This window comes from Ranitomeya imitator, chromosome 3 (assembly GCF_032444005.1).
Source record: "Ranitomeya imitator isolate aRanImi1 chromosome 3, aRanImi1.pri, whole genome shotgun sequence".
In the NCBI taxonomy this organism is placed as follows: Eukaryota; Metazoa; Chordata; class Amphibia; order Anura; family Dendrobatidae; genus Ranitomeya; species Ranitomeya imitator.
Window position 1 is genome coordinate 824,291,604 of NC_091284.1, and position 288,358 is coordinate 824,579,961.

Sequence of the window (288,358 nt, forward strand, 5' to 3'; positions counted from 1 at the left end):
CAGCTGTCAATTTGCCTCCAACACTTTTCCTTTCATTTTTTCCCATTATGTAGATAGGGGCAAAATTGTTTGGTGAATTGGAATGCGCGGGGTTAAAATTTCACCTCACAACATAGCCTATGACGCTCTCGGGGTCCAGACGTGTGACTGTGCAAAATTTTGTGGCTGTAGCTGCGACGGTGCAGATGCCAATCCCGGACATACACACATACACACATTCAGCTTTATATAGTAGATATAGGGTGTCAACCTCCGCAGCAAGGTAGGGGATAGGTAGTCTGTATCCTAGGGATTGAGAGCACCCTGTATCTTTGTCTTATATCTTTGTGTCAAACAACTGGTACTGGTTTTAGGTTGTATGTGGTATGTGTTTTTATTATAAAGAGTATTATTAAATGTTAAGTTTTATTGGGTATATTTTTCTATTCATATATGGTGTTCCTTTGCTGTGAAACACAGTGACAGGGGCAGAATGCTGGACACAGGGGCAGACTCTGAGACCCGGGGGCAGAATGCTGGACATTGAGGCAGAATGCGAGACACGGGGCATGATTGGAGACACGGGGCAGGATGAAAGACATGGGGGCATGACTGGAGACAGATGGGGGAGGATTGGAGACAGATGGGGGAGGATTGGAGACACAGGGGGCATAATTGGAGACAAGTCGCAGAATTGCAGACACAGGGGCATGGTTGGAGACATAGGGGGCAGAATGGAGACATGGGGCATGATTGGAGACACTGGGGGCAGAATTGGAGACAGATCGTGCAGGATCATGGGGCAGGATGGATATGATGGGGCCGGATGGAGAGATCACATGGGGCGATCATATGGGGCAGGATGGGAGAACATATGGGGCAGAATCGATACTCATGAGGGCAGGATGGGAGAACATATGGCTGACGCCAGGAATGAGACACACGGTGGCCAGGATGGGGAATATTATTACCATAGGGGCTAATTAAGGAATATTATTACTGCAGTGATGTATTTATTTTATTTTTTGAGTATACTGTTTTAAATGAGGGGGCGGTCCTGTTACTGTATAGAGTGATACTATGTTGCCTCTTTTTCTTCATGTGGTGTAATGTAGAAGTTGTGAAAAATTACAGTTAGGGCCAGAAATATTTGGACAGTGACACAATTTTCGCGAGTTGGGCTCTGCATGCCACCACATTGGATTTGAAATGAAACCTCTACAACAGAATTCAAGTGCAGATTGTAACGTTTAATTTGAAGGGTTGAACAAAAATATCTGATAGAGAATGTAGGAATTGTACACATTTCTTTACAAACACTCCACATTTTAGGAGGTCAAAAGTAATTGGACAAATAAACATAACCCAAACAAAATATTTTTATTTTCAATATTTTGTTGCAAATCCTTTGGAGGCAATCACTGCCTTAAGTCTGGAACCCATGGACATCACCAAACGCTGGGTTTCCTCCTTCTTAATGCTTTGCCAGGCCTTTACAGCCGCAGCCTTCAGGTCTTGCTTGTTTGTGGGTCTTTCCGTCTTAAGTCTGGATTTGAGCAAGTGAAATGCATGCTCAATTGGGTTTAGATCTGGAGATTGACTTGGCCATTGCAGAATGTTCCACTTTTTGGCACTCATGAACTCCTGGGTAGCTTTGGCTGTATGCTTGGGGTCATTGTCCATCTGTACTATGAAGCGCCGTCCAATCAACTTTGCAGCATTTGGCTGAATCTGGGCTGAAAGTATATCCCGGTACACTTCAGAATTCATCCGGCTACTCTTGTCTGCTCTTATGTCATCAATAAACACAAGTGACCCAGTGCCATTGAAAGCCATGCATGCCCATGCCATCACGTTGCCTCCACCATGTTTTACAGAGGATGTGGTGTGCCTTGGATCATGTGCCGTTCCCTTTCTTCTCCAAACTTTTTTCTTCCCATCATTCTGGTACAGGTTGATCTTTGTCTCATCTGTCCATAGAATACTTTTCCAGAACTGAGCTGGCTTCTTGAGGTGTTTTTCTGCAAATTTAACTCTGGCCTGTCTATTTTTGGTATTGATGAATGGTTTGCATCTAGATGTGAACCCTTTGTATTTACTGTCATGGAGTCTTCTCTTTACTGTTGACTTAGAGACAGATACACCTACTTCACTGAGAGTGTTCTGGACTCCAGTTGATGTTGTGAACGGGTTCTTCTTCACCAAATTAAGTATGCGGCGATCATCCACCACTGTTGTCATCCGTGGACGCCCAGGCCTTTTTGAGTTCCCAAGCTCACCAGTCAATTCCTTTTTTTCTCAGAATGTACCCAACTGTTGATTTTGCTACTCCAAGCATGTCTGCTATCTCTCTGATGGATTTTGTCTTTTTTTTCAGCCTCAGGATGTTCTGCTTCACCTCAATTGAGAGTTCCTTTGACCGCATGTTGTCTGCTCACAGCAACAGCTTCCAAATGCAAAACCACACACCTGGAATCCACCCCTGACCTTTTAACTACTTCATTGATTACAGGTTAACGAGGGAGACGCCTTCAGAGTTAATTGCAGCCCTTAGAGTCCATTGTCCAATTACTTTTGGTCCCTTGAAAAAGAGGACGCTATGCATTACAGAGCTATGATTCCTAAACCCTTTCTCCGATTTGGATGTGGAAACTATCATATTGCAGCTGGGAGTGTGCACTTTCAGCCCATATTATATATATAATTGTATTTCTGAACATGTTTTTGTAAACAGCTAAAATAACAAAACTTGTGTCACTGTCCAAATATTTCTGGCCCTAACTGTAAGTAATGTATTCTACAAGCGGAGCTCGAGATAACTGTGTTATTTCCTGCAGAGACAAGCCCTGGCTGGATGAAATGATGGCGGTCTGTGCTGGATGAAAGATGAAGGACTTCACCTAGAGACGTCACTGGTGAGTCAGTGTTTTACCTATACACTGACACTATACACTGTATACTATATACAGAGCTCCTGTGTATAATGTCACCAGTGATCTCTGTATTACCTCTACACAGACACTGCATACTAAGTACAGATCTGTGTATAATGGCACTTATGGTGATAGTATGGTGCTTTTTTTTTAATTACTGATCAGAATTGTAGTATTCGGTCACTTTGTGGTGGTAATATGTGGTCTGGTCATGGTGTTGTGGTATTTGTTCCTTGTATGTAGTATTATAGGTCATTTTAAAAATTGAAAAATAAATAAAAATATACCTAAATTGTATTGCATATTTTAACAAATATTTAGTAGGTTACAGTAGAGTAGGGCCCGGCCAAAAGTGTCTACCGTGTTATGGTGGCGGCTTAAAAAATCTTTTGGCTAAAACAAAAGCTGCCGGTTATATGTGTGATCTGGTGATGGGAGCTGTCAATGTGTGATAGGTGAGAAGTGGAGTTTTTCCAAGAGAGCGGTGGGACTGTGGACAGTTTGAGGGGTGGAGCGTGGAGGCGGGGCTGGGGTGGAGCCTGGGCGGAGTCTCAAGGGGGCCCCGAAAATTTTGCCAGTATGGGGCCCCGAAATTTCTAGTGGCAGCCCTGCATACAGCAAGCTAAATCTAAGTGGGCAGAAGGACCTGGTGTTTTAGCTTACTAAGGCTATGGTCACATTGCGTTAGGGCAGTCCGTTTAGCGCATAGCGCTACGGACTGCGCTAACGCAATGTCCCAAAAGGGATCGCGTTAGCCAATCTGCGATAGCAAGGAACGGACCGCGAACGCTGCAAGCAGCGTTCGCGGTCCGTCACTCAAATGACGGCACATCGCTAGCACACGCCCAATGTGGGCGTGCGCTAGCGATGCGTTCACCATTACAGGCTATGGCGGCATTAACAGACTACATTGCACCGCGTTATGCCGCGGTGTAACGTAGTCCGTTAAACGTGGTCACATAACGCAATGTGTCCCTAGCCTAAGTCTGGTATTAAACCACTTCAAGGGACCTGGTCATTTATCCCACTGGGATTTAGCTTTCTCACAGGGAGCAGGCTAAATTCAAGTTGGCAGAAGGACCTGGTCCACTTGGCCAATAATTATAGTATTAACCCCTTCACAACGCATGATGCAGTTACGTCATATATCATAGAAATATAAGAAAAAAAAAATATTGCTTTTGCTCAATTAAAAAAAAATACACAAATTTGGAATTGACGTGTTCAGAAAGGTCTGACCAATCAAAATGTAAAATAATCTGACCAGTAAACGGCATAACGAGAAAAAAAACTCGAAACACCATAATGACTTTTTTTTTGGTCGCCGCAACATTGCAATAAAATGAAATAAGAGGTGATCAAAACATGGTATCCGCGCCAAAATGGCATCAATAAGAACGTCCCGCCAAAATAAAAAAAATTCCCAACGGCGATGTGGTTGGAAAAATAAGTTATGGGAAGGAAAATAATGTTAAAAAAACGGAAAATCGCCCGAGGGTTAAAACACTCCTAGGTGCATGCATGGAAAAAAAATCTGTGGTTGTGTGATCTACAAAAATGATCACCAGAAAATAAAACGGGACGCGGATGAGATTGGCGCAGAATATTGTACACACTGGGATTAAGGGGAAAATTCTTGCGTATAATTGTCACATATAAATAAATGTGTGATCAGATGTCATATTTAGTCTGCGGCTCAATATTACTGCAAAAAAAAATCACGACAGGATTCATCTATATCTATATACAATAAGGATCCTTCTGTCTACTGGGATTTAGCATCTTATATAGAGCAGGCGAAATCCAAGTCGGCTAAAGCAGGGGTCCCCAACTCCAGTCCTCAAGGCCCACCAACAGGTCATGTTTTCAGGATTTCCTTTGCATTGCACAGGTGATGCAATTATTACCTGGGCAAGACTAAGGAAATCCTGAAAACATGACATGTTGGCAGTGGCGTAGGAAGGGGGGGGCGGTCCGCCCCGGGCGGCACAATGCTGTGGGCGGCCGGCGCTGCAGAAGAAGATAAAAAAAAAAAAAAAAAAAAAAAAGACGCCCCTTTAAATCTTCGGGCGGCGCCGTCCGCCGCCACGACCAGGGCCAGCTCCCCCCACCCCCGGGTCCCGCCCCCGCCCCCGCCCCCCGCTCTATACTCACCTCTCCTGGTTCCTGCGGCGCCGGCAGCTGCAGCCTCCTCTGACTCTGCGACGTCTCAGAGCAGAGGGCGCGATGACGTCACTACTGTGCGCGCCGCTCTGCCTCTCTGTCCTGAGCGTCGCAGAGCCGGAGAGACGCTGACTGCACCGGACCTGCGCTGGGAACGGGAGAGGTGAGGATTTTACTTTTTTTTTTTTTTCTTTATTTCTGACTGTCTGGGGCTGGGGCAATGCTGGAGACCATGGGGCAGAATGCTGGACACACTGGGGCAATACAGGAGACCATGGGGCAGATTGCTGGACACACTGGGGCAATACTGGAGACCGTGGGGCAGATTGCTGGACACACTGGGGCAATACTGGAGACCATGGGGCAGATTGCTGGACACACTGGGGCAATACAGGAGACTATGGGGCAGATTGCTGGACACACTGGGGCAATACTGGAGACCCTGGGGCAGATTGCTGGACACACTGGGGCAATACAGGAGACTATGGGGCAGATTGCTGGACACACTGGGGCAATACTGGAGACCATGGGGCAGAATGCTGGACACACTGGGGCAATACTGGAGACCATGGGGCAGAATGCTGGACACACTGGGGCAATACTGGAGACCCTGGGGCAGATTGCTGGACACACTGGGGCAATACTGGAGACCCTGGGGCAGATTTCTGGACACATTGAGGCAATGCTGGAGACCCTGGGGCAGACTTCTGGACACACTGGGGCAATGCTGGACACTGGGGCAGATTGCTGGACACACTGGGGGTAATATACTGGACACACTGGGGCAATGCTGGACACTGGGGGTAATATGCTGGACACACTGGGGCAGACTGCTGGACACACTGGGGAAAGGCTGGACACTGGGGCAGATTGCTGGACACACTGGGGGCAGTGCTGGACATACTGGGGCAGATTGCTGGACACACTGGGGGTAATATGCTGGACACACTGGGGCAGATTGCTGGACAACATGGGGGTAATATGTTGGACACACTGGGGCAGATTGCTGGACAACATGGGGGTAATATGCTGGACACACTGGGGGCAGGACTTGAGGCATGGGCAGAATGTAGATACGGGGCATGATTGGAGACACGGGGCAGGATTGGATCATGGGGCAGGACGGATACGATGGAGGCTGGTGGGGCAGGATGGGGAGATCATATGGGGTAGAATGGATACTCATGAGGGCAGGATACGACAACATATGGCTGGAGCCAGGAATGAGATAAACGGGGCCAGGGTGGGGAATATTATTACCATAGGGGATAATTAAGGGATATTGTTACTGCAGTGATGTATTTATTTTATTTTTTGAGTATACTGTTTTAAATGGGGGGGCGGTCCTGTTACTGTGCAGAGTGACACTATATCACCTTTTTTTCTTCATGTGGTGTAATGTAGAAGTTGTGAAAAATTAAGTAATGTGTTCTGCAAGTGGAGCTCGAGATAACTGTGTTATTTCCTGCAGAAACGAGTCCTGGCTGGAAGGAATGATGGCGGTCTGTGCTGGATAAAAGATGAAGGACTTCACCTAGAGACGTCACTGGTGAGTCAGTGTTACCTATACACTGACACTATACACTGTATACTATATAGAGGTCCTGTGTATAATGTCACCAGTGATCTCTGTATTACCTCTACACAGACACTGCATACTAAGTACAGATCTCCTGTGAATACTGGCACTTATGGTGATAGTATTGTGGTTTTTTTTTTAATTACTGATCAGTATTGTAGTATTCAGTCACTATGTGGTGGTAATATGTGGTCTGGAAATGGTGCGGTGGTATTTGTCCCTTGTATGTAGTATTATTCGGTCACTATGTGGCCTGGTCATGGTGTGGTGGTATTAAGTCACAGGTGTGGCATGTGGGGGTGACACCATTAGGCCCAGTTTAAGTTCTACAAAACAGGAAAACCATTTTTGGTAACCTTTGTGTGTATTGAGCTGGAGGGGGGGGGGGGGATGGGGGGATGGGGGGGGGGGGGGGCGCCAAACTCGGGAACAGCCCCGGGCGGCAAAAGCTCTAGCTACGCCTCTGCATGTTGGTGGGCCTTGAGGACTGGAGTTGGGGACCCCTGATCTAAAGGACCTGGTCCCTCTGCCAACTAGGAAATAGCCGACTCTGTGTGCGAAAGCGGAATCCCAGTGCACAGAAGGACCTGGTCCTTTAGCCGACTGGGATTTAGCTTTCTCTATACTGAGCCGGCTAAATCCAAGTCGGCAGAGGGACCAGGTCCGTTAGCCGACTTGGATTTAGCCACAACCATTGTAAAAGGTATTGACTCGGGCGCCGCAGAGGTTTCTGGGAGTATTAGTAGTCACGTGATTATGTCTCTCTGCAATTTCTGAGGCTACGACAAAATGGCGCCTCTGTATACCGTGGACGGGAAGTGACGTTGACTATGGAAGGCTGTATCATAGACATCTGCCTCTAGCGACGAGAGCTTGTTCCTCTGTCCTTCTGTCAGGGCGGAGTGTTAGCCATTCATTGAATAGGGGTGAAAGTTTAGAGTTTATTTCCTCGCATGTTTTTCACCCTGAACCCACTAACTTCTATGCGCCGTGGCGTCCACAAGCTATGGCATGCTGCTTCGCGCCTTCCGGGTATGACACGCCCCCGGAAATGACATCACAAACGGAAGGAGCCCATACAGTCTAGCAATTACCAACCCAGGCGCCATTGTAACTACTGGCAGAAGTAATGGAAAGGCGAATTTAGCAGAGCTGCATGCAGTGCCACTGCTCCTGGAGCTCATCTGCCCACTTTTTATCAACAAAATATAATACACGAATTGGGTTTTAATATTGACATCACATCACGTAGCCATTTATATATTCAATATGGTGACAGCTGCCCGCTCGGCTTCCGAAGGTTCTTGTGCGTTATTATGGGATGTTCCATCATTAGGTAGAGACCAATCACATCCCAGAGAGGCCTGATTGTAATTTGGCAAATATGACCTGTTCTGCTTCCGAAGCCGGCCTCTGTATATGCTGCGCAGTCCGGACTGACATGTGACCGCTGCAGCCAATCACTGGCTGCGGTGTTGACCATCCCACCACCCCCAAGGAACAAGTGAATAGTTGCAGCATATTTGATGACATTGTAAGTCCTGTGCCCCGAGCCATGTGGAGTCTACAAGGACCCCGTCGGTGAGACACGAACCATTCTAGGCGTTGAATATCTGGTCTCCTCAGACATACATGAGGCCAGTAGCCCTGGGCAGGAGTCCCTGCGGTGGGGCCGCTTAGTCTAAGCTGAACATGGCCGTAAACAAGGACACAACAATATTCAAATATGCCCCAGAGAGCAGAGGAGCAAGGTGAAAATCTGCAAAAAGAAGACGGGACATAGGGGAGAGGAGGGGGATGCAGCTGCATTCTGTGAGAGGGAACAAGAGAGGAAACATCTGATTGCTGCTCAAAAGTAGCCATCAGCCAAACATTGGTCATCTGAGATCCCACACGGTGTCTTATAGGAGGATGGGAGTGGAAGCAAGTTTTGTAGGAATAAAGTAATGTGGGGGAAGGAGTCGATGTAGGGGAGGAGTGATCAAACAATGGAGGACAGTGGAGGTTCTGCTGGGGAGGATCTATGAGGGACAGCCTTGCACAAGCGGACCAATCAGGAAGGAGAGGTGCTGTACAATGAGGGGGAAGGCTACAGCAGGAGGCCAATGAAGAGGATTATGTGGATGGCATAACAATTCATGTGGATCCGTCACCCAAGTGCAAGACGACTCCAGATATCATTTCAGATTTCCCAGCCCTGGTATTACAGATTATTACAATTCTATATAGGCTCCATATCATACATGCCCTCCATCACCCTGCTCCTCCTAGTCCTAGAGAAAGCCTGCGAGTCCTGCTTCCCCTTCCAGTCCTAGAGAAAGCCTGCGAGTCCTGCTTCCCCATCCATTCCTAGAGAAAGCTTGCGAGTCCTGCTTCCCCTTCCATTCCTAGAGAAAGCCTGTGAGTCCCACAAAGCATGCCCTCATCTCCCCGCTCCTACCCAAGCATGCCCCCATTACCCTGCTCCTTCCCAAGTATGCCCCCCATTACCCTGCTCCTCTCCGGGTATACCCTCCATTACCCCTGCTCCTCTCCGGGCATACCCTCCATTACCCCTGCTCCTCTCCGGGCATACCCTCCATTACCCCTGCTCCTCTCCGGGCATACCCTCCATTACCCTGCTCCTCTTCAGGAATACCCTCCATTACCCTGCTCCTCTCCAGGAATACCCTCATTACCCTGCTCCTCTCCAGGAATAGCCTCCATTACCCTGCTCCTCTCCAGGAATAACCTCCATTACCCTGCTCCTCTCCAGGAATACCCTCCATTACCCTGCTCCTCTCCAGGAATACCCTCCATTACCCTGCTCCTCTCCAGGAATACCCTCCATTACCCTGCTCCTCTCCAGGAATAACCTCCATTACCCTGCTCCTCTCCAGAAATGCCCTCATTACCCTGCTCCTCTCCAGGAATACCCTCCATTACCCTGCTCCTCTCCAGGAATACCCTCCATTACCCTGCTCCTCTCCGGGAATAACCTCCATTACCCTGCTCCTCTCCGGGAATAACCTCCATTACCCTGCTCCTCTCCAGGAATGCCCTCATTACCCTGCTCCTCTCCAGGAATACCCTCATTACCCTGCTCCTCTCCAGGAATGCCCTCCATTACCCTGCTCCTCTCCAGGAATACCCTCATTACCCTGCTCCTCTCCAGGAATACCCTCATTACCCTGCTCCTCTCCAGGAATGCCCTCCATTACCCTGCTCCTCTCCAGGAATGCCCTCATTACCCTGCTCCTCTCCAGGAATACCCTCCATTACCCTGCTCCTCTCCAGGAATACCCTCCATTACCCCTGCTCCTCTCCAGGAATGCCCTCATTACCCTGCTCCTCTCCAGGAATACCCTCCATTACCCTGCTCCTCTCCAGGAATACCCTCATTACCCTGCTCCTCTCCAGGAATACCCTCCATTACCCTGCTCCTCTCCAGGAATACCCTCCATTACCCTGCTCCTCTCCAGGAATACCCTCCATTACCCTGCTCCTCTCCAGGAATGCCCTCATTACCCTGCTCCTCTCCAGGAATACCCTCCATTACCCCTGCTCCTCTCCAGGAATGCCCTCATTACCCTGCTCCTCTCCAGGAATACCCTCCATTACCCTGCTCCTCTCCAGGAATAACCTCCATTACCCTGCTCCTCTCCAGGAATACCCTCCATTACACTGCTCCTCTCCAGGAATGCCCTCATTACCCTGCTCCTCTCCAGGAATACCCTCTATTACACTGCTCCTCTCCAGGAATGCCCTCATTACCCTGCTCCTCTCCAGGAATGCCCTCATTACCCTGCTCCTCTCCAGGAATGCCCTCATTACCCTGCTCCTCTCCAGGAATACCCTCCATTACCCTGCTCCTCTCCAGGAATACCCTCCATTACCCTGCTCCTCTCCAGGAATACCCTCCATTACCCCTGCTCCTCTCCAGGAATACCCTCCATTACCCTGCTCCTCTCCAGGAATGCCCTCATTACCCTGCTCCTCTCCAGGAATACCCTCCATTACACTGCTCCTCTCCAGGAATGCCCTCATTACCCTGCTCCTCTCCAGGAATACCCTCCATTACCCTGCTCCACTACACTAGTTGCACCAGAAGAAGCCGAAACTTATGACAGCAGTCGAGATGGACAAGAAGGAAGAGCGAGCTCTGGTAGGAAACCATAGGAAACGCATTTATTCTTGAACATTATACAATAAGACGTCCAGGTTCTCACAGCCTGATCACACACACCACACATGACACCGGAATAAATACTGTTTTTTCCAAGGACGGTTGTAGAAAAGGTGCGGCGGTCACCTGGGGTCACAGAGCGATGGAGCAGAGTGTTAGGGAGAGCAACGATAACCAAGCAGCACATTTCGATTTAACCCTTTTCTTTCCAGTGCAGAAAAGGATAACGATGAATCGACAAAAAGGAAAAGTAAAAACAAAATTGTAACAAAAATATAAATAAAATCAGGAGGAACTTCTTGGTCTCTTTCTGATATGATGCATCACTTTGTGCTGGAGCTTCTTTACAGCAACGTGTGGAATCTTATTTTATACCTTTTTTTGGCATTATGTTAGAAAGGAAAGTACAAAATACATGATAAATATGCCCCCGGCTATCAAAAACGTGGTCAGTATATAGCTATACACTAGAAGCTACAGTATCACCCTGGAGGTAGGTGTTGGTCACTGCACCATTATTAATGTTTAACTGGCAATTAAAATATTAAAAATATTTTTTTAAATTAATTTCTGCATTAGGATATCGGCATAAAACCCTCAGGTCTTGTTTTACTTTATAATTACAGTCAAGGCTTCATTTACAAATGCATCAGGTAGAAGTGATACACTGGTGTGAGTAATGGAGGATCCGCGGGGGTGGGGCGTGACAGGGATTCTCTCTGAACCTGTGTCAAGCTCCGACCCCTGAGGACCTGCACTAGAAAGGACACTATCAATCTGTCTTGTAGTGTTTCAAAGGCAAGTCCACGGGGCGAGGATGTAAGAAAATGAAAAATTGGCAAATAATCCCCCTCCCATCAGACTTTCACTAATCTCACGGTATTTTAATTCCCAATACTCTACATACCTCCGAATTACCATACACAATTCTGCTGGGCTCCGATTACACATTGCAGAACACTGATGGAAAGAGAAACTTTTCAGGTAACTGGCATAACGGAACTTTGGATTACTGCCAACACAAAAATAATGTCCTAATCTATCCTTCGAAATTTTAAAAAGAACCTCCCTACAGTAATTCACAGTGGAGGCCCCTCTATCAGGGAAGTAGGTAATATACATTACAATACAGCCCAGCGTTTCTTACGCAAAGTCCATCACCATCGGGATGTGAATAGAACAGAACTGGAAATCTTTATGGCGCCTTTTTCCTCTTGGCCTTGCACGTGTGCATGTTTCTTGAAGTTGAATGATATGTACAAGCTTCTCATACTGCCTGAGAGGGAGGGGCCTATAACAAGTCTGTGCAGTCTGGAGAGGCAGTGTATTGTATAGCAGACAACGTTCCTCGACTCTTTTTCTGAATGTACAACAGCTGAATGTGCTGAAGAGACATAATATGGCCGCCTCCAGTATAAGAAGTTAAGATGCTCTCCCGGTGGACATAATACGTTTATTGGACCGCAAAGTGAGATTAAGGACGGGATGGACTCAATCAGGCCGTGTTCAACATTCTCTCGGAGGGGGAAAAGAAAAAAATCATCAATTTACACAAGAACTCGCTTGTGTCCAAGTCACAAAAATACACAAAGAAGGGAAAAAAAAATTCAAATAATTTTCTACATATTTACAACCTCACAGTTTCGGATTATACAACTAAAAAAAAAAAAATAATAATTATAATCTGCAAAAATAAACAATATTCTGGCATTAAAGTAGTCCCGTAAAATGTCTTGGAAAAAAGTGGACGCGAATGAAGAGAAGGAGGAGAAGGAGGAGAAGGATGGGTCTGTTCTGTGGATTCCACTGTAACAACTTATCAGGCCTCGTTCTGTCAGGTCTCCTCGATTCTCCGGCTGCTCTTGGTTTTCGAGTCTGTGGTTGGAGTTATAGCATTATTGGAGAAACCTTCATAGCGATTTTCAGAGCACAGTGACAGCTCCTCGGGGGTGTCAATGCTGTTATTAATCTCTGAGGAGAAAAAATATACAATAATAATGTTTGTGAACATACGCCAAGAAAGCTTATGAGTCCTGCTTCACCCGGCCACAACTAGAGAAATCCTGCGAGTCCTGCTTCCCCCATCCATTCCTAGAGAAAGCCTGCGAGTCCTGCTTCCCCATCCATTCCTAGAGAAAGCCTGCGAGTCCTGCTTCCCCATCCATTCCTAGAGAAAGCTTGCGAGTCCTGCTTCCCCATCCATTCCTAGAGAAAGCTTGCGAGTCCTGCTTCCCCATCCATTCCTAGAGAAAGCCTGCGAGTCCTGCTTCCCCATCCATTCCTAGAGAAAGCTTGCGAGTCCTGCTTCCCCATCCATTCCTAGAGAAAGCCTGCGAGTCCTGCTTACCCATCCATTCCTAGAGAAAGCCTGCGAGTCCTGCTTCCCCATCCATTCCTAGAGAAAGCCTGTGAGTCCTGCTTACCCATCCATTCCTAGAGAAAGCTTGCGAGTCCTGCTTACCCATCCATTCCTAGAGAAAGCCTGTGAGTCCTGCTTACCCATCCATTCCTAGAGAAAGCTTGCGAGTCCTGCTTCCCCATCCACTCCTAGAGAAAGCCTGTGAGTCCTGCTTCCCCATCCATTCCTAGAGAAATCCTACGAGTCCTGCTTCCCCATCCATTCCTAGAGAAAGCTTGCGAGTCCTGCTTCCCTATCCATTCCTAGAGAAAGCTTGCGAGTCCTGCTTCCCCATCCATTCCTAGAGAAAGCCTGCGAGTCCTGCTTCCCCTTCCATTCCTAGAGAAATCCTACGAGTCCTGCTTCCCCATCCATTCCTAGAGAAAGCTTGCGAGTCCTGCTTCCCCTTCCATTCCTAGAGAAAGCCTGTGAGTCCTGCTTCCCCATCCATTCCTAGAGAAATCCTACGAGTCCTGCTTCCCCATCCATTCCTAGAGAAAGCCTGCAAGTCCTGCTTCCCCATCCATTCCTAGAGAAAGCTTGCGAGTCCTGCTTCCCCATCCATTCCTAGAGAAAGCCTGCGAGTCCTGCTTCCCCATCCACTCCTAGAGAAATCCTGCGAGTCTTGCTACCCCCACTCATTCCTAGAGAAAGCTTGCGAGTCCCACTTCCCCCGCCCACTCCGAGAAAGCCTCTGGGTCCTGCTTCCTCCGCCCACTCCTAGAGAATGTCTGCAAGTCCTGCTTAACCTACCTACTCCTAGAGTAGTGTTCCCCAAATCCAGTCTTCAAGAGCCACCAACAGGTCATGTATTCAGGATTTCCTTAGTATTGCCCAGGTGATGGAATTATTGCCTGTGCAGGTGATGCAATTATCACCTGTGCAATACTAAGGAAATACTGAAAACATGACCTGTGGGTGGCTCTTGAGGACCAGACTTGGGGAACACAGTCCTAGAGAAAGCCTGCGTGTCCTGCTTCCCCTGCCCAATCCTAGAGAAAGCCTGGGGGACGAGTCCCCTTCTCCCACCCACTCCTAGAGAAAGCCTGCGAGTCCCCCTTCTCCCACCCACTCTGAGAAAGCCTTCGAGTCCTGTTTTCCCTGCCCATGCCTAGAGAAAGCCTGCAAGCTCTGCTTCTCCCATCCACGTATAGAGAAAACCTGCGAGTCCCGCTTCCCCACCCACTCCTAGAGAAAGCCTGCGAATCCCGCTTCCCCGTTCACTCCTAGAGAAAGCCTGCGAGTCCCCTTCTCCCACCCTCTCCTAGAGAAAGCCTGCGAGTCCCCTTCTCCCACCCACTTGGCGAAAGCCTTCAAGTTCTTTTTCCCACCCACTCCTAGAGAAAGCCTGCGAGTCCCCTTCTTCCACCCACTCCTAGAGAAAACCTGCGAGTCCCCTTCTCCCACCCACTCCTAGACAAAGCCTGCGAGTCCCCTTCTCCCACCCACTCGGAGAAAGCCTTTGAGTCCTGCTTCCCCCACCCATTCCTAGAGAAAACCTGCGAGTCCCCTTCTCCCACCCACTCCTAGACAAAGCCTGCGAGTCCCCTTCTCCCACCCACTCGGAGAAAGCCTTTGAGTCCTGCTTCCCCCGCCCATTCCTAGAGAAAACCTGCGAGTCCCCTTCTCCCACCCACTCCTAGACAAAGCCTGCGAGTCCCCTTCTCCCACCCACTCGGAGAAAGCCTTTGAGTCCTGCTTCCCCATCCATTCCTAGAGAAAGCCTGCAAGTCCTGCTTCCCCATCCATTCCTAGAGAAAACCTGCAAGTCCTGCTTCCCCATCCATTCCTAGAGAAAGCCTGCGAGTCCTGCTTCCCCATCCATTCCTAGAGAAAGCCTGCGAGTCCTGCTTCCCCATCCATTCCTAGAGAAAGCCTGCGAGTCCTGCTTCCCCATCCATTCCTAGAGAAAGCCTGCGAGTCCTGCTTCCCCATCCATTCCTAGAGAAATCCTGCGAGTCCTGCTTCCCCATCCACTCCTAGAGAAATCCTGCGAGTCTTGCTACCCCCACTCATTCCTAGAGAAAGCCTGCGAGTCCCACTTCCCCCGCCCACTCCGAGAAAGCCTGTGGGTCCTGCTTCCTCCGCCCACTCCTAGAGAATGTCTGCAAGTCCTGCTTAACCTACCTACTCCTAGAGTAGTGTTCCCCAACTCCAGTCCTCAAGAGCCACCAACAGGTCATGTATTCAGGATTTCCTTAGTATTGCCCAGGTGATGGAATTATTGCCTGTGCAGGTGATGCAATTATCACCTGTGCAATACTAAGGAAATACTGAAAACATGACCTGTGGGTGGCTCTAGAGGACCGGACTTGGGGAACACGGTCCTAGAGAAAGCCTTTGAGTCCTGCTTCCCCCGCCCATTCCTAGAGAAAACCTGCGAGTCCCCTTCTCCCACCCACTCCTAGACAAAGCCTGCGAGTCCCCTTCTCCCACCCACTCGGAGAAAGCCTTTGAGTCCTGCTTCCCCCGCCCATTCCTAGAGAAAGCCTGCGAGTCCCCTTCTCCCACCCACTCGGAGAAAGCCTTTGAGTCCTGCTTCCCCCGCCCATTCCTAGAGAAAGCCTGCGAGTCCCTTTCTCCCACCCACTCGGAGAAAACCTTCGAGTCCTGTTTTCCCCGCCCATTCCTAGAGATGCCTGCGAGTCCTGCTTCCCCCACCCACTCAGAGAAAGCCTGCGAGTTCTGTTTTCCCCGCCCACTCGGAGAAAGCCTGTGAGTCCTGCTTCCCCCGCCCATTCCTAGAGAAAGCTTACGAGTCCCGCTTCCCCAACCCACTCGGATGGTTTGTAAACCCTTTGTCTCCGCTCAAAAAAGTTTAATAATGTAAACGCTAAAAACCCCATAGATAATACAGAAGCGTAAAACGTGAGCCAACACAAAATAATGGAGAAGGGAAAGTTTCTAAAACTCAACACAAATCTAAGCAGCAAAACCCAACAAGTCACCGGAAAAGATGAGTTTTTCCTTCATGATCCGGACGTCCCGGCTCGACCTTCGCACCGCGGCGCTCAGCATGATCTGTTCCGGGTTGTAGGTCCTGATGCTGCCCAGGCGCCACCTGCAACAGAGGATGAATTATCACCAAATGGCCCAAACTCTCTGGAATCACTAATGGCTATGACAAGTCGGGCCCGGGTCAAAAGGAACTGAACAATTATGAAGATGCATAGGTCAAAATAACAGGACCTTCAGTGAAGGGTTAAAACTGATGCACAGGACACACAGGCAGTAGGAACGGCACACAACCGGATTCTCTGCACCGAGATAGGAGCATGCCGAGTGCACGAGGGGTGCAAGAAATAAGACTGTACATTGGGAGAGGAACAGGAGGTCGTGAAGGGGAACAGAAAAAACGGGTGGTGGGGGAGTCACCCAGACGTCGTGCAAGAGCAATGCCTTGATGGATACGAATGTGGTGCCAACCACTGCAACGAGCCACGGAAGGGGGCTGCCCATGATCTAGGGAGGCCTCGACCATGGCTGGAACCATCTCAGGAGATAACGGGAACATGAAAACACAACAGTCACGCCTGGCGCCAAATGAAAAAATAGAAAGCTTGCACCAAAGCGCCACAGCCAGGCATCATGGCGGCGATGTGCCCAGTATACGTTGTGAGATATGTGCCAACCAGCGATGAATTTTGGGGTCTACTGTAATAAGATGACGGAGTCCACTTGATCCTAACAGTATGGGACCAATAAAGTTCTCACAGAGACAGATCAAAAGCGGCTCCCTGGGTACAGAGGTAGGCAAAGTAATATGGGTGTGGGCGGAATGTACTAACGTGGGCACAACAGATCACTACAAGACGGTATTATTTGTGTGCCTGTTCTACGATCTATACAGCCAGAACAGACTGGTTCCCTTTAACGGCGCACCTTTCGTTTTCTTCTTCAGAAAACAAGAAGTTTAACTTTTCCGTACGAAGGTTAGTTCTCTTTATTTTCGTGACAAATTGTAATTTTGAAGGACACCATTCATTTTTACCATATTAAAGTACTGAAAAATGGAAAAAAAAAATAGAAGGCGAAAAAGGTAAAAAAAAAAAAAACAATGCGATTCCGCCATTGTTTCTTGGGTTTCGTCTTGACCGCTTTCATTCTGCTGTAGATACGACCTGACTGTATGATTCTCCGCAAGAGTCCATACAATAAGGGCGATACCAAACTTGTATAGTTTTCATTGGTTTAGTGGGTCCAAACAAGAATGTTTGCTTTGTGTCGCAGTTCCGTAAGTTTTGTGGAGTGGCATGTGTGTCTTTTTCTTTTTTTTCTTTACTTTAAATTGATTTTGGAAATATGGGGAAATGTAACATTTCAGGATTTTTTTCTTTTTCGGTCCCTTTAGGGGTTTTGAACCTCTAATTATTTTATTACGGTATGTAGTAAAAGCACTTTAGCTTTGCCATATAGGATAGAATTAATGATTTCCTATGAAGTCTTGGGAGGACTACGATAGCAGCAATGGGGGGTCTCAGTGGAGAAGATGGACAGGAAGTGTTTAATTTTCCTGCAGCTCCCCCGCAGGTGAAATGAAGCATTACACAGTTTCCCATTGTCAGGTCATCCTCTTTGTAGCCTCTTCCATCTCTGGTCAAAAAATGAGGATCCGGCATAAAAGGACCCCCCTGTATTAACTCACATCCACCACTATGATTTAGGAGAATAGGTTATCTAAACTAGACGACCCCTTAAAGTTTCGATCATTGCGCTAAATCCATTACCAAAATCTGTGAAGCAGAAAGGTGGAGAAAGCCTCAGTTTCTCTGTTTTTAGCAAAAATGAGTAGGAAAAAAAAAAAAATAGTGGACGTGTGATCTCTATTGGTGACGCCTCGGCCGAAACGCGTCATTTTAATAAACTAAGTAACGCGTGTGACCTCCCTGTTCGGGATTCTTAGACTTTGTTCACACAGTCGGTTCCCATTTGTTTGCATTATAAAAAAAAAACTGATCTGTTACAAACGGAGCAAAAATTGCTGCAAAACGGCAACTAAAGTTTATCTGTTTATCCCCTTTAGAACCCGGACATTTTTTGTGCATTTTTTAAATTTTTTTTATGGCAAACCCATCTGAGGGATCACTTATTGTGGCAGTTGTGAATGACACCAATTATTTTACCAGAAAATAAGACCAGAAAACAGGAAAAAAGTGCGGTGAAATGGTGCAACATTCCGCCATTCTTTTTAGGGTTTTATTTTTACGGCGTTCATTACATGGTAAAAAAAAAAAAAAAAAGATCTGGTGGTTCAATTCTCCAGGTCAGTACTATGATGAGCATACACCAAACTTACAAAGATTTTTTTTTTTTTTTTTTTTTTTTTTTTTAGTATAAATATATTTGTGGTGAAAAAAAAAAATAAAATCAGAACTTTGGTCATGGCAAATAAACTATTAGCTTTTTTTTAATTTATTTTTTTGCTCATAAAGCTGAGGGAGGGCTTGTTGTTTGCGCACTGACATTTTTATTGATACTATCCATCTATCTACCGGTGTGTCATTGTAAATTTGTTTACTGTTAACAATATCTATAACTCTGTATGTAAACCTTTTCTCATGTACAGCACCATGGAATTAATGGTGCTATACAAATTATTAATAATAATTATTATAATAATAATAATATCTTGGGGCTCATTTTCACTGCTGTTTATGACATTTCTCTTAAGGGTGGGGGAATGTTGGCAACAAAAAAAATAAAAAAGGCAAAAACCAGTGATTCCATTTTTTTTTTAACGACCTACGGAGAAAGTAAATTTTATATTTTGATAGTCGCAAATATTTAATTTCTTTATTTTTGGATGAGGCAAAGGGGGAATTTAAACTTTAATATTTTGTTTAGATTTACATTTTTACTTTAATTTTTGAAACTTAGTTTTTCATTTTTACTCAGGGACTGGAACCTGTGAGCGATAGGAGCCGCGAACGAGGCAAACTGAGGACAATTCAAGACCCGTCCAATTCCCAGTCAAAAAGAAAACCTGGACGGGAATGGAAATAATTGCTGGACCTGTGAACGGAGCCGTAAATGGCGATACACCCAACTGATGGAGCGGATAAGGCTTCATTCCCGGCTGGTGAAAAATCGAATCCAACATGTGACGGACACATTGCATGACGGCTGCAATAAAGTCTCCTCCACCTGTGCCCAGATAGGAACCTGTGGACCTAAAACACCCATCTAATCTGATTTTATTTCCAGCTAAAATTTCTAGACGATCCTATACCTAAAGTCTTGAAAATGACAAAAACGGAAATGACACAAAATATTCAGCACAGTAAAAAAAAAAAAAAGAGCAAATTCGCAGCCATCACTGAAACCGGCGTTAACCATTCGGATCCAGGGACACCAAGACTGGAGGCGATTTCCTATTTTTGTACCGAGAACTCAGCCGCTGACTTCCATGTGGGGCCACGAAGTATCAGCAGCCACTTCTAAGAGCTGTAGCGCCATCACTTCATCACCCTTCATCGAAATGCATAGACCCTTCTCTCTCGTAGACATTTAATGATAATTCCCCTCGAAGTTTTATAGCAATCAATGGATCGAAAGGTCGTCTATTAGATAAGCCCAGTCGCACGCTTCCTAAACTTCCACCCTGGTGGGACGTGAAGACATCATATTACGGAAAGGGCCATCTTCACCATCAGATCCTTCACTTTCCCCACCATGGTGGAAGGAAGACGTGAAGATGTCCCAATGTCTGTAGGTGTCCGTAAAGCAGCTACATATTTGTAGTTGCGGCTCATGTTACACAAAATTACATCAGAACCCAACAAACAAAGACCAAGGACTGGTAAGGAAATGCAGAGGCCTTCTTCCAGCCGGGGTCCAATGGGGGGAGAATATAAAGACGACAGAAAGGGACACATTCTAACAGAAGCTAAGGAGAGTCGTGAGTGGGCGCCAAGTGGATCCCATTAGATCGAGAAGATCCATGATGATGGAGGACAGTGGTCACCAATGGGGGGGAACTACAGACGCTGGAATAGCACCAGTGATGTTAACGAAAGGTGAAGTCAAGAGTCGGAAAACACAAAGCAAAGCTGAGAGATGAGACGACGCGTGTCCGAGGTTTCACCGGAGAAACCAAAAATCTCTTACAACCATTTCTGTAGATAATAGTTTCGGAAATGTATATATATATATTTTCTTTTTTTTTAAGTGAAAAGTTTCAAACTCAGTTTAGCCCAAGTTCACGTATAATTAATTTTATGGAATCGTGGATCTCAAAAATGAGAAGACGGATGAAGCTTCCTCAAAAGGTAAGTCCGTAAATTTCCAGAAATTCAAGTTGTATTTCAGTCTTGTGAGATTTGCGTCATGTGTGACTAATGTATGGCTTGCCGACCATACATATACCATGTCGCAAAAATTACCGCTCGGACTCCAGACTTGAGAACTTCTTAGGACTCCGAGGAGCCGGGATATTACTTGGATCATCCGACAAGAACAGCGCTAGCAGAGTTCCTCTTACTCGACATCACCGCATCTCGCCGTTATGGGACTTGGTCAATAATCTCAGGTCACCAAAATATTTAGGACCCCAAATTCCCTGATGACAAAATTTTCCTTAAAGAGATTGTGCCGTGAATGCGATGTATCATTTCGTTTACTGGGAGGAGCAGTTGTGAGACGATCACAGTTTTCTCGTAAAGCTTAGAATGCAGAGTTTTGTATGACCCCGCCCACATCACTGATTGGCTGATTTCTGTATACAATGTATCAGTGGTGGGGGCGTGGTTGGACTAGGGGACACAAGACACCTAGTCCTGTAGTGATAATCTCCGGGTGATAAAACACTTGTTTTTATTGAAATCGCAACACACATCCTAGGAAGTGATACATGGCTGGAATCAGGGTCTCTGCCCATACATCATGGTGCTCTCAGATTACATAGCAAAAACATGGTGCCAGATTCCCTTTAAGAGAGTACAACCCCTTACCAGAGTCACGGTTTACATATCTGGTACCAGTGCAAATCATCCAAAATATTCTTTGATGTAACAAATTCACTTTTGGGGGGGGGGGGGAAACAAAAACGTTTTCATACTTGACACAGACTATCATCTTTAGCTTGGTGCCATTACTGTAGGCAGAGGTAATGGTTCTGATAATCCCCCTCCGTTTCCGGATACAAGACACATTCTCTTTAAGGATTTTGCATCATCGCACAACGGCGGTCTCACAATCCGGTTGGCGCCTTCTAGAACACAAGTCTCAATTTTCGACATAATGACTTTTGCGTGAAAATCGGCTCCTATTGTTATGTAAGATAGTAATAAAAAAAAGTGAGGACGCCCCCTACACCCGCCCAGCAGCTGGACTTTCCGGGGCTTCCGCCACGACGGGTCAGGTTGGGACAGACAGAGGTGGACTGAGGAGCGGGACGGCAGAATTACCTGATTATGTGATAGCTGTGAGATGCCGGGATGCAGCAGAGAGAGGAACATGCAAAGAAGTCAGAGTGTTATGAAAGTAAAACACGGCAAGAAAGCAAACGTTAGTCATAACAGCGGGCGGCCATTATCAGATGTGGAGACAATCGACACCGCACATCGGAATATTCATCTATGCTAGGACTAGTGAACTGCATTATGGGGAAGGAAGAGTCAACACATCATAAACGCACCAGCACTGCAAGCGCCAAATGTCAGGACAAAAGCAATTGACACCATTGACATAGAAAAAAAAAGGATTTTTTATACCTGGTATAAGAGAGATGCCGTAAAGAGGCTACCAGGTACACATAAAATTGGCCATTTTTATGCGCTAAAAGCTCTCATTTTTCATATTTCTAGTGCAGTAATGCAGTTCAAATTTCGTGTTTTCAAGTTTACATGTTTTGGCGCTGCAGTGTGCTGCCTTATTTACTTAACTATATACGAGTTGGCGACTCTGGGTTCAGCACCTGTTCACACTTAGTCTATGTTTGGATGTGCCGGTCAGGTTTTTGAAATGTATTCTCCCAGTAATACAGGCTGAATGTGAGGTCTGTGTGTCTCCCAGTAATGTAGGCTGGATGTGAGGTCTGTGTGTCTTTCCCAGTAATACAGGCTGGATGTGAGGTCTGTGTGTCCCTCCCAGTAATATAGGCTGGATGTGAGGTCTGTGTGTCTCTCCCAGTAATACAGGCTGGATGTGAGGTCTGTGCGTCTCTCCCAGTAATATAGGCTGGATGTGAGGTCTGTGTGTCTCTCCCAGTAATACAGGCTGGATGTGAGGGTCTGTGTGTCCCTCCCAGTAATATAGGCTGGATGTGAGGTCTGTGTGTCTCTCCCAGTAATATAGGCTGGATGTGAGGTCTGTGCGTCTCTCCCAGTAATATAGGCTGGATGTGAGGTCTGTCTCTCCCAGTAATACAGGCTTGATGTGAGGTCTGTGTGTCTCTCCCAGTAATATAGGCTGGATGTGAGATCTGTGTGTCTCTCCCAGTAATATAGGCTGGATGTGAGCTCTGTGTGTCTCCCAGTAATGTAGGCTGGATGTGAGGTCTGTGTGTCTTTCCCAGTAATACAGGCTGGATGTGAGGTCTGTGTGTCCCTCCCAGTAATATAGGCTGGATGTGAGGTCTGTGTGTCTCTCCCAGTAATACAGGCTGGATGTGAGGTCTGTGCGTCTCTCCCAGTAATATAGGCTGGATGTGAGGTCTGTGTGTCTCTCCCAGTAATACAGGCTGGATGTGAGGGTCTGTGTGTCCCTCCCAGTAATATAGGCTGGATGTGAGGTCTGTGTGTCTCTCCCAGTAATATAGGCTGGATGTGAGGTCTGTGCGTCTCTCCCAGTAATATAGGCTGGATGTGAGGTCTGTCTCTCCCAGTAATACAGGCTTGATGTGAGGTCTGTGTGTCTCTCCCAGTAATATAGGCTGGATGTGAGATCTGTGTGTCTCTCCCAGTAATATAGGCTGGATGTGAGGTCTGTGCGTCTTTCCCAGTAATATATAGACTGGATGTGAGGTCTGTGTGGTTCTCCCAGTAATATATAGACTGGATGTGAGGTCTGTGTGTCTCTCCCAGTAATATATAGACTGGATGTGAGGTCTGTGCGTCTCTCCCAGTAATATAGGCTAGATGTGAGGTCTGTGTGTCTCTCCCAGTAATATAGGCTGGATGTGACGTCTGCATGTCTCTCCCAGTAATATAGGCTGGATGTGAGGTCTGTGCGTCTCTCTCAGTAATATATATAGACTGGATGTGAGGTCTGTGTGGTTCTCCCAGTAATATAGGCTGGATGTGAGGTCTGTGCGTCTCTCTCAGTAATATATAGACTGGATGTGAGGTCTGTGTGTCTCTCCCAGTAATATAGGCTGGATGTGACGTCTGCATGTCTCTCCCAGTAATATAGGCTGGATGTGAGCTCTGTGTGTCTCTCCCAGTAATATAGGCTGGATGTGAGCTCTGTGTGTCCCTCCCAGTAATATAGCCTGGATGTGAGGTCTGTGTGTCTCTACCAGTAATATAGGCTGGATGTGAGCTCTGTGTGTGTCTCCCAGTAATATAGGCTGGATGTGAGGTCTGTGTGTCCCTCCCAGTAATATAGGCTGGATGTGAGGTCTGTGTGTCCCTCCCAGTAATATAGGATGGATGTGAGGTCTGTGTGTGTCTCCCAGTAATATAGGCTGGATGTAAGGTCTGTGTGTCCTTCCCAGTAATAAATAAATATTATATATATATATATATATATATATATATATATATATATATATATATATATATATATATATATATATATATATATATATATATATATATAATTTTACTGGGAGAGACACACAGACCTTACATCCAGCCTATATTACTGGGAGACACACACAGACCTCACATCCAGCCTATATCACAGGGAGGGACACATTTATTAGTTACATGTGTTAGGTCAGCATAGCTTCTATCCCACACTTATTTCCTCTTCATGTGCTTTCAGCCTCATCAATGGGTGGCGCAGTTTCTTTAATGCAGTTTCTGAGCTTGGACCGATGCTTCGACTTCTCAGCTGACGATAAGGCTACGTTCACATTTGCGCCGCTCCCGGCTGTGTCGGGCGCAGCCGCGGTGACGCACGCGCCATGCGCCCCTATATTTAACATGGGGGCGCATGGACATGCGTTGCATTTGCGTTTTGCGACGCATGCGCCGCTGCAGCGCATGCGTCAGGGCGCAGGGAACGCAGCATGATGCAGTTTTTCCTGTGCCCAAAACCATGCAAAAAGCGACGCATGCGTCGCAAAACGCAGCGTTTGTGCATGCGTTCATATTTGCGTTGTGCGTTGCGTCGCCGACGCAGCGCCGCACAATGCAAATGTGAACGTAGCGTAAGACACCCGAAAAGACGCAGCATTTCTAGAAATCCTTCTCTCAACTGGTCCCATCCCTTTACGTTCTCCCCCGCTCAGCATGTAGATGTGTGGTCACCAAGCTCACCCTAGAAATACAATACAGAGACTGAACCACCAAGGGGCAGCTTTGGGTGTGACTAGAGGACAGGTAATGAAACAAAACAACATTATTCCATTAATGTGCTGCCACACTGTGGTAAGAAGTGGTACTGCAAGTGGAACAAAAACTACTAAACCCCAGTAAGATGTGGTTATTTCCTCCCAAGCGAGACATGACGGAGACATCAGAACATTACTCTGCACCTGTGAATGTAAAGGGTTAAGAAGGCGACAAATAAACCAGTTTAGACAAACTGATAGATGCGATGAACAGAAAGTAATTTTTTTGCAGTTGCAGCAGAAAATCTACCATTTAAAGGGGTACACAACCAAAGACAGCAGAGAATAAATTAAAGGGGTTGTGCAACCCTTGTCCATGTGGCCAACTGCAGAAAAGGATATTATAGTACTAAAATCAGGACCCCAGTGCTAACAGCGCCCCCTGCTGTCGGATCCATCAAGATCCGAGTCACCAGACTGACACCTGGAGGCTATGGGAGACCCAGGCACGGATATGCGGAGAGCACTGACCTCTGCGGGCACTTAAAGGGAACCGTCAATACAGCCGGCACTCGCGGCATCGGATAGTTAGAAAACACCCTATAGAAGAAAGGTCACTGCTCTCGCTAAACGGAATCGCCACAATGCAAAGTCTGGGGCTGAAATGTGCCCCCCTCCACTGTGGAAGCATTCAACCAATCAGATTGCACCAAAAGGGTCATGTGACAGTTCACGGCAATCCTATTAATCCTCAGAAACTTCAGCCGAATGATTTAGATAGACGGAAAGAACCGTCTTATAAGAAAATAATGGGTTTTTAGATCCCATCTTATGGTTGTCACATCATCTCCGTTTACTATAGGGAGCGGTCACTAACCGGAAATGCTATGATAACAAAAAATACAAATAGAAAAAAATATATATAAAAAAATAAAAATAACATTAACAAAAAATAGCATTCACTAGTGCACAACGTCTCCAGCGGCGCGACGGCCAGGGCACGACGTCTCCCGCGGCGCGACGGCCAGGGCACAACGTCTCCCGCGGCGCGACGGCCAGGGCACAACGTCTCCCGCGACGCCCAGGGCACAACGTCTCCAGCAGCGCGACAGCCAGGACACAACGTCTCCAGCGGCGCGGCGTCCAGGGCACAACGTCTCCCGCGACGAGCCGCCCAGGGCACAACGTCTCCAGCGGCGCGACGGCACAACGTCTCCAGCGGCGCGACGGCCAGGGCACAACGTCTCCCGCGACGAGCCGCCCAGGGCACAACGTCTCCAGCGGCGCGACGGCACAACGTCTCCAGCGGCGCGACGCCCAGGACACAACGCCTCCCGCGCCGCCCAGGACACAACGTCTCCCGCGACGCACCGCCCAGGACACGTCTTCCGCGGAGCGCAGGCCAGAGCACAACGTCTCCCGCGCCGCCCAGAGCACAACGTCTCCCGCACCGCCCAGGGCACAACGTCTCCCGCGGAGCGCAGGCCAGAGCACAACGTCTCCCGCACCGCCCAGGGCACAACGTCTCCCGCGGAGCGCAGGCCAGAGCACAACGTCTCCCGCGGAGCGCAGGCCAGAGCACAACGTCTCCCACGGAGCGCAGGACACAACGTCTCCCGCGACGCCCAGGGCACAACGTCTCCCGCGACGCCCAGGCCAGGACACAACGTCTCCCGCGACGCACAGGCCAGGACACAACGTCTCCCGCGACGCACAGGCCAGGACACAACGTCTCCCGCGACGCACAGGCCAGGACACAACGTCTCCCGCGACGCACAGGCCAGGACACAACGTCTCCCGCGACGCACAGGCCAGGACACAACGTCTCCCGCGACGCACAGGCCAGGACACAACGTCTCCCGCGACGCACAGGCCAGGACACAACGTCTCCCGCGACGCCCAGGGCACAACGTCTCCCGCGACGCACAGGCCAGGACACAACGTCTCCCGCGCCGCCCAGGGCACAACGTCTCCCGCGACGCACAGGCCAGGGCACAACGTCTCCCGTGACGCGCCGCCCAGGGCACAACGTCTCCCGCGCCGCCCAGGGCACAACGTCTCCCGCGACGCACAGGCCAGGGCACAACGTCTCCCGTGACGCGCCGCCCAGGGCACAACGTCTCCCGTGACGCGCCGCCCAGGGCACAACGTCTACCGCGACGCGCCGCCCAGGGCACAACGTCTCCTGCGCCGCGCCGCCCAGGGCACAACGTCTCCTGCGACGCGCCGCCCAGGGCACAACGTCTCCTGCGACGCGCCGCCCAGGGCACAATGTATCGGGTCACTTCTGCTGCTCCTTTATGTTGCATCTGGAGGATGTACAGAACAAGGGAATAGCCGGGGTTCACTTACTTCTGCAGGACAAACACTCCTATGATTACAGTGAATGAGATGATGTCCGACGTGATCCATATGAGCGAGTATTCATCTGGAGTCTGAAAAATTCAGAAGTAGAGGGTTTAGCCGCGTGCGGGGGTCAGAGGAGGATTCGTGACCTCTTCCACCTCTCTCTGCTGTATTAACTCTAAAATCTATAGAGGATGCACCATGCTTTACACTGCAGCTCAGTTTCAGTAGCACATAGTAATGATCAGCGACCATCTTAAAACCACTGTCTATTGTATTCTATGGGAGTCAGAACTCCGTATCATGTCTCGTCAGGGGCTCAGGAGGCCGTCGTCTTCTTTCCCATGCTTTACACTGCGGCACTGATTGAACTAAAGGGAATATACTGCAAAAAAAATAAGCCAAATTGTTGGCTCCAGAGTTCTGACCAGCGAGTGTCTCGGGTCCATTACTTACCAGTAACCAGATGGGGAAAGGCACCTTACTGAGGATGTGAGGGGAGTCAGAGGTGACGGACTCAACGCCGGCGCACCACAGCACCGAAAACAACCACGGCTCGTTGACCGTGTATGTGTTAAGGGTCAGGTTCTGTGCGCTGTACCCCCTGCGGAGAACACAGGACGTAAGACGGACGCCGGAGAGAACCAATCACCTGCAGCATACTGCACACCACAGATTACATCTCGCCATTGTTCCCTGTTATCAGCCACTTGGCATGGAAGGGGCTGGTGCTGTAAAAGTCACAACTATCAAAGTGCGGATATATGCAGAAACGTGCCAATAAAATCTACTGGTATTACTGGGTCCCTGGCCAGAAAAGTCTAAAATATACGTTATTATCACACAATATAACATACCTGATGTCCTCCTGGTTCACCTCCGTGTACCTCAGGTTGGCGAATGTGATGCCCCGATCCTTTAAGAATTTAGGCTCTCTTTTCACATTGGAAGCTTGTTTAAAATTAGGAGCCAAATGTCGAACGAAAGATCTCTCATCATCCAAAGCCCAAATAACCTATAGAAAGGAAACTGCATTTATAAATATAACACTGCCCCTATGTACAGGAATATAACTACTATAATACTGCTCCTATGTACAAGAATATAACTACTATAATACTGCCCCCTATATACAAGAATATAACTATTATAATACTGCCCCCTATGTACAAGAATATAACTACTATAATACTGCTCCTATATACAAGAATATAACTACTATAATACTGCCCCTATGTACAAGAATATAACTACTATAATACTGCTCCTATGTACAGGAATATAACTACTATAATACTGCCCCTATGTACAAGAATATAACTACTATAATACTGCTCCTATGTACAAGAATATAACTACTATAATACTGCCCCTATGTACAAGAATATAACTACTATAATACTGCTCCTATGTACAAGAATATAACTACTATAATACTGCCCCTATGTACAAGAATATAACTACTATAATACTGCTCCTATGTACAAGACTATAACTACTATAATACTGCCCCTATGTACAAGAATATAACTACTATAATACTGCCCCTATGTACAGGAATATAACTACTATAATACTGCTCCTATGTACAAGAATATAACTACTATAATACTGCCCCTATGTACAGGAATATAACTACTATAATACTGCCCCTATGTACAAGAATATAACTACTATAATACTGCCCTATGTACAAGAATATATCTACTATAATACTGCTCCTATGTACAAGAATATAACTATTATAATACTGCCCCTATGTACAAGAATATAACTACTATAATACTGCCCCCTATATACAAGAATATAACTATTATAATACTGCCCCCTATGTACAAGAATATAACTACTATAATACTGCCCCCTATATACAAGAATATAACTATTATAATACTGCTCCTATATACAAGAATATAACTACTATAATACTGCCCCTATGTACAAGAATATAACTACTATAATACTGCTCCTATGTACAAGACTATAACTACTATAATACTGCCCCTATGTACAAGAATATAACTACTATAATACTGCCCCTATGTACAAGAATATAACTACTATAATACTGCCCCTATGTACAGGAATATAACTACTATAATACTGCTCCTATGTACAAGACTATAACTACTATAATACTGCCCCTATGTACAAGAATATAACTACTATAATACTGCTCCCTGTGTACAAGACTATAACTACTATAATACTGCTCCCTGTGTACAAGACTATAACTACTATAATACTGCCCCTATGTACAAGACTATAACTACTATAATACTGCTCCTATGTACAAGACTATAACTACTATAATACTGCCCCTATGTACAAGAATATAACTACTATAATACTGCTCCTATGTACAAGAATATAACTACTATAATACTGCTCCTATGTACAAGAATATAACTTCTATAATACTGCTCCTATGTACAAGAATATGCCTACTATAATACTGCCCCTATGTACAAGAATATATCTACTATAATACTGCTCCTATGTACAAGAATATAACTACTATAATACTGCCCCTATGTACAAGAATATAACTACTATAATACTGCCCCTATGTACAAGAATATAACTACTATAATACTGCTCCTATGTACAAGAATATAACTACTATAATACTGCTCCTATGTACAGTAATATAACTACTATAATACTGCTCCTATGTACAGTAATATAACTACTATAATACTGCCCCTATGTACAAGAATATAACTACTATAATACTGCTCCTATGTACAAGAATATAACTACTATAATACTGCTCCCTATGTACAAGAATATAACTACTATAATACTGCCCCTATGTACAAGAATATAACTACTATAATACTGCTCCCTATGTACAAGAATATAACTACTATAATACTGCCCCTATGTACAAGAATATAACTACTATAATACTGCCCCTATGTACAAGAATATAACTACTATAATACTGCTCGTATGTACAAGAATATAACTACTATAATACTGCCCCTATGTACAAGAATATAACTACTATAATACTGCCCCCTATGTACAAGGATATAACTACTATAATACTGCTCCTATGTACAAGAATATAACTACTATAATACTGCCCCTATGTACAAGAATATAACTACTATAATACTGCTCCTATGTACAAGAATATAACTACTATAATACTGCCCCTATGTACAAGAATATAACTACTATAATACTGCTCCTATGTACAAGAATATAACTACTATAATACTGCCCCTATGTACAAGAATATAACAACTATAATGCTGCTCCTATGTACAAGAATATAACTACTATAATACTGCCCCCTATGTACAAGAATATAACTACTATAATACTGCCCGTGTACAAGAATATAACTACTATAATACTGCTCCTGTGTACAAGAATATAACTACTATAATACTGCCCCCTATGTACAAGAATATAACGACTATAATACTGCTCCTATGTACAAGAATATAACTACTATAATACTGCCCCCTATGTACAAGAATATAACTACTATAATACTGCCCCCTATGTACAAGAATATAACTACTATAATACTGCTCCTATGTACAAGAATATAACTACTATAATACTGCCCCCTATGTACAAGAATATAACTACTATAATACTGCTCCTATGTACAAGAATATAACTACTATAATACTGCTCCTATGTACAGTAATATAACTACTATAATACTGCCCCTATGTACAAGAATATAACTACTATAATACTGCTCCTATGTACAAGAATATAACTACTATAATACTGCTCCCTATGTACAAGAATATAACTACTATAATACTGCTCGTATGTACAAGAATATAACTACTATAATACTGCCCCTATGTACAAGAATATAACTACTATAATACTGCCCCCTATGTACAAGAATATAACTACTATAATACTGCTCCTATGTACAAGAATATAACTACTATAATACTGCCCCTATGTACAAGAATATAACTACTATAATACTGCTCCTATGTACAAGAATATAACTACTATAATACTGCCCCTATGTACAAGAATATAACTACTATAATACTGCCCCTGTGTACAAGAATATAACTACTATAATACTGCTCCCTATGTACAAGAATATAACTACTATAATACTGCTCGTATGTACAAGAATATAACTACTATAATACTGCCCCTATGTACAAGAATATAACTACTATAATACTGCTCCTATGTACAAGAATATAACAACTATAATGCTGCTCCTATGTACAAGAATATAACTACTATAATACTGCCCCTATGTACAAGAATATAACAACTATAATGCTGCTCCTATGTACAAGAATATAACTACTATAATACTGCTCCTATGTACAATAATATAACTACTATAATACTGCCCCTATGTACAAGAATATAACTACTATAATACTGCTCCTATGTACAAGAATATAACTACTATAATACTGCTCCTATGTACAAGAATATAACTACTATAATACTGCTCCTATGTACAAGAATATAACTACTATAATACTGCCCCCTATGTACAAGAATATAACTACTATAATACTGCCCCCTATGTACAAGAATATAACTACTATAATACTGCTCCTATGTACAAGAATATAACTACTATAATACTGCCCCCTATGTACAAGAATATAACTAATATAATACTGCTCCTATGTACAAGAATATAACTACTATAATACTGCTCCTATGTACAAGAATATAACTACTATAATACTGCTCCTATGTACAAGAATATAACTACTATAATACTGCCCCCTATGTACAAGAATATAACTACTATAATACTGCCCCCTATGTACAAGAATATAACTACTATAATACTGCTCCTATGTACAAGAATATAACTACTATAATACTGCTCCCTATGTACAAGAATATAACTACTATAATACTGCCCCCTATGTACAAGAATATAACTACTATAATACTGCTCCTATGTACAAGAATATAACTACTATAATACTGCTCCCTATGTACAAGAATATAACTACTATAATACTGCCCCCTATGTACAAGAATATAACTACTATAATACTGCTCCCTATGTACAAGAATATAACTACTATAATACTGCTCCTATATACAAGAATATAACTACTATAATACTGCCCCTATGTACAGGAATATAACTACTATAATACTGCCCCCTATGTACAAGAATATAACTACTATAATACTGCTCCTATGTACAAGAATATAACTACTATAATACTGCCCCTATGTACAAGAATATAACTACTATAATACTGCCCCTATGTACAAGAATATAACTACTATAATACTGCCCCTATATACAAGAATATAACTACTATAATACTGCCCCTATGTACAAGAATATAACTACTATAATACTGCTCCTATGTATAAGAATATAACTACTATAATACTGCCCCATGTCGTAGTCTGCTCCTGTAGATCTGTGCACAGCTGGGTTCTGTTGCTGGTGATAATACACCCTGGTGTTTGTAGATACCCGTCCTGTAGGGGGCAGTACAGGGCAGTATATTCGGTATCTCGGTGTGTTAGTGGATGTGGACGCCTCTCACCTGCTCCTGGGGTAATCCTGACTGTAGGATGCTGTGCACCGTGATGTTGATGTAGTTGTCGTAGTGTGGATGATTGGACGGAAGCTGATGGATTCTCAGGAGGACGGACGCGTTGCTTTCTTTCACCACGTCCAGCAGGTCGGTCAGCTTACATACGGACTGGTTCGCGGCCTCAGTCACTTCCACCAGGGAAAGAGAGCCGACTGTCCAGAAAGGGTCGGTCTAGACGTAAAGAAAAGTGTGGGAAAATCCACCTTAAACAGCGCCACATCTGTTCACTGGTTGTGTCTGGTATTGCAGCTCAGTTCCATTCAAATAAATGAAGAAAGAACAAACGTGGATACATTTCTAGAAGTAGTCAGACATGTTTTCTCCTCCTGATCAGCCATGAAATAACTTAAGAAGTTTAGAGGCAGAAAGTCACTTTACAAAATGTAAATTATCAGCTGCTGTACCGCAACTGGCCACAAGGTGGCAGCACAAGCATTTTCATTCATCTTAACACAATTGTAGTTTCTGTGTTTTCACTTTTCATCATTTTCCCCCCCAAGAGCCAGAGATGAATTTTCCATCAACACATGAAATTTTATTCTTATTTTTTGTGTAACGAGGGGAAGGTATAGGAGATTCACTTTTTGTATTGAAGAAATAAATTCACTTTTTGATGATATTCTAATGCTGTGAGAAGCACCTGTGTATATGTATGTATATATATGTATATATATATATATATATATATATATATATATATATATATATATATATATATATATATATTTTCATTCTCTTTTTTTAAGGGCGCGCCACGTTGATAGACTGACACTTACCTTTATGAACCAGTCTCCAGCATTCAGCCTCTCGAGGTCGGTCCAGTTGAACATGGCGGACAGGTGGGCCGAGAGCTCGGGGAAGACCTGGTTGACGTTTGTGGTCCGCCTCAGGGTGTCGTCGTGCATTATGAACGAAATCCCATCAGAACTGCAGAGACCAAAGGAATCCTTGAATAAAATGCTGAGAACGGGGCAGGACGGCCAGCAGGGGGCAGCACCACCCTCTTTAGACCATTGTGTAGCATTATTTGGGGCAGAGGCCGATACTGGGAGGCAAAAAAAAAAAAAAAAGGAACTGGTTTGTCATTTTTTTTTTTTTTTTTGGAGTCTGGAACAAGGATGTTTCGTTCCATTGGCAGCGAGTGGAGAAGCTGCAAATATTGAGGCTTCTCCCGGCTCATGTCTTACAATCTGTCTCACACTCAGTAATGGCTGCAGAACAGGCTGAGCGGGGGCCGGCCGCCCACATCGGGGCCCACGCTGCTCAGGCTCCTCGTCTCCATTCTCTAGAAACATATGCTGTTTGCAGGGTGCATGGGTGGCGCCCCCCATATCTCAGCGATGGGCATGTGCCACCCCATACCTCCCCGAGGAGTGCCCCCCCCCATAGCTCCCCGAGGAGTGCCCCCCATAGCTCCCCGAGGAGTGCGTGCCCCCAATAGCTCCCTGAGGAGTGCCCCCCCCATAGCTCCCCGAGGAGTGCCCCCCATAGCTCCCCGAGGAGTGCGTGCCCCCCAATCGCTCCCTGAGGAGTGCCCCCCCATAGCTCCCCGAGGAGTGCCCCCCATAGCTCCCCGAGGAGTGCGTGCCCCCCAATAGCTCCCTGAGGAGTGCCCCCCCATAGCTCCCCGAGGAGTGCCCCCCATAGCTCCCCGAGGAGTGCGTGCCCCCCAATAGCTCCCTGAGGAGTGCCCCCCCCATAGCTCCCCGAGGAGTGCCCCCCATAGCTCCCCGAGAAGCAGGTGCCCCCCAAGGAGCAAGCGTCCCTCCATAGCTCCCTGATGAGTGGGTGCCTCCCAATAGTTCCCCGATTAGTGGGTGCCTCCCCACCCCATAGCTCTCCGAGGATCAGGCGCCCTCCATAGCTCCCCGAGGAGCAGGTGCCCCCCATAGCTACCCAAGGAGCAGGTGCCCCCCATAACTCCCCAAGGAGCGGGTGCCCCCCCCCCCCCCATATCTCCCCGAGGATCAGGTGCTCCCATAACTTCCCCAGGAGCAGGTACCCCCTATAGCTACCCAAGGAGCAGGTGCCCCCCCATATCTCCCCGAGGAGCAGGTGCCCCCCCATATCTCCCCGAGGAGTGGGTGTCTCTCCTCTACCACTGCGGTGACCCGAGCGCACACTTTTCCCCCAGAAAATTAACTTTGGGAAAACTTTGCTTTACTTGTATCAAGTCTTATACTCCAGCTGCAACCAAAGCTGCATCCGATATTCTCCGATCTTAACACTCAGCCTTTTGTGGAGTTAGCGGATTTACCAGGAGCGCCTGTCGGCCCAGTGATGATAGATGTCAGAGTCTTCAAATGCAGCTCTGGATGTGACTAGAGCACAACCCATCGCGGGACGACACAGTGTCCACATTCTATGGAGGCAGCAGATAAGACGCCGTGAATGTCCGTCCTTACCTGACCGTGACATCCGCCTGCAGTCCGCGCGCCCCGAGCTCCAGCGCCTTTTTAAAAGACATTAAAGTGTTTTCTGGGGCAAGCTGAAAAACAAGAGAGGCAGCGGCATTAAAGGGGCGGTGACCCTGGTGTCACGGGGCAAACATCGCGCCCCAATGCCCCATATACAGCAGGAGCGGTTTACTCCATTACTCTGATTAGTTTATGGCGCCGTGCGGACTACTCGTCACAGTCATGTGGGTAATGATGGTGACTGGGGGGAGTTACATGCCTCGGGACCACCAGGGATAGGACCACAGCTGTAAACTCATGAATCAGATTCCATACCACATCACTGGACAACCATGGGTGGAGCACTAAACCAACAGGGACCACGTCCTTAACGAATGTACCATCACTGGACCACCAGGGATCAGGATCCATAACAACACTGGACCACCAGAGAACAAGATCTATACCACTGGACCACCAGGAATCAGGATCCCTAACAACAATGAACCACCAGAGAACAAGATCTATACCACTGGATCACCAGGGATCAGGATCCCTAACAACACTGGACCACCAGAGAACAAGATCTATACCACTGGACCACCAGGGATCAGGATCCATAACAACACTGGACCACCAGAGAACAAGATCTATACCACTGGACCACCAGGGATCAGGATCCATAACAACACTGGACCACCAGGTGGGTGCCAGATTATTGGAATTCTCTTTACTGGTGGGTGCCAGATTATTGGAATTCTCTTTACTGGTGGGTGCCAGATTATTGGAATTCTCTTTACTGGTGGGTGCCAGATTATTGGAATTCTCATTACTGGTGGGTGCCGGATTGTGGGATTTCTTATAATAGAAGAGTGGCTCCATCCCCCATTATGCACCTGTCCCCTAATAATCTTGTGTTCCCACCAGACACTGCGGGGGTCCCCCGGGGGCGTCCCACCAGACCCTGCGCCGCAGCACAGAGGATTTGAAGGATGCGATTATCATCGGATACAGGAGAACCCATGGGATGAGCTGCTCATGTGAATCCACCGGGGGGCGCTGTGCACACTGACAAGATGGGGCCGTACCCCGATGGCACCTCCTGTGCTCAGATCATCAATGCTGGGCTACATGAAATCCTGACATCGCTGTGCGAGGGGTTAAATTCAGGGGGCGCAGAAATGGCGGCTCCCTGCACAGATGAGCACGCTGTCAGCCATCGAAGGAGCGACACAGACTCTGAAATAACACCTCAAAAACGGAGCGACAGCGGCTCAGGGCCACTCACCAGCAGGGGGCGCCGAGATACTAAGCTTTACTGCTGAAAATGACTAGTATGCACAACTGCTGGGCAGCCTGTGCCACTACCGGACCACCAGGGATTAGATAATGTACCACTACCGGACCACCAGGGATTAGATAATGTACCACTACCGGACCACCAGAGATTAGATAATGTACCACTACCGGACCACCAGAGATTAGATAATGTACCACTACCGGACCACCAGGGATTAGATAATGTGCCACTACCGGACCACCAGGGATTAGATAATGTGCCACTACCGGACCACCAGGGATTAGATAACGTACCACTACCGGACCACCAGGGATTAGATAACGTGCCACTACCGGACCACCAGGGATTAGATAACGTGCCACTACCGGACCACCAGGGATTAGATAACGTGCCACTACCGGACCACCAGGGATTAGATAACGTGCCACTACCGGACCACCAGGGATTAGATAACGTGCCACTACCGGACCACCAGGGATTAGATAACGTGCCACTACCGGACCACCAGGGATTAGATAACGTGCCACTACCGGACCACCAGGGATTAGATAATGAGCCACTACCGGACCACCAGACATTAGATAATGTACCACTAACGGACCACCAGGGATTAGATAACGTGCCACTACCGGACCACCAGAGATTAGATAATGTGCCACTACCGGACCACCAGGGATTAGATAATGTACCACTACCGGACCACCAGGGATTAGATAATGTGCCACTACCGGACCACCAGGGATTAGATAATGTGCCACTACCGGACCACCAGGGATTAGATAATGTACCACTACCGGACCACCAGGGATTAGATAATGTGCCACTACCGGACCACCAGGGATTAGATAATGTACCACTACCGGACCACCAGGGATTAGATAATGTGCCACTACCGGACCACCAGGGATTAGATACTGCTGGGCCACCAGCACCTTGTTAGTCAAAGATGCATCAAGCAGTGTGACACTTGGGAACAGGCGGACAATCACACAGCTTGATCACCAGGGATCAGGATCTATATTAACACTGGACCACGAGGGACCAGGATTTATAATAACACCGGACCACCAGCGACCAGGATCTATATTAACACCGGACCACCAGTGACCAGGATCTATAGTAACAGCTTAAATCCAGGAACTATAATAACACCGGACCACCAGGGACCAGGATCTATAATAATACCGGACCACCAGGGACCAGGATCTATATTAACACCGGACCTCCAGGTACCAGGATCTATAGTAACAGCTTAAAACCAGGAACTATAATAACACCGGACCACCAGGGACCAGGATCTATAATAATACCGGACCACCAGGGACCAGGATCTATATTAACACCGGACCTCCAGGTACCAGGATCTATAGTAACAGCTTAAATCCAGGAACTATAATAACACCGGACCACCAGGGACCAGGATCTATAATAATACCGGACCACCAGGGACCAGGATCTATAATAACACCGGACCACCAGCGACCAGGATCTATAATAATACCGGACCACCAGGGACCAGGATCTATAATTACACCGGACCTCCAGGGACCAGGATCTATAATTACACCGGACCTCCAGGGACCAGGATCTATAATTACAACGGACCTCCAGGGACCAGGATCTATAATAACACCGGACCTCCAGGGACCAGGATCAATTATTACACTGGACCACCAGGGATCTGACTGTGTTACACGCACTGTTGGCCTTTCTGAACCACAATATTAGACCGTGCTGTATCACCATTGTGACACTGCAATATGAACCATGATGCCCCCAGTCACACACACATTACTGCACCGCTGATTACCATATATAACACCGCTATACTGCTCCAGACGGCAGATTACGGCACTGTGCAGCATTACGTACGGCGACTGGCCTTGCACAGCAGAGTATTAGGATTATAATCTACTCCCCTGCAATGTGATACTCCGATTAATCCGTTCCCCTCTGGGCTTCTGCACGCAGGTGATGGACAATGTGGCTGCAGTCATCACAGATGGGCACTGCCGGGCGCCCATCACATCTGTCTCTGCCAGGGGCCCACATGCCATTATTCTAATAGTCAGGATATAATCCGCTGCTCAGGATGATGGGTGCAGTTCTGATCATCGCCACTAGGTGGCGACATAATCTGCTGCAATAACCTATAACTCACTGGTGGAAATGTAGGGCTGGACTCCTCGCCTCGGTGTCCATGAAGGAAATGAAGACACATACTTCTCATAGCTGAAGATTTGCTGCATTCGCATCCAGTCTAGCAATGCTCTGTGAGCTAAACGTCAGCAGGCTGACAGATCAAGCTGTGTGAGCAAGAGATGCTCCAATAATAGGAGTATGTAGGGCCAGTAATCCGCTCCAGAGAGGAAATCTGTCAGCAGTCAGCGATACAGCGTCACCTGTACAACTAAATACAACCGGCAGAAATATCGGGCCTCTTACCATCGGCGCACCTCGATGGCCAATGATTGAAGGTTTGGGTCCCAGCAAATCCTTCTCCATGATACAAGGCGAAGAAATGGTCATTGGGACGAGATACAGTGCAATGACTACAGCCAAATAAGCCAGGATTAAACAGATCTGAAAAACTGGAGAGAGAAGAGGACAAAGATCAGGAATGCAGCAAAAAAGAGGCACAAATTCTGTACTGATTATCTATCCCCCCACCCCCAACTCCCACCATCCATAAAGATAAATGTAAAAATGTGTCTTCCTGTAGCCACCACTAGGGGGAGCTCCCTGTATACAGAGATACACGATAAGATCCTGTCTGCAGCCACCACTAGGGGGAGCTCCCTGTATACAGAGATACATGATAAGATCCTGTCTGCAGCCACCACTAGGGGGAGCTCCCTGTATACAGAGATACATGATAAGATTCTGTCTGCAGCCACCACTAGGGGGAGCTCCGTGTATACAGAGATACATGATAAGATCCTGTCTGCAGCCACCACTAGGGGGAGCTCCCTGTATACAGAGATACATGATAAGATCCTGTCTGCAGTCATCACTAGGGGGAGCTCCCTGTATACAGAGATACATGATAAGATCCTGTCTGCAGCCACCACTAGGGGGAGCTCCCTGTATACAGAGATACACGATAAGATCCTGTCTGCAGTCACCACTAGGGGGAGCTCCCTGTATACAGAGATACACGATAAGATCCTGTCTGCAGTCACCACTAGGGGGAGCTCCCTGTCTACAGAGATACACGATAAGATCCTGTCTGCAGTCACCACTAGGGGGAGCTCCCTGTATACAGAGATACACGATAAGATCCTGTCTGCAGCCACCACTAGGGGGAGTCCCCTGTACACAGAGATACACGATAAGATCCTGTCTGCAGTCACCACTAGGGGGAGCTCCCTGTATACAGAGATACACGATAAGATCCTGTCTGCAGTCACCACTAGGGGGAGCTCCCTGTATACAGAGATACACGATAAGATCCTGTCTGCAGTCACCACTAGGGGGAGCTCCCTGTACACAGAGATACACGATAAGATCCTGTCTGCAGCCACCACTAGGGGGAGCTCCCTGTATACAGAGATACATGATAAGATTCTGTCTGCAGCCACCACTAGGGGGAGCATCCTGTATACGGAGATACATGATAAGATCCTGTCTGCAGTCACCACTAGGGGGAGCTCCCTGTACACAGAGATACACGATAAGATCCTGTCTGCAGCCACCACTAGGGGGAGCTCCCTGTATACAGAGATACATGATAAGATCCTGTCTGCTGTCACCACTAGGGGGAGCTCCCTGTATACAGAGATACATGATAAGATCCTGTCTGCAGCCACCACTAGGGGGAGCTCCCTGTATACAGAGATACATGATAAGATTCTGTCTGCAGCCACCACTAGGGGGAGCATCCTGTATACGGAGATACATGATAAGATCCTGTCTGCAGTCACCACTAGGGGGAGCTCCCTGTATACAGAGATACATGATAAGATCCTGTCTGCAGCCACCACTAGGGGGAGCTCCCTGTATACAGAGATACATGATAAGATCCTGTCTGCAGCCACCACTAGGGGGAGCTCCCTGTATACAGAGATACATGATAAGATCCTGTCTGTAGCCACCACTAGGGGGAGCTCCGTGTATACAGAGATACATGATAAGATCCTGTCTGCAGCCACCACTAGGGGCAGCTCCCTGTATACAGAGATACATGATAAGATCCTGTCTGCAGTCACCACTAGGGGGAGCTCCCTGTATACAGAGATACATGATAAGATCCTGTCTGCAGCCACCACTAGGGGAGCTCCCTGTATACAGAGATACATGATAAGATCCTGTCTGCAGCCACCACTAGGGGGAGCTCCCTGTATACAGAGATACATGATAAGATCCTGTCTGCAGTCACCACTAGGGGGAGCTCCCTGTATACAGAGATACATGATACTATCCTGTCTGCAGCCACCACTAGGGGAGCTCCCTGTATACAGAGATACATGATAAGATCCTGTCTGCAGCCACCACTAGGGGAGCTCCCTGTATACAGAGATACATGATAAGATCCTGTCTGCAGCCACCACTAGGGGGAGCTCCCTGTATACAGAGATACATGATAAGATCCTGTCTGCAGCCACCACTAGGGGAGCTCCCTGTATACAGAGATACATGATAAGATCCTGTCTGCAGCCACCACTAGGGGAGCTCCCTGTATACAGAGATACATGATAAGATCCTGTCTGCAGCCACCACTAGGGGGAGCTCCCTGTATACAGAGATACATGATAAGATCCTGTCTGCAGTCACCACTAGGGGGAGCTCCCTGTATACAGAGATACATGATAAGATCCTGTCTGCAGCCACCACTAGGGGGAGCTCCCTGTATACAGAGATACATGATAAGATCCTGTCTGCAGCCACCACTAGGGGGAGCTCCCTGTATACAGAGATACATGATATGATCCTGTCTGCAGCCACCACTAGGGGGAGCTCCCTGTATACAGAGATACATGATAAGATCCTGTCTGCAGTCACCACTAGGGGGAGCTCCCTGTATACAGAGATACATGATAAGATTCTGTCTGCAGCCACCACTAGGGGGAGCTCCCTGTATACAGAGATACATGATAAGATCCTGTCTGCAGCCACCACTAGGGGGAGCTCCCTGTATACAGAGATACATGATAAGATCCTGTCTGCAGCCACCACTAGGGGGAGGTCCCTGTACATGGAATTGATACATAATACTCCAGTCACATCTAGAGCAGCACTTGACATGAGGCTGTTCTGTTAGTACATAACCTTGCTGTAGTTGCAGCGTTGGATATGACTGGAGTATATGAAGTTCCATACGAAATTGTAAACGTTCTTTCAGATATTGATTGGACAGGACTCACTGGCTTTTTCAGATCTTGCAAACTGGCCAGCAATGATCCAGGAGAGCAGCGTGATGGCGACCAACGCTCCTATGTGCAAAAACGGAGCCGTTGCCTAACAGACGAAAGGTAAAACGTGAATTAATTTGCCAAAATATCAGGTACACAATAAAGGTTACAAAAATGCACAAAATGGGTGCAGCTGTCTCCCATTGAGCCGATGCATTAAGGCCCATCCAAATCGTTATATATTTTAGTCCTTCGCTAAAAGATTACTAAATCCAATGTAAGGATTCAGCAAGGTTTTGTCTAATAAAAATTCTAAGCTTCACCCCCTTGAAATAACAATGCAGCTGTCCCTTTAAGATCAAGGGATCTTTCCCCTCCTAAAAATAACTAAGTTGCTTCTGGTAAATCAGGCTGTGCTGGGATCTGCTGCTGTGAGGGAGGCAGGAAGAGCTGGAGCATCCAGTGTACGGACACAGAACAGGAAGAAAAGTACCGTATTTTTCGGACTAAAAGACGCACTTTTTCCCCCCCCAAAAAAGGGGGGAAAATGGGGGGTGCGTCTAATAGTCGCAATGCAGTCTTACCGTGGCGGCACAGGTGCGGTGGCAGAGGTCCGGTGGCAGAGGTGCGGTGGCGGGGGTGTGGCGGCAGAGGAGGCGCAGTAAGCTGGGTCCCTTTCCCCGGTATGGTGATGCAGCAGGCCCGGTATGCAGCAGAGCCGGGTGAATCCTCTTGTTATCGGTGGTGGCGGCCATTTTCCGGAGGCCACGCGTGCACAGATGGAGCGCTCTGCTTCCCGGGGCTTCAGGAAAATGGCCGCCGCGATCTCCATCTGCGCACACGCGGCCTCCCGCGGCCATTTTCCTGAAGCCCCGGGAGCAGAGCGCTTCATCTGCACACGCGCGGCCTCAGGAAGATGGCCGCGCCCACCGATAACAAGAGGATTCACCCGGCTCTGCTGCATACCGGGCCTGCTGCATCACCATACCGGGCCTGCTGCATCACCATACCGGGGAAAGGGACCCCGCTTACTGCGCCTCCTCTGCCGCCACACCCCCGCCACCGCACCTCTGCCACCGGACCTCTGCCACCGCACCTCTGCCACCTAGGTAAGCCTGCATGGTAAGCCAGGGACCCCTCTCACGCCATACCTCTCACTGCACCTCCTGATTCCAGCACCTCCTGATCCCAGCACCTCCTCATCCCAGCACCTCCTCATCCCAGCACCTCCTCATCCCAGCACCTCCTCATCCCAGCACCTCCTCATCCCAGCACCTCCTCATCCCAGCACCTCCTCATCCCAGCACCTCCTCATCCCAGCACCTCCTCATCCCAGCACCTCCTCATCCCAGCACCTCCTCATCCCAGCACCTCCTCATCCCAGCACCTCCTCATCCCAGCACCTCCTCATCCCAGCACCTCCTCATCCCAGCACCTCCTCATCCCAGCACCTCCTCATCCCAGCACCTCCTCATCCCAGCACCTCCTCATCCCAGCACCTCCTCATCCCAGCACCTTCTCATCCCAGCACCTCCTGATCCCAGCACCTTCTCATCCCAGCACCTCCTCATCCCAGCACCTTCTCATCCCAGCACCTCCTCATCCCAGCATCACCCCACCTCTGCCGACACCTTGCCTCCTGTGACCCTGCTCTGCCACCGCCATCCCTCAGGTAAGATACTGTAAATTCGGACAATAAGACGGACCCCCATCTTATAAAAAAATCTTTTTTTCTGCAATTTTCACCCCAAATTTGGGGTGCGTCTTATGGTCCGGTGCGTCTTATAGTCCGAAAAATACGGTAAAAACAGGGAACAGAAACGGATTATTAAAGCCACCTGGAAGGATATTAACAGGACGTCCCATTCTTCGTCCCACATTTGTTCTACAGACGCCATGGCTACCACTGTGGCGATGAGTACAACGGCGAGGAAGCCCTGGAACCGGGAGGAAAAAAAAAAAAAGTTACAAAAGTTTTCAAAAGTTTAGAGGCAAGTCACCTTTACACTCTGCATGGACAGATTCCAGTCCTTTGGGGACCCAACATTACAAGTTACGGACACACATTTATTTTGACGGATATTCACGGACGACAAGACAAGTCCCTTTAAGAGTAATATCCCTTTAAGGATGACAGCTATTGTAGGGAGTACGAACATCACAGTTACTAATGAAGTATCAAAATGGCAGCAAAATGTTTTGGAAATTTCTATGCTAAAAAAATACCTTGTGCAGCCAGTGTAGATTCAACTGCTGTCCGACAGCGATGTGACATAGCGCCAATATCTGCAACGCAAAACACACGCGGTCAGCACTGTGCGCAGACTGCTGCTCCCTGGTGTCAGCCAAGTCAGGCTCTGCGGAGGGGGACCATAGTGTTCTTTTAAAAGGATGTGCAATGGAAAGTCCTCTTCGCATCAATTGAAATAAAAACTGCAGTTCCGCCCTCCCACCTGCTGGAGTGCTGTGTCATTTCTTAGAGGAGTGTAGTACCTTCCTGTGACCTATAGGAGTCCTGTTTCCCATGCAGCACGTTTATAGATGGAGAATTGTTGCGATAAGACAAATTTGCTAGTTATACTTCGTCAGCCCCCCATAAAATATTTTAGGGCATTATAATCACTTCCCACGGATCCACGTGAGGCACTAGTAGTACCGTGAATACCTCGACCTTCGTGTCACCCCGGAGCGCGCCCGGCGGTGGTGTTAAACAGCTGTCTCTGAAGAGCCATTATCCTATGAATATTTATAACTGCAGCTGATGGATCACTGGGACGAGGATTAATCCAGCAGCTGAGGACAACATAATGCAGAGTAATTGCAGGGCAGTACCGCCGGAGCCCAGGAATAGTGAGGTCTTAAAGGGACAGGCTGACATTAAAAAATATATATATCACATGACAATGAGTTACTTTAATTTGTGGACAGTCAGTCATTTATACTAAGACTTAGTAACATAGTAACATAGTAACATAGTTAGTAAGGCCGAAAAAAGACATTTGTCCATCCAGTTCAGCCTATATTCCATCATAATAAATCCCCAGATCTACGTCCTTCTACAGAACCTAATAATTGTATGATACAATATTGTTCTGCTCCAGGAAGACATCCAGGCCTCTCTTGAACCCCTCGACTGAGTTCGCCATCACCACCTCCTCAGGCAAGCAATTCCAGATTCTCACTGCCCTAACAGTAAAGAATCCTCTTCTATGTTGGTGGAAAAACCTTCTCTCCTCCAGACGCAAAGAATGCCCCCTTGTGCCCGTCACCTTCCTTGGTATAAACAGATCCTCAGCGAGATATTTGTATTGTCCCCTTATATACTTATACATGGTTATTAGATCGCCCCTCAGTCGTCTTTTTTCTAGACTAAATAATCCTAATTTCGCTAATCTATCTGGGTATTGTAGTTCTCCCATCCCCTTTATTAATTTTGTTGCCCTCCTTTGTACTCTCTCTAGTTCCATTATATCCTTCCTGAGCACCGGTGCCCAAAACTGGACACAGTACTCCATGTGCGGTCTAACTAGGGATTTGTACAGAGGCAGTATAATGCTCTCATCATGTGTATCCAGACCTCTTTTAATGCACCCCATGATCCTGTTTGCCTTGGCAGCTGCTGCCTGGCACTGGCTGCTCCAGGTAAGTTTATCATTAACTAGGATCCCCAAGTCCTTCTCCCTGTCAGATTTACCCAGTGGTTTCCCGTTCAGTGTGTAATGGTGATATTGATTCCCTCTTCCCATGTGTATAACCTTACATTTATCATTGTTAAACCTCATCTGCCACCTTTCAGCCCAAGTTTCCAACTTATCCAGATCCATCTGTAGCAGAATACTATCTTCTCTTGTATTAACTGCTTTACATAGTTTTGTATCATCTGCAAATATCGATATTTTACTGTGTAAACCTTCTACCAGATCATTAATGAATATGTTGAAGAGAACAGGTCCCAATACTGACCCCTGCGGTACCCCACTGGTCACAGCGACCCAGTTAGAGACTATACCATTTATAACCACCCTCTGCTTTCTATCACTAAGCCAGTTACTAACCCATTTACACACATTTTCCCCCAGACCAAGCATTCTCATTTTGTGTACCAACCTCTTGTGCGGCACGGTATCAAACGCTTTGGAAAAATCGAGATATACCACGTCCAATGACTCACCGTGGTCCAGTCTATAGCTTACCTCTTCATAAAAACTGATTAGATTGGTTTGACAGGAGCGATTTCTCATAAACCCATGCTGATATGGAGTTAAACAGTTATTCTCATTGAGATAATCCAGAATAACATCCCTCAGAAACCCTTCAAATATTTTACCAACAATAGAGGTTAGACTTACTGGCCTATAATTTCCAGGTTCACTTTTAGAGCCCTTTTTGAATATTGGCACCACATTTGCTATGCGCCAGTCCTGCGGAACAGACCCTGTCGCTATAGAGTCACTAAAAATAAGAAATAATGGTTTATCTATTACATTACTTAGTTCTCTTAGTACTCGTGGGTGTATGCCATCCGGACCCGGAGATTTATCTATTTTAATCTTATTTAGCCGGTTTCGCACCTCTTCTTGGGTTAGATTGGTGACCCTTAATATAGGGTTTTCATTGTTTCTTGGGATTTCACCTAGCATTTCATTTTCCACCGTGAATACCGTGGAGAAGAAGGTGTTTAATATGTTAGCTTTTTCCTCGTCATCTACAACCATTCTTTCCTCACTATTTTTTAAGGGGCCTACATTTTCAGTTTTTATTCTTTTACTATTGATATAGTTGAAGAACAGTTTGGGATTAGTTTTACTCTCCTTAGCAATGTGCTTCTCTGTTTCCTTTTTGGCAGCTTTAATTAGTTTTTTAGATAAAGTATTTTTCTCCCTATAGTTTTTTAGAGCTTCAATGGTGCCATCCTGCTTTAGTAGTGCAAATGCTTTCTTTTTACTGTTAATTGCCTGTCTTACTTCTTTGTTTAGCCACATTGGGTTTTTCCTATTTCTAGTCCTTTTATTCCCACAAGGTATAAACCGCTTACACTGCCTATTTAGGATGTTCTTAAACATTTCCCATTTATTATCTGTATTCTCATTTCTGAGGATATTGTCCCAGTCTACCAGATTAAGGGCATCTCTAAGCTGTTCAAACTTTGCCTTCCTAAAGTTCAATGTTTTTGTGACTCCCTGACAAGTCCCCCTAGTGAAAGACAGGTGAAACTGCACAATATTGTGGTCGCTATTTCCTAAATGCCCAACCACCTGCAGATTTGTTATTCTGTCAGGTCTATTAGATAGTATTAGGTCTAAAAGTGCTGCTCCTCTGGTTGGATTCTGCACCAATTGTGAAAGATAATTTTTCTTGGTTATTAGCAGAAACCTGTTGCCTTTATGGGTTTCACAGGTTTCTGTTTCCCAGTTAATATCCGGGTAGTTAAAGTCCCCCATAACCAGGACCTCATTATGGGTTGCAGCTTCATCTATCTGCTTTAGAAGTAGACTTTCCATGCTTTCTGTTATATTTGGGGGTTTGTAACAGACCCCAATGAGAATTTTGTTACCATTTTTCCCTCCATGAATTTCAACCCATATGGACTCGACATCCTCATTCCCTTCGCTAATATCCTCCCTTAAAGTGGACTTTAGACAAGACTTTACATAGAGACAAACCCCTCCTCCTCTCCGATTTTTACGATCCTTTCTAAACAGACTGTAACCCTGTAAGTTAACTGCCCAGTCATAGCTTTCATCTAACCATGTCTCGGTTATTCCCACTATGTCAAAGTTACCTGTAGATATTTCTGCTTCTAGTTCTTCCATCTTGTTTGTCAGGCTTCTGGCGTTTGCGAGCATGCAGTTTAGAGGATTTTGTTTTGTTCCAATCTCCTCACTGTGGATTGTTTTAGAAATGTTCTTACCTCCCTTCTGAGTATGTTTTCCTGGGTCGTCTTTGTTCGAGTCTAATGTTTTTCTTCCCGTCCCCTCTTCTTCTAGTTTAACGCCCTCCTGATGAGTGTAGCGAGTCTTCTGGCGAATGTGTGTTTCCCAGGTTTGTTGAGGTGTAGTCCGTCTCTGGCGAGGAGTCCATCATACCAGTAATTCACACCGTGGTCCAGGAATCCAAATCCTTGTTGTCTGCACCATCGTCTTAGCCAGTTGTTTGCATCAAGGATCCTGTTCCATCTCCTGGTGCCATGCCCGTCTACTGGAAGGATAGAAGAAAAAACTACCTGTGCATCCAGTTCCTTTACTTTCTTCCCAAACTCTTCAAAGTCCTTGCAGATTGTCGGTAGGTCCTTCCTTGCCGTGTCATTGGTGCCAACATGTATCAGAAGAAATGGGTGGACGTCCTTGGAGCTGAAGAGCTTTGGTATCCTATCGGTCACATCCTTGATCATCGCACCTGGAAGGCAGCATACTTCTCTTGCAGTTATGTCCGGTCTGCAGATGGCTGCTTCGGTGCCTCTCAGTAGTGAGTCTCCCACCACCACCACTCTTCGTTGCTTCTTGGCTGTACTTTTTGCTGTCACTTGTTGCTGTGTGCCCTTTTCTTTTTTGCTTGCTGGTATTGCTTCATTCTTAGGTGTGCCATCTTCATCCTCTACAAAGATTTGATATCGGTTCTTCAGTTGTGTGGTTGGTGATTTCTCCATGGACTTCTCTGGGTGCTCAATGTAATCTGTTGTTACTCTCTAGTATCTGCCAAACCAGGCTACTCGTCCTATGGAGCAGCCTAGCCATGACTTTATAAACTCCAGTCACATCAAAAGCTGCATTTAGGAATCTACTGGCATTATGCACTGTCGCAAGACTAAATCTGCACCCCAACAGGGTGGCATGATATTGACAAAGCATTATGGGAGCCTGCAGAATAGTCAATGCAGCTCTGGATGTAACTGTATAGGTTATTCTGTGTTTAGCGGAGGATAAGTGCGGTGACTGACTGCGTCTTACCAGGAGTACAGTGATATATGTGAAGGCAGCAGCAGTGGACACCAGGATAGGAATGGACCAGTCACTCCACCGCCCCGTCCTGTTATATAAAAACCTGGAAAACAAAAACATGACATCTGGTCAGGTGACCTAGAAATCCTCTGAACTCAACTCACCTAAAATGGATTTCTCCTAAGAAGAGCACAACCCTCACCTGTCACTGTTAGAGGGGCAACCTCAGCCAGTGGCACCGCCCTGGGAGCAACCTCAGCCGGTGGCACCGCCATGGGGGCAACCTCAGCCGGTGGCACCGCCATGGGGGCAACCTCAGCCTGTGGCACCGCCATGGGGCAAGCTCAGCCGGTGGCACCGCCATGGGGGCAAGCTCAGCCTCAGGATACTTTTGTTGACACTTGTTTTAAGGGAAATATTGGCAGCAAAGTTAACAAGACAATAGAAAACACCATAATCCTTAATAAAGATAGAAGGAAAAACTAGAGCCACAATAGGCACAGTGAAGGACACCATCTGTGGCAAGTCATTTGCAAGGACAGACATTTGGCTACGACAAATTGGGTCACACGTAACATACGTGGAGAGTAAAGATCTGCTGCTGCAAAATTAGAAATAGGTAGGTGGGAATTTTTTTTGTCCAGATTCTGCATATTGCAGATCTTCACCTTATAAACATACAGGTGAATATTCATAGCATTTTACAGCATTCATATTAGAGGAGTCCAAGTAAAAGGTGACGTACTGTCATTAACTAAGGTTATAACTCTATAAAAAACAGTTGCTTATAAATTAAGTTTCTGCCACTTTTCATGGGACACATCTACTATATAATTGTCTAAGGGTCACTTCCGTCTTTCTGTCCTTCTGTCTGTCTGTCACGGATATTCATTGGTCGCGGCAACTGTCTCTCATGGAAATCCAAGTCGCTGATTGGTTGTGGCAATGGTTGTGGGCGTTTTGCCACGACCAATCAGCGACGGGCACAGTCCGGCAGCAACATGGCCGCTCCTTCCTCCCCTCCAGTCAGCCCTCACACAGGGTTAATGCCAGCGTTACCGGACCGCGGTGTAACGCACTCCGTTACCGCTGCTATTAACCCTGTGTGTCCCCCGACTTTTTACTATTGATGCTGCGCGTATCACCCTCCGACGCACCGACGTCGTGCCCTGTCCTCGGCAGTGCAAGCGGCAGGTTCCGGTGCCAAGGATGCTATGCGAGAAGGACCTGCCATGACGTCAGGGTCATGTGACCCTCAATGTCATCACAGGTCCTGCGCTCATACCAACCCTGGGACCGGAAGCGGCCGCGTGATGGTGAGTATGTTTATTTTTTTATTTTACATCACTGGGCAATATATTACTTGACTGTGCAATATACTACATGGCTGGGCAATATACTATGTGACTGTGCAATATACTATATGGCTGGGCAATATACTACGTACGTGGCTGTGCTATATACTACATACTACGTGGCTGGGCAATATACTACGTACGTGGCTGTGCTATATACTACGTACGTGGCTGTGCTATATACTACATACTACGTGGCTGGGCAATATACTACGTGGCTGGGCAATATACTACGTTGCTGGGCAATATACTACGTGGCTGGGCAATATACTATGTACGTGGCTGTGCTATATACTACATACCACGTGGCTGGGCAATATACCACATGGCTGGGCAATATACTACGTGGCTGGGCAATATACTACGTACGTGGCTGTGCTATATACTACATACTACGTGGCTGGGCAATATACTATGTGGCTGGGCAATATACTACGTGGCTGGGCAATATACTACGTGCGTGGCTGGGCAATATATTGCGTGCGTGGCTGGGCAATATACTACATACTACGTGGCTGGGCAATATACCACGTGGCTGGGCAATATACTACATCACTGGGCAATATACTATGTGACTGGGAAATATACTACGTGACTGGGCAATATCCTACGTCACTGGGCAATATACTACGTGGCCGGGCAATATACTACGTGGCTGTGCTATATACTACGTGGACAAACATATTCTAGAATACCCGATGCGTTAGAATCGGGCCACCATCTAGTTTGAAATATTACTACAAACCAGTAATGGGTTTGATAGCATGCAGTACCAAACTTCACTACTGTTGCATGAAACAGAGGTGTTTTGTTTGTGTTTTTTTTTGTTTATTTTTTTTGAGCAGTGTAAAAAAACAAAAACAAAAAGGGAACACTAAAGTCCCACATCCTAGATATCACTTAATGAAATATTCCAGCTGTAAATGTTTATTCATTACATAGTGGAATGTGTTGAGAGCAATAAAACAGAAAAATGATCAACGTAAATCACAGCTAATATCCCACGGAGGTCTGGAGTTGGAATGATACTGAAAATCAAATTGGAAAATCAAATTGCAGGCTGACCCCACTTCAGTGGAAATGCCTCAAGACAAGGAAATGATGCTCAGTAGTGTGTGTGGCCTCCACGTGCCTGTATGATCTCCCTACAACGCCTGGACATGCTCCTGATGAGGCCTCCTGAGGGATGTCCTCCCAGACCTGGACTAAAACATCCACCAACCCCTGGACAGTCTGTGGTGCAACGGGACGTTGGTGGATGGTGCGAGACATGATGTTCCAGATGTGTTCAATCGGATTCAGGTCTGGGGAACGGGCGGGCCAGTCCATAGCTTCAATGCCTTCATCCTGCAGGAATTGCTGACACACTCCATCCACATGAGATCTGGCATTATCTTGCATTAGGAGGAACCCAGGGCCAACCGCCCCAGCATATGGTCTCACAAGGGGTCAGAGGATCTCATCTCGGTACCTAATAGCAGTCAGGCTACCTCTGGCGAGCACATGGAGGGCTGTGCGGCCCCCAAAGAAATGTCACCCCACACCATTACTGACCCACTGCCAAACCGGTCATGCTGAAGGATGTTGCAGGCAGCAGATCGCTCTCCACGGCGTCTCCAGACTGTCACATGTGCTCAGTGTGAACATGCTTTCATCTGTGAAGAGCACAGGGCGCCAGTGGCGAATTTGCCAATCCTGGTGTTCTGTGGCAAATGCCAAGCGTCCTGCACAATGTTGGGCTGTGAGCACAACCCCCATCTGTGGACATCGAACACTCAGACCATCCTTACGGAGTCGGTTTCTAACCATTTGTGCAGACACATGCACATTTGTGGCCTGCTGGAGGTCATTTTGCAGGGCTCTGGCAGTGCTCCTCCTGTTCCTCCTTGCACAAAGGCTGAGGTAGTGATCCTGCTGCTGGGTTGTTGCCCTCCTACGGCCCCCTCCACATCTCCTGGTGTACTGCCTGTCTCCTGGTAGCGCCTCCAGCCTCTGGACACTATGCTGACAACACAGCAAACCTTGCCACAGCTCGCATTGATGTGCCATCCCGGATGAGCTGCACTACCTGAGCCACTTGTGTGGGTTGTAGAGTCCGTCTCATGCAACCACAAGTGTGAAAGCACACAACCAACATTCAAAAGTGACCAAAACATCAGCCAGAAAGCATTGGTACTGAGATGTGGTCTGTGGTCCCCACCTGCAGAACCACTCCTTTATTGAGGGTGTCTTGATAATTGCCAATAATTTCCATCTGTTTTCTATTCCATTCGCACAACAGCATGTGAAATTGATTGTCAAACAGTGTTGCTTCCTAAGTGGACAGTTTGATTTACTTGGGCGTTATATTCTGTTGTTTAAGTGTCCCCTTTATTTTTTTAAGCAGTGTAGTTACCAATGCAACAGCCCCCCCAGCACTAATTCTGACAAGATTTAATCCAAAGCAAAAATAGTAAATAGTATTATCATGGAACCCTGTGTGATCAACACAAGATAAGATCTGCATGCTATTCTTTTTCCGAGAACTGAGAGTAATGGCCCTTTAAATTAATGTGAAGGTCACAATGGCTGTCCTGGTAAAGTCCACTGCCTTAACCTCAATAGATTAATGACACTTAAAGATGCTCTTATATTGCAGGGGAATGTGTTTAATCCGCCAGTATCCATGTTTATCAGGTCATTCTGTCTTTCTGCTTCTTAACCCTTTAAGTGGATTCTATGCTTTGCACACAGTGACGTATGTGCAATCAGCAAATCATCGCACAGCAGGAGCTGATCACATTCACAGACATAAGGAAGAAATAAGTCAAAGAAGTCAGGAATACGATCGGCTACATATTTCTACATCATGTGCTTGTCCAAAACCCAGCGCCCCATCACCAAGGAAATTATTATTATTATTATTATATTATTATTGCGCCATTTATTCCATAGCGCTTTACATGTGAGGAGGGGTATACAGAAATCAGGAAATCAAGTTATTTACTATAGGACAGAGAAAGCAGGACACTCAGGCTCTCTATGAGTGGGCGGAGGAAGCAGGACTCACATGCTCTTTATGAGTGGGCAGAGGAAGCAGGAGTCATAGGCTCTCTACCTGGGTGGAGGAAGCAGAACTCACAGGCTCTCTGAGTAGGCTGTGTAAGCAGGACTCACAGGCTCTCTCTATGAGTGGGCGGAGGAAGCAGGACTCGCAGGCTCTCTAGGCGTGGGTGGGGGAAGCACTCAGGCTTTCTCTACATGTGGGTGGAGAAAGCAGGTCTCAGGCTTTCTCTATGAGTCGATGAGGAATGCAGGACTCACAGGCTCTTTCTTTGAGTAGTTGAAGGAAGCAGGAGTCACAGGCTCTCTCTACATGTGGGTGGAAGAAGCAGGATTCACAGGCTTTCTGTACGAGTTGGTGGAGGAAGCAGGAGTCACAGGCTCTCTCTATGAGTAGGCAGAGTAAGCAGGACTCACGGGCTCTCTCTATGAATAGGCATTGTTTTCCAAATATTTTATTAACATTTTGAAATATTTGGAAAATTATGGTTTATTCTAGGTATGGTATTTACATACCTATTTTTCTCTTCCTCTCCCAGCACCTCTTCCTCACCCCTCCCTTCCTATTCCCTCCCCAATTTTCCTCAGATATGAAGCATATTACAATCTACTGAAAAATGCTTTGTTAAAGAATTTCAAAATGTTAATAAAATATATGAATAGGCATTGTAAACAGGACTCAGGCTCTCTATGAGTAGGCGGAGGAAGCCGGAGTCACAGGCTTTCTCTACATGTGGGAGGATGAAGCAGGCCTCAGGCTTTCTCTACCAGTGAATGGGGAAAGCAGGACTCACGTGCTTTCTCTATGAGTAGGCGGAGGAAGCAGGACTCACGTGCTTTCTCTATGAGTAGGCGGAGGAAGCAGGACTCACGTGCTTTCTCTATGAGTAGGCGGAGGAAGCAGGACTCACAGGCATTCTCTACATATGGGTGGATGAAGCAGGTCTAAGGCTTTCTCTAAGAGTGGATGGGGAAAGCAGGAGTCACAGGCTCTTTCTATGAGTAGGTGAAGGAAGCAGGAGTCACAGGCTTTCTCTATGTGTGGGCAGAGGAAGCAGTACTCAAGCTCTCTCTACGAGTAGGTGGAGGAAGCAGGAGTCACAGGCTCTCTGTAGGTGGAGGAAGCAGGAGTCACAGGATGCACAAATCTTTCACTAAAATTCACTACATGAAAATCTAGAACACTAGATATACCCGAAGTGAACCCCTTCCTCTTTATACTATGGTACCCTCAGACCGGAGACCTGACAGGCACTTTACCTATACATAGGAATGTTTCCAATTCCTAAAAGCACGGGATTTTTTAACCCCTTTACCCCCAAGGGTGGTTTGCACGTTAATGACCGGGCCAATTTTTACAATTCTGACCACTGTCCCTTTATGAGGTTATAACTCTGGAACGCTTCAACGGATCCCAGTGATTCTGACGTTGTTTTCTCGTGACATATTGTACTTCATGACAGTGGTAAAAATTCTTCGATAGTACCTGCGTTCATTTGTGAAAAAAACGGAAATTTGGCGAAAATTATGAAAATTTCGCAATTTTCCAACTTTGAATTTTTATGCAATTAAATCACAGAGATATGTCACACAAAATACTTAATAAGTAACATTTCCCACATGTCTACTTTACATCAGCACAATTTTGGAACCAAAATTTTTTTTTGTTAGGGAGTTATAAGGGTTAAAAGTTGACCAGCAATTTCTCATTTTTACAACACCATTTTTTTTTAGGGACTACATCTCATTTGAAGTCATTTTGAGGGGTCTATTGTTGTGAATTCTGTGGCAGAGTTCACTCCTGTGGTCACAAGTGGTACTGCAGCTTCTGAGTTTCCTCCCTCAGGTGATCTGGTGAGCTCATTAGCTTCTTCTCTACTTAACTCCACCTGATGCTTTGATCTATGCTTCCTGTCAATGTTTCAGTGTGGGACTTGTTTTTTCCCTGGATCATTCCTGTGGCCTGCTGCTCTGCAAAGCTAAGTTTTGCTTACCGTATATACTCGAGTATAAGCCGAGATTTTCAGCCCAAATTTTTGGGCTGAAAGTGCCCCCCTCGGCTTATACTCGAGTCACGGTAGCGGTGGGGTCGGCAGGTGAGGGGCTGAGGGCGCTGAGGTATACTTACCTAGTCCCAGCGATCCTCGCGCTGTCCCTGCCGTCCCACGGGCTTCGGCGCTGCAGTTTCTTCCTCTCTTCAGCGGTCACGTGGGACCGCTCATTACAGAAATGAATAAGCGGCTCCACCTCCCATAGGGGCGGAGCCGCTTATTCATTTCTCTAATCAGCGGTGCCGGTGACCGCTGATAGAGAAAGAAGCTGCGGCACCGAAGACAGGAGGGGACAGCGCGAGGATCGCCAGGACTAGGTGAGTATGTTATATTCACCTGTCCTCGTTCCAGCCGCCGGGCGCCGATCCATCTTCCCGGCCGGCGCCTCCATCTTCCCGGCGTCTCTGCTCTCTGACTGATCAGGCAGAGGGCGCGATGACGCATACAGTGTGCGCGGCGCCCTCTGCCTGATCAGTCAGAGCAGAGACGCCGGGAAGATGGAGGCGCCGGAACGAGACGCCGGGAGCTGCAATCAAGGGAGGTGAGTATGTGTTTTTTTTTCTTTATTGCGGCAGCGGCGGCACAAATTTATGTGGAACATCTATGGGGCACAGTGAACGGTGCAGAGCACCGTATAAGGCACAGCTAGGGGGCACAATGAACGGTGCAGAGCACCGTATATGGCACATCACAGCTATGGGGCACAGTGAACGGTGCAGAGCACCGTATATGGCACAGCACAGCTATGGGGCACAGTGAACGGTGCAGAGCACCGTATATGGCACAGCACAGCTATGGGGCACAGTGAACGGTGCAGAGCACCGTATATGGCACAGCACAGCTATGGGGCACAGTGAACGGTGCAGAGCACCGTATATGGCACAGCACAGCTATGGGGCACAGTGAACGGTGCAGAGCACCGTATATGGCACAGCACAGCTATGGGGCACAGTGAACGGTGCAGAGCACCGTATATGGCACAGCACAGCTATAGGGCACAGTGAACGGTGCAGAGCACCGTATATGGCACAGCACAGCTATGTATGGGGCACAGTGAACGGTGCAGAGCACCGTATATGGCACATCTATGGGGCACAATGAACGGTGCAGAGCACCGTATATGGCACAGCTAGGGGGCATAATGAACGGTGCAGAGCACTATATGGTTCACACCTATGGGGAAATATGAACGGTGCAGAGCACTATATGGCACAGCTATGGGGAAATAATGATCTATTTTTATTTTTGAAATTCACCGGTAAATGCTGCATTTCCACCCTAGGCTTATACTCGAGTCAATAAGTTTTCCCAGTTTTTTGTGGCAAAATTAGGGGGGTCGGCTTATACTCGGGTCGGCTTATACTCGAGTATATACGGTATGTTATTTTGTTGCTATTTTTCTGTCCAGCTTGCTTTATTGGTTTTTCTCGCCTGCTGGAAGCTCTGAGACGCAGAGGGACCACCTCCGTACTGTTAGTCGGTGCGGAGGGTCTTTTTGGTCCCCTCTGCGTGGTTTTTTATAGGTTTTTGTGCTGACCGCAAAGTTATCTTCCCTTTCCTCGTTCTGTTCAGCTAGTCGGGCCTCACTTTGCTAAATCTGTTTCATCTCTATGTTTGTGTTTTCATCTTACTCACAGTCATTATATGTGGGGGCTGCCTTTTCCTTTGGGGAATTTCTCTGAGGCAAGGTAGGCTTATTTTTCTATCTTCAGGATTAGCTAGTTTCTCAGGCTGTGACGAGGCTCCTAGGTTCTGTCAGGAGCGCTCCACGGCTACCTTTAGTGTGGTTTGATAGGCTTAGGGATTGCGGTCTGCAGAGTTCCCACGTCTCAGAGCTCGTTCTATTATTTTGGGTTATTGTCAGTTCACTGTATGTGCTCTGACCTCCATGTCCATTGTGATTCTGAATTGCCTTTCATAACAGTCTATATGATAGAAAATACCCAAGTGTGACACCATTCTAAAAACTGCACCCCTCATGGTGCTCAAAACCATATTCAAAAAGTTTATTAACCCTTCTGGTGCTTCACAGGAATTTTTGGAATCTTTAAATAAAAATGAACATTTAACTTTTTTTCACAAAAAATTTAATTCAGCTCCAATTTATTTTATTTTACCAAGGGTAAGAGGAGAAAATTGACCCCAAAAGTTGTTGTACAATTTGTCCTGAGTACACCGATACCCCATATGTGGGGGTAAACCACTGTTTGGGCGCATGACAGAGCTCGGAAGCGAAGGAGCGCCATTTGACTTTTCAATGCAAAATTGACTGGAATCGAGATGGGACACCATGTTGCGTTTGGAGAGCCACTGATGTGCCTAAACATTGAAACCCCCCACAAGTGACACCATTTTGGAAAGTAGACCCCCTAAGGAACTTATCTAGAGGTGTGGTGAGCACTTTGACCGACCAAGTGCTTCACAGAAGTTTATAATGCAGAACCGTAAAAATAAAAAATCATTTTTTCACAAAAATTATCTTTTTGCCCCCATTGTTTTATTTTCCCACGGGTAAGAGAAGAAATTGGACCCCAAAAGTTGTTGTCCTATTTGTCCTGAGTACGCTGATACCCCATATGTTGGGGTAAACCCCTGTTTGGGCACACGGGAGAGCTCGGAAGGGAAGGAGCACAGTTTTACTTTTTCAACGCAGAATTGGCTGGAATTGAGATCGGACGCCATGTCGTGTTTGGAGAGCCCCTGATGTTCCTAAACAGTGGAAACCCCCCAATTATAACTGAAAACCTAATCCAAACACACCCCTAACCCTAATCCCAACCCTATTCCCAACTGTAAATGTAATCGAAACCCTAACCCTAACTTTAGCCCCAACCCTAACTGTAGCCCCAGCCCTAACCCTAGCCCTAACCCTAACCCTAGCCCTGGGAAAATGGAAATAAATACATTTTTTTTTATTTTTCCCTAACTAAGGGGGTGATGAAGGGGGGTTTGATTTACTTTTATAGCGAGTTTTTTAGCGGATTTTTATGATCGGCAGCCGTCACACACAAAGACGCTTTTTATTGTAAAAAATATTTTTTGCGTTACCACATTTTGAGAGCTATAATTTTTCCATATTTTGGTCCACAGAGTCATGTGAGGTCTTGTTTCTTGCGGGACGAGTTGACGTTTTTATTGATGACATTTTCGTGCACGTGACATTTTTTGATCGCTTTTTATTCCGATTTTTGTGAGGAAGAATGACCAAAAAACAGCTATTCATGAATTTCTTTTGGGGGAGGCTTTTATACCGTTCTGCGTTTGGTAAAATTCATAAAGCAGTTTTCTTCTTCGGCTCAGTACGATTACAGCGATACCTCATTTATATCTTTTTTTATGTTTTGGCGCTTTTATACAATAAAAACTATTCTACAGAAAAAATTATTTTGGCATCGCTTTATTCTCAGGACTATAACTTTTTTATTTTTTTGCTGATGATGCTGTATGGCGGCTCGTTTTTTGCGGGACAAGATGACGTTTTCAGCGGTACCATGGTTATTTATATGTCTTTTTGATCGCGTGTTATTCCACTTTTTGTTCGGCGGTATGATAATAAAGCGTTTTTTGCCTCGTTTTTTTTTTTTTTCTTACGGTGTTTACTGAAGGGGTTAACTAGTGGGCCAGTTTTATGGGTTGGGTCGTTACGGACGCGGCAATACTAAATATGTGTACTTTTATTGTTTTGTTTATTTAGATGAAGAAATGTATTTATGGGAATAATATATATATATTTTTTTCATTATTTAGGAATATTTTTTTTTTATTTATTTATTTATTTATTTTTTTTTTATTATTTTTTTTTACACATTTGGAAATTTTTTTTTTTACTTTTTTATTTTGTCCCAGGGGGGGACATCACAGATCGGTGATCTGACAGTTTGCACAGCACTCCTGATAGTTACTAACATAGGACGAGCTCTGAGACGTGGGAACTCTGCTGACCGCAATCCCTAATCCTATCATACCACACTAGAGGTAGCCGTGGATTGCGCCTAACGCTCCCTATGCAACTCGGCACAGCCTGAGAAACTAGCTAGCCCTGAAGATAGAAAAATAAGCCTACCTTGCCTCAGAGAAATTCCCCAAAGGAAAAGGCAGCCCCCCACATATAATGACTGTGAGTTAAGATGAAAATACAAACACAGAGATGAAAGAGATTTTAGCAAAGTGAGGCCCGACTTACTGAATAGACTGAGGATAGTAAAGATAGCTTTGCGGTCAGCACAAAAACCTACAAACAACCACGCAGAGGGGCAAAAAGACCCTCCGCACCGACTAACGGTACGGAGGTGCTCCCTCTGCGTCTCAGAGCTTCCAGCAAGCAAGAAAAACCAATATAGCAAGCTGGACAGAAAATATAGCAAACAAAAGTAACACAAGCAAAACTTAGCTTATGCAGGGCAGACAGGCCACAAGAACGATCCATGAGAAAGCAAGACCAATACTGGAACATTGACTGGAGTGTTATGGCTGGCAATCAGGCAACACAGCGTGCAGTAATCAGCGCACATACAGAGATCTGGCAATAACCAAAAACAATAGGACGAGCTCTGAGACGTGGAATCTCTGTAGACTGCAGTACCTGATCTATCCTCACACAACTATAAGCAGCAGTGGATTGCGCCTATAACTACCTATGCAACTCGGCACTGCCTGAGGAGCTGACTAGCCTGAAGATAGAAATACAAGCCTGACTTACCTCAGAGAAATACCCCAAAGGAATAGGCAGCCCCCCACATATAATGACTGTTAGCAAGATGAAAAGACAAACGTAGGAATGAAATAGATCCAGCAAAGTGAGGCCCGATATTCTAGACAGAGCGAGGATAGCAAAGAGAACTATGCAGTCTACAAAAAACCCTAAAACGAAAACCACGCAAAGGGGCAAAAAGACCCACCGTGCCGAACTAACAGCACGGCGGTGCACCCCTTTGCTTCGCAGAGCTTCCAGCAAAAGTTAATAGCAAGCTGGACAGAAAAAACAGAAAACAAACTAGAAGCACTTATCTAGCAGAGCAGCAGGCCCAAGGAAAGATGCAGTAGCTCAGATCCAACACTGGAACATTGACAAGGAGCAAGGAAGACAGACTCAGGTGGAGCTAAATAGCAAGGCAGCCAACGAGCTCACCAAAACACCTGAGGGAGGAAGCCCAGAGACTGCAATACCACTTGTGACCACAGAAGTGAACTCAGCCACAAAATTCACAACAGTACCCCCCCCTTGAGGAGGGGTCACCGAACCCTCACCAGAACCCCCAGGCCGACCAGGATGAGCCACATGAAAGGCACGAACAAGATCTGGGGCATGGATATCAGAGGCAAAAACCCAGGAATTATCTTCCTGAGCATAACCCTTCCATTTGACCAGATACTGGAGTTTCCGTCTAGAGACACGAGAATCCAAAATCTTCTCCACAATATACTCCAATTCCCCCTCCACCAAAACAGGGGCAGGAGGCTCCACAGATGGAACCATAGGTGCCACGTATCTCCTCAACAACGACCTATGGAATACATTATGTATGGAAAAGGAGTCTGGGAGGGTCAGACGAAAAGACACCGGATTGAGAATCTCAGAAATCCTATACGGACCAATAAAACGAGGTTTAAATTTAGGAGAGGAAACCTTCATAGGAATATGACGAGAAGATAACCAAACCAGATCCCCAACACGAAGTCGGGGTCCCACACGGCGTCTGCGATTAGCGAAAAGCTGAGCCTTCTCCTGGGACAAGGTCAAATTGTCCACCACCTGAGTCCAGATCTGCTGCAACCTGTCCACCACAGAATCCACACCAGGACAGTCCGAAGACTCAACCTGTCCTGAAGAGAAACGAGGATGGAACCCAGAATTGCAGAAAAATGGAGAGACCAAGGTAGCCGAGCTGGCCCGATTATTAAGGGCGAACTCAGCCAACGGCAAAAATGACACCCAATCATCCTGGTCAGCGGAAACAAAACATCTCAGATATGTTTCCAAGGTCTGATTGGTTCGTTCGGTCTGGCCATTAGTCTGAGGATGGAAGGCCGAGGAGAAAGATAGGTCAATGCCCATCCTACCACAAAAGGCTCGCCAGAACCTCGAGACAAACTGGGAACCTCTGTCAGAAACAATATTCTCAGGAATGCCATGTAAACGAACCACATGCTGGAAGAACAAAGGCACCAAAACAGAGGAGGAAGGCAATTTAGCCAAGGGCACCAGATGGACCATTTTAGAAAAGCGATCACAGACCACCCAAATGACCGACATTTTTTGAGAAACGGGAAGGTCAGAAATGAAATCCATCGAAATATGTGTCCAAGGCCTCTTCGGGACCGGCAAGGGCAAAAGCAACCCACTGGCACGTGAACAGCAGGGCTTAGCCCTAGCACAAATTCCACAGGACTGCACAAAAGCACGCACATCCTGTGACAGAGATGGCCACCAGAAGGATCTAGCAACCAACTCCCTGGTACCAAAGATTCCTGGATGACCGGCCAGCACCGAACAATGAAGTTCAGAGATAACTTTACTAGTCCACCTATCAGGGACGAACAGTTTCTCGGCCGGACAACGATCAGGTTTATTAGCCTGAAATTTCTGCAACACTCTCCGCAAATCAGGGGAGAAGGCAGACACAATGACTCCTTCCTTGAGGATACTCGCCGGCTCAGATAGCCCCGGAGAGTCGGGAACAAAACTCCTAGACAGAGCATCCGCCTTCACATTTTTAGAGCCCGGAAGGTATGAAATCACAAAATCAAAACGAGCAAAAAATAACGACCAACGGGCCTGTCTAGGATTCAAGCGCTTGGCAGACTCAAGATAAGTAAGGTTCTTATGATCAGTCAAAACCACCACGCGATGCTTAGCACCCTCAAGCCAATGACGCCACTCCTCGAATGCCCACTTCATGGCCAGCAACTCTCGGTTGCCCACATCATAATTACGCTCAGCAGCAGAAAATTTCCTGGAAAAGAAAGCACATGGTTTGAACACTGAGCAACCAGAACCTCTCTGTGACAAAACCGCCCCTGCACCAATCTCAGAAGCATCAACCTCGACCTGGAACGGAAGAGAAACATCAGGTTGACACAACACAGGGGCACAGCAAAAACGACGCTTCAACTCCTGAAAAGCTTCCACGGCAGCAGAAGACCAATTAACCAAATCAGCACCCTTCTTGGTCAAATCGGTCAATGGTCTGGCAATGCTAGAAAAATTACAGATGAAGCGACGATAAAAATTAGCAAAGCCCAGGAATTTCTGCAGACTTTTTAGAGATGTCGGCTGAGTCCAATCCTGGATGGCCTGAACCTTAACCGGATCCATCTCGATAGTAGAAGGGGAAAAGATGAACCCCAAAAATGAAACTTTCTGCACACCGAAGAGACACTTTGATCCCTTCACGAACAAGGAATTAGCACGCAGTACCTGGAAAACCATTCTGACTTGCTTCACATGAGACTCCCAATCATCTGAGAAGATCAAAATGTCATCCAAGTAAACAATCAAGAATTTATCCAGATACTCACGGAAAATGTCATGCATAAAAGACTGAAAAACAGATGGAGCATTGGCAAGTCCGAACGGCATCACCAGATACTCAAAATGACCCTCGGGCGTATTAAATGCCGTTTTCCATTCATCTCCCTGCCTGATTCTCACCAGATTATACGCACCACGAAGATCTATCTTGGTGAACCAACTAGCCCCCTTAATCCGAGCAAACAAGTCAGAAATCAATGGCAAGGGATACTGAAACTTAACAGTGATCTTATTAAGAAGGCGGTAATCAATACACGGTCTTAGCGAACCATCCTTCTTGGCTACAAAAAAGAACCCTGCTCCCAATGGTGACGAAGATGGGCGAATATGTCCCTTCTCCAGGGACTCCTTCACATAACTGCGCATAGCGGTGTGTTCAGGTACGGACAAATTAAATAAACGACCCTTAGGGAATTTACTACCAGGAATCAAATCGATAGCACAATCACAATTCCTATGCGGAGGTAGGGCATCAGACTTGGACTCTTCAAATACATCCTGAAAGTCCGACAAGAACTCTGGGATGTCAGAAGGAATGGATGACGAAATAGACAAAAATGGAACATCACCATGTACTCCCTGACAACCCCAGCTGGTTACCGACATAGAGTTCCAATCCAATACTGGATTATGGGTTTGTAGCCATGGCAACCCCAACACGACCACATCATGCAAATTATGCAGTACCAGAAAGCGAATAACTTCCTGATGTGCAGGAGCCATGCACATGGTCAGCTGGGCCCAGTACTGAGGCTTATTCTTGGCCAAAGGTGTAGCATCAATTCCTCTCAACGGAATAGGACACCGCAAAGGCTCCAAGAAAAATCCACAACGTTTAGCATAATCCAAATCCATCAGATTCAGGGCAGCGCCTGAATCCACAAATGCCATGACAGAATACGATGACAAAGAGCACATTAAGGTAATGGACAAAAGGAATTTGGACTGTACAGTACCAATAACGGCAGAGCTATCGAACCGCCTAGTGCGTTTAGGACAATTAGAAATAGCATGAGTAGAATCACCACAATAGAAACACAGTCTGTTCAGACGTCTGTGTTCTTGCCGTTCTACTTTAGTCATAGTCCTGTCGCACTGCATAGGCTCAGGTTTACTCTCAGACAATACCGCCAGATGGTGCACAGATTTACGCTCGCGCAAGCGACGACCGATCTGAATGGCCAAGGACATAGACTCATTCAAACCAGCAGGCATAGGAAATCCCACCATTACATCCTTAAGAGCTTCAGAGAGACCCTTTCTGAACAAAGCCGCTAGTGCAGATTCATTCCACAGAGTGAGTACTGACCACTTTCTAAATTTCTGACAATATACTTCTACATCATCCTGACCCTGGCATAAAGCCAGCAGATTTTTCTCAGCCTGATCCACTGAATTAGGCTCATCGTAAAGCAATCCCAGCGCCTGGAAAAATGCATCAACATTACTCAATGCAGAATCTCCTGGTGCAAGAGAAAACGCCCAGTCCTGTGGGTCGCCGCGCAAAAAAGAAATAATAATCAAAACCTGTTGAATAGGATTACCAGAAGAATGAGGTTTCAAGGCCAAAAATAGCTTACAATTATTTCTGAAGCTCAGGAACTTAGTTCTGTCACCAAAAAACAAATCAGGAATCGGAATTCTTGGTTCTAGCATCGATTTCTGATCAATAGTATCTTGAATCTTTTGTACATTTACAACGAGATTATCCATTGAGGAGCACAGAGCCTGAATATCCATGTCCACAGCTGTGTCCTGAAGCACTCTAATGTCTAGGGGAAAAAAAAGACTGAAGACAGAGCTAAGAAAAAAAAATGATGTCAGGATTTCTTTTTTCCCTCTATTGGGAATCATTGGTGTGGCTCCTTGTACTGTTATGGCTGGCAATCAGGCAACACAGCGTGCAGTAATCAGCGCACATACAGAGATCTGGCAATAACCAAAAACAATAGGACGAGCTCTGAGACGTGGAATCTCTGTAGACTGCAGTACCTGATCTATCCTCACACAACTATAAGCAGCAGTGGATTGCGCCTATAACTACCTATGCAACTCGGCACTGCCTGAGGAGCTGACTAGCCTGAAGATAGAAATACAAGCCTGACTTACCTCAGAGAAATACCCCAAAGGAATAGGCAGCCCCCCACATATAATGACTGTTAGCAAGATGAAAAGACAAACGTAGGAATGAAATAGATCCAGCAAAGTGAGGCCCGATATTCTAGACAGAGCGAGGATAGCAAAGAGAACTATGCAGTCTACAAAAAACCCTAAAACGAAAACCACGCAAAGGGGCAAAAAGACCCACCGTGCCGAACTAACAGCACGGCGGTGCACCCCTTTGCTTCTCAGAGCTTCCAGCAAAAGTTAATAGCAAGCTGGACAGAAAAAACAGAAAACAAACTAGAAGCACTTATCTAGCAGAGCAGCAGGCCCAAGGAAAGATGCAGTAGCTCAGATCCAACACTGGAACATTGACAAGGAGCAAGGAAGACAGACTCAGGTGGAGCTAAATAGCAAGGCAGCCAACGAGCTCACCAAAACACCTGAGGGAGGAAGCCCAGAGACTGCAATACCACTTGTGACCACAGAAGTGAACTCAGCCACAGAATTCACAACACTGGAGGCCAGGAACAAAGAACTAGGTGGAGTTAAATAGAGCAGCACCTAACGACTTAACCTCGTCACCTGAGGAAGGAAACTCAGAAGCCGCAGTACCACTCTCATCCACCAAAGGAAGCTCATAGACAGAACCAGCCGAAGTACCACTCATGACCACAGGAGGGAGCTTGACCACAGAATTCACAACAGTACCCCCCCCCCCCTTGAGGAGGGGTCACCGAACCCTCACCAGAGCCCCCAGGCCGACCAGGATGAGCCAAATGAAAGGCACGAACCAGATCGGCAGCATGAACATCAGAGGCAAAGACCCAGGAATTATCTTCCTGACCATAACCCTTCCACTTAACCAGATACTGGAGTTTCCGTCTCGAAATACGAGAATCCAAAATCTTCTCCACTATATACTCCAACTCCCCCTCAACCAAAACCGGGGCAGGAGGATCAACGGATGGAACCACAGGTACCACGTTTCTCCGCAACAATGACCTATGGAATACGTTATGGATGGAAAAAGAAGCTGGAAGGGTCAAACGAAAAGACACAGGATTAAGAACCTCAGAAATCCTATATGGATCAATGAAACGAGGCTTAAACTTAGGAGAGGAAATTTTCATAGGAATATAACGAGATGACAACCAAACCAAATCCCCAACACGAAGTCGGGGACCCACACAGCGCCTGCGGTTAGCGAAACGTTGAGCCTTCTCCTGAGACAATGTCAAATTGTCCACCACATGAGTCCAAATCTGCTGCAACCTATCCACCACAGTATCCACACCAGGACAGTCAGAAGACTCAACCTGCCCTGAAGAGAAACGAGGATGGAAACCAGAATTGCAGAAAAACGGCGAAACCAAAGTAGCCGAGCTGGCCCGATTATTAAGGGCGAACTCAGCCAAAGGCAAAAAGGACACCCAATCATCCTGATCGGCAGAAACAAAACATCTCAGATATGTCTCCAAGGTCTGATTGGTTCGTTCGGTCTGGCCATTTGTCTGAGGATGGAAAGCCGAGGAAAAAGACAAATCAATGCCCATCCTAGCACAAAAGGCTCGCCAAAACCTCGAAACAAACTGGGAACCTCTGTCAGAAACGATGTTCTCCGGAATGCCATGTAAACGGACCACATGCTGGAAGAACAATGGCACCAAATCAGAGGAGGAAGGCAATTTAGACAAGGGTACCAAATGGACCATCTTAGAGAAGCGATCACAAACAACCCAAATGACCGACATTTTTTGAGAGACGGGAAGATCCGAAATAAAATCCATAGAGATATGTGTCCAGGGCCTCTTCGGGACTGGCAAGGGCAAAAGCAACCCACTGGCACAAGAACAGCAGGGCTTAGCCCGAGCACAAATCCCACAGGACTGCACAAACGAACGCACATCCCGCGACAGAGACGGCCACCAAAAGGATCTAGCTACCAAATCTCTGGTACCAAAGATTCCAGGATGACCAGCCAACACCGAACAATGAACCTCAGAGATAACTCTACTCGTCCATTTATCAGGGACAAACAGTTTCTCCGCTGGGCAACGGTCAGGTCTATTAGCCTGAAATTTTTGCAGCACCCGCCGCAAATCAGGGGAGATGGCAGACAAAATTACCCCCTCTTTAAGAATACCCGCCGGCTCAGACAAACTCGGAGAGTCGGGCACAAAACTCCTAGACAGGGCATCTGCCTTCACATTTTTAGAGCCCGGAAGGTACAAAACCACAAAGTCAAAACGGGAGAAAAACAGCGACCAACGAGCCTGTCTAGGATTCAACCGTTTGGCAGACTCGAGATAAGTCAAGTTCTTGTGATCAGTCAAGACCACCACGCGATGCTTAGCTCCTTCAAACCAATGACGCCACTCCTCGAATGCCCACTTCATGGCCAGCAACTCTCGATTGCCAACATCATAATTACGCTCAGCAGGCGAAAACTTCCTGGAAAAGAAAGCACATGGTTTCATCACTGAGCAATCAGAACCTCTCTGCGACAAAACAGCCCCTGCTCCAATCTCAGAAGCATCAACCTCGACCTGGAACGGGAGCGAAACATCTGGTTAGCACAACACAGGGGCAGAAGAAAAACGACGCTTCAACTCTTGAAAAGCTTCCACAGCAGCAGAAGACCAATTGACCACATCAGCACCCTTCTTGGTTAACTCAGGCAACGGTTTAGCAATACTAGAAAAATTATTGATGAAGCGACAATAAAAATTAGCAAAGCCCAGGAACTTTTGCAGACTCTTCAGAGATGTCGGCTGAGTCCAATCAGAAATGGCCTGAACTTTAACAGGGTCCATCTCGATAGTAGAAGGGGAAAAAATGAACCCCAAAAATGAAACCTTCTGAACACAAAAGAGACACTTTGACCCCTTCACAAACAAAGAATTCGCACGCAGAACCTGGAACACCATTCTGACCTGCTTCACGTGAGACTCCCAATCAAACGAGAAGACCAAAATATCATCCAAGTATACAATCAGGAATTTATCCAGGTACTCTCGGAAGATGTCATGCATAAAGGACTGAAACACTGATGGAGCATTAGAAAGCCCGAATGGCAAAACCAGGTACTCAAAATGGCCCTCGGGCGTATTAAATGCTGTTTTCCATTCATCGCCCTGTTTAATACGCACAAGATTATACGCACCACGAAGATCTATCTTGGTGAACCAACTAGCCCCCTTAATCCGAGCAAACAAATCAGACAGCAGCGGCAAGGGGTACTGAAATTTGACTGTGATTTTATTTAGAAGGCGGTAATCAATACAAGGTCTCAGCGAACCATCCTTCTTGGCCACAAAAAAGGGTTATGGACTTGTAGCCATGGCAACCCCAACACGACCACATCATGCAGATTATGCAACACCAAAAAGCGAATATCCTCCTGATGCGCAGGAGCCATGCACATGGTCAGCTGGGTCCAGTACTGAGGCTTATTCTTGGCCAAAGGCGTAGCATCAATTCCTCTCAATGGAATAGGATACTGCAAGGGCTCCAAGAAAAACCCACAGCGCCTAGCATACTCCAAGTCCATCAAATTCAGGGCAGCGCCTGAATCCACAAATGCCATGACAGAATAGGATGACAAAGAGCAGATCAAAGTAACGGACAAAAGAAATTTTGACTGTACCGTACCAATGGTGGCAGACCTAGCGAACCGCTTAGTGCGCTTAGGACAATCGGAGATAGCATGAGTGGAATCACCACAGTAAAAACACAGCCCATTCTGACGTCTGTGTTCTTGCCTTTCAGCTCTGGTCAAAGTCCTATCGCACTGCATAGGCTCAGGTCCATGCTCAGATAATACCGCCAAATGGTGCACAGTTTTACGCTCACGCAAGCGTCGACCGATCTGAATGGCCAAAGACATAGACTCATTCAGACCAGCAGGCATAGGAAATCCCATGACATCCTTAAGGGCTTCAGAGAGACCTTTTCTGAAAATTGCTGCCAGCGCACATTCATTCCATTGAGTGAGCACAGACCACTTCCTAAACTTCTGACAATATATCTCTACCTCATCCTGACCCTGAGACAGAGCCAGCAAATTTTTCTCTGCCTGATCCACTGAATTAGGTTCCTCATACAGCAATCCGAGCGCCAGAAAAAACGCATCAATATTACATAATGCCGGATCTCCTGGCGCAAGGGAAAATGCCCAGTCTTGAGGGTCGCCACGTAATAAAGAAATAATGATCTTAACTTGTTGAACTGGGTCACCAGAGGAGCGGGGTTTCAAGGCCAGAAACAGTTTACAATTATTCTTAAAACTCAGAAACTTAGCTCTATCTCCAGAAAACAAATCAGGAATAGGAATTCTTGGCTCTAACATAGAATTCTCAACCACAAAGTCTTGAATATTTTGTACTCTTGCAGTGAGATGATCCACACAAGAAGACAGATCTTTAATGTCCATCACTACACCTGTGTCCTGAACCACCCAAATGTCTAGGGGAAAAGAAAGACAAAACACAGTATAGAGAAAAAAAAATGGTCTCAGAACTTCTCTTTTCCCTCTATTGAGAAGCATTAGTACTTTGGGCCTCCAGTACTGTTATGAACAGGTGATTCAGAACCACAATGGACCTAGTGGTTAAGAGCACACAAAGTGACCTGATAGTTACTAACATAGGACGAGCTCTGAGACGTGGGAACTCTGCTGACCGCAATCCCTAATCCTATCATACCACACTAGAGGTAGCCGTGGATTGCGCCTAATGCTCCCTATGCAACTCGGCACAGCCTGAGAAACTAGCTAGCCCTGAAGATAGAAAAATAAGCCTACCTTGCCTCAGAGAAATTCCCCAAAGGAAAAGGCAGCCCCCCGCATATAATGACTGTGAGTTAAGATGAAAATACAAACACAGAGATGAAAGAGATTTTAGCAAAGTGAGGCCCGACTTACTGAATAGACCGAGGATAGTAAAGATAGCTTTGCGGTCAGCACAAAAACCTACAAACAACCACGCAGAGGGGCAAAAAGACCCTCCGCACCGACTAACGGTACGGAGGTGCTCCCTCTGCGTCTCAGAGCTTCCAGCAAGCATTGACTGGAGGCCAGGAACAAAGAACTAGGTGGAGTTAAATAGAGCAGCACCTAACGACTTAACCTGGTCACCTGAGGAAGGGAACTCAGAAGCCGCAGCCCCACTCACATCCACCAGAGGAAGCTCATAGACAGAACCAGCCAAAGTACCACTCATGACCACAGGAGGGAGCTTGACCACAGAATTCACAACATGCAGGCTTCACAGTGCCTGCTCTGAGCAGGCTCTGTGAAGCCACCTCCCTCCCTGCAGGACCTGGATCCGCGGCCATCTTGGATCCGGGGCTGGAGCAGGCAGGGAGGGAGGTAAGACCCTCGCAGCAACGCGATCACATCGCGTTGCTGCGGGGGGCTCAGGGAAGCCCGCAGGGAGCCCCCTCCCTGCGGGAAGCTTCCCTATACCGCCGGCACATCGTGATCATCTTTGATCGCGGTGTGCCAGGGGTTAATGTGCCGGGGGCGGTCCGTGACCGCTCCTGGCAGATAGTGCCGGATGTCAGCTGAGCGCTGCCGATCGCATATGACGTACTATCCCGTCGGTGGTCATAGGGGCCCACCCCACCTCGACGGGATAGTACATCTAATGTCAGAAAGGGGTTAACTAGTAAACAAGTAAAATGTTGAAGATTTATCAATCATCTAATATATAAAGCTGAATGTGTGTGTGTGTGTGTGTGTGTGTGTATGTATGTCCGGGATTGGCATCTGTACCATCGCAGCTACAGCCACAAAATTTTGCACAGTCACACGTCTGGACCCCGAGAGCGTCATAGGCTATATTGTGAGGCGAAATTTTAACCCCGCGCGTTCCAATTCACCAAACAATTTTGCCCCTATCTACATAATGGGGAAAAAGTGAAAGGAAAAGTGTTGGAGGCGTCGCAGCTACAGCCACACGTCTGGACCCCGAGAGCGTCATAGGCTATATTGTGAGGTGAAATTTTAAACCCGCGCTTTCCAATTCACCAAACAATTTTGACTTTATCTACATAATGGGGAAAAGTGAAAGGAAAAGTGTTGGAGGCAAATTGACAGCTGCCAGATGTGAACAAGGGGGACTTGAAGAATGAGAGCAATGGCGCCAAAGAGTATATACCGTACAGTTGCTAAGGTGGGGCCCCGACATGGGATACTCACCACACATAGGAATATGAACACACACACAAAATGTGCTTGAACACATATCACCCTCAGCACACATTTCACCACACATACACCAACCTCGCCACATAAAAGTCGAAACACAAAAGTCGCCGCTCAAAACTCGCCACGCGCAAAACTCGCCACATGCAAAAACTAGGCTCACGCAAAACTCGCCACAAGTGCAAAACTCACCTCATGGAAAACTCGCCACACGCAAAACTTGCACACGCAGAAAAATTGCCACATGCACAAAAGTTGCAACACATGCAAAAGTTGCCTCACACAAAACTTGCACATACTCAAAAGGTACTACACATAAAACTCACCACGCGCAAAACTCGCCATGCGCAAAACTTGCTGCACACAACTTGCTACACTAACCTGTCACATGCAACTCGACACACAAAAAGTTGCTACACGCATGTTGCCACACAAAACTCATCTCACAAAAGTCGCTACTTGCATGTCGCCACACACAACTCAACACACACAACTTGACAAACGAAACTCGCCCTAAAACACACACAAGTTTGGTATTATCCTTCAAAAATAAAAATCTGATTAATAAGCAGACAAACTACAAGAGCAATAAATGTACCATATAGGAAATACAACAGCTGTCAGTCACATGACCTGTCTATTATGTGTATGTGTGAGCTAATATATACTGCCAGGGGGGAGGGCTTCCTGTTGGCTGGGGATTTATCAGGCTGCCAATTTAGCTTACAAATACTGATGTAAAAATACTGACCAAATAACGTGTGAATGTGGCCTAATACAGGAGGAGATGACACACAAGTATACACTATATACAGGAGAGATGGCACACAGGTATATACTATATACAGGAGGAGATGACACAGATATATACTATATACAGGAGGAGATGACACAGATATATACTATATACAGGAGGAGATGACATATAGGTATATACTATATACAGGAGCAGATGACCTACAGGTATATACTATATACAGGAGGAGATGACACACAGGTATATACTATAAACAGGAGCAGATGACCTACAGGTATATACTATATACAGGAGGAGATGACATACAGGTATATACTATATATAGAAGGAGAAGACATACAGGTATATACTATATATAGGAGGAGATGACATACAGGTATATACTATATATAGGGGAGATGACATACAGGTATATACTATATACAGGGGAGATGACAGCAGGTATATACTATATACAGGGGAGATGACAAACATGTATATACTGAGGTGAAAATGAGAGGTGTGAGGTGAAAATGAAAAGGTGTGAGTGCAAAATGAGAGGAGTGAGGGAAAATAGTGGTGTGATCGGAAAATGTGAGGTCGAAATGACAAGTGTTAGGGGGAATGAGAGGAGTGAGGGAGAAAATGAGAGGTGTGAGGGAGAAAATGAGAGATGTGAGGGGGAAAATGAAAGATGTGATTGGGAAAATGAGAGGCATGCTGGGAAAATAAGAGAAGTGAGGTGCTATAACTAACCACAGATATTTACTATGCCCAGGCAACGCCGGGCTCTTCAGCTAGTTTAAAATAAAAATGGTCTTTGTTGATGACAATCAACATGAGACAGACAAACTATTATTTCTTGAGAGAATTCCATCATGTCTTTGACCCACTCCATGTATCTGGCGGTATAGCAATGTCCTGACATCTCATAACTCCCCCAGCACGTTCGTCACGCTACAAAAATGCTGATGTTACACCCGGCCTTAATATTCAGCAACTCATCCATCTTCATCACTGCTACAAGGCGAGAGGCACAACACCGACATCACAGCTCAATCCATCTCCAGAGACTAAACGCCAATAACAGGAAACCACTAAATCATCGCACTTATAAAGTCAGCAGCCGATCTGATAAACTGAGCCCAAAATATTCACTCCAACTGTAATACTAAAACCTGTGTACAAGAATCCTGGAAAGTTAGAGTCGGAATGGACCTCACAGCGTCCAACCCCTGCTCAATGCAGGATTCACTAAATCATCCCAGACAGATGTCTGTCCAGCATCTGTTTGAAGACTTCCATTGAAGGAGAACTCACCACCTCTCGTGGCCGCCTGTTCCACTCACTGATCACCCTCACTGTCACAAAGGTTTTTCTAATATCTAATCTGTATCTTCTATCTTTCAGTTTTATTCCATTGCTTCTCGTGTTTCCATGTGCAAATTAGAATAATGATGATCCCTCTACACTGTGACAGCCCTTCAGATATTTGTAGACAGCTATTAAGTCTGCTCTTAGCCTTCTTTTTTGCAAGCTAAACATACCCAGATCCTTTAACCGTTCCTCGTAGGACATACTTTGCAGTCCGCTGACCATCCCGGTAGCTCTTCTCTGAACTTGCTCCAGTTTTTCAAAGTCTTTTTTTTTTTTAAATGTGGTGGGCAGAACTGGACACAGTATTCCAGATGAGGCCTGACCAAGGAGGAGTAGAGGTGGATAATTACTTCACGTGATCTAGACTCTATGCCTCTTAATACATCCTAGAACTATGTTTGACTTTTTTTTGCTGCTGCATCACACCGTGGACTCATGTGCAGTCTGTGATCTATTAGAATACCACTTTTTCACACGTGCTGTTGCTTAGTTCTATACTTCCCATTCTGTAGATATAATTTTTGTTTTTCTTACCCAGAAGAGGAATCTTGCATTTCTTCCAGTTAGATACCGTTCTATTAGTCGCTGCCCATTGTTCAAGCTTCTCTAGATTCTTCTGAATTGTCTTCTCTAGTGGTCGTTATCCCTCCTACCTTTGCATTGTCTGTAAATTTTATTAGTTCACCTTCAGTTCCCTTATCTAGACCATTTATAGAAATGTTGAATAACACTGGAGCCAGGACAGAGCCTTACGGTATCCCACTTGAAACAGTCCTCCAACTGGATGTGAAACCATTTATCACCCCGAGTACAATCCCTGAGCCAGTTATGAATCCACCTAACTGTAGCCTTGTCAATCCTATATTTAATCATTTATTCAATAATGATAGTATGAGATACTTTATCAAATGTGCTTTGCTGAAGTCGAGAAATACTATATCTACCGCATTTCCCTGATCCATCCAGTCAGTGATTCTGTCATAGAAGAAAATTAGATTAGTCTGGCAAGACTTGTTTGCTACAAACCAATGCTGGCTCTGGTTAACTGTATTCTTATCTAATTACTTACATACAGGCTGTTTAATAATTTGCGCAAATATCTTTACTGGTATAGAAGTAAGGCTCACTGGCCTGTAATTTCCAGGCTCCATCTTCTTTACTTTTTTGAAGATAGGAACAACATTTGCCCTTCTCCAATCTTATCTTCTGGAACTTCTCCTGCTCTCCGACAATTTTCAAAGATTCTGGTAAGTGGTTCTACAATTTCCTCTGCTAACTCTTTCAGTATCCTAGAATATACCGTAATTCACCTGGACCAAGAAATGTAAATTATCTAAGTTCCCTCACCATCTCTCATATTTATGGATAGTGTGGATTCTTTTATTCCTTCGATGGCACCGTGAAAATCAGTTGATGTTACATTTGCTTTCTTAGTGAACATACACGCAAAACAGGAATTTTTCCACTCTACTCAAAATCATTTTTGACCACTCCACCTTTTTCATCCTGTAAAAATCCTATACCATCTTTTACTTTTCCATCGCGTTTGGCAAACCCCCAAAATCCTTTTTTTGCTGCTTTTGGTCTCCGTTGCAAGCCTCACTTCATTACTGGCTTTAGCTACTCTAACTCTTGTCCTGCATTCCCAGCAGACAACATTATATTCTTCTTTAAATATGCCCCCTCTTTCCATTTCATATACATTTCTTTTTTCCTTTTTATCAAGTGATTAGTACGGTGTTCATCCATCCTGGTCTCTCGAAATGCTTACAATCCTTTTCGGGATTGCTACCGATTGCAGTGAGAATTTTTTTTGCAAACTCTCCCAAACATAATTACTATAATACTGCCCCTATATACAAGAATATAACTACTATAATACTGCTCCTATGTACAAGAATATACAGTAACTACTATAATACTGCCCCTATGTACAAGAATATAACTACTATAATACTGCTCCTATGTACAGAATATAACTACTATAATACTGCCCCCTATGTGCAAGAATATAACTACTATAATACTGCTCTTATATACAAGAATATCACTACTATAATACTATGTACTAGGTACAAAAATATAACTACTATAATACTGCTCCTATGTACAAGAATATAACTACTGTAATACTGCCCCCCATGTACAAGAATATAATTATTATAATACTGCTCCCTATGAACAAGAATATAACTACTATAATACTGCCCCTATGTACAAGAATATAACTACTATAATACTGCCCCTATGTACTAGAATATAACTACTATAATACTGCTCCTATGTACAAGAATATAACTACTATAATACTGCCCCTATATACAAGAATATAACTACTATAATACTGCCCCCATGTACAAGAATATAACTACTATAATACTGCTCCTATGTACAAGAATATAACTACTATAATACTGCCCCTATGTACAAGAATATAATTATTATAATACTGCTCCTATGTACAAGAATATAACTACTATAATACTGCTCCTATGTACAAGAATATAACTACTATAATACTGCTCCTATGTACAAGAATATAACTACTATAATACTGCCCCTATGTACTAGAATATAACTACTATAATACTGCCCCCATGTACAAGAATATAACTACTATAATACTGCCCCTATGTACAAGAATATAACTACTATAATACTGCCCCCTATGTACAAGAATATAACTACTACAATACTGCCCCCATGTACAAGAATATAACTACTATAATACTGCCCCCATGTACAAGAATATAACTACTATAATACTGCCCCTATGTTCAAGAATATAACTACTAATATACTGCTCCTATGTACAAGAATATAACTACTATAATACTGCCCCTATGTACAAGAATATAACTACTATAATACTGCCCCCTATGTACAAGAATATAACTACTATAATACTGCTCCTATGTACAAGAATATAACTACTATAATACTGCCCCCCATGTGCAAGAATATAACTACTATAATACTGCTCTTATATACAAGAATATCACTACTATAATACTGCTCCCATGTACAAGAATATAACTACTATAATACTGTTCCTATGTACAAGAATATAACTACTATAATACTGCCCCCATGTACAAGAATATAACTACTATAATACTGCCCCTATGTACAAGAATATAACTACTATAATACTGCCCCCATGTACAAGAATATAACTACTATAATACTGCCCCCATGTACAAGAATATAACTACTATAATACTGCCCCTATGTTCAAGAATATAACTACTATTATACTGCTCCTATGTACAAGAATATAACTACTATAATACTGCCCCTATGTACAAGAATATAACTACTATAATACTGCCCCCTATGTACAAGAATATAACTACTATAATACTGCTCCTATGTACAAGAATATAACTACTAAAATACTGCTCCTATGTACAAGAATATAACTACTATAATACTGCCCCTATGTACAAGAATATAACTACTATAATACTGCCCCTATATACAAGAATATAACTACTATAATACTGCTCATATGTACAAGAATATAACTACTATAATACTGCCCCTATGTACAAGAATATAACTACTATAATACTGCCCCCTATGTGCAAGAATATAACTACTATAATACTGCTCTTATATACAAGAATATCACTACTATAATACTATGTACAAAAATATAACTACTATAATACTGCTCCTATGTACAAGAATATAACTACTATAATACTGCCCCTATGTACAAGAATATAACTACTATAATACTGCCCCTATGTACTAGAATATAACTACTATAATACTGCTCCTATGTACAAGAATATAACTACTATAATACTGCCCCTATATACAAGAATATAACTACTATAATACTGCCCCCATGTACAAGAATATAACTACTATAATACTGCTCCTATGTACAAGAATAGAACTACTATAATACTGCCCCCTATGTACAAGAATATAACTACTATAATACTGCTCATATGTACAAGAATATAACTACTATAATACTGCCCCCTATGTACAAGAATATAACTACTATAATACTGCTCCTATGTACAAGAATATAACTACTATAATACTGCTCCTATGTACAAGAATATAACTACTATAATACTGCCCCTATGTACAAGAATATAACTACTATAATACTGCCCCTATATACAAGAATATAACTACTATAATACTGCTCCTATGTACAAGAATATAACTACTATAATACTGTCCCTATGTACAAGAATATAACTACTATAATACTGCCCCCTATGTGCAAGAATATAACTACTATAATACTGCTCTTATATACAAGAATATCACTACTATAATACTATGTACTAGGTACAAAAATATAACTACTATAATACTGCTCCTATGTACAAGAATATAACTACTATAATACTGCTCCTATGTACAAGAATATAACTACTATAATACTGCCCCCATGTACAAGAATATAACTACTATAATACTGCCCCTATGTACAAGAATATAACTACTATAATACTGCCCCCTATGTACAAGAATATAACTACTATAATACTGCTCCTATGTACAAGAATATAACTACTATAATACTGCCCCTATGTACATGTCCTATGACGCCTTTCTCTATGGAGGGAATCTGACAGATACTCACCAATTAAACTCATTGTAGTCGTTGTGAACTTCCCACCAGAAGTAGAACCATGTGAGAGTGAGGAAGAAGGTGAATGTGAGGATCATAAACCATAAAAGCTCCCACTGTGGATAAAGAGAGGAGTAAGGATGAGGATGATGGCAGATGAGTACAATATATGACTGATCATTACATGTAATGGACATTTCCAGTTTTATTTAAATGAAAACTTCTACATCTTTCTAATACACTTTGCATTTACATTTTTCTCCATTTTGCCTGATTGTTTACAGCTGAAGACCTCGTGACAATTACTCTGATACACTGAAGTGAATCTTTCTGCAGGTTGAGGATTACGGAAAAGAAAAGAGAAAAAATTGGCAACGTTTTTGGATTTAAGATTTTTAAGAAATCAAATTTCATCCATATCATAATCATCCAGTAGCTGCACATAGTGGAGCCTTCAGAGGGTTAATCATTTCAGGGTCATTATTCTGACAGCCGGAATGTGAAATATTTTAGGATTTAACATTCTGTCTCTGTCCTGTGCTCGGAGATATCCATCTTTTTTTTGGCCAGGACTTCATTAAAGATAAGAAGCCAAGGCTGTCCGTGGAAAATAACCGAACTTACACCCCGACCTTCACATACACACGGTACAGAAGTTAAAGGGGAACTCTTGGTTATCGGTTAGAGAAAGGTCTTTGAACCACTTCTCCAGCAAATATTCATACCTGAGGCTGCAATCAATAAGTTTGTACATACAGATAAACTTCAAGCTAGACAGACCAATAAGAAGGTGCTATGGAGCCCACCTCTAGGGGGAGCTCCCGGTATACAGAGATACATGATAAGATCCTGTCTGTAGTCACCACTAGGGGGAGCTCCCTGTATACAGAGATACATGATAAGATCCTGTCTGCAGCCACCACTAGGGGGAGCTCCCTGTATACAGAGATGCATGATAAGATCCTTTCTGCAGTCACCACGAGGGGGAGCTCCCTGTATACAGAGATACATGATAAGATCCTGTCTGCAGTCACCACTAGGGGGAGCTCCCTGTATACAGAGATACATGATAAGATCCTGTCTGCAGTCACCACTAGGGGGAGCTCCCTGTACACAGAGATACATGATAAGATCCTGTCTGCAGCCACCACTAGGAGGAGCTCTCTGTATACAGAGATACATGATAAGATCCTGTCTGCAGCCACCACTAGGGGGAGCTCCCTGTATACAGAGATACATGATAAGATCCTGTCTGCAGCCACCACTAGGGGGAGCTCCCTGTACACAGAGATACATGATAAGATCCTGTCTGCAGTCACCACTAGGGGGAGCTCCCGGTATACAGAGATACATGATAAGATCCTGTCTGCAGTCACCACTAGGGGGAGCTCTCTGTATACAGAGATGCATGATAAGATCCTGTCTGCAGTCACCACTAGGGGGAGCTCCCTGTATACAGAGATACATGATAAGATCCTTTCTGCAGTCACCACTAGGGGGAGCTCTCTGTATACAGAGATGCATGATAAGATCCTGTCTGCAGTCACCACTAGGGGGAGCTCCCTGTATACAGAGATACATGATAAGATCCTTTCTGCAGTCACCACTAGGGGGAGCTCTCTGTATACAGAGATGCATGATAAGATCCTGTCTGCAGTCACCACTAGGGGGAGCTCCCGGTATACAGAGATACATGATAAGATTCTGTCTGCAGTCACCACTAGGGGGAGCTCCCTGTATACAGAGATACATGATAAGATCCTTTCTGCAGTCACCACTAGGAGGAGCTCCCTGTATACAGAGATACATGATAAGATCCTGTCTGCAGCCACCACTAAGGGGAGCTCCCGGTATACAGAGATACATGATAAGATTCTGTCTGCAGTCACCACTAGGGGGAGCTCCCTGTATAGAGAGATACATGATAAGATTCTGTCTGCAGTCACCACTAGGGGGAGCTCCCTGTATACAGAGATACATGATAAGATTCTGTCTGCAGTCACCACTAGGGGGAGCTCCCTGTATACAGAGATACATGATAAGATCCTGTCTGCAGCCACCACTAGGGGGAGCTCCCTGTACACAGAGATACATGATAAGATCCTGTCTGCAGTCACCACTCGGGGGAGCTCCCTGTATACAGAGATACATGATAAGATCCTGTCTGCAGCCACCAATAGGGGGAGCTCCCTGTATAGAGAGATACATGATAAGATCCTGTCTGCAGTCACCACTAGGGGGAGCTCCCTGTATACAGAGATACATGATAAGATCCTGTCTGCAGCCACCACTAGGGGGAGCTCCCTGTATACAGAGATACATGATAAGATCCTGTCTGCAGTCACCACTAGGGGGAGCTCCCTGTATAGAGAGATACATGATAAGATCCTGTCTTCAGCCACCACTAGGGGGAGCTCCCTGTATACAGAGATACATGATAAGATCCTGTCTGCGGCCACCACTAGAGGGAGCTTCCTGTATACAGAGATACATGATAAGATCCTGTCTGCAGCCACCACTAGGGGGAGCTCCCGGTATACAGAGATACATAAGATCCTGTCTGCAGTCACCACTAGGGGGAGCTCCCTGTCTACATAGATACATGATAAGATCCTGTCTACAGCCACCACTAGGGGGAGCTCCCGGTATACAGAGATACATAAGATCCTGTCTGCAGTCACCACTAGGGGGAGCTCCCTGTCTACATAGATACATGATAAGATCCTGTCTGCAGCCACCACTAGGGGGAGCTCCCTGTATACAGAGATACATAAGATCCTGTCTGCAGTCACCACTAGGGGGAGCTCCCTGTCTACATAGATACATGATAAGATCCTGTCTGCAGCCACCACTAGGGGGGCTCCCTGTATAAAGAGATACATAAGATCCTGTCTGCAGCCACCACTAGGGGGAGCTCCCTGTCTACATAGATACATGATAAGATTCTGTCTGCAGCCACCACTAGGGGGAGCTCCCTGTATACAGAGATACATGATAAGATTCTGTCTGCAGCCACCACTAGGGGGAGCTCCCTGTATACAGAGATACATGATAAGATTCTGTCTGCAGCAACCACTAGGGAGAGCTCCCTGTCTACAGAGATACATGATAAGATCCTGTCTGCAGTCACCACTAGGGGGAGCCCCCTGTATACACAGATACATGATAAGATCCTGTGTGCAGCCACCACTATGGGGAGCTACCTGTATACAGAGATACATGATAACATCCTGTCTGCAGCCACCACTAGGGGGAGCTCCCTGTATACAGAGATACATGATAAGATCCTGTCTGCAGCCACCACTAGGGGGAGCTCCCTGTATACAGAGATACATGATAAGATCCTGTCTGTAGCCACCACTAGGGGGCGCTCCCTGTATACAGAGATACATGATAAGATCCTGTCTGCAGCCACCACTAGGGGGAGCTCCCTGTATACAGAGATACATGATAAGATACTGTCTGCAGCCACCACTAGGGGGAGCTCCCTGTATACAGAGATACATGATAAGATCCTGTCTGCAGTCACCACTAGGGGGAGCTCCCTGTATACAGACATACATAAGATCCTGTCTTCAGCCACCACTAGGGGGAGCTCCCTGTATACAGAGATACATGATAAGATTCTGTCTGCAGCCACCACTAGGGGGAGCTCCCTGTATACAGAGATACATGATAAGATCCTGTCTGCAGTCACCACTAGGGGGAGCTCCTTGTATACACAGATACATGATAAGATCCTGTGTGCAGCCACCACTAGGGGGAGCTACCTGTATACAGATACATGATAAGATCCTGTCTGCAGCCACCACTAGGGGGAGCTCCCTGTATACAGAGATACATGATAAGATCCTGTCTGCAGTCACCACTAGGGGGAGCTCCCTGTATACAGACATACATAAGATCCTGTCTTCAGCCACCACTAGGGGGAGCTCCCTGTATACAGAGATACATGATAAGATTCTGTCTGCAGCCACCACTAGGGGGAGCTCCCTGTATACAGAGATACATGATAAGATCCTGTCTGCAGTCACCACTAGGGGGAGCTCCCTGTATACACAGATACATGATAAGATCCTGTGTGCAGCCACCACTAGGGGGAGCTACCTGTATACAGATACATGATAAGATCCTGTCTGCAGCCACCACTAGGGGGAGCTCGCTGTATACAGAGATACATGATAAGATCCTGTCTGTAGCCACCACTAGGGGGCGCTCCCTGTATACAGAGATACATGATAACATCATGTCTGCAGCCACCACTAGGGGGAGCTCCCTGTATACAGAGATACATGATAAGATCCTGTCTGCAGCCACCATTAGGGGGAGCTCCCTGTATACAGAGATGCATGATAAGATCCTGTCTGCAGTCACCACTAGGGGGAGCTCCCGGTATACAGAGATACATGATAAGATTCTGTCTGAAGTCACCACTAGGGGGAGCTCCCTGTATACAGAGATACATGATAAGATCCTTTCTGCAGTCACCACTAGGAGGAGCTCCCTGTATACAGAGATACATGATAAGATCCTGTCTGCAGCCACCACTAGGGGGAGCTCCCTGTATACAGAGATACATGATAAGATTCTGTCTGCAGTCACCACTAGGGGGATCTCCCTGTATAGAGAGATACATGATAAGATTCTGTCTGCAGTCACCACTAGGGGGAGCTCCCTGTATACAGAGATACATGATAAGATTCTGTCTGCAGCCACCACTAGGGGGAGCTCCCTGTACACAGAGATACATGATAAGATCCTGTCTGCAGTCACCACTCGGGGGAGCTCCCTGTATACAGAGATACATGATAAGATCCTGTCTGCAGCCACCAATAGGGGGAGCTCCCTGTATAGAGAGATACATGATAAGATCCTGTCTGCAGTCACCACTAGGGGGAGCTCCCTGTATACAGAGATACATGATAAGATCCTGTCTGCAGCCACCACTAGGGGGAGCTCCCTGTATACAGAGATACATGATAAGATCCTGTCTGCAGTCACCACTAGGGGGAGCTCCCTGTATAGAGAGATACATGATAAGATCCTGTCTTCAGCCACCACTAGGGGGAGCTCCCTGTATACAGAGATACATGATAAGATCCTGTCTGCGGCCACCACTAGAGGGAGCTTCCTGTATACAGAGATACATGATAAGATCCTGTCTGCAGTCACCACTAGGGGGAGCTCCCTGTATACAGAGATACATGATAAGATCCTGTCTGCAGCCACCACTAGGGGGAGCTCCCTGTCTACATAGATACATGATAAGATTCTGTCTGCAGCCACCACTAGGGGGAGCTCCCTGTATACAGAGATACATGATAAGATTCTGTCTGCAGCCACCACTAGGGGGAGCTCCCTGTATACAGAGATACATGATAAGATTCTGTCTGCAGCAACCACTAGGGAGAGCTCCCTGTCTACAGAGATACATGATAAGATCCTGTCTGCAGTCACCACTAGGGGGAGCTCCCTGTATACACAGATACATGATAAGATCCTGTGTGCAGCCACCACTATGGGGAGCTACCTGTATACAGAGATACATGATAACATTCTGTCTGCAGCCACCACTAGGGGGAGCTCCCTGTATACAGAGATACATGATAAGATCCTGTCTGCAGCCACCACTAGGGGGAGCTCCCTGTATACAGAGATACATGATAAGATCCTGTCTGTAGCCACCACTAGGGGGCGCTCCCTGTATACAGAGATACATGATAAGATCCTGTCTGCAGCCACCACTAGGGGGAGCTCCCTGTATACAGAGATACATGATAAGATACTGTCTGCAGCCACCACTAGGGGGAGCTCCCTGTATACAGAGATACATGATAAGATCCTGTCTGCAGTCACCACTAGGGGGAGCTCCCTGTATACAGACATACATAAGATCCTGTCTTCAGCCACCACTAGGGGGAGCTCCCTGTATACAGAGATACATGATAAGATTCTGTCTGCAGCCACCACTAGGGGGAGCTCCCTGTATACAGAGATACATGATAAGATTCTATCTGCAGTCACCACTAGGGGGAGCTCCCTGTATACACAGATACATGATAAGATCCTGTGTGCAGCCACCACTAGGGGGAGCTCCCTGTATACACAGATACATGATAAGATCCTGTGTGCAGCCACCACTAGGGGGAGCTACCTGTATACAGAAACATGATAAGATCCTGTCTGCAGCCACCACTAGGGGGAGCTCGCTGTATACAGAGATACATGATAAGATCCTGTCTGTAGCCACCACTAGGGGGCGCTCCCTGTATACAGAGATACATGATAACATCATGTCTGCAGCCACCACTAGGGGGAGCTCCCTGTATACAGAGATACATGATAAGATCCTGTCTGCAGCCACCACTAGGGGGAGCTCCCTGTATACAGACATACATGATAAGATTCTGTCTGCAGCAACCACTAGGGGGAGCTCCCTGTATACAGAGATACATGATAAGATCCTGTCTGCAGTCACCACTAGGAGGAGCTCCCTGTCTACAGAGATACATGATAAGATCCTGTCTGCAGTCACCACTAGGGGGAGCTACCTGAATACAGATACATGATAACATCCTGTCTGCAGCCACCACTAGGGGGAGCTCCCTGTATACAGAGATACATGATAAGATCCTGTCTGCAGCCACCACTAGGGGGAGCTCCCTGTATACAGAGATACATGATAAGATCCTGTCTGTAGCCACCACTAGGGGGAGCTCCCTGTATACACAGATACATGATAAGATCCTGTGTGCAGCCACCACTAGGGGGAGCTCCCTGTATACAGAGATACATGATAAGATCCTGTCTGCAGCCACCACTAGGGGGAGCTCCCTGTATACAGAGATACATGATAAGATCCTGTCTGTAGCCACCACTAGGGGGAGCTCCCTGTATACACAGATACATGATAAGATCCTGTGTGCAGCCACCACTAGGGGGAGCTACCTGTATACAGATACATGATAACATCCTGTCTGCAGCCACCACTAGGGGGAGCTCCCTGTATACAGAGATACATGATAAGATCCTGTCTGCAGCCACCACTAGGGGGAGCTCCCTGTATACAGAGATAAATGATAAGATCCTGTCTGTAGCCACCACTAGGGGGAGCTCCCTGTATACAGAGATACATGATAAGATACTTTCTGCAGCTACCACTAGGGGGAGCTCCCTGTATACAGCGATACATGATAAGATCCTGTCTGCAGCCACCACTAGGGGGAGCTCCCTGTATACAGAGATACATGATAAGATCCTGTCTGCAGCCACCACTAGGGGGAGCTCCCTGTATACAGAGATACATGATAAGATTCTGTCTGCAGCCACCACTAGGGGGAGCCCCCTGTATACAGAGATACATGATAAGATTCTGTCTGCACCAACCACTAGGGAGAGCTCCCTGTCTACAGAGATACATGATAAGATCCTGTGTGCAGCCACCACTAGGGGGAGCTACCTGTATACAGAGCTACATGATAACATCCTGTCTGCAGCCACCACTAGGGGGAGCTCCCTGTATACAGAGATACATGATAAGATCCTGTCTGCAGCCACCACTAGGGGGAGCTCCCTGTATACAGAGATACATGATAAGATTCTGTCTGCAGCCACCACTAGGGGGAGCTCCCTGTATACAGAGATACATGATAAGATCCTGTCTGCAGCCACCACTAGGGGGAGCTCCCTGTATACAGAGATACATGATAAGATCCTGTCTGCAGCCACCACTAGGGGGAGCTCCCTGTATACAGAGATACATGATAAGATCCTGTCTGCAGCCACCACTAGGGGGAGCTCCCTGTATACAGAGATACATGATAAGATTCTGTCTGCAGCCACCACTAGGGGGAGCCCCCTGTATACAGAGATACATGATAAGATTCTGTCTGCAGCAACCACTAGGGAGAGCTCCCTGTCTACAGAGATACATGATAAGATCCTGTGTGCAGCCACCACTAGGGGGAGCTACCTGTATACAGAGATACATGATAACATCCTGTCTGCAGCCACCACTAGGGGGAGCTCCCTGTATACAGAGATACATGATAAGATCCTGTCTGCAGCCACCACTAGGGGGAGCTCCCTGTATACAGAGATACATGATAAGATTCTGTCTGCAGCCACCACTAGGGGGAGCCCCCTGTATACAGAGATACATGATAAGATTTTGTCTGCAGCAACCACTAGGGAGAGCTCCCTGTCTACAGAGATACATGATAAGATCCTGTGTGCAGCCACCACTAGGGGGAGCTACCTGTATACAGAGATACATGATAAGATCCTGTCTGCAGCCACCACTAGGGGGAGCTCCCTGTATACAGAGATACATGATAAGATCCTGTCTGCAGCCACCACTAGGGGGAGCTCCCTGTATACAGAGATACATGATAAGATCCTGTCTGCAGCCACCATTTGGGGGAGCTCCCTGTATACAGAGATACATTATAGGACTCTGTCTGCAGCCACCACTAGGGGGAGCTCCCTGTATACAGAAATACATGATAAGATCCTGTCTGTAGTCACCACTAGGGGGAGCTACCTGTATACAGAGATACATGATAAGATTCTGTCTGCAGCCACCACTAGGGGGAGCTCCCTCTATACAGAGATACATGATAAGATCCTGTCTGCAGCCACCACTAGGGGGAGCTCCCTGTATACAGAGATACATGATAAGATCCTGTCTGCAGTCACCACTAGGGGGAGCTCCCTGTATACACAGATACATGATAAGATATAGGGGGAGCTACCTGTATACAGATACATGATAACATCCTGTCTGCAGCCACCACTAGGGGGAGCTCCCTGTATACAGAGATACATGATAAGATCATGTCTGTAGCCACCACTAGGGGGCGCTCCCTGTATACAGAGATACATGATAAGATCCTGTGTGCAGCCACCACTAGGGGGAGCTCCCTGTATACAGAGATACATGATAAGATTCTGTCTGCAGCAACCACTAGGGAGAGCTCCCTGTCTACAGAGATACATGATAAGATCCTGTGTGCAGCCACCACTAGGGGGAGCTCCCTGTATACGGAGATACATGATAAGATCCTGTCTGCAGTCACCACTAGGGGGAGCTCCCTGTATACAGATACATGATAACATCCTGTCTGCAGCCACCACTAGGGGGAGCTCCCTGTATACAGAGATACATGATAAGATCCTGTCTGCAGCCACCACTAGGGGGAGCTCCCTGTATACAGAGATACATGATAAGATGCTGTCTGTAGCCACCACTAGGGGGCGCTCCCTGTATACAGAGATACATGATAACATCCTGTCTGCAGCCACCACTAGGGGGAGCTCCCTGTATACAGAGATACATGATAAGATACTTTCTGCAGCCACCACTAGGGGGAGCTCCATGTATACAGAGATACATGATAAGATCCTGTCTGCAGCCACCACTAGGGGGAGCTCCCTGTATACAGAGATAAATGATAAGATCCTGTCTGCAGCCACCACTAGGGGGAGCTCCCTGTATACAGAGATACATGATAAGATCCTGTCTGCAGCCACCACTAGGGGGAGCTCCCTGTATACAGAGATACATGATAAGATCCTGTCTGCAGCCACCACTAGGGGGAGCTCCCTGTATACAGAGATACATGATAAGATCCTGTCTGTAGCCACCACTAGGGGGAGCTCCCTGTATACAGAGATTCATGATAAGATCCTGTCTGTAGTCACCACTAGGGGGAGCTACCTGTATACAGAGATACATGATAAGATTCTGTCTGTAGCCACCACTAGGGGGAGCTCCCTGTATACAGAGATACATGATAAGATCCTGTCTGCAGCCACCACTAGGGGGAGCTCCCTGTATACAGAGATACATGATAAGATTCTGTCTGCAGCTACCACTAGGGGGAGCTCCCTGTATACAGAGATACACGATAAGATCCTGTCTGCAGCCACCACTAGGGGGAGCTCCCTGTATACAGAGATACACGATAAGATCCTGTCTGCAGCCACCACTATGGGGAGCTCCCTGTATACATAGATACATGATGAGATCCTGTCTGCAGCCACCACTAGGGGGAGCTCCCTGTATACAGAGATACATGATAAGATCCTGTCTGCAGCCACCACTAGGGGGAGCTCCCTGTATACAGAAATACATGATAAGATCCTGTCTGTAGTCACCACTAGGGGGAGCTACCTGTATACAGAGATACATGATAAGATTCTGTCTGCAGCCACCACTAGGGGGAGCTCCCTGTATACAGAGGTACAAGATAAGATCCTGTCTGCAGCCACCACTAGGGGGAGCTCCCTGTATACAGAGATACATTATAGGATTCTGTCTGCAGCCACCACTAGGGGGAGCTCCCTGTATACAGAAATACATGATAAGATCCTGTCTGCAGCCACCGCTAGGGGGAGCTCCCTGTATACAGAGATACATGATAAGATTCTGTCTGCAGCCACCACTAGGGGGAGCTTCCTGTATACAGAGATACATGATAAGATCCTGTCTGCAGTCACCACTAGGGGGAGCTCCCTGTATACAGAGATACATGATAAGATCCTGTCTGCAGTCACCACTAGGGGGAGCTCCCTGTATACAGAGATACATGATAAGATCCTGTCTGCAGTCACCACTAGGGGGAGCTCCCTGTATACAGAGATACATGATAAGATCCTGTCTTCAGTCACCACTAGGGGGAGCTCCCTGTATACAGAGATACATGATAAGATCCTGTCTGCAGCCACCACTAGGGGGAGCTCCCTGTATACAGAGATACATGATAAGATCCTGTCTGCAGCCACCACTAGGGGGAGCTCCCTGTATACAGAGATACATGATAAGATCCTGTCTGTAGTCACCACTAGGGGGAGCTCCCTGTATACAGAGATACATGATAACATCCTGTCTGCAGTCACCACTAGGGGGAGAACAGTTGGTTATAGACGGGGCCACGGTGACCGTGTGAAACAAAGGCACAGAGGTAAGATTCCCGGCAGCTATGGACGTCCTCCGCTCCAGAATGAGGGTCACACGTCGCTCTAAACTTTGCTAAAATTTGATTTTTCTGAGGAGCAACATGCGCAATGAATGTGAGTAAAGACCGGATCAAAAAATAGCACAAAAGGAAATCGGTCCCCCTGAGACTCCCGACTCCCAAGGCATTGCATAGCCCAGGAGGGAGGCTCAAGTAACGCGCTCATCTGTCGGGTGAAGACGCCCCAGAGCTGCGCTCATCTATCGAAATGCAAAACAATCTACTTGGTTGGCATTATCCTGGTTCCATTCATTCTCCAGTAGAAGTGGCCACTTGGTTATGGCCGACCCTGTCCAGACCGATCCTCTACTCCTGCATCTCTAGCCACCACGGCCGGGCGATAAAGGACCAGTACAGGGCCCAGTGCCCGGGGCCCCACCGATCAGCACAGTATCACCATCTCTATGGATTGGTTAGAATTTACCCAACAGGAATAACCCCTTCCATCAGTCACTGTACGGCGGTATTATTCAGTCACTGTACGGCGGTATTATTCAGTCACTGTACGGCGGTATTATTCAGTCACTGTACGGCGGTATTATTCAGTCACTGTACGGCGGTATTATTCAGTCACTGTATGGTGGTATTAGTCACTGTACGGCGGTATTATTCAGTCACTGTACGGCGGTATTATTCATTCACTGTACGGCGGTATTATTCAGTCACTGTACAGCGGTATTATTCAGTCACTGTACGGCGGTATTATTCAGCCACTGTACGGCGGCATTATTCAGTCACTCTACAGCGGTACTGTCTCAGGACTAAATGTTATGAAGCGACTGTATGGCGGTATGCAGTTACTATATAAACGGTAATAGTCACGGTTAGTGATACATGATACTTTATGGTAGTATGTTTTTATAGAGCTCTTATTCAATCTTTGCATGATGGTAAACTGGGGTTTACTGTATGGTGGTGATTAGTAATAGTACGATATACAGTTTTATCATAAAGTGATTTAGGTGACTACATGGCGGTATTATTCAGTCACTATATAAATGTAACGTTCAGTCACTGTATGATGGGAACATTCAGACATTCAAAGCAATATATACCAGTAACTGCACGGTGGTATTGCAGAGTGACTGTATAGCGGTGTTCTACAATCACACTAATCGTGTTCAATGATTATAGCAGTATTATTCAATCACTGAATGGAGACAATTGTCAGTCTCTGAATGGAGGTATTACACGGTCACTCTATGGCAGTATTATTCAGACACTGGCACATTGAATGGTTTTTCTCGCACACTGTATAAAGGTATTTGTATACTGAGCAGTGTTCATCTTGTAACACAGTATGGCGGTCATATTAGCACTGTATGGGGCACAACAGTTGGTGGTAAAGCCATGACACTATATGGCACTATTATTTAGCACTACTAATAACCAAATAATACTCTTCCCAGAGAAATTAAAAAAAAAAAAAAGTAAAGATGGCTCTTTAGAGCCCCACAGCGCCACAATACGTGATCGGGTGAGCGACAGTCGTCCCACAGTACCGCGACACGTAGCTGGAGCGCCGCCACATATGGAAACGTGACCGTTCTTTATACGGGTGAGGAATATTTTCCGGAAACACATGAAGGTCTTCAGGGAAGACATTCACCTTGACACCGCTGACGCTGGAGGAGACATGGCGGCGTGGAGAAGACTGTCAATGGAAGCAGTGAAGCCTGGCAGAAGGCAGCCCTCCCCTCCCCCGCCTCCTCCGGAGCTGTCCAACTGCTGAACCAGGCGATGAACATGGAAGTTCTGCCAAAAGAATCATCAAGTCTCAGCTGAGGGCGAGAGAAATAAAAAGATCACACGATGATATCACATCGGAACCAAACACAAAATCAGGCCGGAAAATGGGATTTTAGAACATTCCGACTAATTATTTTTTAGACAATCCCTTTAAGGACTTGTAATCTATTATGGATACGCGGCATTACATCCTGTGCCCTGCTCTTATTTAGTGACGACTGCTCTTCTGGGTGTGTGGAAAGATGGATGACGACCCCTGCGGAACAATAATACAGCCACATTGTATGACATCCATCGTTCCCAAAATCAGAGAGAACTAAAATCCGTGTTAATAAAATCCAGACAGCGCAAACGATGGCACACCGATACCCCAGGATATCGCTGAGACAGATCAACGAGAGGGTCATGGCGCTCAGCGCCTCCCTCTACAGCACATTAGTCAGTCACAGGATTGCGGTATTATATAGTTATGGCGATATTAATAAGTCATTGCTTGTTCGTTTGCTCAGTATGGCAGTATACATTCATGGCAATATTAATCACAGGAGGAATTAAACAGGCAACATATGGGGGACCTTATTCTGATAGCGAATAGTGGTATTTATTGTGTTACCGTATGGCGGTAATATTTATTCACCACACTTTCATATTATTCAGTCACAGCATTGTACTATTCAGCACTTTATGGTGGCACTAATAATTACGGTATATAGCAGTGATATTCCATTACTTACGGGGTATTCATATTACTCAGTCACTTGTGTTACTGTTTAGTCCCAGTATGGGTTGAATTACTCAGGAAATATAAGGTAACATTCAGCACGATATGGTGGTATTAAGGCACTGTACAGTATTATTCAGCCGAGTATGGTGGAATTATTCAAGCACTGAGATTATTAAGCACAGGGTGGCGGTTTTAGTCAGGCAGTGTATGTGAATATAAGGCACTCTACGATGGTTTTAATCAGGCACTGTATGGTAGTATTGTAGTAGAAATACTACCGCATGGCAGCACTTATAGGTCAGTGTCGTTTGGTCTTACCCAGCTACTTTGTCACTGTATGGTGGTATTATTCATTTACGGTGACATTATTGAGCACTGCAAGGTAATATGATTCGATCCCTGTATTAGGACATTACTCACTGTATGGTGATATTAATCCTTCACTGTATGGCGGCATTATTCAATCAATACATACATGCATTCATTTACCTACAGTATATAGGTATTATTTAGTGCACGTGACGCAATCCAAGGATTTTTAGCCAACATTCAGCATCTCTCATATTTTGACAAGTTACACAGCCATGAAAAGGACGGGATAGACCGGTAATAGCGGAGTAGGAATTCCCTGATACATCACAGCGCCAAACCGGCAGCAGCGTAATGAACACTCACAGGAGACTCCGATGACCTGAATGTGACGTCTGGATGTTCACTTACAAGATTTATGCTACCAGAGAGTCGTAGTCATTGGGGCAGCGATAGCGGTATACACAATATATCAAGAGCCAGAAGTGTTTTATAAACCACTGCACCAGAACACTTACATATTCCAGGATTGTGCACAAATATTTAGTTCAGGGAAATCACAGTATACAACCGTGTCACAGAGGGAATGTGATAGTGAACTGGTCCAAGGGAAAGAACGTACCGGGTAATAAAACATCACATTGTCGGTATAGTAGTTATATTCTTGTACATAGGGGCAGTATTATAGTAGTTATATTCTTGTACATAGGGAGCAGTATTATAGTAGTTATATTCTTGTACATAGGAGCAGTATTATAGTAGTTATATTCTTGTACACAGGGGCAGTATTATAGTAGTTATATTCTTGTACATAGGGGCAGTATTATAGTAGTTATATTCTTGTACATAGGGGCAGTATTATAATAGTTATATTCTTGTACATAGGGCGCAGTATTATAGTAGTTATATTCTTGTACATAGGGGCAGTATTATAGTAGTTATATTCTTTTACATAGGGGCAGTATTATAGTAGTTATATTCTTTTACATAGGGGCAGTATTATAGTAGTTATATTCTTTTACATAGGGGCAGTATTATAGTAGTTATATTCTTGTACATAGGGGGCAGTATTATAATAGTTATATTCTTGTACATAGGGGGCAGTATTATAGTAGTTATATTCTTGTACATAGGGCGCAGTATTATAGTAGTTATATTCTTGTACATAGGGGCAGTATTATAGTAGTTATATTCTTGTACATAGGGGGCAGTATTATAATAGTTATATTCTTGTACATAGGGGGCAGTATTATAGTAGTTATATTCTTGTACATAGGGCGCAGTATTATAGTAGTTATATTCTTGTACATAGGGGCAGTATTATAGTAGTTATATTCTTGTACATAGGGGCAGTATTATAATAGTTATATTCTTGTACATAGGGGGCAGTATTATAGTAGTTATATTCTTGTACATAGGGCGCAGTATTATAGTAGTTATATTCTTGTACATAGGGGGCAGTATTATAGTAGTTATATTCTTGTACATAGGGGGCAGTATTATAATAGTTATATTCTTGTACATAGGAGCAGTATTATAGTAGTTATATTCTTGTACATAGGGGGCAGTATTATAGTAGTTATATTCTTGTATATAGGGGCAGTATTATAATAGTTGTATTCTTGTACATAGGGGCAGTATTATAGTAGTTTTTTAAAGTATAAATAAAACATACCCAATTCATTTTAATTATTACTACGTACAGTGGGTGCGGAAAGTATTGAGACCCATTTAAATTTTTCACCCTTTGTTTCATTCATTGCAGCCATTTGGTAAATTCCAAAAAGTTCATTTTTCCCTCATTAAATGTACACTCTGTACCCCATCTTGAAAAAAAAACAAAAAAAAAAAACCAAATGTCGAAATTTTTGCAAATTTATTAAAAATGAAAAACTGGAATATCCCATGGTCATAAGTCTTCAGACCCTTTGCTCAGTATTGGGTAGAAGCCCCTTTTGAGCTAGTACAGCCATGAGTCTCTTTGGGAATGATGCAACAAGTTTTTCACCCCTGGATTTGGGGATTCTCGGCCATTCTTCCTTGCAGATCCTCTCCAGTTCCGTCAGGTTGGATGGAGAACGTTGGTGGACGCCATTTTCAGGTCTCTCCAGAGATGCTCCATTGTGTTTAGGTCAGGGCTCTGGCTGGGCCGGTCAAGAATGGTCACAGAGTTGTTCTGAAGCCGCTCCTTTGTTATTTTAGCTGTGTGCTTAGGGTCATTGTCTTGTTGGAAGGTGAACCTTCGGCCAAGTCTGAGGTCCAGAGCACTCTGGAAGAGGTTTTCATCCAGGATATCTGTACTTGGCCGCATTCATGTTTCCTTCAATGATAACCAGTCATCCTGTCCGTGCAGCTGAAAAACACCCCCATAGTATGATGCTGCCTCCACCATGCTTCACTGTTGGGATTGTATTGGGCAGGTGATGAGCAGTGGCTGGTTTTCTCCAAACATACGCTTAGAATTATCACCAAAAAGGTCTATCTTCATCTCATCAGAGCAGAGAATCTTATTTCTCTTAGTCTGGGAGTCCTTCATGTGTTTTTTACTCTATGCGGCTTTCATGTCTTGCACTGAGAGGCTTCCGTCAGGCCACTCTGCCATAAAGGCCTGACTGGTGGAGCGCTGCAGTGATAGGTGATTTTGTGGAACTTTCTCCCATCTCCCTACTGCATCTCTGGAGCTCAGCCACAGTGATCTCGGGGTTCTTCTTTACCTCTCTCACCAAGGCTCTTCTCCCACGATTGCTCAGTTTGGCTGGACGGCCAGGTCTAGGAAGACTTCTGGTGGTCCCAAACTTCTTCCATTTAAGGATTATGGAGGCCACTGTGCTCTTAGGAACCTTGAGTACTGCAGAAATTCTGTAACCTTGGCCAGATCTGTGCCTTGCCACAATTCTGTCTCTGAGCTCTTTGGCCAGTTCCTTTGACCTCATGATTCTCATTTGGTCTGACATGCACTGTGAGCTGTGAGGTCTTATATAGACAGATGTTTCCAAATCAAGTCCTATCAGTGTAATTACACACAGCTGGACTCCCATGAAGGAGTAGAACCATCTCAGGGAGGATCACAAGGAAATGGACAACATGGGACTTAAATATGAGTGTCTGAGCAAAGGTTGTGAAGACTTATGACCATGGGATATTTCAGTTTTTCTTTTTCAATAAATTTGCAAAAAATTTTACATTTCTGTTTTTTTGTTGTTTTTTTTAAGTCAAGAAGGGATGCAGAGTGCACATTATTTCATTGCAGCCATTTGGTTTCTCATTAAAGAGTGAAAAATTTAAAGGGGTGTGAATACTTTCTGTACCCACGGATATATCTCTGGGTGATAAATGATCCATTACAGAGTGGTCCCCTGGATGTCATTAGACGACTTCTCCCCTTGTTTGCCTTTTTTACACGTTTCTTCCTTATAATGAATACTTCCGCCACAGTGTGCACAGGTAGCAGCGGCTCCAAGTGTCAGACATACAGTGACATCAGAGCAGCGCTTTGTGCCATGTGTCTAATTAGGAGTCAGACTGATGTGGAGGGAATACTTTTGGGGGCTCGTTAAGTCCCGTCACATGTCAGGAGGCGCCGGTGTAAAGCTTTGTCTTGTGCTGACATCTTACAGATTCTTCTACAATTAGCTGTTGATACAGGGGAAGTAATCCCAGAATCCTGGCTCCTACGTTCCTTTCTCCACACTCGTCGTACGCACGGCATTAAGGGTTTATAAATGGAAAAAGTTTACATAAACATTAATATCTCAGCTTCCTTGATAAACCTCTCTGTGCCAGACGACCTCATGAAGGGTTTGCATCTTTTGCGTGACGATTTCCATTCTTGCCCTTATAAATGGAAAGCTAATGAAACCGTATATAAAAAGCTGCAGAATTTTCATTATGCAAAACCTTCATTAACATAGACCTATTCTGACCTAATGCTAGCAGTATGGCTGAAGGTTTGTTACATTGTATCACCATGCGGAATCCTCTATTGTCACTGTTATACTATTTTGCAACATTGTATCAGTGTAAACAAAAGTCATCAGTCTGTTGTCCATGTGCAGAACTCATTGTGGAGGAACGAGGCCTCCAACCTGAGGCTGTCCAGTTGATGTGGAACTATCATTCCCAGCCTGCCCTGCACATGAGACTTTACTACCATCATTACATGGTAATGAGAAGGTCGGCGCCACTCGTCACTGATCCTCTGGCTGGGATGAAGCCCAGGCCGCACGGCTCCCCGCAGGTTCCAGCTGCTGGATGCAAGGAAGTTGGCAGAGACACTGCGGCCGCAGACAAGGGCTAAAGCCGCTTATAGAATGCTCACTTGGATTACACGTGCAGCAAAGCTTCCTAGGCTTCTTCGAGGACGTCGCCATTCCTTCCAAACACGCTCTGCAGAGTAAGAAAGGTTTAAAAATAAAAGTGAAACCGGTCCACAAAGTCTGGGGTTTTGCAGGATTATACTTGGGAGTAAAGTAACCAATTAGGACATTATCAATGTCACATGTAGGTTAAGACATCATCATTAACTGAAAAATGTGTAGGAAAGTTAAAACTGGGTGAGTATCAGACAAACACTTCTACAAAAAGTGAGGATGTGGAAAACAGGTTCATGTCAAACACCATGGCAAGGCTGAGAAAATCAACAAGACACAAGGTAGTTATACTGCATCACCAAGGAGTCTCCCAAGTCAATATTTCACAGCAGACTGAAATTTAACCCTGCTGTTCTGTTCGGTCTGGGGAGACCTATTTTGAACTCTGGTATTTTTTGGGGTGTTCAAGATGCGGTTCTGAAACTTGTGGTTGATTGACTTAAATGAGGATGGGTCGGTCGGCCATGGGTTTCAGAGCCGCATCTTGAATATTTTAAAGAATATTGAAGTTCAAAGTCGGTCATTTTTGACCAACAGAACAGCAGGGTTAATGATGTTCTGTCCACGAACTTTTGAAGAAGCGCCAACAAGTATGGGTAACACGGAGGACTGTAGACGCAGTCGTTGGCCAAGGAAACTTAGCACAGCAGATACGAGGCCTCTGATAGACTAAATGTATGCAGCAGCCGAACAACCACCCCAAACATCCAACCAATGTCATTAAGAACGAGGAGTCCTAGAAGTGATGATCCGGCTCCACTAGGAAACCATAAGTGCTAAGCTATGTGTATGTACATATACATGTGGCTTCACACTTCTGGTCTCATAAAAATAAAAAGTTATTGGGATCTCAGTATCGATGACTTGTGCTTAGGAACAGTCCTTAATATCAAACCAGCGCGCCTCCAACTCCCTCCTATGGTAGACGGCTTGTAATTCCATTTACACCACCTGCGGATCTGTGCCGCGACACTTTCGATCTGGTGATCAGTCCTGGAGCTGCAATCGGATATTAAAGGGGGTTTTACTTTTTCAATAAAATGGATGGGCAGAAGTCATCAGGAGGAAAGAAGAAGCCAGACTCCCCCATTCCAGCGCTGCTGCTCAGATTAGTCACTGTCCTTACTGCAGAAGCCACTGATTAATCCTGGTGGTCTGGAGGTCATCACTTGTTGTTTGGAAGCCCCTTTCTGATCGGGGAGTGGATTAAAGGGGTGAGTAAAGTTTATTTTATCCCACTGGCTTCTGTATGTCAATTTACCAAAAAAAAAAAAAAAGAGAGAGGCACAGGACTGAGATGGGGGGATGGCTGATAGGAGTTATTTTGTGCATTTTAAATTATTAACAGGGTTGTCCCCTTTTAGAAAAGTTTTTCCTATAGGCTCCATTAGCAGTGGTAAAAAAAAAAAAAAATAAAAAACTGTGCTTTACTTACCCTGCCCGGATCCAGCGCTGTCACTCCCGCTACCCCAGTCTGTTTGTCTGCAATGTTGACAGCACTGCAGCCAATCACTGAGCTCAGCGGTTCTGCTGTTGTAGACCTCAGCAGAACTCAACGGCGCCGAAGCAGCAGCGTAAACTTTAGCACAAGACCGGAAGAGAAGGAGTAAAGCTCAGAGCGATTTTTTTCACTGCTAAAGGAGCTTATGGGAAAATCTTTTCTGAAAAGGGGAAAACCCCTTTAGCGCTCCATCCTCTACTACAGACCCTTCTATAGGGCCTCAGAGCGTATGGAGGGCACATACAATAGGGGCATCCTCTGTGAGAAGAATCACGGCGGTTCCTAAACGCAAACTTGTCTGGCTGGTTGCAATTTATAAAAGGGACGGCATGGGCGGATTGGATCCAAAAATCACTGCTGCACCCATGATCTCAGGGTGACTGGCTGCACTCACGTCTGATCTTGGACAATCCCTTTAAGAACCGGACTGGATAAAAGTGAAATGACTAGAGAAGTAGGCCTGGCAATATAGTAATTGCACCAGGGGTTCGCCTCTGGGAGCTGGATGGACAGCCGCTTAGTGGCGAGATTACAGACCCCCGGTCAGAATGTTCCGCAGGATCTCCCGTCAGCGACAACAATGATCTCTGCGGAATTATAGCAAAATATTTGGAACATTCCACCATTATCATGAAGACAGGCGACAGCTCCCAGAAGAAGTAGCGTCCTCGCTCCCAGCACAATCCCGGCATCGATGCGGAGTCCCCGCAGCCTAGTCACTTTCTAGTCCCGGGACATGGAGCCACAGAGCAGCAGTTAGGCAGAAAACGCTCCCAATTACAGTCCTCCTTCCGACAGGGCCGCGCGTGCCGTGTAATTATCGCACCCCGCGCTCGCCCCGCTCAGCACTTTCCTGGGAGAGATTACAGATGTGGCCGTCACTTTTCATCAAATCCAAAATAATTTATCGACAAAAGAACAGATAGAGGAAAGAAAGGACGTCAGCGCTGCATGAAATCCGTGCATTAATAGAGGGGAGAACAATGGAACAATCTGTAACAATGTATCAGGACACTGGGCAGCGCCAGGTCACAATGTCCCCACAACCCAAAATCTGCCGGAAAGAAGGGTCCTGCTGCCATAGGTCACTCCAGTCTGAGGATCCGGCTGCACTCTGTGCTCCCACCAGATCTCACAGACACCCGAGTGCACTAGTTGGCGGTAACAATGAGGTATCACTGGAAGAACACTCATGCTTCCTATTAGTCCCTACCGGTGAGCAGACAATGTACAGTATCTCCGTATATTCTGGAACTGCTTTGATTCTGATGTGCACTTATTCCCCATTGGTGAGTTATGCTCCATCGGCATTCTGTCAGCACTATAAGTGCAGGAACTTCCATCACCAACCATCTCAAAACATGCTCTGCTCTTTTGATTGTCCAATAGCTTGTCTTTAGTATTCATATATCCGGTAGACAGAAAATAGCCGCCGGCACGTCCTCTAAATTTGACCTAGTGTCTGTAGTTAGAGATGATTGCATAAATATTGGGCACAGGTAAGTGACACAGAAGGGAGAAACCTGGTCTGAATTTCCTCCTATCTTTAAAACTAAAATACATGTTCTGACCACCAGAAGTTGGCAAGGAAGCGTGCTCAGGATACAACGACCCTTTAACGTGGCAGATATCTAATAGTAATAAATATGGCTGTGCCCAGTGTGCGGGCTGTAACCAGTAATCTATTATTTATATAGCACCATTCATTCCATGGTGCTGTACATAAGAAAGGGGTTAATCTCATCAGTTACTAAATGCAGAGGACGATCACTGATAATCAAAAGCAAATTAAGGATCACTAATTCCAGCAAGAGCGGCAGCGGAGGAGCCGAGAAACAACTAATTATCCCAAAGTGCAAAGTCAGGACTGAAGAGATCTCCACAGCAAAGAACCGTTCATAGCATCAAATAAGGACAAAGTTAGACACAATCCCAACACGTGAGCGGCCAGGAAAACCAAACTGTTCTATAGTACAATAGCAGGATTATATTCTTGTACATAGGGGGCAGTATTATAGTAGCTATATTCTTGTACATAGGGGGCAGTATTATAGTAGCTATATTCTTGTACATATGGACAGTATTATAGTAGTTATATTCTTGTACATAGGGGGCAGTATTATAGTAGTTATATTCTTGTACATATGGACAGTATTATAGTAGTTATATTCTTGTACATAGGGGGCAGTATTATAGTAGTTATATTCTTGTACATATGGACAGTATTATAGTAGTTATATTCTTGTACATAGGGGGCAGTATTATAGTAGCTATATTCTTGTACATATGGACAGTATTATAGTAGTTATATTCTTGTACATAGGGGGCAGTATTATAGTAGTTATATTCTTGTACATAGGGGGCAGTATTATAGTAGTTATATTCTTGTATATAAGAGCAGTATTATAGTAGTTATATTCTTGTATATAAGAGCAGTATTATAGTAGTTATATTCATGTACATAGGAGGCAGTATTATAGTAGTTATATTCTTGTACATAGGAGCAGTATTATAGTAGTTATATTCTTGTATATAAGAGCAGTATTATAGTAGTTATATTCATGTACATAGGAGGCAGTATTATAGTAGTTATATTCTTGTACATAGGGGCAGTATTATAGTAGTTATATTCTTGTACATAGGAGCAGTATTATAGTAGTTATATTCTTGTACATAGGAGCAGTATTATAGTAGTTATATTCTTGTACATAGGAGCAGTATTATAGTAGTTATATTCTTGTACATAGGGGACAGTATTATAGTAGTTATATTCTTGTACATAGGGGCAGTATTATAGTAGTTATATTCTTATACATAGGAGCAGTATTATAGTAGTTATATTCTTGTACATAGGAGCAGTATTATAGTAGTTATATTCTTGTACATAGGGGGCGGTATTATAGTAGTTATATTCTTGTACATAGGGACAGTATTATAGTAGTTATATTCTTGTACATAGGGGTAGTATTATAGTAGTTATATTCTTGTATATAGGGGTAGTATTATAGTAGTTATATTCTTGTACATAGGAGCAGTATTATATTAGTTATATTCTTGTACATAGGGGCAGTATTATAGTAGTTATATTCCTGTACATAGGGGCAGTATTATAGTAGTTATATTCTTGTATATAGGGGGCAGTATTATAGTAGTTATATTCTTGTACATATGGACAGTATTATAGTAGTTATATTCTTGTACATAGGGGCAGTATTATAGTAGTTATATTCTTGTACATAGGGGCAGTATTATAGTAGTTATATTCTTGTACATAGGAGCAGTATTATATTAGTTATATTCTTGTACATAGGGGCAGTATTATAGTAGTTATCTTCTTGTACATAGGGGCAGTATTATAGTAGTTACATTCAGTAGATATGTGTAGGGTGAAGTGGATTTTATACTTCTTGGTGTTTTTAGCTAGCTCATTATGCAAGAAACAAACATAGTATTTCGTGAAGAGGTAAATGATGAAATCACAAGTGAAAGTGATACGCTGTCCAAAGGAGAAATCTAGGACAAAGTCTGTGAAATAAGAGACACAAGAAATGAAGAACAGTCACAAAGACCTTGTATGGATGGACTGAAGAAGAGGAGGGCTGAGTACTGTAATGTTACACGAGAAGTGCATGCAATATCGCCAAGTAGTAACATTATCTGCCCACCATCTCCAATCTACCGAGCTGAAATATGACGGGACTTCATCGTCACTGGATCTTCTCTTTGCGATAACTGAATTATTAATACAAGATATAAACAAAATACTATATTATCTACACTGGTGCTGGTGAAATGTTCTGTATCACACTGTATATACGCCCTTTCTCAATTCTTCTTGTGTCTGTACCACAATATGGTTGCTGTGGTCTAGGTGTTCACAAGTGTACAATAGTAAGAGGTTGGTACGCCTAAAGAAAATGTAAGAAGGTGCCCTTTATGAAAGGGAAATCATTTCCCAGTTAACTGCCAGGGGGTCCATCCCCACTGTTTCCTGAGCCGCCAGGGGGCGCATCACCACTGATCCCTGAACCGCCAGCAGACCACTTGCCACTTGTGCCCGAGCCACCACTCGGGGGTGGTCACCGATCCGCCAATGGAGAAGAGGCCATTCTCGAGCCGCCAGCTGGCCCATCCTCACTCAGAGACAGAGACATACCCTTAAGAATGAAGCAAAGGATATCCACCAGGGGGCGCGTCATCCCTCGTCCCTGAGCCACCAGCAGGCGCGTCCCTGTACTGCCAGCAGACCACTTGCCCCAGAGCCACCATTGGGGGAGCCATCCCCAAGTCGCCACGGTGGAGGAGGCCGTCTCCAAGTCGCCATTCCCACTTGTTCTTGATCCACCAGCCGCCCCATCCTCACTCGACGGAGACAGACACAGCCCCTTGGGAATGAAGCAAAGGACCTTTATTGGGGGGGCATCATCCTTCGTCCCTGAACCGCCAGTAGACCACTTGTGCCTGAGCCACCAGCAGGCGCGTCCCCAGTCGTCCCAGAACCACCAGCCACTTGTCTCAGAGCCACCATTAGGGGAGCCACCCCAAGTCGCCACGGTGGAGGAGGCCGTCTCCAAGTCGCCATTCCCACTTGATCCACCAGCAGCCCCATCCTCACTCGTCGGAGACAGACCCTTGGCTATGGGGCCCAGGAGATCAGAGCTGTGTTTCTGGATGACTCTCCAAGTCTAGTTGGACTGGTTAGCATGAGCAGATATCGCACACATACCTTACTAGGTACTGTAACATTTTGCTTTCCTGCTTTATCATATTCTGCTAGTACAGGGGTGTCCCATAGGCACCATTTGTCCCAATTATTCCACAAACAGTAATTGCAAAATATAAACAAAGACACATGGCCATGCAAACCCAGGACAGAGCCAACCGCGTGCAAAACGTGCCACCATTCCCTCCAGGGGCCGAACAACGCCGTTCAGCCGACAACATGCGGGAAATTGCAAATGTAAATTACTTCCTCTAAATTAAGAATTGAACTCAGCTGGGAAGAAACATTCATCTACCGGATATAAAGACGTTCTGCCACCGCCAGCATTTCACATGTAAAGCAAATTACACTTAATTGTCGGTACAAATGGGCAGATTTCTCGAGTATTCAGTTCCTATGCATATAGCAAATGTCAGCGATATACGCCGTATGTGCAAAACGGAAACATCACGAGCCTCTTCACAAATCAGATTTCCAAAATGGTCTATTCAAATTTTTTATTTGTGTATAATTGTAGTTGTAGATGTACAAGACCACAAAGACGAAGAACGTAATAGATGACATAGAAGAAGGAAGAAGACAAACAATAATTAGAGACTGATAAGAGGAAGAAAAAAGGGAAAAATAGGAATAAGGAAAAAAAATGAGAAGGCAAAAAAGATGGAGAACAAGAAATAAGAACAGAAAAGAATATGTTGTTGAAGTTGGAGCAGAAAGAGGAGCAAAAGAAGATGAATGGAAAGAACAAGAACTAAAATATAAAGATGACAAAGTAGAAGACGACAATGGATATGAAGGAGAAATAAAAAACTACAAACTACAAAGGGGGATAAAAAACTATGAAAAATCTGAACTTTGAGTCCACAATACAAATTGTTGTTGACAGCAAGGTGACAAAGAAGTGGATGAGTGAGAAGAAAAAACACAAATATGAAGGCGAAAGATGACAAACGACAAAGTGAAAGAGATGGCGATAGCTAAAGGGTGGAGCAACAAAAGAAAAAAAAAAAATCGGGGAGGAAAAAGACAAAAAAAAAAAAAAAAAAAAACATGGCCCCATCCATCCTCCATTCAATACGGTGCAGTCGTCGTGTCCCCTTTGCAGAAAAGCATCCCCCAAAGTATGATTCTTTCCCCACCATGCTTCATGGTTGGGAGGGTGTTCTTGGGGTTGTATTCATCCCTTTTCCTCCAAACACGGCGAGTGGAGTTGATACCAAAAAGTTCCGTTTTGGTCTCATCTGACCACGACCTTCTCCAATGCGTCATCTGGATCATCCAGATGGTCATTGGCAAACGTCAAACAGGCCTGGACATGTGCTGGTGTGAGCAGGGGGACCTTATGTGCCCTGCAGGATTTTAATCCATGACGGCGTAGTGTGTTACTAACGGTAAAGTTTGAGACATTTAGCTCTCTTCGGGTGTGCGTCCAATCTGCAGTAGCCAAATGTTACAGCATAGTGGATGGGATTTAATGAAATCCTATCTCCACTATGCATTCAAAGACGCAGGTGGCAGACCTGCGTAAACAGACATGCGGCGTGTCTTTCCAGACCGCAGCATGTCTATCATGGGGAGACGCTCATTCACCGCAGCGTAAATTGCCCATTGACTATCATTAAATGTGGTAAAACCGCATCATCTTTATAGTTACATGCGTAGTAAGTGCGGAAACGCAGCTTACTACGCATGTAAACTAATTTACATAATGTCTTACCTTGTGACACCACAGGAAGTTCGCGTCCACTGCGGTTCTCGCGATGACTGAGCTGACTGCGAGAACTGCCATGTATGTGACCGCCGGTGTTATCTCCGGCCACTAGCAAAGTTCTCACCGTCAGCTGACCGTGAGAACTGCAGTGCAAGTGACCGCCGGAGACTGAGTTATCTCTGGAGGTCATCTACAAGCTCTGCTGTGTCTGGATGTCAGGCTGGATGGTGGCATAATGCCACTATTCCAGCCAAAGGCATCCAGATGTGGCAGAGCTGGACTCATCGTGGGACACTCTGCAATTGGACTACGTCGGACAGGGAGTATTTGTGTTGGTTTATTATTTTATTTTTTTTTAGCAGGAGATCGATGGAGTCGGGGATTAGGCGACGCAGTAACTATAGGATTAGTAATTAATAGGTGTCTTATAGATGCCTCTCCATTACTAAGCTGTGGGCTTGATGTCACCGGACAATACAAAGGTGACATCAACCCCACAACTATTACCCCACTTGCCACCGCTACAGGGCAAGTGGGAAGAGCCGGGCAAAGTGCCACAATTGGCGCATCTTTGGATGTGCCAGTCTGTCACTGTAAACCTGTTTACTGTAAAAGATGTAACCCCTTTCTCATGTACAGCACCATGGAATTAATGGTGCTATATAAATAAATAATAATAATAATAATAATAATAATGTGCCAGTTGTGGGGCGGCTGCGGGCTGCTATTTTTAGGCTGGTGAGGGCCAAACTCCGTGGGCTTCGCTAGCCTGAGAATACCAGGCTGCAGCTGTCTGCTTTTTCCTTGGCTGGTTAACAAAAATAGGGGGACCCCACGCCGTTTTTTTTTTTTTTGGAGGGGATCCCACTATTTTTGCTAACCATCCAAGGTAAGCAGACTGCTGCAGCCTGGTGTAATCATGCTGGTAAGGTTCATGGCTATTGGATCCTTACCAGCCTGAAATACCAGTCCCAGTTTGTCTGCTTTACTCTGGCTGGTTAACATATATAGGTGGACCCATTGCTACTTTTTTTTTTTTATTTTTTTATTTTTATGTATTAAAAAAGGAGGGGACCTCCCTCTGTGCTCTCCTCCACTTACTATGTCTTGTATGTCCGGCTGTGTCACAAGATTCACCGTTATGTAAATTAGTACACATGCGAAGTAAGCTGCGTTACCGCAACTAATACGTATGTGACTAGGAACATAATGCGGCGTTAACGCGTGTAATAAAAGTGTATGGGTAATTTACTCAGCAGAAATGGAGCGTCTCCACTACATAAATTGACATGCTGCGGTCTGGAAAGATGCGCCGCATGTCCGTCTCTGCGGTTGAGCCGCGGGCATCGGTGCACACATAGTGGGCATGGGATTTCTTGAAATCCCATCAACTATGCTGTAACAGCTGGACGTGCGGGTTGGATGCTGCAGATGTACGCAGCGTCCAACCCACAGTGTTTACTGACTGTGGGAACATATCCCAATATATCTACAAACAGGAAATCACTTTTTTTTCCCTTTCCAGAAGCCAATTTTCAATTAGCTTTATTTCAAGTGACAAAAAAAAAAACACAAAAAAAAACGCACGCAATGAAAAAAAACGCATAAAAATCGCAGGTGACCTGCTAGTGACCTCAGATGCAGATTTGGTGCAGATTTTACCTGCGTCTAATCCTGAGCAAATACTGAGTCATTCCTGACCATGGGAACATACCCTTCAAGTCATTGACCAGGTTCGCCCATGTAGTTCTGGGCAGATTCCTGACCTCTCGCAGAATAATAGTTACCCCATGAGGCGAGATCTTAAATGGAGCCCCAGACCGAGGAAGATTGACAGTCCTCTTCTTCCATTTTCTAATAATTGTGCCAACAGTTGTTGCCTTGTACAGACATACAGTTTTGTCCCTGATGTCTTTAGACAGCTCTTTGGTCTTGGCCGTGGTGGAAGGGTTGGAGTCTGAGTGTATGGACAGGTGTCTTTTATACAGGTAACAAGATCAAACAGGTGCAATTAATACAGGTAATGAGCGCAGAGTAGGAGGCTTGTTAAAGAAACAATAACAGGTCTGTGAGGGCAGAATTCTTGCTGGTTGGTCGGTAATTAAATACTTATTTCATGCAATAAAATGCAAATTAATTATGTAAAAATCCTACAATGTGATTTTCCGGATTTTATTTTTAGATTCCGTCTCTCACAGGTGAAGTGTAGCTACGATAAAAATGACAGAGCTCTCCATTCTATGTAGGTGAGAAAACTTGCAAAATCTGCAGTGTAAGAAAATGCATGAAACTCTGGGTTATTCAGTCTGGAAAAATGGAATCTTAGGTGAGATCTTGTTACAATGTACAAATACATGAGGGGACAGTACAGAGATCTGCACAATCTTTTTAGAGTTAGGCCTGCGAAGACAAGGGGGCATCCTCTAAGTCTAGAGAAAAGAAGGGTTAATATTCACTGTAGGGAGTCCTTAGGCAGTGTTCACACAGGCACATTTGGTCCAAACGTGCAGTTTTTATTGCATTTCACAGAACTAATGCAAACAAATCCTGGCCTTGTGCAGGCGCTAACAGAACGTGCCTACTTCAGACACCGCTGACCTAGGGCCAGCTCGGTAACAAAAGAGCTATTGTCCACAGCCACCACCGATACTTGCGGTTCTCTACACACCGCCTGTGCATTTAATAATGATCACGTATGTGTCAGTGCGGCTCACCCGAACAGATTACAGCCCTGTCTCCCAGAGCAGACTTCATACACAGAAGAGGCACGATCCCACCAGACTCGGTATCAACAGCAGCTTCCAGCGCCAAACAGAAGTGTTCAACTCCATGCACAGCTCACCCCGAACAGGCTGCAGCTTCCACACGGTTCTCTGCAACTCCCACAAGACAGACTGCTTAGTGCAGTCTCAATTGAGAGCGAGACCCCAACTTATCTCTCGCTCAGCTACAGCTCACATTTTGGCTGGTCAATCACCAGCAGTACACTCAACCCTGCTTCATCCCTGAGACTGCCACTCCATGAAGCTGCTTCCCGATTCTTAGCAAAACCTTACAGGTGTATCTAAAAGAACCTGCGGAGCGGAGATTTAAATGTCCTTCCAAGCTATGCTACATATCACCCTCCTTTGCCCAAAGCCAAGGGCTGGGCACCAGCAACAACCCACAGTACCAACAGAATAATAATCTTTATTTATATAGCACCAACATATTCCGCACCGCTTCACAGTTTAACAGTTTCAAACACAATAGTCCTAAGTAACAACGTTAACAATACAATAATTAAAGCAAAATATGACAGAAGGTCACTTTACAAAAACGTATTGACTCCCAGCTCGTGAGGAACTCCATTCACACATTTCACAGGGCTCTGCTATCTACAGACTACATCGGGCCCCGTCACCTACACCATGCAGTCAGTCCAATAACACAACTAACCTCACAATACTTTCAGAAGTACCATACTGCTCTGTGGACAGCCTCACACAGTGCACACTGCACTACCAATGCAGACACATCATACGGCGGCACAGTCCAACCAGTGCACGGATGCTGGTCTGAGCTCAGTACACTAAATCCTCATCTCGATCCAGCAGAGCAAGAGGAAATTCACCCTTCACACCATGTGACCCTGTTATCACACATCATGTGACCCCATCACCCCAGTCGACTTCTGGCGGCATAGCAGAACACTGGGCGCTACCACTTCTGCCCACAATTCCCATAGCATGCAACAAGTTCTTGACCACTCCCACTCGGTGGGAGACAAAACCACAGTCTGTACGAATGACGAGCTGGGCCATGGGATAGTTCTTGGTGTCGCCATCGATACTCCTTCCCCCCTCCCCAGGTAGTAGCACATGTGGAAGTGTGGCCCTTATCAGGGTCACCAAATTCCCCAAGTCCCGAAGTTATGTCACTTGGATTCTGTTCACAGTCACCTGGCACTCCTGAAATCCCTCTCCAGGATGAGGAACAGCACTGCAGACAGAGTAGAGAAAGTAGGAGTTGCATCGGCCAATGCTGCAGTCATCCGGTCCCCGGTTCTCATCCGCACAACAACTTAAAAAGACGGCTCCCAGCACTCCACCAAGTTGCACCAACAATGCCATAACACTGGAAATATGTCACCTTCTGGCAGGACAGCTCCGCCATGCTTTCAGGCTGTGTTTGCAATGCTGTAGGTGAGCCAGGATATTCAATCTTTGCACCAAAATCGCCTGTGCTCTTTAGAAGTTCATGCCCGCATTCTCCACCAATTGTAGAGACTCATTCTCTCTGGTAGGCATTAGACATTCCGCCTTAGGTGGAATTCACACAGGCCAAGCAGTTTTGGTCCAAGCAGCTGCTGTTTTTATTGATTTCCACAGGTTGCACAGCACCAAAAACAAACTCAAAACATAAATCCCTAGCCTTGTCGAGGCACTAACTAAACAGAACAGATCCCGGCTACGAATACACGGCTGAGCGATCCCTAGCTCGATCAAATAAAACAGCTATTGTACACAGCAACCACTGATACTGGAGGGCTCAGTATCCTCTTCAGGCTGAGCTACAGCAGCTTCCAGAGCTAAACAGCATTGTTCATCTCCGGGTACAGTTCACACTGAACAGGCTGCAGCTGCCACATTTTTTTCTGTAACTCTCACAGACTTTTCAGAGCAGACTTCGTTCTGAGAGAGACCTCTGCATTAGTGATGAGCGAGTATACTCGTTGCTCGGGTTTTCCCGAGCACGCTCCGGTGATCTCCGAGTATTTGTGACTGCTCGGAGATTTAGTTTTTGTTGCCGCAGCTGCATGATTTATGGCTGCTAGACAGGCTGAATACATGTGAGGATTCCCTAGCAACCAGGCAATCCCCACATGAACTCGGGCTGGCTAGCAGCGGTAAATCATTCAGTTGAGTCAACAAAAACTAAATCTCTGAGCAGTCACAAATACTCGGAGATCACCGGAGCGTGCTCGGGAAAACCCAAGCAACGAGTATACTCACTCATCACTATTCTGCATGTCTCTCTCTCTTAGCTACAGTTTACATTTGCCTGATTAATCACCGGCAGCACACTAGACTGTGCTTCATTCAGCAGATGGTCACTCCCTCAGGAGACTGCCAATCCACAAAGCTACTTTCTGGTTCTTAGCGAAACCCTACAGGTGTATCTAATCAAGATGATGGATAGCAATTATTTCCTGAAAGAGCAGAGACTATGGAACTCTCTGCCAAATGATGTTATATTGGTTCATTCACTACAAATATACAGTGAGATCCTCGATGTCTTTCCTGAACATAATGGGTTATGGGTACTAGATTCTGTGATGGGGAATTGATCCAGGAAACTAGTCTAAGTGCCGTATGTGGAGTGGGGGGGGGGATTTTTCCCTTTATATGGAGACAGTGTCCACTTCATGTTTTTTCCTTCCTGTTTATCAACATGTTGACTATAGGTTGACCTCTTTGGACTTCAGTCTACCTTCAAACTTATTTACCAGATGCCGTCTCCAGCGCCACTTCAGTTCCTATTGTCATCTTGAGACCACAACTAATAGGGAGTCAGGGGTACAAGTGGCATGTAAAAACGTGGGCACCCCTGGTCAAAATTAATGTTAGTGAACCGTAAAGCAAGTTCAAGAGGAAATGATCTCCAAAAAGGCTTAAAGTTACAGATGACAGGTTTTCTTTGCATTTTCATCTTTTACATTTTAAAAATTAAAAAAAATAAAAAATGGGCAGAAGCAAACGCTTGGGCACCCTTGGAGATTAGTGTGGTCAGATAAGTTTTAAACCTTAGTTAGCCAATTAGGATTATGGCTTGTTCACCCTCATTGTTCAGAAAGGCCAGGTGTGACAAAAAATAGCCGCCATGGGTTCTTCTAAGCAGCTGCCTAGCACTCAAACTGGTGGAGGCCCACAAAGCAGGGAAACCTACAAAGAAGATAGCAAATCTTTTCAAGTTGTCCTTTCCTCAGTTCAAAATGTAATTAAGAACTGGCAGTTATCAGAAACAGTGGAGGTCAAGATAAGGTCTGGAAGACCAAGCAAAATTTCAGTGAGAGCTGCTAGTACGATTGCTATACAGGCAAATCAGAACCCCCACTTGACTGCAAAAGACCTTCAGAAAGATTTAGCAGACTCTGGAGTTGTGGTACATTGTTCTACTGTTCAGAGACACCTGCACAAATATGGCCTTCATGGAAGAGTCATCAGAAGAAAACCTCTCCTGCGTCCTCACCATAAAATTTGGCGTCCGAAGTATGCAAAAAAATCTAAACAAGCCTGGTGTATTTTGGAAACAAATCTTGTGGACCAATGAGGTTAAAATAGAAATCTTTGGCCACTATGATAAAAAGGTATATGTGGAGAAAAAAGGACACAATTTCAGGAAAAGAACATCTCAGTCACCAACCATTAAGCATGGGGTGGATCGATCATGCTTTGGGGTTGTGTGGATTCAATGAAATTTCAAAAAATTCTTGATACAAACATAACACCATCTATAAAAAAGCTGAAGGTGAAAAGAGGAAGAGGATGGATTCTACAAATGAATAATGATCCTAAACACACGTCACAATCCACAACAGACGACCTCAAAACAGACGACCTGAAGGTTTTACAATGGCCCTCACAGTCCCCTGATCTGAAAATCATTGAAAATCTGAGGCTGGACCTCAAAATAGTAGAGGATGCAAGACGACCAAGAAATCTCTCAGAAATGGAAGAATCTTCCAAGTAAGAATGGATAAAAATGCCTCAAACAAGAATTGAAAGACTCTTGTCTGGCTACAAAAAAACATTTACAAGTTATGATACTTTCAAAAGAGGGTGCTACTAGGTAGTAAAGCAGGGTGCCCAAACTTTTGCATCAACCCATTTTTTTACTTTTTAAAATGTAAAAAGCTTAAAATATTTTGACTTGCTTAACTGTTCACAATAATAGTAATTTTGACTAGGGGTGCGCTAACTTTTACAAGACATTCTAAGTCTTTGAGAGCTTTGTTGTATTTACTAGTAACCTCCAGTCCGACCAAACACTAGAGCAGTGGTCCCCAACTCCAGGCCTCGAGGGCCGCCAACAGTGCAGGTTTGCAGGATTTCCTTAGTATTGCACAGGGGTTGGAATCATCACCTGTGCAGATGATCACATTACCACCGATGCAATAATAAAGAAATCCTGAAAACCTGCACTGTTGGCGGCCCTCGAGGCCTGGAGTTGGGGACCACTGGACTAGAGCAATCCGGCAGGTCACAACCTGAAGACGGATCGGAGCGGCATCGAGAACAGAAGATGGTGGCTGTTAAGTATAAAGACCAAACTTACATTAGTGACAGCATTCCGATGCGGAAATAAAAAAAATGACGATTGGCGCTTTAAAAAGAGATTAAACTATCCCAGTACATTAAAAACCAAACAAAGTGCGCAGTTGCTGTGGATTGCGATTTCAAAAAATGGCTTCCAAGCACAAGACTTTCACAACCTGTACAATACAAGATGAAGGATTACTGCCCTCAGTCAATGTAACTGGGAATAGTTCTAAAACAACTGGGCGATTGCATCGCTCCGCTCACTGGAATCGACATGCACCATTGGATGACTTCGTAAATTCCCACAGGGGCATCTGTCACTAGACGTCAATATCTGGCCCGGCCGGCAGACAACATCTAAGAGCTGCTGCCAAACACAACAAAGTGAGAAAGATAAAACTTTCAGATTACAAAGCACCGGGAGATTTAGCTTTATGGCCTCGAAAATAAGTTGCATAATCAAAGTATCGGTCAGACTGACACCGGTACTGCCGGGACATGACCCGACCTAAGACGGCAGAAGAAAGTGATGAAACAGGACAGCGAAAAATACAGACGTGTTGCTCAGAGGGACCAAGGAGGTTACTATTGAAGAGGCAAAGGTAGGAAATAAAAAGCGTCAGCATCTTCATCAATAATACAACCCGGACCAGACAGAAAAAAAAATTTGAACAATGCAATTTTTATGCATCAAAACTGCAATTACAGAGCCAATAGCCGTATGGGTAAGCAGCCAGACACTCTTCTAATCAGTGACACATTTACTGGTCTCTAAGCCCAATGATCAATAGTAATACATATTGGAGTGTGACTAAAAGGGCAAAATAGTAATAATTTAAAAAAAAAAAACTCTGGGGCATTGCTGAAAATTGCACTGTATGGTCAGCTCCATACAGATCTAATAACCCCAAATCTCAAACCCGGGTTTCGGCACCAATTCCCCTGGTGTTGCTCCTGCATCTCCAAGTAAACAGTTGATTTTCCCCAGTGAAAATGAAGGGCTGTCCTTGCAATACAAAAACTACTCTCCATAGCCCCTTCTCGAGCTGCATTCCCGCAAAGCAAAGGACATATACTGCGCCGCTATGGACAGTGACAGTTAAAGTTGGCTGCTGTCTCAGACAGCAGGCCATTCCTGTATGTCGCCCTGGCGGGCTGTATCACCCACCCATGTTAGCGATCGCTGTGATTGGTTGATCATTTGTGACTAGAGAATCACAGCGATGTCGCAATAAAGTTGGGGAAAAAAATTAATGTGGAACGCACTGCGGTCACGTGAGTCGGCGCCTCCGGAAGTCAGAGGGGGCGTACGGAACCTGCGCGTGCGCGGTAAAACTTCTGGACATGCCGGGGGAGGAAGAGTTGGAGCGTGCACAGTAAAGTCGGAACCCGCGCATGCGTGGTAAGAATACTGGGCATATCGGTGAGAAGGACGTGAAGAAAGTGCAGCGTGCGCAGTAGAGTTAGTGCTGCGTGTGCGCAATAAGGATTCAGGACCTGCCAGGGGAGGTGAAAGAACACATTGAAAATAGAGCATGCGCAGTAGGATCGGTGCCGTGAGAAGAGACGGAGGGGGAGGAGGGGAATTAAGTGTGTTGTAGCAAGGAAGAGTTTGAACACTAAAAGGTATGGTAATTGGGGAAAGTGAGATAAATAAAAAAGGGACAGTGTGAACCAATATTCTAATATATAAAGTGTATGCATAAATAAATTGTAGAAGGGCTGAAAAACAATAATACTGCTCACAATATTTTGAAAGTGCCAATTGCGGGACTTGGGACTGGGCAAAAGATATATTGGTAAACCGAACCAAAAGGGAGTAAAGGGGTGGAAGTAGGGCGATGTAAAAAACCTGTGAGGGCTATAATGGGCGAACTAAAGATGGGGGGGGAGAGGATATAAACCTGTGGGAGCTACAATAGATAAGCTAAGGATGAAAGTGAGGGGATATATGAACAACAATGAATATAATTAATAATAATAATAATAATAATAATAATAATGGATAATAATTTGGGGTGAGGGGTACATATAACCATAACTGTAGGAAAATATATAGACTGCGCATGAGCTATTTGTTATGGAGTCCATGAGTCCAGAAGTGATGTTTCCAGAATTCCTATTACATTTAGGATCTCTTGCACATGGATGTTACTCTCTCATGGAGGACCAAAGACTACTCTCTCATGGAGGACCAAAGACATCAAATGGAGCTCATCATGGAAGCAAGACACCTTCAAGGATCCAGAACGACCAGAGGAAGAAGGAATGAGGAAGGAAGACCCAGTGATTGGAGACAGCACCACTCAGACATGTAAGCCTAAACAAAAATATATCGATTATTATATATTCAATAATACATAAAACCCTGGGGCAAATTGAAGGGGGACATATAGAGAGAGATTAAAAACACCTTAAAGGGAACCTGTCACCCCGTTTTTTGAGATTGAGATATAAATACTGTTAAATAGGGCCTGTGCTGTGCGTTACTATAGTGTGTGTAGTGTACCCCGATTCCCCATGTATGCCGAGAAATACATTACCAAAGTCGGCGTTTTCGCCTGTCAATCAGGCTGGTCTGGTCAGGTGGGCGTGTTCACAGCGTTCTTTTCTTCCCCAGGTTTCCGTTGGTGGCGTAGTGGTGTGCGCATGTCCAAGGTCCGGATTCCCTGTGCCCACGTGAAGACACAGCGCGCGATCTGCGCTGTCATTCCTTTCATCGGTGCGGGCGGCCATCTTCCTGGGGCCGCGCGTGCGCAGATGTAGTGCTCTGCTGCACGGGGCTTCAGGAAAATGGCCGCGGGATGCCGCGCGTGCGCAGAAGAGATCGCGGCGGCCATTTTCCCAAAGCCGAGATGCAAACTCGGCTTTGGGAAAATGGCCGCCGCGATCTCTTCTGCGCACGCGCGGCATCCCGCAGCCATTTTCCTGAAGCCCCGTGCAGCAGAGCACTACATCTGCGCACGCGCGGCCCCAGGAAGATGGCCGCCCGCACCGATGAAAGGAATGACAGCGCAGATCGCGCGCTGTGTCTTCACGTGGGCACAGGGAATCCGGACCTTGGACATGCGCACACCACTACGCCACCAACGGAAACCTGGGGAAGAAAAGAACGCTGTGAACACGCCCACCTGACCAGACCAGCCTGATTGACAGGCGAAAACGCCGACTTTGGTAATGTATTTCTCGGCATACATGGGGAATCAGGGTACACTACATACACCATAGTAACGCACAGCGCAGGCCCTATTTAACAGTATTTATATCTCAATCTCAAAAAACGGGGGTGACAGGTTCCCTTTAAAAACCGGTCCGGAAATTATATGATTATAAGGGGATGCAGTTACAGAAATGAATTGAAGCCAAAGCTTTCATTGAGGCCACGTGGGGTGATTGTGCCAAGACGGTAAATCCATTCGCTCTCAAGTTGTGCCAAGGATTTGGCCAGATCAGCGCCGCGTGTCCCCAAATTGACCTGATCAATGGCTTTAAAAAGGAGACCTCTGGGGTTACAATCATGTTTAACTTTAAAATGGCGTGGTAATGTTTTTAAAATGGAAAGGTCATTGGTCATTTTGCATGTTCCACTGCGTGTCACGGTGCGCAATCCCGGAAGTCCCATTGGTAAGGTGGGACGGCCCTGTTATGCGCGCGCAGTTACGAACCTCTCTGTGACACTTCCGGATTCGGCGTCATTCGGCATTCCCTATTTAAATGCCCCAAATGCCTCTCAAACTTGTCCTCGCCCCTATTGAAGAAGCTACGGCGAAACAGCGCTTGTCAGGCGCCGGGGAACAGCGTCTGCACTCCACCACCAGCGCTAGGCACCACACTAGTCACATCTGAATCGCAGGTAGTCAGCCCATGTCATGGGATCCCCCTCTTTGGGTACTCTTCTAGGACGCATATAGTAGTTTTACTTTCCTGCCTATTAACAACTACAGTTGTATTGCTGGATATACACGTCTCATTTACTCCTCTATTGGTAAAACCAAATGAATGGGGATACCCTTTTGATTTGACGTATTCCTGGCAGGTGTATGTATATACTAGTAGTGTGTGCCTCTGATTGCTGGTTTTTTGTAACTATCATCACAAATTCCATCTTCCCATGATCTAATTTGGTTAATTTTTACCGTATTAACCTGGTGGATTTGTGCAGTACCGCTTCCCCCTTTAATAGTCGGGTGGTTTACTTTTGCAAAAAAAAAAAAAAGATTTTTGCCAGATAACATTTTATCTAGTGCATTACAGGAGCGTACGTTGCAGGGTTAGTGACGTCCATTTTTCTTTTGCCAAAAAAAAAGAATAGCTAGCGCCAAGTAACTATAGGTAGGGTTTTAGTGTAGTGAACATTACTGGATGTTTTTTTATTGTTTTGTCTACCAACTTCTTCTAAATTTTTCCTTTTTCCCTCTTTAATTATAAATAGCACCCTTTACACACCCCACACATTACACGTATAAAGGAACCACTTATACACATCCCCAGTGTTTTGGCCCATTCGTTAAGAAGACGATATTCAGCAAAGGAGGCCGACACTTTCCTGGTTTCAGACACTGATTCAGGCAGTGAGGAAGTTCCCACATTCTTCTATTCCTCTTTCTCCTCATCATCTAGGAAGGAGGGACCCCCTACAGCAATCAATCCCATATGGATTGCATCCCCCAAAAATTATCAGCCTGTTATTCCGGATTTCATCGGCAGCTCAGGAATCCAGTTAGAATTTCAGTGAGGCCTGTAACATCATTTTCAGGAAAGGAAATAAATGTTATGGTGGCCCAGACAAAATTTGCTCAAAGTTTTCACCCCAAATCCCACGTCATCGTACTCAGATGGACCCCTGTAAATGCAGCAGAGATGATGCCATTTTGGGGCATTGTGCCGTTTATGGCCGTAGTCAGAAATCCAGAGCTTCGGCAATACTGGAGTTCTGATATTCTTTACAGTACACCGGTATTCCGTAAGGCCATGACAAGGCCATGATTTTTTGCCTTACAGTGATACTGTGCAGTGTCCTCCCGGAGATCATCCCGAATTTGATCATCTAGATAAAATTCTGCCACCGGTTGACCACTTCAGCAGAATATTGGCTGAGGCGTACACACCCCAGAGAGACATCGCTATAGATGAATCTCTGGTTCATTTCAAAGGAGGCTAAAATTCCGCCAATACCTGCCCAGTAAGAGGGCGAGGTACGGAATTACACTGTACAAGTTGTGCGAGAGTACCTCAGGGTACACCAACAGATTTAGGGTCTACAAGGGTAAGGACATCCAGATTAACCCCCTGAATGTCCTCCTGTCCTGGAGGAGAGTGGGAAAATTGTGGGAATTGCTGCACCCACTGCCGGATCAGGGTTATCACCTCTATACTTTTACACTAACATCCCACTCTTTAAGACCCTCTATGCCAGAGATACTGTCTTACGCGGCACCATGCGAAGAAAGTAGAGAGGCCTCCCTAAGCCGCTAACTGGGCAACTGCTGAGAAAGGGCGAATGCAGAGCTCAATGTTGGTGGTCAAGTGTAGGAACAAAAGTGATATCCGTGTGCTGACCACCATACACCGTGACATCAGCTCCCATATCACTGTCCGTGGTACCACAGCACATGTCCCAAAGCCAGATTGTATCCTGGATTATAATAAGTACATGGGGGGGGGGTGCAGATCTCTCCGATCAGGTCCTCAAACCATACAGTGCCATGTGAAAACCTAAAGTATGGTACAGAAAATTAGCCGTGCACATTGTACAGATGGCACTCTACAATGCTTTTGTGCTCTTTTGATCTGCAGCCAATATGGAGACCTTCCTTCAGTTTCAGGAGGTAGTCATCAAGACACTGATGTTTGGCAGTCAGGAAGGTGAGGGTCCCAGTACGTCTGAAACTGATGGCGCCCGTATCATCCCAGGTCAACATTTTCCCCAAACTGCGAGGAAAAGAAGAACACAAAAATGGTGCAGAGTATGCTCCAAGAGGGGAATCCGAAAGACAATTTACCACTGCGAAACCTGGCCTTAGCATTATGGATTGCTTCAAAGTGTAAGACACATCCAAAAATTAATAACACTTGGTTTTATCCGGTTGACACAACACACTATTCTGATGTACTCGGCACGTACACATACCACCACATTAGAGATAAATTCCTTGAGAGGTCTAGAGGGTCACTTATGGGGGATTTTCAGTGTTTCGGTACATCAGGGTCTCTGCAAACGTGACACGGGTCCCGCAGTCCATTCCATCACAGTCTGCGCTCCAAAACTTCACTACTTCCCTTCCGAGCCTTGCCGTGCACCCAAACAGTAGTTTCATATCACAAATAGGGTATCTAAGGAGAAATTGCACAACAAATTTTGGGGTACATTTTCTCCTGTTACCCTTGTGAAAACAAAAAAATAAAAAATTGGGGCTAAAACATCTGTCGGGAAAAAAAAAATTATTTTATTTTCATGGTTCTATAATTCTATGAAGCACCTGGGGGTTGAAGGCGCTCACCACACATCTAGATAAATCCGGCACAAAGTAAACAGAAAGCAGACCTTTAGCAAAGGCACTCAATCCAGGAGATCTGCACACCTCCTTACACACAGACATGAGAGACAGACAGGTTTTTTGTGTGTTTTTTTTAATTATTTTTTTTACAGAGTAAACCACGCCCATGGGTTGGGTCTCTCCCAACTCTTCATCTGCTCACAATCACACTTGTCATGGCCGATTAACCAGTTTTAGTCCTGTATGCGCTAAAGCATTACTCCATGTTTATTTCCCATCCAGTATGTGCCCTACAGCCACTTTGCAGAGATATTAGCAATTAAAGTATTTGGTGTCTAAACAATTCATTTTTATTTTTTTAATGGCATCTGTCACCCTTTTGAGTTATAAATTTGGGCATACATGTGAAATTAGTCATACCTGTATGCCTTCTGGACGTGGCCTTAAGTAAAAATAATATTTTATAACTTCAATCTTCCAGGCTATGGGGAGTACTCGAATAAGACTGCTTCCGGTCTTCATTATACAAGATTTCTTATCCAGTTCTCTTTAAATGTCCCTTTCACGTCATGTGCACGGCCGGAAATCCCGTGAAGGCGCATTCTTCTTCCAGTCTATCCTTTTAAAATAATATTTTAAATCCAAGTGGGTGTTACCAGAAAGATTTCCCTGGAGGCGTGTACTTTTTCCCCCAAATGACACTGGCCAATCATAAGCAGGCAGCAATACAATGGGAAAAGAAAAGCACGCCCCACACAACTGCACTTACAGTCTGCTCACCTCGCTGCAGAGTGATGGCAGGTGCTGGAGCACAGCGGACCCGAGTGTGATTTCCTGACCGCTTTCATCTCCAGCAGTCAGTGTGGGGGGGGCAGGGGTAGGACAGTCTTGCAGATTTTGACTCATTACAAACACTTCTAGTAGCTATCCCTCTCATAATGCGGTCGTCTCTACCAATTGTAAGCAGGCATCCACAGACAAGGAGGTAGAGGGGTGGGGAAATCTCTATGGTAATGCCCACTTCGCTAAAAAAAATAAAAATTAAAAAATAAATAAATAACTGTCTAGACGCCAAATACTTTGATTGCCAATATCTCCGCAATGGAAAGAAGATAAAAAAAAAAATGGTTGTGTCTGCTCCACAGCCACTCGTGGATCCAGCTCAACATGAAAAATTTGGAGAAAGGTCCTTGTAATGGGCAGTCAGGCCTGACGTCACCTTTCGGCGCTGGTTGACAGCGGCTAAGCCATGAAGTCGGTAAGCTTCAGTAGATAATAAAGCGGTGTCCAACAAGCAGATGAGGCAATGAGCAGGGCGGCAGGAAACTGGAAAGGCAACACTAATTCACGGAAACTTTTTTGCTCATTTTCAAAGATCCCCTTTAAGGCAGCGTAAAACTCTAAAAAGTCCCATCGGGACAAGTGTAATTCCCAAACAAGATTACTCAACAGAAGCGGTGGCCCTAATGAAATGCTAATCACTTAGCTTTATCTTTTGCTGTGTCGGTATCTGGTAACGAGCGCAACACGGAAAACCAATTAATTATTACTAGGCTGAGATCAGATTGTGGAGCCAGCGATTACACAGAGCAAGCAGGAAAAGCTGCAGCAGGAGGGGACCAAAGGCCGGAGACTGGAATCTTCAGAAGACGGATACAAACAAACACAAATTGCAGATGGAATATTTTCATGCTTTGCTTATTCCCTTCGGCAAAATATACAGCTGAAGGAAAAACTAAAAAGATCTCGGCTGCAGGACTAACGTGGTCCCTCACTTTACACAGGCATCTCCTCGACCCCATAAACATGAAGAATCATAATGACCAAGAATCGTGTACAGACATTTCCTGAAAAGCAGGATACCGCCATCCTATTAGAACGTTTACGACGTCTACAATTCTGAAAGGTGAAAGTGACCTTCCCCAAAATAAATATGGCAGAAAGTTCCCAGAAATCACCCATTACATTACACAGAATATCGGTGGTCAGCACTGTCACCTATGAGGGTCCGTATGAATATCAAAGGCTAGGCCTTGTGTGTGACGATAGAGGAAAACAAAAGCTTTCCAAAACATATAGCTAAGGTAATAATAATTTTATTATTTATATAGCACCAACATATTCCGCAGCACTTTACAATTAAAATTAACAGAAGACAGTGACCCAACTGTATGAGGAGAGCTGATCGTGAGCTCCTGGCGATAATGAGAAGGAAGAAAATACAAAAACAAGAAAAGGGAAGGAAGAGGAAGGAAGACACCGAGGCGGAAGGAAGGGAGAGACGGAAGGAAGGAAGGAAGGAAGGGAGAGAAGGAAGGAAGGAAGAGACAGAAGGAAGGAAGGAAGGAAGGAAGGAAGGAAGGAAGGAAGGAAGAAAGACGGAAGGAAGGAAGGAAGAGACAGAAGGAAGGAAGGGAGAGACGGAAGGAAGGAAGGAAGGAAGGAAGGGAGAGAAGGAAGGAAGGAAGAGACGGAAGGAAGGAAGGGAGAGAAGGAAGGAAAGAAGGAAGAGTCGGAAGGAAGGAAGGAAGGAAGGAAGAGACAGAAGGAAGGAAGGGAGAGACGGAAGGAAGAAAGGGAGAGACGGAAGGAAGGAAGGGAGAGACGGAAGGAAGGAAGGAAGGAAGGAAGGGAGAGACGGAAGGAAGGGAGAGACGGAAGGAAGGGAGGAAGGAAGGACGGAAGAGACGGAAGGAAGGAAGAGACATAAGGAAGGAAGGGAGAGATGGGAGGAAGGAAGGGAGAGACGGGAGGAAGGGACGGAAGGAAGGAAGGAAGGAAGAGACGGAAGGAAGGAAGGAAGAGACGGAAGGAAGGAAGAGACAGAAGGAAGAAAGACGGAAGGAAGAGACGGAAGGAAGGAAGGAAGGGACAGAAGGAAGGAAGGGAGAGACGGAAGGAAGGAAGGAAGAGACGGAAGGAAGAGACGGAAGGAAGAGACGGAAGGAAGAGACGGAAGGAAGGAAGGAAGGGAGAGACGGAAGGAAGGAAGGAAGGAAGAGACAGAAGGAAGGGAGAGACAGAAGGAAGGAAGGGAGAGACAGAAGGAAGGAAGGAAGGAAGGAAGAGACAGAAGGAAGGGAGAGACAGAAGGAAGGAAGGAAGGGAGAGACAGAAGGAAGGAAGGAAGGAAGGGAGAGACGGAAGGAAGGGAGAGACAGAAGGAAGGAAGGAAGGAAGTAAGGGAGAGACGGAAGGAAGGGAGAGACGGAAGGAAGAAAGACGGAAGGAAGGACGGAAGAGACGGAAGGAAGAGACATAAGGAAGGAAGGGAGAGATGGGAGGAAAGAAGGGAGAGACGGAAGGAAGGGAGACTGAAGAAGGAAGGAAGAGACGGAAGGAAGGAAGAGACTGAAGGAAGGAAGAGACGGAAGGGATGGAAGGAAGGGACGGAAGGAAGGGAGAGACTGAAGGAAAAAAGGAAGGAAGAGACGGAAGGAAGGACGGAAGAGACGGAAGGAAGGAGGGAAGGGACGGAAGGAAGGGAGAGACTGAAGGAAAGAAGGAAGAATGAGACGGAAGGAAGGACGAAAGAGACGGAAGGAAGGAAAAGACGGAAGGAAAAGACGGAAGGGAGAGACGGAAGGAAGAGACGGAAGGAAGGGAGAGACGGAAGGAAGGGAGAGACGGAAGGAAGGGAGAGACGGAAGGAAGGGAGAGACTGAAGGAAGGGAGAGACTGAAGGAAAGAAGGAAGGGAGAGACGGAAGGAAAGAAGGAAGGGAGAGAAGGAAAGAAGGAAGGGAGAGACGGAAGGAAGGAAGGGAGAGACGGAAGGAAGGAAGGAAGGGAGAGACGGAAGGAAGGAAGGGAGAGACGGAAGGAAGGAAGGGAGAGACGGAAGGAAGGGAGAGACGGAAGGAAGGAAGGGAGAGACAGAAGGAAGGAAGGGAGAGACAGAAGGAAGGAAGGGAGAGACAGAAGGAAGGAAGGGACAGAAGGAAAGAAGGAAGGAAGAGACGGAAGGAAGGAAGAGACGGAAGGAAGGAAGAGACGGAAGGAAGGAGGGAAAAGATGGAAGGAAGGAAGGAAAAGACGGAAGGAAGAGACTGAAGGAAAGAAGAGGGAGATGGGACGGAAGGAAGGGAGAGACGGGAGGAAGGAAGGGAGAGACGGAAGGAAGGAAGGGAGAGACGGAAGGAAAGAAGGGAGAGACGGAAGGAAAGAAGGGAGAGACGGAAAGAAGGAAGGGAGAGAAGGAAGGAAGGAAGGGAGAGACGGAAGGAAGGAAGGGAGAGACGGAAGGAAGGAAGGGAGAGACGGAAGGAAGGAAGGAAGAGTGAGTGACGGAAGGAAGGGAGAGTGAGTGACGGAAGGAAGGGAGAGACGGAAGGAAGAGAGTGACGGAAGGAAGGGAGAGACAGAAACGGAAGGATGGGAGAGACACAGAGGTGGAAGGAAGGAAGGGAGAGAGTAGACAAATAATGGAGGAGATGTAAGTAAGCTCACTCCCATAACTCTACATTTCTCTCTCTATTTTAGCAAGGAAGAAAAAGAAAGGGAAAAATAGAGACTAGGCAAAATTTTAAATGTAAAGTCTCACCTCATCAGTGTTTAAACCTCTCCATTAGAGCAGACTACATGGCCCACTCACCCTCCGCTCAGCAGTTATAGATCTGTCATGTTCGAATGTGTCACCGTGTGTTAATCTGATGTATCCCAACCAATTACATGACTCAGAATTTCCCTAATGGAAAATCTCTGGTTGGCCGGGGAAACACAGATTCACTACTGAGGAACATAAAGACTTGTACAGGGATACATATTCATGATCACTAAATATATCCTGCAAACAGCTCCGTTTTCTCAGCTCCCTGCACTGTCACACTGAATCTATTGTCAGGACGGGTGAAAAGAGGAGAAAATTAATTTTTCATCTCCAATAATTAATGGGTGAAAAAACACAACAGCAGTAAAATAGGTATTCTATATGTAAGAAGAATAGAAACCACAAGATAACGGTCCATACTTTAATATTTTTTAATAGGATTAAAAAAGGATCAAGTGTCCCAGAAACCAATAATAAGGAATATGTACTGAACTTATGGGCAGCCCGGTGGCTCAGTGGTTAGGTCTGTAGGCTTCCAGCACTCAATCTGCCAGTATGCTCAGTGTGTTTCCACACGTTTCATCCCACACTTCAGACACCTACTTATAGGAAATTTATATTGTGAGCCCCAATGGGAACAGTGATGATGTGTATAAAGCATTGAAGAATACGGTGGTGCTATACAAGAGTAAAAAGTCTTTATATCGTACCAATTAGACAATCAGAATAGTAAGATGTGCCTCCCATGTACAAAAATATAACTATAATACTGCCCCTATAGTGGCTTGTAAAAGTATTCACCCCCTTGGCTTTTTATCTATTTTTGTTACAAAAATATTTACACACCAGTTGGTATTGTAAGCCGATTTATGTGTGATGTATGTGCACTAAATAGTCTAAGTTGGTGATGTGGGAAAAATATAGGCAAAATTTTAATTTATGGTATCAAATAACTAAAAATTGGCACGTAAATATCTATACAACCCTTTTGATATGAAGCTTCTAAAAACTTCTGGTTCCAGCAATTCCCTTCATAAGTCCCATGATTAGTGACAGGACGTCCCCATAAGTGCGATCTAATGTCACTTGTATGTCAGTATATACACTTTACATTATCCGAAAGACCACAGAGGCTGCAACACCATTAACAAGAGGCATCAATAGTCAAACACCACGAAGGAAATCTCCAAACAACATCATGAAGACCAAGGAGATCTCCAAACAACATCATGAAGACCAAGGAGATCTCCAAACAACATCATGAAGACCAAGGAGATCTCCAAACAACGCCATGAAGGCCAAGGAGATCTCCAAACAAAATCATGAAGACCAGGGAGATCTCCAAACAACGCCATGAAGACCAAGGAGATCTCCAAACAACGCCATGAAGGCCAAGGAGATCTCCAAACACCACCATGAAAACCAAGGAGATCTCCAAACAAAATCATGAAGACCAAGGAGATCTCCAAACAACGCCATGAAGACCAAGGAGATCTCCAAACAACGCCATGAAGGCCAAGGAGATCTCCAAACAACGCCATGAAGGCCAAGGAGATCTCCAAACAACGCCATGAAGACCAGGGAGATCTCCAAACAAAATCATGAAGACCAAGGAGATCTCCAAACAAAATCATGAAGACCAGGGAGAGCTCCAAACAAGGACAAGGTTGTTGAGAAGTACAAGTCAGGGTCGGGCTATAAAAAAAATCTCAATCTCCGCTGATCCCCAGCAGCACCATCAAATCCATTATCATCAAATGGAAAGAACACGGTACCACAGCAAACGTGTCAAGAGATGATGCCCACCAAACCTCTCAGCACGTGCAAGGAGGGCATTAATCAGAGTGTAAAATGTAGTTTTGAAGTGGCCGAGTCACAACCCAGACCTTAATCCAATGGAGAATCTATGGTCAGACTATGTTCTGTTCACTAGAGGAAACCATCTAACGTGAAGGAGATGGAGCAGTTTTGCTTTGATGAATTGGTAAACACCCAAGTGGCCAGATGTGGAAAGCTCAGAGACTTTTCCAAAGTGACTTACAGCTGTAATTGCCGCTATAGGAGGCTCTACAAAATACTAATTTTAGGGGGGGAGGGGTGAATATTTATGCAAACTAACATTTTCATTCATTTTGTCCTATTTGTTGATTGCTTCAGAATTTAAACAAATGTTCACAGTTGTAGGCATGTTCTTTACATGGACTGATGAAAACCTAAAAATAAAAACAAAAACACCAGGTTTTGAACAAAACATGAACATTTCCAAAGACGTCCAATACATTCATAAGAAACTGTATGTACAAGAATAAAACTACTATAATACTGCTCCTATGTACAAGAATATAACTGCTATAATACTGCTCCTATATACAAGACTATAACTACTATAATACTGCCCCTATGTACAAGAATATAACTACTATAATACTGCTCCTATGTACACAAGAATATAACTACTATAATACTGCTATGTACAAGAATATAACTACTATAATACTGCCCCTATGTACAAGAATATAACTACTATAATACTGCTCCTATGTACACAAGAATATAACTACTATAATACTGCTATGTACAAGAATATAACTACTATAATACTGCCCCCTATGTACAAGAAAATAACTACTATAATACTGCCCCTATGTACAAGAATATAACTAATATAATACTGCTCCTATGTACAAGAATATAACTACTATAATACTGCTCCTATGTACAAGAATATAACTACTATAATACTGCTCCTATGTACAAGAATATAACTACTATAATACTGCTCCTATGTACAAGAATATAACTACTATAATACTGCTCCTATGTACAAGAATATAACTAATATAATACTGCTCCTATGTACAAGAATATAACTACTATAATACTGCTCCTATGTACAAGAATATAACTACTATAATACTGCTCCCTATATACAAGAATATAACTACTATAATACTGCTCCTATGTAGAAGAATATAACTACTATAATACTGCTCCCTATATACAAAAATATAACTACTATAATACTGCTCCTATGTACAAGAATATAACTACTATAATACTGCTCCCTATATACAAGAATATAACTACTATAATACTGCTCCTATGTAGATGAATATAACTACTGTAATACTGCTCCCTATATACAAGAATATAACTACTATAATACTGCCCCTATGTACAAGAATATAACTACTATAATACCTCTCCTGTGTACAATAATATAACTACTATAATACTGCCCCCTATGTACAAGAATATAACTACTATAATACTGCCCCTATGTACAAGAATATAACTACTATAATACTGCTCCTATGTACAAGTATATAACTACTATAATACTGCTCCTGTGTACAAGAATATAACTACTATAAAACTGCTATGTACAAGAATATAACTACTATAATACTGCTATGTACAAGAATATAACTACTATAATACTGCTCCTGTGTACAAGAATATAACTACTATAATACTGCTCCTATGTACAAGAATATAACTACTATAATACTGCCCCCTATGTACAAGAATATAACTACTATAATACTGCCCCTATGTACAAGAATATAACTACTATAATACTGCTCCTATGTACAAGTACATAACTACTATAATACTGCTCCTGTGTACAAGAATATAACTACTATAATACTGCCCCTATGTACAAGAATATAACTACTATAATACTGCTATGTACAAGAATAGAACTACTATAATACTGCTCCTGTGTACAAGAATAGAACTACTATAATACTGCTATGTACAAGAATATAACTACTATAATACTGCTCCTATGTACAAGAATATAACTACTATAATACTGCTATGTACAAGAATAGAACTACTATAATACTGCTCCTGTGTACAAGAATATAACTACTATAATACTGCTATGTACAAGAATATAACTACTATAATACTGCTCCTGTGTACAAGAATAGAACTACTATAATACTGCTATGTACAAGAATAGAACTACTATAATACTGCTCCTGTGTACAAGAATAGAACTACTATAATACTGCTATGTACAAGAATATAACTACTATAATACTGCCCCTATGTACAAGAATATAACTACTATAATACTGCCCCTATGTACAAGAATATAACTACTATAATACTGCTCCTGTGTACAAGAATATAACTACTATAATACTGCTATGTACAAGAATATAACTACTATAATACTGTCCCTATGTACAAGAATACAACTACTATAATACTGCCCCTATATACAAGAATATAACTACTATAATACTGCCCCTATGTGCAAGAATATAACTACTATAATACTGCCCCTATGTACAAGAATATAACTACTATAATACTGCTCCTGTGTACAAGAATATAACTACTATAATACTGCCCCTATGTACAAGAATATATCTACTATAATACTGCCCCTATGTACAAGAATATAACTACTATAATACTGCCCCTATGTACAAGAATATAACTACTATAATACTGCTCCTATGTACAAGAATATAACTACTATAATACTACCCCTATGTACAAGAATATAACTACTATAATACTGCCCCTATGTACAAGAATATAACTACTATAATACTGCCCCTGTGTACAAGAATATAACTACAATAATACTGCTCCTATATACAAGAATATAACTACTATAATACTGCCCCTATGTACAAGAATATAACTACTATAATACTGCTCCTATGTACAAGAATATAACTACTATAATACTGCCCCTATATACAAGACTATAACTACTATAATACTGCCCCTATGTACAAGAATATAACTACTATAATACTGCTTCTATGTACACAAGAATATAACTACTATAATACTGCTATGTACAAGAATATATCTACTATAATACTGCCCCTTATGTACAAGAATATAACTACTAAAATACTGCCCCTATGTAAAAGAATATAACTACTATAATACTGCTCCCTATATACAAGAATATAACTACTATAATACTGCTCCTATGTAGAAGAATATAACTACTATAATACTGCTCCCTATATACACGAATATAACTACTATAATACTGCTCCTATGTACAAGAATATAACTACTGTAATACTGCTCCCTATATACAAGAATATAACTACTATAATACTGCCTCTATGTACAAGAATATAACTACTATAATACTGCTCCTATGTACAAGAATATAACTACTATAATACCTCTCCTGTGTACAAGAATATAACTACTATAATACTGCCCCTATATACAAGACTATAACTACTATAATACTGCCCCTATATACAAGACTATAACTACTATAATACTGCCCCTATGTACAAGAATATAACTACTATAATACTGCTCCTATGTACAAGAATATAACTACTATAATACCTCTCCTGTGTACAAGAATATAACTACTATAATACTGCCCCTATGTACAAGAATATAACTACTATAATACTGCTCCTATGTACAAGAATATAACTACTATAATACTGCTCCTGTGTACAAGAATATAACTACTATAATACTGCCCCTACAAGAATATAACTACTATAATACTGCCCCTATGTACAAGAATATAACTACTATAATACTGCTTTGTACAAGAATAGAACTACTATAATACTGCTCCTGTGTACAAGAATAGAACTACTATAATACTGCTATGTACAAGAATATAACTACTATAATACTGCTCCTATGTACAAGAATATAACTACTATAATACTGCTCCTATGTACAAGAATATAACTACTATAATACTGCTCCTGTGTACAAGAATATAACTACTATAATACTGCTATATACAAGAATATAACTACTATAATACTGCTCCTATATACAAGAATATAACTAATATAATACTGCCCCTATGTGCAAGAATATAACTACTATAATACTGCCCCTATGTACAAGAATATAACTACTATAATACTGCTCCTGTGTACAAGAATATAACTACTATAATACTGCCCCTATGTACAAGAATATAACTACTATAATACTGCTCCTGTGTACAAGAATATAACTACTATAATACTGCTATGTACAAGAATATAACTACTATAATACTGCTATGTACAAGAATATAACTACTATAATACTGCTCCTATGTACAAGAATATAACTACTATAATACTGCTCCTGTGTACAAGAATATAACTACTATAATACTGCCCCCTATGTACAAGAATATAACTACTATAATACTGCCCCTATGTACAAGAATATAACTACTATAATACTGCTCCTATGTACAAGTATATAACTACTATAATACTGCTCCTGTGTACAAGAATATAACTACTATCATACTGCCCCTATGTACAAGAATATAACTACTATAATACCTCTCCTGTGTACAAGAATATAACTACTATAATACTGCCCCTTATGTACAAGAATATAACTACTATAATACTGCCCCTATGTACAAGAATATAACTACTATAATACTGCTCCTATGTACAAGTATATAACTACTATAATACTGCTCCTGTGTACAAGAATATAACTACTATAATACTGCTCCTATGTACAAGTATATAACTACTATAATACTGCTCCTGTGTACAAGAATATAACTACTATAATACTGCCCCTACAAGAATATAACTACTATAATACTGCCCCTATGTACAAGAATATAACTACTATAATACTGCTCCTGTGTACAAGAATAGAACTACTATAATACTGCTCCTGTGTACAAGAATAGAACTACTATAATACTGCTATGTACAAGAATATAACTACTATAATACTGCTCCTATGTACAAGAATATAACTACTATAATACTGCTCCTATGTACAAGAATATAACTACTATAATACTGCCCCTATGTACAAGAATATAACTACTATAATACTGCTCCTGTGTACAAGAATATAACTACTATAATACTGCCCCTATGTACAAGAATATAACTACTATAATACTGCCCCTATGTACAAGAATATAACTACTATAATACTGCTCCTGTGTACAAGAATATAACTACTATAATACTGCCCCTATGTACAAGAATATAACTACTATAATACTGCCCCTATGTACAAGAATATAACTACTATAATACTGCCCCTATGTACAAGAATATAACTACTATAATACTGCCCCTATGTACAAGAATATAACTACTATAATACTGCCCCTATGTACAAGAATATAACTACTATAATACTGCTCCTATGTACAAGAATATAACTACTATAATACTGCCCCTATGTACAAGAATATAACTTGCAAAAAGGAAAAAAAAGAGCATGAACCGCACATTCCAAATTCATACTTTGATCTAAAGCCGCTAGCAAAAATTTATATACTGAACATGAGGTTTTCAGTTTAACATTCTGATCAGACTGTATGAAGCCCACTGCCACTTCACGGCAAACCTCGTAGTGGGTCCTATCGCCCTAACGGAGCGGAGCCGTGCGGCAACCACCGCCACAGCGGCCACGCACCAGCAGGGCGGACGGCCTGTTGCCCCACAGCACCCATGCTGCGAGACTGAGCCCCCATGACTCCAGACCGCGCCGCTCCACCAGCACAAAGCCACAGCAACAATGGCCGCCACAAAGCACCAGCACCAAAATGAAAGGAGCATTGAAACTCACCTTCCTCCAGCTCTTCAGTGAGAGCCAAAATGGGCTAGACCCCATACTTTGCAGTCTCCTGCTAATTAAAATCACCTGTGCCAAATGGGAGGAGTGCTGGTCCAAGAAAGAGACAAGAACATGCTTTGCAAAAAGGAAAAAAAAGAGCATGAACCGCACATTCCAAATTCATACTTTGATCTAAAGCCGCTAGGCAAAAATTTATATACTGAACATGAGGTTTTCAGTTTAACATTCTGATCAGACTGTATGAAGCCCACTGCCACTTCACGGCAAACCTCGTAGTGGGTCCTATCGCCCTAAGAATATAACTACTATAATACTGCCCCTATGTACAAGAATATAACTACTATAATACTGCCCCTATGTACAAGAATATAACTACTATAATACTGCTCCTATATACAAGAATATAACTACTATAATACTGCCCCTATGTACAAGAATATAACTACTATAATACTGCCCCTATGTACAAGAATATAACTACTATAATACTGCTCCTATGTACAAGAATATAACTACTATAATACTGCCCCCTATGTACAAGAATATAACTACTATAATACTGCTCCCTATATACAAGAATATAACTACTATAATACTGCTCCTATGTAGAAGAATATAACTACTATAATACTGCTCCCTATATACAAGAATATAACTACTATAATACTGTTCCTATGTACAAGAATATAACTACTGTAATACTGCTCCCTATATACAAGAATATAACTACTATAATACTGCCCCTATGTACAAGAATATAACTACTATAATACCTCTCCTGTGTACAAGAATATAACTACTATAATACTGCCCCCTATGTACAAGAATATAACTACTATAATACTGCCCCTATGTACAAGAATATAACTACTATAATACTGCTCCTATGTACAAGTATATAACTACTATAGTACTGCTCCTGTGTACAAGAATATAACTACTATAATACTGCTATGTACAAGAATATAACTACTATAATACTGCTCCTGTGTACAAGAATATAACTACTATAATACTGCCCCTACAAGAATATAACTACTATAATACTGCCCCTATGTACAAGAATATAACTACTATAATACTGCTCCTGTGTACAAGAATATAACTACTATAATACTGCTCCTATGTACAAGAATATAACTACTATAATACTGCCCCCTATGTACAAGAATATAACTACTATAATACTGCCCCTATGTACAAGAATATAACTACTATAATACTGCTCCTATGTACAAGTATATAACTACTATAATACTGCTCCTGTGTACAAGAATATAACTACTATAATACTGCCCCTACAAGAATATAACTACTATAATACTGCCCCTATGTACAAGAATATAACTACTATAATACTGCTATGTACAAGAATAGAACTACTATAATACTGCTCCTGTGTACAAGAATAGAACTACTATAATACTGCCCCTATGTACAAGAATATAACTACTATAATACTGCTCCTGTGTACAAGAATATAACTACTATAATACTGCTCCTATGTACAAGAATATAACTACTATAATACTGCCCCTATGTACAAGAATATAACTACTATAATACTGCTCCTGTGTACAAGAATATAACTACTATAATACTGCCCCTGTATACAAGAATATAACTACTATAATACTGCCCCTATGTACAAGAATATAACTACTATAATACTGCTCCTGTGTACAAGAATATAACTACTATAATACTGTCCCTATGTACAAGAATATAACTACTATAATACTGCCCCTATGTACAAGAATATAACTACTATAATACTTTTTAATAGGACAATATTGATCACAGATATCATCCCTGTGCAGACAATGATAATGTTCTGCATTAGTAGAAATATTCCTACATTTTCCCTCTTCCTGTGTCTCTCCGGCCTCGTCCTTTGCTCTGTCCTCAGGAAATCCTCTGATTATTATTGTTTTCTTGGTCTCCATATTTCTTACTGTGATCAAAGCATTAGAGAAGCGCCAGCGCAGCAGGGTAACGCCAGGAAGATGCAGCCACCCGCCGTGCATTTCCTCTACACGTGCTTTGTGGCTGTGGCGCTGCTTTTTGCTGACCTCCATAACACCAGGGAAGACGACCAGCACAAGGACTAAATGATTAATAAGACTAAGATTTTTTTCTTTGCTGTATTAATCGCATTCTTGGCAAGAAAAAGGGGATTGGCATTTGCCGTCATCCATTACTAATAAATTATAGGAATTAACAATATTAAAATATTTGGTATAGCAGGTATAGTGGTAAAAGTGCAATGTATGAACGTATACATTGTAGCGAAGGTGCTATAACGAAAAATTGAATCATCAAAACTTACAATTTTACTGTTTCCACACCTCCACCAAAAGTGCAATACAAAGCTATCAAAATGTTGTTTTTACCGCCAAACAGTAGCAATAAAAACTACGGCTCATAGTGTGTAAAACAAAAAATATCAATATATAAAATCGTTTAAGGCTATGTGCACACAATGCGGATTAGGCTTAGGAATTTCTGGTGTGGATTCTGCCTCTCCTGGCAGAAAACGCACCTGTGGATTTGTTGCGTTTTTTTTGTGCGGTTCTGCAGCGTTTTTTGTGCGTTTTTGCTGCGGTTTTTACCCCTGTGGTTTTCTATAATGGAATGGATCAAAAACACTGCAGATTCACAAAAAAGCAGTGACATGCTACTTCTGTTCTGCAGCGTTTCCGTAGCGGATTTTCCGCAAAGTGTGCACAGCATTTTTTTTTTCCCTCATTGATTTACATTGTACTGTAAATCAATTGCGGATCTGTAGCGTTTCTGCACCTCAAAAAGCGCTGCGGATCCACAGAGAATCCACAACGTGTGCACATACTCTAAGGGTCACGTCCGTCTGTTTGTCTGTGTCTGTCTGTCACGGAAATCCCAAGTTGCTGACCGCGACCAATCAGCGACAGGCACAGTCCGGCCGCGAAATGGCCGCTCCCTACTCCCCTGCAGTCAGTGCCCCCTTGATACTCGCCCGCCACCCCCATAGCACTGTAGCAGTCCGTTAAACCGACTGCGCTACACCACAGCATAAAGCAGAGTAACGCAGTCCGTTAACGCCGCTATTAACCCTGTGTGACGAACTTTTTACTATTGATGCTGCCTATGCAGCATCAATAGCAAAAAGATATAATATTAAAAATAATTTAGAAAAATAATGGTGCTATTCTCACCTTCCGCCGTCCACCGATGCGCGTGATGCTGCCGCCAGCTTCCTTTCCCAGCGATGCATTGCGAAATTACCCAGATGACTTAGCGGTCTCGCGAAACAGCTAAGTCATCTGGGTAATTTCACAATGCATCAGTGGGAACGGAAGCTGGCGGCAGCATCACGCGCATGGGGACAACTTCAGTGGACGCCGGAGGGGAAGTATAACTTATTTTTTTTTATTATTATTTTTTTTTTTTAACAGGGAAATGGTGACCACATTGCTATATACTACGTGGCTCTGCTATATATATAACGTGGCTTTGCTATATACTACGTGGCTGTGCGTGCTATATAGTATGTGGGCTGTGTTATATAATACATGGCTCTGCCATATACAGTTGTGGCCAAAAGTATTGACACCCCTGCAATTCTGTCAGATAATACTCAGTTTCTTTGCAAACGCAAATTGTTTGGTATTATTATCTTCATTTAATTTGTCTTAAATGAAAAAACACAAAAATAATTGTCCTAAAGCCAAATTGGATATAATTCCACACCAAACATAAAAAAGAGGGTGGACAAAAGTATTGGCACTGTTCGAAAAATCCTGTGATGCTTCTCTAATTAGTGTAATTATCAGCACCTGTAACTTACCTGTGGCACCTAACAGGTGTTGGTAATAACTAAATCACACTTGCAGCCAGTTGACATGGATTAAAGTTGACTCAACCTCTGTCCTGTGTCCTTGTGTGTACCACATTGAGCATGGAGAAAAGAAAGAAGATCAAAGAACGGTCTGAGGACTTGAGAAACCAAATTGTGAGGAAGCATGAGCAATCTCAAGGCTACAAGTCCATCTCCAAAGACCTGAATGTTCCTGTGTCTACCGTGCGCAGTGTCATCAAGAAGTCTAAAGCCCATGGCACTGTGGCTAACCTCCCTAGATGTGGACGGAAAAGAAAAATTGACAAGAGATTTCAACGCAAGATTGTGCGGATGTTGGATAAAGAACCTCGACTAACATCCAAACAAGTTCAAGCTGCCCTGAAGTCCGAGGGTACAACAGTGTCAACCCGTACTATCCGTCGGCGTCTGAATGAAAAGGGACTGTATGGTAGGAGACCCAGGAAGACCCCAATACTTACCCCGAGACCTAAAAAAGCCAGGCTGGAGTTTGCCAAAACTTACCTGAAAAAGCCTAAAACGTTTTGAAAGAATGTTCTCTGGTCAGATGAGACAAAAGTAGAGCTTTTAGGGCAAAGGCATCAACATAGAGTTTACAGGAGAAAAAAAAAGAGGCATTCAAAGAAAAGAACACGGTCCCTACAGTCAAACATGGTGGAAGTTCCCTGATGTTTTGGGGTTGCTTTGCTGCCTCTGGCACTGGACTGCTTGACCGTGTGCATGGCATTATGAAGTCTGAAGACTACCAACAAATTTTGCAGCATAATGTAGGGCCCAGTGTGAGAAAGCTGGGTCTCCCTCAGAGGTCATGGGTCTTCCAGCAGGACAACGACCCAAAACACACTTCAAAAAGCACTAGAAAATGGTTTGAGAGAAAGCACTGGAGACTTCTAAGAAACTCATTGATGGTCACCGGAAGCGGTTGGTCGCAGTTATTTTGGCTAAAGGTTGTGCAACCAAGTATTAGGCTGAGGGTGCCAATACTTTTGTCTGGCCCATTTTTGGAGTTTTGTGTGAAATAATCAATGTTTTGCTTTTTTCTTCATTCTCTTTTGTGTTTTTTCATTTAAGACAAATTAAATGAAGATAATAATAACAAAGAATTTGTGTTTGCAATCATTTTCAGGAAGAAACTGAGTATTATCTGACAGAATTGCAGGGGTGTCAATACTTTTGGCCACAACTGACTGTATGTATGCATGCAGTATGTATGTATGTATGTATGTATGTATGTAGTATGCATGCAGTATGTAGTATGTTGTATGTATTTTGGCCACAACTGTACTACATACTATGTGGCCGTGTTATATACTACGTGGCTCTGCTATATACTACGTGGCTGTACTATATCCTGCACTCCGAACATCCGACATCCTGCGACCAATCAGCGACAGACACAGTCCAGCCGCGAATTGACGATGGATTTAAACCATGCTTTGTTGATTGGTTGCGGCCGGCCGGGCGCGACCAATCAGCGATATTGGCGCGGAATGTAACCACCACTCACAGCGCGACATACATACATACATACTCTAGAATACCACCATCTAGTATAATAATAATTATTAATTAAAGAAAAAGCTAATAAAAATGTCAATAAAATAAAAAAAATTCTAATATTTCTAATAATATTGATGCCAACAATAATAATAGTAATAAAAAAGTTTGGTGTTGACGTAATGGTACTGACCTGGAGAATCACATTACCAGGTTATTTTTACCGCACTTGAAACTTCATGGAAAAACTAAAGCCAGAGAGAAAACGGTAGAAATTAATTTCTTCCATAATTCTTTCCCACCTGGAAACGTGAATCATCATTTAATACTAAAACTCACTCCGCAATTAAAACAAACGATTGGGAACAAATAAAAAAAGTTATGATTCTGTGAAACAAAGGAGGGAAAAAATTAACAAGAAAAAATTGAGTTCTTTAGTGGTAATTTGTCTTTAAAGAGGTGCAAAACCTTCTGCAACCACAGGGGGGAGCTTAGGAGGCAGAACAATTAACTTAATAATGAAGCTGTATGCAGAAAGCTCCTCAGCTCCCCCTAGTGGCGGCTGAAGGAAAATCAGAATTTTATCATTATGGTAATTGCATCTCTACAAAAAGGAGTCTATTACGGGCTTCTATCGGAATGGAAATATTAAAAAGTGAAAGGTTTTTTTTCATAAATACACTATAGCCATGATATAATTTCAATGAACTGGACATCATCGCTCTGTGCCACAATCCACATCTCTAGAAGTGTCACAGGTTCTGCAGACAGCGGTTCTGCCGTGTATCATTGTTTGTAGATTAATCACTACCCGGATGAGATGGATATTGACAGATGGCACCGGGTGGGTATGAAATCCCTTCTTACCACGACAGCAGCAGCAAGAGACGCTCCATTAGTTACCCTCGCTGCAGAAAGGAATCTTAAGAGGATTTGTTGTTAGCTCCTGATAAACGAGTCCACATACTGATGAAATCTCAGCCCTGATGAATAAGCCTCAGAAAGCCGCCATACAATCATCTGTAATGCTGCGAGTCTGAACCGATTCATCAGAAAACATCGACTGAAATAACTACACAGCGCGAATGTAGGCTCATATACAGTGATAAAGTACCTATGGTCTAGGGCATACGGGCAGTATTATAGTAGTTATATTCTTGTACATAGGGGCAGTATTATAGTAGTTATATTCTTGTATATAGGAGCAGTATTATAGTAGTTATATTCTTGTACATAGGAGCAGTAGTATAGTAGTTATATTCCTGTACATAGGAGCAGTATTATAGTAGTTATATTCTTGTACATAGGGGCAGTATTATAGTAGTTATATTCTTGTATATAGGAGCAGTATTATAGTAGTTATATTCTTGTACATAGGAGCAGTAGTATAGTAGTTATATTCTTGTACATAGGGGCAGTATTATAGTAGTTATATTCCTGTACATAGGAGCAGTATTATAGTAGTTATATTCTTGTACATAGGGGCAGTATTATAGTAGTTATATTCTTGTACATAGGGGGCAGTATTATAGTAGTTATATTCTTGTATATAGGAGCAGTATTATAGTAGTTATATTCTTGTACATAGGGGCAGTATTATAGTAGTTATATTCTTGTACATAGGAGCAGTATTATAGTAGTTATATTCTTGTACATAGGGGCAGTATTATAGTAGTTATATTCTTGTACATAGGAGCAGTATTATAGTAGTTATATTCTTGTATATAGGAGCAGTATTATAGTAGTTATATTCTTGTACATAGGGGCAGTATTATAGTAGTTATATTCTTGTACATAGGGGCAGTATTATAGTAGTTATATTCTTGTATATAGGAGCAGTATTATAGTATTATATTCTTGTACATAGGAGCAGTATTATAGTAGTTATATTCTTGTACATAGGAGCAGTATTATAGTAGTTATATTCTTGTACATAGGGGCAGTATTATAGTAGTTATATTCTTGTACATAGGGAGCAGTATTATAGTAGCTATATTCTTGGACATAGGGGGCAGTATTATAGTAGTTATAGTCTTGTACATAGGAGCAGTATTATAGTACTTATATTCTTGTACATAGGGAGCAGTATTATAGTAGTTATATTCTTGTACATAGGGGCAGTATTATAGTAGTAATATTCTTGTACATAGGGGCAGTATTATAGTAGTTATATTCTTGTACATAGGGGCAGGATTATAGTAGTTATATTCTTGTACATAGGGGCAGTATTATAGTAGTTATATTCTTGTACATAGGAGCAGTATTATAGTAGTTATATTCTTGTACATAGGGGCAGTATTATAGTAGCTATATTCTTGGACATAGGGGGCAGTATTATAGTAGTTATATTCTTGTATATAGGGGGCAGTATTATAGTAGTTATATTCTTGTACATAGGGGCAGTATTATAGTAGTTATATTCTTGTACATAGGGGCAGTATTATAGTAGTTATATTCTTGTATATAGGGGGCAGTATTATAGTAGTTATATTCTTGTACATAGGGGCAGTATTATAGTAGTTATATTCTTGTACGTAGGGACAGTATTATAGTAGTTATATTCTTGTACATAGGAGCAGTATTATAGTAGTTATATTTTTGTACATAGGAGCAGTATTATAGTAGTTATATTCTTGTACATAGGAGCAGTATTATAGTAGTTATATTCTTGTACATAGGAGCAGTATTATAGTAGTTATATTTTTGTACATAGGGGCAGTATTATAGTAGTTATATTCTTGTACATAGGGACAGTATTATAGTAGTTATATTCTTGTACATAGGAGCAGTATTATAGTAGTTATATTTTTGTACATAGGAGCAGTATTATAGTAGTTATATTCTTGTACATAGGAGCAGTATTATAGTAGTTATATTCTTGTACATAGGAGCAGTATTATAGTAGTTATATTCTTGTACATAGGGGCAGTATTATAGTAGTTATATTCTTGTACATAGGAGCAGTATTATAGTAGTTATATTCTTGTACATAGGAGCAGTATTATAGTAGTTATATTTTTGTACATAGGGGCAGTATTATAGTAGTTATATCCTTAGTCGCCCCTTAATGTGACTGCCCGTCCTAACCTCATTCGTTAATCCTTTTCTCTGCAGTCAGATTGTCATTAACGCTGTGGCAGTCGTCCCTGAACAACATTCGCCCCCAGATCCGCCCTTTGCTCCGATCAATGCTTATTACTGGTACATCGCAGCCTTTTGCAGACGTCAGTAGCATCCAGTCTGCGGAGGATCACTTGGCGAGTGTATGAGAAACCAATTGTGCCGAGCAATCTAATCTGCAGTGAAGTGATGAGTTCTGGCGCTGTAAATAACAGCCGCGCACAATCAGCGGGTAATCAGCAGCGCGGCCTGACATTTAAAGGACGCCGCGTCGAAAAAGGAGAACGCTCGCGCATCTAAAGTAACATTACAAAAACGACACAATGTTTCCTTGGACGTTAAAGGAAAAACGTGGCTGTTCTCTTCCAGAAACTGACAATATGTCCAGCCACAGTCCTGAAACTGCAATACTAGAGCATTAGGGAGTGGACTGCTGTGACTACTGGGGGGTGCTGAGAATAATGGTTACCAGGAAGGGGGGTATTATGGGAGAATTAAGTAGGTGATGGGAAAGGAGAAGCCTTGGTGCGGTTTATCAATATTCAGGGAGGAGGATTCCCAAGAAGGTGCGGCTGAACACGGCTCGGTGGGTGACGGCTGTGACTACTGGGGGACAGCTAGGCTACTGACTTGTAGATATTTGGGGACTTTCTGACACTTCGTGTAATGTAGCTGAGCTCATAACCCTTCTTGGGGCTTCCATTGTCAGACTTTGTACTAGCCGCTCCATTTATCGGCTCCTAGAGGAACATTGGACTTCAGCCTTTGACCCCAGGGACTAATAACAGGACACCCTCGGGCTGAGTCCACAAAGAGCTGCTGGCCGGTGGAGTAGGTTGGCAGAAAAGGGTTGTATCAGGCCAAGGCCATAGAAGACAAAAATCTAAGAATCCTCAGACAAAGAAGCGTCAAGTCATTAGAGGTCCCAACAGAATAAAAGGCATGGAAACCGGTAACATGGATACAAGGGAAGAAGCAGGGGCAGGTGTAACGTATGAGGATCACAGCAACGACTTACTGCTGGAGCGGGGGAGAGAAGGCCTTGTTGGGAGTGGACAGATGTGACTACTGGGGAAAATGGAGTTACAACTAGAAAACCGGGGAGAGAGCACTAGTAACATAGTAACATAGTTAGTAAGGCCGAAAAAAGACATTTGTCCATCCAGTTCAGCCTATATTCCATCATAATAAATCCCCAGATCTACGTCCTTCTACAGAACCTAATAATTGTATGATACAATATTGTTCTGCTCCAGGAAGACATCCAGGCCTCTCTTGAACCCCTCGACTGAGTTCGCCATCACCACCTCCTCAGGCAAGCAATTCCAGATTCTCACTGCCCTAACAGTAAAGAATCCTCTTCTATGTTGGTGGAAAAACCTTCTCTCCTCCAGACGCAAAGAATGCCCCCTTGTGCCCGTCACCTTCCTTGGTATAAACAGATCCTCAGCGAGATATTTGTATTGTCCCCTTATATACTTATACATGGTTATTAGATCGCCCCTCAGTCGTCTTTTTTCTAGACTAAATAATCCTAATTTCGCTAATCTATCTGGGTATTGTAGTTCTCCCATCCCCTTTATTAATTTTGTTGCCCTCCTTTGTACTCTCTCTAGTTCCATTATATCCTTCCTGAGCACCGGTGCCCAAAACTGGACACAGTACTCCATGTGCGGTCTAACTAGGGATTTGTACAGAGGCAGTATAATGCTCTCATCATGTGTATCCAGACCTCTTTTAATGCACCCCATGATCCTGTTTGCCTTGGCAGCTGCTGCCTGGCACTGGCTGCTCCAGGTAAGTTTATCATTAACTAGGATCCCCAAGTCCTTCTCCTTGTCAGATTTACCCAGTGGTTTCCCGTTCAGTGTGTAATGGTGATATTGATTCCCTCTTCCCATGTGTATAACCTTACATTTATCATTGTTAAACCTCATCTGCCACCTTTCAGCCCAAGTTTCCAACTTATCCAGATCCATCTGTAGCAGAATACTATCTTCTCTTGTATTAACTGCTTTACATAGTTTTGTATCATCTGCAAATATCGATATTTTACTGTGTAAACCTTCTACCAGATCATTAATGAATATGTTGAAGAGAACAGGTCCCAATACTGACCCCTGCGGTCCCCACTGGTCACAGCGACCCAGTTAGAGACTATACCATTTATAACCACCCTCTGCTTTCTATCACTAAGCCAGTTACTAACCCATTTACACACATTTTCCCCCAGACCAAGCATTCTCATTTTGTGTACCAACCTCTTGTGCGGCACGGTATCAAACGCTTTGGAAAAATCGAGATATACCACGTCCAATGACTCACCGTGGTCCAGCCTATAGCTTACCTCTTCATAAAAACTGATTAGATTGGTGAGAGGAGAGAGAGGAGAGATCACTAGGAGAGAGGAAGGGAGGCGAAGCTTTGCTGGGACTTGTGGATAAAAGGAGGATCACAGCAACGACTTACTGCTGGAGTGGGGGAGACGAAGGCCTTGTTGGGAGTGGACAGATGTGACTACTGGGGGAAATGGAGGGACAGATGTGATGTTGGGAGTGGACAGATGTGACTACTGGGGGAAATGGAGGGACAGATGTGATGTTGGGAGTGGACAGATGTGACTACTGGGGGAAATGGAGGGACAGATGTGATGTTGGGAGTGGACAGATGTGACTACTGGGGGAAATGGAGGGACAGATGTGATGTAGGGAGTGGACAGATGTGACTACTGGGGGAAATGGAGGGACAGATGTGATGTAGGGAGTGGACAGATGTGACTACTGGGGGAAATGGAGGGACAGATGTGATGTTGGGAGTGGACAGATGTGACTACTGGGGAAAATGGAGGGACAACTGGAAAACCGGGGAGAGAGCACTAGGAGAGAGGAAGGGAGGCGAAGCTTTGCTGGGACTTGTGGATAAAAGGAGGATCACAGCAACGACTTACTGCTGGAGTGGGGGAGAGGAAGGCCTTGTTGGGAGTGGAAAGATGTGACTACTGGGGGAAACTAATTCAGACAACTGGGCAACAGGCAGGGAAAGAGCAAACAACATGGGGAAGGAGGCTTCCTGTTTTGTCCGATCACTGCAGAAGGGAAAGGAGAGGTATCCAAAACGATGTCCGAGGGAATGGACTGCTGTGACTAGTGGGGGACAGAGAAGGTAATAAGGCACGGTTTTTGACTCCTGGAGAGGGTGGAGATTTTGGTTATTAACAAGAACAGGAACATTTGCTATGGATCCGCGATTCTGACAAGTGGGGGAAAACACGAAGTGCAGTGTAATGTCGGCTAGACCCAGGACGACCCCATTAACTACAACAAGGCTGAATACTGGCTGCAGTTGGAGCTCACAGGACGAGGTGCGGGCGGACGCCGCTGCTCCATTATTCACTCATCTGTGATTTATAAGACTGCAGGGTGAAGGCTCCGCAGGAACTGCTCTGCTCCGAGGCCAAATATTGGGAGGGTAATATAATAAACCCTGTGCGGTGAGATGCATCATCCTCTACAGGCGGCCTTGGATCTAGGAGATCCATCTGCAGATCATACATCAGCCGCTAGCCGTCCCCCCGCAGACCCCACAACCAGAGATTTCATGCTCAGTCATCAGTCACCTCCAGAGCTGCGCTCACAACACGGGGTTCTGACTGCTGCACAGCCTCAACTGGTGAGATCCACCAAAACTATCCTACGATGGAGAAGATGAAGAAAGAAAAAAAAAAAAGAAAAGACGATCATATGTAAATTTAAAAACGAAACCAAAAAAAATGCGGAAAAAAAAAATTGTTGTTAAATTAATAAGACAGGCTAAAAACGCCGTACACGAAAAACTACTGAATAGTTCGACCAACTCTGTACAGAGAAACAAGACAGTGATACTGAGACACGGAGGCCTGAGAGTCAACGGGAGATCAGCGGCTCTGCAGGATACACCTCCGATTGGAGGGATTAAAGGGAGTGTGTCATCAGGAGGGATTAAAGGGAGTGTGTCATCAGGACGTGGCCTAATCACAGCCTTCATCAACAAGAAACAATGGAAATCTTGCAGTTCTCACACCGGTCGCTGATGCTGGTTTTGAGACTAACTCCATTTTCTTTTCCAGAAATGCACATGTACATTAGCAGCAAGGAAAACAATAAAACCTACTAAGCATCTAGTGAGCTTGTACAATGGTCATTATACAGGAGGAGGTGAGCTGTGATATCACCTATTGTGAATGGTGGATCCTGTGTTATCTACTGTATATAGAGGTGTTATCAGTCATTGTACAGGAGGAGGAGGTGAGCTGTGACATCACCTATTGTGAATGGTGGATCCTGTGTTATCTCCTGTATATAGAGGGGTTATCAGTCATTGTACAGGAGGAGGAGGTGAGCTGTGATATCACCTATTGTGAATGGTGGATCCTGTGTTATCTACTGTATATAGAGGGGTTATCAGTCATTGTACAGGAGGAGGAGGTGAGCTGTGACATCACCTATTGTGAATGGTGGATCCTGTGTTATCTACTGTATATAGAGGGGTTATCAGTCATTGTACAGGAGGAGGAGGAGGTGAGCTGTGATATCACCTATTGTGAATGGTGGATTCTGTGTTATCTCCTGTATATAGAGGGGTTATCAGTCATTGTACAGGAGGAGGAGGTGAGCTGTGATATCACCTATTGTGAATGGTGGATCCTGTGTTATCTACTGTATATAGAGGGGTTATCAGTCATTGTACAGGAGGAGGAGGAGGTGAGCTGTGACATCACCTATTGTGAATGGTGGATCCTGTGTTATCTCCTGTATATAGAGGGGTTATCAGTCATTGTACAGGAGGAGGAGGTGAGCTGTGATATCACCTATTGTGAATGGTGGATCCTGTGTTATCTACTGTATATAGAGGGGTTATCAGTCATTGTACAGGAGGAGGAGGAGGAGGAGGAGGAGGAGGAGGTGAGCTGTGACATCACCTATTGTGAATGATGGATCCTGTGTTATCTACTGTATATAGAGGTGTTATCAGTCAGTGTACAGGAGGAGGAGGTGAGCTGTGACATCACCTATTGTGAACGGTGGATCCTGTGTTATCTACTGTATATAGAGACATTATCATAACCGGCAAGTTTAAAATGACATGTAAAGAAACGGCAGAAAACATTTCTTGAAATATTTTTAAACTCCGGGTCGTTTTCTGACAACCTCTGTCAGCTCTTGGGGGAAGGTTAGGACGCACAATCAGGAGAGCAGATCGCCAGATCGTGGCAAGGATGGTATGCGACAAGGACCTGCCATGACGTCACGGTCATGTGACCACGACGTCATCACAGGTCCGGAAGCTGCTGGGTGCACCGCACACAGGGCCAGGACTTCAACGGAGGGTGAGTATAAGTTCATTTTTTATTTTAAGTCTGTATACTACATGGCTCAGCAATATACTACGTGGACATGCATATTCTAGAACACCCAATGAGTTAGAATCGGGCCACCATCGTGTGTGCGCGTGTGTGTGTGTGTGTGTGTGTGTTTATGTATGTGTATGTGTATGTGTGTGTATATATATATATATATATATATATATATATATATATATATATATATATATATATATATATTATACACACACACGCACATACATACACTTCATCGGCATCGATCCTTTAGGCGATGGGACTTCATATTTGAACTCTAACAACTAAACAGCTGATCAGATAAAGCTCGCAGCAATCATTTTTTTGATTTACATAGGACTGCAATAATTCAATGGTACGGTTTAAAAAGTGAACCTTGTGTCACCAATAAGCGCAGTGCCTGGTTCTCGGCGTGCCATGGCGCACAGGGACTACGGAGGACGCTGCGTCCATGATTAGTCGCTGGGTTTTCCGGTAAAGTCGGATGCCCCGTCTGAGCCACACAATCAGATGTCACATAACTGACGGGACTGCAGAGCAGGGACGGAAATCAGCCGCCATGACAGAGCGCACGAGACCCGCAGACACACTGACGCACGTGGGAGCCTGCAAGAGATACATCACATGTTCTCAGATATCACTCACAGGAGTAACCAGAGATTGTATCAGAACCCCGAGAATACGGGAGACCGGGAGGGAGCAGGACACGAGGCAGAGGAGCACTGCACGATCGTGCACCAGATAGTGACGCCATAGTGCGAATCATGGTGGGAGGGGCGCAGTGTAAGATTAGGAGGAAAATTACTGTATATTACCCTACGAAAACAGTCCAGCGACTACAGAATGTAACCCAGGATCAGTAATGTAATGTATGTACACAGTGACTGCACCAGCAGAATAGTGAGTGCAGCTCTGGGGTATAATACAGGATGTAACTCAGGATCAGTAATGTAATGTATGTACACAGTGACTGCACCAGCAGAATAGTGAGTGCAGCTCTGGGGTATAATACAGGATGTAACTCAGGATCAGTAATGTAATGTATGTACACAGTGATTGCACCAGCAGAATAGTGAGTGCAGCTCTGGGGTATAATACAGGATGTAACTCAGGATCAGTAATGTAATGTATGTACACAGTGACTGCACCAGCAGAATAGTGAGTGCAGCTCTGGGGTATAATACAGGATGTAACTCAGGATCAGTAATGTAATGTATGTACACAGTGACTGCACCAGCAGAATAGTGAGTGAAGCTCTAGAGGATAATACAGGATGTAACTCAGGATCAGTAATGTAATGTATGTACACAGTGACTGCACCAGCAGAATAGTGAGTGCAGCTCTGGAGTATAATACAGGATGTAACTCAGGATCAGTAATGTATGTACACAGTGACTGCACCAGCAGAATAGTGAGTGCAGCTCTGGGGTATAATACAGGATGTAACTAGGATCAGTAATGTAATGTATGTACACAGTGACTGCACCAGCAGAATAGTGAGTGCAGCTCTGGGGTATAATACAGGATGTAACTCAGGATCAGTAATGTAATGTATGTATACAGTGATTGCACCAGCAGAATAGTGAGTGCAGCTCTGGAGTATAATACAGGATGTAACTCAGGATCAGTAATGTAATGTATGTACACAGTGATTGCACCAGCAGAATAGTGAGTGCAGCTCTGGGGTATAATACAGGATGTAACTCAGGATCAGTAATGTAATGTATGTACACAGTGACTGCACCAGCAGAATAGTGAGTGCAGCTCTGGGGTATAATACAGGATGTAACTCAGGATCAGTAATGTAATGTATGTACACAGTGACTGCACCAGCAGAATAGTGAGTGCAGCTCTGGGGTATAATACAGGATGTAACTCAGGATCAGTAATGTAATGTATGTACACAGTGACTGCACCAGCAGAATAGTGAGTGAAGCTCTAGAGGATAATACAGGATGTAACTCAGGATCAGTAATGTAATGTATGTACACAGTGACTGCACCAGCAGAATAGTGAGTGCAGCTCTGGAGTATAATACAGGATGTAACTCAGGATCAGTAATGTAATGTATGTACACAGTGACTGCACCAGCAGAATAGTGAGTGCAGCTCTGGGGTATAATACAGGATGTAACTCAGGATCAGTAATGTAATGTATGTACACAGTGACTGCACCAGCAGAATAGTGAGTGAAGCTCTGGAGGATAATACAGGATGTAACTCAGGATCAGTAATGTAATGTATGTACACAGTGACTGCACCAGCAGAATAGTGAGTGCAGCTCTGGAGTATAATACAGAATGTAACTCAGGATCAGTAATGTAATGTATGTACACAGTGATTGTACCAGCAGAATAGTGAGTGCAGCTCTGGGGTATAATACAGGATGTAACTCAGGATCAGTAATGTAATGTATGTACACAGTGACTGCACCAGCAGAATAGTGAGTGCAGCTCTGGGGTATAATACAGGATGTAACTCAGGATCAGTAATGTAATGTATGTACACAGTGACTGCACCAGTAGAATAGTGAGTGCAGCTATGGGGTATAATACAGGATGTAACTCTGGGTCAGTAATGTAACGTATGTACACAGTGACTGCACCAGCAGAATAGTGAGTGCAGCTCTGGGGTATAACACAGGAGGTAACTCAGGATCAGTAATGTAATGTATGTACACAGTGACTGCACCAGCAGAATAGTGAGTGCAGCTCTGGAGTATAATACAGGATGTAACTCAGGATCAATAATGTAATGTATGTACACAGTGACTGCACCAGCAGAATAGTGAGTGCAGCTATGGGGTATAATACAGGATGTAACTCCGGGTCAGTAATGTAACGTATGTACACAGTGACTGCACCAGCAGAATAGTGAGTGCAGCTCTGGGGTATAACACAGGAGGTAACTCAGGATCAGTAATGTAATGTATGTACACAGTGACTGCACCAGCAGAATAGTGAGTGCAGCTCTGGGGTATAATACAGGATGTAACTCCGGGTCAGTAATGTATATACACAGTGACTGCACCAGCAGAATAGTGAGTGCAGCTCTGGAGTATAATACAGGATGTAACTCAGGATCAGTAATGTAATGTATGTACACAGTGACTGCACCAGCAGAATAGTGAGTGCAGCTCTGGGGTATAATACAGGATGTAACTCAGGATCAGTAATGTAATGTATGTACACAGTGACTGCACCAGCAGAATAGTGAGTGAAGCTCTGGAGGATAATACAGGATGTAACTCAGGATCAGTAATGTAATGTATGTACACAGTGACTGCACCAGCAGAATAGTGAGTGCAGCTCTGGAGTATAATACAGAATGTAACTCAGGATCAGTAATGTAATGTATGTACACAGTGACTGCACCAGTAGAATAGTGAGTGCAGCTCTGGAGTATAATACAGGATGTAACTCAGGATCAGTAATGTAATGTATGTACACAGTGACTGCACCAGCAGAATAGTGAGTGCAGCTATGGGGTATAATACAGGATGTAACTCCGGGTCAGTAATGTAACGTATGTACACAGTGACTGCACCAGCAGAATAGTGAGTGCAGCTCTGGGGTATAATACAGGAGGTAACTCAGGATCAGTAATGTAATGTATGTACACAGTGACTGCACCAGCAGAATAGTGAGTGCAGCTCTGGGGTATAATACAGGATGTAACTCCGGGTCAGTAATGTAATGTATGTACACAGTGACTGCACCAGCAGAATAGTGAGTGCAGCTCTGGGGTATAATACAGGATGTAACTCCGGGTCAGTAATGTAATGTATGTACACAGTGACTGCACCAGCAGAATAGTGAGTGCAGCTCTGGAGTATAATACAGGATGTAACTCAGGATCAGTATTGTAATGTATGTACACGGTGACTGCACCAGCAGAATAGTGAGTGCAGCTATGGACTATAATACAGGATGTAACTCAGGATCAGTAATGTAATGTATGTACACAGTGACTGCACCAGCAGAATAGTGAGTGCAGCTCTGGAGTATAATACAGGATGTAACTCAGGATCAGTAATGTAATGTATGTACACAGTGACTGCACCAGCAGAATAGTGAGTGCAGCTCTGGGGTATAATACAGGATGTAACTCCGGGTCAGTAATGTATATACACAGTGACTGCACCAGCAGAATAGTGAGTGCAGCTCTGGAGTATAATACAGGATGTAACTCAGGATCAGTAATGTAATGTATGTACACAGTGACTGCACCAGCAGAATAGTGAGTGCAGCTCTGGAGTATAATACAGGATGTAACTCAGGATCAGTAATGTAATGTATGTACACAGTGACTGCACCAGCAGAATAGTGAGTGCAGCTCTGGAGTATAATACAGGATGTAACTCAGGATCAGTAATGTATGTATGTACACAGTGACTGCACCAGCAGAATAGTGAGTGCAGCTCTGGAGTATAATACAGGATGTAACTCAGGATCAGTAATGTATGTATGTACACAGTGACTGCACCAGCAGAATAGTGAGTGCAGCTCTGGGGTATAATACAGGATGTAACTCAGGATCAGTAATGTAATGTAATGTACACAGTGACTGCACCAGCAGAATAGTGAGTGCAGCTCTGGAGTATAATACAGGATGTAACTCAGGATCAGTAATGTAATGTATGTACACAGTGACTGCACCAGCAGAATAGTGAGTGCAGCTGTGGAGTATAACACAGGAGGTAACGCAGAATCAGTTTAATTTATATATGCCATGTAAAGTATACACTTTTGCCATTGTTATTAATAGCAGCCATTGTTGAAATTCAATACATAAAAAGATTAAAATAACAATCACGTTGACCATATCCGTCCTCAGTGGACACTGTTGTATGGAGTAGTGTTGTATATTGCCGGAGCGGACGGGTTAGGCAGGAGCCAGTAATGAATAACAGATTATGTCCGCAGCTATCGGAGAGCACTGGAATCACAGCATTCAGCTAAGATGGGTGATGCGGATCAGCACACGGTATGGCTGCGGGCGTGTAGTCACCTCTGCTGAGCCCGTTACCGGCTGACACGTCCTGTGTAGCCTCCGTCCAAAGTTCCTGACCGGGCTCCGGCATTACACACAGTGCCTATGTGTTGATGAGGATGGCGCAGTACCTTATTTCTCCAGTGGAGGCACTGCAGGGAGGTTTAACACAAAGCCAGGTTCCTCCACAGATCACAAATGATCGCTGGATCTCCGATCAGGACACTTGGTCACCTGCATATTCTCAAGAGACCCTTCTAAGTACAGATCGGAGACCCCTTAGAGGTGGATCATTGCGAGTACAGCGACGCTGGCCTCACTGCATTGTATATGGATGACTCTCTCAGAGGCTTCCACTCCTCCATGCTTTACACTGCAGCTTGGAATGTTCAGCAAATTTGGTGACCAGCGCTGGTCATGGTTATAGTCACCCAGCTTTTCCAGGGTCAGACAAATAACAAAAGCATCCGGACAAAAAAGGGATTATTTATTCTATTGAGCAGCCAGGGGAGACAAATGGCGGGAGGATAATGAGAGAACAACAGCGCAGGAAACTAATCAATAAAATCATTCCAAAGAGCAGAAGGGGAAAAAAAACGGAATAAATAAGACGCGAAGATGGAGATTTACAGAGCGAGCAGCTGGGCGAACAGCCGGGAGCAGCGAGGCGGCAAATCAGAGGCTGCTTCCATATGCTGTACCTATATATGCCATGCACCCCCACCCACAACACCTGTCACCCAGCTTGCCGAGACTCCTGAATGGCAGCCGATGCAATGCTCACATATCACTGTGTACAGCCAGGCAGAGCGACAATTCAGGAGACTGGAGAACTGGTTTCCTATAAAACAGATTATACATAATAAAGTGAATGTCAACTAAATATAATACTGTGCCGATTATCATCTCAAAAGCAGTTTATGATTAGTTATCCTGATACCGAGCTGCAAATGCAATACACAGTCTATAATAATATACAGGGAGCTCCCCCTAGTGGTGGCTGCAGACAGGATCTTATCATGTATCTCTGTATACAGGGAGCTCCCCCTAGTGGTGACTGCAGACAGGATCTTATCATGTATCTCTGTATACAGGGAGCTCCCCCTAGTGGTGACTGCAGACAGGATCTTATCATGTATCTCTGTATACAGGGAGCTCCCCCTAGTGGTGGCTGCAGACAGGATCTTATCATGTATCTCTGTATACTGGGAGCTCCCCCTAGTGGTGGCTGCAGACAGGATCTTATCATGTATCTCTGTATACAGGGAGCTCCCCCTAGTGGTGACTGCAGACAGGATCTTATCATGTATCTCTGTATACAGGGAGCTCCCCCTAGTGGTGGCTGCAGACAGGATCTTATCATGTATCTCTGTATACAGGGAGCTCCCCCTAGTGGTGGCTGCAGACAGGATCCTATCATGTATCTCTGTATACAGGGAGCTCCCCCTAGTGGTGGCTGCAGACAGGATCTTATCATGTATCTCTGTATACAGGGAGCTCCCCCTAGTGGTGGCTGCAGACGGGATCTTATCATGTATCTCTGTATACAGGGAGCTCCCCCTAGTGGTGGCTGCAGACAGGATCTTATCATGTATCTCTGTATACAGGGAGCTCCCCCTAGTGGTGACTGCAGACAGGATCTTATCATGTATCTCTGTATACAGGGAGCTCCCCCTAGTGGTGGCTGCAGACAGGATCTTATCATGTATCTCTGTATACAGGGAGCTCCCCCTAGTGGTGGCTGCAGACAGGATCTTATCATGTATCTCTGTATACAGGGAGCTCCCCCTAGTGGTGGCTGCAGACGGGATCTTATCATGTATCTCTGTATACAGGGAGCTCCCCCTAGTGGTGGCTGCAGACAGGATCTTATCATGTATCTCTGTATACAGGGAGCTCCCCCTAGTGGTGACTGCAGACAGGATCTTATCATGTATCTCTGTATACAGGGAGCTCCCCCTAGTGGTGGCTGCAGACAGGATCTTATCATGTATCTCTGTATACAGGGAGCTCCCCCTAGTGGTGGCTGCAGACAGGATCTTATCATGTATCTCTGTATACAGGGAGCTCCCCCTAGTGGTGGCTGCAGACAGGATCTTATCATGTATCTCTGTATACAGGGAGCTCCCCCTAGTGGTGGCTGCAGACAGGATCTTATCATGTATCTCTGTATACAGGGAGCTCCCCCTAGTGGTGACTGCAGACAGGATCTTATCATGTATCTCTGTATACAGGGAGCTCCCCCTAGTGGTGGCTGCAGACAGGATCTTATCATGTATCTCTGTATACAGGGAGCTCCCCCTAGTGGTGACTGCAGACAGGATGTTCAGATACAAAAACCGTGTGCACTACTGGAGAAGAATGGTGCTAGGTTAGGTTCCCACACCTTCATAGACTATAAAGAAAAAGAACCCAGCACTCAACTGATGCTTTAGTGCAATTTTAATCGTAGTAGTACCCAATAAATGTTTCGGTCCTTGAATGGACCTTCGTCAGTAACTACATGTGAAAACCAAAAACAAGTGTAAACAAAAATTACAGAAAATAAAGTTGCATACAAAATAAAGTATATACAAGGTATTTTGGAAAAGGACAATAGCATCGATACAAAACTCTGGTCAATCTATACATAGAGTATATGCTGGGGAGAAAATAACCCGAATATCTAGGCTGAATTATGTTCCACTCAGGATGAAATAAGGAGAGATACACCAGAAAGATGATAGTGGGAGAGGAGGTACATACCGTACTGTAGAATAATAGAATAGACCGTATGGTCATAGGGTACAAAAAAGCAGCGTCTGTAAGTGTAAGAAAGTCCCATAAACTTCCCATGGACCGGTAAGCACAGGGTGTCAGGGGATATAAGGTAAAACATACCTTATGTGTGAGTCAGATAGGAGCGGTACTGTGGGTGGATAATGAAAAAGAAATTACATACCGAAAAAAAAAAAAAAAATTTACATACAGCAAAAACCGGCCGATCAGAGAAACGCTCTAGTGCAGGGGATTTACCTGAGGAGACCGAGCTGGATGGTGGTGCTGTCAGACGCGGTGTCCACCGCTAGTCTGATCAGAAGTAAGTGCGGCCGCCATCTTATAAGAAAGGGGCGGGACAAGCCAGCTCCAACAGCCAATCAGCGGCTGGGTGGCAGACAGGAAGTGACGGCGCGCTGTGAGGACTACCTCAGTGTGCAGCTCAATGAGAGTTCCTGTGTATGGTGACCGGAAGTGACATCACGTTGTCATAGGGATAGGGCAATACAATGGAAAAAAAAAAAAAAAAAAAAAACACGAGCGCTGCGGAAAGCGCGGCAAGGAGAAAGTAGAAAAGGAATGAAAATACAGGCAACATAGGACAAGTGATATGGAGCTGAAGTGCCTATACGGAGATGATATGCTGGGTGAACAATCTCCATGGTGATAGGTGCTCCTATGGTCTATAGGTCTGATTAGTGATATGATCAGCTAGGTGAGGATAACCAGCTTGGTCCAGTGAGGTGTGCGGGTAGACCGAAGTGATCAGTACAGACGACTCTAGAGGTAAAAGAAAGGAAGAATTAGACAATGGTAAAAATTGCATCAATGACTTACAATGGTAAAAATAACAAAACCAGTAAGATAGAAGAAGTCCGTAATGACCTGTGGGAAAATAACATGATACCACATTGCAGGGCAGATCACCCGATAGTACCATACAGTCTCAGAGAAAAGAGGCTAAATCATAGTCTCTATTGAGTCCCAGTGGGTGGAGGGTCTCCAATGTGTGGATCCAAAACGCTTCCCTCCGCTTTAGGCGAGCAACCCGATCACCACCCCGCCGGATGGGGGGGATATGTTCTATTACCTGGAACTGTAGCTGTGAGATATTATGACCCAAATTATGGAAGTGGAGGGGGATGGGTAACAACAGGTTCTTACAGCGGACCGTGGATTTATGTTTGGAAATCCGATCGCGAATAGGTTGCGTTGTTTCACCTATGTATAGAAGTCCACAGGGACATTTGATTAAGTATATAACCCATGATGAAGCGCATGTGAAATACTCCGGGATTCGGAATGACTTTCCAGAGCGAGGATGATGGAAGCGGGGTCCTTTAAGGACATTATGACATTGAGAGCAGTTCAGGCATGGGAAGGTCCCGGTACGTGGACTCTGTAAGAACCGTTGGCGGGGGGATGGAATACCTGATCCCAAGTCTGCCCTGACCAACGAGTCCTTTAAGTTGGGTGGACGTTTGAAACAGGGAAGAAAAGGGTTCTGAAACTCAGTAACGTTGGGGTAACCCTTGGACAGCAGGTGCCAATTCCGGCGTATTGACCTATGTAGAATGTACGCAAACGGGTGATATGAATGAACAAACGGGATCCGATTAGAGGCTCTATTGGGTCGTGGGGTAGGGGGGGCAGCGGCTTTTTCCAGTATCGCTGGCGGGTAACCCCGTTGAGTGAACTTAGAAGCCATTTCCTGGAGGCGGATCGATCTAAGCTCTGTGTCAGACACAATCTTAGAGACCCGATAAAATTGGGACTTAGGTACTGAATTTTTTGTGGCCGGAGGGTGGAAACTCGTAAAATGTAACAAACTGTTACGCTCAGTGCTTTTAGTGTAGAGGTCGGTAGTGAAAGAGCCATCAGGTTGTAGAATGACTAAGGTGTCTAGGAAATTGATCTGTGTAGTACTGTAAGACATGGTGAAAGAGATACCTGGCCAGGCCGTGTTCAGCCAATCGAAGAAGAACGCGAGGGCTTCCAACGATCTGTACTGATCACTTCGGTCTACCCGCACACCTCACTGGACCAAGCTGGTTATCCTCACCTAGCTGATCATATCACTAATCAGACCTATAGACCATAGGAGCACCTATCACCATGGAGATTGTTCACCCAGCATATCATCTCCGTATAGGCACTTCAGCTCCATATCACTTGTCCTATGTCGCCTGTATTTTCATTCCTTTTCTACTTTCTCCTTGCCGCGCTTTCCGCAGCGCTCGTGTTTTTTTTTTTTGTTTTTTTTCCATTGTATTGCCCTATCCCTATGACAACGTGATGTCACTTCCGGTCACCATACACAGGAACTCTCATTGAGCTGCACACTGAGGTAGTCCTCACAGCGCGCCGTCACTTCCTGTCTGCCACCCAGCCGCTGATTGGCTGTTGGAGCTGGCTTGTCCCGCCCCTTTCTTATAAGATGGCGGCCGCACTTACTTCTGATCAGACTAGCGGTGGACACCGCGTCTGACAGCACCACCATCCAGCTCGGTCTCCTCAGGTAAATCCCCTGCACTAGAGCGTTTCTCTGATCGGCCGGTTTTTGCTGTATGTAAAATTTTTTTTTTTTTTTTTTTTTTTTTTCGGTATGTAATTTCTTTTTCATTATCCACCCACAGTACCGCTCCTATCTGACTCACACATAAGGTATGTTTTACCTTATATCCCCTGACACCCTGTGCTTACCGGTCCATGGGAATTTTATGGGACTTTCTTACACTTACAGACGCTGCTTTTTTGTACCCTATGACCATACGGTCTATTCTATTATTCTACAGTACGGTATGTACCTCCTCTCCCACTATCATCTTTCTGGTGTATCTCTCCTTATTTCATCCTGAGTGGAACATAATTCAGCCTAGATATTCGGGTTATTTTCTCCCCAGCATATACTCTATGTATAGATTGACCAGAGTTTTGTACCGATGCTATTGTCCTTTTCCAAAATACCTTGTATATACTTTATTTTGTATGCAACTTTATTTTCTGTAATTTTTGTTTACACTTGTTTTTGGTTTTCACATGTAGTTACTGACGAAGGTCCATTCAAGGACCGAAACGTTTATTGGGTACTACTACGATTAAAATTGCACTAAAGCATCAGTTGAGTGCTGGGTTCTTTTTCTTTATAGTCTATGAAGGTGTGGGAACCTAACCTAGCACCATTCTTCTCCAGTAGTGCACACGGTTTTTGTATCTGATAATCTTCCCCTACGTGATTGCACACTGACGGGTCATGTCCACATTCTCCTATAATGCTGAGGAGACCTCGAATATCTTGGCACGTTCCACTTTCAGTAGCGATTTTTTAAAAATCCCTCCTAGGGAAGCAAGGGGGAGAGATCTAGAAAGGGAACTCCGTCACCTTACCAACATCGAACTTCACTGTGCCACACTCTCTGAGTATCTTCGAGCACAACGGATCCCTAGGGGTCTACGGGTTCCACTACGTCCCACACTGTTTCGGGACTCTCCCGAGTATTGCACCAGATATGAACAAATATTAAATAAATGTTCTTTCGACATTATTACCCTGACGATTGAGCACCTGCAGAAAGCGATCTCCACAAGCTCCGAGACCATCAAATCCATCGAGGCTCAACTGTCTTCATCTGGGACCCCCGAGGAACTGACTACCCTCAAGGACCAAATATCCAGAAACATCGAGAAGCACCGACGGGAGACAGAGGACAGAAAACGTAGCAAATTCAATAGGGACACGGAGGACTACGAGCGCCAACAGGTATACAGATGGCAGGACAATTATGCCGGACGTCGAAACCCATCTCGCCAGGCCCAGCGTACCTCCCTCGACTACTCAACATCAGGCTCAGAACAGGAGTTGGGTACCCCTGCCACACTTCCACCCCGTTTTTTAGGCCAACGACAACGCTTCCCGAGAAGAAGACCACGAGGCGCGGCCACGGACATAGGAGGAGACTCGGCCCAAGGGAGGATAACGAGATCTCAGGTACCAATCCATTGGTAATTAACATCTCTGATAGATTACTTGGTGTAGCGGAATACAAAGTCCTGCAGAAGGGTTTGTCTTTTTGTCCATCATACCAATGTCATACATTTGATCTTGAAATGGATCTTCAGAGATTCTTTCGATCACTTAGACTTAAGGCCTTTTTCTCCACATCTCCCGAATCATCTTCTACCCTACCCTCCACGGGCTCATCTGACGGTCCTCTCTCTTCACGGAGCCTAGGGCTCTACACCAAAAGTCATTTCAGACCTCCCCAAGGCTCACACGCCATGGAATCTTTCATAGGTTTCGTGAAAGAATCATTTAAATTACTATGTGAGGATATCAGAAAGGGTAAATTGTTTTTTCCCCCCAATCTCTCTCCCATGGAACGACAAGCCATACGGGGCCTACAAAACGACAACAACCTCATTTTCAAACCTGCAGATAAAGGGGGCGCCCTTGTGATTATGAATAGATCGGACTACCTTCTTGAAATCAAACGCCAACTAGGTGATCCCACGATCTATGTTAAATTACCACATGACCCCCTATCCGTGACTCGTCAAATCATCTCGGACACTCTTTTGAAATATATTGAGTTAGGGGTCTTAGACCCTAAGACACGGGACTTCCTCACCAAACTACACCCTATCACCCCAGTATTTTATACCATTCCCAAAATCCACAAAAACTTAGAGAAACCCCCAGGGAGGCCCATAGTCGCCTCTACCGACTCTATCCTCTCCCCACTGGCCATTTACCTAGAAAAAATTCTCACCCCATTGATTAGGACATCAAAATCCTTTATCCTGGACACAGGATCCTTCCTTAACATCCTGAAAGACATAAGTCCCATTCCTCCACACTCAATTCTGGTAACAATGGATGTAAAAGACTTGTATACATCTATCCCCCATGTAGAAGGCATCAATTCGGTCCATAAACTCCTGACCCAGTCCGGCTTGCTACCCAACCAGATCAACTTGTGTATTGACCTACTAACCATCATTCTTACCCGTAATTATTTTTTGTTCCAGGATGACTTTTATCTACAAATCCGTGGTACCGCGATGGGCTCCAACGTAGCACCCCCGTATGCTAATTGCTACATGGCCGATTTTGAGGAGAGTCAGATATACCCTCACCCACTATTTCGTGACCACGTCCTTGTATGGAAACGTTACATCGACGACGTCTTTTGCATATGGGGGGGCTCGTTGGAAGCCCTCGCGTTCTTCTTCGATTGGCTGAACACGGCCTGGCCAGGTATCTCTTTCACCATGTCTTACAGTACTACACAGATCAATTTCCTAGACACCTTAGTCATTCTACAACCTGATGGCTCTTTCACTACCGACCTCTACACTAAAAGCACTGAGCGTAACAGTTTGTTACATTTTACGAGTTTCCACCCTCCGGCCACAAAAAATTCAGTACCTAAGTCCCAATTTTATCGGGTCTCTAAGATTGTGTCTGACACAGAGCTTAGATCGATCCGCCTCCAGGAAATGGCTTCTAAGTTCACTCAACGGGGTTACCCGCCAGCGATACTGGAAAAAGCCGCTGCCCCCCCTACCCCACGACCCAATAGAGCCTCTAATCGGATCCCGTTTGTTCATTCATATCACCCGTTTGCGTACATTCTACATAGGTCAATACGCCGGAATTGGCACCTGCTGTCCAAGGGTTACCCCAACGTTACTGAGTTTCAGAACCCTTTTCTTCCCTGTTTCAAACGTCCACCCAACTTAAAGGACTCGTTGGTCAGGGCAGACTTGGGATCAGGTATTCCATCCCCCCGCCAACGGTTCTTACAGAGTCCACGTACCGGGACCTTCCCATGCCTGAACTGCTCTCAATGTCATAATGTCCTTAAAGGACCCCGCTTCCATCATCCTCGCTCTGGAAAGTCATTCCGAATCCCGGAGTATTTCACATGCGCTTCATCATGGGTTATATACTTAATCAAATGTCCCTGTGGACTTCTATACATAGGTGAAACAACGCAACCTATTCGCGATCGGATTTCCAAACATAAATCCACGGTCCGCTGTAAGAACCTGTTGTTACCCATCCCCCTCCACTTCCATAATTTGGGTCATAATATCTCACAGCTACAGTTCCAGGTAATAGAACATATCCCCCCCATCCGGCGGGGTGGTGATCGGGTTGCTCGCCTAAAGCGGAGGGAAGCGTTTTGGATCCACACATTGGAGACCCTCCACCCATTGGGACTCAATAGAGACTATGATTTAGCCTCTTTTCTCTGAGACTGTATGGTACTATCGGGTGATCTGCCCTGCAATGTGGTATCATGTTATTTTCCCACAGGTCATTACGGACTTCTTCTATCTTACTGGTTTTGTTATTTTTACCATTGTAAGTCATTGATGCAATTTTTACCATTGTCTAATTCTTCCTTTCTTTTACCTCTAGAGTCGTCTGTACTGATCACTTCGGTCTACCCGCACACCTCACTGGACCAAGCTGGTTATCCTCACCTAGCTGATCATATCACTAATCAGACCTATAGACCATAGGAGCACCTATCACCATGGAGATTGTTCACCCAGCATATCATCTCCGTATAGGCACTTCAGCTCCATATCACTTGTCCTATGTTGCCTGTATTTTCATTCCTTTTCTACTTTCTCCTTGCCGCGCTTTCCGCAGCGCTCGTGTTTTTTTTTTTTTTTTTCCATTGTATTGCCCTATCCCTATGACAACGTGATGTCACTTCCGGTCACCATACACAGGAACTCTCATTGAGCTGCACACTGAGGTAGTCCTCACAGCGCGCCGTCACTTCCTGTCTGCCACCCAGCCGCTGATTGGCTGTTGGAGCTGGCTTGTCCCGCCCCTTTCTTATAAGATGGCGGCCGCACTTACTTCTGATCAGACTAGCGGTGGACACCGCGTCTGACAGCACCACCATCCAGCTCGGTCTCCTCAGGTAAATCCCCTGCACTAGAGCGTTTCTCTGATCGGCCGGTTTTTGCTGTATGTAAATTTTTTTTTTTTTTTTTTTTTTTTTCGGTATGTAATTTCTTTTTCATTATCCACCCACAGTACCGCTCCTATCTGACTCACACATAAGGTATGTTTTACCTTATATCCCCTGACACCCTGTGCTTACCGGTCCATGGGAAGTTTATGGGACTTTCTTACACTTACAGACGCTGCTTTTTTGTACCCTATGACCATACGGTCTATTCTATTATTCTCACCTAGCTGATCATATCACTAATCAGACCTATAGACCATAGGATCTTATCATGTATCTATGTATACAGGGAGCTCCCCCTAGTGGTGGCTGCAGACAGGATCTTATCATGTATCTCTGTATACAGGTAGCTCCCCCTAGTGGTGGCTGCAGACAGAATCTTATCATGTATCTCTGTATACAGGTAGCTCCCCCTAGTGGTGACTGCAGACAGGATCTTATCATGTATCTCTATATACAGGGAGCTCCCCCTAGTTGTGGCTGCAGACAGGATCTCATCATGTATCTCTGTATACAGGGAGCTCCCCCTAGTGGTGGCTGCAGACAGAATCTTATCATGTATCTCTGTATACAGGGAGCTCCCCCTAGTGGTGACTGCAGACAGAATCTTATCATGTATCTATGTATACAGGGAGCTCCCCCTAGTGATGGCTGCAGACAGGATCATATCATGTATCTCTGTATACAGGGAGCTCTCCCTAGTGGTGGCTGCAGACAGGATCTTATCATGTATCTCTATATACAGGGAGCTCCCCCTAGTGGTGGCTGCAGACAGGATGTTATCATGTATCTCTGTACACAGGGAGCTCCCCCTAGTGGTGGCTGCAGACAGGATCTTATCATGTATCTCTATATACATGGAGCTCCCCCTAGTGGTGGCTGCAGACAGGATCTTATCATGTATCTCTGTATACAGGGAGCTCCCCCTAGTGGAGACTGCAGACAGGATCATATCATGTATCTCTGTATACAGGGAGCTCCCCCTAGTGGTGGCTGCAGACAGGATGTTATCATGTATCTCTGTATACAGGGAGCTCCCCCTAGTGGTGGCTGCAGACAGAGTCCTGTCATATATCTCTGTATACAGGGAGCTCCCCTAAGTGGTGGCTGCAGACAGAATCTTATCATGTATCTCTGTATACAGGGAGCTCCCCCTAGTGGTGACTGCAGACAGGATCTTATCATGTATCTGCATACAGGGAGCTCCCCCTAGTGGTGGCTGCAGACAGGATGTTATCATGTATCTCTGTATACAGGGAGCTCCCCCTAGTGGTGGCTGCAGACAGGATCATATCATGTATCTGCATACAGGGAGCTCCCCCTAGTGGTGGCTGCAGACAGGATGTTATCATGTATCTCTGTATACAGGGAGCTCCCCTAAGTGGTGGCTGCAGACAGGATCCTATCATGTATCTCTGTATACAGGGAGCTCCCCCTAGTGGAGACTGCAGACAGGATCATATCATGTATCTGCATACAGGGAGCTCCCCCTAGTGGTGGCTGCAGACAGGATGTTATCATGTATCTCTGTATACAGGGAGCTCCCCTAAGTGGTGACTGCAGACAGAATCTTATCATGTATCTCTGTATACAGGGAGCTCCCCCTAGTGGAGACTGCAGACAGGATCTTATCATGTATCTGCATACAGGGAGCTCCCCCTAGTGGTGGCTGCAGACAGGATGTTATCATGTATCTCTGTATACAGGGAGCTCCCCTAAGTGGTGACTGCAGACAGAATCTTATCATGTATCTCTGTATACAGGGAGCTCCCCCTAGTGGAGACTGCAGACAGGATCATATCATGTATCTGCATACAGGGAGCTCCCCCTAGTGGTGGCTGCAGACAGGATGTTATCATGTATCTCTGTATACAGGGAGCTCCCCCTAGTGGTGACTGCAGACAGGATCTTATCATGTATCTATGTATACAGGGAGCTCCCCCTAGTGGTGACTGCAGACAGGATGTTATCATGTATCTATGTATACAGGGAGATCCCCCTAGTGGTGACTGCAGACAGGATCTTATGTATCTCTGTGTACAGGGTGCTCCCCCTAGTGGTGGCTGCAGACAGGATGCTATCATGTATCTGTATACAGGGAGCTCCCCCTAGTGGTGGCCTCAGACAGGATCTTATGCATCTCTGTATACAGGGAGCTCCACCTAGTGGTGGCTGCAGACACAGTCCTGTCATATATCTCTGTATACAGGGAGCTCCCCCTAGTGGTGGCTGCAGACAGGATGTTATCATGTATCTCTGTATACAGGGAGCTCCCCCTAGTGGTGGCTGCAGACAGGATCTTATCATGTATCTCTCTATACAGGGAGCTCCCCCTAGTGGTGACTGCAGACAGGATCTTATGTATCTTGGTATACAGGGAGCTCCCCCTAGTGGTGGCTGCAGATAGACAGAATTCTATATAATAAAAGGAGAAATTCTCTTCATTTCAGACTTTGGAGTTAGTAAACAAAATCAAACAGGTCACTATAATATAGCTTTATATAAATTATTCTTACCTTTGTAGTGTCATCATGTGACCGCTGATACCGTTTCCATCGGCAACCGTAAATTCCGGTCAGGCATGACAAACATAACTGCGGCTCATAGTACTGTAGCGGTTGGTGCTTTACCATACTCTCTCCAGCTATTCAGCAGACGGCTACTAAATGTCCATCGGGGCGTGCTCCTCCTGACAATGGAGAACAAGAAAATAGGAGGAAGGTCACATGACTATTAAACAATAACAAAACTGAAGTATAATTTTCAGATTCTTACTGGTTCAATGTATAAAAAATATAATGGCAGACATGGCTACAATGTAATTATTTAACTTAGGCAGCAGTTTGTGCTGCAGAGCTGCTCTTCCTAAGTGAGTTTCTGCAGAGGATCGCCCCTCTTACAAGAACGCAGGCATTTTACTATGCGGACATAATATATAAGAGCCACATCGCTCCCTACCAGGGGTTTACGCTCGTCACTAACTTCTGTATCCGCTCACTTGGAAGCTACATTAAGGGGACATTTCCCTTTAAGGAGCGGCATGGCAACATTTTCCAGACCATATGACGATTCCTCTCCAGGAGGCTATCATCATTCACAACGCCAACCTTTATAAATACCAAGGAAGGAGATCACAAATGTGAGAAGCGGCAGGAAATCGGGGGCCACAACCGGGAACAGATCGATGAGCGGCGAGCCTCCAGACAAGACGGATGGAGGAGCCGGAAAATTCTTATCTCGTTACTGGATCTGAATCCATCAATCAGATCTCAGCATCAAGAGGAGGTTCGTTTTTTAGAGATCATTTAAGTGTTTTTTTTGCTTTTTTTTTTTTTTTTTTTTTTTTTTTTTTTAGAGTTTTGTTTTTTGCCTCATTTACATTATATGTGCAACATTTTTCCAAAAGGACAAACGCAGTTCAAGAATTTAGCGCAAAATCAAACATGCTTTTCATTTTTCGTCTGCAACGTTTTCCAGATTTTTAGAGTAATAAGTCATATGTTCCTATAAAGTTTAGTAAAATTTGAGCAGAAAGGTTCACGCTTATTTTTTTATGTAAACAAAACACTCCACGAGGGGGCTGGAGAAATTTTGAACAACGCTGTTTGTTTAGAAAAATCATACTTGATGAAATCAGCTGGAATCATTTGGAAATCCCAAATCACGGCCACAAAAAGTGAGCATTAAAAAGAAACAGCAAAAAAAAAAAAAAAAAAAGAAGCAAATACAAAAGAAATTAAACTTAAAAAAAAATATTAAAAAGGAGAATGGGGAACAAATGCAGGCAAACTGTTCATAAATAACAAAAAACTGGACTGATACATATATTTTCACACAAACCCCCAAAAAAGGTCAGGACAAAATTGTTGGCTACTTTTCCACAATTGTGGGTTAACAACTTTGTTTCAATCATGTGATGCTCGTTCACACTCACCTGTGGCAAGTAACTGGTGTGGGTAATAGGAAAATCACACCTGAATGCAAATAAAAAGGGAAGAAATTGACTCAATCTTTGCATTGCGTGTCTGTGTGTGCCACACTAAGCATGGAGAACAGGAAGAGGAAAAGAGAACTATCTGAGGACTTGAAAACCAAAACGGTTGATCAATATTAACAATCTAAAGGTTACAAGTCCATCTCCAGAGATCTTGATGTTACTTTGTCCACAGTATGCAACATAATCAAGATGTTAACAACCCGTGGCACTTTAACTAATCTCTCTGGACGTGGACGACAGAGAAACATTAACGAAAGGTTGGAACGCAGAATAGTCCGGATGGCGGATAAGCAATCCCAATCAAGGTCCATAGAAGTTCAAGCTGTCCTGCAGCCTCAGGCACGGCGCATCAGTGTCAGTGTGATCTATCCATCTACATGTGAATTAAATGCTATGGCAGGAGACCCAGAGACAAAAAAGCTTGACTGAAGTTTGCAAAAATGCACATGACTAAGCCAAAATCCTTCTAGGAAAGTGTCTTGTGGACAGACGAGACTGAGATAGAGCTTTTTGGTAAAGCACATCAATCTACTGTTTACTGAAAATGAAATGAGGATTACAAAGAAAAGAACACAGTACCTACAGTCAAATATGGTGGAGGGTCAAAGATGTTTTGGGGTTGTTTTGGATCCTTTGGCACTGGGTGCCTTGACTGTGTGCAAGGTTATCATGAAATTTGAAGATTACCAAAGGATGTTGGGTCAGAATGTAGTGCCCAGTGTAAGAATGCTGGGTTTGCGTCCTAGTACATGGGTCTTCCCGCAGGACACTGACCCCAAACATACTTGAAGAAGCCCCAGAAATGGATGGAAACAAAAGAGCTGGAGAGTCCTGAAGTGGCAGCAATGAGTCCGGATCTAAATCCCACTGATCACCTGTGGAGAAATCTTACAATTTCTATTGGGAGAAGGTGAAATATGAGACCGGGAGCAAATTGTAATATAAAAGAGTTTTCCAAATTTCCCGCTGAGAGGTGTAAGAAGATAGTGGATGGTTATAGGAAGCGATGGATTGCAGCTATTTACTCCAAAAGGTGTGCAACCAAATATTAGGTTGAGGGGGCCAACAATTCTGTCTGGCCATTTTTGGGGTTGTGCGTGACATTATGTCCAATTGGTCTTTTTCTCTCTGTGTATTGGAAAAACACACAGAAAAAAAAAAACTAAAGGAAATAAATGTGTAATCGCAATAATTTTTTTTTTTTTTTTAGAAATACAATTTTTCAGAACAATTTCAAGCGTGCCCACACTTTGTCATAACTGATCAATCGATATTATTTGCTAGTAATAATATTAATATATACACAGACACGAATTATAATGAGTTGGGCTTTAACATGGATTAGGGCGAATATCATAATTTAAAAAAAAAAAAATAATAAAATTAATTAGTTCAAAATCCCAAGTTCTTATCATTTCTATTGACTGGAGGAGAAGTTCGCTACTTTCTCGTTCACTTCTATCTTCATGACCCGAAAACGTCAGGTCCCCATAGTAATGGTTTAAGCATAGACAGTCAGTGAGTGGGAGAAACTGTTAGTTCCTTCTGGAAACCAGTTACATGTAAAGAATACTCAATAAACTTCCCATATGTAACGCCATCTGCCCACCAGTCACCGCTAGGATGGAGAGGATGACGACACCATTAGAGAATGCAAGATTCTAGGGCAAAGGACGGTTCTCTTTTTCAAGAGAAATTATATTAAAAATTATTACATATATTAAAAATTATATATTAAAATAATATATATAAAAAATTAAAAATGATTATATATTAAAAATCACATATTAAAAATTATATATTAAAATTATATATATAAAAATTATTATATACGGTACATATAGAAAATAAATATATATATATATATATATATATATATTTATAATAAAAACATATATAGTTAAATTTCAAGCTGTCTAATGCTGTGATAGAACAAAAAATATGCCACTGAGCGGAAGCACAAGGGGCCCGGAAAAAACAAGGGGGTCAGAGGAGGCGTGGAATAAGAGACAAAGGAGTGCGGAGGGGTGGGACAGTAGAACAAAGGGGTGGGGGGGGGGGGCAAAGATCCAAAAGATTGGGACAGAGGAGGTTCGGTAGCAGATTATTTATTCTTCATATTCAAAAATGCAAGAAAACTTACACGAGACGCAAGTTTATATATTTAGGGAATACATATCGGACGGAGGAGGGTTTGGCTCACAGCTACCTTGTCACCAGTAAGAAGGCTGGAGGGGACAATTTTCAAATTGATTTTTTTTTTTTTTTTTTTAAATAAGGATAAGATCTAACAAAATAATTATATACACAGTACATATGCGATCATGGTGCAGAAGGTTTTTTTTTCCCAAGCTATACATATTTATTATGTAAACTAGGGGGCCAGAAGCCATAGACATGAAGACCCCCGCAGACCGCCCCGTAGCACGAGCATATCATTAATTCAAAACTGAAAATAAAGATTAAACAACAACCGCAAGCCGGATTTCATCACCAGGTATCACTGTAATCAGTATAACAGCGCCGACCTGACAGTGTGTGTAGTCACTGAGCACAATACTGCTGACAGGGGCGCATTAAAGTAAAAAAAAAAATTAAACAACCAGAAGTTGATCTGTGACTTATTTTCTATAAGATCAATCAGCACGAGTTTCTTCTGTGATCATGAATTCCAGCAGATTTACACAAACATTACTCCTAATGACTACAAAAGCCTAATGAACTCGAGGACAGGAACACCATGGATTTATCGACAAGATAATTAGCTACTAATGACAAGTACACTTACGGTAATTATTTTCAGTTTCTGTTGAACCATGTAAATTTCGGGCTTTGATTTTAATAGGATCAGTATTTTAGATTCTTGTATATACAGTTGTGTTCAAAAGTTTACATACTCCTTCAGAATTTTTACTTTCTTGGCTTTTTCCCAGAGAATATGAATGATGACACCAAAACTTTTTCTCCACTCATGGATGGTGGTTGGTGAAGCCATTTACTGTCAGACTACTGTGTTTTCTCTTTTTAACTCATAATGACAACCCAAAATATGCAAATGACCATGATCAAAAGTTCACATACCCCATTTATTAATACCGTGTATTGCCCCCTCTAACATCAATGAGAGCTTGAAGTCTTTTGTGGTAGTTGTGGATGAGGTTCTTTATTTTCTCAGATGGTAAAGCTGCCCACTCTACTTGGCAAAAAGCCTCCAGTTCCTGTGAATTCCTGGGCTGTCTAGCATGAACTGCGCGCTTGAGATCTCCCCAGAGTGGCTCAATGATATTGAGGTCAGGAGACTGAGATGGCCACTCCAGAACCTTCACTTTGCTCTGCAGTAGCCAATGACAGGTCGACTTGACCTTGTGTTTTGGATCGTTGTCATGTTGGAACGTCCAAGTACGTCCCATGCGCAGCTCCCGGGCTGATGACTGCAAATTTGCCTCCAGTATTTGCTGATAACGTGCTGCATTTATCTTTCCTTCAACTTTGACCAATTTTGGTCTCATCAATCCAAATTACCTTGTTCTAGAGTTTTGAGGTTTGTCTCTGTGCTGTTTTGTGTATTTGATACTTTGTGGCATTTGCGCAGTAATGGCTTTCCACACAGCTAGTTTTCCAGTATTTCAGCTGATGGTATTTGTCGGGTTTTCCTTGCATCCTGAATGATTTTCCTGGCAGTTGTGGACGACATTTTTGTTGGTCTACCTGACCGTGGTTTTGTTTTTACAGAGCCCCTGATTTTCCATTTGTTAATCACAGTGTGAACACTGCTGACTGACATTATCAATTCCTTGGATATCTTTTTGCATCCCTTTCCTGTTTTATGCAGTTCATCTACCTTTTCCCATAGATCCGTTGATAATTCATTTTGCTTTCCACATGACTCACAATCCAGAAACATCAGTGGCTGGATGAAAGATGCAGAAGTCTGTCTGGATCCCAGAAATTCACTCAGCTTTTATGCACACACTGATTACAAGCAAACAGGTCACAAATGAGGATGTTACCTTTAGTAGCTGTTCACACCCATTTGTGTCAACTTCTGTGCATGTTATCAGGCCAAAATCACCAGGGTGTGTGAACTTTTGATCAGGATCATTTCGATGTTTTGGGTTGTCATTTGATTTAAACACAGTTTCACAATAAACAGCTTCACCCAACCACTAACCATGAGGGGAGAAAAAGTTTTGGTTCCATCATTCATATTCTATGAAAAAAAGGCCAAGAAAGAAAAAATTCTGCTGAGGTATGTAAACTTGAGCACAACTGTAGGAGCAGTATTATAGTAGTTATATTCTTGTACATAGGGGCAGTATTATAGTAGTTATATTCTTGTACATAGGGGCAGTATTATAGTAGATATATTCTTGTACATAGGAGCAGTATTATAGTAGTTATATTCTTGTACATAGGAGCAGTATTATAGTAGTTATATTCTTGTACATAGGGGCAGTATTATAGTAGTTATATTCTTGTACATAGGGGCAGTATTATAGTAGTTATATTCTTGTACACAGGAGCAGTATTATAGTAGTTATATTCTTGTACATAGGGGCAGTATTATAGTAGTTATATTCTTGTACATAGGGGCAGTATTATAGTAGTTATATTCTTGTACATAGGGGCAGTATTATAGTAGTTATATTCTTGTACATAGGAGCAGTATTATAGTAGTTATATTCTTGTACATAGGGGCAGTATTATAGTAGTTATATTCTTGTACATAGGAGCAGTATTATAGTAGTTATATTCTTGTACATAGGAGCAGTATTATAGTAGTTATATTGTTGTACATAGGGGGCAGTATTATAGTAGTTATATTCTTGTACATAGGGGGCAGTATTATAGTACAGTCATGGCCAGAAGTTTTGAGAATGACAGCAAAATTATATTTTCACATGATCTGCTGGCCTCTGGTTTTTATTAGTGTTTGTCTGATGTTTATTTCACATACAGAAATATAATTGCAATCATATTATGAGTACCAATAGGTTATATTGGCAGTTAGAATGAGTTAATGCAGCAAGTCAATATTTGCAGTGTTGACCCTTCTTCAAGACCTCTGCAATTCTCCCTGGCATGCTCTCAATCAACTTCTGGACCAAATCATGAATGAAAGCCATCCATTCTTGCATAATCAATGCTTGCATTTTGCCAGAATTTGTTGGTTTTTGTTTGTCCTCCCGTCTCTTGATGATTGACCACAAGTTCTCAAAGGGATTAAGATCTGGGGAGTTTCCAGGCCATGGACCCAAAATCTCTATGTTTTGTTCCATGAGCCATTTAGTTATCACCTTTGCTTTATGGCATGGTGCTCCATCATGCTGGAAAAGGCATTGTTGGGCGCCAAACTGCTCTTGGACGGTTGGGAGAAGTTGCTCTTGGAGGACATTCTGGTACCATTCTTTATTCATGGCTGTGTTTTTAGGCCGATTCCCTTGGCTGAGAAGCAACCCCACACATGAATGGTTTCAGGATGCTTTACAGTTGGCATGAGACAAGACTGGTAGTAGCGCTCACCTCTTCTTCTCCGAATAAGCTGTTTTCCAGATGTCCCAAACAATCGAAAAGGGGATTCAGAGAAAATGACTTTGCCCCAGTCCTCAGCAGTCCACTCCCTGTACCTTTTGCAGAATATCAGTCGGTCCCTGATGTTTTTTATGGAGAGAAGTGGCTTCTTTGCTGCCCTCCTTGAAACCAGGCCTTGCTCAAAGAGTCTCCGCCTCACAGTGCGTGCAGAAGCACTCACACCAGCCTGCTGCCATTCCTGAGCAAGCTCGGCACTGCTGGTAGTCCGATCCCGCAGCTGAAACAGTTTTAAGATACGGTCCTGGCGCTTGCTGGTCTTTCTTGGGCGCCCTGGAGCCTTTTTGACAACAATGGAAGCTCTCTTCTTGAAGTTCTTGATGATGCGATAGATTGTTGACTGAGGTGCAATCTTTGTAGCTGCGATACTCTTCCCTGTTAGGCCATTTTTGTGCAGTGCAATGATGGCTGCACGTGTTTCTTTAGAGATAACCATGGTTAACTGAAGAGAAACAATGATACCAAGCACCAGCCTCCTTTTAAAGTGTCCAGTGATGTCATTCTTACTTAATCATGACTGATTGATCGCCAGCCCTGTCCTCATCAACACCCACACCTGTGTTAATGGATCAATCACTAAAACGATGTTAGCTGCTCCTTTTAAGGCAGGACTGCAATGATGTTGAAATGTGTTTTGGGGGTTAAAGTTCATTTTCTGGGCAAATATTGACTTTGCAAGTACAGTAATTGCTGTTAAACTGATCACTCTGACATTCAGGAGTATATGCAAATTGCCATTAGAAAAAATGAAGCAGTAGACTTTGGAAAAATTAATATTTGTCTCATTCTCAAAACTTTTGGCCATGACTGTAGTTATATTCTTGTACATAGGAGCAGTATTATAGTAGTTATATTCTTGTACATAGGAGCAGTATTATAGTAGTTATATTCTTGTACATAGGGGGCTGTATTATAGCAGTTATATTCTTGTACATAGGGGGCAGTATTATAGTAGTTATATTCTTGGATATAGGAGCAGTATTATAGTAGTTATATTCTTGTACATAGGGGGCAGTATTATAGTAGTTATATTCTTGTACATAGGAGGCAGTATTATAGTAGTTATATTCTTGTACATAGGGGGCAGTATTATAGTAGTTATATTCTTGTACATGGGGGGGCAGTATTATAGTAGTTATATTCCTGTACATAGGGGCAGTATTATAGTAGTTATATTCTTGGATATAGGAGCAGTATTATAGTAGTTATATTCTTGTATATAGGGGCAGTATTATAATAGTTATATTCTTGTACATAGGAGCAGTATTATAGTAGTTATATTCTTGTACATAGGAGCAGTATTATAGTAGTTATATTCTTGTACATAGGGGGCAGTATTATAGTAGTTATATTCTTGTACATGGGGGGGCAGTATTATAGTAGTTATATTCCTGTACATAGGGGCAGTATTATAGTAGTTATATTCTTGGATATAGGAGCAGTATTATAGTAGTTATATTCTTGTATATAGGGGCAGTATTATAATAGTTATATTCTTGTACATAGGAGCAGTATTATAGTAGTTATATTCTTGTACATGGGGGGGCAGTATTAGATCAGTTATATTTGTGTACATTGATGGAATGCTACTGTGTATTGGTTGTTTTTGACAAAACGTTTTTTTCCCCCTTTTTCGCCCTTTTTCTTGGCATTGAATCTACAATGAGCCTGGCAGAAATATTCTCCAGGACTATATGAAATAGTAGATTTCTGGTATATAAGATAAAAAAAAAAACACAACAAAGCTTAAAGTAAAATCTAGATTTCAGAACCTTATCAGTCTTTATGGCACTACAGATGTTAATTGGGATCGTTTCTGGAGCGACCCTAAAGTCTTGTTACATTTTGTCTTACAGGCACAGGACAAATTTTGCTTCATCCTGCTGAAAATAAGTTCATAAGAGAAGCCGGTGACAATGTATTATATTCCTGAGCACTGGGCTGCACACAACAAATATGACAGATGCGGCACTTTGCGCTCCCAGACTGGGCTCATTCTCTATTTTACGGGGCGTTTACCGCTAAATATCGCTGACATTAAACAAAGATATAAAACCATCCAGGGGAGGAAAAGCCATGCGGTTTCATAATCCATTAAACTATATCATCTGTAGTGAGCGGCTCTTGGCAGGAGGAGCGGGCAGAGGAGGAGCGGGCAGAGGAGGAGCGGGCCGCCGTACAGGCATTGTGGGGGCATTGCATAATATATACAAAGCCGGGCCAGAATATGACCGCACAGACTACTGCCTCATCATCCAAGGCTTGTGAATTCCTGATAGATAAGGATGACATTCCTGACCGGACTTTGGGCCGTGTATGATCCTCCCACCCCAGAAATCTGAGATCTCGTTGCATAATATAAGGAACACTCTGCCAAAATCCTACGTTACTCAATCTATCGAGAGTCCGGTTTCGATACAACGTAACGCAGCAGGTAGAACAATGTAACATTGTATCGAGCAAGGAATGAGAGGAGCAAAGAAACTAAACTGGTCCCCATAATGTCTGCAAAGAAATGGTTACAACTTACTATAGATTAGATTAGATAGATTAGATTAGATAGATTAGCGAAATTAGGATTATTTAGTCTAGAAAAAAGACGACTGAGGGGCGATCTAATAACCATGTATAAGTATATAAGGGGACAATACAAATATCTCGCTGAGGATCTGTTTATACCAAGGAAGGTGACGGGCACAAGGGGGCATTCTTTGCGTCTGGAGGAGAGAAGGTTTTTCCACCAACATAGAAGAGGATTCTTTACTGTTAGGGCAGTGAGAATCTGGAATTGCTTGCCTGAGGAGGTGGTGATGGCGAACTCAGTCGAGGGGTTCAAGAGAGGCCTGGATGTCTTCCTGGAGCAGAACAATATTGTATCATACAATTATTAGATTCTGTAGAAGGACGTAGATCTGGGGATTTATTATGATGGAATATAGGCTGAACTGGATGGACGAATGTCTTTTTTTGGCCTTACTAACTATGTTACTATGTTACTATGTTACTGCACCAGAGCGGGATGAATCTTACAGGGAATGTGAAAATTACCTATTGCTTAAAACTAGTCTATGTTAAATATACTTTTAAAATTGTTGGCAATCTATTTCACCTATTGTGAATGGTGGATCCTGTGTTATCTACTGTATATAGAGGTGTTATCAGTCATTGTACAGGAGGAGGTGAGTTGTGACATCACCTATTGTGAATGGTGTATCCTGTGTTATCTACTGTATATAGAGGTGTTATCAGTCATTGTACAGGAGGAGGTGAGCTGTGACATCATCTATTGTGAATGGTGGATCCTGTGTTATCTACTGTATATAGAGGTGTTATCAGTCATTGTACAGGAGGAGGTGAGCTGTGACATCACCTATTGTGAATGGTGGATCCTGTGTTATCTACTGTATATAGAGGTGTTATCAGTCATTGTACAGGAGGAGGTGAGCTGTGACATCACCTATTGTGAATGGTGGATCCTGTGTTATCTACTGTATATAGAGGTGTTATCAGTCATTGTACAGGAGGAGGTGAGCTGTGACATCACCTATTGTGAATGGTGGATCCTGTGTTATCTACTGTATATAGAGGTGTTATCAGTCATTGTACAGGAGGAGGTGAGCTGTGACATCACCTATTGTGAATGGTGGATCCTGTGTTATCTACTGTATATAGAGGTGTTATCAGTCATTGTACAGGAGGAGGTGAGCTGTGACATCTATTGTGAATGGTGGATCCTGTGTTATCTACTGTATACAGTGGTTCATCTCACAAAATTAGAGTATCAAAAAGTTAATTTCAGTTCTTCAATACATAAAGTGAATCTCCTATATTCTATAGAGTCATTACACACAGAGTGATCTATCTCACGTGTTTATTTCTGTTAATGTTGATGATTATGGCTTACAGCCAATGAAAACCCAAAAGTCATTATGTCAGTAAATTAGAATACTTTATAACATTAGCTTGAAAAATGATTTTTAAAATCTGAAATGTTGTCCTACTGAAATGTCTGTTCAGTAAATGCCCTCAATACTTGGTCCTTTGGCATCAATTACTACATCAATGCGGCGTGGCATGGAGGCAATCAGCCTGTGGCGCTGCTGAGGGGTTATGGAAGCCCAGGTTGCTTTGATAGCAGCCTTCAGCTCGTCTGCATTGTTGGGTCTGGTGTCTCTCATCTTCCTCTTGACAATACTCCATAGATTCTCTGTGGGGTTAAGGTCAGGCGAGTTTGCTGCCAATCAAGCACAGTGATACTGTTGTTTGTACACCAGGTATTGGTACTTTTGGCAGTGTGGACAGGGGCCGAGTCCTGCTGGAGAATGACATTTCCATCTCCAAAAATCTTGTCGGCAGAGGGAAGCATGAAGGGCTCTACAATCTCCTGGTAGACGGCTGTGCTGACTTTGGTCTTGATAAAACACAGTGGACCTACACCAGCAGATGACATGGCTCCCCAAACCATCACTGATTGTGGAGACTTCACACCAGACCTCAGCAGCTTGGATTGTGGCAGAAAAACCCACAATAGTCACAGAAATAACTTGAATCTAACAAAAGTAATAATAAATAAATCTATGAAAATGAATACATGAAAGTCAGACGTTTCTTTTCAGCCATGCTTCTACATAATTTAAAAAAAATAAACCTCATGTAATCGGCCTGGACAGAAATGATGGGACCCCTGAAAATAATGTGACAAAAGGGACATGTTATATCACGGTGTGTCCACTAACTATCATCACAGGGGTCTACAATCCTGGAATCAGTGAGTGACCGGTATATAGGGCTACAGATCCTCACTGTGCTGTGTGGTGACATGATGTGTATCACTCTCAACATGGACCAGAGGAAGCGAAAAAAGAGTCGTCTCAGATTAGAGAGAAAATTATGGACAAACACGTTACAGGTAAACGTTATAAGACCATCTCCAAGCAGCGTGATGTTCCTGTGACTACAGCTGCACATATTATTCAGAAATGTAAGATCCATGGACTGTAGCCGACCTCCCTGGACGTGGCCGCGGTAGGAACATTGATGACAAATCAAAGAGACGGATAATACGAATGGTAACAAAAGAAAAACTTCTAAACAGATTAAAGGTGAACTTCAAGCTCAAGGAACATCAGTGTCAGATCGCACCATCCGTCGCTGTATGAGTCAAAGTGGACATCATGGGAGATGACCAAGCAGGACACCATTGCTGAAAAAAAATCATAAAAAAGCCAGACTGGAATTTGCCAAACTACATGTTGACAAGCCACAAAGCTTCTGGGAGAAGCTATGGACAGATGAGACAAAAATGGAACTTTTTGACAAGGCACATTAGCTCTATGTACATAAATGGAAAAATGAAGCATATCAAGAAAAGAACACTGTCCCTACTGTGAAACATGAAGGAGGCTCTGTTATGTTCTGGGGCTGCTTTGCTGCATCTGGCACAGGGTGTCTAGAATCATTATTGCCCCATAGCTGTTCCATATAGTGCTCTGCACCGTTCATTCTTGCCCCATAGCTGTGCCATATAGTGCTCTGCACAGTTCATTATTGCCCCATAGCTGTGCCATATAGTGCTCTGCACAGTTCATTATTGCCCCATAGCTGTGCCATATAGTGCTCTGCACCGTTCATTATTGCCCCATAGCTGTGCCATATAGTGCTCTGCACTGTTCATTGTTGCCCCATAGCTGTGCCAGATAGTGCTCTGCACCGTTCATTATAGCCCCATAGCTGTGCCATATAGTGCTTTGCACCGTTCATTATTGCCCCATAGCTGTGCCATATAGTGCTCTGCACCGTTCATTATTGCCCCATAGCTGTGCCATATAGTGCTCTGCAACGTTCATTCTTGCCCCATAGCTGTGCCATATAGTGCTCTGCACCATTCATTATTGCCCCATAGCTGTGCCATATAGTGCTCTGCACAGTTCATTATTGCCCCATAGCTGTGCCATATAGTGCTCTGCAACGTTCATTCTTGCCCCATAGCTGTGCCATATAGTGCTCTGCACCGTTCATTGTTGCCCCATAGCTGTGCCATATAGTGCTCTGCACCGTTCATTATTGCCCCATAGCTGTGCCATATAGTGCTCTGCACCGTTCATTATTGCCCCATAGCTCTGCCATATACAATGCTCTGCACTGTTCATTGTTGCCCCATAGCTGTGCCATATAGTGCTCTGCACCGTTCATTATTGCCCCATAGCTGTGCCATATAGTGCTCTGCACCGTTCATTATTGCCCCATAGCTGTGCCATATAGTGCTCTGCACCGTTCATTATTGCCCCATAGCTGTGCCATATAGTGCTCTGCACCGTTCATTATTGCCCCATAGCTGTGCCATATAGTGCTCTGCACCGTTCATTCTTGCCCCATAGCTGTGCCATATACAATGCTCTGCACTGTTCATTGTTGCCCCATAGCTGTGCCATATACAATGCTCTGCACTGTTCATTCTTGCCCCATAGCTGTGCCATATAGTGATCTGCACAATTCATTATTGCCCCATAGCTGTGCCATATAGTGCTCTGCACCGTTCATTATTGCCCCATAGCTGTGCCATATAGTGCTCTGCACCGTTCATTCTTGCCCCATAGCTGTGCCATATAGTGCTCTGCACCGTTCATTATTGCCCCATAGCTGTTCCATATAGTGCTCTGCACCGTTCATTCTTGCCCCATAGCTGTGCCATATAGTGCTCTGTACAGTTCATTCTTGCCCCATTGCTGTGCCATATAGTGCTCTGCACCGTTCATTATTGCCCCATAGCTGTGCCATGTAGTGCTCTGCACCGTTCATTATTGCCCCATAGCTGTGCCATATAGTGCTCTGCACCGTTCATTATTGCCCCATAGCTGTGCCATATAGTGCTCTGCACCGTTCATTATTGCCCCATAGCTGTGCCATATAGTGCTCTGCACCGTTCATTATTGCCCCATAGCTGTGCCATATAGTGCTCTGCACAGTTCATTATTGCCCCATAGCTGTGCCATATAGTGCTCTGCAACATTCATTCTTGCCCCATAGCTGTGCCATATAGTGCTCTGCACCGTTCATTATTGCCCCATAGCTGTGCCATATAGTGCTCTGCACAGTTCATTATTGCCCCATAGCTGTGCCATATAGTGCTCTGCACCGTTCATTATTTCCCCATAGCTGTGCCATATAGTGCTCTGCACCGTTCATTATTGCCCCATAGCTGTGCCATATAGTGCTTTGCACCGTTCATTATTGCCCCATAGCTCTGCCATATACAATGCTCTGCACTGGTCATTGTTGCCCCATAGCTGTGCCATATAGTGCTCTGCACCGTTCATTATTGCCCCATAGCTGTGCCATATAGTGCTCTGCACCGTTCATTTTTGCCCCATAGATGCTACATATAAAGCTCTGCCATTGCTGCTGCTGCTGCAATAATAAAAAAAAAAAATGCCATACTCACCTCTCTTGGTTGCAGCTCCTCAGCGTCCCGTCCCGGTGTCTCTCCGCACTGACTGATCAGGCAGAGGGCGCCGCGCACACTATATGCGTCATCGTGCCCTCTGACCTGCACAGTCAGAGCGCAGAGACGCCGGGAAGATGGAGCGACGCCCAGCGTGTGGAACGCGGACAGGTGAATATTACATACTCACCTAGTCCCGGCGCTCCTGACGCTGCCCCTGCCTGTCACACTGTCTCCGGGCGCCGCAGCTCTTCCTGTCAGCGGTCACTGGCACCGCTCAGAGGAATGAATATGTGGCTCCACCCCTATGGGAGTGGAGTCCATATTAATTTCTCTAATGAGCGGTCCCACGTGACCGCTGAAGAGGGGAAGAGCTGCGGCACCCGAAGACAGTGTGACAGATAGGGGCAGCGTCAGGAGCGCCGGGACTAGGTAAGTATGCCTCAGCGCCCTCACCCCCTCACCCGCCGACCCTGCCGCCCACCGTGACTTGAGTATAAGCCGAGAGGGGCACTTTCAGCCCAAAAATTTGGGCTGAAAATCTCGGCTTATACGGTATATAGATATATATTTCCCTTTCATTTTGTAAAATAATGGTTAGGTCACTGTCACTGAGCTGTCACAAGGCATACTGGTGAATACCTAAGCTAAGCTAATCAGTATAACAGCACTGACCTGACACTGCACAATCGTGCTGACAGGTTCCCTTTAACCCCTTTCTGACCTCGGATGGGATAGTACGTCCGAGGTCAGATCTGTTATGAAAGGCAATTCAGTACTACAATGGACATAGCGGTCAGAGCACATACAGTGATCTGACAATAACCCAAAATCATAGAACGAGCTCTGAGACGTGGGAACTCTGCACACCGTAATCCCTAATCCTCTCCAAACAACACTAGAGGCAGCCGTGGATTGCGCCTAACTCTGCCTAGGCAACTCGGCACAGCCTGAGAAACTAACTAGCCTGAAGATAGAAAATAAGCCTACCTTGCCTCAGAGAAATACCCCAAAGGAAAAGGCAGCCCCCCACATATAATGACTGTGAGTTAAGATGAAAAGACAAACGTAGAGATGAAATAGATTCAGCAAAGTGAGGCCCGACTTTCTTAACAGAGCGAGGATAGAAAAGGCAGCTTTGCGGTCAACACAAAACCCTAAAAAAAACCACGCAAAGGGGGCAAAAAGACCCTCCGTACCGAACTAACGGCACGGAGGTACACCCTTTGCGTCCCAGAGCTTCCAGCAACAAATTAGACAAGCTGGACAGAAAAAATAGCAAACAAATAGCAAAGAAGAACTTAGCTATGCAGAGCAGCAGGCCCCAGGAATGATCCAGGGAAAAGCAAGTCCAACACTGGAACATTGACAGGAAGCCAGGATCAAAGCATTAGGTGGAGTTAAGTAGAGAAGCACCTAACGACCTCACCAGATCGCCTGAGGGAGGAAACTCAGAAGCCGCAGTACCACTTCCCTCCACCAACAGAAGCTCACAGAGAGAATCAGCCGAAGTACCACTTGTGACCACAGGAGGGAGCTCTGCCACAGAATTCACAACAGTACCCCCCCCTTGAGGAGGGGTCACCGAACCCTCACCAGAGCCCCCAGGCCGACCAGGATGAGCCACATGAAAGGCACGAAAAAGATCGGGAGCATGGACATCAGAGGCAAAAACCCAGGAATTATCTTCCTGAGCATAACCCTTCCATTTAACCAGATACTGGAGTTTCCGTCTAGAAACACGAGAATCCAAAATCTTCTCCACAATATACTCCAATTCCCCCTCCACCAAAACCGGGGCAGGAGGATCAACAGATGGAACCATAGGTGCCACGTATCTCCGCAACAATGACCTATGGAATACGTTATGTATGGAAAAAGAATCTGGAAAGGTCAGACGAAAAGACACAGGATTAAGAACCTCAGAAATCCTATACGGACCAATGAAACGAGGTTTAAACTTAGGAAAGGAAACCTTCATAGGAATATGACGAGAAGATAACCAAACCAGATCCCCAACACGAAGTCGGGGACCCACACGGCGTCTGCGATTAGCGAAACGTTGAGCCTTCTCCTGGGACAAGGTCAAATTGTCCACTACATGAGTCCATATCTGCTGCAACCTGTCCACCACAGTATCCACACCAGGACAGTCCGAAGACTCAACCTGTCCTGAAGAGAAACGAGGATGGAACCCAGAATTGCAGAAAAACGGCGAAACCAAGGTAGCCGAGCTGGCCCGATTATTAAGGGCGAACTCAGCCAAAGGCAAAAAGGACACCCAGTCATCCTGATCGGCAGAAACAAAGCATCTCAGATATGTTTCCAAGGTCTGATTGGTTCGTTCGGTCTGGCCATTAGTCTGAGGATGGAAAGCCGAGGAAAAAGACAAGTCAATGCCCATCCTACCACAAAAGGTTCGCCAAAACCTCGAAACAAACTGGGAACCTCTGTCAAACGATATTCTCTGGAATGCCATGTAAACGAACCACATGCTGGAAGAACAATGGCACCAAATCAGAGGAGGAAGGCAATTTAGACAAGGGTACCAGATGGACCATCTTAGAAAAGCGATCACAGACCACCCAAATGACTAACATCTTTTGAGAAATGGGAAGATCAGAAATAAAATCCATAGAGATATGTGTCCAAGGCCTCTTCGGGACCGGCAAGGGCAAAAGCAACCCACTGGCAGAACAGCAGGGCTTAGCCCGAGCACAAATCCCACAGGACTGCACAAAAACACGCACATCCCGCGACAGAGACGGCCACCAAAAGGATCTAGCCACCAACTCTCTGGTACCAAAGATTCCAGGATGACCAGCCAACACCGAACAATGAACCTCAGAGATAACTTTATTGGTCCACCTATCAGGGACAAACAGTCTCTCCGCTGGACAACGATCAGGTTTATTAGCCTGAAATTTTTGCAGCACCCGCCGTAAATCAGGGGAGATGGCAGACACAATTACTCCTTCCTTGAGGATATCCGCCGGCTCAGACAAACCCGGAGAGTCGGGCACAAAACTCCTAGACAGAGCATCCGCCTTCACATTTTTAGAGCCCGGAAGGTACGAAATCACAAAGTCAAAACGGGCAAAAAACAGTGACCAACGAGCCTGTCTAGGATTCAACCGCTTAGCAGACTCAAGATAAGTCAAGTTCTTATGATCAGTCAATACCACCACGCGATGCTTAGCTCCTTCAAGCCAATGACGCCACTCCTCGAATGCCCACTTCATGGCCAGCAACTCTCGGTTGCCCACATCATAATTTCGCTCAGCAGGCGAAAACTTCCTGGAAAAAAAAGCGCAAGGTTTCATCACTGAGCAATCAGAACCTCTCTGCGACAAAACAGCCCCTGCTCCAATCTCAGAAGCATCAACCTCGACCTGGAACGGAAGAGAAACATCTGGTTGACACAACACAGGGGCAGAAGAAAAACGACGCTTCAAGTCTTGAAAAGCTTCCACAGCAGCAGAAGACCAATTGACCACATCAGCGCCCTTCTTGGTCAAATCGGTCAATGGTTTAGCAATACTAGAAAAATTGCAGATGAAGCGACGATAAAAATTAGCAAAGCCCAGGAACTTTTGCAGACTTTTCAGAGATGTCGGCTGAGTCCAATCATGGATGGCTTGGACCTTAACAGGATCCATCTCGATAGTAGAAGGGGAAAAGATGAACCCCAAAAATGAAACCTTCTGCACACCAAAGAGACACTTTGATCCCTTCACAAACAAAGAATTAGCACGCAGGACCTGAAACACCGTTCTGACCTGCTTCACATGAGACTCCCAATCATCCGAGAAGATCAAAATGTCATCTAAGTACACAATCAGGAATTTATCCAGGTACTCTCGGAAGATGTCATGCATAAAGGACTGAAACACTGATGGAGCATTGGCAAGTCCGAATGGCATCACTAGATACTCAAAATGACCCTCGGGCGTATTAAATGCAGTTTTCCATTCATCTCCTCGCCTGATTCGCACCAGATTATACGCACCACGAAGATCTATCTTGGTGAACCAACTAGCCCCCTTAATCCGAGCAAACAAATCAGATAACAATGGCAAGGGGTACTGAAATTTAACCGTGATCTTATTTAGAAGGCGGTAATCTATACAAGGTCTCAGCGAACCATCCTTCTTGGCTACAAAAAAGAACCCTGCTCCTAATGGTGACGATGACGGGCGAATATGCCCCTTCTCCAGGGATTCCTTCACATAACTGCGCATAGCGGCGTGCTCAGGCACGGATAAATTAAACAGTCGACCTTTTGGGAATTTACTACCAGGAATCAAATTGATAGCACAATCACAATCCCTATGCGGAGGCAGGGCATCGGACTTGTGCTCATCAAATACAGCCCGGTAATCAGACAAGAACTCTGGAACCTCAGAAGGGGTGGATGACGAAATTGACAGAAATGGAACATCACCATGTACCCCCTGACAACCCCAGCTGGACACCGACATGGATTTCCAATCTAATACTGGATTATGGGCTTGTAGCCATGGCAACCCCAACACGACCACATCATGCAGATTATGCAACACCAGAAAGCGAATAACCTCCTGATGTGCAGGAGCCGTGCACATGGTCAGCTAGGTCCAGTACCGAGGCTTATTCTTGGCCAAAGGCGTGGCATCAATTCCTCTCAATGGAATAGGACACTGCAAGGGCTCTAAGAGAAACCCACAACGCTTAGCATACTCCAAGTCCATCAAATTCAGGGCAGCGCCTGAATCCACAAATGCCATGACAGAATACGATGACAAAGAGCAGATCAAGGTAACGGACAGAAGAAATTTTGACTGTACCGTACCAATGGTGGCAGACCTAGCGAACCGCTTAGTGCGCTTAGGACAATCAGAGATAGCATGAGTGGAATCACCACAGTAGAAACAGCCCATTCAGACGTCTGTGTTCTTGCCGTTTAACTCTGGTCAAAGTCCTATCGCACTGCATAGGCTCAGGTTTAAGCTCAGGTAATAAAGCCAAATGGTGCACAGATTTACGCTCACGCAAGCGTCGACCGATCTGAATGGCCAAAGACATATACTCATTCAAACCAGCAGGCATAGGAAATCCCACCATGACATCCTTAAGGGCTTCAGAGAGACCCTTTCTGAACATAGCTGCCAGCGCAGATTCATTCCATTGAGTGAGCACGGACCACTTTCTAAATTTCTGACAATATACCTCTATCTCATCCTGACCCTGACAAAGAGCCAGCAAATTTTTCTCTGCCTGATCCACTGAATTAGGTTCATCATACAGCAATCCGAGCGCCAGGAAAAACGCATCGATATTACTCAATGCAGGATCTCCTGGCGCAAGAGAAAATGCCCAGTCCTGAGGGTCGCCGCGCAAAAAAGAAATAACAATCAAAACCTGTTGAACTGGATCACCAGAGGAGCGAGGTTTCAAGGCCAGAAATAATTTACAATTATTTTTGAAACTCAGAAACTTAGTTCTATCTCCAAAAAACAAATCAGGAATAGGAATTCTTGGTTCCAACATAGCTTTCTGATCAATAGTGTCTTGAATCTTTTGTACTCTTGCCGAGAGCTGATCCACAAATGAAGACAGACTTCTAATGTCAATCGCTACACCTGTGTACTGAACCACCCAAATGTCTAGGGGAAAAAAAAGGCAAAACACAGTGCAAAGAAAAAAAAATGGTCTCAGAACTTCTTTTTTCCCTCTATTGAGAATCATTAGTACTTTTGGCTTCCTGTACTGTTATGAAAGGCAATTCAGTACTACAATGGACATAGCGGTCAGAGCACATACAGTGATCTGACAATAACCCAAAATCATAGAACGAGCTCTGAGACGTGGGAACTCTGCAGACCGCAATCCCTAATCCTCTCCAAACAACACTAGAGGCAGCCGTGGATTGCGCCTAACTCTGCCTAGGCAACTCGGCACAGCCTGAGAAACTAACTAGCCTGGAGATAGAAAATAAGCCTACCTTGCTGTAATGTATAAGAATTAGATCTGTCTCTTTAAGAAAGCGAGGGCGGGAGTTGAGAGGAGTTTCAGTTTCAGTTCTGACCTGAGGAGGAAATCTTATGCTGCTGTTATGCTGTGGGCTGGAGGAAATGAGAATAATAAACTACAGTTAAAGCTTACTCTCTCAAATTCCTTACACCATGTGGACATTACACTTGCCTCAGAGAAATACCCCAAAGGAAAAGGCAGCCCCCCACATATAATGACTGTGAGTTAAGATGAAAAGACAAACGTAGAGATGAAATAGATTCAGCAAAGTGAGGCCCGACTTTCTTAACAGATAGAGGATAGAAAAGGTAACTTTGCGGTCTACACAAAACCCTAAAGAAAACCACGCAAAGGGGGCAAAAAGACCCTCCGTACTGAACTAACGGCACGGAGGTACACCCTTTGCATCCCAGAGCTTCCAGCAACAAATTAGACAAGCTGGACAGAAAAAAATAGCAAACAAATAGCAAAGAAGAACTTAGCTATGCAGAGCAGCAGGCCACAGGAATGATCCAGGGAAAAGCAAGTCCAACACTGGAACATTGACAGGAAGCCAGGATCAAAGCATTAGGTGGAGTTAAGTAGAGAAGCACCTAACGACCTCACCAGATCACCTGAGGGAGGAAACTCAGAAGCCGCAGTACCACTTCCCTCCACCAACAGAAGCTCACAGAGAGAATCAGCCGAAGTACCACTTGTGACCATAGGAGGGAGCTCTGCCACAGAATTCACAACACAGATCCCCTGCTTTGATGCAGGGCTCCGCGGTGAGCCCGAACCAAAGCCGGGACATGTCAGCTGTTTCCAACAGCTGACATGTGCCCGTAATAGGCGCGGGCAGAATCGCGATCTGCCCACACCTATTAACTAGTTAAATGCCGCTGTCAAACGCAGACAGCTGCATTTAACTGCCGCTTCCGGCCGGGCGGCCGGAAATGACGTCATCGCCGACCCCGTCACATGATCGGGGGTCGGCGATGTGTCTCCATTGTAACCATAGAGGTCCTTGAGACCTCTATGGTTACTGATCGCCGGTAGCTGTGAGCGCCACCCTGTGGTCGGTGCTCACAGCACACCTGCAATTCTGCTACATAGCAGCGATCTGATGATCGCTGCTATGTAGCAGAGGCAATCAAGTTGTGCCTGCTTCTAGCCTCCCATGGAGGCTATTGAAGCATGGCAAAAGTAAAAAAAAAAAAAAGGTTGAAAAAAAAATGTAAAAAAAAATAAAAAAAAAAAAAATATAAAAAAGTTTAAATCACCCCCCTTATCAAAATAAAATCAATAAAAAAAATATCAAATCTACACATATTTGGTATCGCCGCGCTCAGAATCGCCCAATCTATCAAATAAAAAAAAGCCTTAACCTGATCGCTAAATAGAAATTCGAAACGCCAGAATTACATTTTTTCGTTCGCCGCGACATTGCATTAAAATGCAATAACGGGCGATCAAAAGAACGTATCTGCACCAAAATGCTATCATTAAAAACGTCATCTCGGCACGCAAAAAATGAGCCATCAACCGTCCCCAGATCATGAAAAATGGAGACGCTACGAGTATCAAAAAATGGCGCCATTTCTTTTTTAATTTTTTTTTAGCAAAGTTTGGAATTTTTTTTTCACCACTTAGATAAAAAATAACCTACTCATGTTAGGTGTCTATGAACTCGTAATGACCTGGAGAATCATAATGGCAGGTCAGTTTAAGCATTTAGTGAACCTAGCAAAAAAGCCAAAAAAAAATAAGTGTGGGACTGCACTTTTTTTGCAATTTCACCGCACTTGGAATTTTTTCCCTGTTTTCTAGTACACGACATGCGAAAACCAATGATGTCGTTCAAAAGCACAAAAAATAAGCCCTCGCATGGCCAAATTGACGGAAAAATAAAAAAGTTATGGCTCTGGGAAGGAGGGGAGTGAAAAACGAACATGGAAAAACAAAAAATCCCAAGGTCATGAAGGGGTTAAGCATAAACTGCAACACCAAGAACAGTCACAAGGAAAAATATTTTTCTTTTTAATTTTGTGTACGTTTTTATGAATCCTTTTTTGCCTCAGCAAAATGAGAAAGAAAAGTCATAAAGGTTCACATTGCTGGGAATTTTACATTATATAGGTTTTTTTGGGGGTTTTTTTTTGGTAAAGAGAAGCATTTGGGCATCGGACACCTAAAGGTACCGTCACACTAGACGATATCGCTAGCGATCCGTGACGTTGCAGCGTCCTGGCTAGCGATATCGTCCAGTGTGACAGGCAGCAGCGATCAGGTCTCTGCTGTGCTGTCGCTGGTCGGGGAAGAAAGTCCAGAACTTTGTTTCGTCGCTGGACTCCCCGCAGACATCGCTGAATCGGCGTGTGTGACACCGATTCAGCGATGTCTTCACTGGTAACCAGGGTAAACATCGGGTAACTAAGCGCAGGGCCGCGCTTAGTAACCCGATGTTTACCCTGGTTACCATCCTAAAAGTAAAAAAAACAAACACTACATACTTACCTACAGCCGTCTGTCCTCCAGCGCTGTGCTCTGCACTCCTCCTGCTCTGGCTGTGAGCGTCGGTCAGCCGGAAAGCAGAGCGGTGACGTCACCACTCTGCTTTCCGGCCGCTGTGCTAACAGCCAGTACAGGAGGAGTGCAGAGCACAGCGCTGGAGGACAGACGGCTGTAGGTAAGTATGTACTGTTTGTTTTTTTTACTTTTAGGATGGTAACCAGGGTAAACATCGGGTTACTAAGCGCGGCCCTGCGCTTAGTTACCCGATGTTTACCCTGGTTACCGGCATCGTTGGTCGCTGGAGAGCGGTCTGTGTGACAGCTCTCCAGCGACGCTGCAGCGATCCGGATCGTTGTCGGTATCGCTGCAGCGTCGCTAAGTGTGACGGTACCTTAAGGGTACTTTCACACTAGCGTTTTTTGTAAATCCGTCACAATGCGTCGTTTTGCAGAAAAAACGCATCCTGCAAAAGTGCTTGCAGGATGCGTTTTTTTTCCCCATAGACTTCTATTGGCGACGCATTTGCGACGGATTTGCACACTTCGCATCCGTCTTGCGACAGATGCGTCGTGCTTTGGCGGACCGTCCGGGAAAAAAAACCCTACATGTAACGTTTTTTTTCTCCCGACGGACCGCTTTTTCCGACCGCGCATGCGCGGCCGGAACTCCGCCCCCACCTCCCCGCACCTTACAATGGGGCAGCGGATGCGCCGGAAAAATGCATCCGCTGCACCCATTGTGCAAAGCATTAAACGCTAGCGTCGGAATCTCTCCCCGACGCATTGCGACGGGGAGATTCCGACGCTAGTGTGAAAGAAGCCTAAGCCTCAAATATTCTGCTAAGCCAGGAGCCCTCGTCAACTGTTGTGGAAGCCTCGTGCGAACGTGCCAATAAATCTGCTAACAAATTGGTTGAATCTTTTTCCTCTCATGAACTTCAGTCGCTTCACACAGTCACAAATATGAAGCTCTTCACTCTACATAAACTGCCAACAAAATATCATTTATCCCTACAGAGATAACCACCATCATCTTCACATAATGATCAGTTCTACCTCCTACACGGTTCTCAGAAACTTCCATTACACCAAAATTATCAGACAGCAAAACCTCAACCAAGGTTATATTAGAATACAGCGAGGAACACAGAAAGGAACAAGATCCGCACAATCATTGTGTATACATGGAAGAAAGGCAACAAGTTAAAGAATATAACTACTAGAATACTGTCCCCTATGTACAAGAATATAACTACTATAATACTGGTCCTATGTACAAGAATATAACTACTATACTACTGCTCCTATGTACAAGAATATAACTACTATAATACTGCTCCTATGTACAAGAATATAACTGCTATAATACTGCCCCTGTGTACAAGAATATAACTACTATAATACTGCTCCTATGTACAAGAATATAACTACTATAATACTGCTCCTATGTACAAGAATATAACTGCTATAATACTGCCCCTGTGTATAAGAATATAACTACTATAATACTGCTCCTATGTACAAGAATATAACTACTATAATACTGCTCCTATGTACAAGAATATAACTACTATAATACTGCTCCTATGTACAAGAATATAACTGCTATAATACTGCCCCTATGTACAAGAATATAACTACTATAATACTGCTCCTATGTACAAGAATATAACTACTATAATACTGCTCCTACGTACAAGAATATAACTACTATAATACTGCCCCTATGTACAAGAATATAACTACTATAATACTGCCCCTATGTACAAGAATATAACTACTATAATACTGCTCCTATGTACAAGAATATAACTACTATAATACTGGTTCCTATTAACTAAAATTGTCCACATGAATAGATGTCAGATGGGAAATGCTCTGATACAAATTATATAATGTGTATTCTTGGGATGATGGATCTAAGTGGAGCACACCATTATTTGGGTGGTTCTGTAATCCATAAATTTGTGTTGTCTCCCTGTCTCTTAAGAATTAACCTTAAAAAAAAAAAAAAAAAAAAGCATGAATAGACTTATTTTCTGCTTCATTGGGTATTGTAAATAATTAAAGCATTTTTTCGCTTCTAGTGTATTGGATTCTTGTGCTTATGGGCATGGTACTTCCTAATGACTGCATCAATGTGATGACCTTTTTCTCTTTATAGGCACATATACAATCCCTTGGGTTAAAATTGGCTGCATAATCAGGATGCTGCTGATACAGGGATATTCTTATCTTGTCTCAAAGACTTGGGGGCGGCAATAATTAATGGCCTGCACTGTGACAAGCAACAAAACTGTCCTTTAATCTGTATTTGTGCACAGTGAGAATATACAACTAGATTAGGGGGCAGTATTATAGTAGTTATATTCTTGTACATAGGGGCAGTATTATAGTAGTTATATTCTTGTACATAGGGAGCAGTATTATAGTAGTTATATTCTTGTACATAGGAGCAGTATTATAGTAGCTATATTCTTGTACATAGGGAGCAGTATTATAGTAGTTATATTCTTGTACATGGGGCAGTATTATAGTAGTTATATTCTTGTACATAGGAGCAGTATTATAGTAGTTATATTCTTGTACATGGGGCAGTATTATAGTAGTTATATTCCTGTACATAGGGAGCACTATTATAGTAGTTATATTCTTGTACATGGGGCAGTATTATAGTAGTTATATTCTTGTACATAGGGGCAGTATTATAGTAGTTATATTCCTGTACATAGGGGCAGTATTATAGTAGTTATATTCCTGTACATAGGGAGCAGTATTATAGTAGTTATATTCTTGTGCATAGGGGCAGTATTATAGTAGTTATATTCTTGTACATAGGGGCAGTATTATAGTAGTTATATTCCTGTACATAGGGAGCAGTATTATAGTAGTTATATTCTTGTACATGGGGCAGTATTATAGTAGTTATATTCTTGTACATAGGGGCAGTATTATAGTAGTTATATTCCTGTACATAGGAGCAGTATTATAGTAGTTATATTCTTGTGCATAGGGGCAGTATTATAGTAGTTATATTCTTGTACATAGGGGCAGTATTATCTATATATATAATTGTCTAAGGGTTTTTCCGTCCGTCTGTCTGTCTGTCTGTCTGTCTGTCTGTCTGTCTGTCTGTCTGTCTGTCTGTCTGTCTGTCTGTCTTGGAAATCCCGCGTCTCTGATTGGTCGAGGCCGCCAGGCCTCGACCAATCAGCGACGGGCACAGCAGATCGCTGCTATGTAGCAGAGGAGATCGTGCTGTGCCCGCTTCTAGCCTCCCATGGAGGCTATTGAAGCATGGCAAAAGTAAAAAAAAAAAAAAGTGAAAAAAAAAAGTGAAAAAAATAAAAGTTTAACCCTTAATCCCATATGACGTACTATCCCGTCGAGGTGGGGTGGGCCTTAATTCCCACCGACAGGATAGTACGTCATAGCGATCGGCCGCGCTCCCCGATGGCAGCTGACATCCGGCACTATGTGCCAGCAGTGGTCATGGACCGGTCCCGGCACATTAACCCCCGGTACACCGCGATCAAACATGATCGCGGTGTGCCGGCGGGAAAAGGGAAGCATCGCGCAGGGAGGGAGCTCCCTGCGTGCTTCCCAGAGACGATCGGTACAAGGTGATGTGCTCACCTTGTACCGAGCGTCTTCTCTCTGCAGGCCCCGGATCCAATATGGCCACGGGGCTGCATCCGGGTCCTGCAGGGAGTACTTCCGGGTCAGGAGCAGGCTGCAGCTTACAGGCCTGCAGCGATGTGTGTGAGATCGCCGATCTTACAAAGTGCAGTGCAAACTGTAAGATCGGCGATCTGTGATGTCCCCCCCTGGGACAAAGTAAAAAAAAAAATTCCACATGCGTAAAAAAAATTAAAAAAATTTACTAAATAAATTAAAAAAAAATTATTATTCCCATAAATACATTTCTTTATCTAAAAAAAAAAAAAACAATAAAAGTACACATATTTAGTATCGCCGCGTCCGTAACGACCCAACCTAAAAAACTGTCCCACTCGTTAACCCCTTCAGTGAACACCGTAAGAAAAAAAGAAAAAACGAGCCAAAAAACAACGCTTTATTATCATACCGCCGAACAAAAAGTGGAATAACACGCGACCAAAAAGACAGATGTAAATAACCATGGTACCGCTGAAAACGTCATCTTGTCCCGCAAAAAACGAGCCGCCACAAAGCATAATAAGCAAAAAAATAAAAAAGTTATAGTCCTGAGAATAAAGCGATGCCAAAATAATTATTTTTTCTATAAAATAGCTTTTATCATATAAAAGCGCCAAAACATAAAATAAATGATATAAATGAGATATCGCTGTAATCGTACTGACCCGAAGAATAAAACTGCTTTATCAATTTTACCAAACGTGGAACGGTATAAACACCTCCTCCAAAAGAAATTCATGAATAGCTGGTTTTTGGTCATTCTGCCTCACAAAAATCGGAATAAAAAGTGATCAAAAACTGTAACGTGTCCAAAAATGTTACCAATAAAAACGTCAACTCGTCCCGCAAAAAACAAGACCTCAGATGACTCTGTGGACCAAAATATGGAAAAATTATAGGTATCAAAATGTGGAGACGCAAAAACTTTTTTGCTATTAACCCCTTTACCCCCAAGGGTGGTTTGCACGTTAATGACCAGGCCAATTTTTACAATTCTGACCACTGTCCCTTTATGAGGTTATAACTCCGAAACGCTTCAACGGATCCTGGTGATTCTGACATTGTTTTCTCGTGACATATTGTACTTCATGATAGTGGTAAAATTTCTTTGATAGTACCTGCGTTTATTTGTGAAAAAAACGGAAATTTGGCGAAAATTTTGAAAATTTCGCAATTTTCAAACTTTGAATTTTTATGCAATTAAATCACAGAGATATGTCACACAAAATACTTAATAAGTAACATTTCCCACATGTCTCCTTTACATCAGCATAATTTTGGAACCAATTTTTTTTTTTGTTAGGGAGTTATAAGGGTTAAAAGTTGACCAGCAATTTCTCATTTTTACAACACCATTTTTTTTTAGGGACCACGTCTCATTTGAAGTCATTTTGAGGGGTCTATATGATAGAAAATGCCCAAGTGTGACACCATTCTAAAAACTGCACCCCTCAAGGTGCTCAAAACCACATTCAAGAAGTTTATTAACCCTTCAGGTGTTTAATAGGAATTTTTGGAATGTTTAAATAAAAATGAACATTTAACTTTTTTACACAAAAAATTTACTTCAGCTCCAATTTGTTTTATTTTACCAAGGGTAACAGGAGAAATTGGACCCAAAAAGTTGTTGTCCAATTTGTCCTGAGTACGCTGATACCCCATATGTGGCAGTAAACCACTGTTTGGGCGCATGGGAGAGCTCGGAAGGGAAGGAGCGCTATTTGACTTTTCAATGCAAAATTGACAGGAATTGAGATGGGACGCCATGTTGCGTTTGGAGAGCCACTGATGTGCCTAAACATTGAAACCCCCCACAAGTGACACCATTTTGGAAAGTAGACCCCCTAAGGAACTTATCTGGATGTGTGGTGAGCACTTTGACCCACCAAGGGCTTCACAGAAGTTTATAATGCAGAGCCATAAAAATAAAACAAAATTTTTTTCCCACAAAAATTATTTTTTAGCCCCCAGTTTTGTATTTTCCCTAGGGTAACAGGAGAAATTGGACCCCAAAAGTTGTTGTCCAATTTGTCCTGAGTACGCTGATACCCCATATGTGGGGGGGAACCACCGTTTGGGCGCATGGGAGGGTTCGGAAGGGAAGGAGCGCCATTTGGAATGCAGACTTAGATGGAATGGTCTGCAGGCGTCACATTGCGTTTGCAGAGCCCCTAATGTACCTAAACAGTAGAAACCCCCCACAAGTGACACCATTTTGGAAAGTAGACCCCCTAAGGAACTCATCTTGATGTGTTGTGAGAACTTTGAACCCCCAAGTATTTCACTACAGTTTATAACGCAGAGCCATGCAAATAAAAAATATTTTTTTTTCCACAAAAATTATATTTTAGCCCCCAGTTTTGTATTTTTCCAAGGTTAGCAGGAGAAATTGGACCCTAAATGTTGTTGTCCAATTTGTCCTGAGTACGCTGATACCCGATATGTGGGGGGGAACCACCGTTTGGGCGCATGGGAGGGCTCGGAAGGGAAGGAGCATCATTTGGAATGCAGACTTAGATGGATTGGTCTGCAGGCGTCACATTGCGTTTGCAGAGCCCCTAATGTACCTAAACAGTAGAAACCCCCCACAAGTGACCCCATATTGGAAACTAGACCCCTCAATGAACTTATCTAGATGTGTTGTGAGAACTTTGAACCCCCAAGTGTTTCACTACAGTTTATAACGCAGAGCCGTGAAAATAAAAAATCTTTTTGTTTTCCCACAAAAATTATTTTTTAGCCCCCAGTTTTGTATTTTCCCAAGGGTAACAGGAGAAATTGGTCCACAAAAGTTGTTGTCCAATTTGTCCTGAGTACGCTGATACCCCATATGTTGGGGTAAACCCCTGTTTGGGCACACAGGAGAGCTCGGAAGGGAAGGAGCACTGTTTTACTTTTTCAACGCAGAATTGGCTGGAATTGAGATCGGACGCCATGTCGTGTTTGGAGAGCCCCTGATGTGCCGAAACAGTGGAAACCCCCCAATTATAACTGAAACCCTAATCTAAACACACCCCTAACCCTAATTCCAACGGTAACCCTAACCACACCTCTAACCCTGACACACCCCTAACCCTAATCCCAACCCTATTCCCAACTGTAAATGTAATCTAAACCCTAACCCTAACTTTAGCCCCAACCCTAACTGTAGCCCCAACCCTAACCCTAACCCTAGCCCTAACCCTAGCCCTAACCCTAGCCCTAACCCTAGCCCTAACCCTAGCCCTAACCCTAACCCTAGCCCTAACCCTAGCCCTAGCCCTAGCCCTAACCCTAGCCCTAACCCTAGCCCTAGCCCTAACCCTAGCCCTAACCCTAGCCCTAACCCTAGCCCTAGCCCTAACCCTAGCCCTAACCCTAGCCCTAACCCTAGCCCTAACCCTAACCCTAGCCCTAACCCTAGCCCTAACCCTAGCCCTAATGGGAAAATGGAAATAAATACATTTTTTTTTATTTTTCCCTAACTAAGGGGGTGATGAAGGGGGGTTTGATTTACTTTTATAGCGAGTTTTTTAGCGGATTTTTATGATTGGCAGCCGTCACACTGAAAGACCCTTTTTATTGCAAAAAATATTTTTTGCAATACCACATTTTGAGAGCTATAATTTTTCCATATTTTGGTCCACAGAGTCATGTGAGGTCTTGTTTTTTGCGGGACGAGTTGACGTTTTTATTGAAAACATTTTTGGGCACGTGACATTTTTTTATCGCTTTTTATTCCGATTTTTGTGAGGAAGAATGACCAAAAGCCAGCTATTCATGAATTTCTATTGGGGGAGGCGTTTATACCGTTCCGCGTTTGGTAAAATTGATAAATCAGTTTTATTCTTCGGGTCAGTACGATTACAGCGATACCTCATTTATATCATTTTTTTATGGTTTGGTGCTTTTATACGATAAAAACTATTTTACAGAAAAAATAATTATTTTTGCATCGCTTTATTCTCAGGACTATAACTTTTTTATTTTTTTGCTGATGATGCTGTATGGCGGCTCTTTTTTTGCGGGACAAGATGACGCTTTCAGCGGTACCATGGTTATTTATATCTGTCCTTTTGATCGCGTGTTATTCCACTTTTTGTTCGGCGGTATGATAATAAAGCGTTGTTTTTTGCCTCGTTTTTTTTTTTTTTCTTACGGTGTTTACTGAAGGGGTTAACTAGTGGGACAGTTTTATAGGTCGGGTCGTTACGGACGCGGCGATACTAAATATGTGTACTTTTATTGTTTTTTTTTTTTTTATTTAGATGAAGAAATGTATTTATGGGAATAATATATTTTTTTTTTTTCATTATTTTGGAATATTTTTTTTAATTTTTTTTTTACACATTTGGAAAATTTTTTTTTTACTTTTTTACTTTGTCCCAGGGGGGGACATCACAGATCAGTGATCTGACAGTTTGCACAGCACTCTGTCAGATCACTGATCTGACATGCAGCGCTGCAGCCTTCACAGTGCCTGCTCTGAGCAGGCTCTGTGAAGCCACCTCCCTCCCTGCAGGACCCGGATCCGCGGCCATCTTGGATCCGGGCCTGGAGCAGGGAGGGAAGGAGGTAAGACCCTCGCAGCAACGCGATCACATCGCGTTGCTGCGGGGGGCTCAGGGAAGCCCGCAGGGAGCCCCCTCCCTGCGCGGTGCTTCCCTGCACCGCCAGCACATCGCGATCATCTTTGATCGCGGTGTGCCAGGGGTTAATGTGCCGGGGGCGGTCCGTGACCGCTCCTGGCACATAGTGCCGGATGTCAGCTGCGATAAGCAGCTGACACCCGGCCGCGATCGGCCGCGCTCCCCCCGTGAGCGCGGCCGATCGGCTATGACGTACTATCCCGTCCAGGGTCAGATAAGCCCAGGGCACCTCGACGGGATAGTACGTCTAAGGTCACAGAGGGGTTAAAAAGCGTCTTTTAGTGTGTCACAGCTGCCAATCATAAAAATCCGATATAAAAAATGCTATAAAAGTAAATCAAACCCCCCTTCATCACCCCCTTAGTTACGGAAAAATAATAAAATTAAAAAAATGTATTTATTTCATTTTTTCCATCAGGGCTAGGGCTAGGGTTGGGGCTAGGGTTGGGGCTAGGGTTGGGGGTAAAGTTAGGGTTTGGATTATATTTACGGTTGGGATTAGGGTTGGGATTAGAATTAGGGGTGTGTCAGGGTTACCGTTGGGATTAGGGTTAGGGGTGTTGTTGGATTAGGGTTTCACGTAGAATTGTGGAGTTTCCACTGTTTCGGCACATCAGGGGCTCTCCAAACGCGACATGGCGTCCAATCTCAATTCCAGCCAATTCTGCGTTGAAAAAGTAAAACAGCGCTCCTTCCCTTCCGAGCTCTCCGGTGCGCATAAACAGGGGTTTACCCCAACATATCGGGTATCAGCGTACTCAGGACAAATTGGACAACAACTTTTGGGGTCCAAGTTCTCTTGTTATCCTTGGGAAAATAAAAATGTGGGGGGCTAAAAATCATTTTTGTGAAAAAAAAAAGAATTTTTATTTTCACGGCTCTGAGTTATAAACTGTAGTGAAACACTTAGGGGTTCAAAGTTCTCACAACACATCTAGTTAAGTTCCTTGGGGGGTCTAGTTTCCAATATGGGGTCACTTGTGGGGGGTTTCTACTCTTTGGGTACATCAGGGGCTCTGCAAATGCAACGTGACGCCTGCAGACCAATCCATCCAAGTCTGTATTCCAAATGGCGCTCCTTCCCTTCCGAGCTCTGCCATGCGCCCAAACAGTGGTTCCCCCCCACATATGGGGTATCGGCGTACTCAGCACAAATTGGACAACAACTTTTGGGGTCCAATTTATCCTGTTACCCTTGTGAAAATACAAAACTGGGGGCAAAAAGATCATTTTTGTGAAAAAATATGATTTTTTATTTTTACGGCTCTGCATTATAAACTTCTATGAAGCACTTGGTGGGTCAAAGTGCTCACCACACATCTAGATAAGTTCCTTAGGGGGTCTACTTTCCAAAATGGTGTCACTTGTGGGGGGTTTCAATGTTTAGGCACATCAGGGGCTCTCCAAACGCAACATGGTGTCCCATCTCAATTCCAGTCAATTTTGCATTGAAAAGTCAAATGGCGCTCCTTCCCTTCCGAGCTCTCCCATGCGCCCAAACAGTGGTTTACCCCCACATATGGGGTATCAGAGTACTCAGGACAAATTGTGCAACAACTTTTGGGGTCAATTTTCTCCTGTTACCCTTGGTAAAATAAAACAAATTGGAGCTGAAATAAATTTTGTGTGAAAAAAAGTTAAATGTTCATTTTTATTTAAACATTCCAAAAATTCCTGTAAAACACCTGAAGGGTTAATAAACTTCTTGAATGTGGTTTTGAGTACCTTGAGGGGTGCAGTTTTTAGAATGGTGTCACACTTGGGTATTTTCTATCATATAGACCCCTCAAAATGACTTCAAATGAGATGTGGTCCCTAAAAAAAAATGGTGTTGTAAAAATGAGAAATTGCTGGTCAACTTTTAACCCTTATAACTCACTAACAAAAAAAAATTTTGGTTCCAAAATTGTGCTGATGTAAAGTAGACATGTGGGAAATGTTACTTATTAAGTATTTTGTGTGACATATCTCTGATTTAATTACATACCATCCACCTCTCGTGTCTCCCCTTTTCCTCATAGCTTGTAAGCTTGCAAGCAGCAGGGCCCTCCTTCCTCCTGGTGTCTGTTTTGAACTATATTTCTGTTATACTGTAATGTCTATTGTCTGTACAAGTCCCCTCTATAATTTGTAAAGCGCTGCGGAATATGTTGGCGCTATATAAATAAAAATTATAATTATTATTATTATTATTACATAAAAATTCAAAGTTGGAAAATTGCAAAATTTTCATAATTTTCGCCAAATTTCCGTTTTTTTTCTCAAATAAACGCAGATTATATCGAATAAATTTTACCACTAACATGAAGTACAATACGTCACGAGAAAACAATGTCAGAATCGCCAAGATCCGTTGAAGCGTTCCAGAGATATAACCTCATAAAGGGACAGTGGTCAGAATTGTAAAAATTGGCCCGGTCATTAACGTGCAAACCACCCTCGGGGCTTAAGGGGTTAAATCACCCCCCTTTCGCCCCAATCAAAATAAATCAATAAAAAAAAATCAAATCTACACATTTGGTATCGCCGCGCTCAGAATCGCCCGATCTATCAACTAAAATGAAAGCATTAACCTGATCGCTAAACAGCGTAGCGAGAAAAAAAATTCCATTACATTTTTTTGGTCGCCGCGACATTGCATTAAAATGCAATAACGGGCGATCAAAAGAACGTATCTGCACCAAAATGGTATCATTAAAAACGTCATCTCAGCACGCAAAAAATAAGCCCTCAACCGACCCCAGATCATGAAAAATGGAAACGCTACGGGTATCGGAAAATGGCGCAATTTTTTATTTATTTATTTATTTTTAGCAAAGTTTGGAATTTTTTTTCACCACTTAGGTAAAAAATAACCTAGTCATGTTAGGTGTCTATGAACTCGTAATGACCTGGATAATCATAATGGCAGTTTTAGCATTTAGTGAACCTAGCAAAAAAGCCAAACAAAAAACAAGTGTGGGATTGCACTTTTTTTGCTATTTCACCGCACTTGGAATTTTTTTCCCGTTTTCTAGTACAAGACATGCTAAAACCAATGATGTCGTTCAAAAGTACAACTCGTCCCGCAAAAAATAAGCCCTCACATGGCCAAATTGACGGAAAAATAAAAAAGTTATGGCTGAGGGGAGTGAAAAACGAACACGAAAAAATGAAAAATCCCAAGGTCATGAAGGGGTTAATGTACTCTCTGCATCCCATGTTGACTGATAAAAAAATTAAAAAAAAGTAGATATTTTTGCAAATTAGTTAAAGAAAAACTGAAATCTCCCATGGCCATAAGTCTTCAGCCCCTGTGCTCAGTATTGGGTAGAAGCCCCTTTTGAGCTAGTGCAGCCATGAGTCTTCTTTGGAATGATGCAACAAGTTTTTCACCCCTGGATTTGGGGATCCTCGGCCATTCTTCCTTGCAGATCCTCTCCAGTTCCGTCAGGTTGGATGGTAAACGTTGGTGGACGCCATTTTCAGGTCTCTCCAGAGATGCTCCATTGGGTTTAGGTCAGGGCTCTGGCTGGGCCGGTCAGGAATGGTCACAGAGTTGTTCTGAAGCCGCTCCTTTGTTATTTTAGCTGTGTGCTTAGGGTCATTGTCTTGTTGGAAGGTGAACCTTCGGCCAAGTCTGAGGTCCAGAGCACTCTGGAAGAGGTTTTCATCCAGGATATCTCTGTACTTGGCCGCATTCATGTTTCCTTCAATGACAACCAGTCGCTCTGTCCCTGCAGCTGAAAAACACCCCCATAGTATGATGCTGCCACCACCATGCTTCACTGTTGGGATTGTATTGGGCAGGTGATGAGCAGTGGCTGGTTTTCTCCACACATTCCGCTTATAATTATCACCAAAAAGGTCTATCTTCATCTGATCAGACCGGAGAATCTTATTTCTCATAGTCTGGGAGCCTTCATGTGTTTTTTAGCAAACTCTATGAGGGCTTTCATGTGTCTTGCACTGAGGAGAGGCTTCCGTGTGGCCACTCTGCCATAAAGCCCCGACTGGTGGAGGGCTGCAGTGATAGGTGACTTTGTGGAACTTTCTCCCATCTCCCTACTGCATCTCTGGAGCTCAGCCACAGAGATCTTGGGGTTCTTCTTTACCTCTCTCACCAAGGCTCTTCTCCCACGATTGCTCAGTTTGGCTGGACGGCCAGGTCTAGGAAGACTTCTGATGGTCCCAAACTTCTTCCCTTTAAGGATTATGGAGGCCACTGTGCTCTTAGGAACCTTGAGTCCTGTAGAAATTCTGCTGTAACCTTGGCCAGATCTGTGCCTTGCCACAATTCTGTCTCTGAGCTCCTTGGCCAGTTCCTTTGACCTCATGATTCTCATTTGGTCTGACATGCACTGTGAGCTGTGAGGTCTTATATAGACAGGTGTGCGCCGCTCCAAATCAAGTCCTATCAGTTTAATTAAACACAGCTGGACTCCAATGGAGGAGTAGAACCATCTCAAGGAGGATCACAAGGAAATGGACAGCATGTGACTTACATACGAGTGTCTGAGCAAAGGGGCTGAAGACTTATGACCATGGGATATTTCAGTTTTTCTTTTTTAACAAATTTGCAAAAATTTCTACATTTCATTTTTTTCAGTCAAGATGGGGTGCAGAGTGTACATTAATGAGGAAAATGAACTTTTTTTTAATTTATCAAATGGTTGAGTTTTCATGCCAAGTATTTTTTAGAGTCTGCAATATTCTCCCTTCCCCCACTCCTCTTTGCTGCTCACATAGGAAGTCCATTATTTAGGAGGCAAAAGTTTCAGAGTAAAAAAATTTTAAAAAAATCTGTTCTTTGTCCATAGGCAGGAGGACATTCAGTCCACAAAAGAGCAAAATCTGATTATATACCATATTTTAAGAAAGGATTATCGCGGCGGGTGTCATATTGGCAGGAGCCCTTTAAGGGATGCCGCTGATCACATGATTGCTGTCTATGTGGAACCTGTAACCTTCTTATAAACTACAGCTGGAGCGGCTACAATGAGTTTATTATAGAAAGGAAACCTGGTTATGAATATAATACATATTTAATAAGTCGGAGATTAGAAGTTGAGCCTGTGCCCCGGGGAGACAACATGGACGGCTTATTAACTAAATGTCAGCGCCCCCCGATCACCGCCACATTCCTATCATCTCACCGGATAGGAATTCTAGCGCATTTCACATATTGATCAGATGTGACAAAACTCCGCTATGGGGGAGGGGCGACACATGGAAGAAACGGACAGGACGCCTCTCATATATAGGGGGTCTGCATTTAAAGCTGGGTGTCTGTGCCCACGCCCCTTTAACAGCTGCGTTATTTAAGAGGTATTACAATGACTGGTCTAGGAGTCCTTACAGAGGGACTGAGAAGGACTATAAGAGCCAGAGAATTAAAGGGCTTGTCCATATATCATTAAAGAGAAAGAAAAAAAAAAAAGAAAAAAAGGAAGCGGGGTGCTCCACTCCAGACGATTCATTGCAACAGAGTGGGGAATGCGCTCCGCCAAGTGACTGCTGGGGGGACGTCCTTGAGACGCACGGGGCTCGTCACACATCTCAGACCTGATGGAAAGTATCCAACATCTGACTCCATCCTCACATCTTATCCGGATCTTGGAAAGCTGGGTGACGGCTGGCGAGACCGCCAATCCCCGGCACAATCTATTCCCCGTACTGCCAATTGTGATAAAACCACAACTACTGCAGATTTCCACATCTCAGCGTTCCCTTCAGGTCCAAACAACATGCGAGGTCACCTACAATGGCAACATTTCATATCCGATAGCCAAAGCCTCTTTCCCGCACATCTCTTTTCTTAAAGTTTGTTACATTTTTCATATTTCCTCATATGAAGGTTTTAAGTTATATTATTTTTTTTTTTGCAATAAGATCTGTAGTTTTGATTGAAACTGTTCGTTTTAATCATATAATGTACAAGAAGAAAAAAAAAAATAGATTATATGGGGTGAAATTATTGAGATTTTTAGGTTTAATTTTAAAATCAGTCTTCAAATGTGGTTAGATCATGGCGATAAAAGGAAAATTGCTTTACTGCTTCTTTTAAGTTTATGAAGATAAAAAAATAAAGTGGGTGGGGGTTATTTTAGAAGAACTTTTTTTCCCCCCATTAATGAGCTGTGTGTAGGCACTTTAACATTAATCAAAAATTATATATAGTATTTTGGGTTATGAGTTTTCGCATGCATTATTACATTTTTTTGTGGTGTACGTAGGGGGGAGGCGAGTGGAAAAACAAGCACCCCTACCTACGATGCATTTACAATATTTCTACCTTTTTTATTTAATTTTGTATTTTATGTTCTTTTTGTTTTACCATCCCTCCGCTATGCATGCATACATACATACATACATATATATATATATATCTATCAACATGTATCAACATGGCGTCTCGGAACTATAGACGCGCGCCCAGACGTCGCCGCCGAATCAGGAGGAGGAATCGCCAGTCACCGTGTGAGCCGTAGAACAGGTAAAGATCCAAATCCAAATTCCCCCCACTCCCCAAATAGGAGGCATAAACATTTGGCGAGTCGTTGTGTTGAGCAATATGGCCACCAAAAAAGAAAACTGTGCTCCCTTCTTTTTCACTCAACTACTAACTTGACAGTTCCTCGAAAAGCTAGGAGTGAGTTCAGTAGCTATATTGGCACTCATCATTGTAGTTATGTTCCCTTTAAAAAAAAAAAAAAAAAATTATGGGCAGTGCAGGACCCTAGGGGGCGGAGCATAACACTAGCATTCTCTTTTATGCATTCATTGGTTGCTAATGTCATGCTCCGCCCCTCAGGGCCTCACTTCTCAAACCACCTGGCTTTGTTGCCCGTAGCAACCAACTATAATGCTGCAGTCCAATAAAAGCTGATATTTGGTAGGTTGCTATGGGCAACAAGGCCAGTTTTGTTTTCCAAATGAGTAGGCATTACCAACATTTTTAAAGTCCCGAATCTTGGCGGTCAAGAACTAACCCCCCTAAGACACTTTGGATGTGCATAAACCGCGAGTGTTTTTTTTTTTTTGGCTTTAACGGTCCTGCCAAAATGGTAACCATTAGTAAGCTAACTAAGGAAAGCGCAGCAGGACATATGCTAGAAACCTAAATGGTGTTGTTGCCCATAGCAACCAGCATTCCGAGCCACTTTAGAAGTGAAAGCGCAGATGTGATTGGCTGCTTTGGGCAACAAGTTTCCCCCAAGTCGGGCCTAGTGAGCCCTCGTCGTTTTGTGTGGAGTGCGCCTTTAAAAGACGGCTGAACGGAACTTTTAACATTTTGAGAGGAAATTACGTAGAGGCAGAATCTGATGTCACGTTTTTCTGCTCGCAGGTCACAGACGCAGGCAGCGCCATTATTAAGGCAGACGACTGGGACATGAGCAGGCGTCACAATAAAAACCGTAACCATGGTTACAGCGGTCGGAGATAAACGTGCAGCAGAATTTGGTGTCCTGTGATGATTTTTATGACGCAGCGTCTCCTACCAGATATTCAGGATGAATCCCCTTGTATAATCCTCACTAAAGGATGTGCACCCACCATGCACAAGCCGTAATCACCCTTAGATGCTGCGGCCAAAAGCAACAACAGCATCTAAGGGGTTAAGCCGACGGGGGAGAAGGATCAAATGCAGAGCCTGCTTCTTACAGTCCGAGGGCAGGATGGTCGTCCTGTCTAAACAGGCCAGTAAAATGCATTCTCAGCAGCACATTGTCCTGTGTAATCAGGTGACGTGCTGCCGATCATGCAGTGCGCACAGAATATCATGTTAACAATCGTTTTGTGCAGATAGGATGGCGGTGCGCCATCCAGAACAGGCATCCACTAATGTCCATGTCATATAATCCCAGCACACATGACGCGATCAGTAGAGATGGGCGGACCCCTGGATGTTCGGGTCCAGCGGGCTTGGCAGGACAGGTTAAAAAAAAAAAGTTTGGGTTTGGGTACCAGAACTGTACCCAGACCTGAACCCCATCCACTTGAATAGGGGCCCGAACATCCACTGTTATGGTCATGATGGCGCGGCAGACAGCGCAGCAAACGTTGCTTCTGATCAGTGCGGAAATAGTTACCGCCGGTTACAGCCGCGGTTTCCATGCTGTTAAATGACGGCGTGAGTCCGCAGCTATGAGTGGAGGTATAAAGACGACTGTTGCCGCTAATAACAGAGCAAGTTCGGCTAATGGGAGTATTCATCAGCCGGCGCCTGTGCTCTAAATAAAGAAATTAAAAAAGGGATTGTTCCCCCTGTATTTTTGATAACCAGCCAGGCAAAACTCAAAGCTGGGGGCTGCAACCCACAGCTGTCAGCAAGGTTGGTTATCAAAAATAAGAGGGGTCAACTTGCAGGGTTTTTTTTTATTTTAATGATGTGGGGTCCCCTTATTTTTGACAACCAGCCTTGCTAAAGCAGGCAGCTGGGTCTGGTATTCTCAGGCTGGTAAGGGGCCATGAATATTGCCCCCCCCCAGCCTAAAAATAGCAGCCCGCCGCTGCCCATAGAAGGGACATCTATTAGATGCGCCAATTCTGGCGCTTTGCCAGTCTCTGCCCACCTTCCCTTCCGGTGGCATGTTCATGTCACCTATGTATTGTCCGGTTACCTCAAGCCCACGAATTAGTAACGGAGAGGCATCTATAAGACCCCCATCCATCACTAATCTTATAGTTGCATTGAAAATAAACACACAGCCACAATACAGTCTTTTAATTGAAAGAATGATACAGACTCGTTAATGATTCTAAATTAAACCACACTCACCTAACGCCCATTCCATTGAAGCCCTCATTTCTGGTAATAAAACAAAACAAAACAAAAAACAACAACAATATCCCTCACCTGTCCATTGTTCTGTCCCACGCCATAATCCATGTCTGGGGATAAACAGTTTTCCACCTGGACGGTGCCAAGAGGTCTCCACTGGGAGAAGGAGTTGCAGCCTCAGTGACATCCTCGAGGTTACCGCCGGTCACTGAGGCTGCGTTCCCAGCCGGGCCCCTGAACAGCGGTGACCTTTTTAACCCCTTTCTGACCTCGGACGGGATAGTACGTCCGAGGTCAGAAGCCCTGCTTTGATGCGGGCTCCGGCGGTGAGCCTGCATCAAAGACGGGACATGTCAGCTGTTTTGAACAGCTGACATGTGCCCGTAGTAGGTGCGGGCAGAATCGCGATCTGCCCGCGCCTATTAACTAGTTAAATGCCGCTGTCAAACGCAGACAGCGGCATTTAACTACCGCATCCGGCCGGGTGGCCGGAAATGACGTCATCGCCGACCCCCGTCACATGATCGGAGGTCGGCGATGCTTCTGAATAGTAACCATAAAGGTCCTTGAGACCTCTATGGTTACTGATCGCCGGCAGCTGTGAGCGCCACCCTGTGGTCGGCGCTCACAGCACACCTGCATTTCTGCTACATAGCAGGGAAGATCGCTGCTATGTAGCAGAGCCGATCGTGCGGTGCCTGCTTCTAGCCTCCTATGGAGGCTATTGAAGCATGGCAAAAGTTAAAAAAAAATGAAAAAAATAAAAAAAAATATAAAAGTTTAAATCACCCCCCTTTTGCCCCAATCAAAATAAATCAATTAAAAAAAAAAATAAAAAATCAAACCTACACATATTTGGTATCGCCGCGTTCAGAATTGCCCGATCAATAAAAAAAAAGCATTAAGCTGATCGCTAAACGGCGTAGCGAGAAAAAAATTAGAAACGCCAGAATTACATTTTTTTGGTCGCCGCGACATTGCATTAAAATGCAATAACGGGCGATCAAAAGAACGTATCTGCACCAAAATGCTATCATTAAAAACGTCATCTCAGCACGCAAAAAATAAGCCCTCAACCGACCCCAGATCACAAAAAATGGAGACGCTACGGGTATCGGAAAATGGCGCAATTTTTTATTTTTTTTTAGCAAAGTTTGGAACTTTTTTTCACCACTTAGATAAAAAATAACCTAGTCATGTTAGGTGTCTATGAACTCGTACTGACCTGGAGAATCATAATGGCAGGTCAGTTTAAGCATTTAGTGAACCTAGCAAATAAGACAAAAAACAAGTGTGGGATTGCACTTCACCGCATTTGGAATTTTTTTCCCGTTTTCTAGTACACGACATGGTAAAACCAATGATGTCGTTGAAAATTACAACTCGTCCCGCAAAAAATAAGACCTCACATGGCCAAATTGACGGAAAAATAAAAAAAGTTACGGCTCTGGGAAGGAGGGGAGCGAAAAACGAACACGGAAAATCCCAAGGTCATGAAGGGGTTAAAGATCCCTGCTTGCACAGCGAGAAAGTCACCAGAATGTACGAAAATAATAAACACACCTTTTCTGGGCAGCTGCCGGCTGCTGTTTTTTAGGCTGGGAGAGGAAGGGGGGGGGGGCCAAAACCCATGGCCCCTTACCAGCCTGAGAATACCAGTCCACAAGTGTCTGCTTTAGCAAGGCTGGTTGTCGGCGATTACAGTGTGGGCGCCGGGCGATGAATACTCCCTTCAGCCTCTCTGCTGTAATTAGCGGCAGAAGGCGTAGTCTGATGGGGGAAGTAGTCCCAACAGCTGACACCAGTGATCGGAGATAAACTTTATACCTCTGATCACGGAAGTCTGACCAGCGGTGATTTCACCAACAATCAGAAGCAGATGACAGCGCGACAAACACCCGAAACCCCAACAGTAACACAGAGATCCTGGTGAAGTCCGTGTTCAGTGTCCGTGCCTGAATAGTAGGTGTTCGGTACGGACGCCGAATTTTGCTGTTCAGGATCTCTAGTGATTAGATCTAGCACCGAATGCAATCGTTTAACCAGTCAAATGCCACTGTCCTGCATAACAGCGGTAGCTGAAAAGCTTTAAGGCTACGTTCAGACTAGCGTTGTGCTAGTCTGCGTCGGGCGACGCAGCGGCGACGCACGCGTCATGCGCCCCTATGTTTAACATGGGGGACGCATGCGTTTTTGTTTGTTGCGTTTTGCGACGCGTGCGTCTTTTTTGCCGCAAGCGTCGGACCAAGAAAACGCAACAAGTTGCATTTTTCTTGCGTCCGATTTTTGGCAAAAAACGACGCACGCGTCGCAAAACGCAGCGTTTTTGCGTGCGTTTTGCCGTGCGGCGCACAACGCTAATCTGAACGTAGCCTAACATGGCGCAGTCAATTCAGACAACCATCTGCGCCATGATCCCTGGGTGTAGATGGGTTGCCTTGGTAGTGACAGTTAAAAGCCCACCTCAGAGCCACATGTCTGTCCAGCTACAAGTGTTAGACAATTTCACAATACATTATAGTACAAGCGATCACAGGCTTAAAAAAAAAAAATTATACATATTTTTATATCACACATACATACTATAGCATGACTATGAAAATTGTTCTATTCAAGATTGTTGGAAGATCATTCCCGGTGACTGCCTCTTGAAGCTCATCAAGAGAATGCCAAGAGTGTACAAAGCAGTCATCAAAGCAAAAGGTGGCTACTTTGGAGAACCTAGAATATAAGACATAATTTCAGTTGTTTCACACTTTTTTGTTAAATATATAATTCCACATGTGTTAATTCATAGTTTTGATGCCTTCAGTGTGAATTTACCATTTTCATAGTCATGAAAATACAGAAAAATCTTTAAATGAGAAGGTGCGTCCAAACTTTTGGTCTCTACTGTATAATAAATATTTTTTTAATAAATGCAGGTAAACCTGTTTTACTTAATTGGGGCAGAAAATCTGCAGGATCAAAAAGAAGTCAGTAAAAAAAAAAAAAAAAAAAAATCTTGGGAACGCAACGCAAGAGGGTTAGGGCCTGTGCACACATTGAAGACTATGTTTTGGTTTTTTTTCGCGCCAATTTGTCAAGGAACCTAAATGGTTTCCTGATGCCAGCAAAGTGAATGAGAATGCTGAAGTCTCGCGCACACCTTGGATATTTGTGACTTACAGATTTTAATCTGCAGCACGTCAATTCTTTCAGCGTTTCTGCTGGAGATTTCACCACAATGAGCGGGGAAAAATCTGCATTAAAAAAAACACAGCAAAAGTTTGTGTATTGTAGGTTGCGCTTTTCCTGCCAAAAGATGCCAACATTTCTGCACCAATTACTTAACGTGTGCATATACCCTTAAGGTTACAATGCACAATATACAATTGCAGTGTAATTCATGTACAAGTGGACAAAGCGACCAAGAAAATAAAAAAAAGTGTTTTCAAACTTTACTTTTTTGAAAATTAAAAAAAATATATATCTTTTAAGTCACTCAGTTGTTTCTCATTCCCATTTTCCTGTGCAGCTTTGCCAAGTTACATAGTATTATATGCCCTTTATTTGGCAGAATTTGGGGAAAGCTGGGTGAGGCCTGTACAACCTGTAATGGCTCCATGATGGTGGCCATCCCACGTGCTCATCCGTTTTCCTTACTAGCTTGTTACCCTCCATCGCCGTGGCGCAGGCGGGGGGCTTCCCAGTGTCACATGTGGTCTCTCCCCTCCGCAGCTGCACATTTTCCACGCTGGCTCATTAGGCGTGCCGCTTGTTGTGCCGAATACCTAAGCGGACAAATATTTCCTGCTCTCCGTGTTTTGTCTGTCATTTTCCTGTAAGCGGCCGGTCACGAGGGGGGCCGACATAGGGGCTTAAAGAGCACTGGCCCAATTAGAACAATCACACCCCGGTGTGCCATGGTGAGCCGCGACCCGTCACGCTGCACATGTAACCTGTCGACACTCAGCGATTATCAAAAGGTGCCCCCATTACGGTGCCAGGTGTCCACCATCAACTCCATGACCCAGAGCCAATTACCCCCACTCCTGAATGCTGGGAGTTGTAGTCCCACAGAAGCCGACTGGTACTTTCTGAAGGATGCTCAGGTCGTCCATGTGCCGTATAGCCGGGGATGAAAGCCGCCATCCTACAAATCATCAGACGCTCCGCTCGGAAAACACAGGTGAACTGGAAAACCCGTTTTCACGCTCCAGCTGCGCTCACGTTCCCCGGAGGACGGATGTGTCACCAATCCACGAACTAATGGCGGTCTGTCATCCCTCCGCACGCGCATAAGTGACTCAGTGACTGGAAGGACGCGTCCTCGGGGAGACGTTAGAGCCGCGTGTAATGCGCCCTCCTGCCCACAATACAGATCTGTCGCTTCACTTCTATAAAGTGCCGCCCCTTTACCTGCCTACTAATAAAAGTGATGAGATTTTTGGGGGGTCTCTCTACTCCGCCATCTTGTGGGAAAGAAAAAAAAAAAAAGTCACGAGAGCAGGCTGCCCACCAGCAACTTGTGGAAGATCTGCACGTGCTCATTAGAAACCCCCTTTAAATTTTGGAAGCAGAGACGAGAAAGTAGTCCCCTTTAATAGGGGTGGTCTCCATCATAAATGGAGCTTGGGAAAAGAAAAAAAAAATAAATTTGCAATTTACCCCTTATTAAAAAATCCTCGCAATTCTCAAGTACAGAATGGATTTTTAATTCTTTTATTTCACCGGCCACCTCTGCAGTTTATCAGCAGTGGCTGGTTTCCTAGGCAAAGAGCCACGTGATCGCAACCTCCCTGCTGTAGAGCTTGTAAGCGCTGATCTGAAGCTCACTAGATCCGGCCACAGTTAGTGATCCTGCGATAGAGGAAAATGCGCACAATTCAGAGTAGCGGTGTGAACACTCTAGGTCCGAAATATCAGTCATTCAAGAGCATGCCAACCTGCTGGCAAGCAGGAAGCCGGAGGCAGCGGAGAAATGCTCGCCTGGAAATCAATCACAAAAACATCCCTTTAAGAAGACCACATGCCCAATAAAAGCATACACAGGGGCTGCCTTCGTGAGACGCCCCTTTAAAATTCTAATAATTACAGTGTCCATTAATGTTCCCTGTCCAGGATCCTTATCTCTTGGCCAAAGTGTAGAGAAGTTACAAGAGTGTCTCTGGAGGACCCCAACCGTCCGGTGCCTACATAGATAATGCATTGGCTCAGTGTAATGCTCCTTTCACCCTGCGGGGGTGCTGTAGGGAACTGAAAACATTCTCTACAAATGACAGTAATCAATATAGTCATGGGTTCCATCCAAGAAGTAGATATTGTCCAAAACTGTGATGCACCGCTCCACTGAAATATGAAAGGACCCCCATCAGGGGCTCAGGTCTGTTCATGTCTACTGTCCCAACCCTCCCAGTTGCCCTTACTTAGGTCCAAAAAAAAAAAAAAGAGCCGCCCTCTGAGTGAACGGCGCAAAACGTAGGAGCCACGACCGCCGCTCTCTTGACATTTTACTTGGAAATGTGCGAGCGGAGATTAAAGCGAATGAAATTTCCTGCACAATGGAAACCGTCGGAGTGGAAATAATCGCCGCCCGTGGTCGGCTGAGATGGCAGAAAGAATCTAGAGGCTGGAAGCGCGCTACTCAGCAGATTCACGGCCCCCTCCCCTTTTATATACAGTGATCTGGGCCTTCCAGCTTAGCTATATACTATATACAGTGATAAAGAGGTGCATGCGTTGGAATAATTGAGTGCATTTTAGGCTTCCTCCGTACCAAAGATTGAAATCCTAGGGATGTGATACAAATAACTGCAGGGAAGGGAGACCCCCATCACCCCACATACGATAAACCGGCTGCAGGGTTACTAACCAGTTTGGTGGACTCCGAGTAATGCTATATAGTCAACTATTTATTATGGTTGGAAGACAACCTACCCAAGAAACGGGAGAGAGTGCATTAATAGAAAGAGGGTAAATATTTATGAAATTTGGCATTATTACGTTACATCCCGTAAGTCCATGCATCTATTATAAGACAATATCTTGCAGGCCTTAGAAGCACCTGATTGACATTGTGCTGATCCACCAGGATACCCAGCATTGTGTGCAATTTCCCACCAGTGATAGGAAATCGAAAAATTTTGGAAAACATTTGCAACTAATGAAAAACTAAAAGGAAATGACACGGGAGGTCACAATGCCCTAGCTTTACGCTGCACTATCCTGCCCCAGCTTGGGGTCACCTGCAGATCCAGCACTACTACTCCCATCTTCTATACGATTACTAAATACCGTAGCTTGAATAATAGATTCAGCTCTGAACTTTGATGCTGGGTCACACTCCATTCAATGTAGCAATCACCACAACTTTCTGGGTGCGAACTGTTACCCATCTACAGAATAAAGGATTGGGACCAACACAAAAAACGGGGTCCGGAATGCCGTGCCGTGCGTGCGCTCCACCCCTCCATTCATGGGATATGGGAACATCAGCTGCACAAACATCTCTGCTGGGTTGCTACAATGTATCAGTGAGGTCCAGGCTGTTTAGTTCACAGAGTATTGTCATTGTGGCGATACATTTGTATCCACTTCTCAGCCAAGTACAGGTCTACTGCCTGGGATTGTAAGCAGGAAGGTTTACATTCACTGACAATAACCAGAGATCTTTAAGAGCAAAGAATTAAAACCAAAGTCTTTTTTTTTTTTTTTTTCTTAGAAAGTTGCAGAACTTTTAAATTTAAATTTGCAGGTTGAGCAATTTTTACTTAAAGCCCGAAAACCCTTTTAATGGACATGAGAACCACAATAACATTCATTCAGCAAGTAAAATTAATTGCAAAATGGGAAAAAAAAATCCCCGTGAACATATCCTGCCGTGTACAGAGCCGTAGTGCGGATTCCTTTCAGCCGCTATGATGAAGCCTTCTCTGATATCTACCTGGCAGCGCATAGTCGGCCAGGCTGAAGAATCAAAAGAGAGAAAAATACAATGTTTCCATTTCCTGTGTAATATTCCCTCATTTCATGCAGACGGCGCAGTTGGAGGGTCTCACAATATCCGCTATTTTCAGAATCCATTTCCAAATCTAATTAGCCTTCAATCACTGTCTACCGTTCGCGCCCCCCCCCCACGTCCTCACGTGCCCCAACCGGAGACCTGAGCAGGTTACGCAGCACCTTTTATGGTGGATGAATCCGCTGATGGAAGCCGACAGTAAATGCATCAACGAGAAGGCTGTAAAGGGGCAACTGGTGCCCACCGCTGACCTGTCATCCCGTAATCACCCTCTACTGTAAGTATCCAGTATTGGTGACCAGAGATTGTCATGATCAGCAGAGGTAGAAATGGGTCAGAAATTGTGATCAGAGGAGGTAGAGAGGGGTCAGCAATAGTCGTGATCAGCAGAGGTAGAAAGGGGTCAGCAATAGTCGTGATCAGCAGAGGTAGAAAGGGGTCAGCAATAGTCGTGATCAGCAGAGGTAGAAAGGGGTCAGCAATAGTCGTGATCAGCAGAGGTAGAGAGGGGTCAGCAATAGTCGTGATCAGCAGAGGTAGAAAGGGGTCAGCAATTGTGATCAGCAGAGGTAGAAAGGGGTCAGCAATAGTCGTGATCAGCAGAGGTAGAAAGGGGTCAGCAATAGTCGTGATCAGCAGAGGTAGAAAGGGGTCAGCAATTGTCGTGATCAGCAGAGGTAGAGGGGTCAGCAATAGTCGTGATCAGCAGAGGTAGAGAGGGGTCAGCAATTGTGATCAGCAGAGGTAGAGAGGGGTCAGCAATTGTGATCAGCAGAGGTAGAGAGGGGGTCAGCAATAGTTGTGATCAGCAGAGGTAGAAAAGGGTCAGCAATAGTTGTGATCAGCAGAGGTAGAAAAGTGTCAGCGATTGTCGGGATCAGCAGAGGTAGAGAGGGGTCAGCAATAGTTGTGATCAGCAGAGGTAGAAAAGGGTCAGCAATAGTTGTGATCAGAAGAGGTAGAAAAGGGTCAGCAATAGTTGTGATCAGCAGAGGTAGAGAGAGGGTCAGCAATAGTCGTGATCAGCAGAGGTAGAGAGAGGGTCAGCAATAGTCATGGCCAGAGGTAGAGGGGGTCAGCAATAGTCCTGGCCAGCAGAGGTGGTGGTGGTGGTGGGGGGGGGGGTTCAGAAATAGTCGTGGCCAGTGGAGTTAGAGAGAGTGTCAGCAGAGGGTGTTGGTGGTGGTAGTGGGAGATTTGGCAATAGTGTGTACCAGCTGAGGTATCTGTTAGGGAGGCCAGAAGAGGAAATGGGTCGTCAATAGCTGTACTGGCAGTAGAGGAGCATAGGCCAACGCGATCGATCAGAATGGCAGCCACCAGTAGCAATGTCCACCAGAAGAATGCTCATAAGCTGCAAACACCAGAGGGGGAGGGTAATAGTAGAGACCACCTGACTGAGAGGGGGCCTTCAGCCAGTTTTCTCTCTGTACAGACACCTGATATCACACTTGACTACCAATATGTCTATTTCAGTGGCCACCATCAAGCTTTTCCAGTCTCCTGAACGTTGAGTTCTGCAGTGATCCACCGCTGCTACTATTTCAGTCCCGATTGGCCATGCAGGAGTTTGGGAGAGCTGGGTGGCAACCAACAGGTCTGCTTTCCCAGCTCGCACATGGGTTATACCCACCATACCCTCAATGCACTGACATCCTGTGCTTGCATTATTGTATCACTAGGTTGGTCATGCAGGAGTCTGGGAAAGCAGAATGCCGCCACTTTCCCTGCGGGTCTGAGTAGAACACGTTCAGGATTTCTTGCAGAAATTTCCTGAGAAAAACCTGAAATTTTCTGCAAGAAATCTGCATGCGTTTTATGCGCGTTTTTACCCCGTTTTTGGTGCGGTTTTTTTTTTGCGGATTTTTCCGGACATTTCCCAATGCATTACATAGTGGGAAATCCACAAAAAATCTGCAAAATTGATGAACATGCTGCGTTTTTTACCGTGATGCTTTTTTTCACGGAAAAAAAAACGCATCATGTGCACAAAAATTGCGGAATTCATTCTAAATGATGGGATGCATAATGCATGCTTTTTTTGCAGTTTTATAGCATTTTTAGAGCGAAAAAAACCACGAAAAATCAGCAACGTGCGCACACAGCCCACACACTGTCTGCAAGGTGCAGGCGGCCGCCGCTCTCAGGCTGGAGATGTTCTCCTCCGTGGAATGTGATGCGGACCACCCAGAGCGGGAACATTCAGAACCCCACAAGCCCTTAGCCCACCGTGTTACGCAGCGCCCGGCGTCACCTACCACCATCGCTGCGGCTTCACCCGAAAAGTAAATATTATAGAGGAAGCGGCACGGGATACAGAGAGGGTCTGCAAAGCACATCCCCCACACGAAATACTGAGCCCAGCGCTAATGAAAGTTAGTGAACCCACCCTCATGGCACGGATATGGTATACTTTTTCTTAAAGGGGTGTTTTTCTTTTTCTATGGGCATTAAAGATATTTCCGGCCCCCCTCATACATCGAGATCAGGGGTTCATGGATCTGGACATGAGGAGGAATCCCAAGAGTCAGACCCCAACAATGCATATTTATCAAACACCTACACATACCAGGACATGGACAAGCAGCGCAGCAGTGTAAAGCATGGAGAAATGTCAGGATAAAGAGCGCAGGCTTGGAACACTTAGCAACCAATCACTGCACAGCTTTCATTTTAATCATAGCAGTTTGAGAAATGAAAGAGGAGTTCCGATTGGTTGCTATGAGCAACACAAGACAGTTTTGATAAGCAGGCCTCAGCCATCATAACGTTCTCCTGTACCAACCAATTATGGGATAGCATACCTCACAACGTTAGAAGAAGGGAGAGGGACAAAGTTTGCAGCGCGCCTAGTGGGCCACGGCAAATTGTAGGCCACGCCCTGACCACACCCACTTCACAACTAGTCACACCCCAGCCACGCCCATTTAGCACTGCTGATCACACGGTTTCAGAAACAATTATAAACAGAAAAAAATAAATTTACTTACAAGTAATGAATTAAAGTATTAAAGTAGTAAAGCTGCAGGACACATTGGAATTTGGGGAAAAATTAAGTAAACTACATGAGATGAAGGAAAAAAGGCGACAGTGTCGTTCTGCACAGTAACAAGGCCGTCCCCCCATTTAAAACAGTGTCCTCAAAAAATAAAATAAATGCATCACTGCAGTAATAATATCCCTTAAAGGGAACCTGTCACCCCCAAAATCGAAGGTGAGCTAAGCCCACCGGCATCAGGGGCTTATCTCCAGCATTCTGTAATGCATTCTGTAATGCTGTAGATAAGCCCCCGATGTTACCTGAAAGAGGAGAAAAAGAGGTTAGATTATACTCACCTGGGCGGTCCCGCTGCTGGTCCGGGTCCGGGGCCTCCCATCTTCTTTCGATGACGTCCTCTCCTTGTCTTCCTGCCGCGGCTCCGACGCAGACGTACTTTATCTCCCTGTTAAGGGAAGCGTAGAGTCCTGCAGAGCGCAGGCGCCGGGAAGGTCAGAGAGGCCCAGCACCTGCGCACTGCAGTACTTTGCTCTGCCCTCAACAGGGAGATAAAGGACGCCTGCGCCGGAGCCGCAGCGTGAAGACCAGAAGAGGAGGTCATCGTAAGAAGATGGGAGGCCCCGGACCGTAACGCCCATCGGATCGGACCAGACCGCCCCTGGGTGAGTATAATCTACCCTCTTTTTCTCCTCTTTCAGGATACATCGGGGGCTTATCTACAGCATTACAGAATGCATTACAGAATGCTGGAGATAAGCCCCTGATGCTGGTGGGCTTAGCTCGCCTTCGATTTTGGGGGTGACAGATTCCCTTTAATTAGCCCTTAAGGTATTAATATTCCCCATCCTGCCCCCGTGTGTCTCATTCCTGGCTCCAGCCATATGTTCTCCCATTATCCTGCCCCCCTCGCGTCTCTCCCATCCTGCCCCCCTCCATGTCAGAATATTCCTGACAGAATAACAAATCTGCAGGTGGTTGGGCATTTAGGAAATAGCGACCACAATATTGTACAGTTTCACCTGTCTTTCACTAGGGGGACTTGTCAGGGAGTCACAAAAACATTGAACTTTAGGAAGGCAAAGTTTGACCAGCTTAGAGATGCCCTTAATCTGGTAGACTGGGACAATATCCTCAGAAATAAGAATACAGATAATAAATGGGAAATGTTTAAGAACATCCTAAATAGGCAGTGTAAGCGGTTTATACCTTGTGGGAATAAAAGGACCAGAAATAGGAAAAACCCAATGTGGCTAAACAAAGAAGTAAGACAGGCAATTAACAGTAAAAAGAAAGCATTTGCACTACTAAAGCAGGATGGCACCATTGAAGCTCTAAAAAACTATAGGGAGAAAAATACTTTATCTAAAAAACGAATTAAAGCTGCCAAAAAGGAAACAGAGAAGCACATTGCTAAGGAGAGTAAAACTAATCCCAAACTGTTCTTCAACTATATCAATAGTAAAAGAATAAAAACTGAAAATGTAGGCCCCTTAAAAAATAGTGAGGAAAGAATGGTTGTAGATGACGAGGAAAAAGCTAACATATTAAACACCTTCTTCTCCACGGTATTCACGGTGGAAAATGAAATGCTAGGTGAAATCCCAAGAAACAATGAAAACCCTATATTAAGAGTCACCAATCTAACCCAAGAAGAGGTGCGAAACCGGCTAAATAAGATTAAAATAGATAAATCTCCGGGTCCGGATGGCATACACCCACGAGTACTAAGAGAACTGAGTAATGTAATAGATAAACCATTATTTCTTATTTTTAGGGACTCTATAGCGACAGGGTCTGTTCCGCAGGATTGGCGCATAGCAAATGTGGTGCCAATATTCAAAAAGGGCTCTAAAAGTGAACCTGGAAATTATAGGCCAGTAAGTCTAACCTCTATTGTTGGTAAAATATTTGAAGGGTTTCTGAGGGATGTTATTCTGGATTATCTCAATGAGAATAACTGTTTAACTCCATATCAGCATGGGTTTATGAGAAATCGCTCCTGTCAAACCAATCTAATCAGTTTTTATGAAGAGGTAAGCTATAGGCTGGACCACGGTGAGTCATTGGACGTGGTATATCTCGATTTTTCCAAAGCGTTTGATACCGTGCCGCACAAGAGGTTGGTACACAAAATGAGAATGCTTGGTCTGGGGGAAAATGTGTGTAAATGGGTTAGTAACTGGCTTAGTGATAGAAAGCAGAGGGTGGTTATAAATGGTATAGTCTCTAACTGGGTCGCTGTGACCAGTGGGGTACCGCAGGGGTCAGTATTGGGACCTGTTCTCTTCAACATATTCATTAATGATCTGGTAGAAGGTTTACACAGTAAAATATCGATATTTGCAGATGATACAAAACTATGTAAAGCAGTTAATACAAGAGAAGATAGTATTCTGCTACAGATGGATCTGGATAAGTTGGAAACTTGGGCTGAAAGGTGGCAGATGAGGTTTAACAATGATAAATGTAAGGTTATACACATGGGAAGAAGGAATCAATATCACCATTACACACTGAATGGGAAACCACTGGGTAAATCTGACAGGAAGAAGGACTTGGGGATCCTAGTTAATGATAAACTTACCTGGAGCAGCCAGTGCCAGGCAGCAGCTGCCAAGGCAAACAGGATCATGGGGTGCATTAAAAGAGGTCTGGATACACATGATGAGAGCATTATACTGCCTCTGTACAAATCCCTAGTTAGACCGCACATGGAGTACTGTGTCCAGTTTTGGGCACCGGTGCTCAGGAAGGATATAATGGAACTAGAGAGAGTACAAAGGAGGGCAACAAAATTAATAAAGGGGATGGGAGAACTACAATACCCAGAAAGATTAGCGAAATTAGGATTATTTAGTCTAGAAAAAAGACGACTGAGGGGCGATCTAATAACCATGTATAAGTATATAAGGGGACAATACAAATATCTCACTGAGGATCTGTTTATACCAAGGAAGGTGACGGGCACAAGGGGGCATTCTTTGTGTCTGGAGGAGAGAAGGTTTTTCCACCAACATAGAAGAGGATTCTTTACTGTTAGGGCAGTGAGAATCTGGAATTGTTTGCCTGAGGAGGTGGTGATGGCGAACTCAGTCGAGGGGTTCAAGAGAGGCCTGGATGTCTTCCTGGAGCAGAACAATATTGTATCATACAATTAGGTTCTGTAGAAGGACGTAGATCTGGGGATTTATTATGATGGAATATGGGCTGAACTGGATGGACAAATGTCTTTTTTCGGCCTTACTATGTTACTATGTTACTATGTTACTATGTTACTATGTCTCTCCCATCCTGCCCCCCCCCCATGTCTCTCCCATCCTGCCCCCCTCCGTCTCTCTCCCATCCTGCCCCCCTCCGTCTCTCTCCCATCCTGCCCCCCTCCGTCTCTCTCCCATCCTGCCCCCCTCCGTCTCTCTCCCATCCTGCCCCCCTCCGTCTCTCTCCCATCCTGCCCCCCTCCGTCTCTCTCCCATCCTGCCCCCCTCCGTCTCTCTCCCATCCTGCCCCCCTCCGTCTCTCTCCCATCCTGCCCCCCTCCGTCTCTCTCCCATCCTGCCCCCCTCCGTCTCTCTCCCATCCTGCCCCCCTCCGTCTCTCTCCCATCCTGCCCCCCTCCGTCTCTCTCCCATCCTGCCCCCCTCCGTCTCTCTCCCATCCTGCCCCCCTCCGTCTCTCTCCCATCCTGCCCCCCTCCGTCTCTCTCCCATCCTGCCCCCCTCCGTCTCTCTCCCATCCTGCCCCCCTCGTGTCTCTCCCATCAAAACCCCCCCACCCCCCCGTGTCTCTCCCATCCTGACCCCCCACCCCCCCCCCCCGTGTCTCTCCCATCCTGACCCCCCACCCCTCCCGTGTCTCTCCCATCCTGACCCCCCACCCCCCCGTGTCTCTCCCATCCTGACCCCCCACCCCCCCGTGTCTCTCCCATCCTGCCCTGGATGAAGACAAATGGTCCATCATATGGGACGACGATCAGATAGGTAAGGAGATGTAGCCCTATTCCCTACCCAAGGAAACTGTAAGGGCTACCAGTGACCCAGACTTCTCCAGGGGTCCGCGTACCCTAGCGGACAACGAGCTCTGGCTACAGCCCCCAACAACAGCCACCTTGGCTCGGACAAGCCTCCTCATTTATATATATAACAAGAAACAACAAGATATAACTATACATGTAAAATGTCACTGCACAAGCAGAAGCCAGGGCCTGGTCTGCAGAATGCAGGCATCAGTCATTACTCCTGCCCTGTATGTAAACTGAGACAGAGAGAGTCTCCCGGGCAGGACAGGGTTAATAATGTGATGTAATGAGGAGTAATTGAATGGTAAATCATTTATACTGGATCGCTAGCCTGGGCGATGTACACGCCGGCCATAATGGAAGGTCCAGGGGGCAGCTCTCTTGGCCACACATGGGATCAGTTATCTGCCCAGTGCCACCAGGGGGCACAAGCCTGGACATCCAACAGCTCAGGATGAGATACCACCACTGGCATGCTGGGACCGCTAGTGATCCAGAATATGGTAGCCACAGCCCCCTCAGCCATACTATGGTCCATAGATGTGGAGATGGCACAGCACCATAGTGAAAGATCATGAGCTCCTGATTTCACATGGCAGAGTAGTCCTGAATGCCATGTGGCATGTGTAGATGTTCCCCGGCATTAGGGTGACGCTATGGCACTGTGCCCCCAATAATACAGGAATCTGCAGAGTAGTAGAACACCAGATCGCTCACATGGCACAGGCAGTATGAAGGTGCCACATCAGCTGGTACACAAAGCAAATCAGTAACACATGAGCCACTGGCACATACCTTGGCTAGCAGGATGGCATTTTGGCTGGCAGCAGCCAGGTCCCTCAGGCTGGAGGTGTGTGGGCGAGTCTCTCCGGTGGCAGCACTTAATGGGCTGTGGTTGTTGCTGTTACTGCCAGCACAGTGGTGCCCGCCAGCAGTGGGGCTCCCCGCTAGATCCCATCCAGAAGCTGGACTAGCAGGATATTGGACCACCACTCCACCAGGAGGCGCCACCATTTCTGGAGATGACAATGCTCTGCAGGCAGCGGCGGCAGAAGGTGTGCTGGCACGGCAGTACCTGGGCAGTGGTGTCCAGCCGCTCCAGGCACACAGAGCACTCCCGCAGATGTAGCAGCGAGGACTCGTCTATGTCTGCCCTATGTCTGCCCCGTCTCCTTTCCTCTTCCCCCTTGGATGGCTTCTGTACTCCCTTAGAAGGGCACAGCCAGGATGCACCGAGGAGCGACTAGAACAGCCGGAGGGGACACAAGCCAGACAGGGAAATGTACAACTCCAGAGTGAGCACCACACAAGTGTCAGTGTTTAGTGCGAGAAAAGTAAGATCCTGGCCGGGACAGCGGGACAGTTCTCAAAATCGGGACTGTCCCGCAGAATCCGGGACGGTTGGTAGGTATGGGAATAGCTTTCATTTTACCCAAGAGGTTTGAGAAATGAAAGCCAAATTTCTTATTGATTGATCAGTTTCATCTATCAAATCTGGCACCCCTGGCAACCAATCATGACACAGCTTTCATTTTAGCATGGCAGTTTGAGAAATGACAGCAGAGTTTTAATTGGTTGCTAGGGACAACACTAATAGATCAGGCCTAAACAGGAAGCTTTTGGCTCTTAGCAACCAATCAGAGCTCAGCTTTCTTTTCTCAAAACACTCTGGTACCATGAAAGCTGCACTGTGATTGGTTGCCATGGGCAACAAAGACTGAAAGGTTTAATAAGCGAGGCCTATTGTTTCTATAGGAAATTAGAAAGAAATGTAATTAACTTTTTTCATTCCTCCCCCCTCCCCGCCCAAGAAATGATGGACTGCTGGCTTGAAAATAAACTTCACTATCTTTCGCCCAAGTCAATTATGTCGGGTCTTTGTGCGTGAACGTACAGCACAATGCGAGGTGGAATAATTATCTGACTGAAAATGAAATGTTCCAGCCGGATCCGTCTGAAGCCTTTAATTACAGGAGAGGAACTCGCTTTGGCTGAAATGATTAGGAGGCGCGAGGTCATGTGACTCCCGGCGGTCGCCGACCAAAGCGGCAGCGGCTGAGCCAGAAGAAGCCCAGGAAAGAAAATTACATCCGGGGCCTCTTTACCTTATCTACAAATGGGGTTAATATTCCAACATGTCCCCCAAAAAATAAAAAGTAATTTTTTTCATTATTTAAAACACATTGGGTTTTATTTCATGCCTTCTTCTCCAGTCACACCCAAAGCTGCGCCAAAATTAATGGAAATTTAGCAGTTTAGATCCACTGAACATGTGACCCAATTAAAGGGTTATTTCCCCATTTTTATAGCAGGATATTTTCGGATGATGCTCGTATAAACGACCACTTTTGCAATTTATTGCCTTTTAAAATTTCCAGCCATTCTTAAAGACATGAACATTTTTTCCCTTTTGTTTACATCACATTGCCTTGGAGACCGACCACCGCGGCTATCAAGCTTGTAAGCACTGAGGTGAAGCTGGCCAGTATGGGAAGGTAACAGAGCGCTCAGGCGATCCTCAAAACAGCGATTACAAGCTTAATAGAAAAGAGCTTGTAAGTACAGCATATGTTCTGAGGTCTAGCAGCGGTGGTCGGTCGCCAAGGCAACAAGCTATAAACAAAAGGAAAAAAAAAATTGTTGATGTTAAGAACTGGCGAAAATTTTAATAAGTAGTAAATGATAAAAACTGCATTTTTTTTTGCTCTATGTAACAATACTCCTTTATGAAAAATAGAAATAACCCTTTAAATTCCCACAATGCCCTGGAAAGTAGAAGAAATCCGGTAAGAAAAAAAAAAAAAACGTTGTAAATCAGAACTGCAATTTTGTTGAAAAAGTGAAGCTTTTCTGTAGCAAAATATTCCCCAGCTGCTGCAGAACCTCTTCTGTAAGGAAAGAGGAAGAAGAGGGCCCCCCCTTTGTTTTAGCAGCTCGTGGACACACCCAAAGATTGTAAAACCTGGAAGCAGTTCATACAATGTGCAACATCCACCAGGGGGCGACAGAGCACAGGAGACAACTCCTCCCACAACTGAGCAAAAATATTAAATCTGCGCTCCAGCCCGTTGCAAAATAGGAGACTTTAGACTAAAAATAAAGGGATCTATCAAAACCTATCAGAATTTTTTTTTTTACTATACAAGTCAGAGATACTTACTGCACGATTCAGGTCAATATGGAGCAAACCTGGAATCGCCCTTTCAATTTTTGCAACAGCAGTAATGACCTCGTTCTGCCACTATAGGAAATCCAGATGCTTCACTTATGTCCCATATGCAAAAACCAGACGAGACGCTGGTAAAGGCATCCCCCCAATACCTCTACGCTCCTTGGCATTTCCCTTGCAAATAACCTGGCACCTGCCGATTACTCAGACAGAGATTTATCTGGGACTACATGACAGTAGGGAAACTACAAGCATGGCGGCATCTTAGAGCCCACCGACATGCCGTAAAAATGTAGCAGATATGCTGGGATTTTCAGTCTGGATTTTAAGGCAGAAAATCCACAGATTATTACGGTAGATCTCATTCAGGTGCAACTACAAAAATATTTAACAAAGGGTTCAGATTTTATATCCACTGCACTTAATATTTCTGCAGATTTTACTCATCACATGGGTAAGCACTGGAATAAAATCTGCAATGTAATAAGAATAAAAAAAAAAAATTATATTATAATGTATATATATTATAATGTGTGTGTGTGTGTGTGTGTGTGTGTGTGTGTGTGTGTGTGTGTGTGTGTGTGTGTATGTATGTATGTATGTGCATGTGTATGTGTGTATATATATATATATATACACACACACACACTAGCTGAAGAGCCCGGCGTTGCCTGGGCATAGTAAATATCTGTAGTTAGTTATAGCACCTCACGTCTCTTATTTTCCCATCACATCTCTCATTTTCCCCCCTCACACCTCTCATTTTCTCCCTCACTCCTCTCATTCCCCCCTAACACTTGTCATTTCGACCTCACATCTGTCATTTTCCGATCACTCCACTATTTTCCCTCACTCCTCTCATTTTCACCTCACACCTTTATATTTTCACCTCAGTATATACATGTTTGTCATCTCCCTTATATATAGTATACATCTGTATGTCATCTCCTGTATATAGTATATACCTGTATGTCATCTCCCCTGTTTATAGTATATACCTGCTGTGTCATCTCCCCTGTATATAGTATATACCTGTATGTCATCTCCTTCTATATATAGTATATACCTGTATGTCATATGCTCCTGTATATAGTATATACCTGTATGTCATCTCCTCCTGTATATAGTATGTACCTGTATGTCATCTCCTCCTCTATATAGTATATACCTGTGTGTCATCTCTCCTGTATATAGTATATACAGTGGGGCAAAAAAGTATTTAGTCAGTCAGCAATAGTGCAAGTTCCACCACTTAAAAAGATGAGAGGCGTCTGTAATTTACATCATAGGTAGACCTCAACTATGGGAGACAAACTGAGAAAAAAAAATCCAGAAAATCACATTGTCTGTTTTTTTTTAACATTTTATTTGCATATTATGGTGGAAAATAAGTATTTGGTCAGAAACAAAATTTAATCTCAATACTTTGTAATATATCCTTTGTTGGCAATGACAGAGGTCAAACGTTTTCTGTAAGTCTTCACAAGGTTGCCACACACTGTTGTTGGTATGTTGGCCCATTCCTCCATGCAGATCTCCTCTAGAGCAGCGATGTTTTTGGCTTTTCGCTTGGCAACACGGACTTTCAACTCCCTCTAAAGGTTTTCTATAGGGTTGAGATCTGGAGACTGGCTAGGCCGCTCCAGGACCTTGAAATGCTTCTTACGAAGCCACTTCTTCGTTGCCCTGGCGGTGTGCTTTGGATCATTGTCATGTTGAAAGACCCAGCCACGTTTCATCTTCAATGCCCTTGCTGATGGAAGGAGGTTTGCACTCAAAATCTCACGATACATGGCCCCATTCATTCTTTCATGTACCCGGATCAGTCGTCCTGGCCCTTTTGCAGAGAAACAGCCCCAAAGCATGATGTTTCCACCACCATGCTTTACAGTAGGTATGGTGTTTGATGGATGCAACTCAGTATTCTTTTTCCTCCAAACACGACAAGTTGTGTTTCTACCAAACAGTTCCAGCTTGGTTTCATCAGACCATAGGACATTCTCCCAAAACTCCTCTGGATCATCCAAATGCTCTCTAGCAAACTTCAGACGGGCCTGGACATGTACTGGCTTAAGCAGTGGGACACGTCTGGCACTGCAGGATCTGAGTCCATGGTGGCGTAGTGTGTTACTTATGGTAGACCTTGTTACATTGGTCCCAGCTCTCTGCAGTTCATTCACTAGGTCCCCCCGCGTGGTTCTGGGATTTTTGCTCACCGTTCTTGTGATCATTCTGACCCCACGGGGTGGGATTTTGCGTGGAGCCCCAGATCGAGGGAGATTATCAGTGGTCTTGTATGTCTTCCATTTTCTAATTATTGCTCCCACTGTTGATTTCTTCACTCCAAGCTGGTTGGCTATTGCAGATTCAGTCTTCCCAGCCTGGTGCAGGGCTACAATTTTGTTTCTGGTGTCCTTTGACAGCTCTTTGGTCTTCACCATAGTGGAGTTTGGAGTCAGACTGTTTGAGGGTGTGCACAGGTGTCTTTTTATACTGATAACAAGTTTAAACAGGTGCCATTACTACAGGTAATGAGTGGAGGAAAGAGGAGACTCTTAAAGAAGAAGTTACAGTTCTGTGAGAGCCAGAAATCTTGATTGTTTGTTTCTGACCAAATACTTATTTTCCACCATAATATGCAAAAAAAATGATAAAAAAAACAGACAATGTGATTTTCTGGATTTTTTTTTCTCAGTTTGTCTCCCATAGTTGAGGTCTACCTATGATGTAAATTACAGACGCCTCTCATCTTTTTAAGTGGTGGAACTTGCACTATTGCTGACTGACTAAATACTTTTTTGCCCCACTGTATCTGTGTGTTATCTCCCCTGTACATAGTATATACCTGTATGTCATCTCCTCCTGTATTAGACCGCGTTAACACGTTATTTGCTCAGTGTTTTTACCTCAGTATTTGTAAGATAAATTGGCAGCCTGATAAATCCCCAGCCAACAGGAAGCCCTCCCCCCTGGCAGTATATATTAGCTCACATATACACATAATAGACAGGTCATGTGACTGACAGCTGCCGTATTTCCTATATGGTACACTTGTTGCTTTTGTAGTTTGTCTGCTTATTAATCAGATTTTTATTTTTGAAGGATAATACTAGACTTGTGTGTATTTTAGGGAGAGTTTAGTTTGTCAAGTTGTGTGTGTTGAGTTGCGTGTGGCGACATGCATGTAGCGACTTTTGTGAGATGAGTTTTGTGTGGTGACATGCGTGTAGCAACTTTTTGTGTCAAGTTGCATGTGACAGGTTAGTGTAGCAAGTTGTGTGCAGCAAGTTTTGCGCATGGCGAGTTTTGTGTGAGGCAACTTTTGCATGTGTTGCAAATTTTGTGCATGTGGCAATTTTTCCGTGTGTGCAAGTTTTGCGTGTGGAGAGTTTTCCATGAGGTGAGTTTTGCACTTGTGGCGAGTTTTGCGTGAGCCTAGTTTTTGCATGTGGCGAGTTTTGCGCGTGACGAGTTTAGAGCGGCGACTTTTGTGTTTCGACTTTTATGTGGCGAGGTTGGTGTATGTGTGGTGAAATGTGTGCTGAGGGTGGTATATGTGTTCAAGCACGTGGTAGTGTGTGGCGCATTTTGTGTGTGTGTTCATATCCCCATGTGTGGTGAGTATCCCATGTCGGGGCCCCACCTTAGCAACTGTACGGTATATACTCTTTGGCGCCATCGCTCTCACTCTTTAAGTCCGACTTGTTCACATCTGGCAGCTGTCAATTTGCCTCCAACACTTTTCCTTTCACTTTTCCCCCATTATGTAGATAGGGGCAAAATGGTTTGGTTAATTGGAACGCGCGGGGTTAAAATTTCGCCTCACAACATAGCCTATGGCGCTCTCGGGGTCCAGATGTGTAACTGTGCAAAATTTTGTGGCTATATATATTTCCCCCCCCCCCCTCAGATTTTGCTTTGGAGTCTGCAACTAAACGCACAACGATTTTTTTTCTAACACTTGTGGATTTTCTATTTTGTTTTTTTTTTTTGCAAATGATCCTCTCCAGAGTCTTCTTCCTTTGCTATGTGCATATGTTGTATTTTAAGAAGTTTTCAGGGCAGAACTTGAGAAGAAAGTGGCTGACACAAAGTCTTTTTGCTGAGGTTGTTGAGTAAATTGAGCAGAAAACAAGTTATCTGGAGAGTTTTCGCTCCAAAAAACGCCTAAAAAACCAAAAAAGAAAACACGTATGCAAATAAGCCACTGGGAGAAAACACTTCAAATCCTCCTCAAAAATAAGAAAACTTTTCAAAAACATGGGCGGTTCAGCTCCGTTTCCTCTGAAAAAAAAACTCAGCAAAAAGACTGTGTGCCCATAGCCAGTCAATGCATCAAAAAGTCTTGGAAAATGCTTCTGCGAAGAATATAGGAGATATTACATGTCAATAACCTTTTTTTATCTGGGATTATTAAACCCCCTTCAGCGTGCAGCGGTATGAGAACACCTAGCTCAGTACGGGGATGGGGGGCTGGGAGATGGTCAAATCTCAAAAGGCTGTGAGCGAGATCTCACTAACAGAACACCCATGATTTTATGAGGAGAATATGGACTTAGTGGACGTTCTATCCATACATTGGGGTTTTGAGATCTCTGGAACGGACCGAATACATCCAAGGTTTCAATCCGTTGTAGCACTAAAGGGTGGGGAGATAAGTAGAATGGCTAGTAGGAACCTGATAGTAAAGATCTGTTCAGTCTCGACGCATATTAGGGGCCTGGCTGGATCCGATGGCGCCAAAACTGCCTCCCTAAGACAGTCTTTTAAAGGAGTTATGACCCATCTTAGGTTTTGAAGTCTAGGCAAGGGGGAGGGGACTTAGGTTCAGCCCAGAGTGCAGGAGGGGAGTGACCCAATGGGGATAAAGGCTAGTGCATGGCCATGTGGTCTCTCTCTGTTATGCATGTAGTTCACTTAGAAAGGAGTCACTTTGAGTAACCTGCTGTGAAGGAGCTAAGAACCAGCTGTCAGCCCATGCCCCTTGCGGCCCCACGCATATATGGTCAAACCCTAAACTGGTAATTGACATCATCAATCTGCTTATAAGTTTTGTACTATCAATATTGTATATGTATAACCATCGTATATATAGTGTAGTGTTCCCGTAAGGCGATTAAATATATAATTTATCCTTGGGATGTTTTTTTATCTCGATCCACACGTCAGTTTCTCGGTTTAACTTTCCATGCTACCAAGGCTGGTTTCTGGCCCAATATAAACCAGTAAACAGACCGGGCTTATATCTAACGAGGAACTGGTGTCTGTCCTAAGGGCTGGCAGGGCTTTGAGCGAGTGTGGTGCTACATCAGTGACTGCGTGGGCCACATCCTCTCACTCCCCATCGGTGTAACACTTTACCAAGCTGACCATACGTGTCCTCAGGGGGTAAGGAAGATCACGTTGGTGAAAGTGGGGAGGCCGCACTATGTGATCCTTCTGGCATAATAGTGACTTCAGACGGGGTGGTGAGGTGCGGGTTCCTCACAAATAGTGGCAGCGGTGGGATTCTAGTGCCAGCCTTCACAGCTTCTCATTCATGTGCATTGGAAATCCACTCTGCTGTTCCTAAGAGGAGTTCCTGTAGGTTTTTCTTTCTTTCTTTCTCTCTTTCTTTCTTTCTTTCCCCCCTGAACAGATTTTGAAAAACGCCTGGTGTAAAAGAGAAAGTGCATGTACACTTCTTCTGAAAGAAACCTCTGCAAACTAGACAGTCGAAACTCGAGGATGTGTCAGGGAGAAGAAGAAAAAAAAAACACACCTTTTAAAGGCTACATGCACTCAGCGTGTTTGTCCAGGTGGAATTCAGCCTGGAATCTGCCTGAAAAAAAACCCCGCAAATAATGAACATAATGCACGACCGACAGCTTTGGCTTATAAAACCTGATGTGTTCCCCGGCATCTAAAGCTACGTTCCCAGGAGGAGCTTTTCATGTTGCAGATTTTCTGCACCCATTAAGTAAAATAGGTCACTTGCATTTTTTCAAAAATATGCAGCAAAAAAAAAAAAAAACACCAAAAACACATTGTAGAAATAGGGCTCATTCACACATCAGTTTTTCACATACGAGTGCTAGAAGTGTTTTTCCCGGATAGCCCTTGTACCTATGGTAGTCTATGGGGCTGTTCACATGCTTGGAATTTTTTGGAGAAGAAAGTGATCTCTTCAAAATCCCGGAGACATGTACGACATGGATCCAAGCCTCTGATCAAACTCTATGTCTGATACAAGAAATCCCAGTTTTCAGCGGTGTCGCGCGCTTTGCCATTAAGGCTATGTGCACATGTAGGAAAAGACGTGCAGAATTTTCTGCACAAAATCCGCATCTCCTGGCAGAATCCGCAGCCGCGGATTTGCCGCGGTTTTTATGCGGATTTTCTGCGGTTTTTGCCACTGCGGAATTTTAAACATGGAGGGGTGCAGAAACGCTGCAGATCCGCAGAAAAAAAAGTGACATGCACTTCTTTGAAATCCGCAGCAATTCCACACAGCTTTTTTTTTTCCCATTGAACAACATTATACTGTACATCACAGTGCGGATCTGGGGGGTTTCTGCGCGGAAAAATCCACATCATGTGCACATAGCCTTACACGTCCTCAGTAAAGTATAACCTGCAGTTTTCAGCCATTTTTTTTTCTTTCCCCATTTCTAAAATCTGCGATAAAGCTGCCACTTATTTGCACAATTCGGAGAGGATTTCCCGACAAATTTTTAGCAATGCATGCACATTTACCCTAATATTAAATTCAAAAGGTATGCCCACAGAATACAGGCTGCTGTAAGTGGCACACATGACATGATATCATTGCACTGCCCGCAGGAGCAGTCACCCAGCTTTCCGCGGACCCTGCATGCCTTACACTGACTTCTAGTGCAGAGTTATACCGGCCTCCCCTCCTCCACCAATTTTACTGTTACCCCGCTGCCAAGAAGAAAAAAAAATGCTAAAATCATCAGGACTTGTCGCAGAGTTCACCTCGTCTCCTCCATTTCCCAAGGAAACAGCTGGGATCGGGCACCGGGTGACCTGGGGATCACGAATGAGTCGAGTGCTCAGCCGGATCCGTGAACAGGATCTCGAGGAGAGCAATTTATGGAGATCACACATAATCGTCATATATTGGACAACACGACCTATCCTCTAACTCAGTGTTCTCAGGGCATGCTGGGAGTTGTAGTTCTTGCAACGCCAGTGATTCATATAGAGCGTTCAGCACTCAGAAACCTAACATTTCCCCACAGCTGAGGGTTTGCAACAATTGTATCCAGTCGAGACAAAACTCTGCACACAAGAATGCGTTACAATGTATCAGCACAGATAAACTGTATCAGTCTAGAACCCTCAGGATTTTATGCAGAAATTTCCTGAACAAAACCGGACGTTTTCCGCAGGACATCTGCATGCATTTTTTGCGCGGTTTTGTCGCAGATTTTTCCAATAAATAGCGGAAAATCCGCAAAATTAATGAACATGCCGCGCATTTTTCCGCAATGCGTTTTTATCGCGGAAAAACGCAACATGTACACAAAAATTGCGGAATGCATTAAAAATGATGGGATGCTTAATGTATACGTTTAAGCGTTTTTTTGGCACTGTACACATCCAAAAACCGCGAAAAATCTGGAACGTGTGCACATACCCTCACTGTTTCGCTCACAGACAGCAGAAAATTGGAATAAACCCACAACTGGGAGAACTCTTTGCTGGGTATGGCTTCTCATAGTCACTGACAGCAAGCAGAGATCTTTAAAACTATGAAGAATCGAAGGAGGCCAATTCATCAGACAGATTTTCTGGCGTATAAGTTTTGCAAAACCTTTGACTTTCTTGATGTGGGGTCTGAATTCATTTGAAGGTCCGATTTCAGATCCCGAAAATGAATGCTGGGCTCTGCTGCAAAGCACGGTTGTCCTGAACTTATTTATTTTGCAGCGATTTTTCAGCCAATCTCTGATGATTCCGCACTTATAACTTACGGGAGCACATCCGTGTACGGATATATTTTGGGCAGTAATGCGCCTCAGGCTGCTATAATCTAGCAGTATTCAGTTATAAGAAGGAAGGCCGGGGGTCTCACCCAGCAGCTCCCCTTGAACTTTTCAACCTCAAGAACAGAACGCGGCTGCCGTAATCTCGGGTTCTCCTCGGGATATGCAGATCAATCCTCGCTAAACACTTTTATTGATGCGCACTTTAAAAATGCTTAAGCTACAGCACAACAAAGGAGGCTTCATCCAACGTCTCTCCGAGGGATCATACATACAGTTATGGCCAAAAGTATTGACACCCCTGCAATTCTGTCAAATAATACTCAGTTTCTTCCTGAAAATAATTGCAAACAAATTATTTGGTATTATTATTTTCATTTAATTTGTTTTAAATGAAAAAAACACAAAAAGAATTGTCCTAAAGCCAAGTTGGATATAATTCCACAGCAAACATAAAAAAGGGGGTGGACAAAGGTATTGGCACTGTTCGAAAAATCATGTGATGCTTCTCTAATTAGTGTAATTAACAGCACCTGTAACTTACCTGTGGCACATAACAGGTGTTGGCAATAACTAAATCACACTTGCAGCCAGTTGACATGGAATAAAGTTGACTCAACCTCTGTCCTGTGTCCTTGTGTGTACCACATTGAGCATGGAGAAAAGAAAGAAGACCAAAGAACTGTCTGAGGACTTGAGAAACCAAATTGTGAGGAAGCATGAGCAATCTCAAGGCTACAAGTCCATCTCCAAAGTCCTGAATGTTCCTGTGTCTGCCGTGCGCAGTGTCATCAAGAAGTCTAAAGCCCATGGCACTGTGGCTAACCTCCCTAGATGTGGACGGAAAAGAAAAATTGACAAGAGGTTTCAACGCAAGATTGTGCGGATGTTGGATAAAGAACCTCGACTAACATTCAAACAAGTTCAAGCTGCCCTGCAGTCCGAGGGTACAACAGTGTCAACCCGTACTATCCGTCGGTGTCTGAATGAAAAGGGACTGTATGGTAGGAGACCCAGGAAGACCCCACTTCTTACCCCGAGACATTAAAAAGCCAGGCTGGAGTTTGCCAAAACTTACCTGAAAAGGCCTAAAACGTTTTGGAAGAATGTTCTCTGGTCAGATGGGACAAAAGTAGAGCTTTGTGGGCAAAGGCATCAACATAGAGTTTACAGGAGAAAAAAAAAGAGGCATTGAAAGAAAAGAACACGGTCCCTACAGTCAAACATGGCGGAGGTTCCCTGATGTTTTGGGGTTGCTTTGCTGCCTCTGGCACTGGACTGCTTGACCTTGTGCATGGCATTATGAAGTCTGAAGACTACCAACAAATTTTGCAGCATAATGTAGGGCCCAGTGTGAGAAAGCTGGGTCTCCCTCAGAGGTCATGGGTGTTCCAGCAGGACAATGACCCAAAACACACTTCAAAAAGCACTAGAAAATGGTTTGAGAAAGCACTGGAGACTTCTAAGGTGGCCAGCAATGAGTCCAGACCTGAATCCCATAGAACACCTGTGGGGAGATCTAAAAATGGCAGTTTGGAGAAGGCAGCCTTCAAATATCAGGGACCTGGAGCAGTTTGCCAAAGAAGAATGGTCTACAATTCCAGCAGAGCATTGTAAGAAACTCATTGATGGTTACCGGAAGCGGTTGGTCGCAGTTATTTTGGCTAAAGGTTGTGCAACCAAGTATTAGGCTGAGGGTGCCAATACTTTTGTCAGGCCCATTTTTGGAGTTTTGTGTGAAATAATCAATGTTTTGCTTTTTGCTTCATTCTCTTTTGTGTTTTTTTCATTTAAGACAAATTAAATGAAGATAATACCAAAAGAATTTGTGATTGCAATAATTTTCAGGAAGAAACGGAGTATTATCTGACAGAATTGCAGGGGTGTCAATACTTTTGGCCACAACCGTAGGAGCCGCTGAGCAAACATTACTCGCCAGCACGCACTGGGATACAGGCCACCAAATCTGAACACAGCCAGACTAATAGAGAATCCGCCTACTGCAGAAATACTGAAAATCCCAAGTAGCATGGGGAAAAAAAAAAAAAAGCACAACTGCAGTTTGCCAAAATGTACGAGAGTAAGCCAAAATCCTTCTGGGAAAGTGTCTTGTGCACAGATGAGACCAAGCAAGAGCTTTTTGGTAACGCACATCATTTTACTGTTTACCGAAAACAGAAAGAGGCCTACAAAGAAAAGAACATAGTACCTACAGTCAAATATGGTGGAGGTTTAAAGATGTTTCGGGGCTGTTTTGCTGCCTCTGTGCAAGGCATCATGAAGTCTGAAGATTACCAAAGGATTTTGGGTGGCAATGCAGTGCCCAGTATCAGAAAGCTGGGTTTTCATCCTAGGTCATGGGTCTTCCAGCAGGACAATGACCCCAAGCATGCTTCAAGAAGCCCCAAGAAATGGATGGAAACAAAAGAGTTGGAAAGTCCTGAAGTGGAAGCAATGAGTCCAGATGTAAGGCGCCTTCAAATATGAAACCTGGAGCAGTTTGTGATAGAAGAGTCGCCCAAAATTCCAGCTGAGAGGAGTAAGAAGCTCGTTGATGGTTATAGGAAGCGACTGATTGCAGTTATTTATTCCAAATGGTGCAATCAAATATTAAGTGGTGTTAAGGGTTTGGTGTGAAATTATTTCCAATTTGCCTTTTTTCAGATTTTTGTTTTGTGTTGTTCCAATACACACACGGGAAATAAACATGTATATATAACAAAACATGTGTTCTGAGAAAAATAGTTACATTTTTTTTGTAACAATTCCAAGGGTGCCAACAATTTTGGCCATGGCCTCCTATACATTCTTTACACTGCAGGCTGTATCCAGAGCAATGTGCAGAATACAAATAAGGTTTAGACTCTAGAGCGGCCAGTTCTCGCTTTTGATTTCGTTTACACCCTTCCTGTCCAACAAAAAAGGGTGGAGATCACCTGTAACAGTTAAGATTTACTTGGGGCTGCCAGTAATCCTTCTGGATGATCTCCCGTCTCCTGGTAGCACTCATCATTTCCATGGAAGAAGATGCCGTTGGCCCCTGTGAATCACCCTTTCCTTCCCCAGATCCTCTCCTGGGTCTCGATCGTACACACCAGCAGCGCAGCAGCCCTCCTGCAGATACAACTCCCAGCATTGACGTTTCACTAAAGTCACTTTGAAAACATGATGGGAGTTGTAGTTTCATTATCAGCAAGATAAATACAGTTTAGAGAGGTCATTCCTGCTCTCCCAGGTCCTAGAACAGGCAAGTGAATGGTGCTGAACCCGGCTGACCAAACAGCAGAGTCTGTCATTCAGGATTCTAGGAAAGTTGGGTGACTACTCTGGGTCTCCATTTCTTAATGGGGAAGTTTGGAATACAAAAGGAAAAAGAAAAAAAAAGGAAAAAGAAAAAAAAAGTCAAAACCCATCTTAAAAACCTTGACCTGCCTTTATTAAGCATCCAGTACTCAACAGATAGTCCATTCAGGTGTCTGGAAAAGCTGGGTGACAACAGGTCACTGAAAAACTGGAAGTGCTGGTACAGTAGGCTTCAACTGGTCCCTTTAAATAATAGATCATCCCTCCCATACTGGTTCACACTGGGCACGTTCCCCTCCCCGATCACATGCTTAATACATTCCAAAAATCCGAGAGCAATTCTGTTTTTATTTCTCCAGAATTCACACCTCCTCCTCCTGCTGAAATAAGAGCTTAAAAAAAAACAGAACAGAGAAAGACCTAGACACGGGCGCCGCTGATCACACATGCAGGCCCCGATTCATCATTTGCAGATTTTGTTTTTGTTTACAGCCACGTTTCTTTTTCACCTTGTGATGTTCGTTGACGTCATTTGCACTAAACTCTTCAAAATAGCGCGCACGGGTCACGAACTTTGCACAGATCAAATATTTGTGTCTAGGATCTTTTATGCATCGTTTTAGAGCAAAAGGAAAATGTTCTGCCAAAATGTCAGAAAACTACCCCACCCTCAAAAAAAACAAAGAGAAAAAAAAAACCTGCCCACAATGGGAAACAGAAAAAAAATTAAAAGCACAAAAACAAACAAAAAAAAAACAAAAAACAGATACAAACACAGTAATGAATTTGTTCCATAGTTAGAGCTTTTTCCGGAATTCAGCTGAAACATTGTAACTGATCACATGATTCTGATACAATGTTTCATCTCACTCTTAGCATCTGGAAGAATTGGTCATCCTGTGCCTCCTGGTTCATGAACAGAACCCCAGAGCTGCAGTGATAAAGACACTGGCACAAAACAAATAAGGAGCAATGAGTGGTCCCGGGGTAATGGCAGCCACCGATATGGGTCCCAAAAAGGTGGTGCCACATTGAGCACCCACCCTCAGTGCACCTTGGTTGAGAATTCCAGGACTGATAAGATGCCTTTAAGGAGCAAGATAAAGAAGAACTCACTGAGATGTTGTACCAACTAAACGCCCACTTAAAGGGGTTGTCACGGAAGAAAAAAAAGCCTGCTTTCTTCCAGAAACAGCGCCACCCCATTCTCAGGTCGTGTGCAGCATTGCAGCTCCATTCACTTCAATAGATTTGACCTCATTTGACCATCGCATAAGTGCACCATCAGCTTTTTCTCGGTTCTTTATGGCATAACCCAGCTTTCCTACAGCACTGATGCCACAGCAGAAGACGTATCATGATATACGCTGTCTAGGTGCTAACCAAGATTACAGCTGCCATAAAAGTCACTCCGCTTTCCCAGATTCCTGAATGGCAGATCAGCTTATACATACTGCAAGACCTGCTCTGCTTGTGTGTAGATGGAAAAAAAAATGTCTAAGAATTGCCATTCTGACCTCTAGGAAAGCTGGGTGACATTATGATCCTACATTGCATCAGTCTGTACATTCAGAAGTGTAGGAAAGCTGGGCGACAACTTATGCATGAGCTATACCGCTCGTCACCCACCTTTTCTTGGCTTTGGAATGGCAAGTCAAATTAGAAATACTCATACCTGATCTGCGGTACGCCCATTCTGGACTCTAGGAAATCTGGGTGTATGAATGACAAGATGTCACCCAGCTTTTCCTTGCTTCTGAATAGCAAATTCACTTATATACAGTCATACACTTTATACATCAATTCAGACTGTCCAATTAGTACATGATATGGCCATAAAGGTTGTCACCCAGCTTTTCCAGGCTCCACAATGATGACGAATTACGTATGAGCTATAATAGTGGTCATTCAGCTTTTCCACTCCCCTGAAGGGGAAGTCAGCTTACACACAAACTCTCTGCTCCTGCATAGCTGCACACTGTCCATTCAGTGCTCCGGGAAAGCTGGGTGACCCTTCTTATGAGCTTTATTTTGCCATAAAGGTTGTCACCCAGCTTTCCCAGCCACAGATAAAAGGTTTAATCACTGGAAGGAAAGGGGGGGGAGGTAGGTTTGTCATTAAAAGGATGGAACTTTCCTCCAACAAAGCGAACCAGTGCATGGCAGCAACATCCGTAGGGCACAGCCTCCTCCTGGCAGCGTCCCCCCCCCCCCCCGCAGCCAGCCTGGCACTGAGCTCTGCAGCGTCACCTTAAATTATCCCTGGCAGCTTCCATTTTTAGCAGCAGATAATCCCTGCGGAGCACGTGGATCGCCAGCCCTGAAAACAATGGGCCCTGGTGTGGGCACAGCGCAAACAATTTATAAGTATACCCCATGCCCAGTATGTGCCCCCCACACACGCCTGGCACCAGGCAAACACTGGCATCACCCAGCAGTCATACGATGGCAGCGTGGCACAGAGCACGGCATGAATATTAGCCTCAGGTCACTATGGCTGTGCTTGCTGTCAGTGAATGGAATCCTCCTTGTTAGGGTTTTGCTGCGGATCCGCAGCAGTTTCCCATGAGTTTACAGTACAATGGAAACCTATGGGAAACAAAAAACGCTGTGCCCATGCTGTGGAAAAAAAACGCGCGGAAACGCAGCATTTTATTTTCCGCAGCATGTCAATTCTTTGTGAGGAATCCACAGAGTTTTTACCCCTGCTCCAATAGAAATCCGCAGATGTAAAACTGCAGCGGAATCTGCAATAGAAAACGCGATAAATCCGCAGGAAAAACCGCAGCGGACCATTCTACGTGTGCACACAGCCTTACAGCCTGAGGTCTCCTGCACTGTAGCAGCTGAGGGTTTACCATCATTTGTATCTCATCTAGAGGATCCCTTTAAAGGCTTCCGATCACTGACAGCAAGCAGCGGTCCTGAAAACAGCCATGAATGGAAACACAAAAGCTGCAGAACTTGTGGGTGACTTGTGCCCAGCAACGTCCATTCCAGCCTCCTTCCAAGGGAACCAAAAGTACCAGAATGCCTTAGAAGAACTAGAAGTATCAACAAGTGTTATAGTTCTACAGAGAGGTGGCTGTGAGCTCAAAGAGGAACTACATCTCCCAGTATGGCCCCCTCAGCTGTTAGGACTCCTGGTACTTGTAGTTCCCCATTCAGACATTCTGGGAAGTATCTCCTGAGGACTACAAGTACCAGAAAGGCATGCAGAGACTTGTAGTTCCCTACACACACTCTCCTCAGATGTATCTGCTGGAGAACTACAAGTGCCGGGAAGACTAATAGCTCTAGGGGGGGTCACACTGGTAGTACAACCAACCTTGTAGAGAACTACAAGTACCAGATATACATGTTGAAAGCTATAGTTCTCCATGCACTGTCTCCACACGCTGGGCTGGACCTGCTGGAGAACTACAAGTACCAGAAAGGCATGCTGACACACGCAGTTTCCTATACACTGCCTCCACATGCTGGAGAGCTACAAGTAACAGACAGGCATGCTGAGATCTGTAGTTCTCCATTCCCTGCCTCCACATGCTGGAGAACTACAAGTAACAGACAGGCATGCTGAGATCTGTAGTTCTCCATTCCCTGCCTCCACATGCTGGAGAACTACAAGTAACAGACAGGCATGCTGAGATCTGTAGTTCTCCATTCCCTGCCTCCACATGCTGGAGAACTACAAGTAACAGACAGGCATGCTGAGATCTGTAGTTCTCCATTCCCTGCCTCCACATGCTGGAGAACTACAAGTAACAGACAGGCATGCTGAGATCTGTAGTTCTCCATTCCCTGCCTCCACATGCTGGAGAACTACAAGTAACAGACAGGCATGCTGAGATCTGTAGTTCTACATTCCCTGCCTCCACATGCTGGAGAACTACAAGTAACAGACAGGCATGCTGAGATCTGTAGTTCTCCATTCCCTGCCTCCACATGCTGGAGAGCTACAAGTAACAGACAGGCATGCTGAGACCTGTAGTTCTCCATACACTGCCTCCACATGCTGGAGAGCACAAGTAACAGACAGGCATGCTGAGATCTGTAGTTCTCCATTCCCTGCCTCCACATGCTGGAGAGCTACAAGTAACAGACAGGCATGCTGAGATCTGTAGTTCTCCATACACTGCCTCCACATGCTGGAGAGCACAAGTAACAGACAGGCATGCTGAGACCTGTAGTTCTCCATTCCCTGCCTCCACATGCTGGAGAACTACAAGTAACAGACAGGCATGCTGAGATCTGTAGTTCTCCATTCCCTGCCTCCACATGCTGGAGAACTACAAGTAACAGACAGGCATGCTGAGATCTGTAGTTCTCCATTCCCTGCCTCCACATGCTGGAGAACTACAAGTAACAGACAGGCATGCTGAGATCTGTAGTTCTCCATTCCCTGCCTCCACATGGTGGAGAACTACAAGTAACAGACAGGCATGCTGAGATCTGTAGTTCTCCATTCCCTGCCTCCACATGCTGGAGAACTACAAGTAACAGACAGGCATGCTGAGACCTGTAGTTCTCCATTCCCTGCCTCCACATGCTGGAGAGCTACAAGTAACAGACAGGCATGCTGAGATCTGTAGTTCTCCATACACTGCCTCCACATGCTGGAGAGCTACAAGTAACAGACAGGCATGCTGAGATCTGTAGTTCTCCATACACTGCCTCGACATGCTGGAGAACTACAAGTAACAGACAGGCATGCTGAGATCTGTAGTTCTCCATACACTGCCTCCACATGCTGGAGAACTACAAGTAACAGACAGGCATGCTGAGATCTGTAGTTCTCCATTCCCTGCCTCCACATGCTGGAGAACTACAAGGACCTGGAAACCTAAAAGCACAGAGGGGACTGTGCATGGTCATGGTACTGCTAGAGAACTACAAGTACCAGAAAGGCATGCCGACACCTGCAGTTCCCCAACCACTGCCTCCACATGCTGGAGAACTACAAGCACCAGAAGGCCTAGGAAGGCCGGGGGATTGACATGCTATTGCAGGAGAACTACAAGTATCATGAAGCTTAGCAGGGCTATGGGTGACAACTACAAGTCCCAGCCCTGGTGGGGGCGGCCATGCTGTCTCCGGTGGTCCCCCGGCGGGCTGGGGCTCACACTCACCCTGTGCAGGTGTCCGGCAGCGCTGGTGCCCGCCGTCCGGGTGTGCGGAGAGCTGCGCTCCGTGTGACCACTGCACCGACCAGGCTGTCCTCAGCCAGCAGGCCCCGCCCCGACTCTCCGCCCACAAACCACGCCCCTCCCCAGGCTCTTAAAGAGACACGCACCCCTATCCATGACACGCCTAAAACCTTAAAGGGACACGCACCTCAGAGGGGATGGTGTCACCGTCACCCATCTCAGCAGCACTGATGTAGGAGCAGCGGATTTATCACATTTATCAATGACATAACCTCCAGTATTCACAAACTGTTTATTATTATTATTATTATTATTTTATTTATTTTTGATAAGTGTTTTCTTGGGTTTCATTTATAAATGGTTTTGGTTTTTATGGTGTTCATTGTACTGTACCACTTACTTGCAAACATGATACCAAACCTGCATATTATTATTATTATTATTATTATTATTATTACTATTACTATTTTTAAGGCTTAAAAAAAAAAGAAGACATTTGTAAAAGAAAGGAAATTGGTCACCGTTTTCCCTATTGGTGGAGCTGAGTTGGAGTTTTTATTGATATCCTTTTTGGGGCACATGTGACTTTTTGATTGATTTTTGTTACTTTTTATTTAGGGAGCTAATGTTTGCTCTTCCGTTAATTTTTTTCTTTGCGGCATTTACTGCACAAGTTGAATCATTTGATATTTTCATAGACTTTTACAGACGTGGTGACGCCACATAAGATTTTGTAACTATTTCTAAAAGGAAGTGACATAAAACTTTATATATATTTTAAATATTTGTACATTGCATCCTCCTGGGTGTGATTTCTTCTCAGTATAACTACAGCTGCTCTGTGAAGACCTCAGAGGTTTGTGTGAGAATATTAGCGATAAAACTGCAGCGCCCCAGGGTCCTGGTCATTGCAGTAATGTTATTTTCCTCTCGGGAAGAGTGATGCTACGTTTGGAGGCAAAGAAAGACAACTGAATCCAGGTATCACAAACACGCAACACATTTCGCACTCCTGGCCACCAGGGGGAGCTGTGCTCCTATTTATTAGAGCACTCTTCATACTTAGGTAAAACTGGTGGTCTGGGGAGGAAGTTAGGCAGTTGCTGGCTGAGCTTTGAAGGAGAACTGTATTGTAGAGAGGGTGAAGAAGTCGTAGCAAAGGAGTGGATATCAGAGGAGTTCTGCCCTACACAGGCTGCCTCCTTCTGAGGCGCAGGATCCCGGTAGCCGGGACACCGAGGGAGTAACGACCATTATGCCTTGCTCCAGAGACCAGCAGGACAGCTAATTTCACGTTACCTGCCCGCCCTATACCCAGGAGGCAAGGTGGCACCGCTTAGAGGCTGGGGCATGATAGAGTCCCTGTAAAACACCTCAAGCCACCAGTCATATGGCTTTGTCCTATCCATCTGGGGGACAGAAAGAGAGATAACATCTACAACAGTTGTGAGCACCTTATGAGACGCTTAGCAGTAAGGTACTACAACACCCAGGCGCTAGAGGACGGCTACTGATTTCTACCTGGATAAGGGGAATCTGGATTTGCCTTTGGACCGGCCGGACTCTGCCTGCTCTGTGGTCTGTGCTCTGGACTGTGGATGCTGAAGTCTTCAGTAAAGGTAAAGAGTCTGCAACCTTGTGTCCTCGTTCTTCACTGCACCTCTCACCATCCACCATCTACACACCGGGAAGCCCTGGGGACACACTTCACCTGTGGGAAGGTATACCATCTAGCTGCCACAACATCACCCCAGCGGACCCCTTAAAGCAGCGTCGGTCACCCTGACCGAATACCACAGGTGGCGTCACGAACATTTCCCCTTTAAAGACCTTTCCCTTTTACACGGACGTCCCAGGGCCACGTACCGGGTCAGCCGCCGTGACATCCCCCTGTGAACCGCAGGACCCGGTACCGAGTACCCCACGGCCCTATGGGGGCGCTCCAAAACAGCATCATGAAAACCAATGAGCCGACCAGACAAGTCAAGGATAAAGTTTTGGAAAAAATTTAAGCAGGTGTAGGTTATAAAAAAAAAAAATAGTCCAAGTTCTGAACACTGTTGAATCCATTATCTAAAAATGGAAGGAGTATGACACAATGTAAACCTACCAAGACATGGCCATCTACCCAAACTGACATCCCAAGCATGGAGAGCAATAATCAGAGAAGTAACCAAGACAAGAGGCCCATGGTCACTGTGGAGGAGCTGCAGAGATCCACAGCTCAGGGGGGAGACTCTGTCCACAGGACAACTATTAGTCATATACTCCACAAATCTGGCCTTTATGGAAGAGTGGCAAAAAGAAAGATATTTTTAAAAGCCATAGGAAGTCCTGTTTGCAGTTTGCAAAAAGCCATGGAGGGGACACAGAGAGCATGTGGTAGAAAGGGCTCTGGTCAGGAGAGATGTTTTTGGGCTAAATGAAAAACGCTGTGTGCAGCGCCCCAGAGTCCTGGTCGTTGCAGTAATGTCGCTCTGCCACTAAGGGGAGTGATGTTATGTCTGATTGCACTAAAGGAGTTCACCTGACCAGGTATCACCAGCACACATTACACTTCACATTCCGGCCACCAGGGGGAGAAAAAGGCACTATGTATTAGGCCACTCCTCACACTGGTAAAACTGGGGGTTGGATAGGAAGTTAGCAGAGAACGCAGCCTGGGAGAACTCCAGGGAGGACCTGTCAAGGGTGGGTTCCTGACAGGGGCCTAGCAGAAAGAGTAGAAAGTGGAGGAGCCGCGCCTGCACTACCTTGCGGCGGTATCCCAAGGAAGGACATGAAGAGAAGGATATTGTGGAAAAGTGAGAAACGAGATCAAAGCACAAAGGAGAGCCAGTAGGAGTCGTGCCCTGAGAACAGCAACATCCTACTGAGGCGCGTAGCCGGTGACCGGAACACCGAGGGAGTAACTGACTTCAAGCCTTACTTCAAATACCGCAGGACAGTTAATTATAGGTTGGCTGTCTACCTTACATCACCTAAGAAGACATAGGGGGCAACGCGTGGAGAGGGGCATCTCTAGGGTCCCAGAATAGCTCCGAGCCTTCCCGTCAAACGGGTGCGTCCTATCCAGATAAACTTGGGGGACGGAGAGAGAGAGAGAAAGAACGAACACAAGAGTTGTGAGGACTATCCCGAATGCTCAGCAGGGAAGAACTACAACACACAGGCGCTAGTGGTAGGCACTGATTTCCACCTGCAAAGGGAACTCTGGATGTGCCTTCGGACCGACCGGACTCAGCCAGCCCTGTTAGCAGTGCTCTGGATTGCGGACCCCGAAGCCTTCAGTAAAAAGGTAAAGACACTGCAACCCTGTGTCCTCGTTATTAACTGCGCCTTGCACCACGCACCAAACTACTGGGAAGCCCTGGGGATATACTTCACCTGTGGGAAGGTATACCATCTAGCTGCCATTCCATCAACCCAGCGGACCCCTCAGCAGCGTCGGTCACCCTGACCGACTACCACAGGTGGCATCACGAACCCTTGACAAACTACCATTTCCCCTTTTATTGGACGCCCCTTAGCAGGGTCACGGACTGGGTCCAGCCACGTGACAACCCTAGAACTGAGACAGAGAGGACCAGTACCGAGTAACCCGCGGCCCTGTGTCTGGGGGCGCTCCACTGTGTATGTATCAACCTTAAAACACCATACCCACTGTCAGACATGGTGGTGGCAGCATCACGCTGTGGGGTGGTTTTTCTTCAGCAGGGACAGGGAAGCTGGTCAGAGGTGATGGGAAGATGGATGGAGCTAAATACAGGGCAATCCTGGAGGAAAACCTGTTAGAGGCTGTAAAAGACTTGAGCCTTGGGGCATAGATTCACCTTCCAGCAGGACAACGACCCTAAACATCCTGCCGGAGCTACAAGGGTTTAGACCAGAGCATATTGACGTGAAAATTGCTGATCTCAGACGTCTCCATCCAATCTCACTGAGCGAGAAGAACGGGCAAAATGTCACCTCTAGATGTGCAAAGCTGGAAGAGACAGACCCTAAAAGACTGCAGAAGGAATTGCAGGCAAAGGTAGTCGTAAAAAGTACTGACTCGGGGGCTGGATACAAATGCACGGAGCAATGTTCAGATTTATATGAACAAAAGAGAAAAAGTTCACGGGGTATGTAGACTTTTTAAGGCAGTGTACGAGTGTGTATATACTGTGTATATAACGAAGGAAGGAAGGGGTTAATGCCATGTGTTACAATAATCAGGTTCCGATCTATCTTCAGGTCTGAACCCGCTCCCATGGTCACATCTCTACGATGCACAGGATGAAGGGGCCGCTGTGACCTTGGAGCGTTGACCTTGGAGCACAGCGCGGTGATACAATACCATCGTTTTCACAACAAGCAGCTGCCAAAAAATGTTCTCTGTAATCCCCATTGTCCTCTGGGAAATCAGACTCTTCCTTCCGAATTGTGACGCCAATGTCCCGACTGTTAGGTTTACCCCCTGCATCGCTAATAGCGGGGGGGAGCGCAGCCCCCATAATCCTACAAAAATCAAGAAAAATCCAGGGATTTATCTACATTTCATGTGAATTTTTTTTTTTTTAAGAATTCATGTCTTTTGTTTTATTGGAAAGCTGAGAGCAATCATTACAGATCACTCAGCTTTCCTGAAATCCGGAATGGCAAATCTGCAGGAAGGATAAATACGCTGACTTGAACCAGCAGATGACATGGCTCCCCAAACCATCACTGATTGTGGAGACTTCACACCAGACCTCAGCAGCTTGGATTGTGGCCTCTCCACTCTTCCTCCAGACTCTGGAACTTTGGACCCCTGACAACAGTCCGGGTCTTTTTCTCCTCGGCCCAGGTGAGACGCTTCTGGCGTTGTCTATTGGTCATGAGAGGCTGACACAAGGAATGTGACACTTGTAGCCCATGTCCTGGATACGTCTGTGTGTGGTGAAGCAATGACTTCAGCAGTAGGGTTGAGCGAAACGGGTCGAACATTTTCAAAAGTCGCCGACTTTTGGCAAAGTCGGGTTTCATGAAACCCGATCCGACCCCTGTGCGGGGTCGGCCATGCGGTACGCGACTTTCGCGCCAAAGTCGCGTTTCAATGACGCGAAAAGCGCCATTTCTCAGCCAATGAAGGTAAACGCAGAGTGTGGGCAGCGTGATGACATAGGTCCTGGTCCCCACCATCTTAGAGAAGGGCATTGCAGTGATTGGCTTGCTGTCTGCGACGTCACAGGGGCTATAAAGAGGCGTTCCCGCCGACCGCCATCTTACTGCTGCTGATCTGAGCTTAGGGAGAGGTTGCTGCCGCTTTGTCAGAAGCAGGGATAGCGTTAGGCAGGGTCCATTAACCACAAAACCGCTTGTGCTGCAGCGATTTGCACTGTCCAACACCACCCTCGGTGTGCAGGGACAGTGGAAGTTTTTTTTTTTTTTTTTTTTTCCCCTCAGCGCTGTAGCTCATTGGGCTGCCCTAGAAGGCTCCCTGATAGCTGCATTGCTGTGTGTACGCCGCTGTGCAAACCAACTGCTTTTTTCAAAGCACAAATCCTCTTGTTCCTTCCTTTCTGCACAGCTATCTTTTTTGTTTGTCCACACTTTTTATTTCATTTGTGCATCAGTCCACTCCTTATTGCTGCCTGCCATACCTGGCTGAGATTACTGCAGGCAGGGAGATAGTAGCTGCCTGCCATACCTGGCTGAGATTACTGCAGGCAGGGAGATAGTAATTGTAGGACATTCCCTGTTTTTTTTTTTTTTTTTTTTTTGGTGGGAGATTAAGATTGGCAATTTGGCATTTCTGCTAGAGTGCCATCCCTGTGTGTGCCATCTCTCTCACATAGTGGGCCATAGAAAGCCTTTTCATTTTTCTGTATTTTTTTTTGTGGGGTGTATAAATTCTCCCTGATAAAAATACAGTGGGAGATTAATATTGGCCTTTGGGCTTGTGTGCCAGTCCTGAGTGTGCCATCTCTCTCACAAATAGTGGGCCATAGAAAGCCTATTTTATTTTTTTTGGGGTTTTATAAATTCTCCCTGAAAAAAAGGGAGATTAATATTGGCCTCTGGGCTTGTGTGCCAGTCCTGAGCGTGCCATCTGTGCCAGCCCTGAGCGTGCCATCTCTCTCACAAATAGTGGGCCATAGAAAGCCTATTAATTTTTTTTTTTGGTTTTATAAATTCTCCCTGAAAAAAAGGGAGATTAATATTGGCCTCTGGGCTTGTGTGCCAGTCCTGAGCGTGCCATCTGTGCCAGCCCTGAGCGTGCCATCTCTCTCACAAATAGTGGGCCATAGAAAGCCTATTTAATTTTTTTTTTTGTTTTATAAATTTTCCCTGAAAAAAGGGAGATTAATATTGGCCTCTGGGCTTGTGTGCCAGTTGTGAGCGTGCCATCTGTGCCAGTCCTGAGCGTGCCATCTCTCTCACAAATAGTGGGCCATAGAAAGCCTATTTAAATTTTTTTTTGGTTTTATAAATTCTCCCAGAAAAAAAGGGAGATTAATATTGGCCTCTGGGCTTCTGTGCCAGTCCTGAGCGTGCCATCTGTGCCAGTCCTGAGCGTCCCATCTCTCTCACAAATAGTGGGCCATAGAAAGCCTATTTTATTTTTTTTGGGGGTTTTATAAATTCTCCCTGAAAAAAAGGGAGATTAATATTGGCCTCTGAGCTTGTGTGCCAGTCCTGAGCGTGCCATCTGTGCCAGCCCTGAGCGTGCCATCTCTCTCACAAATAGTGGGCCATAGAAAGCCTATTTATTTTTTTTTTTTGTTTTATAAATTTTCCCTGAAAAAAGGGAGATTAATATTGGCCTCTGGGCTTGTGTGCCAGTTGTGAGCGTGCCATCTGTGCCAGTCCTGAGCGTGCCATCTCTCTCACAAATAGTGGGCCATAGAAAGCCTATTTAAATTTTTTTTTGGTTTTATAAATTCTACCAGAAAAAAAGGGAGATTAATATTGGCCTCTGGGCTTCTGTGCCAGTCCTGAGCGTGCCATCTGTGCCAGTCCTGAGCGTCCCATCTCTCTCACAAATAGTGGGCCATAGAAAGCCTATTTTTTTTTTTTTTTGGGTTTTAGAAATTCTCCCTGGAAAAAAAAAGGGAGATTAATATTGCCCTTTGGGCTTGTGTGCCAGTACTAAGCGTTCCATCTCTCTCTCTCTCTCTCTCAGTCAGTGGGCCATAGAACGCCTATTTTTGGTTTTATTTGTTTTCTAAATTCTCCCTGAAAAAATCATTTTATTTTATTTGGTTTCTAAATTCTTCCTGATAAAATCACATTTTTTTTATTATTTTTTTTTCTAAAGTCTCCCTGAAAAAAAAAAAAAAAACAGTGGGAGATTAATATTGGCCTTTCTGCTTGTGTGCCAGTCTTGACTCCTGGGTGCGTCATCTCTCAGTCAGTGGGCCATAGAACGCCTATTTTTGGTTTTATTTGTTTTATAAATTCTCCCAGAAAAAATCATTTTATTTTATTTGGTTTCTAAATTCTTCCTGATAAAATCACATTTTTTTTATTATTTTTTTTTCTAAAGTCTCCCTGAAAAAAAAAAAAAAAAACAGTGGGAGATTAATATTGGCCTTTCTGCTTGTGTGCCAGTCTTGACTCCTGGGTGCGTCATCTCTCAGTCAGTGGGCCATAGAACGCCTATTTTTGGTTTTATTTGTTTTCTAAATTCTCCCTGAAAAAATCATTTTATTTTATTTGGTTTCTAAATTCTTCCTGATAAAATCACATTTTTTTTATTATTTTTTTTTCTAAAGTCTCCCTGAAAAAAAAAAAAAAAAACAGTGGGAGATTAATATTGGCCTTTCTGCTTGTGTGCCAGTCTTGACTCCTGGGTGCGTCATCTCTCAGTCAGTGGGCCATAGAACGCCTATTTTTGGTTTTATTTGTTTTATAAATTCTCCCAGAAAAAATCATTTTATTTTATTTGGTTTCTAAATTCTTCCTGATAAAATCATATTTTTTTTTTTTTTTTTTTTTCTAAAGTCTCCCTGAAAAAAAAAAAAAAAAAACAACCAAAAAAAACAGTGGGAGATTAATATTGGCCTTTCTGCTTGTGTGCCAGTCTTGACTCCTGGGTGTGCCATCTCTCTCTCTCTCTCTCTCTCTCTCTCTCTCTCTCTCTCTCTCCAATTGTGGTCCATAGAAAGCCTATATTTTTTTTCCTTGATTTGGGTTCTAAAATCTACCAGAGAAAATAACTACATCAATCATTGGTAGAAAAATATTGGCCTCTGGGTTTGTGTGCCACTCCTGACTCCTGTGTGCGTCATCTCTCAGTCAGTGGGCCATAGAACGCCTATTTTTGTTTTTATTTGTTTTATAAATTCTCCCTGAAAAAATCATTTTATTTTATTTGGTTTCTAAATTCTTCCTGATAAAATCATATTTTTTTTATTATTTTTTTTTCTAAAGTCTCCCTGAAAGAAAAAAAAAAAAAAAAAAAAAAAAAAAAACAGTGGGAGATTAATATTGGCCTTTCTGCTTGTGTGCCAGTCTTGACTCCTGGGTGTGCCATCTCTCTCTCTCTCTCTCTCTCTCTCCAATTGTGGTCCATAGAAAGCCTACATTTTTTTTCCTTGATTTGGGTTCCAAAATCTACCAGAGAAAATAACTCCATCAATCATTGGTAGAAAAATATTGGCCTCTGGGCTTGTGTGCCACTCCTGATTCCTGTGTGCGTCATCTCTCACTCAGTGGCCCATAGAAAGCATATAGTTTGTTACATTTGTTTTCTAAATTCTCCCTGCAAAAATCTTTTTTTTTTTTTTTGGGGGGTTTCTAAAGTGTTCCTGAAAAAAATAAAAATAAAAAAAAAATAATAGTGTGACATTAATATTAACATTTGTGCTTCAGTGACAGTCCTGCGTGTGGGGCATCTCTCTAATTTGCAGCCACCAAAAAAAGAGTGTGTAACATTGGGCCTGATTTTCGCTGTGGTCTCACCAACCTGTAAAGGGGTAGCTAAATCATACTGAAGTTATAGCTCACCGTGTAAGTTGTGTGACTGCAACAAATAACGTTAGTTTGGTTACGTTTTTAAAACAATGAGGAAGTCTAGTGGAAGAGGTCGTGGCCGGGGGCGTTCATTGTCAGCTGGTAATGAGGGTAGTGGTAGTGGTGGAGCATCAGGTGGTCGTGGGGGAAAAAATATTGCACCTAAGTCTGGAGCTGTGGAGCCAGGTTCGTCGTCCGGCAGGGGCTGACTGGCAAATTTTAGCCTGGGGGGCAAGCACACAGCAGTGGCCCATGAGTAGCGGCTCATCCTTAAAGGGGTTGTCGGATCTTATGCTACATGTCTACAGACACTATGTGTGAATCCTCATATCATGCGCTATGAAGATTCTCTGTTGCCGGCAACAGGTGGTCTTGTGACTGCAAGCATGCGATATATATATATATTCCCAGCCACATTTCAACTAGACTGTTTTGGGCCTTGTTCAATACAGTTGCATTAGGCCATGCAAATCTGGTCGGCATGTGACCGCATGTATGCAAATCACAAACTTACAGCCACACACCCGCCAAATGACCACAGCACTGCCAGCAATGTGAGAAGCACAAGTCTGCAGTCCAAAGAATGACAGAGTGAATGCACCAATGGCACACACACACACGCACAGCCCCACTGTATAATGACAGACACATGCACAGCCCCACTGTATAATGACACACACGCACAGCCCCACTGTATAATGACAGACACATGCACAGCCCCACTGTATAATGACACACACGCACAGCCCCACTGTATAATGACACCCACACAGCCCCACTGTATGACACACACAGCCCCACTGTATAATGACACACACACACGCACAGCCCCACTGTATAATGTCACACACACAGCCCCACTGTATGACAGGCACATGCACAGCCCCACTGTATAATGACAGGCACACGCACAGCCCCACTGTATAATGACACACACACAGCCCCACTGTATAATGACACACACACAGCCCCACTGTATGACACACACACGCACAGCCCCACTGTATAATGACACACACACGCACAGCCCCACTATATAATGACACACACACGCACAGCCACACTGTATAATGGCATACACACACAGCCCCACTGTATAATGGCATACACACACGCACAGCCCCACTGTATAATGACACACACGCACAACCCCACTGTATAATGACACACACACGCACAGCCCCACTGTATAATGACACATGCACAGCCCCACTGTATGACAGGCACACGCACAGCCCCACTGTATAATGACAAACACACACAGCCCCACTGTATAATGACATACACACACCCACAGCCCCACTGTATAATGACACATACGCACAACCCCACTATATAATGACAGGCACACGCACAGCCCCACTGTATGACACACACAGCCCCACTGTATGACACACACACACACACAGCCCCACTGTATAATGACACCCACAGCCCCACTGTATAATGACACCCACACAGCCCCACTGTATGACACACACAGCCCCACTGTATAATGACACACACACACGCACAGCCCCACTGTATAATGACACACACACAGCCCCACTGTATGACAGGCACATGCACAGCCCCACTGTATAATGACAGGCACACGCACAGCCCCACTGTATAAATGACAGGCACACGCACAGCCCCACTGTATAATGACACACACACAGCCCCACTGTATAATGACACACACACACAGCCCCACTGTATGACACACACACGCACAGCCCCACTGTATAATGACACACACGCACAGCCCCACTGTATAATGACACACACACACGCACAGCCACACTGTATAATGGCATACACACACACAGCCCCACTGTATAATGGCATACACACACGCACAGCCCCACTGTATAATGACACACACGCACAACCCCACTGTATAATGACACACACACGCACAACCCCACTGTATAATGACACACACACGCACAGCCCCACTGTATAATGACACACGCACAGCCCCACTGTATGACAGGCACACGCACAGCCCCACTGTATAATGACAAACACACACCCACAGCCCCACTGTATAATGACACACACGCACAACCCCACTATATAATGACAGGCACACGCACAGCCCCACTCTATAATGACACACACACGCACAGCCCCACTGTATAATGACACACACACAGCCCCACTATATAATGACATACACACACACACACATGTACAGCCCCACTGTATAATGACACACACACGCACAGCCCGACTGTATAATGACACACACACACACACACGCACACACGCACCAGCACCACTCTATAATGACAGGCACACTCACGGCCCCACTGTATGACAGGCACACGCACGGCCCCACTGTATAATGACAGGCAAACGCACGGCCCCACTGTATAATGACAGGCACATGCACGGCCCCACTGTATAATGACACACATGCACAGCCCCACTGTATAATGACAAACACACACAGCCCCACTGTATAATGACAGGCACAGGCACGGCCCCAATGTATAATGACAGGCACACGCACGGCCCCACTGTATAATGACACACACACACACAGCCCCACTGTATAATGACAGGCACAAGCACAGCCCCACTATATAATGACAGGCACACGCACGGCCCCACTGTATAATGACACACACATGCACGGCCCCACTGTATAATGACACACACACTCACACACAGCCCCCCTCTGTATAATGACAGGCACACGCACAGCCCCACTATATAATGACAGGCACACGCACGGCCCCACTGTATAATGACACGCACACGCATGGCCCCACTGTATAATGACAGGCACATGCACGGCCCCACTGTATAATGACACACACACACACACCCATTGTATAATGACAGGCACACGCACGGCCCCACTATATAATGACAGGCACACGCACGGCCCCACTGTATAATGACACGCACACGCACGGCCCCACTGTATAATGACACACATGCAGCTCATAGATGCACGCAGCTCACACGCACGCACGCAGCTCACACGCACGCACGCAGCTCACACGCACGCACGCAGCTCACACGCACGCACGCAGCTCACACGCACGCACGCAGCTCACACGCACGCACGCAGCTCACACGCACGCACGCAGCTCACACGCACACATGCACGCAGCTCACACGCACACATGCACGCAGCTCACACACACACGCGCACGCACGCAGCTCACACACACACGCACGCAGCTCACACACACGCACGCACGCAGCTCACACACACACACACACACACACACTCTCCTCATACACACACACACTCTCTCCTCATACACACACAGACACTCTCCTCTGTGGTGCAGGGGCGGCTGATGTCCATGTGCAGCTCTTCAGTTTCTCCTGCTCACAGCTCTGCACTGTCCCGGCACCTCCCCCATCTCTCCTTCTCTGCCGGGATAGCAGATAAGAGCAGGAGAAGCCGGAGCTCCGTGCACACACAGGCGGGTATGCTGACCTTTCATCTTGGCTGCTGGCTCTCTCCCTCAGAGTGGCAGTGGCGCATAGGAGCTTGCTCATCACATACCCCTGCAGCTTGCATGTTAGGGCTGCTGGCGGGATGACACCATCGCGCACTACAGGTGCGCTATGTATTAGTCACTGCCAGTCCTCCAGCGGCCCTGTGCAGCTGCTTAGACACCGGCCCGGGGGGCATATGCATTTCTGCCACCTGGGCCAGCCCGCGCCTGTCGTCCGGCTACACAAGGCCTCGAACGCTCCCTTTTCTGGGATTAGGAAAACCGCTTTTAAAGCCGGAGCAGCAAGAGCAAGTTTTGGCTTATCTTGCTGACTCAGCCTCTAGCTCTTTTGCCTCATCTCGTGAAACTGGTAAAAGTAAAAGCAGCGCGTCGTTAGTGGATGTTCACGGTCAGGGACAAGTCACTTCCTTGTCCTCTTCAGCAAAAACAACAACAGAGAAGAATGCAGCAGGCGACACAACGGGTTACTCCATGGAGCTCTTTACACATACCGTCCCTGGCTTAGAAAGTGAAGCAGTTAATAGTCCATGCCCATTACAAGTTGAATCGGACATGGAGTGCACTGATGCACAGCCACAGCCAGACTACTATGCTGGTCCTTTGACTCAGACCACAACATTGCCCTCGCAGGGTGCTGATCAAGAATCAGACCCTGATGAGACTATGTTGCCCCATCACGAACGCTATACCACCGAACGACACGGTGACACAGACGAAGTTGCGCAGGAGGTACAAGAAGAGTTATTAGATGACCCAGTTCTTGACCCCGATTGGCAGCCATTGGGGGAACAGGGTGCAGGCGGCAGCAGTTCTGAAGCAGAGGAGGAGGAGGGGCCGCAGCAGGCATCAACATCGCCACAGGTTCCATCTGCCGGGCCCGTATCTTGCCCAAAACGCGTGGCAAAGCCAAAACCTGGTGGAGGACAGCGTGGCCATCCGGTTAAAGCTCAGTCTGCAATGCCTGAAAAGGTATCCGATGCTAGAAAGAGTGCAGTCTGGCATTTTTTTAAACAACATCCAATTGATCAGCGCAAAGTCATCTGTCAAAAATGTTCTACTTCCTTAAGCAGAGGTCAGAATCTGAAAAGTCTCAATACTAGTTGCATGCATAGACATTTAACCACCATGCATTTGAAAGCTTGGACTAACTACCAAACGTCCCTTAAGGTTGTTGCACCCTCGGCCAATGAAGCTAGTCATCAACGCAACATCCCTTCCGGCAGTGTAGGACCACCATTTAGCGCACCACCTGCTGTATCTGTGCAGGTATCTTTGCCAGGCCAAAGCAGTCAGGGTCAGGGAATCACCAGTTTCGTAGTAGGAAACACTGCATCTAGGGCACCGGCGGCAACAATACCATCTCCCACCGTCTCTCAGTCTGCCATGTCCACCGGCACCCCCGCTAGTTCCACGATCTCCAGCTCTCCAGTCCAGCTCACCCTACATGAGACTATGGTTAGAAAAAGGAAATACTTAGCCTCGCATCCGCGTACACAGGGTTTGAACGCCCACATAGCTAGACTAATCTCGTTAGAGATGATGCCCTACCGGTTAGTTGAAAGCGAAGCTTTCAAAGACCTGATGGACTACGCTGTACCACGCTACGAGCTACCCAGTCGACACTTTTTTTCCAGAAAAGCCATCCCAGCCCTCCACCAGCATGTTAAAGAGCGCATCGTCCATGCACTCAGGCAATCTGTGAGCACAAAGGTGCACCTGACAACAGATGCATGGACCAGTAGGCATGGCCAGGGACGTTACGTGTCCATCACGGCACACTGGGTAAATGTGGTGGATTCAGGGTCCACAGGGGACAGCAAGTTTGGGACAGTTCTGCCTAGCCCACGGTCTAGTAAACAGTTGTCTGTAGCCGTTCGCACCCCCTCCTCCTCCTCCTCCTCGTCCTCCTGCAGAAGCAAGAGCTCGTCCACAGACCGCAGTCGCACAAACACTCCATCCGCACCTGCCACTGTTGCACACCAGGTCTCCCATTATGGGGCAGCTACTGGCATACGTCAGCAGGCTGTATTGGCTATGAAGTGTTTGGGCGACAATAGACACACCGCGGAAGTTCTGTCCGAGTTCTTGCAGCAAGAAACGCAGTCGTGGCTGGGCACTGTAGATCTTGAGGCAGGCAAGGTAGTGAGTGATAACGGAAGGAATTTCATGGCTGCCATCTCCCTTTCCCAACTGAAACACATTCCTTGCCTGGCTCACACCTTAAACCTGGTGGTGCAGTGCTTCCTGAAAAGTTATCCGGGGTTATCCGACCTGCTCCTCAAAGTGCGTGGACTTTGCGCACATATCCGCCGTTCGCCTGTACACTCCAGCCGTATGCAGACCTATCAGCGTTCTTTGAACCTTCCCCAGCATCGCCTAATCATAGACGTTGCAACAAGGTGGAACTCAACACTGCACATGCTTCAGAGACTGTGCGAACAGAGGCGGGCTGTTATGTTTTTGTGGGAGGATACACATACACGGGCAGGCAGTAGGATGGCAGACATGGAGTTGTCAGGTGTGCAGTGGTCGAAGATTCAAGACATGTGTCAAGTCCTTCAGTGTTTTGAGGAATGCACACGGCTGGTTAGTGCAGACAACGCCATAATAAGCATGAGCATCCCCCTAATGCGTCTGCTGATGCAAAGTTTGACGCACATAAAGGATCAGGCGTCTGCACCAGAGGAAGAGGAAAGCCTTGATGACAGTCAGCGATTGTCTGGTCAGGGCAGTGTACATGACGAGGTACCGGGCGAAGAGGAGGTGGAGGATGAGGAGGATGATGGGGATGAGTATATTTTTAATGAGGAAGCTTTCCCGGGGGCACGGGAAATTGGTGGCGTGGCAAGGCCGGGTTCTGGTTTTTTGAGGGACACAAGTGACGTAGATTTGCCTGCAACTGCCCCTCAACCAAGCACAACCGCAGATTTGACAACGGGAACTTTGGCCCACATGGCGGATTATGCCTTGCGTATCCTCAAAAGGGACACACGCATTACAAAAATGATGAACGATGACGATTACTGGTTGGCCTGCCTCCTTGATCCTCGCTATAAAGGCAAATTGCAAAATATTATGCCACATGAGAACTTGGAACTAATATTAGCAACAAAACAATCAACTCTTGTTGACCGTTTGCTTCAGGCATTCCCTGCACACAGCGCCCGTGATCGTTCTCACACGAGCTCCAGGGGCCAGCAGACCAGAGGAGTTAGAGGGGCAGAAATCAGAAGTGGCGTTGGCCAGAGGGGTTTTCTGACCAGGTTGTGGAGTGATTTTTCTATGACCGCAGACAGGACAGGTACTGCAGCATCAATTCAAAGTGACAGGAGACAACATTTGTCCAGTATGGTTACAAACTATTTTTCATCCCTTATCGACGTTCTCCCTCAACCGTCATTCCCATTTGATTACTGGGCATCCAAATTAGACACCTGGCCAGAATTGGCAGAATATGCATTGCAGGAGCTTGCTTGCCCGGCAGCTAGTGTCCTATCAGAAAGAGTATTCAGTGCTGCAGGTTCAATACTAACAGAAAAAAGGACTCGTCTGGCTACCCAAAATGTAGATGATCTAACCTTCATTAAAATGAACCACAACTGGATTTCAAAATCTTTTGCCCCACCCTGCCCGGCTGACACCTAGCTTTCCTATGAAAAGGTCTTGCCTGTGGACTATTCTGAATGACTTTTCCAATCTCGTAATTTTCTTCACCTGATTGTCCAGCATACGACATGTTTCCACCTCACGAAATGGCCAAACTCCCCACACGGGGCCGTGCTATCGCCACTTTGCGCTTGGACCCTTGAGAGTGCTGTTTGTCTGAAGAGGTGGGTGTGGCCGCTTTTGGTCGACGGCACTGCCACTGGGTCCCTCATAGTACAATAAAGTGTCTCTGGCGGTGGTGGTGCGCACCCAACGTCAGACACACCGTTGTAATATGAGGGGCCCTGTGCCTGTAACGCCGGCCACAAGACAGTTCCCCCCCCCAGCTCAAACAGTGCTCTACCACTAGCAAAATTATCTCTCACAGCTTCACCAATGTGTAGTCTAGGCGCTGACATCCTTCAATGCCTGGCACTGACAATACCATTGTTTTGACATTTTTGTTATGTTAGGCCTTCGAAGCCTGTCTGCGGTCCCTTCTTTCTACAACTACTACACTGACCAGGCCACTGCTGGCCGTGTTACCCTGGAACCAATTTAAAAGTGCCTACAGTCAGCCCAATTTTGTTATGTTAGGCCTTCGAAGACTGTCTGCCGTCACTCCTTCCACTAGACTTCCACTGACCATACACTGCTGCCCATGTACCCCTGGAACCAATTTAAAGTGCCTACAGCCAGCCCAATTTTGTTATGTTAGGCCTTGGAAGCCTGTCTGCGGTCACTCCTTCCACTAGACTTCCACTGACCAGACCACTGCTGCCCGTGTACCCCTGGAACCAATTTAAAAGTGCCTACAGCCAGCCCAAGTTTGTTATGTTAGGCCTTGGAAGCCTGTCTGCGGTCACTCCTTCCACTAGGCCTCCACTGACCACACCACTGCTGTCCGTGTACCCCTGGAACCAATTTAAAATTGCCTACAGCCATGTGTTATTATTTTAGGCCTTCGATGCCTGTCTGCGGTCACTCCTTCCACTAGGCCTCCACTGACCACACCACTGCTGTCCGTGTACCCCTGGAACCAATTTAAAATTGCCTACAGCCAGCCCAATTTTTTTATTTTAGGCCTTCGATGCCTGTCTGCGGTCCATTCTTTCAACTACTACTACACTGACCAGGTCACTGCTGCCCGTGTACCCCTGGAACCAATTTAAAATTGCCTACAGCCATGTGTTATTATTTTAGGCCTTCGATGCCTGTCTGCGGTCACTCCTTCCACTAGGCCTCCACTGACCACACCACTGCTGCCCGTGTACCCCTGGAACCAATTTAAAATTGCCTACAGCCAGCCCAATTTTTTTATGTTAGGCCTTCGAAGCCTGTCTGCGGTCCATTCTTTCAACTACTACTACACTGACCAGGTCACTGCTGCCCGTGTACCCCTGGAACCAATTTAAAAGTGCCTACAGCCAGCCCAAGTTTGTTATGTTAGGCCTTGGAAGCCTGTCTGCGGTCACTCCTTCCACTAGACTTCCACTGACCAGACCACTGCTGCCCGTGTACCCCTGGAACCAATTTAAAAGTGCCTACAGCCAGCCCAAGTTTGTTATGTTAGGCCTTGGAAGCCTGTCTGCGGTCACTCCTTCCACTAGACTTCCACTGACCAGACCACTGCTGCCCGTGTACCCCTGGAACCAATTTAAAAGTGCCTACAGCCAGCCCAAGTTTGTTATGTTAGGCCTTCGAAGCCTGTCTGCGGTCCATTCTTTCAACTACTACTACACTGACCAGGTCACTGCTGCCCGTGTACCCCTGGAACCAATTTAAAAGTGCCTACAGCCAGCCCAAGTTTGTTATGTTAGGCCTTGGAAGCCTGTCTGCGGTCACTCCTTCCACTAGACTTCCACTGACCAGACCACTGCTGCCCGTGTACCCCTGGAACCAATTTAAAAGTGCCTACAGCCAGCCCAAGTTTGTTATGTTAGGCCTTGGAAGCCTGTCTGCGGTCACTCCTTCCACTAGGCCTCCACTGACCACACCACTGCTGTCCGTGTACCCCTGGAACCAATTTAAAATTGCCTACAGCCATGTGTTATTATTTTAGGCCTTCGATGCCTGTCTGCGGTCACTCCTTCCACTAGGCCTCCACTGACCACACCACTGCTGTCCGTGTACCCCTGGAACCAATTTAAAATTGCCTACAGCCAGCCCAATTTTTTTATTTTAGGCCTTCGATGCCTGTCTGCGGTCCATTCTTTCAACTACTACTACACTGACCAGGTCACTGCTGCCCGTGTACCCCTGGAACCAATTTAAAATTGCCTACAGCCATGTGTTATTATTTTAGGCCTTCGATGCCTGTCTGCGGTCACTCCTTCCACTAGGCCTCCACTGACCACACCACTGCTGCCCGTGTACCCCTGGAACCAATTTAAAATTGCCTACAGCCAGCCCAATTTTTTTATTTTAGGCCTTCGATGCCTGTCTGCGGTCCATTCTTTCAACTACTACTACACTGACCAGGTCACTGCTGCCCGTGTACCCCTGGAACCAATTTAAAATTGCCTACAGCCATGTGTTATTATTTTAGGCCTTCGATGCCTGTCTGCGGTCACTCCTTCCACTAGGCCTCCACTGACCACACCACTGCTGTCCGTGTACCCCTGGAACCAATTTAAAATTGCCTACAGCCAGCCCAAGTTTGTTATGTTAGGCCTTGGAAGCCTGTCTGCGGTCACTCCTTCCACTAGACTTCCACTGACCAGACCACTGCTGCCCGTGTACCCCTGGAACCAATTTAAAAGTGCCTACAGCCAGCCCAAGTTTGTTATGTTAGGCCTTCGAAGCCTGTCTGCGGTCCATTCTTTCAACTACTACTACACTGACCAGGTCACTGCTGCCCGTGTACCCCTGGAACCAATTTAAAAGTGCCTACAGCCAGCCCAAGTTTGTTATGTTAGGCCTTGGAAGCCTGTCTGCGGTCACTCCTTCCACTAGACTTCCACTGACCAGACCACTGCTGCCCGTGTACCCCTGGAACCAATTTAAAAGTGCCTACAGCCAGCCCAAGTTTGTTATGTTAGGCCTTGGAAGCCTGTCTGCGGTCACTCCTTCCACTAGACTTCCACTGACCAGACCACTGCTGCCCGTGTACCCCTGGAACCAATTTAAAAGTGCCTACAGCCAGCCCAAGTTTGTTATGTTAGGCCTTCGAAGCCTGTCTGCGGTCACTCCTTCCACTAGACTTCCACTGACCAGACCACTGCTGCCCGTGTACCCCTGGAACCAATTTAAAAGTGCCTACAGCCAGCCCAAGTTTGTTATGTTAGGCCTTGGAAGCCTGTCTGCGGTCACTCCTTCCACTAGACTTCCACTGACCAGACCACTGCTGCCCGTGTACCCCTGGAACCAATTTAAAAGTGCCTACAGCCAGCCCAAGTTTGTTATGTTAGGCCTTCGAAGCCTGTCTGCGGTCCATTCTTTCAACTACTACTACACTGACCAGGTCACTGCTGCCCGTGTACCCCTGGAACCAATTTAAAAGTGCCTACAGCCAGCCCAAGTTTGTTATGTTAGGCCTTGGAAGCCTGTCTGCGGTCACTCCTTCCACTAGACTTCCACTGACCAGACCACTGCTGCTCGTGTACCCCTGGAACCAATTTAAAAGTGCCTACAGCCAGCCCAAGTTTGTTATGTTAGGCCTTGGAAGCCTGTCTGCGGTCACTCCTTCCACTAGGCCTCCACTGACCACACCACTGCTGTCCGTGTACCCCTGGAACCAATTTAAAATTGCCTACAGCCATGTGTTATTATTTTAGGCCTTCGATGCCTGTCTGCGGTCACTCCTTCCACTAGGCCTCCACTGACCACACCACTGCTGTCCGTGTACCCCTGGAACCAATTTAAAATTGCCTACAGCCAGCCCAATTTTTTTATTTTAGGCCTTCGATGCCTGTCTGCGGTCCATTCTTTCAACTACTACTACACTGACCAGGTCACTGCTGCCCGTGTACCCCTGGAACCAATTTAAAATTGCCTACAGCCATGTGTTATTATTTTAGGCCTTCGATGCCTGTCTGCGGTCACTCCTTCCACTAGGCCTCCACTGACCACACCACTGCTGCCCGTGTACCCCTGGAACCAATTTAAAATTGCCTACAGCCAGCCCAATTTTTTTATTTTAGGCCTTCGATGCCTGTCTGCGGTCCATTCTTTCAACTACTACTACACTGACCAGGTCACTGCTGCCCGTGTACCCCTGGAACCAATTTAAAATTGCCTACAGCCATGTGTTATTATTTTAGGCCTTCGATGCCTGTCTGCGGTCACTCCTTCCACTAGGCCTCCACTGACCACACCACTGCTGTCCGTGTACCCCTGGAACCAATTTAAAATTGCCTACAGCCAGCCCAAGTTTGTTATGTTAGGCCTTGGAAGCCTGTCTGCGGTCACTCCTTCCACTAGACTTCCACTGACCAGACCACTGCTGCCCGTGTACCCCTGGAACCAATTTAAAAGTGCCTACAGCCAGCCCAAGTTTGTTATGTTAGGCCTTCGAAGCCTGTCTGCGGTCCATTCTTTCAACTACTACTACACTGACCAGGTCACTGCTGCCCGTGTACCCCTGGAACCAATTTAAAAGTGCCTACAGCCAGCCCAAGTTTGTTATGTTAGGCCTTGGAAGCCTGTCTGCGGTCACTCCTTCCACTAGACTTCCACTGACCAGACCACTGCTGCCCGTGTACCCCTGGAACCAATTTAAAAGTGCCTACAGCCAGCCCAAGTTTGTTATGTTAGGCCTTGGAAGCCTGTCTGCGGTCACTCCTTCCACTAGACTTCCACTGACCAGACCACTGCTGCCCGTGTACCCCTGGAACCAATTTAAAAGTGCCTACAGCCAGCCCAAGTTTGTTATGTTAGGCCTTCGAAGCCTGTCTGCGGTCCATTCTTTCAACTACTACTACACTGACCAGGTCACTGCTGCCCGTGTACCCCTGGAACCAATTTAAAAGTGCCTACAGCCAGCCCAAGTTTGTTATGTTAGGCCTTGGAAGCCTGTCTGCGGTCACTCCTTCCACTAGACTTCCACTGACCAGACCACTGCTGCCCGTGTACCCCTGGAACCAATTTAAAAGTGCCTACAGCCAGCCCAAGTTTGTTATGTTAGGCCTTGGAAGCCTGTCTGCGGTCACTCCTTCCACTAGACTTCCACTGACCAGACCACTGCTGCCCGTGTACCCCTGGAACCAATTTAAAAGTGCCTACAGCCAGCCCAAGTTTGTTATGTTAGGCCTTCGAAGCCTGTCTGCGGTCCATTCTTTCAACTACTACTACACTGACCAGGTCACTGCTGCCCGTGTACCCCTGGAACCAATTTAAAAGTGCCTACAGCCAGCCCAAGTTTGTTATGTTAGGCCTTGGAAGCCTGTCTGCGGTCACTCCTTCCACTAGACTTCCACTGACCAGACCACTGCTGCCCGTGTACCCCTGGAACCAATTTAAAAGTGCCTACAGCCAGCCCAAGTTTGTTATGTTAGGCCTTGGAAGCCTGTCTGCGGTCACTCCTTCCACTAGGCCTCCACTGACCACACCACTGCTGTCCGTGTACCCCTGGAACCAATTTAAAATTGCCTACAGCCATGTGTTATTATTTTAGGCCTTCGATGCCTGTCTGCGGTCACTCCTTCCACTAGGCCTCCACTGACCACACCACTGCTGTCCGTGTACCCCTGGAACCAATTTAAAATTGCCTACAGCCAGCCCAATTTTTTTATTTTAGGCCTTCGATGCCTGTCTGCGGTCCATTCTTTCAACTACTACTACACTGACCAGGTCACTGCTGCCCGTGTACCCCTGGAACCAATTTAAAATTGCCTACAGCCATGTGTTATTATTTTAGGCCTTCGATGCCTGTCTGCGGTCACTCCTTCCACTAGGCCTCCACTGACCACACCACTGCTGCCCGTGTACCCCTGGAACCAATTTAAAATTGCCTACAGCCAGCCCAATTTTTTTATTTTAGGCCTTCGATGCCTGTCTGCGGTCCATTCTTTCAACTACTACTACACTGACCAGGTCACTGCTGCCCGTGTACCCCTGGAACCAATTTAAAATTGCCTACAGCCATGTGTTATTATTTTAGGCCTTCGATGCCTGTCTGCGGTCACTCCTTCCACTAGGCCTCCACTGACCACACCACTGCTGTCCGTGTACCCCTGGAACCAATTTAAAATTGCCTACAGCCAGCCCAAGTTTGTTATGTTAGGCCTTGGAAGCCTGTCTGCGGTCACTCCTTCCACTAGACTTCCACTGACCAGACCACTGCTGCCCGTGTACCCCTGGAACCAATTTAAAAGTGCCTACAGCCAGCCCAAGTTTGTTATGTTAGGCCTTCGAAGCCTGTCTGCGGTCCATTCTTTCAACTACTACTACACTGACCAGGTCACTGCTGCCCGTGTACCCCTGGAACCAATTTAAAAGTGCCTACAGCCAGCCCAAGTTTGTTATGTTAGGCCTTGGAAGCCTGTCTGCGGTCACTCCTTCCACTAGACTTCCACTGACCAGACCACTGCTGCCCGTGTACCCCTGGAACCAATTTAAAAGTGCCTACAGCCAGCCCAAGTTTGTTATGTTAGGCCTTGGAAGCCTGTCTGCGGTCACTCCTTCCACTAGACTTCCACTGACCAGACCACTGCTGCCCGTGTACCCCTGGAACCAATTTAAAAGTGCCTACAGCCAGCCCAAGTTTGTTATGTTAGGCCTTCGAAGCCTGTCTGCGGTCCATTCTTTCAACTACTACTACACTGACCAGGTCACTGCTGCCCGTGTACCCCTGGAACCAATTTAAAAGTGCCTACAGCCAGCCCAAGTTTGTTATGTTAGGCCTTGGAAGCCTGTCTGCGGTCACTCCTTCCACTAGACTTCCACTGACCAGACCACTGCTGCCCGTGTACCCCTGGAACCAATTTAAAAGTGCCTACAGCCAGCCCAAGTTTGTTATGTTAGGCCTTGGAAGCCTGTCTGCGGTCACTCCTTCCACTAGGCCTCCACTGACCACACCACTGCTGTCCGTGTACCCCTGGAACCAATTTAAAATTGCCTACAGCCATGTGTTATTATTTTAGGCCTTCGATGCCTGTCTGCGGTCACTCCTTCCACTAGGCCTCCACTGACCACACCACTGCTGTCCGTGTACCCCTGGAACCAATTTAAAATTGCCTACAGCCAGCCCAATTTTTTTATTTTAGGCCTTCGATGCCTGTCTGCGGTCCATTCTTTCAACTACTACTACACTGACCAGGTCACTGCTGCCCGTGTACCCCTGGAACCAATTTAAAATTGCCTACAGCCATGTGTTATTATTTTAGGCCTTCGATGCCTGTCTGCGGTCACTCCTTCCACTAGGCCTCCACTGACCACACCACTGCTGCCCGTGTACCCCTGGAACCAATTTAAAATTGCCTACAGCCAGCCCAATTTTTTTATTTTAGGCCTTCGATGCCTGTCTGCGGTCCATTCTTTCAACTACTACTACACTGACCAGGTCACTGCTGCCCGTGTACCCCTGGAACCAATTTAAAATTGCCTACAGCCATGTGTTATTATTTTAGGCCTTCGATGCCTGTCTGCGGTCACTCCTTCCACTAGGCCTCCACTGACCACACCACTGCTGTCCGTGTACCCCTGGAACCAATTTAAAATTGCCTACAGCCATGTGTTTTTATTTTAGGCCTTCGATGCCTGTCTGCGGTCCATTCTTTCAACTACTACTACACTGACCAGGGCACTGCTGGCCGTGTACCCCTGGAACCAACATCAGAAAATATAAAAATAAGTATTTTGCTTATAAAAAAGAAAATACTGGTGAGATATCAAATGCAGACATTTTAACATTAAAAACAAACACACAACTAAAATCTGGTACAGTACTAAAAATGGCCACCAGCTACAATTACTTTCTCCTGCAAGTAGTTAACTGAAAGTTTTTTTAAATTGAAAACACACATATGGCATCCACCGAGTGTTGTCCTGTCGCGTCTTCTTTATATTATTGCCGAGAAGATGCAAAATAATGAAAATAATAAAATCATTAATTACCAAAATAATAGAGAAAGTCAACACCACATTGCAAATAAACATTCATTCCAAATAAAGAAGCAGGGCGCGTCCGAGGGTGAGTATATACCTAATAAGAATCTAATCACCCTCGGACGCGCAATGCTTATTTCCAACAGCCTTCCTTCCTAAGAATCAGCCCTTCCGTCGTGTAGAGAGACGTTGTGTTACACTCCAAGGTGTTCCCCAGGTTGCCTTTCCTGAGCTTCGATCTTCCGGCTCTCGTTTAGTAGTTCTTGGAAACTACACTGCATTAGGCCTTCAAATTGGGTATGGGGTGTAGAGAGAGGGTGTGTTACACTCCAAGGTGTTCCCCAGGTTGCCTTTCCTGAGCTTCGATATTCCGGCTCTCGTTTAGTAGTTGTTGGAAACTACACTGCATTAGGCCTTCAAATTGGGTATGGGGTGTAGAGAGAGGGTGTGTTACACTCCAAGGTGTTCCCCAGGTTGCCTTTCCTGAGCTTCGAAATTCCGGCTCTCGTTTAGTAGTTGTTGGAAACTACACTGCATTAGGCCTACAAATTTGGTATGGGGGAAACATTGGCGCATCTGCGGTCCCTCCTTCCTCTAGGCCTCCACTGACCTGTCTACTGCTGCCCGTGTTCCCCTGGAACCAATTTTAAATTGCCTACAGGCAGCCCAATTTATTATGTTAGGGCTTCGAAGCCTGTCTGCGGTCCCTCCTTCCACTAGGCCTCCACTGACCTGTCTACTGCTGCCCGTGTACCCCTTGAACCAACATCATAAAATAAAAAAAAAAGGATTTTGCTTATAAAAAAGAAAATACTGGTGAGATATCAAATGCAGACATTTTGACATTAAAAACAAACAAACAGCTAAAATCTGGTACAGTACTAAAAATGGCCACCAGCTACAATTACTTTCTCTTGCAAGTAGTTAACTGAAAGGTTTTTTAAATTGAAAACACACATATGGCATCCACCGAGTGTTGTCCTGTCGCGTCTTCTTTATATTATTGCCGATAAGATGCAAAATAATGAAAATAATAAAATCATTAATTACCAAAATAATAGAGAAAGTCAACACCACATTGCAAATAAACATTCATTCCAAATAAAGAAGCAGGGCGCGTCCGAGGGTGAGTATATACCTAATAAGAATCTAATCACCCTCGGACGCGCAATGCTTATTTCCAACAGCCTTCCTTCCTAAGAATCATCCCTTCCGTGGTGTAGAGAGACGTTGTGTTACACTCCAAGGTGTTCCCCAGGTTGCCTTTCCTGAGCTTCGATCTACCGGCTCTCGTTTAGTAGTTGTTGGAAACTACGCTGCATTAGGCCTTCAAATTGGGTATGGGGTGTAGAGAGATGGTGTGTTCCACTCCAAGGTGTTCCCCAGGTTGCCTTTCCTGAGCTTCGATCTTCCGGCTCTCGTTTAGTAGTTCTTGGAAACTACACTGCATTAGGCCTTCAAATTGGGTATGGGGTGTAGAGAGAGGGTGTGTTACACTCCAAGGTGTTCCCCAGGTTGCCTTTCCTGAGCTTCGATATTCCGGCTCTCGTTTAGTAGTTGTCGGAAACTACGCTGCATTAGGCCTACAAATTGGGTATGGGGTGTAGAGAGAGGGTGTGTTACACTCCAAGGTGTTCCCCAGGTTGCCTTTCCTGAGCTTCGATATTCCGGCTCTCGTTTAGTAGTTCTTGGAAACTACACTGCATTAGGCCTTCAAATTGGGTATGGGGTGTAGAGAGAGGGTGTGTTACACTCCAAGGTGTTCCCCAGGTTGCCTTTCCTGAGCTTCGATATTCCGGCTCTCGTTTAGTAGTTGTCGGAAACTACGCTGCATTAGGCCTACAAATTGGGTATGGGGTGTAGAGAGAGGGTGTGTTACACTCCAAGGTGTTCCCCAGGTTGCCTTTCCTGAGCTTCGATATTCCGGCTCTCGTTTAGTAGTTGTCGGAAACTACGCTGCATTAGGCCTACAAATTGGGTATGGGGTGTAGAGAGAGGGTTTGTTACACTCCAAGGTGTTCCCCAGGTTGCCTTTCCTGAGCTTCGATCTTCCGGCTCTCGTTTAGTAGTTGTTGGAAACTACGCTGCATTAGGCCTTCAAATTGGGTATGGGGTGTAGCGAGAGGGTGTGTTACACTCCAAGGTGTTCCCCAGGTTGCCTTTCCTGAGCTTCGATCTTCCGGCTCTCGTTTAGTAGTTCTTGGAAACTACACTGCATTAGACCTTCAAATTGGGTATGGGGTGTAGAGAGAGGGTGTGTTACACTCTAAGGTGTTCCCCAGGTTTCCTTGCCATTGCTTCGGTCTTCCGACTCTCGTTTAGTAGTTGTAGAAAAGTACACTGCATTAGGCCATACAAAATGGGTATGGGGTGGAGAGAGATGGTGTGTTACACTCCAAGGTGTTCCCCAGGTTGCCTTTCCTGAGCTTCTATCTTCAGGCTCTCATTAAATTGTGGTTAAATGGAACAACTGCATTTGGCGTACTAGTTGGTTTGGGGCCTACTATCGGTGTCTGCCACTCCTTGCTGTTCTCCTCCACTGAACAAAGCTGTGCCGCCTGTTTACTACGGTTGCCAATTTTGAACTGCATTTCGACTACTTACTGATTTGGCCCTACTCTCTGTGTCAGCCTCTCATTCCAGTTGTCCTCCACTGCAATGCCCCCTGGTTATTCCTGTGTTACCAATTTTGAACTGCATTTAGCCCACTTTCTTCTTTGGGCCTATATCTGTGTTTCCACTTCATCGTGCCCATTGCCCAGCCAGTGATAGATGAGTCTGCTGGTACATTGACCCATAACGCAACATTCCCCGTGCACGCTACACAACAACATTGTGACCCTGCTGAAAGTCAGGTTGCTCTTCCCGCATACCATACCACCTTACACGGGGACAAAGAGGAAGGTGCAGATGAAAGTGCAGGTTCCTTCATCAGGTGGGGGGAGGAATACTAGTTGGCGACGTCACTGGCACAGGGCCTCTCATAGTACGCAAAAGTGTTGCTGCCGGTGGGAGGCGCCCCCGCCGTGCAAACACACCGCTGTACTTTGAGGGGCCCTGTGCCAGTGCCAATGCCAACGAGTGGGCCCCCCCTGCTTGCTCAGGTTCACAGCACTTGCAAAGTTGAAATACTTACCTCTCCCTGCTCCACTGCCGTGACGTGGTCCAGATTTCCTGGGCCCACTAATTACTTGAACCAGCCCTACCCCCCACAACTTTAGCCAAATGACCCCCAATTTCAAATGCCTTCCAATTATTATAAGGTAAATTACGCTTGACAAGCTTCATTAAGAAGAATGGATGGTTTTGACATTAAAATGGGCACTCTAGGTGTTTTCCTGGCCCCCACTCACTGCCGACTATGCTGCCCCATTGACTTGCATTGGGTTTCGTGTTTCGGTCGATCCCGACTTTACGTCATAATCGGCCGATTTCACTCGACCCGACTTTGGACATAGTCGGGTTTCGCAAAACCCGGCTCGACTCTAAAAAGGTCAAGGTCGCTCAACTCTATTCAGCAGTAGTCCACTCCTTGTGAATCTCCCCCAAATTATTGAATGGCCTTTTCTTAACAATCCTTTCCAGGCTGCGGTTATCCCGGTTGCTTGTGCACCTTACTGAGATAATGACTTTTGGGTTTTCATTGGCTGCAAGCCATAATCATCGACATTAACAGAAATAAAATACGTGAAATAGATCACTCTGTGTGTAATGACTCCATATAATATATGAGCTACACTTATGGTATAATGTTCCCATTCTGGTATAATGCCCCTATCCTGCTATATTGTACCCCATTCTAGTATATTGACCCCTATCTTGGTATAATGTCCCCCATCCTCGTATAATGCCTTTATACTGGTGTAATGTCCCCCATTCTGGTATAATGTCCCCCATTCTGGTATAATGTCCCCCATTCTGGTATAATGCCCACATTCTGGTATAATGTCCCCCATTCTAGTATATTGACCCCTATCTTGGTATAATGTCCCCCATCCTCGTATAATGCCTTTATACTGGTGTAATGTCCCCCATTCTGGTATAATGTCCCCCATTCTGGTATAATGTCCCCCATTCTAGTATATTGACCCCTATCTTGGTATAATGTCCCCCATCCTCATATAATGCCTTTATACTGGTGTAATGTCCCCCATTCTGGTATAATGTCCCCCATTCTGGTATAATGTCCCCCATTCTGGTATAATGCCCCCATCCTGGTATAATGTCCCCCATTCTGGTATAATGCCCCCATCCTGGTATAATGTCCCCCATTCTGGTATAATGCCCCCATCCTGGTATAATGTCCCCCATTCTGGTATAATGTCCCCCATACTCGTATAATGTCCCCCATTCTGGTATAATGTCCCCATTCTGGTATAATGTCCCCCATTCTGGTATAATGCCCCCATCCTGGTATAATGTCCCCCATCCTGGTATAATGTCCCCCATTCTGGTATAATGCCCCCATCCTGGTATAATGTCCCCCATCCTGGTATAATGTCCCCATTCTGGTATAATGTCCCCATTCTGGTATAATGTCCCCATTCTGGTATAATGCCCCCATCCTGATATAATGTCCCCATTCTGGTATAATGCCCCCATCCTGGTATAATGGCCCCCATTCTGGTATAATGCCCCCATCCTGGTATAATGTCCCCCATTCTGGTATAATGCCCCCATCCTGGTATAATGTCCCCCATTCTGGTATAATGCCCCCATCCTGATATAATGTCCCCATCCTGGTATAATGCCCCCATCCTGATATAATGTCCCCATTCTGGTATAATGCCCCCATCCTGGTATAATGTCCCCCATTCTGGTATAATGCCCCCATCCTGGTATAATGCCCCCATCCTGGTATAATGTCCCCATTATAGCCTAATGCCTCCCATTATGCGCCCCTTCGTTCTTCTCCAGTGCCCAAATAAAAGCAACCAGTGCCCAAATAATAAATACCATACAGTGCCCACTTAATGCCTATGTTATGTTCCCAAGTTATAGCAAATACAGTGCCCATATACGGTAATAAATCCCATACATTGCCCAATTGACAGTCCCATGCATAAAGTTATACTTTGCCACACAATGCAAAAATAGTGCAAAAGTAATAGCAATATACAGTTCCCAATAAAACCAACCTACGATGCCCAAATAACAGCCCCATGCCTAAAGTCATCCAATAACAGGGCTACACAATGCAAAATATGTCCAACCAATACCCTAATACCACGCCAACATAAGTGGCCAAAAACCCACCCTTGGCGAGGAACAATAGTAATGAACCCCTATAAATGTGAGCAGCTTGAGCACCCCCATATATATGTATGTATATAGAGGACCCCTCGGTGGAGGGTCACCCCGAGATGCCAGGAGCACTAGAGTATGTTCAGGACCCCCTTATGTTTATGAATGTATTTACACAATAAATAACAGCCCAATATAGCTATCTAGACATGCTGGTACTTGTAGTTCCACAAGCAGTTAAACGTCTCCTGCGTCTGTGAATTGCAGCCGTTGCTTTTTCGGTTTTATTATAAAGCCCAGCGATATGAAACGCGGATGATTGATGAGCTCAATATATCTGATTCCATTTAGGAGAGACTATAGCTCGGGGTGTCGTCGCAGGATAAACTCATTACACACATAACGTCCCCGGAGAGCAGTAAATAGGCGATAGGGTGCGGGACTAGCACTCCCATCGTGCACCGCGGCCCCACACATCTGAGGATGAAGACTGGCGACATAGATTCAGCCCGGAGGTGAAGATAATGGTGACTGCGCCGCCAGAAGGACACCTAAATGGAGATTACCGCAGCCAATACTGCTCAGGTGGCCCCCAGGGGCCCTGCAACTCAAGGGCCCCACCATAAGTATCAATAGCCTCCACCATGCCTCACTACAGGGCACTGCCCCGTCACGTACACTCCATCCTCACTGCCAGGACAGGTCACAGCCTCCACAGATCTGCAAACCCTTCTCCTGAAATACTTTGTGCTGCTGTTTGTCCTGCACTTTCTGCTATGTGCCTCTCAAACTCTGTGCTGCTGGAGACCCCAATCCCTCCACTACATAACATTGAGCCTATGAACTTCCAGCAGATCAGCACACTCCTCTCCTGAAATACTCTGTGCTGCTGGAGACCCCAATCCCTCCACTACATAACATTGAGCCTATGAACTTCCAGCAGATCAGCACACTCCTCTCCTGAAATACTCTGTGCTGCTGGAGACCCCAATCCCTCCACTACATAACATTGAGCCTATGAACTTCCAGCAGATCAGCATACTCCTCTCCTGAAATACTCTGTGCTGCTGGAGACCCCAATCCCTCCACTATATAACATTGAGTCTATGAAGTTCCAGCAGATCAGCACACTCCTCTCCTGAAATACTCTGTGCTGCTGGAGACCCCAATCCCTCCACTACATAACATTGAGTCTATGAAGTTCCAGCAGATCAGCACACTCCTCTCCTGAAATACTCTGTGCTGCTGGAGACCCCAATCCCTCCACTACATAACATTGAGTCTATGAAGTTCCAGATCAGCACACTCCTTTCCTGAAATACTCTGTGCTGCTGGAGACCCCAATCCCTCCACTACATAACATTGAGCCTATGAACTTCCAGCAGATCAGCACACTCCTCTCCTGAAATACTCTGTGCTGCTGGAGACCCCAATCCCTCCACTACATAACATTGAGTCTATGAAGTTCCAGCAGATCAGCACACTCCTCTCCTGAAATACTCTGTGCTGCTGGAGACCCCAATCCCTCCACTACATAACATTGAGCCTATGAAGTTCCAGCAGATCAGCACACTCCTCTCCTGAAATACTCTGTGCTGCTGGAGACCCCAATCCCTCCACTACATAACATTGAGTCTATGAAGTTCCAGCAGATCAGCACACTCCTCTCCTGAAATACTCTGTGCTGCTGGAGACCCCAATCCCTCCACTACATAACATTGAGTCTATGAAGTTCCAGCAGATCAGCACACTCCTCTCCTGAAATACTCTGTGCTGCTGGAGACCCCAATCCCTCCACTACATAACATTGAGTCTATGAAGTTCCAGCAGATCAGCACACTCCTCTCCTGAAATACTCTGTGCTGCTGGAGACCCCAATCCCTCCACTACATAACATTGAGCCTATGAACTTCCAGCAGATCAGCACACTCCTCTCCTGAAATACTCTGTGCTGCTGGAGACCCCAATCCCTCCACTACATAACATTGAGCCTATGAAGTTCCAGCAGATCAGCACACTCCTCTCCTGAAATACTCTGTGCTGCTGGAGACCCCAATCCCTCCACTACATAACATTGAGCCTATGAAGTTCCAGCAGATCAGCACACTCCTCTCCTGAAATACTCTGTGCTGCTGGAGACCCCAATCCCTCCACTACATAACATTGAGCCTATGAACTTCCAGCAGATCAGCACACTCCTCTCCTGAAATACTCTGTGCTGCTGGAGACCCCAATCCCTCCACTACATAACATTGAGCCTATGAACTTCCAGCAGATCAGCACACTCCTCTCCTGAAATACTCTGTGCTGCTGGAGACCCCAATCCCTCCACTACATAACATTGAGCCTATGAAGTTCCAGCAGATCAGCACACTCCTCTCCTGAAATACTCTGTGCTGCTGGAGACCCCAATCCCTCCACTACATAACATTGAGTCTATGAAGTTTCAGCAGGTCAGCACACTCCTCTCCTGAAATACTCTGTGCTGCTGTAGACCCCAATCCCTCCACTACATAACATTGAGCCTATGAAGTTCCAGCAGATCAGCACACTCCTCTCCTGAAATACTCTGTGCTGCTGGAGACCCCAATCCCTCCACTACATAACATTGAGCCTATGAAGTTCCAGCAGATCAGCACACTCCTATCCTGAAATACTCTGTGCTGCTGGAGACCCCAATCCCTCCACTACATAACATTGAGCCTATGAACTTCCAGCAGATCAGCACACTCCTCTCCTGAAATACTCTGTGCTGCTGGAGACCCCAATCCCTCCACTACATAACAATGAGCCTATGAACTTCCAGCAGGTCAGCACACTCCTCTCCTGAAATACTCTGTGCTGCTGGAGACCCCAATCCCTCCACTACATAACATTGAGCCTATGAAGTTCCAGCAGGTCAGCACACTCCTCTCCTGAAATACTCTGTGCTGCTGGAGACCCCAATCCCTCCACTACATAACATTGAGTCTATGAAGTTCCAGCAGGTCAGCACACTCCTCTCCTGAAATACTCTGTGCTGCTGGAGACCCCAATCCCTCCACTACATAACATTGAGCCTATGAAGTTCCAGCAGATCAGCACACTCCTCTCCTGAAATACTCTGTGCTGCTGGAGACCCCAATCCCTCCACTACATAACATTGAGCCTATGAACTTCCAGCAGATCAGCACACTCCTCTCCTGAAATACTCTGTGCTGCTGGAGACCCCAATCCCTCCACTACATAACATTGAGTCTATGAAGTTCCAGCAGATCAGCACACTCCTCTCCTGAAATACTCTGTGCTGCAATAAACATAATATACAGTGCATTAGGCACCGTGCATAGATGTTTTTCTACAACCCCCACACAAAGTGAAGGTGATTACCAGCTCATCCCTTTTCACACCGGCACTGCATTAGTAATGCCGATCTTATGAGTGACATCCATTGTTGGTGACTGACTCAGCTGCGCTAATGGATGTAAACTGTCTCTATTCATCGACTCTAGTGGGAATAACGTCCCCTCACTAATCAATACTGTACAATGGAAGAAACTGATTCACTGCATGTCCCCGAGGACCGTGGGCTCCTCCAGATAAAGGCACCAACCCCTCCAGGAGTGACTCAAGTGGTGTCCTCACTCAATGATCATCCATCGGTAACATTTCAGGTCCCCCAACTGGTATCCAGTTATGTAGTAAGGGTGCCATAGGTTGTGCTATCACAGAGGAAAGGCACCTTAACATCTACACTGCCTGTTCTGGGAGGATGCCTGCAATCACCACTAATGGGAGCTCTGTACATAAAGATCTACACAGCCACCACTAGTGGGAGCTCACTGCATACAGATTTATACAGCCACCACTAGGGGGAGCTTACTACATAAAGGTCTATACAGTCACCACTAGGGGGAGCACACTACATAAAGATCTATACAGCCAACACTAACGGGAGCTCAGTACATACAGATTTACACTTCCACCACTAGAGCTCACTACATAATGGTCTATACAGTCACCACTAGGGGGAGCTCACTACATAAAGGTCTATACAGTCACCACTAGGGGGAGCTCACTACATAAAGGTCTATACAGTCACCACTAGTGGGAGCTCACTACATAAAGGTCTATACAGTCACCACTAGGGGGAGCTCACTACATAAAGGTCTATACAGTCACCACTAGTGGGAGCTCACTACATAAAGGTCTATACAGTCACCACTAGGGGGAGCTCACTACATAAAGGTCTATACAGTCACCACTAGGGGGAGCTCACTACATAATGGTCTATACAGTCACCACTAGGGGGAGCTCACTACATAAAGGTCTATACAGTCACCACTAGTGGGAGCTCACTACATAAAGGTCTATACAGTCACCACTAGGGGGAGCTCACTACATAAAGGTCTATACAGTCACCACTAGGGGGAGCTCACTACATAAAGGTCTACACAGCCACCACTAGAGGGTGAAGCCCCCGAGTCCCTTTCAATTCATATTAATAGTTTCTAATGTGGGATCTATGGATCCCCTCAAGGAAGGCACCATGGACCGTGTTAAACTGCCAGTGCAGCCTTTCATCCCACGCCTGGACAACCCCTTTAAACCCCTATTGACCCTTCTATTGACTAATCCAATCATCTCCCATTAACTAATCCAATGTGGCTCCTTCCCAGACTACAACTCCCAACAGGAGGAGCCGCAGGTTGGAGAGCACTGGACTGATCTGATCAGCATGGCAGTGGGCCTGGTGTGGTCGTCCTGCTTGGAAATATAGGACAATTCATTAGAAAGGTTTCCTAGATGGAAAAAGTGTGTAGTTTTTGTGGTTTTATTGATCTGTCCATGTATTGGTGCAGCTAGGTCAGCGTGGCCTTTGTGTGAATGGATAAATGAAGACCCTCTAGACCCTGATTCAACTCATGATTTATTCATGGGTGGTCCCAATGATATCGCTGTGCACTGCCTGCGTTAACGGGGCTGTGACTTTAGCACTGACCGGGGGAGAGTTCACTGCAAAGAATGTGCTACTTTTACAATCAACAAGGTAGATCGACGATATTTCAGCGTTTGTCCCCTCCGCTGTTTTTCACTTTTACTATACATAGGGAGCCTATTGATTTCATTGGGCATCATGTAATTCTTCATTCTTCCTGCGGGGGAGCTGCAGGGGAAAGAACATTTGCTGTCATTTTCCTCCACAGATCAGATGTGATTTCTTGGCTTCCCACCTTGTGATTATTATATTTTTCTGGGGATCTTTTCAATAAAAGGTGATTACACTGGATTACCCCTTAACCTATTACTGGGGACTTATTTCCTAATAATCTTTATTGGGGTGAAAATGTGGGGGTCTTAAAGCGTAACATACTGCATGGCTGAATAGTGCACATGAAAATATGCAACTTTGTAAAATATATTATCAGAGAATCTGCTTCTTTATCCTCCAGGACTGAACATTCACTCTAAATTCATGGATACAATCTATAATCAATGATACAAATGTTTCCATTACCAGCAGTTGGTGCTTATAAGATTGTATGGATGGAGGAGACATTCTTACAGTTCTCCATTGAAGTTTATAAGCACCAACTGTTATCTCCTATCTCAGTAATTGGAAAGTCCGTGTTCACTGAAGAAACATTTTACCTGTGATCTGAGAATTTTGAGAATGAAAGATCAGTCCAGGAGGAGAAAGAAGCAGATTTCTCTGATAAGATATATTACAAAGTTGCTTATTTTCATCTGCATTGATTTCAGAAACAAATCTTTAAGTTCCGATGTCTCGTGGTTGTTTTGGAGAGACGAGCTGTGTCACGCGGGCCGGATGGATACAAGAGTCTGCTCCGCTCTCGGTATCTCGCTATATATCCAATCTATTTTAATCCGCAGACTCCAGGCCGCTCCGGCAGGAGACGCAGTAGACGCCACGGCCTCCTCTGGGCAGCTCCGACCTCCTGTCACATCACCGCTGCAAACATCAAATTCAGCTCTGAAAAGTCAAATCAAAAATCCATCGAGTGAGAAGAAATTGTTCATCCGTGACGAAAACGTAGAGCGAGAATCTGTGCACGGCGGAAAGATCCGGTGATGTGTCCAAATAGGAGAAGGGGCTTATACCACTGTATTACCTGTCATCAATCTATAGACATCTATGAGCGCCACGTGCAGAAGTCCCGGCACCTTTAGCCTCAGCCTAATACTGAAGTCATTAATGGTCTGAGGAAGGTTCTGCCGCTGAATGCACTTAGCCGGTTCCTGAGACACTTCAGCCGCAGGAGACGGGTCCAGAGATGCCGCAGCCACAGGAAACGGGTCCGGAGATGCCGCAGCCACAGGAGACGGGTCTGGAGATGCCGCAGCCGCAGGAGATGGGTCCGGAGATGCCGCAGCCGCAGGAGATGGGTCCGGAGACACTTCAGTCACAGGAGATGGGTCCGGAGATGCCGAAGCCACAGGAAACGGGTCTGGAGATGCCGCAGCCACAGGAGACGGGTCTGGAGATGCCGCAGCCGCAGGAGATGGGTCCGGAGATGCCGCAGCCGCAGGAGATGGGTCCGGAGACACTTCAGTCACAGGAGACGGGTCCGGAGATGCCGAAGCCACAGGAGACGGGTCCGGAGACACTTCAGCTGCAGGAGACGGGTCCGGAGACACTTCAGCCGCAGGAGACGGGTCCGGAGACACTTCAGCCTCAGGAGACGGGTCCGGAGACACTTCAGCCACAGGAGATGGGTCCGGAGACACTTCAGCCGCAGGAGATGGGTCCGGAGACACTTCAGCCGCAGGAGACGGGTCCGGAGACACTTCAGCCGCAGGAGACGGGTCCGGAGACACTTCAGCCGCAGGAGACGGGTCCGGAGACACTTCAGCCGCAGGAGACGGGTCCGGAGACACTTCAGCCGCAGGAGACGGGTCCGGAGACACTTCAGCCACAGGAGACGGGTCCGGAGACACTTCAGCCGCAGGAGATGGGTCCGGAGACACTTCAGCCGCAGGAGACGGGTCCGGAGACACTTCAGCCGCAGGAGATGGGTCCGGAGACACTTCAGCCGCAGGAGACGGGTCCGGAGACACTTCAGCCGCAGGAGACGGGTCCGGAGACACTTCAGCCGCAGGAGACGGGTCCGGAGACACTTCAGCCGCAGGAGACGGGTCCGGAGACACTTCAGCCGCAGGAGACGGGTCCGGAGACACTTCAGCCGCAGGAGATGGGTCCGGAGACACTTCAGCCGCAGGAGATGGGTCCGGAGACACTTCAGCCGCAGGAAATGGGTCCGGAGACACTTCAGCCGCAGGAGATGGATCCGGAGACACTTCAGCCGCAGGAGATGGGTCCGGAGACACTTCAGCCACAGGAGATGGGTCCGGAGATGCCGCTGCCGCAGGAGATAGGTCCGGAGACACTTCAGCCGCAGGAGACAGGTCCGGAGACACTTCAGCCGCAGGAGACTGGTCCGGAGACACTTCAGCCGCAGGAGACGGGTCCGGAGACACTTCAGCCGCAGGAGACAGGTCCGGAGACACTTCAGCCGCAGGAGACGGGTCCGGAGACACTTCAGCCGCAGGAGACGGGTCTGGAGACACTTCTGCCGCAGGAGACGGGCCCGGAGACACTTCAGCCGCAGGAGACGGGTCCGGAGACACTTCAGCCGCAGGAGACGGGTCCGGAGACACTTCAGCCGCAGGAGATGGGTCCGGAGACACTTCTTCCGCAAGAGACGGGTCTGGAGACACTTCAGCCGCAGGAGACTGGTCCGGAGACACTTCTTCCGCAAGAGACGGGTCTGGAGACACTTCAGCCGCAGGAGACGGGTCTGGAGACACTTCTGCCGCAGGAGACGGGCCCGGAGACACTTCAGCCGCAGGAGACGGGTCCGGAGACACTTCAGCCGCAGGAGACGGGTCCGGAGACACTTCAGCCGCAGGAGATGGGTCCGGAGATGCCGCAACCGCAGGAGATAGGTCCGGAGACACTTCAGCCGCAGGAGACGGGTCCGGAGACACTTCAGCCGCAGGAGACGGGTCTGGAGACACTTCAGCCGCAGGAGACGGGTCCGGAGACACTTCAGCCGCAGGAGATGGGTCCGGAGATGCCGCAACCGCAGGAGATAGGTCCGGAGACACTTCAGCCGCAGGAGACGGGTCCGGAGACACTTCAGCCGCAGGAGACGGGTCCGGAGACACTTCAGCCGCAGGAGACGGGTCCGGAGACACTTCAGCCGCAGGAGACGGGTCTGGAGATGCCGAAGCCACAGGAGACGGGTCCAGAGATGCCGCAGCTGCAGGAGATGGGTCCGGAGATGCCGCAGCCACACGGGATGGGTGCGGAGACACTTCAGCCACAGGAGACGGGTCCGGAGACACTTCAGCTGCAGGAGATGGGTCTGGAGACACTTCAGCCACAGGAGACATGTCCAGAGATGCTGCAGTGGCAGGAGATGGGTCCGGAGACACTTCAGCCACAGGAGATGGGTCCAGAGATGCTGCAGCGGCAGGAGACGGGTCCAGAGATGCTGTAGCGGCAGGAGATGGGTCCAGAGATGCTGTAGCGGCAGGAGATGGGTCCGGAGACACTTCAGCTGAAGGAGATGGGTCCAGAGACACTTCAGCTGAAGGAGATGGGTCCAGAGATGCCGCAGCCGCAGGAGATGGGTCCAGAGATGCCGCAGCCACAGGAGATGGGTCCGGAGATGCTGCAGGAGATGGGTCCGGAGACACTTCAGCTGAAGGAGATGGGTCCGGAGATGCCGCAGCCACAGGAGACGGGTCCAGAGATGCTGCAGCCGCAGGTGATGGGTCTGGAGATGCCGCAGCCACAGGAGACGGGTCCAGAGATGATGCAGCCACAGGAGACGGGTCCGGAGACACTTCAGCTGCAGGAGATGGGTCCAGAGATGCTGCAGCCACAGGAGATGGGTCTGGAGATGCTGCAGCCGCAGATGGGTCTGGAGACACTTCAGCCGCAGGAGACAGGTCCTGAGATGCTGCAGCCACAGGAGACAGGTCCAGAGATGCTGCAGCGGCAGGAGATGGGTCCGGAGACACTTCAGCCACAGGAGATGGGACCGAAGACACTTCAGCCACAGGAGATGGGTTCAGAGATGCTGCAGCGGCAGGAGATGGGTCCAGAGACACTTCAGCGACAGGAGATGGGACCGAAGACACTTCAGCCACAGGAGACAGGTTCAGAGATGCTGCAGAGCCAGGAGATGGGTCCGGAGACACTTCAGCCACAGGAGACGAGTCCGGAGACACTTCAGCCGCAGGAGATGGGTTCAGAGATGCTGCAGCGGCATGAGATGGGTCCGGAGACACTTCAGCCACAGGAGATAGGACCGAAGACACTTCAGCCACAGGAGACAGGTTCAGAGATGCTGCAGCGGCAGGAGATGGGTCCGGAGACACTTCAGCCACAGGAGACGGGTCCGGAGACACTTTAGCTGCAGGAGATGGGTCCGGAGACACTTCAGCCGCAGGAGATGGGTCCGGAGACACTTCAGCTGCAGGAGACGGGTCCCGAGATGATGCAGCCACAGGAGATAGGTCCAGAGATGCTGCAGCGGCAGGAGATGGGTCCAGAGACACTTCAGCCACAGGAGATGGGTCCAGAGATGCCGCAGCCACAAGAGACGGGTCCGGAGATGCTGCAGGAGATGGGTCCGGAGACACTTCAGCTGAAGGAGATGGGTCCAGAGATGCCGCAGCCGCAGGAGATGGGTCCAGAGATGCCGCAGCCACAAGAGACGGGTCCGGAGATGCTGCAGGAGATGGGTCCGGAGACACTTCAGCTGAAGGAGATGGGTCTGGAGATGCTGCAGCCGCAGGAGATGGGTCCGGAGATGCCGCAGCCACAGGAGACGGGTCCAGAGATGCTGCAGCCGCAGGTGATGGGTCTGGAGATGCCGCAGCAACAGGAGACGGGTCCAGAGATGCTGCAGCCACAGGAGATGGGTTCGGAGACACTTCAGCTGCAGGAGATGGGTCCAGAGATGCTGCAGCCACAGGAGATGGGTCTGGAGATGCTGCAGCCGCAGATGGGTCTGGAGACACTTCAGCCACAGGAGACAGGTCCCCAGATGCCGAAGCCACAGGAGACGGGTCCAGAGATGCCGCAGCTGCAGGAGATGGGTCCGGAGATGCCGCAGCCACACGGGACGGGTGCGGAGACACTTCAGCCACAGGAGACGGGTCCGGAGACACTTCAGCTGCAGGAGATGGGTCTGGAGACACTTCAGCCGCAGGAGACGGGTCCCGAGATGCGGCAGCCACAGGAGACATGTCCAGAGATGCTGCAGTGGCAGGAGATGGGTCCGGAGACACTTCAGCCACAGGAGATGGGTCCAGAGATGCTGCAGCGGCAGGAGATGGGTCCGGAGACACTTCAGCCACAGGAGACGGGTCCGGAGACACTTTAGCTGCAGGAGATGGGTCCGGAGACACTTCAGCCGCAGGAGATGGGTCCGGAGACACTTCAGCTGCAGGAGACGGGTCCCGAGATGATGCAGCCACAGGAGATAGGTCCAGAGATGCTGCAGCGGCAGGAGATGGGTCCAGAGACACTTCAGCCACAGGAGATGGGTCCAGAGATGCCGCAGCCACAAGAGACGGGTCCGGAGATGCTGCAGGAGATGGGTCCGGAGACACTTCAGCTGAAGGAGATGGGTCCAGAGATGCCGCAGCCGCAGGAGATGGGTCCAGAGATGCCGCAGCCACAAGAGACGGGTCCGGAGATGCTGCAGGAGATGGGTCCGGAGACACTTCAGCTGAAGGAGATGGGTCTGGAGATGCTGCAGCCGCAGGAGATGGGTCCGGAGATGCCGCAGCCACAGGAGACGGGTCCAGAGATGCTGCAGCCGCAGGTGATGGGTCTGGAGATGCCGCAGCAACAGGAGACGGGTCCAGAGATGCTGCAGCCACAGGAGATGGGTTCGGAGACACTTCAGCTGCAGGAGATGGGTCCAGAGATGCTGCAGCCACAGGAGATGGGTCTGGAGATGCTGCAGCCGCAGATGGGTCTGGAGACACTTCAGCCACAGGAGACAGGTCCCCAGATGCCGAAGCCACAGGAGACGGGTCCAGAGATGCCGCAGCTGCAGGAGATGGGTCCGGAGATGCCGCAGCCACACGGGACGGGTGCGGAGACACTTCAGCCACAGGAGACGGGTCCGGAGACACTTCAGCTGCAGGAGATGGGTCTGGAGACACTTCAGCCGCAGGAGACGGGTCCCGAGATGCGGCAGCCACAGGAGACATGTCCAGAGATGCTGCAGTGGCAGGAGATGGGTCCGGAGACACTTCAGCCACAGGAGATGGGTCCAGAGATGCTGCAGCGGCAGGAGACGGGTCCAGAGATGCTGTAGCGGCAGGAGATGGGTCCAGAGATGCTGTAGCGGCAGGAGATGGGTCCGGAGACACTTCAGCCACAGGAGACGGGTCCGGAGACACTTCAGCTGAAGGAGATGGGTCCAGAGATGCCGCAGATGCAGGAGATGGGTCCAGAGATGCCGCAGCCACAAGAGACGGGTCCGGAGATGCTGCAGGAGATGGGTCCGGAGACACTTCAGCTGAAGGAGATGGGTCCAGAGATGCCGCAGCCGCAGGAGATGGGTCCAGAGATGCCGCAGCCACAGGAGATGTGTCCGGAGATGCTGCAGGAGATGGGTCCAGAGACACTTCAGCTGAAGGAGATGGGTCTGGAGATGCTGCAGCCGCAGGAGATGGGTCCGGAGATGCCGCAGCCACAGGAGACGGGTCCAGAGATGCTGCAGCCGCAGGTGATGGGTCTGGAGATGCCGCAGCCACAGGAGACGGGTCCAGAGATGATGCAGCCACAGGAGACGGGTCCGGAGACACTTCAGCTGCAGGAGATGGGTCCAGAGATGCTGCAGCCACAGGAGACATGTCCAGAGATGCTGCAGTGGCAGGAGATGGGTCCGGAGACACTTCAGCCACAGGAGATGGGACCGAAGACACTTCAGCCACAGGAGATGGGTTCAGAGATGCTGCAGCGGCAGGAGATGGGTCCAGAGACACTTCAGCCACAGGAGATGGGACCGAAGACACTTCAGCCACAGGAGACAGGTTCAGAGATGCTGCAGCGGCAGGAGATGGGTCCGGAGACACTTCAGCCACAGGAGACGGGTCCGGAGACACTTCAGCCGCAGGAGATGGGTTCAGAGATGCTGCAGCGGCATGAGATGGGTCTGGAGACACTTCAGCCACAGGAGATGGGACCGAAGACACTTCAGCCACAGGAGACAGGTTCAGAGATGCTGCAGCGGCAGGAGATGGGTCCGGAGACACTTCAGCCACAGGAGACGGGTCCGGAGACACTTCAGCTGCAGGAGATGGGTCCGGAGACACTTCAGCCGCAGGAGATGGATCCGGAGACACTTCAGCTGCAGGAGACGGGTCCCGAGATGATGCAGCCACAGGAGATAGGTCCAGAGATGCTGCAGCGGCAGGAGATGGGTCCGGAGACACTTCAGCCACAGGAGATGGGTCCAGAGATGCCGCAGCCACAAGAGACGGGTCCGGAGATGCTGCAGGAGATGGGTCCGGAGACACTTCAGCTGAAGGAGATGGGTCCAGAGATGCCGCAGCCGCAGGAGATGGGTCCAGAGATGCCGCAGCCACAAGAGACGGGTCCGGAGATGCTGCAGGAGATGGGTCCGGAGACACTTCAGCTGAAGGAGATGGGTCCAGAGATGCCGCAGCCGCAGGAGATGGGTCCAGAGATGCCGCAGCCACAGGAGACGGGTCCGGAGATGCTGCAGGAGATGGGTCCGGAGACACTTCAGCTGAAGGAGATGGGTCTGGAGATGCTACAGCCGCAGGAGATGGGTCCGGAGATGCTGCAGCCACAGGAGACGGGTCCAGAGATGCTGCAGCCGCAGGTGATGGGTCTGGAGATGCCGCAGCAACAGGAGACGGGTCCAGAGATGCTGCAGCCACAGGAGACGGGTTCGGAGACACTTCAGCTGCAGGAGATGGGTCCAGAGATGCTGCAGCCACAGGAGATGGGTCTGGAGATGCTGCAGCCGCAGATGGGTCTGGAGACACTTCAGCCACAGGAGACAGGTCCCCAGATGCTGCAGCCACAGGAGACAGGTCCAGAGATGCTGCAGCGGCAGGAGATGGGTCCGGAGACACTTCAGCCACAGGAGATGGGACCGAAGACACTTCAGCCACAGGAGATGGGTTCAGAGATGCTGCAGCGGCAGGAGATGGGTCCGGAGACACTTCAGCCACAGGAGACGGGTCCAGAGACACTTCAGCCGCAGGAGATGGGTCCGGAGACACTTCAGCTGCAGGAGACGGGTCCCGAGATGCTGCAGCCACAGGAGACAGGTCCAGAGATGCTGCAGCGGCAGGAGATGGGTCCGGAGACACTTCAGCCACAGGAGATGGGTCCAGAGATGCTGCAGCGGCAGAAGACGGGTCCAGAGATGCTGTAGCGACAGGAGACGGGACCAGAGATGCTGTAGCGGCAGGAGATGGGTCCGGAGACACTTCAGCCGCAGGAAACGGGTCCGGAGACACTTCAGCTGAAGGAGATGGGTCCAGAGATGCCGCAGCTGCAGGAGATGGGTCCAGAGATGCCGCAGCCACAGGAGACGGGTCCGGAGATGCTGCAGGAGATGGGTACGGAGACACTTCAGCTGAAGGAGATGGGTCTGGAGATGCTGCAGCCGCAGGAGACAGGTCCAGAGATGCTGCAGCGGCAGGAGATGGGTCCGGAGACACTTCAGCCACAGGAGATGGGTCCAGAGATGCTGCAGCGGCAGGAGACGGCTCCAGAGATGCTGTAGCGGCAGGAGACGGGACCAGAGATGCTGTAGCAGCAGAAGATGGGTCCAGAGACACTTCAGCCGCAGGAAACGGATCCGGAGACACTTCAGCTGAAGGAGATGGGTCCAGAGATGCCGCAGCTGCAGGAGATGGGTCCAGAGATGCCGCAGCCACAGGAGACGGGTCCGGAGATGCTGCAGGAGATGGGTCCGGAGACACTTCAGCTGAAGGAGATGGGTCCAGAGATGCCGCAGCCACAGGAGATGGGTCCAGAGATGACGCAGCCACAGGAGACAGGTCCGGAGATGCTGCAGGAGATGGGTCCAGAGACACTTCAGCTGAAGGAGACGGGTCCGGAGATGCCGCAGTCACAGGAGACGGGTCCAGAGATGCTGCAGCCGCAGGTGATGGGTCTGGAGATGCTGCAGCCACAGGAGATGGGTCCGGAGACACTTCAGCTGCAGGAGATGGGTTCAGAGATGCTGCAGCCACAGGAGATGGGTCTGGGGATGCTGCAGCCGCAGATGGGTCTGGAGACACTTCAGCCGCAGGAGACGGGTCCCGAGATGCTGCAGCCACAGGAGACAGGTCCAGAGATGCTGCAGCAGCAGGAAATGGGTCCAGAGACACTTCAGCCACAGGAGATGGGACCGAAGACACTTCAGCCACAGGAGATGGGTTCAGAGATGCTGCAGCGGCAGGAGATGGGTCCGGAGACACTTCAGCCGCAGGAGATGGGACCGAAGACACTTCAGCCACAGGAGACGGGTCTGGAAATGCCGCAGCCACAGGAGACGGGTCCGGAGATGCTGCAGGAGATGGGTCCGGAGACACTTCAGCCACAGGAGACAGGTCCGGAGATGCCGCAGCCGCAGGAGACGGGTTGAGAGATGCCGCAGCTGCAGGAAACGGGTTCAGAGACGCTGCAGCCACAGGAGACTGGTCCGGAGACACTTCAGCCACAGGAGACGGGTCCGGAGATGCTGCAGCCACAGGAGATGGGTCCGGAGATGCCGCAGCCACAGGAGATGGGTCCAGAGATACTGCAGCCACAGGAGATGGGTCCGGAGACACTTCAGCCAAAGGAGACGGGTCCAGAGATGCCGCGGCAGCAGGAGATGGGTCCAGAGATTCTGCAGCCGCAGGAGATGGGTATGGAGACACTGCAGCCACAGGAGATGGGTCCGGAGATGCCGCAGCCGCAGGAGATGGGTCCAGAGATGCTGCAGCCACAGGAGACGGGTACAGAGATGCTGCAGCTGCAGTAGATGGGTCAAGAGATGCTGCAGCCACAGGAGATGGGTCCAGAGATGTTGCAGCCACAGGAGACGGGTCCGGAGATGCCGCAGCCGCAGGAGATGGGTCCGGAGATGCCGCAGGAGATGGGTCAAGAGATGCTGCAGCCACAGGAGACGGGTCCAGAGATGCTGCAGCCACAGGAGACAGGTCCAGAGATGCTGCAGCCACAGGAGACGGGTCCGGAGATGCTGCAGCCGCAGGAGATGGGTCCGGAGAAGCCGCAGCCGCAGGAGATGGGTCAAGAGATGCTACAGCCACAGGAGATGGGTCCGGAGATGCCGCAGCCGCAGGAGAAGGGTCCAGAGATGCTGCAGCCGCAGGAGATGGGTCCGGAGACACTTCAGCCACAGTAGACGGGTCCAGAGATGCTGCAGCCACAGGAGATGGGTCTGGAGACACTTCAGCCAGAGGAGGCGGGTCTGGAGATGCTGCAGCTGCAGGAGATGGGTCCAGAGACGCTGCAGCCGCAGGAGATGGGTCTAGAGACACTGCAGCCACAGGAGATGGGTCCGGAGATGCCGCAGCCGGAGGAGACGGGTCGGGAGACGCTGCAGCCGCAGGAGATGGGTCTGGAGACACTGCAGCCACAGGAGATGGGTCCGGAGACACTGCAGCCGGAGGAGACGGGTCCGGAGACGCTGTAGCCACAGAAGACAGGTCCGTAGATGCCGGAGCCACAGGAGACGAGTCCGGAGATGCCGCAGCCGCAGGAGATGGGTCAAGAGATTCTGCAGCCACAGGAGACCGGTCCAGAGATGCTGCAGCCACAGGAGACGGGTCCGGAGATGCTGCAGCCACAGAAGACAGGTCTGGAGATGCCGCAGACGCAGGAGATGGGTCCGTAGATGCCGTAGGAGACAGGTCCGGAGAAGCTGCAACCATGGGAGCAGGTTCAGGCCACACAAGCGGCTCACAGGAGGATGAGGAACATGCAGCCTGGTGATGTAGTTTGGAAAAATGGCCGCGCTACTGGGTCTACAACCAAATCAATGAAACGTTCAGCAGTTAGTGACATGGAACGAAGAACAGAGGGGTCCGCCTACGGTACATTAACGCAACCCCACACCGTAATCTCAGGACAGTGTGACGTTCTCTCATGAAGAACTCTTCATGGTGCTGCCCACGTGGTCTCCAGACTAATTTACAGCTATCATTGCATCCAAGACAGAAGCAGGACTTATCGCTGGAGAGGACGGACCTCCATTGCTGCCTTGCTCTCACAAGTCATCGGTGGTGTTAGGTCAATGGTCTCCTGTAGCCGGACGTTCACCTTTTGACCTTATGTGGTGCAGACTCTTGTGCCAGCTTGTGCAGTTGGAGCGCCCCCAGACACAGGGCCACGAGTTCTCGGTACCGGGCCTCTCTGGTTAGGTTCTAAGGCTGTCACGGTGGCTAGACCCGGTCCGCGACCCTGCTAAGGGGCGTCCAATAAAGGTGGTACAGTCTGTCAAGGGTTCGTGACGCCACCTGTGGTGTTCGGTCAGGGTGACCGACGCTGCTGTGGGGTCCGCTGCGGTGATGGAATGGCAGCTGGATGGTATAACTTCCCACAGGTGAAGTATGTCCCCAGGGCTTCCCAATAGGGTAGATGGTAATGGTGTAGGGTGCAGTCAATAACGAGGACACAAGGTTGCAGTCTCTTTACCTCTTTACTGAAGGCTTCAGGATCCACAATCCAGAGCACGCTTAACAGGGCTGGCTGAGTCCGGCCGCTCCGATGGGCAGATCCACAGTTTCCTTCGCAGATGGAAATCGTTGCCTACCACTAGCACCTGTGTGTTGTAGTCCTACCCTGCTGAGCATTCGGAATAGTTCTCACAACTGCTGTTCTCGTTCGTTCGTTCTCTACAGCTCTCTCTTTCTTTAGTTCCAGATGTTACTAGTTCAACGTCCCCCAGGTATGTTATGGCTAGGACGCACCCGTATGATGGGAAGTCCTGGAGTTCTTCCGGGACCCTAGAGGCGCCCCTCTCCCACAGTTGCCCCCTATGTCTTCGTAGGTGTTTAGGTGAGACAGCCAACCTATAATTAACTGTCCTGCGGAGTTCGGAGTAAGGCCTAGAGTCAGTTACTCCCTCGGTGTTCCGGCCACCGGCTACACGCCTCAGTAGGATGTTGCCTCGGTCTCACGGCACGACTCCTACTGGCTCTCCTTTGTGCTTGATCTCGTTTACACTGTTCCACAATATCCTTCCCTTCGTGTCTCTCTCTTAGGATAGTGCCGCGGGGTGTGCAGGCGCGGTTCTGTTACGCTCTGTTCTGTTCGCTAGGCACCTGCCAGGTTCCCACGCCTGACAGGGACCCCCCTGTGTCTTCTCCCTGCAACACCCCCTGCCACGGGATGTTGCCTGAATCCAACCCAGTCAGCTTCTGACTAACTTCCTCCCCGACCCTAGTTTTACCAGTGTGAGGAGTGGCCCAATAAATAAAGCCTTTTGCTGCCCCTAGTGGCCGGAGTGTGAAGTGTAACGTGTTCTGGTGATACCTGGTCACGAGAATTCCTTCAGTGCCATCAGACGTACCATCACTCCCCTTAGTGGCAGAGTGTCATACTGCAATGACCAGGTCTCTGGGGCGCTGCACTCCCCCCTGGTTAAATCCAATACTCCTGGACTGGGAAGAAGAACAACAATACATTGCAGCAAAAGACATACAAAATTTTGAAATGCTAAAACAAGTAAATAGAACAATGTTTCCCTTTATGGGAGGTGAGGACACTTGAACGTTACAAACAAAATTAAATATTTTTAAATAACATGTTAACTATAAATAACTCTCAGTACCCAGCCGGGTATTCTACCAAGTGCAACCTCTGAACGATAACTTAACTTTTTCCTTTAAGGGCGTATAAGCTGAACCCACTAAAGGCCTACCATACAATACTATATAAATAACTCAACTTTCTTTCCGTTACAACTTCCCCAATGCAGGACCGCCTAGCTCCTTGGCTGGGCCTACTGTCATTGTGCCGACTATCATTCTACGGTTATCAGGAGGACTCTCTCTCTAACCCCTACGGGTTCACTTTCAAGCTTTCCTGTCCTCAGTCTCTATCAACATTATCAAACTTTCTAAATTTCAACATTATTAACGTTTCAACTTTTATTAAAGCAATCATGTAAACATTCCCTTTAAGAGGGACCCAAGTCTCTAGGAGGTAGTGCAGATTCTCTCTCCGTCTGCAAGTCCACTGAAAGCAAGACCTTCTGCGTCATGTCCAGAAGCATTATCTTCACAAAGTCTTCTTTCGCTTGGAAAACCAGTAGGTAGCACCTTTAAGAAGGTGCGAACTATATACAAAAACAGTTTTGAATCATTCACCGTCCATGTTCCGGCAGTCTTTGGAACAAAAATAACACTGTGCAAAAAAGAGTAGAAAAAGAACTATAAACAATAGGGATCCCGGGTAAACAAAGGGACCCCTTTAAGAAATAACCCTGGACGGGTTTAAAGCAGCAGCAAAAGCAGTAAACAGTTAACTATTTACATATTCAGGTTTTCGAGGTTTAGTTCTGTGAAGGTTGTGGTCTTACCTCGCAGACCACTCCTCTCCGTTGAGCACGGGTGGGATCCACAGTCGCACGCGGGGCCTGGTCAGCCCGGCGATCTGCAGCGGGAACCTCCGGGAACCTCATCCTCCGGAGTTCCAGCTACGACCTGAAGGACTGCGCACCGCTGAACGCCCCAGCCGTCCAGCCGGTCCCCCTCGACCATCGGGTATAAGTTACCGCATCTCCAGGTCTTAGGTCGCGGTCCTCGACCGTCCCATAACACGGCTCCACCTCGCTCCGGTTGAAATGGACTCGCACGGGCTCTCCGATCTCCTGGATAGCGCCTCTTTCCTCCCTGGGATCAAAAAGGACCACCATTCCCCAGTGCGACGGCGAGACCTCCACTTCCTCCGCGAGGTCGACTATGGTCACGGGTTGAAGCTGCTTCCTCCGGGCTGCCACAGGGCGTCGCTGATGCTCCATCACCGTCAAGATCTTCAGATCCGACCCCTGCGGTACACGATCCCCTGGCCGGGTTCGGGGGTCTGCCGCGGCCGGAACGGGTAACCGAGGAGACATGGGCGAAAGGCGAATCTCTGTCGGATGTCCCAATCGGGAACTCACACGAGCTTGGGCAGCGTGCCAGCTGCCGGGCCTCAGCCGCGGCCACCCCACCGTCGGGCATCCATCCGCCGGGTTTTCCCTCCGGCTGCTCCGCGATGGGAAGTCTCTGCAGCGGTGATGACTCCGAGGTCGCTGCAGGGGGTGCAGGCAGGGCTGCCACTAGAAATTTTGGGGCCCCATACTGGCAAAATTTTCGGGGCCCCCTTGAGACTCCGCCCAAGCTCCACCCCAGCCCCGCCTCCAGGCTCCACCCCTCGAACTGTCCACAGTCCCACCGCTCTCTCTTGGAAAAACTCCACTTCTCACCTATCACACATTGACAGTTCCCATCACCAGATCACACATAACACGGTAGACACTTTTGGCCGGGCCCTACTCTGCTGTAACCTATTAAATATTTGTTAAAATATGCAATACAATTTAGGTATATTTTTATTTATTTTTCAATTTTTAAAATGACCTATAATATCACATACAAGGAACAAATACCGCTACACCATGACCAGACCGCATATTAACCTCCACAGTGATCGAATAATATCAAATACAATGAACAAATACCGCTACACCATGACCAGACCAGATATTACCACCAATGACTGAATACAATACTGATCAGTAATAAAAAAAAAAACCACAATACTATCACCATCAGTGCCATTATACACAGGAAATCTGTAATTAGTATGCAGTGTCTGTGTACAGATAATACAGTGATCACCGGTGACATTACACACAGGAGCTCTGTATATAATATATAGGTAATACAGTGATCACTGGTGGTATTATACACAGGACCTCTGTATATAGTACACAGTGTATAGTGTCAGTGTATAGGTAACACTGACTCACCAGTGACGTCTCTAGGTGAAGTCCTTCATCTTTCATCCAGCACAGACCGCCATCACTTCATCCAGCCAGGACTCGTATCTGCAGGAAATAAAACAATTATCTCAAGCTCCGCTTGTAGAACACATTACTTAATTTTCCTAACTTCTACATTACACCACATGAAGAAGGCGACATAGTGTCACTCTACACAGTAACAGGACCGCCCCCCATTTAAAACAGTATACTAAAAAAATAAAATAAATACATCACTGCAATAATAATATCCCTTAATTAGCCCCTATGGTAATATTCCCCATCCTGGCCCCCGTGTGTCTCATTCCAGGCTCCAGCCATATGTTCTCCCATCCTGCCCTCATGAGTATACATTCTGCCCCATATGATCTCCACATCCTGCCCCATCTGTCTCCATCGTATCCATCCTGCCCCATCTGTCTCCAATCCTGCCCCATCTGTTTCCAATCCTGCTCCATCTGTGTCCAGCACTCTGCCCCATCTGTTTCCAATCCTGCCCCATCTGTGTCCAGCACTCTGCCCCATCTGTTTCCAATCCTGCCCCATCTGTGTCCAGCACTCTGCCCCATCTGTGTCCAGCACTCTGCCCCATCTGTGTCCAGCACTCTGCCCCATCTGTTTCCAATCCTGCCCCATCTGTTTCCAATCCTGCCCCATCTGTTTCCAATCCTGCCCCATCTGTCTCCAATTCTGCCCCATCTGTCTCCATTCTGCCCCATCTGTTTCCAATCCTGCCCCATCTGTTTCCAATCCTGTCCCACCTGTGTCCAGCACTCTGCCCCACCTGTGTCCAGCACTCTGCCCCACCTGTGTCCAATCCTGCCTCATCTGTTTCCAATCCTGCCCCATCTGTTTCCAATCCTGCCCCATCTGTCTCCATTCTGCCCCATCTGTTTCCAATCCTGCCCCATCTGTTTCCAATCCTGCCCCATCTCTGTCCAGCACTCTGCCCCATCTCTGTCCAGCACTCTGCCCCATCTCTGTCCAGCACTCTGCCCCATCTCTGTCCAGCACTCTGCCCCATCTCTGTCCAGCACTCTGCCCCATCTCTGTCCAGCGTTTTGCCCCATCTCTGTCCAGCACTCTGCCCCAGCTCTGTCCAGCATTCTGCCCCATCTCTGTCCAGCATTCTGCCCCATCTCTGTCCAGCACTCTGCCCCATCTCTGTCCAGCACTCTGCCCCATCTGTGTCCAGCACTCTGCCCCATCTCTGGCCAGCACTCTGCCCCATCTCTGGCCAGCACTCTGCCCCATCTGTGTCCAGCACTCTGCCCCATCTCTGGCCAGCACTCTGCCCCATCTCTGGCCAGCACTCTGCCCCATCTCTGGCCAGCACTCTGCCCCATCTGTGTCCAGCGTTCTTCCCTGGGCCCACCGGATCGCCGCTCTCAAGGAAAAAAAAAAAAAAAAAGTTCTTCTTACCTGGCCGCGCTCCTGCGGCGGGCGAAGTCTCCACGCAGCTGCAGCGTGCACTCGCCGGCAACTGACAATGATGTCAGCTGCCAGCCTCAGATTGGCTGGCGGCTGTTAACTATTGACGTGCGGGCCTGCGCCCGCACGTCAATAGCTTTAAACAGCTCCCGGGTCGGCGCTAAGGGCCCGGTTAGCCTGCGGCTGCCGGTAGGGGCCCGGTGAGCAGAGGAGACGGGGCCCGATGCGGGCCCCCTCTGCCCACCGGGCCCCATACGCCAGTCACGGCCGTCATGCCCTGATGGCGGCCCTGGGTGCAGGTCTCTGCCTGGCCGGGTTGTCGCCATGCGGTGGCCTGGACGTCGCCATCTTTGTCTCCTCCTCTGGGTCTTCTTCCCGGGCTCTTTTCCGAGGGCGGTCCCGTCTCCATTTTCTCCACCCTCCATGGAGAATGAGAAGGCGGACCTCAGCCGCTGACGGACATGCCCTCAGGATACAGCAATGCTTAGACTGGGCGGCCATTATCTTTCGCGCTCTCCAGCTTACTCACGCCCACTTCCATGGCCTTCTTCTTCTCTTGCGCTCCTCGTGGCGCTATAATGGCGGCAGTTTTGGCGGGAATCTTGCGGCAGATAGCAATACACAGTCCTTGTAATAAATCACAGTCCAACAAGTTTCAATCACAGTTCCAAGGCACACATGACCTGCTTCTCAGGCTTAAGTAGGATCCTGTTCGTGACGCCAAGATGGAGCGCCCCCAGACACAGGGCCACGAGTTCTCGGTACCGGGCCTCTCTGGTTCGGTTCTGAGGCTGTCACGGTGGCTAGACCCGGTCGGCGACCCTGCTAAGGGGCGTCCAATAAAAGTGGTACAGTCTGTCAAGGGTTCGTGACGCCACCTGTGGTGTTCGGTCAGGGTGACCGACGCTGCTGTGGGGTCTGCTGGGGTGATGGAATGGCAGCTGGATGGTATACCTTCCCACAGGTGAAGTATGTCCCCAGGGCTTCCCAGTGAGGTGGATGGTAATGGTGTGAGGTGCAGGCAATAACGAGGACACAAGGTTGCAGTCTCTTTACCTCTTTACTGAAGGCTTCAGGATCCTCAATCCAGAGCACGTTTAACAGGGCTCTCAGAGACCGGCCGGTCCGATGGGCACATCCAGAGTTTCCTTCGCAGATGGAAATCGTTGCCTACCACTAGCGCCTGTGTGTTGTAGTGCTACCCTGCTGAGTATTCGGAATAGTCCTCACAACTGCTGTTCTCGTTCGTTCATTCTCTACAGCTCTCTCTCTTTAGTTCCAGATGTTTCTAGTTCAACGTCCCCCAGGTATGTTATGGCTAGGACGCACCCGTATGACGGGAAGACCTGGAGTTCTTCCGGGACCCTAGAGACGCCCCTCTCCCAATGTTGCCCCCTATGTCTTCGTAGGTGTTTAGGTGAGACAGCCAACCTATAATTAACTGTCCTGCGGAGTTCGAAGTAAGGCCTAGAGTCAGTTACTCCCGCGGTGTTCCTGCCACCGGCTACGCGCCTCAGTAAGATGTTGCCTCGGTCTCACGGCACGACTCTTACTGGCTCTCCTTTGTGCTTGATCTCGTTTACACTGTCCACAATATCCTTCCCTTCGTGTCTCTCTCTTGGATACCGCCGTGGAGTGTGCAGGCGCGGTTCCGTTACGTTCTGTTCTGTTCGCTAGGCACCTGCCAGGTTCCCACGCCTGACAGGGACCCCCCTGTGTCTTCTCCCTGCAACACCCCCTGCCACGGGATGTTGCCTGAATCCAACCCAGTCAGCTTCTGACTAACTTCCTCCCCAACCCCTAGTTTTACCAGTGTGAGACGTGGCCCAATAAATAAAGCCTTTTTCTCCCCCTAGTGGCCGGAGTGTGAAGTGTAATGTGTGCTGGTGATACCTGGTCAGGAGAACTCCTTTAGGTAACGTTCACATTAGCGTTATGCTAGTTTGTGTCGGGCGACGCAGCGGAAACGCATGCGTCATGCGCCCCTATATTTAACATGGGGGACGCATGCGTTTTTGTTTGTTGCGTTGTGCGACGCATGCGTCTTTTTTGCCGCAAGCGTCAGACCAAGAAAACGCAACAAGTTGCATTTTTCTTGCGTCCAAATTTCGGCAAAAAACGACGCATGCGTCGCAAAACGCAGCGTTTTTGCGTGCGTTTTTGCGCGTTTTTGCGTGCGTTGTGCGTTACGTCGCCGACGCAGTGGCGCACAACGCTAATGTGAACGTAGCCTTCGTGCCATCGGACGTACCATCACTCCCCTTAGTGGCAGAGCGTCATACTGCAACGACCAGGTCTCTGGGGCGCTGCACAGACACTGTGGGACCACAGAGTGGATCAATTGAGGACCCGGTGGTGCGGCCATTGCTCCAAAGTTTCCCAGGAGCCGTTTTTCGACATGGCCATGCCAGGCCGAGTGTTGCTGGTGACTAGATCATTGTTGAAAACCCAATTGCCGGCATGAAAGTGCTTCATATTTACGGATGCACCATTGTGTCTATGCATTGTGGTGGGTCGGGGGGTCACAGGTGTCGCCTTCCACCACTTGCACAAAGAATGGGCCATTACATATTCCAGTACAGTACCGGGTGACCCAGAATCCAGGGTTTCGTGCCCTCGCCGCCATCTGCAAAGCTTTTAAGTAGCAGATGCCCCTGATACGAGGCGAGCAATTTACTGTACAGGCATGACCGCTTCTCCTCCCGCCACAGACACAGAATTACAGAAATGAAGTGCTTTTTCATTTCATTTCGCGGTGCATCTGGCCACACAGTAATCACATTACCGCGGCGCGCCACATTGTTCTGCCTTATGTCATTCCGTACTGACCCCGTCCAAACCTAATTTTCTACATTGCTTCGTCTCCATCATGAGGGGGCACTTGGTTAAAGTGCGAGCATGCTCAGAGAAGGAACATATCGTCTGTGCATCCAGCCCATAGGGGGCAGCAGAGAGCTCGAGGGCCCCCCTTAAAAAATCATAGCAGGGCCCCCATTTATGATACTGATTAAATCATAGCCACTTCTACCTCTGC

At 45.7% G+C, this 288,358-nt stretch overlaps 3 protein-coding genes across 5 annotated transcripts; 1 reads left to right on the top strand and 2 right to left on the bottom strand.

The window, feature by feature from the left end:
* Positions 1-10,799: 10,799 nt before the first annotated feature.
* Positions 10,800-234,556, bottom strand: LOC138671321 (glycerophosphodiester phosphodiesterase domain-containing protein 5-like). Of its 3 annotated transcripts, XM_069759408.1 has the most exons (17): positions 234,441-234,556; positions 160,748-160,920; positions 77,595-77,698; positions 48,586-48,679; positions 43,865-43,924; positions 43,477-43,575; positions 41,651-41,744; positions 38,733-38,878; positions 34,997-35,079; positions 33,368-33,518; positions 32,541-32,762; positions 27,858-28,015; positions 27,457-27,604; positions 27,007-27,089; positions 21,623-21,637; positions 16,166-16,278; positions 10,800-12,790 (listed from the first exon to the last, which is right to left on the bottom strand). In XM_069759408.1, exons 2-17 carry the CDS (start codon positions 160,862-160,864, stop codon positions 12,654-12,656), a joined length of 1,824 nt encoding a protein of 607 aa, XP_069615509.1. In that variant the 5' UTR covers positions 160,865-160,920; positions 234,441-234,556; the 3' UTR covers positions 10,800-12,653. The 3 variants fall into 3 exon arrangements, with proteins under 3 accessions (XP_069615509.1, XP_069615510.1, XP_069615511.1); XM_069759409.1 differs by lacking the exon at positions 21,623-21,637; XM_069759410.1 differs by lacking the exons at positions 21,623-21,637; positions 27,007-27,089; positions 27,457-27,604 and having other exon boundaries at positions 234,441-234,552.
* Positions 154,490-158,237, top strand: LOC138671498 (uncharacterized). Its single transcript, XM_069759674.1, has 2 exons — positions 154,490-155,224; positions 157,664-158,237. Exons 1-2 carry the CDS (start codon positions 154,490-154,492, stop codon positions 157,676-157,678), a joined length of 750 nt encoding a protein of 249 aa, XP_069615775.1. The 3' UTR covers positions 157,679-158,237.
* Positions 234,557-269,243: 34,687 nt separating the features above from the next.
* Positions 269,244-282,984, bottom strand: LOC138671796 (platelet binding protein GspB-like). Its single transcript, XM_069759931.1, has 6 exons — positions 282,643-282,984; positions 282,236-282,272; positions 271,317-279,786; positions 271,047-271,273; positions 269,953-270,507; positions 269,244-269,305 (listed from the first exon to the last, which is right to left on the bottom strand). The coding sequence occupies exons 1-6, from the start codon at positions 282,982-282,984 to the stop codon at positions 269,244-269,246; spliced, it is 9,693 nt and encodes a 3,230-aa protein (XP_069616032.1).
* Positions 282,985-288,358: the final 5,374 nt, after the last annotated feature.

Excerpts from the sequence above, each read along its gene's own strand:
- LOC138671498 (XM_069759674.1), top strand. The coding sequence starts at position 154,490 with ATGTCCACATTCTCCTATAATGCTGAGGAGACCTCGAATATCTTGGCA.
- LOC138671321 (XM_069759408.1), bottom strand. The coding sequence starts at position 160,864 with ATGGTAAAGCACCAACCGCTACAGTACTATGAGCCGCAGTTATGTTTG. Across the intron at positions 43,576-43,864 it reads ATCTACACTGGCTGCACAAG|GGCTTCCTCGCCGTTGTACT; the intron begins GTATTTTTTTAG and ends TCCCGGTTCCAG. Across the intron at positions 27,090-27,456 it reads CTTTCCCCATCTGGTTACTG|ACTCCAGATGAATACTCGCT; the intron begins GTAAGTAATGGA and ends TGAATTTTTCAG.
- LOC138671796 (XM_069759931.1), bottom strand. The coding sequence starts at position 282,984 with ATGTCTCCTCGGTTACCCGTTCCGGCCGCGGCAGACCCCCGAACCCGG. Across the intron at positions 282,273-282,642 it reads ACCTAAGACCTGGAGATGCG|TGTTATTTTTGTTCCAAAGA; the intron begins GTAACTTATACC and ends TTTTTTGCACAG. Across the intron at positions 279,787-282,235 it reads AGACTGCCGGAACATGGACG|CTTCTCCGGACCTGTCTCCT; the intron begins GTGAATGATTCA and ends CCATGGTTGCAG.